Raw genomic sequence first — 288,358 nt, forward strand, 5'->3', positions numbered from 1 at the left:
CGCCTGAAAGCTTGTTTTTGTTTGTTTTTTAATTATTTCCATGTTGTGATGGAAACGGTGTCGATTTTATGCGAGCGAGAAAGACTTTGAGAATAATCTCTGATTGTGTCTGCGTCTCCGCGCAAGTAAGATGATGGCATTTTTATTTTAGCGGTAATGAATTATTGAGGTGTGGAGAGTGCAGTGAGGCAGACAGGAGTGTGTGTGCATACATGTGTGATGAGACCTGTTGGTAGACTCCCTCCTGCTCCATCTCTACTTAAGCCGTATCCGCATCTTATTTTAGCATCATCTACCATTTTAGCCATTACCGTCGAACCCACCATCTATATCGCATCTCTTCATCATTTTCAGACACATGAAGCAAATTGTCTTTCCCAGTTTGTTCATGCTTTGTGCTGGATTTATTTTTATACTGCCTCCCTTTACATTTTTAAGGCAATGTGACGTTTCTTGTTTCTCTCAGGCTGAAATCAGAGTGCAGCCATGGAACAGCCACAAGCTGAAGTCACTAGAGAAGGAGTAACGCGTTAGGGTCAAACAGCTACAAAACTGTGCATTCAAATTAGAAACCACATCTGTTTAGTTATTTCACTTTGTTCTACTACAGTGCTCTTTTTGTATAGTGTATAGATGTGTTTGAATTTTGTCTATTGCTCCTGCTCCAAATGACTTTTTTACTGATTGTTCTCTGCTTCAGAAAGATTGAAACACTTAGAGCAAATAGCGAAGGCGATGAGAATGATTTTAGTCACGATAGCAATAAAATGTTAATTTTCAAAGTAACTGTGAGAGCTTAGAGACTTCTCTAAAAAATACTGTGTCTTTATAATCTTAAAACAGTTGTGGGAAATGGTTTATTGGCAGTGCTTAACTTGAATTGCCCCATCTGACAACAAAATTGTTTTCACTGGAACTTTATTCCTGTGCTGGGATAAGCTTTTAAACATGTTTTATTTGTTGCGTCCTATAAATAGAATCACATGCAAAGCAAATGTGATAATTAACAAATAGAAACAAAAATAAAATAAAATGGATCTGTAAAGAGTATACGACTGAGGACTCACATATATGACATTTGAGGTTGAGTCATTGATCAAAAGTACTGAGCGAATAAAAAAAGAACAATAAATATGAAAATCAAAAGAACATAACAAAGAAAACATGCAGGAGCCAAGCAGGACAGCAAAAACAGACACTGTAACAAGAGTAAGACAGGACTATACACTCACTGGTCACTTTGTTAGGTAAACCTTCCTGTAACTCTTTTTGCATTCAAAACTGCTGTAATTATTCGTGGCATAGATTCAACAAGGTGCTGGAAACATTCCTCACAGATTTTGGCCCATTTTGACACGAGAGCATCACATGGATTCAGCAGATTTTCCAGCTGGACATCTACGATGAGAATCTCCTGCTCCACCACATCCATGGAGGCCATTCGAGTACAGTGAAGTCATGTGCCGTGTGTTATTTGCCTGCTCAAAGCAGTCAGACTATCCTCTTACTGTGGGGCTGATCACCACAAAGGAGGTTAAAATCAGAAAGTAGCGCCAAAAACTAACAGGAAGTAACCAAAAGACAAAATACTAAACACAGACATGAATAACAAACCCCTGTGTGTAGGTGCTAATGGAAAGACATGAGAGAGTGGACAAGAGACGGGAAATACTAAGGGATTTAAAACTACTACAACCAATAAAAACCAAGATCTGAACCAAAACACTCAACATTGGAATAACCAGACACTAAAAACAGCAAAAGACACAGGACTAATATTTTAACATAAAAATAACAATGAAATTAACAGGAACCAAAACTCAGTCACAACAGACTGATTTTCTGGTACTTGATACCTTAAAACTCTGAAATCAGAAGAGCTGAAGGCCACCAAAATCTGATAACCAGTTGATTTGAATTAGAAGTAGAAGTTGGCCTCATACGGCTGTTTATTGCATGTAAACAGTGAATTGTTGTCAGGCTTTAATCCCTTTAAAAATGAAACTCATAAATCCCTGTTATTACTCATCACCATAATATAGCATGATCCTATTTAATTTTATCTGATGATTATACTAATCTGGGAATTGTTTTGTCTCACGCTCTGATGTTTCCATTGTATGTTGTCGTGTCTCTATTGTCCTCTTCTCCTGGCACGAGTCTCCTCTCCCTCTAATCCTGACAGACGCAGCTTTTTGTCTCTGAGGAGGTTTACCTTCGGGGTTTCTTGTCATAGTTGCTCAGACACCGGACACTTCTCCTGTCTCCTGTCTGAAGGTTAATGTAAAGTGACCAAGTGTAGCATATACCTCTTCTTCTGTCACCTGCCTTTAAAGCTCAGATCCTCTTATTTTCAGTCTGATTCTGACATGTTTCAAAACATATTGGTTTCTTGAGTATATCTTGACAAGACAGTTGAGAGCATGGCTGCAAAGCTATACAAGTGAAGTGCCTGAACAGGTGTGTTCTTCTAAGTTGACATACAATGCCATTATGGGGTAGAATATGGTTAGAAAATAGATTTCAGTGCTAAAGTTGTTTAAATATACTGTGTTTCAAACAGCAATTTGTTTTTGCCCCTCAGCAGTAAAAGGCTGATGGGGTATTGTCATAGAGAACAAGGCACATCTAATAAAAATCTTGGTTCAGAGGTCAGTTTTGGTGAAAATTACCTAGGATTTTCAAACTTTAACCACAGGTGCAAATAATAGGAGGCTGCTATGATATTTTGACTTGCTTCTTTGCAACTTCCGTGTTACTTGCTTTGGCCAGGCAAAGGCAGATCACAGTTTACCTGCTTTGTGTCTGGCAAAGCCAAAGATGACTCATCTAAACAGACATCCATCCATCCATCCATCCATCCATCCATCCATCCATCTTCATCCGCTTTGTCCGGGGCCGGGTCGCGGGGGCAGCAGCCTAAGCAAAGAGGCCCAGACCTCCCTCTCCCCAGCCACCCCCTCCAGCTTGTCCGGGGGAATACCAAGGCGTTCCCAGGGCAGCCGAGAGATATAATCTCATCTAAACAGACACCACTGCATAATAGAGGACTGGCAGCGTTACTCTTCATTAAGACACTGACACAAACCCCGTTATTTACTTTTCTGGTTCTCTAGTGTTTTGTTTGTGCTTTTAGGATAAAGGTTAAGATTCAACATGTACTATGTAACTTGTTTTTTTGAAGCTGGTAGTTTATGTTGCTTTGCAAAGCATTAATACAATTCACTTTTTTTCTTTTTCCCCTGCTCGTCATTCTCCTGTATACACTGTATACGCATAGCCAACAGTCATGTCAAGTTTATTTATGAGGCACACACAGAAAAAAAATGCTGCCACAAAAGCCTCCCAGACCTCAAATAACATAAAAACACACAAGGCAAATCATACCAGGAAACAACACGTTCAGGACAAAACAGGACAGCATAGAAAGCTTTTAAATGGAAATTTATGTGACAAGACTTGTTTGTGTGGCAGCACAAAAGACAATGGCTTCTTAAATTGCAGTTAAACATAAAACAGAACAGATATGCGATAAGTCATCCATAATATTTTCTTTATTTAGTATTTATTCCTTAAAAAACACCAATATTTATTCCTCTTAAAATTGAATATACAGTCAGTAGTTTATATGATGAAATGTCTGGGCATGAGGTGCTTTGAGCAGGTGCAAAACTTGTTTATGTTTTTGTGTTTGTGTATTGAATTGTGACTGAATACAATTACATGTGATCTGTTTGTGAGACAGTAACACTCCCACTCATGACACATACACACGAGCGCATGAGAGCATGCAGCGGGCTGCATCACTGCAGCACGTAATTGGCCACGAAACCTGACAACACGAGATTTAAACATCGCTTCACCAGCTAGAGTTTTGGGCATCTGTGTTTTCTCATTCAAGTCCCACTGAAATTAAATGTGAATCGTGAGTGTGTTAGCGGTCATTAAAATGCTTTAATTGCATACACATATATTTTATAGTCACCCAGCCAAAATGCAGGGCTGCAAACAAGGAGGTATTTACTGCAGGAGACTCAAAGTGAAGTTAATGGATGGTCAACCAAACAACAGCTTATTCTGCTGTAAATTTTAGCTCAAGGTTGTGTTAAATTCAAGGTCTACATAAGGCCCCAGTTCACTGTACCCAATAACTTAAGCTGCACGGTAGTAAAGATGTGCTTACTGTAAGCTTGATCTGGCTGCATCATCACAACAAGCACTCGACTGAGATGATGAAATTACGAATAAGTCTGGCTTATTCTTGACATTTTCTGACTGTATGATAGCCAGAGGACATTTATCTCCGTGAAACAGAATAAACTGGAGTAGCTACTATTACGTATGAGGAAGAAATATGGAATATGTTCATTCTTAATAATGCAATTTATCTTTTACTTTATAAAATTGGAGCTAATTTATTTTAAGAAAACAGATGAAGACTGTATACAATAGTTCTGGAAACAGTCCAGAGATTCACAACGCCAGTCTGCATGCCAAAGTATCTTTGGGCAAGTTACTGAACCCCAAGTTGATCCTAAAGCTTTATTAGAGTGTGAATATTAGACAGAAAGAACAGATGTGGAACGATGCTGTATAGAGTTCAGATTAAAGGTAGAAAAATACTCAATAAGAACCAGTCCAGTTACTGTTTGCTTTTCATTTACAGAGTGGAACCAGTGGTGTATTAGACTGTGCTCACACTTGCTTGTCATATCATAGTCAAGTCAGTGCTTAGCACTTTTCTAACATGCCTTTGATATTGGGTTGTAATGAGTTGTGATATCCTCTGTAGTGTACTTCTGACTGTTTTCCCCCTGTGTGCGTATTTGTGTGTGCAGCTATCCTGTGTGCGGAGGTAGAGGAACGGTTGGTGAATCACCTGTTGTCACCAGAGCGCTACAACAAACTCATCAGGCCAGCTATCAACACCAGCCAGCAGGTCACCATTTACATCCAGGTGTCTCTAGCCCAGCTGATCAATGTGGTAAGAAAACACACAAACAAACCCATAACCTCACATACTGTGAGCAAAGAGGCATACCCTACTAATGTCAAATGACTGGGGAACACGTTAACCTGGTTGTTGTCAGTGGAGCCACTGCTTACAGAATTTTCCCATGTCTGTGTTTCAGAATGAGAGAGAGCAGATCATGACCACCAACTGTTGGCTCACCCAGGTTAGTGTCAAAGCACCTTGCTCATAATTTTTTGTTTGTTTGTTTCCGAGGATCAGACCAATTGAAAAATTTGACCATTAGGGTCTATCGGTTCATGAACCACTACAATTATAAATGTACTGTCATGGTCCTGGGTCAGTGACCCAGTGTTTTGAGTTTTTGTATCATTGTTGAACTTTGATTTTGTCATTTTTTTATCTTTTCTAGTCTTTTGGTTTCGGTTTCTGTGTTCTATGGTTGCTGCCCCCCCCCCCCCCCCCCGTCTGTGTTTCTTCCCTCAGGTCATGTCCAGTGTTTTTTCAAGACTCTGTGCAGGTCATGGTCATGGTCATGGTCATGTTGCTTGTTCTAGTATATATTTCATAGTTCCTTTACGTTCCAGCACAGGTCTTGTTCATAGTTGTCACAGTTGTCGTAGTCATAGTTTTCGGCTACATTCATTAAGCATTAAGACCTGCAGTGTGAACGTAGCCTTAGGCTACGCTCACACTGCAGGTCTTAATGCTCAATTCCGATTTTTTGATCAAATCCGATTTTTTTGTCTGCTCGTTCACACTACAAATAAAATGCGACAGCAAACGCGCTCTAGTGTGAACGCTCAAAGCGGCCCGCATGCGCAAAAGAAGACGTCACACACAACGCGCTCTGTTTAGACCCAGAGCAAACAATATTGTTTGACTGATGGCCCTTAATATAAAGACTTCGGACTTCACGTTTCCCAATTTTTGCTTTAAGTTATTTTGTTATTTACATAATAATGTAGATAACCTAATAATTATCCTTATTGCTGTTTTAGAGAGGAGCGGTGCTTCAAAGGATAGTTGCAGATTTCTATCTGAATCTGCAGATTATGCAGTACAAATAAAATGTTAACGTTTCTCCAACGTTGTCTTCCCAGCAGTTTCACCGGATGGCCAAGAAGCTTTCGCGATGTCTTATCGGGCGCTTCTCCGGCGCTGATAATTGGCGTCTGTCTTGTGTCAGTGACGTAAAAGACGGATTTAATGCGACTTGGCCATTCATACAGCAGTCGCTTTCTGAAACATCGGATATGTATCGGATTCAGTACCACATACAAAAGTGACCCAGATCGGATTTGAAAATATCGGATTTGTGCCGTTCACACTGTCATACCATGATCGGATATGGGTCGCATAGGGTCAAAAAAATCTGATTTGATGCGCTTTCGCCTGCAGTGTGAACATAGCCAAAGTTTCTCCAGTTAAGGTTTTAGTTTAGGTTAACCACTGTCCCTGCTGTTTGGTTTGCCTTTCTATAAGCCTCAATAAAGGCTCGCCTTTCGTTTAAAGTTCAGTTTTGTCTCCTTGCCTGTGTTCATGCCTGGGTCCTCACTCATTCACACATGGTCTGCCCTGCGGACCGTGACATGTTCTTTAAATGCATTTGTATGTATTCATGTAGTTAATGATAGATGTCTCTTTTTGTCAGAAATCATGGGCATGAGTACCATGGTAATTTTGGGCTTTTAATGACTTCACTGAACTGTTTTCTAGAGTGTCACATACATCTTTAATGATTAAGAAAAAACAAGAATTAGGTGCACAAGTATGAATTTTTTTTGGATTTCCTCTAATCCACACAGTCACCCTATGAGAGGAAATTAGTTAGCATGTTTAGGAACAAGCAAGGAATCACAAAGGATCGAACCTGCCATGAACTGGAAGTTGCTGGAACACCAGCATCACTGTTCACACTGAAGTTACCATGGACTGAAATTATAATCAACAAAGAAACCTCGGCTCCAAAATGAACAGAAATTTGCAGCTGCCCACAAGGACAGGCCAAATGTCTTCTAGAGAAATATTCTATGGTTAGATGAGACAAAGATTGAGCTTTTTGGCCACATTGACAAGAACTATGTTTGGAGGAATAAAGGTGAGGCTTTAATACCTAAGAACAATATACCAGCTGTCAAGTATGGTGGTGGTAGCATTATGCTCTGGGACAGTTTTGCTGCCAGTGGTACTGTTGCACAAACTGGATGCAATAATAAAGAAGGACTACCTCCAAATTCTTCAGCGTCGCCTCAAATCAGCAGCTAGATGGTTGAAACTTGGAGACAACTCTGTGTTCTAACAAGAAAACAATCCCAAACACACATCACAGCTGGTTTTGGAGTGGATATAGCAGTCTACCTTTAAGGTACTGAAACTCTGGGGACTACTCTTGAAAGTGGAGTCGTGTCAGGAAACCAAACAATTTCCATCCACTCTATCAGTTCTGACAGAAATAGTGGCCAGAATTATGCCAGAAGCTTGTTGATGACTACCCAAAAAAGCCTCAAATTACCACAACATTCAAGCCCATAATAAATATTTGTTAACTTGTGACCATAACTGTATGTGGCTCTTGATTTTAATTGTTTACTTGTATGTTCATGCATGCCCTTACGTGCCTTTCTACACCAGGGTTGGAATGACTACAGATTAATGTGGGATCCTGAAGAGTACGAGGGAATCAAGAAAATCCGACTCCCGTCACAACACATCTGGTTGCCTGACATTGTCCTTTACAACAAGTATGTCCTCTTTGTGTCAGACGCAATAAATGTGTGTGTGTGTAAAACTAAGTGATGAAAGTAGGAACAGACAGAAAGCTTGAGTAACTTCACTTTAATATTTACAAAAGCCCCATTTCCCTAAAAGCTTTCCAATTCTATCCTCTTACTCAGTCTATCCTCCTATCTCATTTTTAGCCCACTTGTCACTTCTTTTAGGTTAATAAATAGTGAATAATGAACCAACAAATTTTTAATGGCATTGTATGGAGCGTCTGCAGACAGTCTGATAATAATGAAGACTGTTTGAATGTTAGAGAGCGTATGAATCATTCACACAAGGAGATTATGAATTACAATGGCAGAATCAGGCCTGTTGTAGACAGAGTAAAACAATTTGTTTTTATCTCTTAAGTGTTAATCCGTAAGGTCACCAGTTTTGGTGCACTTGAATAATATTACTTTTTAATCAATATTCACTGCTCCATTTGAGGCTAACCTTGCAGTACGCAGTAGAGACTGCTTCACACTATACACTAAATGTTTACCTTTCAGGTTTTTTAGACTTCCTGTAAACATTTGCAGTTCGTTTATGATTGGAAAGAAAAGCTTCAGATTTATTCCTGCGCAATTCTGCAACTACTGTGTTGACAGAAACACAGAAATCCAGACTTTCCAACTTAGTTACATTGGAGAGCAGGATATCCTTGTACATTATTGATTGTTTTGTACTGCGAGCACAGGTATACAAAATGATGAGGTGAGAATATCTTGGCACATCTGGGATTTATCTTGTAACTCTGGAAAATGGCTGCAGGGAAAAATCAATACATCAGTACTTCTGCACTGTAAAAAAAGAGGAACTCGGAGAAATAAGCTGCACTGCTCTTATTCACTGGAGAGTCGGCTGACAGACACAAAGGCCTGTGAACGTCACGTCGTCTGTCACCCATATAGGTCAGCAGATGGGTCTCATCGCCATCTGTTAGTTTCTTGAAAAACATTAACTGTTGATTTTCCCCGTTTAAAATGTATTCAGTGGGAAAGTCCTTCCTTTGTTGTACCACAGAACAAAAGCATCATAGCCAAATGCAGTTTGAGTTTTTGCTGAATTTTGTTTTGTGTGGTGATCAGAGGTTTTTTCATCTGGCTTTTCTGTGTTAAGTTTGCTCCCTGTGCCTGTACAGCTTCTCTCTGGGCCACATTCCAGAAACCTGCACTTTAGGTTAATTCCTGATATGTTGTTTGCTTGACACAGTCAAGCAAAGTCAAGCAGTTTTGCACAAGCATGCATAAATAGGTACTGTTTTTTCTACCTGCCCATAGGAGAAATAATTTGAGAATATAATTCTTTGAATAGTAAAAGTAATTTTATTTCTGAATTTAAGAACAGTTGTTGCAGAAAGGTAATATGAGTGTGAAAGCTGTGTCTGCCTCTTTAGGCTGTAGGAATAATTACACTGAGCCCACAGTTGATGTGGGCTTACGATGAGGAAAAACCACAGTAGTGGTAATCTGCTTTGTTTCCTGTTAATGGTTTTATTCATTAGACCATAATGTTTCATTTGAAAGATGAATTTCTTTTTTGTTTGCAGCATCAGAAATCTTTTTGTAGGCGTTCTCCGCTTTCGCGCCACAGGATTTAATAAACTCATTTCTGCAGTGTCTTGATGCATGCTCAGTCATCCAGGTAACTAAATCCCAAAAGGTTGATTCTGTTCATCTGGACATAGCGTTTTCAGTGGGAGAAAAGTTTTGTCAGTCAATCAAGTGACTTCTTCTGTCTCTGGCGACTGCAGGTTTCCCTAACCTTACAAATAGTACATTTGCACAATGGGCTGGTAGGTCAGTTCCTTGATTGTTAATATGCAAATTCTCATGACCAATGATCAACAACCACTGATTAAAGCCCATTGATCAAAGACCATAAGTACCATTCATAGAGAGTTGGGGAATTGCCGCAATCACAGCATTGTAAGATGGCGAAAGTAAGATTTGCATGAAAAGGGAAAGACCATCTCTGAATCGAGGAGGAGGCCTAAGGGAACATCTTTCACCATCTTACAATGCTGTGATTGCAGCTGTTCCCCAGCTCTCTGTGATATTTAAGTCCAGTAAGTTGTGATTGGAGCATTCATGACCTTGTTGTTGAGCACATTTCCCAGTTGCTTGATTGGATTGATATCTGTACAATTTACACCAAGTCTGTGAAGGTTCTCAGTCATCCAGGTCATTGTAGTCTAAGGAGCTTGGAAAGAAAAGCGTCTGGACTTCTTTAAGTTGCTTGAAGCAACTTAAAGAAGTCCAGACGCTTTTCTTTCCAAGCTCCTTAGACAATTTAGACCAAGTCAACACCTCAAGCTCATTTATGAACCATTTTTGCTTTGAGGCAGGGCACATTATGCTGCTGAAAGAGGCCAGAGACATCAGGGAAAAGCATTTCCATGAAAGGGTGTACATGGTCTACAACAATGCTTAGCTAGGTGGTATGTGTCAAATATGCACATGGATGGCAGGACCCAACGTTTCCCAGCAGAACATTGCCCAAAGCATTGCATGCACCCGGCCATCCACGGGATGTAAACGAAAGACCAGGCCACCTTCTTCCATTGCTCCATGGTCTAGTTCTGATACTCACGTGTCCATTGTTGTCACTTTCAGCATGGACACCCTGACTAGTCTGTGGCTGTGAAGATACATGCGCAACAAACAGCAATCAATTGTGTTTCTGACAATTTTCTATCAGAACCAGCATGAACTTTTTTTTTTGACTATTTGAGCTACAGCACCTCGTCTGTTGGATTGGACCACACAGGCCAGCCTTAGCTGTCCATGTGCATCAGTGACCCTCAGCTGCTGTTACCTTGTCTCTGCTTCATCATGGATATCAGACCACTTTTGATAGATATTGACCACAGCAAACAGGGAACAACCCACAAGACCTGGCACTTTGGCGATACTTTGACCCAGTCACCTACATCAAACTCACTCAAATCCGTACACTTGCCCATTTTTCCTCCTTGTACCTCATCTCCTTGTACCAATGTTGCTCGCTAATCTATCCCACCTACTAACAAGTGCTGTGATGAAGAGACAGTCAGTGATACTCAAGTTGTCTGTCAGTGCTCATAATGTAATGCCTAAAACGCACCTCTGAAGCTGCAGGGTACTGAGTTATCTACTGAGCATTTAGGGTTTGGAAACCTTGTTTTAGGGCATCTCAGTGTTGCTAATGAAGGACAAGCAGCTGTTTTTTATTCTCTTCCCAGATTTATCCAAGTTTCCCCTTAACTTATGTAATAATTTACATGAAAACAACCTCTTGTGTCATGACAAAATCTCCAACAACTGTTCTTGAACTCTGAGTCATGATTTTCATCGGATCCTGGTGTTTTATGATTGAACTTCGGCTTTTAGGCCAACATGGAGAAAAGTTCCCAAAGTGCGCAGGATAAAAAGGGAAACTTGAGTTTGAAATGAAACCTCAGAAAACATGCGTGATTGTTCTCTCAGCTACTGTAACCACTAAGCTTGAGTCTGACAGAGTCTTACAGTTGTTTGAACTGTTCTTGTGTTTTGACCTTATGCTTGCAGGCATTCAAATTTTATGAATGGAGATTGCTCATCAGCTGAAGGACAACCTGAAGAGCATAATAGCTTAAGAGACCAGTGAGAGGTCATCTATCTAACTTCAGGTTGAGGTCTAACTTTGGGAGACCTGAGGTCACAGTAAGCAGGTGGGACCTCTGCATTTTTTATTAGTCTGGATATACACAGCAGCCCCAAAGCATTAGAGGCAAGTGGGATGGTTGTATTCCTGACCCACTTTATAATTGATAGGCCACTTATTTATAATGCATCCCCTGCAGCCCTGATGAGATGAAGAAAAAAAGTCAGTCTCAGCAGATTTGAGTTGTGAGGGACAGGTGTTGCCTTGATGCCAGCATGTGTCCCAGGCCAAGCTCTTCCCTTGAGATGCTAAATGCATCCTTTGGACTTCAAACTGTTGCATGCGTCACCTCTGCAGCCTCATGGTAGCAGTCAGGCAATCTTTTACTCAGCATTTGGTGAATGAATTAACATAAAATCCATGTTTGTCTCGCGCTAAAAGTCTGTAACAGGATTTCTTGACTTTATTCAGAGAATAAAAGGCTATTAAAAGACTATTTTAATAAATGTGATGGGATATTGACAAGTGTCCGACAGCACAGTGTTTCTTATCAACTGAAGCTAAAAGTGTGCAGCTGTATAACAAAGCACAATGCTAATTAAAATCTGACAATAGCCATTATCAGACTGAAACAGCCAAATGTTGTAAAAAGGCAGAGTTGGGTATATCAGTGATATTGAAGAATGATCAGATACCAGATTATCAATCATTATAGGAGCAATTATTTTATTTACACAGTAATTAACGCTTATTGTTGACTTTAATTTAAGTTCATTAAGTAATTTTGTTTGAATGTGGCTTCAGCAACTCATACCACCAAAACCACATCACTGTCTGAAAGCATTTTGGAAATAAGAAAATGAACATACTGTACATAGGTGTGTTTGTTAAGAAGTACAAACTCTCACAAGAGGATTATTTTTCTTCACTGAAAGAGCAGAGCACGCTCTATCAACTCAAACCGTGTCAGCTTTCCAACCTAACTCTGTGTCCGAATCATAGATGTCCACAGAAAGCACATTATTCTGGGTGAAAAGGGGCAAACAGCGGAGACTTTATTTTAGGAATTATATTTTCGTTTTTATTCACAGTTTTGTCTGTCTAAGGAAATCAAGTTACCTGTAAAGTTAAGCAAAAATGATTTGCATTAAAACACTCAAGTGTCCTTGAGTGTTCTCTTGTTTCAGTTGGCGTATCTTTGTGAGTATGCTTGAAGCGCCTCAGCTGGCTCCTTCAAATATAAGAAGCACTGGTTTAAATGATGTGATATGGGCAATCTTTTTGTGAGTGCTTGACTTTACTGACTTTATCTCATCTCCTGCCTTTTCCTCAGTGCTGATGGGACATATGAAGTCTCCTTCTACTCCAACGCTTTGGTCTCCAATAATGGTGAAGTGGCCTGGCTCCCACCAGCGATCTACAAGTCGGCCTGTAAAATCGAAGTCCGTGATTTTCCCTTTGACCAGCAGAACTGCACTCTCAAGTTTCGCTCTTGGACCTACGACCACACGGAGATCGATCTCATCCTCCTCAGTGATTACGCCTCACGCGATGACTTCAAGCCTAGTGGCGAGTGGGATATTGTTTCACTGCCTGGACGCAAGAATGAAGACCCTAACGATATTAGATACCTGGATATTACTTATGATTTTATTATCAAGAGAAAACCTCTCTTCTACACCATCAACCTGATCATTCCCTGCATCCTGATCACGTCGCTGGCTATTCTTGTCTTCTACCTCCCATCAGACTGTGGTGAGAAGATGACTCTTTGTATCTCAGTCCTCCTGGCCCTTACTGTGTTTTTACTCCTTATCTCAAAGATTGTGCCACCTACGTCTCTAGCAGTGCCTCTGATTGGGAAGTACCTAATGTTTACAATGGTGCTGGTCACCTTCTCTATTGTCACCAGCGTTTGCGTGCTCAATGTGCACCATCGGTCACCCAGTACGCACACCATGCCTCCTTGGGTCAAGCGTGTCTTTCTGTACCGGCTCCCCTCTTTCCTCTTCATGCGGAGACCAGGAAGTTCCAACATCCGTGAACGGTTCCGGAAAAAACACCAGAAGCAGAAGTACTCTGACCGGAAGCAGTGTGGAACAGAAGTTGGAGGTGGAAGCTCCGTGGGAATGGCTGATTCCTCCTCATCCTTCTTTGTCAATGAGGAGTCAGCCAAGCGCTATGGCTGGAGGGTCAGTGACTGCTCAGAGAACACAGAGTTCAGGAAGAGGATGACGCTCAAGAGCAACATTGACGTGGAGGATGCAGTGGATGGAGTACGTTATATTGCGGAGAAGATGAAGAGTGAGGATGATGATGAAGGGGTAGGTGTTTTGAAGAAGTAATCGGATATATATCATGATTTATATGCTTATATATATATATATAAAAGAAAGTACTTCTTTCTTTTGTAAGGTTTAATCATAATCACTTGTTACCTGAATCTCAGTTCACTTTAGTTCAGACTCATGAACACAAGTGGTTAATATCCAACGTCTTTATCTCTCTGCAGATCATTGAAGACTGGAAATACGTGGCGATGGTTATCGACCGTCTTTTCCTGTGGATCTTTGTGTTTGTGTGTGTAGTTGGGACAATGGGGCTCTTCATGCAACCTCTTTTTCAGAGTTATAACACCCCCATTGTTGAGGACATGGATCATAAATCTGAAACTTGATGTGACTCAGAAGTGACTTTTTATTTCCAGAAGCAGATTTTAACACATAAAGTCATATGTCCGCCTCTCACCTCACTCTGACTGGGAAAGGACGCATTTTAGCCTTTCCATTTCCTCCTCCCCATCCCTGCTCTGCCCTTTGAATCTTACACATACCCCCCGCAGTCCTGTAATCAACTCATCTGCCATTCACACAGGGGCTGTGATTGTTTTATTTCAGATGATCTGCCACCCCAAGCTTTATAACAGAAAAAAATTAAGAAAAAAACATAACCCAAGGTGTTTTTTTGTGTTTTTTTATCTGTCACAATATTTACTTCAATACCTTTATCTAAAAGGTTGGGATGCTATGCAAAATGTGGTTGTATTCTCATTTTGGAGAGCCAGCACAAGTCTGGGTGTAGCCTCTTGTATCAGCCACACTTTCACTAATCCCTATAAACAAATGCGTACAGACAGCCATGGCTGCGTGAACCACCAGGCAGCATACCATTCAGTACAACAAGGCAAAAGCCTTTATACCTTTACCTGCAGCATCACTTTGCTTTAAGAATGTGAGTGCTGGACGGACCACAACAGTTTGGAGCATTATGAAACAAAAAGAAAGAACTGCACTGCAAAACAGTGCTGGGAAAACTGCTTCTCCCCTTCCTGATTTCTTTCTTTTTTCTTTTTTCTTTGCATATTTCTCACACTTAAATATTTCAGAGCTTTAAAAAGATTTTAATATTAGATAAAAATAACCTGAATAAATAGAAAATCCAAACTTACATCATGTCTGCAGTCAAAGCAGGTGGTGGTGTGATGGTCGGGGGCTGCTTTGCTGCCTAAGGACCTGAACAACTTGCTATAATAGATGAAGACTTAGGCCTACCAGAAAATCCTGAAAGAGAATTTCTGGCCATCAGTTTTGCTCCAGCGCACTCAGGTTATACAGCATGATAAAAAATACACCATCAAGTCAACCTGTGAATGGCTTAAAAAACAAAAATGAAGATTTTGGAGTGTAGACTTCAGACTTCAATCCTGTTGAGATGCCTTGGCATGACCTTAAAAGACTGTTCATGACCAACCCCCCCTCAAACATGGGTGAATTAAAACAACTCTGCAAAGAAGAGTGGAGCAAAATTCTACCACAGCGATGTCAAAGACTCGATGCGAATTACTGCAAATACTTGATTGCAGTTCTTGCTGCCAAGGGTGGCACAACCAGTTCTTAGGTTTAGGGGGAAATTACTTTTTTCACACAAGGCCACGTGGGTTTGGATAGACTTTTTCCCCTTAATAAATGAAATCATCACTGAATAACTTGAGTTATCTTTGTCTAATATTAAAATTTGTTTTATGTTCTGAAACATTTTACAGAATGCAGAAAACTAAGAAACCAGGAAGGGGCGGGGTACTTTTTATAGTAATGCATATTAGATAGAATATAAAAGAAAATAGAAAATAAACAACTCTGAAATATGCTATTAGTATCACGTTAAAAATAAATCTTTTTAACTCATATTTTTAGCTTCTACTTTGTAGTATTTTTAGTTAAACAAAGATTTTAAATGATTTTTTGTTCTATTTATGTTAAGATTTTACACAGCGTCCCAATTTAAAAAAAAAAAGGATTATACTTAATACCTTTCTTGTATCATTCTCACAAGAAAACTAGAAAAGAACAAGAACAAGAGCCAAGTTACAATTAACCAAAATGCTGTTTAAATATAAAATATTAAGCCTGATCTGATCACTTAGGGGTCAATATCTTTCTTATAGGACTGAAATGTAGCATATTTGAAAACTCACATCTTTACTGGAAATGAGACTGAAGGTACCCTTATCATTGTTCGTAAAGGTTACACAAACAACAACTCAGGACTTATATTCCACCCCATTTATTTCTTATCTGTGTCGCTGCGTCCAAATCAAGAAATAATTCTAGTGGCTGAGTCATGACATAACTGGGACTAGCATGCGCACAAACCAGTACAGATGCTGATTTTGTTAACTTGAAGAGTGACAGAGCCCAAAGAGAAACAAAATCTTACAAACCGGCTGATTTTCCAGATGTGGACTTTACATCACTCATGCACGCCTCAAGAGCAAAAGATGAATCTGCTTTGTGAAGACACCCAGAAGATGCTCACTCCCCTTGTGTCCTTTTGCCAATACCAATATACAGCCGACACAAAACAGCTTACAGCTGGACTGCTTAAATAACAATGATAGGTGTGTATGAGGGAGGCGACCAGCCTTTTGTTTACGCTCACACAGCTCACTGTGCAGATAGGCTGACTTGGTAAGCTGATCAAATCTATGAGCATCTTTGTTTGAAATAAAGGTGGGTAAATAGTGCTAAAAATTCTCCAAACCAATGACTTTGAAGCTGTTGCTTGTTGCCGTGCTGATTTTAAAAGTACAGCATGCCGGTCAAAAGCAGTGCTCATCAGCATCCATCACCAAAAAACCAGCAGCAATAATATTGTACAGTATTTTATACACACTGACGTGGATGAAATGACCAAACAGCCTGTCGCTTCACTTTCATTATCTGCCATCATATTGTATACTTTACAGTCTGTTCTCAGATGAATTACTTGAAATCATATCCTGTTATTTCTGAGAGGTATTATATAACGTTTCACCTTCCTAATGCACTCGTCGGTCACTGCTGCCAATGTCAGCTTGGGAAAAAAAGGGTTTACTGATCTAATCCAGCTTGATTGATTTGTTTCATTTTTCATTTGTTGGTGGATGGTTGAATGAAAACATGCCTGTCTTTCTTCCCAGTAGACAGTCATGTTACGTGACATGCTGAGTTTTGTCTAACAGTAAGGGGCTGTGTTGGGACCTGATGTCTTGCTAAATGAATCAATAAAGGGTAATGAAAGCAACAAGCAGGCCTCATGAATCCCATCTACACTATTCACTCTGGCCTGTGTTTTTTTTTTTTTCACATGCCTTAGTTTCTGCGTTTATCTCTATCTGGGACATTTTTATTCTCATTTTCTGTCTTCCTTCTTGATTTTTTGCTTATATAGTCGGAGATCATTTCACCTGAAAGTACAAAAGAAAAAAAACGAATTTTGAGCAGGAGTTTCTGGAGTGTGTGCGATCTATGTGTCCTGGGTCAGTGCTAAGAATTAGCCAGCTGACTGCAGATTCATTAGACAGTCTCATATCCTCAGGCTTTGCAACTTCACCTTCTGTTAGCTTAAGATGGCAGCGAGGCTGTATGACTGCTGAAGAGACACAGCTTGTGAATGAATACAGACATACACACAGTCACAAATCTGGAAAGTCTGTATTATGATGCTTTATCACAAAGCAGCTACTTATCTGGGTTTTAAAGTATCTGATAGAGGCAAATATTTGGGTACATGTTACAGATAATCACATTTCACACAATCAGAGTCAAAGTTTGGTCGTTATTTACTGCTATTCTATTATTATATAATTTCCAGTAACAATTGGAGCTTGGAAAACAGAACCTCCAACATATTTATTATTAACATTTTTTTATTTGTTCTTCCAAACCAGAAATACAAACAAACTGGTGTGTACAGCAAACGTACTACTGAGCGGGCCACTGTAATTTTCCTGCAAATGTTATATCAGCCACACACACACATACCACATTTATTACGTAACATCATTGTTTGATATTAAAAGAGTTCAGGTCCTGAACTGGCCTGCCTGCAGTCTAGATCTTTCACCAACTAAAATCATTAGGTATATCATGAAATGAAACCACAACAACGAGGACCCAGGACTGTGCAGCTAGAATCTTTTATCAGACAAGAATGGGACAACATTCCTCTTCCAAAATTCCAACAGCTGGTCTCCTGAGATCCCAGATGTTCACTGAGGATTAAAAAAAGGGACTTTTTTTTCATTTTAAACATTTTCATTTTAAACATTTTCAGTGTTGGGTTTTTAATGTTTTATTGTGTTTTTATTTACATCTTTTTGGGGACTTAGGGTTGTATTTCCTGACAAGTTACCCCCAAGTGCTATTTCCCTAAATCTCTTTTGACCTAGCAAATAAACCCAGCTCAACCACGCACACATCAGTCCATTTTCTGCCGCTGTTCTGTGTTCAGGTCGCGGGGAGATCAGTATAAGCAGAGATGCCCAGACAGCCAGCTCCTCTTCCTCCTTTTCCAGGGAGATGCAGAGTCATTACCAAGCAAGCTGAGAAATGAAATCCCTCCAGCTTGTCCTGTGTCAGGCCTGGGGCCTCGCCAGTGTAGGACATGCCTGAAGCACCTCACCCAGGAGGCATCCTGGTCAGATCCCCCAAACACTTTAACTGGTTCTTTTCAAATAAACCAAGACAGTTGAGTCCTCAAATTCTGACTGTTTAAACATTTGAACTTAAAACTTAATGACTGAATCTTCAGCTCCAAAACCAGGTTGTCACATCACACACCTCTTTGAAGGACCAGACAAAACCCTAAAAAAATACATGGTGATAGCTTAGAACTAAAAGTGTCCACACAAAGCATGTACACGACACACACACATGACTTTGACATAAGCCCAGAGATGTAGTGACAGCCACTGAATTGGGACTGGGTTCAGCAATTACAGCTCCTTTTTGTACCCCATCTTCCCTCCACTGACACATAAATTAGATACTTGACATCTGCATCAGTTTCTAATGAGAGCGGAGCCACGTGATTTTGGAGAGGGATGGAGAGGTGCTGTTCGTGCTTTGGAGAGCTGCAGAGTCAGACAGTCACATTACATTTTGGTTTTAGTTTGATTATTGCTGTTGAACATATGGCCTTACAGTGTTTGTCATCTTTTCATGCTCTTGTGTTTGCCTTTGTTATACCATATTTACATCCAATTACCCACATTCTGGATTTACTGATCCTTTCCTCTGCAGCACAAGGAGCACAATAAGAAAACAAATCTGAGACAAAGCTTAAGCTTAGGAAAGATTAAAGCAAAGAGCCATCCAAGTGAAATCAATTTCAAGCTTATCTTAAATCGAACCAAGGTTAATGCCTCACCTGGCAATTCTTCTGCTGTGGCTAAATTGTATAGGCTGGCAACTTTACTGACTGCAGACAAGCAAAAAAGAAAGTAGGTTTTTCCGCAGATTTCAGCAGCACATGTATTATAGCCACAAGACCCTCAGTCATTTATACCACGCTGTCAGCGACCTGCCCGTCTTTGATACGATAAAGGTGTGCATGTGTGTGTCTGTGTCCCTTCAGAGGTACACCTCTACAGAGATGGCACCACTGCATACAGGTCTTTCCTTCAGAAATCCTGTTGTTAAGGTTTCCAGGTGTGATCGTGAAGTGTGACCAAAGGGATCAAACTGGACGGCTGGAGGCAGAGAAGAGAGGGGGAAGGGTATGAAGGAGGATGACAGACATCAGAGAGGTCGGTCATAAATGAGAAACACTGGACTTTTGCAGTCTGTCAGATGGACAGAGGAGGTGACATTAGAAACTGTGTCATGCTGTAGTGGTCAGAGATCAAGAAACATTAATTCTTCACTACACACACACACACACACACACACACACACACACACACACACACACACACACACACACACACACACACCCATATTGTGTTGAAATCTTGTTGGTAGGACTATGTGTGTGTGAGTGGCAGGGTGAGTGTCAGCAGTTTGATCTGTTTCCTGTAGTTGGTCGTTGCCCTCCATCTCCCCCATTATCCTCCACAAGGCATTCCTTCAGGATTTATACCTGCCATTTCTGCTCTGTGGTCGATATTTATGAACTACATTACTGCATTACAGAACGTGTAGCTGCCGTGCAGTTAAGTCAGGGGAGCCATCGATCCTCTCCTCTGAGCTGCTGAGCCTCAGGGATGAGGGACGGACACAGAGATGTGGTCTAAACACTTTAGAGGGCTTTCATCTTGGCTCAGGGGTTGCTCTGTAATGTCCCGGCCAGAGAAATAAATATCCTTGAGTCTGCTGCTGGCTGACAGATCTGAGTGCCTACTGCTGCTCACTAGTGGCTACAAGAGATACTGCAGTGTTAAGTGTCTTTCCCAGAAACAGTAAAAGCACTCAGGTGGGATTTAAAAAAAAAGATGTTTCAAGGCAACAAAAGCAAAAACAACCAAAACAGCTGAACAAAACCTAATCTACATCATATACTTGCCACACAGATACATGTGAAATATCTTTACTCTGATAAGCAGCAGAATAACAGAAGGCTGAGATGGCTGATTTGTTATAGTTATAGTTGCCTCAAGGCCAATGAGAAGGACTGTAAAATGTATTAGAGTATTAATTTAAAAAGTTCCTCCCACATTTCAAACTGATTAAATATCACTCGCAGCTATGATCATCAGTGACAGCTAAAAGAGACACAGGAAACTATTTGGATTTCATCTCAGGACAAAGATGAGTGAGTCAGATAATGAGTAAGCTTTGCGTGGCTCACTTTAACCCCTCGGGCTGCAGCTGTTTAACTGAAAATGACACTGCTGGTCATTCAGAGGACGAGACAGGAAGAGGCGATAAAACATGAAGTATAACATGACCAATATTTGAGCACAAGGTTTTGTAGATTTGTATGTTTTGTGAGAGAACCGAGAAAGAGAGGGAGGGAGGGAGAGTCTGTGGGAAAAGCATGGCAGAGAGAAATGGCAGTTTAATTAGCAGCAAAGGGCTTTAATCAGATAACTGTGATTTGAGCAGTGAAAGGACTTTAATTAGTTGCTCTTGGCTAGAACAGACCACAGCATGGCCTAGCAGACTACAGTGGACACTGCATGAATGAGAAATAAGAAATGGACTTTGTGGCATTAATGGGTTTGGAGCAGGAGGGTGAAGAAGGGAGGAGCGACAGCAGTGGCAAAGCGGAGGGCTGGGGTTGAGGATGTGCATGCTTGGAGGGCTGAGTGGGGTCAGCAAGGGTAGCGTGACTGGCAGATCGGGACAAGCTGTGGGGGGAAAGGGGATGCTGAGAGCTTTTAAAACGGGAATATCGGAGGGTGGAGTGGTGGAAGATGGGGATTATAGGAAAGAAGGCTTTTTAGATTAGGTTAAAGGGCAAGGATGGGAAGAGGAAATTTGAGATTTAGGGTTAGGGGGTTAATCATGATCATGATAATTTCTATGATTAGAATTGACATCCCACTTGTTTCTTTTGGTAAGTAATAATGGTTTGGCTTAAATGTTGAATATGAGACACATTTTCAGGATTATGATAGACCAAAATCTTTCTATTCCCCAACATGACCTAATGTCAGTTAACATGAGTGCATGACCTCCACAAAATGACTTCATCAGGTTATTATGAAATGCAATATTTGTTCTTCTCATTTCAAAAGCTGATAACTTTGCTTATTTTGTATGTTTAGTGCAGTTTGGTGGAAGGCTTGTGGTGACAAACAGAGCTGTGAGACAAGAAAAGAAAACTAACGAAGAATTAGGGCGAAAAATGAAAACTGAGCAAAAAGTTAAAGGTCAAGTAAACGTAACAGGGATCAAATCTGCATCACATAGTTACTGGTGCCGCTTTAAATATCCTTACGGTATGATTGAACAGAGGCCAGCTGTAATCCAAGTTGATCCTAAATTGGCTACAGACACAACTTGATCAATAATACAAACTAAGGATCAGACTTGCAGTAACGTCAGACTAAGGTTATTCATACGTAGACGTCCCGTCAGTGTCACTGACAGACAATGAGGTGAGACAGCTGCCAGCTGAGGGGACAAGACAAGCACTTAGAATACACTTAATTAGGCATGGAAAGACTAAACCTACTTGTACTTTCTTCTTTTCTCTTTTATGTCCCTCAGATTTGATCTCTCCTAACAGATTTTCCATGTCTCGAGCTGTCTTTTATATTTACATTTGATATATGGTAAATAGATTGGTTCTTTTACCCTACCTGAGCACTCAAAGAACTTTATACAACATACCCCATTCACACCATTTATACAAGCATTTTTTTCTATGCTTAAGTGATTTCTGTCTAACAGTCACTCTGATGGATGCAACTTGGAGCTAGTTTCTTGCTAAGAATATTTATTGTACAGGCTAGACCAGCCAGGGATCGAACCACCAGCCTTTCAAATAGCAGATGAAAAACTTAGTAAATGACCTGGAGGAAATGACTTACCTCCTGAGCCACTGCCACCCCCATTTAAACTGTTCTATTTATATCCAGCATTTTGGCTAGTTATAGCAGGACAAATGGTGGAACTAATTGCATTGATAGCTCTGCCCCGGCAATTAATGCAGTGCGGTAATTCGTAATATTATTAGTTCCACCTCTGTCTGGCAAATCAAAGTGTCAACTGTCTAAAAGGTGTAAAGAAAAAGCTTCCTTTATGACTAATGGGGTGAAATATTCAAAAATGAAGCTGGGGAGAGGAAAGAAGGAAAAAAATGAAGGCTGAGGGATGTAAAGTAAAAACCACAGACGAGTGTGGCAAACAGCAAAAACAGATTCAGCCCAGGAGAAAGAAAACGTGTATAAGGTTGACGTGGATGAGCCAGGACAGTGCTGTCTGACACACACGGTAACTACTCTTGCCTTTTTCCTTTCGGCTGAATGCAAATGCTTGGACTTCACCACACTTGCAGACTTGCATAGGTGCCTTGCTTATTTGCAAAGACGTTTGATTTTTTTTTTCCCATTCTTGTTCTGTTTAGTTTAGTTTAGTGGTGCATTGGATTTTATTTTGCACATGCAGAACCATTTCTATTTAAGAAAATTACAGTGTTTCTGTGTTTAAAGACATATATATTATTTTATTTTGCAGGTAGCTGTAAAAGAATAATTGATTTGCTTGTCGACCACAGTGTTATTCATTGCTGTGAACCTTAACTGACTATGCACAATTTTTCAATATATGCAGGCATTCAATTAAGCACCAGTCGGATAAATAATCATGAACATATAAAGTTCCACCTCACACTGCATTTCATTACCCGAACAGTGAACATGTCACTGACCAAATCCATGAGGGTTCAGCCTCGACTCTGTCTAAATTCTGTGTTTTCTTTCCTTTCACAAACGTAGACGAGGCAGAAAGTGACTAAAAGCTGTAGGGCGACAATGTTTCCCATGTTCGGTGCTCTTTTAGAGAGTAAACAGTGACTGGGATGTCACTTAGATTTGGCGTGGTTTGCAGACATCAGCTGACTGATTTTGACACTACAGAGCAATGCACTCCTGTCGTGCACCTGACTAATTCCTGCCTCCGTGCAGATGCTCCGCGTCTATGAACTAATCCCATTTTACTTTCCTTTTCTCCACCTGACTTTCTCACTCTGCTGGGTTTATGTGGGTGTGTTATAATCTGCTGTGTAGTCTTGCATTAGTATTTATAGAGTATCGGTGCTCTAATACTCGCACTCACCTGCTCTACCAAATGCAGGCAAAAACTTTCCTTCATATAACAATTTGAAATGATTGCTGATTAAAAAAGTTTAAAAACCTTACATTGTGTAATGGCTTCTATGTAGTCTGACTTTATGTTATATCACTTACAATGTGTGCTGAAGTCTAATATACTGTATTATAATGCAGTTATTACATAGCTGTATATATTACACTGTTTCCTTAACCTTGGAACGGTTGTTGTAATAATTGGAGCCTTGTTGAAATGAGGTTACAAAATATTAAAATCTGACAACATTTAATATTTAGTTTCCCATATGAGGCTAGAAAATCATCAGTCAACATTTTTATCACATGCTTCCAATGAAATGGGATTTCATTAGATATCCTTTCTGGAAACCTAAATCATTTAAAACTTACATTAACCAATAATTGACAAAGGTCACAGGTTGGTATTATGCCTTTGGAGATTCGCTCTGGAAAATACCTGCAAGTATTTGTTTTTTGTCCAGCATCTTGCCTGCAGAATGTCACCAGGAAACAACGCGCTGTTTTTAAGCTGTTGGATAAAAAAAAAGAAAAGAAAAGAAAAAAGAAGAATCTGCAACAGGAAAAAAGACAGAAAAAGTTATTAATAATCAAAAATTAAATCTGAAAAAGACAAAATGAAAGGGAATGAAGGGAAAAAAAGAAAGATCTCCTGTTTCTCTCCAGTCTCAGGCGAAGGGTGAAGACTGCTTTTCTTTACATCTTGCGAAATTAGAAAAATCTTCTCTTTTCTTCCTCAGCGACACTCCCTCACAACATCCCATCTATTTTGGAGCTTTATAGCATTTCATGGTCAGCTGATCTGACTGCATATTAGTTGTCCATATCTCTTTAACTTTACCAGTCACACTGCCTCTGTCTCTCTCTCTCTAACAAAGCCTTTCTTTCTTATTCTTTTAGGGTCTTCCATTGACCCATTTTAGGCACTTAGTAATTGAAGCTTTCCCCAGGCAAGCCCCAACAACAGCCTCGCTTGACTTCACTCATCAATGAAAAACCTAATTGAGCTTAAAATTGAGGCCCGAGCCACTGCACTCATCTTTAGCCTCTTGGCCTCTTACCTGCCAACTTCGAACATACAAGGTACTTTGCAGTTTAACAATTAACATCACATACTGTATCAGAGTTACTGGCCCCACTTTAACATTAAACTGATACATTAGTTGCAATTTGGTCTGGACAAGGAAAGCATAGTCACAAATATACAGGCAAGCAAAATAAACTATCTTATGCTGTCACATAATTGCACTGTTCACTGGTTAACTAATCTTGGCAAAAAGCAAATATAGCAGCAGTTCCTATTATTTTAATCACATGTGTCAACAGCAAACTGATACAAGCACATTTTATGCTGTTGAATATTCAATACATGCATGCACATATGAACACAGTTACATAAGATATTAAAGGACAAATAATGCAAAAGTCTGCTGTGCCCATCCTGGTATTTAGGTGTCTCATGAACAGGATTCTGTGCATTAAAGATGATTTTATAAAATTTGTAGAAAAGAAGAAAAACCCCACTTTGGATGTAGATTTTATGCTTTTATGTTATATTCAGAACTGGAGCTTAAAGATTTTATTCCCTAAACTAAGATACAAATTAAAGATGTTGTTTCAAGAAGTAAATGAACCCCAATTTCACTTACAGGCATCCAAAACCAACCATTCCATTATTGTTCCTTTAAGGACCAGGCAGTAGTCAATCATAGGTCTTGGGTGCTCCAGAATAATTTCAGTGCAATTCCATGCAGTGCTGCTGTGCGTTAATGGCTTTGCATTATATGATTTGGGCAGACTCTGCAGCCTTCAAGACTCTATTATTGAGTCGCTAATGCTTTAAGCTGCCTGAACATTGTTATGGTTGCAAAATCAATTAAGTGACTAAATAGGTCATTTACAGCTCAGTGCTGAAAATGTGCGTGTAGGTGAGTGCTGCATCTTTCTCTCAGGGGATAATTGTCTGAGGTAGGGATATTTGAGTTGTTCATTTTTTTTTAAAAGAAATGTTCCTAATTTTCACAAAACCCGCGTCAAACACTGAATAGGAGAGTTTTATGAATGTTTTTTTCTGTACGACCCTTACGCTCCTAGAGCCATATTCGAAACCATTTAATTATTCCAGACCTATCACCTCTGAGTCACTCTGAGTCAGATCGCAAGGTTTGACCCTTAGGTGTGCGTGTTTGTGTGCGCGCGCAAGCGTGTGGGACGCAGTGCCGGGGGAGGCAGGGGGAGGCGGGACGTGCAGAAGTTGTCCATGTCGGCAGAGCGCACCAACCTCTCCGCGTTCGGGAGCGCAAAGGAAAAAGATGCTCTAATCTTGAGGCTTCACAGACATCTGCAGCAGATTATTACGAGAAGTCATTGTTCAGCATCGCTATTTATATCCAAAAAACTCGCGAAGCGCCGATGTCTCCATGAATCTCTTCGGGAAACTAACAAACATCCTCCTGCTGGTGATCCTCGCAGCGCAAGGTAGGACACGGCGCTCCGTGCATCGCTGAAAGTGCCTCTTACTCAGTACTTTTAAACCATCACTTTCTGTGTTTTCCTTACTTGTCATGTCAGTTTTAAGTATTTTTGGCTGCCAAACTGACCTCGAGTTGACTCCTTTGTGCGCTTCTCAGTGACAAGAAACTGCATCTCTTTTCAGTCCAGATAGGAAGATCCATTAAAGCCAGTCAGGATAAAGGCAGAGCAACCCAAACTTTACCTCAGTTTATCAACCCAGTTAATTTGTATTTGGGCACGCATGCACGCTGATGTTGTCAAATCGCTGAAATGGCGAAACAGTGAACAGCCATATTCTTCTCAAATTCCTCTGGGGCACCAGTAGCGCACATCTTACAAAACAAGACCGTTTTGCTTTGTTCTTTTTTGCGTTTAACGTACTTGTTTCACACTACTTCACGACACAGGGCACAACATTTGTCCATGGGAAATTGTTCCCAGCCAATAACAAATCCCACGTGCCTGTGAAATATAATACCCCGTGCTTTTCGAACTTGTGGAGTCACTGTTATGCTGCAGAGAGTGAGAACAGTGGGATGTAAGCACACTGTATAATTGTTAGATTTTAGTCTACACATCGGGTTTGGTTACTTTTTATATAAGGTTGATGACTTAGAGCTTAACATGTCAGCATGTAGCTCACATTGACCATCAATGCCAAAAGTGACGCAACATAGGGGTGACAAACTGCTCGGTAAGTGTCCATACAGATTTCATCCCTGGTTTCACAAGGTGTGAAGGGCTTGGGGACTTCTGCAGAGTTCAGAGGTCAAGATTCAGACTAGCACCACAACACTGCACAGGCAAGCAGATGGTTGCCTGGGGTAATTACTATAAGTAACCTTGGTACTTAAAAAATGGACTAGAATTGACCAACAAAACTAAAATTTTCCTTATGCTTTAATAATAATCAAACTACTAGTTTGTCTGCACTTTGCTTTTCTCTATGTGCAACCCATTTCTTTATTTTCTTGTATTTAAAATCACCTGTGCACACATTTTCTTTTTGCTTCTGCCTTTGGGTTGTGTAAGGCTGTCAGTCTTTTGTGTGCTTTAGAATAGTGGGGTCTTTGAGTAGCTCCTTGGGGAACCAGAGAAAAAACAAAGAGTAGATAAATGCTCTAAAGAGGAAGCTTTGTGTCGTATTCCCATGTAACTTGATGGTTATTTTAATCTTAAGTTTTCTCCCATTCACTTCCACAAATATAGACACGCTTCTTCAGAGAGTGTCTTCACCAATGGGAACACCTTTAATGGGGATGTGTGTGTGGGATAAAATAAATGATAAAAAAAGCTGCAGTGCCTTCATTTCATACTTAAATGGTAATTTTTTTTCACTTCACACAAAAATCACAATCATATATTTAGTGGTTTATATTTAGTTTCCAGACTGGAAAAACAAAGGCAGTGGGAAAGATCTTAAAACCAAAAGCTTCATTCTATCTGAAGGCCACCAGATGGCGATAGCTGTGGTGCTGCAGTTATTTCTGTCTTTATCCGACTGCATCCATTCTGTTAAAGTTTGAAGCCGCTACTTTCCTGCTGAGTCTATGGGCTTGGCCACACACTTTCGGTTATACATTTATACACAACAGTGGCAGCACAGATAAAAAATTTTACAGTTTGAATAATGTTTATGTGCTGTGCCGCCATCTTGGTTAAGTTGGGTTTGGTGGGGATCTTTCGACTTTTCGATTTGGAAATCCATTCCAGTAAAACATTCCAGCTGGGAACTCAGAAATTTCCACTTGGTTTGGAATGACTATTAAAATGAGACTTCAGAAACCAGTGGCTAATGTTAAAGGATCTATAATATTTATGACTATCAGTAGTTTAGTTGGAGTTAAAGTTTTAATGGCTAATTTAATTAGATTTTATATTGACTAACAAACTAAACTGAGAAGCAACTTTTTGAGTGAATGTTTTTAAATACTGAAATATAAAATTGTAAATACATTTTGTTTTAGCCTTAACTAAAGCTAGCTGGGACTATTTCGCCAGATAGCTTTTTCAGTTAGGCAACATTTGGCTGGTTGGTTAGAGGACAGAAATTCAAATTCAGATCTTAGGTAGTTAATGATATGTAGATAATAGGTTTTTATTTTTTCTACTGGTCACCTCCAGCCTTAATAGAAGTCATTTCTCGTGATAAACACCCAAATATTCCTTGAGGTATTCCAGATATCCCAATTGCTTTCCTGGGAATGGGCGGCTGAACATGCATCCTTCCTACAGACACTAGGAGGAGGAGTAATTAAATTGTTGTTTTTTTCATTTCAAAGTCCTGAGTGTGGTGGGGAGTTTGCTCCACATGTGGCACCTGGAGTCCTCCCTGGGGATCTGCACTAAGTGCCTTTGTACTGTCATGCTCTAGTCATCCTGTGTAGCAACCTAACACAGACTCACAGTTAAGGAGAAGGGATGTGTTTCTGTAAGACACATAAAGTCCCTCAATTGTCTCTTTTTATGCCTCCCTCTGTCCTGTCATTCCCTTCAGCTGGAGAGATTTGCTACAGCCAGCAGCCTTGCTGCTTTGCCCTTGAACTGAATGAATTTCAAAACAGTGCCTTAAAAGGATGACAGTGTCAGTGCTCTCATATCAGAGCACATTTTGCTCTAGTGAGAGGAAATCCACTTTATATTGTTACTAGTTGTGAGGCGGTTACCTTGAAAACCAGGAGGGTTTTGGCCTCACCTTTTCTATCCCCCTAATTTGTCCTCCAGCTCCCCTCTCCTCCACAATCCTTCACTGGCTCGGTGGTCTTTTCTACGGGTATGAACAGGAGCTGTGCATGCAGATAAGTGCCTAAAAACACACACAGATTGTACAAACACTCCCAGTGGGGGTCCGATTAGTGAGCTACAGAAGGTATTGTTTCCTGCTATCCAGGATCGGCCCTCATAACAGAGGAAAAGCTGATCCTGCCGTTCATGGGATTGGGGTATTTTAGTCAGAAATAGAATCATGTTGAAGTCGCTTGGAGGTAAGGAATGAGAAATCTGTACGGCATGGGGATTTAGTTGGAGTTATGACATTCAAAATAAAGCCACTGCCTGTGGAATATCGATTGTGGTGCACATCAGCATATTTTAGAGCAGGATGGGCTGCTATACCTTAGAGACTGAGTGATAAGGGTGAGTGAAACCGCGTGATGCATTTCCCTTCAGCATCTCCACAAATTGCTGAGAGAGATGTCCAGCCACGCTCGCATTATACTGACCCACTCCGCATTATGTTTCAGCCTTGACCCTTCATCTCACTGTACTGTGCTTTTTAATGGGTTGACAGCGTAGAGGCCAAGAGAGCCAGAAAACTAGTTATTCAAAAGTGTAGCGTGGCAACAATCAGAGTTTTTTCCCCCAATCTGAGCATTAGAAATGGTTTATATTAAGCCACCCTACTCTGTAGCACTTATCTAAGTCTGCTTATATGAAGTTGTCTGCTTTGCATCGCAGCATCATCAAGCGTATTTGCTCCTCTCGCAGACTTAAATGCTCGTCTGAGATTCCCTTGGAAATACAGAGCTGCTCTCCGGTTTCCCTCCATGAAGCAATATAGTTGCATTAAAATCTGACAGGCAATCAGTGTGCATGTGTGTGTAAGTATGTGGCTTAAGGGCTGTGTGGTGGCTTGAGGATCCTCTTAACACGATTGTCATGTGATTATTGCCACCAAACTCCAGTTACTTAGCTCCTACACATGCTGTGTAGACACCCTTATTACGCCCCCTATGGACACACACACACACACACACACACACACACACACACACACACACACACACACACACACACACACACACACACACACACACACACACCCTCCTCCAAACAGCCCTGCTGTCTGATTCCTCTGGGACATCCTTGTCTTCTGAGCTGGCAATGAATTGAGTCACACTTCATGATGGAAAGATAGAAGGTGAGAATAAAAGTGCTGGGGAGGTTGTCCGAGATGCCCCAGATGGAAGATGAGCACATTTTGTGCCTCAGTCCTTCTTCTAACCACGCACCATTTTCTACTGAGTGGCCTCTGTTTCTCTTATTATGTATTTCTTTTTGTGTTTTTCCACAATCTCAGTGAACATAAGATTACAAGCGCTGAAGAACAGAAGCAGGATTAACAGCTTTAAAGAATGTCATCTGTAATACCTTTTGTAATACCTCTGTTCTCCATAATCTCTAAAGAATAATTATATCCATGAAGCCATTAGAGCCACTTGTATCAGTTACCTTATTGCTTTCTTCCCACTCAGTGCTTAAAGCAATCGTGGAGAGTTTTCCCCAAATGGATCGGAATACTACCCTCTTTTAGACCCAAAATGGAAACCACTATCTGTCAACTGGGGGAATTTCTTGTAACTGTATTTCTAACATACCCCAGTGCAAATGATTAAATCTGCAAAACACATTTTCCCAATACCCATTTAACCTATATTTATGAAGAGACAGAAGGGAGTAATGAACAGCAGTCATACACAGGAAGTGTTCATGGCCCTTGTAACCATTCAGCATACGAGGTGCCTGTTCAATCAGGTGATTTACAGTGGTACAAACTGTGCACAAAGTATGAAAAGCTACTACAGCGTTCAGTGCTTTTGTGGATTTAGCCAAATGACATAAGTATATGTTACCTGAGGCTATAAAGCTAGCATAAAAGATAGAATTCAATGAGTGAATCTCATCAGCACCTAAACACCCCAAATATAAATTGATATCTGTTACACTTGATGTAAAATGGTACTAGTACCCTAGATGTAACCAGTCCAACATAGTGCATCACTACAAATTATTCAAAACTCAACAAAACATCATGTATATATCCAATAACTGACTTTAAAGCTACACATTTAATTTGGACATGACAGGTAAGCTTTAAATTCATGCTGAATCTCACTCTTGCTGAGCAGCGCTTACCATTGAAAACATTCTTCATCTTCCTCTCCTCTCTTTCTTCTCCATCTCTCAGTGTTAATGTTTTTTCCCTCTTCCTGGGAAACACAGCAAGTGCACATGTAGCTCACAGACGCGGTTTGTGTGTTTGGTTATATTTGTTGAATTGTTTGAAATGATGGCGGCTCCTCATCTGTAGCTAGCTAGATGCTTAAATAGCGGGATTTAATTTCCAATGATGACATTATTTTCCTACTATGAGAATTGGAATTACATATTTTAGCAAAGACTTTTAGCAGTTTAGCAAAGTCCCACCCTCCCCCCCCAATTTCTGTACTCCTCACTTTGAAATGAGGACACAACTTTAACTCAAACTTTAGCTAATCCACTGCAAAAACTTCTGCCATGGATTTGGGACGCAGCGTTTGTCAAAGTCTTTTTCTGCGTACTGATTCAGTCAATACTGCTGACATGCATGATAGACAGGCCTGCTTCAGCATCTCTGGAAGAAAGATAAGTAGCACTGACTACCTGCAGCTGCGACTGCAGTGCTGTGAGAACCATCACAGCCACCCACTCCAGGCAGACTAAGTCCCCAGACTGCATTTCTGAATTTAAGAGTGTCACAGCAACAGCACACATTCATTTCTAGCCTCTGCTAAAACAAGGCACAGTTTTAAATATGTGGATACATTTTAATTAAATACTTGGCAGACCTAAGCATTCAGGCTCATAGTGTCAGTCGTATTAAAAGACATGGCTTGAGCTTTTTTTATTTACGTTTTCCATAGAATGGCTAAATACTGTATTTTATCTCCTTTAAAAGGGGGCCCCATCTAGTTTTCCTTCCTTCCCATACGCCAGCTAAATCCTTGGGTGTTTATCTTGTTACATCAATCATTATTTCTTTGGATAAAATCACATTTCACTGAGTCTAAATGCCAAAACAGTGCCAAACCTTTTACTTTTCTGAGTGATTCGCCGTTGGGTTCATTATTTTGTGTCCCAGGTGCTGTTCCCGCCCACTCTGACACAATGCACAAAATAAAATGAGCGATTACGCCTGAAGCTCATTTTCCTGTTAACAGAGTTAATCACTTCTTGGATTATCTTAGCATTTCGTTTTTTTCGTCCGTTTTTTTTAAACAACACCACCAAAAAACCCAAACAAAAAACCTAAACCTAAGCTTACTTAAAATATCTTATACAGAGAGAATGCAGCCTCAAACCTCCCACATCTTTTTTGATGAAAGCAGGGAGACAAGTGGCAATTAAATTTCACGCATCAGTGAAGAAGAAAATCTTTTACTTTTCAGAATGGGTCAAGTCAAAGGTGGATGAACATAAATAGTAACACACATAGTTATGTGTATGTACTGTAGCCCCCATATATGAAGCTACACTTACCGTAGATTAAACACCTTATGCTTCATGGGACAGTCAGGACGGGCTGTAATCATTGTGGCTTCTCTTGTGCGTCATTCAGAATGTCAAAGTCAGGCCGTCAAAAACCCTGGAGAGCAAAGGCACACTATCTAGCTCTTCTCTCCTTGTACTTGCTGTCACTTTTCCTATCTCTTCTTGCCACTGTCTCTCTCTTTGTATCTGTTTTCTATGCACTCTGACAGTGGTGTATTTTTGGAGGGTAATTAGTTCCTTCAGAGTGTCCACAACTGGCTTCCAGGCTCATCCTGTTAAGCACATGCCTGATCAAAGAGCCTCCCACAGGCCATGGGTCTTCCAGTAGCTTTTGGCTCCTGTAGCCACAAGAGACAAAGACAGACTCAGTGTTTGGCTTTCTAATTCTAAATCAATGTGGCTTTTTAAGGGTGAAATGCATGACAGCTTGACTTGGCTTCATGTGCAGCAATACAAAGGCTTGTCACTTTGATACAGCACAAAGTGAGGGGAAGGAATGAGCACATGTCCGGTGAAATGAAACATGAATGTCAAGCTGATTTCTTTTGGCACAGTGATTATGGTAACTTCATTCTAAACCTTGAGGTAAGGTGAACCGATAAAGGAAAAGGACTTGGTTTATTTTCAGTTCTAGCTACAACCATTAGGGTTGGTTTGTTTGAGGGTATTCTTGGTTCCAGTGGTTTCTGTTGCCATTAACTTGGCTTTTTAAAATATACATATCTGAATGATTGTACCAATAGCTTGTTTCTATGACTGAAAAAAACAAAAAGACAGCCAGGCTGACCCAAATCAAAATGAGTTCAGCATCTCAAAATTTTGTCTTACTGACTTTAACTTCAAAGTAAGTCGGAATTTTGAATTACTAACTTGAAATTTAGTAAAGATACTTAACTAAAAATTTCTTTACCCATGGGAACATTTTTTCAGTGGTGGAGTGGTACATGCCAAACCTTTGTTTGAACCGTCTGAAACAATAGAAGCGTATCTGAAATGTGAGTGTATGTATAAATAATACAAAGTCCATAGGTGATTGAATGAATGAGACCTGTAGTAAGAAAACAATCTGAGTGCTCAAATGAGTAGAAAGGTAAATTATAAGTACCATTCCATTTCAGGTTTGAGATTGAAGATTCTTTATTTGTCACATGATTAGTTATACAAGCACAACATCCAGTGAAATGTATCCTGACATGCTCCTCGACTTAGCAAAACGAGAGGCAACATTATATACATTAAGTGAATATATACAGGAGGACATTATATGCAGCAATTAAGTGAATTAGGTACATAAAATTAATTACATTAAATAGACAATCTGGAAATTTTAAATTGAAAATCTGAAAAATGTACATTGTGCAAATGGGTGTTAAAGTGTCTAGAAGAGTCAGTCTGGGATGTGTTAGGAATAAGTCCTGTCTCTGTCACTTATGGATGCTGTGGGAGGGTGGGGTGCATGTTCTGGTTTAGGACCTGGATGGCTTGGGGATAGAAGCTCCTCTTGTTCTTGCTCGGATGGTGCAGAACCTTCTGCCTCTGCACCCACTCCACTGGAGCTCCGTTGATGATAATAGGCTTGTAGTATCTGTGCTGACTCCTTCTGAATTCCACCACCAGCTCCTTAGTCTTGCCGACGTTCAGCTGGAGGTGGTTATCCTGGCACCACGATGCCAGATCATCATTTACCATCCTCACTTACCAGACCAGTGGTTCTCAGTGTTTTTAGATTACCTTTTAATATTAGCTTAGCTCACTTGGCACCTCCTCATACCCCTTCCCCCAAAGAGTACTACAGAACAGGTAGTGTCAGTGTCAATGAGGCCACACAGAGCCGTTAGTCTGACCGTAATGGTGTTTTGCTTAACCAGAAAGATAAGAAGCAGCTATAATCCATGTATAAGATAATAAAACTTTACAAAACTGTTGTGTTGAAAATAAAAAAGTCACAGCCGTTACTTTTGGAAGCAACCTCACATCCCCCAAAATTTAATCCTTATGCTGACTCTCAGGGAAAAGCAGTAAAAGCTGTGCATAATCAACTGACATGTTAGTGCAAAGGTTATAATTAACTTCCTCTAAACTAAGGCTTCTTAACATCTTCAGTGCCAGAACAAATAAAGGGAATTAGAGGAGTGAATGTGCCATTGGAGGAAGGGGAAAAATATATTGGCTTCATTTTTTTTTTGTCACAAGGAACAAAAGGTCCAATTAACTGGCTGATTATAATTGCCCTGGTTTTCCCTCAGCCAATTAGAGGCTTAAACAAGGTTCTGAGAGTGCAACGAATTAGGGAGCAGTGGGCAGTTTTTAAGGCAGGTACAGAGAGCAGAAATTACACAAGTGTCCCCAGAGAAAGTTCTTTTCATTAAGCTTTAAGACTTAGATCGCCTCTGCCACTGACCTCAGAAAACTTCAGTGGTTTTGAAGTCACTACATAATTTTCAGCTTCTTACCCACTTAACAGGGAAGCAAGATCTTAAGAACAAAAATCAACCACACTACTGTGGAATAAAATCAGCTGTAGCCATGTTAACAGGCTCTTTTAAGTCTGCTGTGATTCACCCAGAGTAGAAGAGCACCCAACAATCTTAACTCAGGGATACTTTCTCTCTCCTCTTGATTGCAGCCGAGATAACTGCTCCCCACCATCGGTTTTCTGTTGTCTTTTTCCATTTTACTGCCTTAGATTGTTTTGGTAACACCGGCTTTATGAGTAAAGGTAATCCTGATCCTGAGTTTGATGGAAGCAAAGAAGTCGATATCATTTTAGCGTGTAAGCTGAGCCTGCCAGGGAAATTTGTGTTTAGCATCTAAGGTTGGAAAAAAAAAGGTAAAAGGCTTCAAAAGTGTTTACTGATTTAGATTTTAACCTTTTAGACTCACAAAGAAACTAACTTGGGATAAATTCTCTGAAAATGTATTTATTCCTGTAGATTTTGTAAGCAAATGAGCTCGTCTCCCAAAATGAAAAAATGGACTGACGCTAAACTGAAAAGTCTGAACCATATTCATCTAAGTGTACTCCCTGTTGTAATAAATGCAAGAACAGCTTTATGACTTCACTTTATGGGTTGTTATTATGAAATATTTGTTCTGCCACACAGTTTCTTCAAGAATGTGCTATATTAAAGTGATACCCTCACTGAAAGTCAATTTTTATTTAAGGTGATTGTGTTGGGTATTGTGTGGTGTGAGTACATACGAGCCATATGAAAAAAATAATAATTAACTAAGCACCCTGGGAAATAGAGGAGCGCTTGCTTCAGAGCAAATCACTGGTTTATTCTGCTTCTGCTCCATCTGAACTCAAATCATGCCAGTTCACTTTAGCTTAGTTTAGCCAGTTTAGTAGCCTTGTATCAGTTTATATCTGAAATACACATTTGCTTGGTGGTGCATGTTTCTGGTCGCAGTTTCTGTTACAGCTTGGTAATAAGCTGGTAAAATTGATATCATGCCATTACTTTAAAATCTGTGTTATCGAGTAAAAGGGCAGAAACTACGGGTAATAATGTGGAAACAAGCATAAGCTTACGAGGTTAAACCAATTAGTAATAGTCTAGTAATATTTCGAGAACAATATGACAATGTGCTAAAGATTAAATGATAAAATATGTGTATTCAAATTTTTTATGAGGTGACTACTTTTTGTATTCACCTGATAATAACAGTGTACACTGATTGATGCTTTAATATATTAGGATACTGCTATCATAATTTTGGAACAGTAATTTGTGTCAGATTTTCTGCCAGAGGTTTCTTCCTCTTAAAAGGGAGTTTCTCCTTCCCACCGTTGCACCTCATTTTTGCTCACAGGAGGTCATATGATTGTTGGGGTTTTTTCTGTTTTCTCTGTATTATTGATTTCAGGGTCTTTATCTTACAATATAAAGCGCCTTGAGGCAACTGTTGTTGTAACTTGGTGCTATGGAAATAAAATGGGTTTGAATTGAACTGATTTGAGTTACCTGTTTTTTGAGACACGTCTGCAGTCAAGGGAAACCTGGTCCAGCATACCTAACAGACTGCCTGCTGCACTTCACTTAACTTCCAAAAATACATTTATTTGTCAAGTGTTGGTGCTCATTCTCCATGACTTAATTGCTTATGATAGAAGGAAGCCAAATAATTCAAAGAATAGGGAGCAGCAGTAAGTCTGATAAAGGTCAAGCACTGAAACTCCAGGAATAAACTTGATTTTGCAAAACAGACTGCTTGGAGTTTTGGATAGGTTTAAAATGTGACACGAATAACACACCGATGACCAAAAACATGAAAAAAAAGCATCAAAATAAGAAACCAAAGCAGTTTTCTGTGTTTTTTTTTTTTTTTTAGAGAGGAAACAGATTCAGACAGAACGCGTCCCATTAAAGGTCTATGTTTTATTTAGCTATTTTCAAGGAAACAAACCTTTTCGGTGAATATGGCTGTTTGCGTGTATATGGGTTCTACTTGAATACGTTCAGACCCATCTCTAAAATGCAGTTCACTAAGTGCAGGTTTAATGGTTTCTTAGTAGACTGAAAAATGTGTCCGGCATTTCATGACTGGGAAGCTGTGATGCGTGAGTTTGGCCTCAGAGGTTAAAGCATTTATTATTTAATGGTTTTCAGCCTGAACAAAATTAAACAGTTCAAAATTTAAGGGTATAGAAGGCCAACCACAGGCATCCTGTGTTTAGTTAACCAAGAAAAAAAAAAGGTAGCAGGGGATAAAGAAATATGATAAAAAGCAGGTGAAAAAAAGTCTGGAATGGAAGCATTTCTGTAGTTATGAATAGATGTGAGGAAGCTCATTGAAGCCACTAGAAGAGTGTTTCTGAGGGCTTGCTGATAGCGTGAGTGCCTGCTGTCCCGTGCGAGGCAACATTTTCTGCTTGGACAGTCGTGGGCCTGCATGTGCCATCCCAAGCACCAGCGTTACAAGTGGCAGCTTTCCACAGTATGACCTTCAGTCCAGACTTAGACACACTTGTCTAAGTCACTTGTCTGCAGACACTTTGGCCAAAGACACATCATTCTGTTTTGCTTAAAGCCTCTTGTGCTTTCAGATTTTCTACAAGCTTTTAGGCTTTAATGAGACTATGTAAACATACAACTGAACTAACACACTTTGATCATTTGTAGCCCTCTCTCCTGTCATTGAATAAACAGCTTAAAAATGACTGAAAGTCAAACTGAAAGCCCCAGTGCTGTGAAGACTGGTGCATAGATTTACCTTTTTTGCTCATCACTGTCAGAAGTACAATGAAGGTGAATGGAAGTTGATTTGTGATGCTTAACTTTAGCAAACTGCTGCAAACATATTTCCTTACATGTATCCGCATGGCTAGATACCTCCAGGAGTGAGTCCTTTAATAAAGCTGTAGGTGGATGTGTTGTTTGGTCTGTCTGCAGTAACCGTATAATGAAAGTGAGGAAATGTTGAAGCTATTCTGAGTAATATGGATTTATTGTGAAAGCTCACATGTATTGTTTGCATTTTCTCTCCTTCACACTTTATTTCTTTCTTACTTTATCACTCGCCGGTGAATTAAACCCTTGATATTACCACCTTCAGGACACAGGTGTTTTTTATGTTTCTATAGTGTTTGCTTTAGAAGACATTAATGTTAATCCTTCTGAGTGACTGAGCTTTTAGTTACATTGAAGTCAAGTTCAGTTTGCTAGCAATGTTGGACAATGCCTACATATCAGCTCACTAAATGTGAAGCGACAGTTTCCCCCCTTATTTCCCTGGCAATAACTTATCATCTTTTCATTTCATTATTAACATCTCCATCCTATTTTTCTAGGCTGTTTTTCATCTAAGGCAGAGGACAGATTATTTCGAAGGTTATTCCGAAGGTACAACCAGTTCATCCGACCAGTAGAGAATGTGTCGGATCCGGTTACTGTCGAGTTTGAGGTGTCCATATCTCAGCTTGTCAAAGTGGTAAGAGGGTAAAATCAGTATAACAAATAGGTGTTTGATTAAAATAAATAAATAATAAGGCTCGTCAAATTTCCCCGTTTATCTTTTCAGGATGAGGTGAATCAAATAATGGAAACCAACCTGTGGCTGAGACATGTGAGTGACAGTCACGAGCTTTGTTTTTATCTGTTCTTTTGTTACTTGTGGATTTTGTTAAGATCCTATTGTTTTAATCCCTGCTCGTCTTTCAGGTGTGGAATGATTACAAATTGAGATGGACCCCCTCTGAGTTTGATGGGATTGAGTTCATACGAGTTCCGTCCAATAAAATTTGGAGGCCAGACATAGTTTTGTACAACAAGTAAGTGTTAGAGCATAGATGCTAAGAGGTTGTTACACTGAGGATTTTATTTTGTTTTCCATCTATCATTATCTGAGAAATCTAGATGTCTATATTGGGCTATTTTATGTTATTTTCTCTTTTGCTTCTGAAGATACATTTTCACATCAAAAGCAACCACACACAGTAGATATGCGCACCCTGTGTACTTCTCTAACACAATTTGCGTTCACTTGCTAGCAGTACCCTCTTGTCATTGCCTAGTGGTGTTAAAACTGTAATCAACTACTAATTTCAAACATATCTGTTAATTATATGTATTTTGGCCTTTTTCTCTCACAGTGCTGTAGGTGATTTCCTTGTGGAAGACAAGACCAAGGCTCTGCTAAAATTTGATGGAACGATCACCTGGGTCCCTCCAGCTATTTTTAAATCCTCCTGCCCCATGGACATCACCTACTTCCCTTTTGACTACCAGAATTGCTCCATGAAGTTTGGTTCCTGGACCTACGACAAGGCCAAGATTGATCTAGTGCTCATTGGCTCAAAGGTGAGAAGGAGCAACTGGGGTGAAAGGAAATAGATCCCTGCAGTTACGTCATTAAGAAATCTCTGTCAGTTTTATTTATTTATTTGTTTTTAGCATTTTTATGCATCATTATTGAGAAGAATTATTTAGCACTGCACAGTAGTAAGTGCTTATATCTTCCAACTTGCTTAGATTGCTTCATTTTTTATGTTTGCCTTCCTCCTCTTTATTCAGTCCATTAGGTAAGTATCCTCAATGCACTTTCATTCTAAGAGATGACAGTTGCACAACAAAGCAACACTAACTTGCAATGTTACATTATATTGCCAAAAGTATTCATCCAAATCATTGAATTCAGGTGTTCCGATCACTTCCATGGCCACAGGTATATAAAATCAAGCACCCAGGCATGCAGACTGCTTCTACAAACGTTTGTGAAAGAATGGGTCACTCTCAGGAGCTCAGTGAATTCCAGTGTTGTGCTATGATAGGATGCCACCTTTGCAACAAGTCCAGTTGTGAAATATCCTCGCTACTAAATATTCCACAATCAGCTGTTATATTATAACACAATGGAAGTGACTGGAAACGACAGACATTCAGCTATGAGGTGGTAGGCCACGTGAAATCACAGCGGGGGATCAGCAAATGCTGAGGTGCATAATGCACTGGGGTTGCCAGCTTTCTGTAGCGTCAGTAGCTACAGACCTTCAAACTTCATGTTGCCTTCAGATTAGTTCAAGAACAGTAAGTAGAGAGCATCATAGAATGAATTTGGCCACGCAGGTGCATCAAAGCCTTACTTCATCAAGCGCAATGCAAAGCAATGTATGCAGTGGTGTGAAGCGCGCCACCACTGAACTCTAGAGCAGTGGAGGTGTGTTTTCTGGATCGATCATCTGGCTATCCAATGGACGAGTCTGGGTTTGGCGATTTCCAGGAGAATGTTACTCATCTCACTACACTGTACCAAGAGTCTTGACTTCAACCTGACAAAACACCTCTGGGATGAATTAGAGCAGAAACTGTGAGCCAGGCCTTCTTGTCCAACATTGGTGTCTTTGTAAGAATGGTCAAAAATTTCCATAAACATGATTTCCTTGTGGAAAGCCTTCTCTGAAGAGTTGAAGCTGTTACAGCTGCAAAGGGTCACCTGACATCATGTTAAACCCTATGCATTAAGAAAGGAATATTACTCAATTTCATACGCATGAGCGAATGCTTTTGGCAGTACATTGCAGCTTAGACTTTGGATAGTCTGAATTAGAAAGTTAACTTTTTTTTGTTGAGAAGCAGTTGGAAATTTTAAACATGTGTTTGTTGTCTTTCTTTCAGATAAAGTTTACTATGTGTTTTTACCTGAAATTCAGAATGTGATGGATTGGGGTGGCCATTGTCAAAGGGAAGACTGATGATGAACTTATTACAATGTTAAAATTGACAAATGTATTTAAATAGATTATTTTAATAATGAAGACAGATTCAGTTCTCTTTAAATGAACTTGTTTTAAACTTTGAGATATAATATTTTTTTCTAAAAACAGCTTTCACATTTACACTTCACCAGGTGAACCTAAAAGATTTCTGGGAAAGTGGAGAGTGGGAGATTATTGACGCTCCAGGATACAAGCATGACATCAAGTATAACTGCTGCGAAGAGATCTACCCTGACATCACCTACTCCTTCTACATCCGCCGCCTGCCTCTCTTCTACACCATCAATCTCATCATCCCTTGCCTCCTCATCTCCTTCCTAACGGTGTTGGTCTTCTACCTCCCATCTGATTGCGGGGAGAAAGTTACCCTGTGTATCTCTGTCCTTCTCTCCCTCACTGTGTTCCTGCTGGTCATCACTGAAACCATCCCTTCAACATCTCTTGTCATCCCCCTGATTGGCGAGTATCTCCTCTTCACCATGATTTTTGTCACACTCAGCATTGTCATCACTGTCTTTGTGCTGAATGTTCACTACCGCACACCTATGACTCACACAATGCCCGAGTGGGTGAGGGCTGTGTTCCTTGGCGTGCTGCCCAGAGTAATGCTGATGAGGCGTCCTATTGACCAGGGCTGCTCCTCACCTGCCAGAATTACAGGAGGGACAGGAGGAGGAAGCAGCGGTGGAAGCAAGAAAAGAAAAAACAGTATAGGAGCAACAAGTAGCTCAGGAAGTGTAAGTGTTGGAGGCATAACTGGGGGTGTAGCCTGTCCGCCGCTGGAAAGCGGTGCAGGAGGAGGAGGGGGTACGTCCTCAGCTGGTGGCTCAATGAACTGTGTGGAGTATGGTGAGATGAACCGTGACATGAAACGGGACATGAACAGAAGGTTCCCCTACAGAGGCAAAGAGGTACCGACTCCTGTCCCACCGCCAGTGGTGCCACCACCACCTCCTCCCCAGCCACCTCAGACTCAGGGGCCCCAGGAGTCAGAGCTGCCCAAGCTGCCGAGGCCCATCAATGCTTCATCGCCGGTAAACGCTGTCGTCGCCTTTTCTGTGGTGTCTCCCGAAATCAAGCAGGCCATTGAGAGCGTAAAGTACATTGCAGAGAACATGAGGACTCGTAACAAAGCCAAAGAGGTATGCAATGTGGAAAACACAGTTTTATTTATTTCAATATGCTTTTCAAATTGATAGAAGTTATACTATATAGACAAAGTACTGGCCCACTTCTCTTTGAGTGTAGTGCTGTAATAGGATACCAACATTCAACAAGTCAGTTTGGGAAATTTATTTCCTCCTAGATGTTCTTCAGTCAACTGTGAGGCAGTCTTGCAAAGTACAAGCATTTAAGAACCACACTCAGCCATGACGATAAGACCAACTTAAGATACAGAGCACTATTGCCAAGTGCTGAAGCACCATCCATTTACAATGTATAAATGGATGGACGGTACTTAAATATCGCCTTTCTACTCAATTTGAGCACTCAAAGTGCATCCGCCAAATTGCACACATTAATACAGTGCTTTTATTTATAGTTAAGCATTTTTTGTCCAGCACATATCGATGGATGCAACAGGGGAAGCTCAGTTCAGTTGGTCCATGTGTTAATATATGAACACGTGGACAAAATACTGAGCTGGGGGGGCAATCCACCAACCTCCTAGTTGGTAGGCAATCTCCTCCAGCACCCAAAAAATGTGTTTATAATGCATAAACGTCACCAAGACTCTGCTGATTCAATAACTGATGTTAACATCAGCACAAAAACTGTGCGGAGAGCTTCTCATTGTCAGTTTCCAAGGCTGAGTGGCTGCTGTAGGTGTGCTTTGTTGATGGTCCATTACTTTGTCTGTAAAGTGTATAGCAGGGGTAGGCAACCTTTCTGATGATGAGTGCCATCTGAAATTTCCTCAGAAGTCAATGTGCCATATGATTGCATTAGCAATAAATTTAATAACGCTCTATATTAACAGTTACACACTATATAGAACAACTTTATAGAATTATATTTGTTCGCAGATGTTCGCAGCTATCAGCGAATAGTTATCAGCTATTTTGAAACAAAAAAAATAAAAAGACACTTTTTATCCATAACAAGAACTCGCTATTTATGGTCTCCTCACAACAATGATAAGAAAAATAAACTGGGCCAATATGGCATGCTTGTTAATACAGGGTGGGCCATTTGTATGGATACACCGTAATAAAATGGGAATGGTTGGTGATATTAAAGTCCTGTTTGTGGCACATTAGTATATGTGAGGGGGCAAACTCCTCAAGATGGGTGGTGACCATGGTGGCCATTTAGAAGTCGGCAAGCTTGGATGCAACTTTTGTTTTTTTCAATAGGAAGAGGGCCATCAAACTTATTGGTAATGTCACAAGAAAAACAATGGTGTGCTTGGTTTCAATGTAACTTTATTCGTTCATGAGTTATTTACAAGTTTCTGACCACTTATAAAATGTGTTCAATGTGCTGCCCATTGTGTTGGATTGTCAATGCAACCCTCTTCTCCCACTCTTCACACACTGATAGCAACACCGCAGGAGAAATGCCAGCACAGGCATCCAGTATCCGTAGTTTCAGGTGCTGCACATCTCGTATCTTCACACCATAGACAATTGCCTTCAGATGACCCCAAAGATAAAAGTCTAAGGGGGTCAGATCGGGAGACCTTGGGGGCCATTCAACTGGCCCACGATGACCAAACCACTTTCCAGGAAACTGTTCATCTAGGAATGCTCCGTCCTGGCACCCATAATGTGGTGGTGCACCATCTTGCTGGAAAAACTCAGGGAACGTGCCAGCTTCAGTGCATAAAGAGGGAAACACATCATCATGTAGCAATTTCAAATATCCAGTGGCCTTGAGGTTTCCATTGATGAAAAATGGACCAACTATCGTTGTACCCCATATACCACACCAAACCATCACTTTTGTTGTTCCAAAAGTGGGTTAGTGTCAGACCAATAGTGGTGGTTTTGTTTGTTAACTTCAACATTTACATAAAAGTTTGCCTCATCACTGAACAAAATCTTCTGCGTGAACTGAGGGTCCTGTTCCAATTTTTGTTTTGCCCATTCTGCAAATTCTGTGTGCCGATCTGGGTCATCCTCGTTGAGATGCTGCAGTAGCTGGAGTTTGTAAGGGTGCCATTTGTGAGTAGCTAATATCCACCGAAGGGATGTTCAACTAATGCCACTCTCCAGTGACATGCGGCGAGTGCTACGCTGTGGGCTCTTGCTGAATGAAGCTAGGACAGCCACTGATGTTTCTTCCTTAGTGACAGTTTGCTTGCGTCCACATTTTGGCAAATCCAACACTGAACCAGTTTCACGAAACTTAGCAAGCAGTTTGCTAACTGTAGCATGGGAGATGGGTGGCCTCGTAGGGTGTCTTGCATTGAAATCTGCTGCAATGACCCGGTTACTGCGTTCACCAGATAGCAACACAATTTCGATCCACTCCTCACGTGTTAACCTCTTTGACATGTCAATGGCTGTGAACAAAGAGAAACTTGTAAATAACTCATGAAAGAATAAAGTTACGTTGAAACCAAGCGCACCATTGTTTTTCTTGTGTTGTGACAGTGACGTACACTGTCTTGTTGGTATAGGTAAAATGTATATTTCTATACATTTCACGTCAGATAAAAACTTTGGTTGTAAGATTCAGATAATTATTTATTAAAAGCGAGACATTTTAAATGAGAATAAGACACAAAAGTACTTCTTTGTGCCCCCCTTTCCCTGTTCCCTGGCCCCCTGGCAACACTTTGCTAGACCCGCCCCTGCACAGTTACCAGCTGTCAGCTACTTAGAAAAGGATCCTGGGGTTATTTGTCTCTCAGAAACAGTTCATAACTTCCCTTCAACTCATTCATGTCACCTAAAAGGTTAACCTGTTTCTCCATCACCTGTTCAGCTCTGATGAGTCAGTAAGGACATCTCCTGGTTTCATCTTCATGTTTCCCTCTCACCAGATAACCAAACCGATATCATGACCAGCAGCTTTTACAGCTGTGGCTCCAGCAAACATCAGCTGATACTAGAAATTAATATTAAATAAATTCTAACAACAGCTGATCAAGCTTAAACGTGCTGATGTTGTTTAGCGTGACATCCGCTGGTTTCCTCTTTCTGGTGCAAAGTGGGCGATAAACAAACAAGAGAGAAAAGCTGATCAGCTGATCATTGATCAGTTTCATGATTGAAGTAGCAGCAGGAGAGGGAAGGAGAGAGAATGAGAGAAGAAGAGGCAGCTGTGCAGCAAAGACACAGAATAACTCCAGCTTTGTGTCTTTTTTCATTGTAGGTGAAGTACGAGACAAACTGTTTTCCTTTTCAACTCAATACGAAATGTGTAATATTTTCTATGAATACGGGACGATTCCATTTTTTACATGACGGTTTGCAACTCTACTAACTAACTTCATGAATAAAATAAAGTTCACTATCAGTGACATAGCATACACCCAGCTGTATCGAAACTCCGTCACGCTAGCTAGTACGCAGTACGAGTTATTGTAACTGACTGTAAAAAGTCAGCACAACGAAAATAAACTCCACCTAAACTTGGTTTATATCTGACCCAGATAGACTGCAGGTCATAACTTCTTACCTGAAGTTCAGTTCACCTGACACTCGGACCGGCGGCCGCCTCGGGTCTCTCCTCCTCCTGCCTCTCCTTTCCCTCATCCATCTGCTGGCCTCTGTGAAAGCTCCGCCATAGAAACCACCACCAAACAACTGAGTTATTTTTACACATTGGCCAGCATGTGGCCAATCCACCACCTTTCATTGTTTATACCTTAAAAAAAAAAAATCAAAAAAAAAAAAAATCAGCGGTCCATAAAAACGAAAGATCACCATCGGCCTATCAGGCAAATGCCCAGTAGCCAGTCCAGCTATGGTCGTGCCATCAGTTAACCCTTCGCGTGCCAGCTGTGGCATGCGTGCCCAGGGTTGCCGACCCCTGGTGTATAGAGTCGTCTTAGCAAGTTGGGACAATGTGTAAAATTTAAATAAAAACAGTATACAGTGATTTACAAATCATTCAAACCCTATTTTTGTATTAGAAAAAATTAGAACTGATTTTTTTAAATTTATTTTTAAATGATATATGGTTCCATTTAAGCCAGAAACGTTTTTCAAGAACAGCCGGAACTGGGACAAGAAACAACAGTTTGTTGCAATACAATGCATGCAAGAAAAGATGGGAAAAGCCTTCTGGGCTTTCAGAGAGAGCTGTGTCAAATCTGAGTGACATCAACATAAAACTGGTTTGGGCTACAAGTGTGAAGTTAAAAATAATCCAGTTAAAGAAGAGCTAAAAACAAGCTTTTTTGCTTGTCTGTGCCTGAGGCTAAAGGCTTGTGGCTATATTAGTCACTACAAGCAAAACAAACAGTGAATATTTTAAGTGGCTGTGATATATTGTTGAAAATATAGTCTCCTGGCTTCATGAAAGAAGGACCATTTACTAATATGTGCATGGAAAAGCTGTTATCGAGTGCACCAAAAATTACAGTTGGGCTTATGAAATTGTGTCCAAAGAGGAAGAAAAGGCAGATCTTTCCAAAGTGTTTCCACTGGAGTGATGATGGTTAAATAGTAATAAGAGTGTTTTGTAAAACTGGAAATAATTGCCAAAAGCCAATGGTATTAAAAATTCATACATGAGACATTTGTACGCGCAATGTAGTCACACACTTTTACACATCTGCTGTTAGTAAAATGAGGGCCAATACGTCAGGCTTTGGTGTGTAAACTTTTATGGTTTTTTTGTTCTGTGACAAGAGTGTAAAAAAAGGTCAAGCAGGTATAACAACAATGTTCATTTGAGGGACTATGCATCAACAATGATTTTTATAATAATGTTTTGCCACACTATTTAATCTTATCACATAACTTTTCCACATTACTATGATTACAGGGATTACATTACTATGTTGAAAAACTTTTATGTAGCTGTGTGCGGCACTCAAGCTAAATTGATGCCTGCACAACCCTGAAATGCTTCTTAAAATAAATATCCAGACATTAATAACAGCAAAGAAGGCGCAAAACCTAAAGGTAGTACCCTTGTTAGGATTTATATACGTGGTTAACATTACATGTTATAGCTTGATAATAACATGATGGGGTTAGGTGTTAATATAGAGGAAAAGAGACAATAAAGATATACAATTGAATTAGATATAATTTCAGGTTAATAACCAAGTAGTAGCATATCTCAACCACGTTTTAGTTGTTAATTAATATTATATATTTTTTAAACCTTGGTAATAATAGACTGTTTATAATGCTTGTAATGTGGTAATAAAGTGGAGTAATATGGATTAAATGTAACATTGTCTATTAGGCAAAATCATTTATTAATGTTTTGGTAACAATATCTTAACCTGTGAGCACTGAAATAGTCATTTCTGTGCAGTCTGAAGCTAAACATTATTGCCTTTTTATTTTATTTTTATTTTTGCCATTTCTATTTAATTTAGGTCTCATTGCAGATTTTAAACAAAGTGCACAGATATATATCTGCGTCCACATTATTATATATAGTTATTGGCACATTATATACATTTGAGTTTAATATAAGTCAGCTAAAAACCGTGGTAGCTATTACCTTACATATATTTAGATGACATTGTGTGGTCATTACTACTTTATTTCGACATTATTACTGCCCTATTACCATGCTGTTTCTAAGCTGTAACCTCAAATTCTACCAAAAATGAACTATTTTGTGCATTTGGGGAAAATTTAACACATTTTGACAACCAAACCAAGAATCAGTTATCGTAGTCTGACCACCTACACCCAGTTTTCACTAATATTTTGCGTTCTTGCAAATTGAGGGAGATGCAAACACAAAGTCAGAAATCAGCCAACGACAGCATCTCCTGGCAAGAGAGGCACCAAAGAGTTTACCACAAACTCACAAATGACTTCCCCTTAATCATACCCTGTCTTAAACATAAGTGATAAAAATAAAAATGTCTGCTTTCTAGACCTTTTATAGATTTTAGAACAGATTTCCCCCCCAAATATATGCAGGACATAAATAATCACACACATACACATAACCAAGCATTACTACATGTGGTTCATCTATGCATAATAGATGAATTTCTATCTAGCTTGGTAAATGGCTTGGAAGCCATTTACAGAGGGCTGCAAAGGGAGTGTAAAGCTTCTTGTTTGTCACAGATAGAGGGCTTTGTGCATTCCTTCCTCACACTCTGGATGGTCCTGATATGATTGTTGCTGCTGCTCCAGCTTTACTTAGCAATGCTTGGATCCTTCTTGCATGCAGAATAGCCATACGGCCTTCTATATTCACACAATGGCATTATGGTCACTGAATCCATGATCTTATTGTCCACACCTGACTGATCAGGCCACACTCACACTATATTTAGCACTGTGCAGATGTATTAGACATAAAAAGGATGTGAGGAAGCCACAATGCCATAAATAGCGTTTATTAATACTAAAGTTCAGTAAATTAAAAAAATTCCTTCCTAAACTGTTTAAATGTAAATAGAGAAAATAACTATTTATTCTATAAAGGATTCCACTGGGAACATTACTCATGATCCACAACAAATAAATACATCTTTTAAAGACTTTCATGAGGCTTTACACTCACTACAGGTTAATCTCTCTTGCAGAATTTCTTAAATATATAAATGTACCGAAAATAAATGACGATCAGATTGTGGTTCTGAATTCACCATGAATGCATCTCCCAAACAATAAAGCCCCAGGGCCACATGGTTTTCCAGCAGAGTTTTACAAAGAATTTTGGCCTCTACAAGCAACTTCTTTTTTCAGAATGGTCACTGAAATTCAGAATGATCAGACTCTGTCTCTAAACATGAACTCTGCTGTCATTAGTCTACTTCTTAAACCAGGCAAGGATCCTGCGTTCCCATCCAGCCACTGCTCCATTTCAATTATAAACGTTGACCTTACAAAGTCCTTGCCAGAAGTTTAGAAAAAATAACTGCAATCATAATGTATTCTGACCAAACAGGCTTTATCGAGGGTCGTCACTCAGTGAATAAAACACGTAGACTAATAAATATAATACATTATTGCTCTATCAACAAATTAGAAACCACAGTTGTCTCCTTAGATGCAGAGAAAGCATTTGGCCGGATAAACTGAAAATTTGTATTAGCAGTTCTGCATAAATCTGAATTTGGTTCATTCTTTATAGACTAGATTAAAACACTGTACAGCTTTCCAAATGCTTGTGTTAGGACAAATGATTTTAATTCACAAAGCTTCAACCTACATGTTATAAATCTTCACTTATCCAAACTATCACCCATTTGAAACAATCCAGATATTTACCATCGTGACATCATGAGAAAGGGATTAACAATCTAGAACGTGTTATACAAAATGGAAAGTTTATTTCATTTGAAAATTCAGAATCAGCAAAGCTAAATTTCTTGAATATCAGCAAGTAAAGCCAACATACAGGACAAATTCAATCCCAGTCAACTGAATCTAAAAATACATAATTGGCTAACAAGTTTTTTTTTTAAATATCTGAACCCCAAATGGTTATCAAAAATGTAAAAGCTATTGTTTAAAATTAACAAATCAATTCCCCTCCCAACTGTAAAGTGGGAGCGAGATCTTTCCATGAGTCCAGATCAAAACTTCTGGACACATGTATGCTTAAAATGCCGTCAAAATGACCAAAAAGGAAATCAAAAAATGGCTTTTTTTTATTAATCAGTGTAGAAATTTACTTCTTGATCACATTATTCTGGAGATCACATTATTTGGTCTCTTCAAAAAACCAACTGGGTGAATTTGTCTCTCTGGTCCTTGCTGATCAATTCCATTACCTAGAGGGGCTGGTCGCTGTAGTCTTGTTTCCCCATTTGCCTTGCAGGTGGATGAGGATGGTCTGTGGGACTATGCGTGTCTGCAGCCTCCTGAGAGCTGGAGAGCAGCTTTTGCTGTTTTGGAGTGTCTCTGTGTCTGCCTCGGTTGGTGGAGGTAGAGAACTGGGGAAGGTGCTGCCTAATAGTCTTCAATTCAATTCAATTCAATTCAATTTTATTTATACATCGCCAATACACATCAAGAGTTGTCTCAAGGTGCTTTATATTGTAAGGCAGACCCTACAATAATACAACTGAGAAACACCTAATATGACCTCCTATGAGCAAGCGCTTTGGCGACAGTGGGAAGGAAAAACTCCTTTTTAAAAGGAAGAAGCCTACAGCAGAACAAGGCTCAGGGATGGGCAGCAATCTGCCGCGACTGGTTAGTGTGAGAGGAAGAAGACATTCATCTGTATACTCCAGTATGCTCTTTGTGTGGGGATGACTTCTTCCTACTCTGGGGTCTTGTAGGGGGTTGTGGATTGCGTGGGTCACAGTGTGTAAGCCCATTTATGTGGCTTTTTTTTTTCCTGCCTGTCCTGCCTTAGACATTGTCATACTATACCGCATTTAATATAATAACTGAAATTACACAAATAAAAATAAGAAAATAAATAAAGAGATAAAAGATTCACATGAACAAGAGGAGCCTATAAAGGTTCTATATAGCTGTTCTTGCAAAATCAAAATGTGTTTGGCACCACAGTGTCTTTAGAGCACAAAAAATAGTGAATGTAACAGTTTGTGCCATAAAGTTCACAATTACCATTAAGCAAAGGTCGCTTGAAGACATTTGGAAGAGGAAAGAAAGACAATGTGCTCTGGTTATTTTTATTCTTTTTACTTTAAATTTCCTTTGTTTTCTCTCCTCAGGTGGAAGATGACTGGAAGTACGTTGCCATGGTCATTGACAGGATTTTCCTGTGGGTGTTTGTGACAGTGTGTGTGCTGGGAACTCTGGGACTCTTCCTTCATCCCCTCATCAGTTTCTTTAAATGAACCACGTCTCTATGTCCTCACTTTTTCTCTTATTTTTGTCTACTTCTGTCTCTTTGCTCCACTTTGAGTACTTCGAGAATTATTCCCTTTGCCGGTGTTTCGTGTCTTTCACAGATGCCGTTGACCTCCTTTTCCAGCTTTCTGTTTCTCCTTTATCTGCCTCATGCTCTTCGCTGGGATTGCCATCATCAGCCATCACTTCTAGCACTCCGCTGTCTGTTTTCTCACACGACTTACCCAGATTTCCTCATCCTTCTTATGCTTTTCAATGTGCAGTTGATGCTGTCTGGTCTTACTTTAACAGCCTCTTTCTCTCTTTCTCTGTTTTTAAAACCCTACTCTTCTTTCATTATTTCTTTCTTTCTTTTCCATCGCTGCTTGTCTTTTCATGGTAATCCTGTTTCTTGTTGAGGCTGCATTTCTACCACTCTGTGTGTTTAAGTGAAAATGTCCATTTTGTTATGATTGTTGTACAGTCTTAAACAATGATAAAAAAAATTCTAAAATTGTCAGGAAACTGTTTAAGGGAATGTTGTAAGTACTGTATAAGTTTGAATAATTTCAAAGGGAAATGCATGAATGACTTTTCACTAGTCATTGTAAAGATTTTTGAGAGCTGTGCACAATATGACCTTTAAAGCTAAGAAACAATAATGCAGTCTTGTGTTTACTTGTTGTCAAATAGAAGTTATCTGTATTTTTCCCAGTAAATATCTGTAAAGTGTCTTATGCATGGCTTTGGATAATGACACTGACTATGGCTATACACCTTTAAAGACGTAGGTTTTCAGGTCTAATTATGCACCAAATTTCACAGAATCGGTGAAACATTTACAATGTATAGATACACTTTGACTTGCACAATGTAGATTAAACTTATAAAAGACGTGAAATAAATTGAATAATAAATTTAAAAATTGCTCTAGTCTTTTCTAACAAATAAATACAAATTTACCGAGTTTGTACTTTCAGTCCTTGATCTGTAAGCTGAGTCATTCAGTCAAAATGAAATACAGATCCCAGAGGCTGAAGCCCTACTTGAGAAGTTAATGCCTTTTTGTGTGTTATAGGACTTGTGTGTCTGTGTGTGAATCCTAAAAATGAACTTGCCACTAATAAATAGTAATATAAATATAAATAGATACAAGTGTCACACAAAAGACAATAATAAGATTCAGCAATATCAGATTACAGTGAAGTCTGAAGACTTGGAACCTTAATTTAAGTTATACAAAAACATGACCAGCTCTATAAATTTTCTAGCATAATTATATTCATTATTATTTGTTTAAAAGGCAATAGTACATGTGCAACATTCATTTCATTCATTTAGTCAAAATCTTTTACATGTTTAGAAATAAATACAAAGTCAAAAAATGTCTTGATGCATGCTCGATCATCCAGGTAAGGAAATCTCAGAAAGCTGATCCAAGTGACTTCTTCAGCCTGACTATACACACCACACTTGCAAGACAATACATCATTAAGTTGACTTTGAAGACAATGGATTGTTAACAAACCACTCTACAACACAAAACTTTTTGAGGTGTCATTTTATCAGACTGAACAACATGCACGCAAACACTACCAAAAATATAACCACCTCGGCAGGTGGAGATAATAATTGAGAAAATTAACCTTTTCTGATTGTGCCACCAATTTCAAGCCAAAATTAGGACTGGAAGGTCCTGAAGTTCAATCAATGTGTTATCAGCTGGTCTTGAGTTATCTAACACGGTGATGCACATAGGCAGAAGACAGGAAAAAGGCTGCATCGCTAAAGCAAAAGTAACAAACTTGCCTTTTCTTACTTCCCTGCTCTTTTCTTTCCTCTTTCAAAGGTCACTAGTGAGTCTGAATGTCCCTGTCAGCTCTCACAAGCCTACACACACACACACACACACACACACAAACACAGCAAAGGTTCACGCCATCCAGCCCTTTCCCCTCAAGTCACATTTGTGATTATGGCTTTGAATTGGCCCACACTGCAGCTCTCAACGATCTACTGCTCACACTTAATCCCTACTTGTGTCTACACGCTGAGCCTGTACACATTTGTGTTTGGGTAAGAGTGTGTGTCAAGAGGAGACGGGGAAGATTACACATGTCACCTGAGGAAGTGAGAACGAGAAACACACACTGAGACAGAGAGGGTGGAGATAGTGACAGAGTGAGTGTTATTGCAAGTCCATATGAGCACTCAGTAGCAAGCGTCTCCCTACATACGGATTATGGCGTGCATGGAGTCCGGCTATAAATATGAAGATGAGCAGCAACCGTATCGCGGACACACATACTATCCCATCAGTCTCAGTCTGCATCCAGACAAGGTCATTTTAGTGCCTGGTTGCCACAGAATGAAGAGTTCATTCTGAGAACTACCAAATACTCTAGCTATATTTGGACAGTATGCATCCAATTTACCTAACAGCCTCTCCCCCAACTTATTGCAGCATTTAATAGGGAACAAATAAAGAGCCCTCACAACACCTTCATCTATAATTTTATCCACTAGACGAAGATGTTTCCCTTTGATGTATTTGGATGCCACTTATAGAATATGTCGAGAAAGACTCACAAATTGGCTGCTTCTTAAAGCTGCAGCCACTCAAAGCTGAATTTGTAATGGTGTGAGTTTGATGTTTTGCAGCTGCACTGTGGATCTTTCTTGAATGATTGGACTTCAAGAAGGGACTTGGTGGCAGTCAGAGACTAAAGCAGAGTGCAGCAAAGCCCTGGGTGGTAAATTCAGGGATAATACATTATTAAGCCAGCTACATGGATGAATATTTTACATGATTCTTCACTGTTGACGCGACTGTTAGCATCCAGCTCTTGGATATGAAGAGTCCAGGATGATGAAATGCTTTTGGGGTTTTTTGTTTCAGGTTTGAGGTTTAAGGACTAACGTAATAAAAAAATAAAAATAAAATCATAGTTTTAGCTCACATTTGTTTCCATAAAAAAAGGATCTTGACATTTTTTCCCCAGGTGAGTTTCTCTTCATCTTTTCTCATCTTCTGTCTCTTTCTTTAGCTTTCCATGCTTGCCTTGTCCACTAGTTACAGGGATTCTGCCCACTGAGTTGCAGGGAGCGAAAAAGGGACATCTGCAGAGGACCACTTCAGCATGCTTGGGAGAACTGGGGCGGGGTTGTAGGGTGAGACAGGGGCATACTGCAGAAGGCTGGATGGTGAATTAGGGTAGTCTCTTGTGTAGTTGGGAGCAGAACGGTACATGCCTGTGGCCAGTCAACCATGGATAAGTAAAGGAGACTCTCCGCTAAATAATTCATTCCAATGGGAGCCTTCTGAACCCACGCACAGACGCACACATGCATGCAGGGTTCTCTCGCACACACAAATGGCTGCTTCTTGACGTAGAATGCTGCAACGCCCTTACACCAAACACAGGCTCCTAATTTTACTCTTTGATGAATATTTGCAGATGGATGAAGAAACATTGTCTTGGAATAAAGAAAGAACATTTTGGTGGAACAGCGACAGCAAAAAATGCTTCAAGGTTGTTTTTGGCTTGTGAGCAAACATCACAGAGAAATGCATACAATACTTTGATAAATCAAGAAACTATCAGAATCCTTCACCACTAAGTGCTGAGGGATTTAAATGTAAATTTTTAAAAACGTTCCAAGCATTTGTAAATCTAATAAAGCTACATTTTAGTTTCAACAGAATAAAGAAAACATGTCAAATGTTTGAACTGAGAAAATGTATATGACACGGCCATGTTTACCAATGTGCAGGGTACACCTTGGACAGGTTACCAGACTGTCACAGGGCTAACACAGACAGACATTCATACTTACAGGCAATTTAGAATCACCAGTTACACACCAGAAGAGACTCACACCACATGGAACGATGGTAGATTCAAACCCAGGACCTTCTTCTGGTGAAGCAACACAGAACTGAACCACCTGCTCTGAAGAAAACCCCCCAAAACAAAAAAAAACCCCCCACCAACTCTTCTTATATTTAAATTATATCAGTTTGTTCAGTTAATTTTGATGCCCTGAAATTCGAGAAAAATAGCTGAAATTCTTAAATAGTTAATACAATATTTTTGTGAAACCCATTTAATTAAAGCTGAAAGTCTGCCCTCAGTCACGTTTTGACTGTTTGATTTCAGATCCACTGCGGTGGCACACAGAATCCAGATGAACAGAGAGTGTTTTTGTCTCAGTGATTATGAACATAACTACATAAATACAGCAGCATGTGAAGACAGATTAGGCTAACACAGACAGAAAAAGGGAAATACAGATTTACATACATACATATTGGCACATGGAGCAGCACAGCACAGTTTCATACCCACATTAAGTACATACAAGCACACAAACTTGCACAAACACATAAAGATAGACAACCATATCTGCAAAAATTCAGATTATAGACACGTGCAAATATGCAAAGCACAACTGACTCACAACTTATGACTACAGACATAGCCATTAACTCTTTGCCTACTAACTCTGGGAGGAGATGCTCCTACACACACACACACACACACACACACACACACACACACACACACACACACACACACACACACACACACACACACACACACACACAAGCCCGTTCAGCTGTCTTAGTGAGGACCTTCATTGACATAATGGTTTCCCTAATCCCTTACCCTAATCCTAAACCATTAAAAATGAATGCCTAACCCTAACCCAGTCACAAGGGATCGAATACGGTATATGCGAAGAGGACCATCGAGGAAAAGGAGAAGAGGAGCAGAGAAGTTGAACAGGAGTCTCAAGGGAGAAATCTGGATGATCCAGCAGCCCCTAGGACCATGCAATAAAAACTTTAATGAAAGTCAACTAAATCAAACTTTCTCTTATACCTAACCATAACCTAATTGTAACCCTGACACTAAAACTACATTTTGAGCCTCAAAAAGGCCTTCAAACTTGTGAGGACCGGTGTGTGTGTCCTCACAAGGGACTGTTGGTTCTCAAAAGTATAGTAGAATGCAGATTTCGGTCCTCACAAAGATAGCTAGACAGGAACACACACACACACAGTCGTTTTTTTCATATCTTAGTGGGGACATCTAATTGACACAGTGCTGATGCAAACAAACTGTGAAGCTTATATACTTGTCAGAGGGCACAATTAAATTAGAGGTGTTGAGGTCAAAAAAGGCTATTTTTTAATCTGAAGATTTTCAGATTAAACGTGTCCCAGCTCCAAACATCTGTATAGCATTTGAAAATCGGAATATTGTGCTTAATCTGTGTCTGTCAGTCTGTTCGCTTTCCCCAACAACCCTTAATCAGATCATTTTTAAACTTGCTGTATCTGCAGCCCAGTAAATGTAGTGCTGAGCTTGAAGCTGCTTGGGTGAGTTCTGTAACAGTCAGTGTTGGTTTATTTACGTACAATGTTACAAGATCATTATGCGGTCACAGATGATACTAATAACAGTGATTAATAATATCTGAACTGTGGCATTGTCATAATTTTCCTATAATGAAGATATTTAGCAACAAAGATGAGTGGCTCCATCTACTGAATAAATATGAGAAGAAGACCCCAAAAATATGACCACAAACTGAGCACTGCACTTACTGTGGTAGTCACATATAGATGAATGAGTTATTTGTAGGAACTTGCTTTTATGTTCCAACAAAGTGAGGCAGGCATACACAGATGTTTATTTCTATAATGCTGTGAACATTTCTGCCGCACTTGATCTTTGCTCCTCCGTCTTTACACATTATCAGAAGGAGACAGAATTGTAACCCTGTCTGAGCGGCTAGAGTTTCAAACGCTGCTCCGTCTTTTCTTTTTCTCACGTCAGTCAGACGAAAACAAAAGGAAAATCAGTGTGAGCCTCTTAGACTGAAGTATCATGTTCAAGGTCAATAGTCATGTTGTGACTGTGTGTCAGTGGAGTGAGAAAGCTCACTCTGCTGCTAACTTTTTCCACTCCAGCATTGGCTCTTGAACTGATATTTGAGCCCCAAAGGGTATTATGGCCAATTTGTTTTAATCTCTCACTCCCTCCCTCTCTCACATGCTCCCCTTTCCCTTTTTATTCCTCTGTTGTAAGTTTGAGATAAATTTGAAAGATTTTTGCTCCTCAGATCTGGCCAGAATCTTTGCAGCTAGTTTCCCCTGCAGTTCTTTTGTGCTTCGGAAGATTAAAATATCAAATGACTGAACCGCTATATTATTGATGGGTTTTGGATTTTTTTTCATCAGACCATTTTAAAGTTGGAGTGACTTGGAAAAAAGTTTGTATCATCTCAAAGCTGCTATGAGGCCATCAGGTTATCTGATTTTTCATTTGAAGTGCTGGTGATAGCATATGGGGTGGGGTGATGCTATTAGACTACTCTTTGTGTTTCCCTTTGAAGTCTGTGTGAGATTGGATTTCCTTTGCTGTATCCCCCTCCTTCCTTTATGACCATTTTTTTAAACCCTTAAAACAACAAACACACTAAGATTAAACCCCCAGGCCTTGGTAGTCGAGGCTTTTTCCTCTTATTAATTCAATATTTCTGCACCCAGTGAAATTATGCAGACTCTAATTATGGGCTCAACAACGGCTGAGAAAACAAAAACAACACCAACACAGTCAAGAAGAGAACACACACACACATGAGCCAAGACAAGCAAGCGCCAACATTTTTGTAAACGCACAGATGCTGACAATGTGCTCTCTCCTCACTTTGCATTTTCACTATCTCACTTTCTCACTCTCACACACATCAACTAACACATACATATGCAAGCACGTTGCACAGCTGCCCACAGTCATCTGGGAAGAGACCAGCAGGTTTCAAGCCCATGAGAATTTATGTTTCTGAATGATTAGAGGCGAGGCGGATGGGTCGATCTCGGAGGCAGCAGCTGCCCGCCCCACCGCTCCAAGTGGAGCAGAAAATCAGGATAATTTCATTGTGATAATCAGCCTCCCGTTATCCCTGCTACTTCAACCCAGGAGAAGAAGGAAAGGAAACACAAGGGAGGGGGAGTGTGAGATAAACACACATACTTATATATATATATATATATATATATAAGTATGTGTGTGTTTGTGTGTGTGTGTACTGCATATGTATACTAGAAAGAGAGGAGGGAGGTGAAAAGGAGGAGAAAATAAAAATACTGAGAGTTCCTGTCTGCTTAGAATATACCTGGATGAGTTATGGAGACTTTTTTATATCTATGGAGCTTGTACCATTGATAACACCCTTTCAATGGCCCAACAACATTCAAAGCAGGTATCCAAATCCCTGAACTTTAACATACAAATAATAGCTTTATACATGCTGATATTTTAAGATGATTGTTGCCTGGTTTCAACCTGTGTTAACAGGGAACTTTAAACTTTAAAGTGTGTTTGTACATAACTAAGCAATACTAATGTGTTTGTATCAAAGATGCTGATTTCACACCTCAGCTAAGCATTTCTACAAGTTCCCAGATGTCAGCTGGTATAGGGCAGTACTGATTTCACATCACACATTTCTTTTCATCTAAAGTGTTGTTGTTCTCAGCTATGAGTTGTAAAGCATGTCTGCCGTCTCACCACCAGCCTGTCTTTGACTGCGGGATAATAATAAGTTTATGTTGCTCTTGGCTCTCCTTTTCTCACTCCTATTCTATTGTTTTTGCTTCTTCTAAGTGTCTTTCTTTGTGTGCGAGTTAGGCCTTATGTTCAGCTGTTTTTGTCCTGTATGCCATGAGTTTGGGTTTCCTTTCCTTTCCTTTTCATGACAACCCTCAGTCTTTTTGTTCAGTTGCATGCAAGGGCATGCCTCATAACATGGAAATATTGTTTCTGTTTCTGTGTCTTACATGTGTGCAATCATGTGTTTGAATTATGTAGTTGTGACCCCCAAATATTCTGTCTTTGGCACTTGAGCAGCCGATGACTTTATCTTGATGAAATATTCACACTGATGTTTGCAAACACACTTGACCTCTAAAAAATACACAACACAATAAACTTTCACTACACTATTTATGACCGTGTATAGTTGGTATCAGGTAGAGGAAACTAACAGACAAACTCATGCCAGGGTGAGTCTCAGCAAGCTTGAAACTAGCCAAACTAATCACATTGGGACATACTCAGTAAGCTTTGACTGATTGCACAGTGATAATGTAATGATAACCTGGTGCTCTGAGACAGAAATGTTCCAGTTGCATTGCAGGTTTACCTATAAATGTCTCAAAATCTGATTTGAATCTTTCTGCTTCCTGTTTATGTCAATAAAACTATTTTTTGCCTTACTTTAATTTGATCTATGTATGTTTGAGTTTATTTGTGCAAAATAAAACTTCAAAAAAATTCAAACAAGCGTGTCCTTCACATACACCAACGGAAGCACTTTTTAACAACTTGATTCAGTAATTTAAAGTTAAATATAACAGTGTTTGTAACTCAGATTCTTGATCCTGGGGATAATGGTGCAATAAAGTGTAATAAAGCTTTTCCAAAACATAACAACAGGTAAAACAGATGTTATTGATGAAGGTAGGCTAGTCTCCTGCTTAGGTACAAAGTGATTGCATTTTCAAAGGAAGTTCATCAAGACGCATCATTCATGTGATGTTTTCATGCGCACATACAGGGGCTTTCTGCATTAAAGGACGGGCTTAATTGCTTTGTGCTATGGACTAAAAGGTGACGCTGAAGGAGGGGCAACCATTCTCACTGCATTATATTCATCATTATTTTATTTCTAAAAAGAAAACTATAGAAAATAAAACAAAATGCAACAAAAGCTAAAGTCATTAGAGGCGGGTATTTGTTTGTCCCAAGTCTTTTGTAAAAAATGCAAACTCTACACACAATTTAAAGTGAAAGCTCAAGACTTACATTCCGAGCAGGACTTTTAAACATCGGCTAGTAATAACCTAGTCCATCCTGAGGAGGTCAGTAGCAGCAGTGAGCTAAACACAATGATTTAGAGCATCTTTAAAACTTCACTTATTTGTCCGATCCGGGAATCCCTCCACCACCTCCTTCATCCTCCCCGCTCCCTCCCTCCCTCCTCCTGCAAGCCACCCCGTCCACCGACAGCGGCGCTTCCCGTGACGCCTCGAACGGAATCAGATTCGGACACATGCGCTCTCACATCAGGTCCCTGCCCCCTGATACACGGCAGCAGTAACGGGGTTACTTTCCGTATACCGTCTAGTTCCAGCACTGATGGGAACCTCGGGGTCTAAGACATATCGGTGTGCATAGCCTTCTTCTCCAGCTGACAATACCATGAAGTTAGAAGTCCTTCTTCTCCTCCTCTTGGGTTTTTGCAAGCTGTCCCCCGCGAAGATTGCCGGTGAGAAAACTCTTGATATATGTATATATAAATATAATATTTCTTTAGAAGACATACTCTATGCTCAGTAATGCCTCCACCGATTTGTTCAGTGTTGTGCAACATCCGCTAATAGCGTTGATTAAACTCTGCATAAACTCCGATGACCTTGTCAAACGGGTAAGCACAAACTACTACCAACTACTCACCACTGGTCTTATAAAGCAAAGGATTATGTTTACATTCCTACGTTTCTTTTTTTTAAAAGATTCAGTAACTTGGAGAAGGCATGCAGACTTCTAATTGTGTTGACAACAACAAAACAGCAAAAGCTGCCATTTTTGTGGGATGAATTAAGCTTTTTTTTAGTGCAACAAGATAGTCCTTTTAGCAGTGTAACGCAGTAATGCGATGGCCCTAGTTCTGCTTCTCTTGGAGCTGACTGGTCATCAGGCAAACAAGAACACAGGTGTCATATATCAGCATCTCTGCACCTGTCCTTGAAAGTACAGCCAGAGCTTGTGGGATTCAATCATCTGTAATGTGGCTTTTATGTTTGCTTGGTGGATCCTTTATATGCATTTACCCTGTCAGATGATGTCAGACAGATGTGAAGCCAGAGTGGGAAAAAAAAACAAAGCAAAAACGCTGCAGGTCAAAGGTGGACACTCTTCCTCCCGGTCCCTCAGCTCACACACATTAGTCCTTGCACATGATGTCCCTTGTGTCGGATATTTTAGATGTCTCTCTCCATCGACATTACAGTTTCTGTTTCTCTGGTGGCTTTATTTCACTGCAGACTGACTGATGGGCTGACTGCCCAGCTTCTGTGCACAGCCATATTAACCATTTATCCTATCTTGTTATCTTGTTATGCAGTGTGTGTTTTTTAGAGGAAGAGTAAATGCTCTACTTTCTATCCCTGCCACTTAAAATCAGGCTGGTGATGGTGAAAAGCAGCGGCAGTAGGAGTTATTATTGTTGATCCATCTTCCCTCTTCTTGTTCCAGCTCCAAATGAGTTTGTGTCCTTGGCGGAGATGGAGGATGCTTTATTGAAGAACCTTTTCCAAGGCTATCAGCGCTGGGTTAGGCCAATCCAGCGTGCCAATGACACTATTAAAGTACGCTTTGGACTCAAGATCTCTCAGCTGGTCGATGTGGTGAGACGACACACACACACACGTACAAACAGACTGACATCAGTTTGCAACTCCTGTTAAAAGTGGCTTCCTTAGTTTGAATGAAACTAAGTTTGAATTTTACACAACTTTTAGTCTTTCGGTCTTCCTGTGAGATTTGTTGGCAACATCCAAAGTAAAGAATATTGCAAGCCTTGCCCTTTAACAGCAAACACTAAATGCAAGCATGAACTTGCTTTGAAAATGCAATTATTGAAAAAGTATCAAGACACTGAGTTAGATAAAACACGTGTAACACATATAAAAGAAATATAAAGAGGTTGTTCTGGTTTCATCAGTCCCACTATGTGTGGTGCTGAAATAGAGCTCAAGCTATCTCTTCATACTTGTGACTACACTGTCTCTCTTTGGAGTGTTTGTTTAATATTTCAGAGGCTGGTTGCAATAGGTTGAGATGGTTTAGTTGCTCCGGAGGAGAAAACTGAGCACGCTAATGGAGGAACCATGCTTCTTGGCTTGAAATATTCATCTCAGCCAGTCCATATTTAACTTTTCTTCTCTTCCTTCCAACAAACACAGCCAGAAATGAATTACATAAAGCTGTTTGTGGCAAATAGGAAAGGTTTAGGTTGATCTGTTGGATTCTGGGAAAGAGAAAGGGCGATGGAGCTAAACATAAAAACAGCAGCCCGCCTATGCTGTGTATGTCCCCTGACTCTCTCTAGGCTGCTGCTCAGCTCTGTATTAGATTATGGTTCACCTCTGGTCTATGTGATCACCAAAACATTCAACTGAGTCTGACAGCTGAGGCCTGCGCTGGATATGCTGAACATCTTTGAATATGTCTCGCTCACGTCTGCTAAGGTTGTTGAACTTGTTTTTGTTATCAGCACAGCTTCCTGCACCCACTTTTGGTACTATGTTTTCTTTGTGTTTACTAAGAAAGTGGCAGATAAATCAGATTCTGTCAGATACAGTGGAAAACGAAAAGATGATTTGGTTCACCTGAGCTGGGGGTTTTATATTCACTAAAACAGTAGCAGACAATAAAATATTTGAATGAAATAAGTGATCTTGGATTTCTTTGTAAACTTTGTTTATGAATCATTTAAGCGTGAATCAGTGTTGAGTCTATACTGAACAGGTGCCTTAGCGAAGAACCAATTTTAAAGTGTATCTTTAGGTACTTTGTTACTAGAACTCTGTTACAAAAGCAAGTTTTTTATTTCTTTAGTTAAATCTTTTAAAAAATGCCAAAGATATCAAAGTTTATTGGCATAAAATAGTGTTTTTGGACTAATAGAATCATGACATGAGACGGATAAGGCTGAGGTATGCCAATGACATGAGAATTTGACTCAAAATCTGTGGCGATAGGTTTCATGGAGTGATGAATCCAAATCTGAAATTTTTGGCTGACATTTTTGTCAGTATGTACAGAGGAAGTCAGGAGAGGGGTATAACAATGAGTGCCATGTTTTACAGCCATCTGTAGAACACAGTGGAGGCTCTGTCAGTATTTAAGGCTGAACTTCAGTCTGTGGTTTTGGAATCTTTGTCAAAATGGATGGAAATATGAACCCAGAAAAGTATCATCAGACTTTGATCCACTAACAATTGGGAAGCTTCTGATTGGCAGTGCCTTCATCTTTTAATATGACAATGATCTCAAGCACATTGCCACTGCAGGAAAAGCATACTTGGATAGAAAAACACACAGTGGAACACCATCAGTCATGGACTTTCCTCCCCATAGCTCAAACCTCAACATTACTGAAGCAGTGTGGGGTCATGTAGACAGAGGGCACAACAAAGGGCAGCCAGTATCCAAAGAAGAGCTTTGTACATCCTTCAAGAAGCCTGGAGAACTGCTCCTGAAGAATACTGAATGACAATGAAAATGAGCTTGCAGCTAACACAGCTGAAGAATAAAAGTGTCCATGCCAAATGTTGACTTTCAAGCTTTTAGGAATTCTACAAACTCTGTTTTTGTCTTATTTTATTTCTATGTATGCAATCGCTGCACCTATTTCCCATTTTCCCTGAAAACATGCAAAGACATCAGGGGTGTCTTGAGTCTTTTGCACAGAACTGAACAACCCAACCAAAACCAGCCAAACAAGCAAATATATTTCATTTTCATAGTTGCATTTTAATGTGCAAATCCACCAAATAATAAAACAATGGGTTGCAAAAATGATTTCTTCTTACGTTTTTGGAAAGTATTTTTACATAACATATTTTCCCAATTTTAAATAATAATATTTTTTCTATTTTTTATGTTTTTGTCTTTTAGGATGAGAAAAATCAGCTAATGACAACTAATGTTTGGCTGTGGCAGGTAAGACAAAATGAACACAATGTTGTTGGGCAGGAGCATGAAAGATTGTACAGAATCATCCAAGAGACCATTTATAAACATTTTCTCATAAATGTTAATCAGTTTATTTTTCATGATGCATTAACAAATAACACATGGTTTGCAGGTAAAATGAGACTGACTTTTTGAATGTAATGTATTTTAAAACTAATTTATAGACCCTTGATTTGCTTAAATAAGCTGTATGTGTGAGCAGTTGGTTTAAATGTAATATTTAGTTGTTATTTGTATAACTGATGATGGGTGACAGAATTCATAAAGGAGTCTGTTATAGAGGGTATACAACAAATACAAGCAAATCACAGTATTATTGAGTGTTGTTTATAAGTCTGCTGATGTGGCTTCCTGCATTTTCCCTTGACCAGGAATGGATTGATTACAAGCTGCGATGGAATCCAGATAAATACGGAGGAATCACCTCCATCAGAGTTCCTTCAGAAAATATCTGGCTCCCAGACATCGTCCTGTATGAGAAGTAAGGCCGCTCTGAAATTTCAGCAATCCAGTGACTGATGATTACGTCATGTGAAACATGAGTCTGTCTGCATGAAAAACACTAACACAACGTGATGCTATCTATCTTAATTGCTTTAAAAAAAGCTTTCTTTGAGTGTAACCAGCATGTTGTAATATAAATATTATAAATATTTAATCTTACACCTCATCTAAAAAAATCAGTAACACTGAGCTGTGCTCAGAAAGGCCACTCTGTTCCTTGTACATTAATGGATTGGATTTATATAGCGCTTTTCAAGGCACCCAAAGCGCTTTACAATGCCACTATTCATTCACTCTCGCATTCATACACTGGTGGAGGCAAGCTACAGTTGTAGCCACAGCTGCCCTGGGGCAGACTGACAGAAGCGAGGCTGCCATTTCGTGCCATCGGCCCCTCTGGCCAGCACCAGTAGGCAAGTAGGGTAAAGTGTCTTGCCCAAGGACACAACGACCAGGACAGAGAGCCCAGGGATCGAACCGGCGACCTTCCGGTTACAGATACGCTTCCCAACCCCCTGAGCCACGGTCACCCAATCAGCCATACATTTACTTGACCACTTATTAGGTTTGAGCCTGTCTTAGTTGCCATTGGTCAAGTAGCAGGGAGCGATGTGGACACATTTCATAATGCTCTCAAAGAGTCCATAAATTTTCAATTTTCATGTGATTATCAGTTGAACTACAACAGGTGCATAAAAACAATTCATTATCAAAGAGATGGACGATTGCATATAGTAGTATTAATTTAACAGTTTCATGTAAATGGACTTAAGATGAGAATTGACTTGTGTTTCATATTTCTTCAGTGCTGATGGGCGGTTTGAGGGTTCCCTGATGACCAAAGCTATTGTGAAGTACAACGGGGCCATCACCTGGACACCACCTGCCAGTTACAAATCTGCCTGCACCATGGATGTCACTTTTTTCCCTTTTGATCGCCAGAACTGTTCCATGAAGTTTGGGTCGTGGACCTATGATGGCAGCATGGTGGACTTGGTTCTCATGGACAACCAGGTTGATCGGAAAGACTTCTTTGATAACGGGGAGTGGGAGATACTCAGCGCTACTGGTGCCAAAGGAAACAGAAAAGATGGCTTGTTATCCTACCCCTTCATCACATACTCCTTCATCCTGAAGAGGCTGCCTTTGTTCTACACGCTGTTCCTAATCATCCCTTGTTTGGGTTTGTCATTTCTGACCGTCCTGGTCTTTTACCTCCCCTCAGATGAAGGAGAGAAGCTTTCACTCTCTACCTCTGTCCTAGTGTCACTTACTGTGTTCCTGCTGGTCATTGAAGAGATTATTCCCTCCTCCTCCAAGGTCATACCCCTGATCGGAGAGTACCTCCTCTTCATCATGATTTTTGTCACCCTCTCCATCATCGTCACTGTCTTTGTCATCAATGTCCACCACCGCTCCTCAGCCACTTACCACCCAATGTCGCCATGGGTTCGAAACCTCTTTCTTCAAAAACTGCCCAGATTGCTGTGCATGCGAGGGCACACTGACCGCTACCACTACCCAGAGCTGGCTCCCGAAAGCCCTGAGCTGAAGTCTCGCTCTGGAGGTCGGAGAGGCCAGAAGACAAACAGTGGTTCGCTCGGACCGACTACTTCTGATGGGAAGGACGAAGAAGCCTGGGGTGCTATGTTGGAGAAAGCCATCTATTCGGTGCGCTACATCAGCAGACATATCCGTAAAGAACACTTCATCCGTGAGGTGTGTAAAGTATTTATCAATAAACATTAAATTCTTTTGACAGATTAAGAACTTGATGTTTATATTGCGCATACTCTTTCTGTAATCCCATGTCTTATTTTTACCTTTTCACAGGTGGTACAAGACTGGAAGTTTGTGGCCCAGGTGTTAGACAGAATCTTCCTTTGGGCTTTCCTCACTGTCTCAGTATTAGGCACCATCCTTATCTTCACTCCAGCTCTGCATATGTTCATGAAAATCCCCCCTCCAATTCCAAGTGAGGAACAAGCTTCAGAGCCGTTACACTGACGAGGCAACTGATCATCTGCCTTCAAAGAAAACATTTTTTAAACATGGTACCACTGAGCAAGAAGAGCCCACTGCAGGCACCTTTTACAGGATTTTGTTGACTATCTGACTCTTTCTGTTAAACCACTGTGTAAAATATACATGCGAATAAGTCATCAGGTCACTCTGTCTGTTTTGTCAATATCATAACGTTTCATCTGATTATATTGGCATTTTATTCTGGTTTAAGATATATATGACAACCTGAGTAACCAGTAGTCTCACCTGTGTTGAGTTTCAGTTCGCAAATTGCCAAAATAAAAAACAACAACAAAGAAATGCTTCATAAACTCTACACCAAATGGTATTTAGCTATCAATATACAAGATTAAGGTAAAACCCCATAATTGCCTTATTTTTTATGTTTTTAACCAACATCATATTTAATTTGATATTTTTTTCTTGACATACTTTTTTTTTCAAATTCAAAACAAATTTCTACTCTGGGAATTTTAATTAAATAAACACCCATGAGGGCGTTGTCAAAGCTATTATTTAACAGTAGGCTACTTTTTTGTAGTAAACTGTAAGAAAAATCATTTCTGCAGAAACCTTTAAACTACCTTAAACAGAGATCCCACCACCTCGCAAAACGTTTGACTTTTGATGTCACACATTAGGGGAAATAAAGTATTAAAGGAAAGATACTTAACTTACTCTTCCCTGTGTTTTTTTTTTGCATGTGACAAGGCATGAATAAACCTGAAATAAAAGTAATAAACAGTAAAAGTTAATGTTAGCAATAACTGACTTATTGCTAACATTAACTTAATGATAGCCCTGATTTGGCCCTCAGGCTGTATGTTGAGTATCACCACACCGAAGCTTAAAAATTGTGCTGCTCTGTTTCAGTAGCATTTACTGATTTGTCACTTGTGTCGTCCTCATCAGATAAATTTTTCTCACAGCAGACAAAGAATACATTTAAAGTAACAAAGTGTACTGGATTAATGAAAACAACCCATAAGTTTGTTGTTTTTATTGTTTCGATGTACCTAATCAAACCAATAAAGCTGGTTTAAATACACAAGCCTGTTTAAGATAATGCTGTTTTTAGACTCGCTTACAATTCAGCAAAAAATGTATTTGCTCATCATGTTGTGTGCAAAATTTAAGTCACTGCAGTGTCACAAATGGTATGACTTATCCCCCCCAAACAGGATCATTTTAGCTTTGGCTGAAATCTGTGAAGTAAAATCTGCATCTTGCAGCACCACCTGGTGGTGAATCTCATTTCGTTTGATTCTTCGAATACTGTTGAATACGTTTTAATTAATGGCATAAAATCATTTTATTTCCATTAATAGACAATCCCAAAAGACTAAAGAAGCAAAATGTTCAGTTCAATTTAATTTGATTTTATTGTATGAAATGCTTGCATCATTTTTCTACAATAATCCAATAAATTTTACACAATTGCTAAAAACAACATTTTCCGCCATGCTGATATAGGAAATAATGGTCACGCTTCGTAACCAATGAGAGGCTTAACTTGAGTAAAAAAGCTGACCAATTAATGAGATTCTAAGACTTTCTGTCCAAATGTTGCGTTCATGTCATAGTGCGTTTGATCGCTAAATCTACAGTTCAGACAGGCTCTGAATGGAGAACATATTCAAAAACATCCCATATCAAGTAAGTCTTTATATACTTTCTAATATTTTGTATATATGCTTATGTAAATCACTTTTTATGAAATGTTTTCCATTTAATTTGTTTTTATTTTGGGCCCCCAGTCTTCTTTTTTCTTTACTACCCATTACGACCGGTGAGGCTGTCCAGGTGGGCGCGTGCATTGCGCAGCATCTCCATATACATCCTGTTGTTTTCGCTGCAAAGTAAAATACATATAATGAATGTTGGCTTTAAGTTTGTGTGGTCAAAAGTATCATAACTATATTAAAAGGAAGTTACAGTGCTCATTGAAGTTACTTCGGTTTGGGCACGCTGACCATTAAAACAGTAACCATTGTTGTTTCTTTTGCAAACGTGTTTGATTTAAAGTTACGTAAGTAATGTACTCGATAAAATTGGAAGAGTCTGACTCTGAAACATTCAAATGTAATTTAATAGCGACAAACAGTTACGTCACTCACGTGGCCACAGAGCGGTCAAACATCAGGTTGCTCATGTCCATGTAATACTGCGCATCTGTTCGAATGGCCGTCCAGTACTCATTAGCCTAATGAACAAACAATTACATGAAACGATTCTTAAAGTGACTCACTCTATATGCTTAGAACATTTCACTAACATTTACCTGCTCCTGAACGGTGTAACCCCACTGGTTCTGAGAGTGGTGTGGATCCCAATATCCTGCCTGTCTCTTCAGCCTGATAAATCCCTTTGCCTCCTCTTCCTTCAGGAAAGGGGCAGCAAAACCCCCTAAAAACATTAACATTGACGGATATTATAATACTTGTAGGCGCATGTATTAAATAAGAATTCCTAACAACACTGACATAAATAGAAGTCATGAGCGAATCCTGGATGTTAAGTAGGTCTAGTAGAACACTGCATGTTTAAATTTTAAAACTATAATTTTCAAAACTATGTTTCATGACTTTAAATCTACAACACCAGCACATATACTTGCAGTAACAACAGAGGAGAAAACTTACCACTCAAAACAGCTAACAGGATCACAAACTTCATGTCTGTGAAATTATGAGTAAAGAAAATGTTTTAGAAGAAAGAGAGAAATGTGTAGACATCTAACTGCTTGAGCTGTCAGGTGTGAATACTGTAAAGTTTCATTAAAACGAGACAGAAAGGGAGATTTACCTGCAGCGGTGTCATTCGTCTGAATGTGTGAGTGTTTCGGATTCAGCTTAAAATCCATCATGAAAAGTGAACAACACTTTCCTTCATAGATTTTTTTTCCTTTAATACCAGAAACCAGAAGGGAATGAAAGAACTCAAGCATCAGGGCAGGCCATCACTCTGAGTCAACATTTACATTTATCTGTTGCCAGCAGACCAAACAGCAGGCCTTCCCCCACAGCAGCCAGGCTGTGAGATTCAGCATAGAGATGTTACCGGCTGTATTTTTAGGCCATGACAGTCACTAAAACGTTTATTCTGTAAGACGTGTTTGGTTTAAATAAATTACAATTAGCGAAGAAAAGATGCTTACAAATGCTTTTTTCTAGACACAGCTATTCTTTGCTTTTTGGCTGCATTTTAAAACCCTTAAAAACAAAAGTTATGTTGAACTTTAAAGGTATTATTGCATCAACTTTTTCCACAAAAGATTCTCCACTCATGTTACTTTGAACTCTTATTGCATTATATTGCAATAGATATTTTTTTCTGTTTCAAATGGTATTACCAAATTCCTTATGTTTTATGTTATGTAAATAACCATATATTATTGAACGCACGACCTATTTTTATAGTCTTGTAGAAGTAAAGCTTGTGTGTGTATGTCTACATTTCTACCACTAGGTGTAGTCCTATCCACACTGACTTTTGGTTAGAGCGTTCACTCTTTGTGTGACACAAATGGCAAAACAACTGCCATTTTTCCAAAATAATTTTTGTAATCTGTGTTGGTATATTAAGAAAATAAGTATGAGAAAATACACCGTGAAAAAAAAAACACACTTAAAGAATAAAACAAAACAAACATAAATGTGGCCAGATGTTGATGCATTAAACTATTAACATAAAATCAGGAGTGAAACTGACAAAATGAAGCAGATTAATTAATAAACAAAAACTCCAACTTATGTGATGGATTTAATGAAAGGGAAATATTAACACATAAAGCAGCATTTTCTGAGGGAAGGTAATTTAAAGCTTGCTTTTGAATCAGCTTAGACTTCCGGAAAAAAAAAATCAAAGCAGGTCCCAGAAGGATTAATTTTCATTTTTACTTGTTGAGGTGCTGCGTTAGGTCTCATCCTTTTAAGTATGAGGAGGAGCCTGCCAGTGAATTTCTTTGTGTGATGTAATATTTAGGCCTACGATCTCGCTCAAACGCTGATGCAGCCACATGAAAATAACTATATAAAAGCTGAACTGAGGGTAACGGTTATCCAAAGAGAAACTATTGAGAATAATTTTAACTATTTATGAACCTAAGACTTTCTAATGATTGTTTCATACACATGTGACATTATACAATTATTTTTCAGCGTAATTGTATAATTTTTTATTTGTTTTTCTTTAGCTGTGTAACATTTTCACTCGCCCCCACACACCGCACAAAACCTTTTAGCTCTTTTTGTTTGGGTTCGTCTGACACGCTCTGTCTGTCCTTTACCCTTGACACACTGCTGACCTTTTTCTACAGTAAACTACTAAGTGTGTATGAGAGGTCTGACCTTTCTGTCGCATCCCATAATAAACTGTCACCACCTGAACATTTTAACAGAGACAAATGGCAAGCTGGCAGCTAGTGAGACAAAAAAGGACGAGCTGTGTTGAGCGGACCAAGATGATCTTCATCATGTGGGCTAGATATTCACACGTACCTCAAACCAGCACATATTGGAGTGCAGAAAAGATGCATTTTATTTTTTGGGTTGAAAACATTTCAGATATGCACACACTTCTGAAAAGATTATAAATGACACAATGCAGATTCACGAATGCGTGCACACCTCCCACATCAAAGGTAGTGATTTAGATACAAACTAAAGCTCATCTGACCTCATTCTATCATGTACATGCATACATATGCGCCCTGCTGGGACTATGGGGAATATTTCAAATATTTAAGTTAGAAACAGGGCAAAGGACAAGATGGATGTTGAACAAAATATGTTACGATACTGAAAATTTCATGCATACTTTCTCATCATTGAGAGAATATCGAGATAGTGACAAATCTGTGATTATTTTTTCTGACTATCAGCTTTTAGTTGTACTGCGATGTGTGATTGTCAGTAATGATGTGTGCTAAGTTTGTTTCACGTAGTAGAAAAATACCATAAGGATTTGAAGAGAAGAAAAGACAAAGACGAAACAGGGAAGCAGTACCAGTAACGTCATAACATTAAGTAATTAAACAGAACAGTTTCCATTTATAAAAAAAAAATTGATAATTAACAGCTCCCTGCAGTCCTCACACTCCTTTCTGTGGTTATCATTTTCTCTTGTTCACTTCCTGGACTGGAGACATTTTAAACCTCAGCACTGAAGCTCACAATCAACTCAAAAAGGTGAAACATTAATTAAATAAGAATTGCACAGTGGCATCTTTCATGTTCATTCATATTACATACGTTTGCCAAACAACAGTGTTGGGAATACATCTGTACACGTCGTTAGGGTGGAAAATCTGAACGGTCTGTCTGAAAAAGGACTGTAGTATTTGGGTGAAAGAGTCCAGAGTATCATCAGCTGCCAGTTTGCTGGAGGATTGATTTTAAGAACTTTGAGCATAGAGATGTTTTTTGTTTTTGTTTTTTTAAATTGTGTGTTTGTGCAGTTGTAATGTGCACTGTGCATTGTTAAGTGGGGGCAAACAGCTATACAGAGTGTAGGAGGAGGCAAAACAGTGGAAAGAAAAACATAAAGTGAAAAAAAAATACTCCTGGTGCAACAGAGCCACAGAATCACTTTATAAACACAAACACACACAGAGACAGTACTGCATGCATAATGATGCACTTAATGTTTACACTCAACGAACACTTTGTCAGATGCACCTTAGTAATGTTTTGGACCCCTTTTACCTTCAGAACTGCCCAAATTCTTTGTTGTACACGTTTCTGGAAATACTTCAGAGATTTTGGTCCATATTGAATTGATGGCAATTCGAACAATTGCTGCAGATTTATCAGCTGCACATCAATGATGCAAATCTCCAATTACACCACATCACAAAGGAGCTCTATTGGATTGAGATCTGGTGATTTTGGAAGACATTTGATTACAGTGAACTCGCATTCTTGTTCAAGAAACCAGTTTGAGATGATTCAAGCTTTGTGACATGGTGTGTCACTGTGTGTGATTTGTTTACTTTTACTTCCTTCTCACTCCCTAGATGTTTTTTTTTTCTTTTACAGTGAGATTATTTGAAAGGATGAAGTTGGGATCAGAGGTTTCACACAGCCCACTGTGGCTTTCGGGACCACCTATTGAACAGATATGGGATGCTGTACCAAATCAGATCTAACAGCATAAATCTCCTCAGATGGAGCTCCATGTGGGGTAGGAAAAATAACTAATACCAATGGCGCAGGGCTGCTTCTTAGATAATACGCCCCTATTCCATTGAGAGAAGAAGAAGAGAGAAAGAGACAGGGAGCAAAGGCGGCGAGAACATTTGGAGAAATATGCAATGTTCCCCCTCATTGCCTGTTGGATTCTATTTCCGACTGAAATTATTTATGGACTGGAATAAATAGGTCATTTGATTATAAGCCAGTCTGGCACAAAAAGGAGACAAATATGACAAAAATGCAGTTGATGAACCTCTTTGTAAAGCTGGGAAGGGGGAAATTGCAGTGCGACGCGTGGCACTTCAATAAATGATGATCTACAGCTGTGGGAGATGGAGGGTATGCACTGGTGATTTGTACCTGCTACTTGGGTCAGAGTAAGTTTTCCTGTCAAACAGTGAGATAAAAAAAACAGACAAATGACAAATTTATTTATCTGGTATTTGTATAGCTACTCTTTGACCTTGTGTTTGATTTAAATGTGCACTTAGCAAAAGAAAAAAGATATATGTCAGTCACATGGGCAACTACCAATTTTACGAGTTGCTCAGAAAAGGCTATGCATAGAATCAAGCATGTAATGATTTGACTGATTGGACTGAGCAGATTGGTTTAAATCTTGCAGGATGTTACTTTCAGGCTACAATACTACTCCTGGGCTTAAGTAGCTTGTTTATCTGAGGTAGATAAGAGTATTGATACAACTTTTATTACACTTAATAGTGATATACGGCTACCAACTGATAACCTTATCCTAAGTTCACTAATGAATACATTTATTTACACTGTCAGAGCACTTATGCCATTTGGAGTTTTACTTAGGGTTACATATTCCTTATTTACTTTTAGATCTGTACTTATATAACAGTGCACAAATGGAATCAATCTTCATACCTTACTCTGTGCAAGAAAGATAAGATTTTTTTTCCATGAACATCTAAAAAAAGTCCCTGTTTAATTCTACTGTTTACTGTAATAGACTGCAGTGTATACAGGCGTGACTGGGAGAGCATACACACAGTCCTGTTTCCATCACTTCAGGGGACTTTACATTCAGGGTTTCGTTACATCATTGCCTGAGGTCAAACACTAACATTATCACCCCCAGAATGTGAGCAATATAAGTGGGCGGCACGCACACGCACCTTTATTTGATTAGACTAGTTGAGTTTAAGTAGACACTAATGTAATCTTTAGTCAGTGTCTCGTGAGCATGTTGTAGGATTTAACATTCAAATGTGAGCTAGTTTTCAGGGTTAGCACACAATTACTGGGTTACAGGCATCTCATCAGCCTCATCTGTGCTCATACTCCCGTGACAGAGGCTATTACTTTACTGTATCCTGTTGTGTTACCTGTGATGCGCACTCAGGCTGGGAAGGAGGTGCACTGTGCAGCGTTGTGTGCGTGTGCGTGTGAGGGAGACTGAAGCAGCGTGAACGTGCCAATCTGAACTCCGCACTCCTGTCTGTCAGTCTTTTTTTTCTTTTCTTTTTGCAAATCTCTCACGCCGTCCCGGTCCCCTTCGTTTTCCCCAGCCGCATGTTCATTCCACCGCCGAGCCGGATCAGAGTTCCCGTCTAGCCGACACAACCGCTGGAGTTCACTGGACGGTGCCAGCATGCGGTGCCACAAGTTTTGGAAACCGTGTTCGCTTGGATTTTATATTTGGATCGCAATGCTTTTCAGAGGTAGGTTTGGGGCAAAGTTGTTCTTCCCCTCCAGTTTATACAGATGATCTAATGAAGGGTACCGACTTGAAAACGATTTTTGGTTTTGGTTTTTTTGAGGAGGATGGTAATTTAGACCTGAGTTTACGTCCTCAAACGACTAGTAGGGAATCTTTTCGGCATTTTCGGAAAGTTTTCTAACATTAAAAAACAATCAAAATTGATAGGATAATTTTAAATTGTCTGACATAAACAAACCAGAGTACGTTTAGATAATTTCATATCTGGATATAATGTGGAATTTTTTACTTAAGACCTCACAGTACAGGACTAGGTGACGGTTTTTTGTTTAGCAGTCACCATACACCTGCTGAATAACACTGGCTGCTGAATCTTTCACAGGCTATAGCCAGAATCCAGACTAAAAAACAAGTTAAAGACGCAAAGAGTTATTTTTAAACACTGAGCATATGTGTGCATTACTCTCTACATTAATGTTTGCTGCGTTGAATGATGATGATGTGCATGCATGATTCTATAATGCATTGCTAAGCCCCATCCCATCATCAGCATCATCATCTAACATCTGGGTTGGTTACTTAACTCAGTGGTTTTGCTGAATCTGCTTTCCAAAGCACTGCTTTATGCATAGACATATGTCCACCGCGAACCCGAACCTGCCACCTTCCACTTCACCAGTCAGAAGGGAGGCAAGACCAGGAGACAAGGTCAAATCAAGTGATAAGACATTCTAACACATGTCACATATGGCTGTTGGCATGTATTGGTAATAGCACGCTAGTTATCCTTGAACAGGGTTAGCATGTAATGACTTCTCAGAATTGTGTGGTTTACCTCTTTCTTTTTTGTTGTTTTACATGAAGCAAGAGTAAAAACTTAACTGTCTTGGAAGCTTAGTTTTGCTTTATTGACATATGTGGACATGAACCAAAAAATGAAGGGAAGCGCAACAGAATGGATACGGTTTGTTTCACCCATTGATGTTTTTTTTTTTTTACTGTCTTTTAAGTGGCTACCAAAAATCAAGCACAGACACGACTCCACAGCACGCTGTTCAAACAGGGCATCATAACTGATGAAGCAAAAGCGATGAGCCCCATGCCAAGTAAAGGGTATTACCTCTCTCCATGTTAAAGGGGACAGAGGGAAAACAATTAATCCATTAAAGTACTTCAGGGAGTAAACTGGCACATCCAGAAAACATGCTTAGACTCACAGGGGTCCAATATAAAGACTGTAACCTCCCCCAACCACCCACAGACACACACATACACCCACCCACATACACACACACTACTCTGACTACACCAATGGCATCCTACTGAAACAACAGCCTCACTGCATACGTGTGACTCAGAATCAGATGTTTTTATTTAAAATAGCAGGGAAAAAACAAGACAAAGCAAAAAAAGAACAACCTGAACTAGTCTTCTACCAAGTGTTTCTAGTCTTCTAGTGTTTTCAAAATCAAATACTGGTTGACCATAGAGTTGTATTTGTTGCATCCATCCATCCATCCATCCATCCATCCATCCATCCATCCATCCATCCATCCATCCATCCATCCATCCATCCATCCATCCATCCATCCATCCCTTCTATTCTGTTTTGGCAGCAGGGTACACCTTGGATAGGTCACCAATCTATCGCAGGGCTAACACAACCATTCACACTCACATTCACACCTATGGGCAATTTAGAATGATCAATTAACCTTACCTCACTAATTGCATGCCTTTGGATTGTGGGAAGAAGCCTGAGTACCTGGAGAGAACTCATGTAAATATGGGAACAACATGCAAAGTCCACACTCTTAAATTGTTAATGTCTAGAATGGCTAGCTAGGGTGGTAGTGGTGGGAGAAATTTATGTGTGTACCTGTATGTGTGTGCAGAATATTTATAAATGTTAATATTCTATAAAAACTGTTTATATGTTTAGTAAAATAAAATAGTAGAGTTTTATACTTAATGAAAAAATATTAATTATTACTTTGGATTAAAAAATTAATTAAGGTTGATTTCAATTGAAAACAGGGATGTAGAGGTTCTTATGGTAGTTTCCTCCACTCTACTGAGTCAAACAAAACAGAACAGTGACCCGAAAAAACTGATGTTGTAGAGCTCTTTAACGTTTTCTAGTTTTGGTTATCTTTATTTGTAAAGCTCTCCTCAAATTATTTTCCCATCCTTTACCACCCTTGGAAGTCTGTGATTACTCAAACATTTATAACACAGCATGTTGTGCAGAAATAGTTAACAGGTTGTTCTGCTATTAAGTTAAACTCAAATGTTTAAAAGTAAACCTAAAACATTTTTATTTTGCATTAACCATGTAGGTGTTGAAGGATTTTTGTTTCCAAATCTGTAAAAGCATGTGGGTTGTGTTCAGTGTATACGAGATGTGGTGGTCACAGACTCAGTGCAGCACTTCAGAGGTCTTAGCTCCTGGATTAGGATTACAGTGGTGTCAGGAAGCCATAGATTGTAAATCTCTCCTCTATAAATTCATCTATCTAGAGGTCCATTAACAAACTGCATCATACACGATTATGCTCGCTACTGTAGCCAGTCACACAATGCTGGAAATGATGTGTTAATGGATGAGTTCATGGTTCATCAGTTGATTTAAACATCCCACACACAGAATGGTTATAGTGTGTGTGCTTGCTCTTTGGAAGCCCAGAGCTGCACAGAGAAGTGACAAGCATTATTAGTTAGCAACAGAATATGTGGATGGTTAAATCTATTATATGAATTACAGTTTTCTGTTTTATCTCCATCCTAACGGTCTCCTTTACTTGCATCATTTTTTAGCTCTAGGTCATTTCTCTAGTTTCACCCTTTTATTAGGGTTTTTTTTTACACTACTTTAAGTCATAGTCTTACTGCCTCACTAAAATATTTTGTGCTTTATTGAAGTTTACAGGTTCAGAGACCCTAATTTAAGTCCTTTAAGCATGATCAGGAATATGATGAAATGTAAAGGAATCCAGGATTTTAAAGGCTCTGTGATGGACTGGTTTTCATCCATCTCTTACACCTCCATCTAGCACAAATTATTTTTTCTCCCTGGATTCTTTTTGTACTTCCTGCTTAACTCAAATCAACTAATTTCCCAGAGTCTCATGTTCTTCCAGTCTCCCCAGCTGCATTTTGAATCAAGTTAGGTAATAGGCTAGTGACCTGGGTTCAAATGTAGGTTTAGAGCTGCTGAACATCTGGATGCTTCACTGCTGACCTCCCCTGACTGATATGTTTCCTTGCCAAACGACTGATAGTAAAATAATGAGCTGCTAGACCATGCCAGTGTAGATATGTCCTCAATTTACATGAATGCACACTTGCCTGGTGTTGGAGCCAGAGCGCAACACACAGTTTATAAGAATCATGCAGATTCTTATAAACAGAATCACACAGAAAAGCACTGTGCAAAAGTCTTGAGCCACCCCTCATTCTTTAATGTGTTGTTAGAAAATGGGAAAGATGTCCGGCGTCTTATTGAAACATGTAGAGTCATATGTGAACAAACTTGAAAGCCAATATTTGGTGTGATTATCTTCATTCTTCAACAGAGTCTGAAAGCTTTAGGTAATTTCTTTAAGTAGTCCTCAGGAATAGTTCTCCAGGCCTCTTCAAAGACATAGAAAAGCTCTTTGGATGTTGGTTTCCTTTTGCTCTGTCCTCTGTCAAGATGATCCCACACTGCTTCATGACATAGTTGGTTAAACGGGTCAGATTCTTGATTGGTTCATATCTGGATCATATCTTCATATCTGGTGGGTGGAAGTTTTTATTTTAATTAGCAGTTTTAGATCTGCCTAAAACCTAAATCAGGGGTTCCTCAAAGCACTGCCCTTGGTCCATTACTCTTTACAATTTGCACGATCTCACTTAGTACTGTCATAAGCAATCACAGTATACAGAAATCTGACCACATTAACACAGTATTGAAGTCACTTCACTGACTCCAAGTGCAATATAGAATTACCTTTAAAATCCTTTCAAGGATTAAGCCTATTATATCACAGAGCTCTCAATGGTTAGGTCCCACACTACATCTCTGACTTGCTCACTGTTTATTAACCAGTCAGAACTCTCAGGTCGTCAGACTGAGATGACAGGATTAGTCTCACTATACTGAGGGTGCTTTCAGTTATTGTGTTTCTGTTCTTTGGAAGGAGCTGTCTGCTGACCTGAGATATTATTAAATGTGTGTGTAAATTCAAATACAACCTCTAAACCTTTTTATTCAGACAGCCTTACACTCCATAGGGGTTTTTTTGTTTGTCTTGTTTTATTTGAATTTGTTATTTTTACTGCTTTATTGTAAACCTACACCATACATGTTTTTATGTTTTTATCTTCTGGGTTAAGCACATTGAATTAGCATATAGTGAAATGTGCCATTCAATACTGTTCAACACTGTTTCATCCCTGGAGTATGTTGCTATTTCTTGTTTCTGTCACTATAGTGTCTGGATTCTATTATCTCTCCACACTGTCACTGTACTGTGTTGGCCACAGTCTACAAAAGAGATTCATATCTATGCTGTTCACCTTTCTATTATTGTTTTATTTAGAGTAAAAAAGAAGATTTGAAGTGCTGTATAAGTACTTTAAAATTGACAAACTGTTAGTTGTAGGAGTTTGTGGTGTAAAACAAGGTGTGTTGTCCTGATCTAATTCCATCTCCTAGAAGCAAATTATAAAGTCTTAAACTTTATTTGTTTGAACCTGTGAAAATCTGTTTCCCCTGCAATGATCTGCATATAGTGCAGCTGTTATTGTTTTGAAAAAATAACTGTGCGAGGCGATAACTTCTTTTTTACTAGTATGTTGACCATTTTCCTGAAACCTTCCTTACTCATTGTATTTTTGGTCACTTATCTTGGACATCTGAAGTGACATTGGACAATTGTTCTAGGTTGACATCACTGGCCCTAAATCTGAATTATATCCAAACTACAGGTAATGATCTGCCTCTAGGATCAAAATCTTTGCCTTCTGCTGTGCCAGACATTTGATTTTTGTTTTTGACGTTCTGTTATATGTAGTATATCACTGCAGTCAAGTGAATTCAGGAAATTTCAGGCTCTGCGGTGCAAGGAACAGCTGTGATTGGCACATGCAGGCACGCTGTCAGAGAGAGCTTGATTTGCTTTTACTTCATGTCTAGCTGTAGCACACATTTTCATTATCAGTTAATCACGTTCATTTAAAACTGCAGGAAGTTGAAATTGTGATTCAGATTAAAATTTGATTAATTGTGCAGTCACCTTCCATCTTTTAGTCTTGACTTCTGGATTCAAAAAGCTAACTAACCTTTAAAATCGACAAAACAATGTGTAAGATCACACAAGGTATACCTATCATCCTGCCTATAGTGATGTTACGCATTCATTACCAATGCTGCAGCAGTATTTTTTTGTGTCAGACATATAATTTGTTGATATCTGCAGGACGGACTGCATTTTAAAAATATCAGTATGTTTCATAGCTGAGAAGTCCGTCTATTGATACTGCTTCAAAAAGACCCAGTTACGTTACATCCCAGTCTATTTAAGCAAAATATACAGTATTTGTTAAATGTTTATATGTTACGCCTAACTGCAAACAAGGAATGTATTATAGTTTGCACTCTAGCCTGTGTTTACATTCTGATTTGGTATGTTTATTTTTCCAGCTGCCAGCAGATTTGATTTATATTCAGCAAGTTTATCATCTTTGGACTAAAAACATTCACGGTGTGACTTCAGCATCAGATATATTGCACATTCATTCAATAGTGGAAATTTTTCCATATTTGTTTCTTCCGCAAACACTCATAAATACAGTGCACTAATGCCATATATTTGCATGAGAAAGGGTCTAGATGCGTAGCATTTGTTGTGATGTCGACTCTCCGGGCCCTCAGGGAGTGGCATTCTGTTAGCAGCTCCTTTGTGCAGCATAGTCCTTGCCAGATTCATCACTCTAGTCCCAGGGCACTGTGGGTTCAGAGCCTTTTTGTGTTCCATACTGGATGATAGATCTGGCTTTTTGCATCAGGTTTTATGAGATTTGCCAAGTTTGTTGTGTGAAACAAAATTACGATAAATAATAATAGATCTGTTTCTTGTGTAGAGTTATTTTATTTGTATGTTTTGTGCTTTTCTCTTAGGGACAAACCTCAAAAGAAAGAACCTGCTGGCTGCATGTAAATTAATGTTGAGTCACACTAAAGTGAATGTCTTTAAAGCCTTTTATTTGTATTTTAATCTTCCCGAGCCTTTTGTTACTACAGCTTTGTAGTGTTGCTGTTTATTCACCAGGATTAAAGTTACATCATTTAGAACCTCGGGGGTCCCAGCTATACCAGAGTCCCCGGGTTAACTGTGAACAATGTCTGTCTAGGAGCAAGATCACTGGTGTGAATAACAGTTTATGAAGACTGTTACACTCCAGCTGCAGGAAAAAAACATCTATAACAATTGCTCCATCACTTATGGATTATATATTATGCTGAAGACAGTTTTGACATTAGGAGATAATGCCTTTTGAGTCCTTTTAAATTGATTAATGTTCATGAGATGCAATTTTGCTGCATCATCTCACTACTGTTATACATTTGAAGGCTGATGATGGGTGTCACTGTCTCAGGGTATAGGCAGAGGTAAGTGCAGATGAGGAAGAGATGGAGTGGCACAAGTATTTCAACCTTTTGCCTAAGTAAAAGGTCTAAAAGTCCTGAACGTCTGAGCTATGGATAGTAAACATAAATGGAGACAGCACAGTGGAGCACCACAGGGGCCTGCATCCTCCACAATGCAGCCCCTTGATGGGGTTAAACTCTCTGCAGCATGGATATGATTGCATCATTGCACCCCGATCTGGGAACCAGTCTTTCCAGTGCTACAGTAACTGGTCAATAGTCAATATGCTCTGATGGTGTCATCTGTTTAGTATAAGAACCAGATGTGATGTTTTCCACAGCACCAGTATCGTCTTCAGTTTTAGATTCAGGTTGTAAAATGTGACTCACAGACAGCCGGCTAGCACATGTCCTCATAACCGCGGGGCTGATACAATGACATAGCACAGGCACACCAAGAATACTAAACACACCATTTCTGTCCCATTTGTTACCACTTATCTGTTAAATATCAGCATTCCCATTGATTAGTTTTCACTCAACTAATCACTCCAATAACTTCAAGTTAGTTAGCAATTTTCAGGCATGAATTTCAAACAGGCCTGAAGTCCTTTATTCACATGCAGTAAATAGCAGGTAGGTCTGCTGTAGATGTGTTTTCACTGCAGGAAACACTCAGTTTGATTTTGGTAAGGGTGCTGTCTTAGTTCTATCTGCTATGGAGATGGCAGGTTAAAGACAATTTAATGCGATCCAGTGTCTGATATTTGCTTTCTTACCTGCAGCTGAGCTGGAAAAAGGTCGAGGGCTGCTGTGCATGTGTGAAAACAACTGAAGTTACTCAGCCTTATGTCAATATTGCAAGTTTAGTTACATAATATTTTGGATTTGCCCAAAGCATAATAGTAATTAAATCACTTTTAACTGTATAGGTAATCTACACAATAGATTACCTAATATTCATGATTCATGTGGCAGATTATCTTGACAAAGGGAAAAAATGGACCGAGAAACAAAGCCATTATCATCGCTGCACAATGGAAAGCAGCTCAGCGTGGATAGGTTTACCTGGCCACAACAGGGGCCCTGATTTAAGAGCTGGTCATTTAGTACTCTGCTTAAAATAGCAATCCTGTTGTTTGGGTGTTTGTCTAAGAGGTATGTGTGACAGCAAGAAGGAGAATGAGTCCCTCAGGCTGTTTGTGTGTGAATAGCCTGTCTGATGAGCCTGTTTAGAAGCCTCATCTGAACATACTGACCTAGTAAAAATATCCAAAAGGGACAGAATCAAATAGCTGAATTTCTCAGTATATATTAATTTGTGAGCATGAAAGAGAGAAGATTAATGTGCTTAAATGCCACCCCAAAATCACAATCACTTTGCGATGGTCACCTTCTGCCTGTTTGTTTGGCCTCACATGACCTCGACCTCAAACGACTCTGCTATTTGTTTGCAGCTGATTGGAAATAAATTGCATAGGTGACAGTGCTGATTTGGATGGTTTTGTTCATATTTTTGTGTGCGCCATCTCATTCTCTGTAAATAAGAGCAAAAGGATAGAAAAGGGAGAATGTACTTTTCATTTTCTTGTAAAGATTTGCTCTTGACATTCAAAAGTGCTTCAGATAATTTATATTTGTGGAAATAATCAACATAAATCCATCCATCCATCCATTTTCAGCTAAGTCAGTGACATTTGCGTACAACACATAATTTAGATATCGTAGATATTTTGTACTAAAACGAATAATTTGAGCTTCACTGATCACATAAGAACAAATTTCGGTTACATTTAAGCCCTCAGACAAGTTCTCATAACGTTGATTAAGTCTTTTAGCATTAATGATATTATGAAAGTTGCCTTGCTATTACCTAGTTTTTCAAAATTTAAAATCTGGTATCTTATAGTGATACTTTTTAGTTTATAGAGCAATGTGTAATTTGTTGGAGGTGAAGGAAGTAAAAATCATTGCACTGGAAAATGAACAAGCTACAGCTAGGTGGAGGTGGTGGAAAGACCAAGGAAAGTTTTGAGCAGCGTCTGATTCCAAAGTTCAAAAATAAGAACCAGAAGTTAGAAAGATAAGACCTGCACTGCAGATTTAAGGTGTTTCTTTAGACTATGTCTAAAAGAGTCCATCCCACAAAGCACCAATATCATTATTAATTTCTTTAGTATTTGAAGACCTCTAAATTTTTGCTCGCATACAACATCAACACAGACTGATTGAGAGACAAGCGACACATTTCTGGACAGGTTGTCTTATCAGCACAGAGCTAAAAACATAATGATATTCATACCAAATTCACATCTCCATGGGTCTCACATTTTTAATTTCCTCTCCATTCAGTTCCACAGTCATCTGTGAGCTAGAGCGCACATCCAATATTCTTCTAATAAATTTCATGTCAAGGAAATCCACACAAATAAAATTGGCATGGTCTGTAGTAGTAGACCATTTGAATATGTGAAATGCATTAAACTTTCCCCCTGGTGGTGCCTTGGAGTGACCAGGAGCAGGCTGGCTCTCCTTATTAGAACTAAATGCATGCAGACACCTCGGGGTAAGCTCAGAGTGCCAAATCATTATGAATTGTAACGTGGACACATCATTGTGAGCCTGTGAGTGTACTGAGTTAAAAACAAATCACCTGTTTCTGTGGAATCTGTGTCTAATGTGGAAATGAGGATGAGACTTGTATTGACATCAACAACACATTGCCATTGTGTTTGTTCTTGACTCAGAGGTAGCTGTTTTTAAAAAATGAAATTTAGCCTCTTTTTAAATTTACAGTTGCATATTCTTTTATTGTTGTTGTTTGTATACAGTGAGTCAGCAGCAATCTCCTGCTGGATGCCTCAGTGTTTCACCGGTGATAAAGATACTGACACAGGGTAAACAGGTCATCAGAGCCATGGGATGAAACCGAACGTCATTAACTGGGAGGGAGAAAGGCAAAATATAGAACTACAATGGGCTGCAGCGGGCTCAGTGGGGCTGAGCATGACAACACAGCTTTTCTCCCACTTTCTTTCTTGTTCTCACTCACTTCTGTGGTTGCTCTCTGGGAAAGGTCCAGGTTCTTCTGATGTGGTAGGGTCCCCTTTCTTCATACTAGCTGCAGTTAGCTCACCAAATAAAATGAAGTTTTATGTTTAATTGAGAAGTATTAACAGCAGAAGTCTGTCGAAAAGAGAATTTGGTTAAACTTGAAGAAAATGTTTCTTTGTTCAAAACTTGGCTGCTTAAGTATTTTGTTTGAAGTAAAGTAGACGTCCTTCTGACAATTCCTGAATTTTCTCTCACATAAACAATAAATTTAACTCAAACAGAACCCTGAAAAAAGTGCTTTCATCCACAGTAATCCACAATTAAGTGCATTTTTCTGCAACAGTGTGTGGCCTACCAGTGTTTGTGAGCTTTCTGAAGGAGGCAGAGATAGTCACTACTTGTTCCAGTGGCAGTATAGACTCAAAGTTTGGTTCCTGAGACTGAGACAATTGTCTCTTGACCTTCTCTGCTAATATCTACAAATGGTCTGACCTTCACTTTTTAAATGTACATATAAATAATGAACAGATTCTCTGTTGTAAAGTTGAGCTAATAATCAATAATTTTGTGACCTTTTCATAGGCTGATCATTTCCTGTAGTGATCTATATGGGGTTAGAGGGACTGAGCATTGAAGGCAGTTGTTGTATAACATTAGCCTGAGTTTAGCAGGGATAACATGCATAGTATAAAAGACACAATACGTTAAAATGAAATATGTTAATGATGCAGCTTAGTTTCAACAAATACCCCCATGGTCAAAAGTAAATGCATTAATAAACATGTTATTTTTTAACTGGCAAGTTATTCATGTACTGTAGTTAGGGAAAGTTTGTGGCTCTTCTATTAATAACACCAGCATTCAACCCTTAAGTCCCCCCTAAAAAAACCCAGCAGAGATTTTTGGGGGCCTTAAGTAACATACTCCTGAACTGGAGTAGAACAAGGATTTTCTCTTCCCAACAACCACAAACCGCCTGCTGGTCTTCTGCTGGTGCAATGGTGGTTAGCGCAGACATGTCACAGCAAGATGGCTGTGAGATCGTTTTTACGTGGCGCTTGTATGTTCTCCCTGTTACTGTGTGGGTTATCCCACTAGGTTAATTGGTGATTCTAAATCAGCTGTATGCAAGATAGATATGTGAATGCTATACACACACAGTGATGCTCTTTTATATATACATTTTCAGAAAGAGAGTAAGGAAGTAAATACTATGAACCCAAATGTTGTTTTGTCAGGACTCTGTAAAAATCTGTATGTATTTGCATATATTTGTACAGTGTACAGGCAATAGAACTTCATTATTAAAGTAGGACCCCATTCAGTAATAGTATTTGGTAGTATTTTGCAGTATTACAATTTATTTCTTTAATTAAAGACATTAACTGGTAAATGGTAAATGGCCTGTATTTGTATAGCGCTTTACTAGTCCCTAAGGACCCCAAAGCGCTTTACACAACCAGTCAACCACCCATTCACACACACATTAACCCATGTAGAACACTCTTATCTCCCTGCAACAGGAACACATTTGCCCAAATGGGTGAATAAAGTGCCAAGAAAGTGCTCCAACTGAGGGTCTACATCAGTTGACCTATCATGGATCACCATTAAAACAGTTTTCACATTTTTTCCCAACTGTGCAAATTGCTAAGAAGACTCGTAGAATAACATATATGTGTTAAAAGTATATATATATATATATTTATCTTTTTCCTTGGTTTAGTTTAGTGGTGTAAATGGAGTCATTTGGAATTGAAATGAACTTTGTGTAAAGGTGACTGAGATATAACCTCAAAGGTCAAACCTCTCAAACTATTTATATAATATTCTTAGTTCTGAAAATATTTGATTGACCTCTCTTGTTTGACCAGCAAGGTCTACACATATTCTGAGTATAAAATGAATGCTTTTCCTTTACGATACCTTCTAACACTGATGCACGGTAATCTTTCATATTTCCCCCTCAGAAACATATTACCACATGGAAATCACAAATTAATACAATAAATATATGTCATATATTTTCTATATTTTTTTTCTCTCTTTAATATATTGACCTATAGTGTACTGACCTTGGTAAGACTTGAGTGAGAAACCAAATCCATCATAATCCGAGTCTAGAAAATAATTAGCATCTGTGTTAATGAGCCACACCCATACAAGTTCCTAATTAAAAGTGTGTCACTCTCACTTTCTTATTTCAAAAAGAAAGCAACATTAACAATAATCTAATTCAATCTAAGCCAAATCCAAACAAAAAAAATTAAGAAAACATATTTGACTAAAAAAGGAAAGAATTTTTTTTTATTTCTTTGAGGATTATCTTTATAGACAGTTTTCTATTATACTTATTTAAACAATAGAGCAGATTTGGAAAACATTGAGATAAATAGTGAAGGTGATTAAGAAAAATAGCTCCCACTGCTCCCTTTACTTCCTTCTTTCATTCCCTCTGCTGGATGCGTAATCTTTGTTTTGTTTTGAGGACGCCTCTCGCTGTGTTGGTGGAAATTATTCCTTCATTGCATCTACTCATATAATCTTCATTAGTGAGATGATTAAAAAGAAAAAGAAAAAACAAAACAAAAGGTATGAATCTACCCCTTCCTCCCTAATGTACACTGCACACGGTTGTATGTGAATTAAAGTTTGCAGTGGTTTATTTGACTTGATTATTTAATTCCTTATAAACTTGGTTTTATGATACAAGCTGCAACAGAGACTGAGGTTTCAAATCTTTTTGATTGGTTTAGTTATGTTTGTTTGGCCCTCTGTTCACATTTCACAGTAATAACACATAAAAGTGACACAGGAGGGAGATTGGCCGGATAACAGCTGCAGACGAGGCTGTGTTTGAGTCATTGTGAATGTGTGCATGCAAATTTTATTGAGGGTATATCGACATATTTATAACTTTGTTGTGCTGTGATTTCTTTAAAATGTCTTTTTGACCTTGCAGAAGAAATCAACTTTTAACATACTCGTAGTCCATTCCAACACGTTTTTAAAAAGAAAGAAAAACAAATGGTACAGATGGTGAATAATGGTTCAGCATGCATGTGTGTGGCTATTAATGAGTTTAAATGTTTATGTGGGAAAAATATTTATTTATCAATCCCACTTGAGCAGAAGGTACTGGGCCTCGGGTGGATGGGTGCATAAAGTCTGAGAGTGTGAGGAGTCTTAGGAGCAGTCAGAGGGCATCTGCTGTGCTGAGCAGCTTCTTGCCTTTGACCTAAGGCTCCGTCCTCCTATAATTCTTCTCATTATAGTCCTAATGGGCCAATCAGCAGCATGCTAAGCCAAAGGCATGCTTCTATCATCTTCACAGCTTTGCAGGGCTGTGTCAGTAATCCCTTCTCCTTTTTCCCATTCATACTACATGCCTTCTCTGATGTATTTGTTCTGTTTCACTGGATTACTCCATCCAGCAATTCACTGTTGACTGCCCTCTGATGTTAATATGAGGGAGTCCTTTTACTGTTTGCATTAGAGTATCTATATGCATGGGAAGAGTAGCAATTTGGTATCTAGAAAACAATGTGTGGATTTAATGACCTGTGTGCTGTTGACCATGTTTTGAGAGTGTTGTGATTCCCAAAACATATTGGTCCTATGAAATCCTTTAAACAAACTATCAAAAAATAACAAAGATAAAAAATGTATGGGATTTAGTATTCCATCCACCCATCCATCCATCCATCCATCCATCCATCCATCCATCCATCCATCCATCCATCCATCCATCCATCCATCCATCCATCCATTTGCTTCTGCTTATCCTTTTCAGGGTTGCAAGGGGTGCTGGAGCCTATCCCAGCTGTCTTAGGGTGAGAGGCAGTGTACACCCTGGACAGGTCGCCGGTCACCATGTAGCACATCATCATATACCAGCTAGCCCAACATCAGTAACCCTTCAAACGTCACTGCTGTTTAGTTTCCTGTCTTCATTTATGCCAGAAGTGATAGCAGAGCTATATGTTTTAATTTTTTCAGAAATTCCTCAGTCAGAACATGGTATATCATGTTTAGGTGGGAAACTAGGCGAGCTAACTTTCTGCTAACTTCTAACTCAGTGAAATTGAATAAATTCTGTTTTTATGGATGCCTGGATTTTAAACTTCATTGTTACACCTGGTAGAGCAGCCACACTGATCATTTTATTAAAGATGAAAGAATTTATCTTTAATAAAATGATAAAATGATAAAACTCAGAAAATCTCAATCTGCGTTCATAAAAATTAGTTTGCTGTACTCAAATAGTCTCTGTAGCCACCAAATTTGAATCCAATAGCCAGTAAATCTGCCACAGCTCTGCGATGCTATTGCGTCAATGTGGATGAAAGACTCCAGCAACTTGTTGAATCTATGCCACAAATAATTAATGCAATTCTGAAAGCAACAGGGGGTCCAACTTCACAGCAAGATGTAACTAATGAAGGAACTAGTGGGTGTATATTATCACTTCGACTGTTAATTCACAACTTCAGCTTATGTTTTTCATTGTAGCTGGAATCCAATATCATTAAGAAATTCATCTACACCAACCCTCAGATGCTCACGTTTGTAGAGAATTAATGCTATATTGAATCAAGTTATTGGACATGCATATGATGTCATTTTAAGTCATTTTTGATACTCTAATTCCAGCTGTTTGATAATAAAGGCAGAAAATCTGATTTTTAATTTTTTTTACATTTTAAGGCCAAATACAGTATCATCCTGCAGCTAGTCAGAACAGTGACTTCAAGGTTAACAACGTGTCCTGATGTGAAAAGTTAGGTTGTTCTTGTGCTAAACATGTATGGGGCATTTGAATCAATAATGGTGACAAAAGCTGGGCCAACAAACACATCAACCTAATCACCTTAATCCTAGAGATCCCCAAACTCACAGTCCCTCCACCCTCTCTTTGTGTTACAGTCAGCAGATGTATCTGCAGATGTCAGCACTTGTTTATTTGTTCATTATTCATCAAAACTCATGGCTCAACATACACACCTTCTTCTTATACATTTTCAATAAGCTCACATGATAAACTATAGAAATCAAAAGCCTCTAGAATGAGGCAGTAAGGCAGTGGTGCCAGCAAATGAAGGGTAAAAGGTTCTCAAGACCTTTAAAGATACTTTTTGGATTAGGAATTCAGCCCAAATGCACCACAGAATATGTTCCAAGAAATTGGATAGTCCAAGCCAAAAAAAAAAAAAAACGTCTTTCTCCATAACATTGTTATTCTACCACTAGATTTATGGCTTAAAATGCAAAACACACCCTATCAATCACATGCTGACCTTCAGAAACTATTTATAGTGAGTGGAGGGCATGTAAGGAGTGGAGCATTTATGCAAACTAGTGGAGCTTAGGTGTAAAAAACTCATAGACCTCCATACTTGCTTTCATTCTCACAGAGCCTCCATGCGTATATGTTGTAAATGCAGCAGACGGCACTTTGGGTTTAATATGTATTCAACACAAACCCCTTTTCCTGTTGCATTTGTCCTCCAGGGTCCTTGCAGGGCGAGTACCAGAGAAGACTGTACAAGGAGCTGCTGGCTAACTACAATCGATTAGAGAGACCTGTGGTCAATGACTCAGCTCCCATCCTGGTGGAGCTGGGCCTCACACTTCTGCAGATCATAGATGTGGTGAGAAAACTGGATGTGTGTGTGTGGCATGGTATCTAGTTTGGTCATTTTAAAATAAAGAATGTGTGGAAAAATATGAAGTTTTCCAGGTGTAATTGTATGAAAACCTGAAGTGGATTTTAGTTACTTTAACGTTGACATTTTTGTATTTAGCTGAGTGTTACATTCATGGAGACTTTTCCGTGTAAGAGTTATGGCTTTAAGGTTTGCGCTAATTTTGCAGGTGACATTAAATATTACACAATACAGGCAAGTATATATGCAAATGTGTTCTTGTTGTGTCTGTTTGAAGCTGTAATGTGGGTATCCATGAAGTGATTGATGAATCAAACACTACATTTGGGTTAATGAAACAATTTTAAAAGCTCTGTTTTATTCTATTTATTTTCATTTTAAGGTGGCTCTATTGTGTAGTAAGTAGTTTACTTATTTGCTTGGCAAGTGAAAGGTCACTGATTAGAGTGAGGCCCACTGTGGTGACCACTTGTTGCAAGGGAGGAGCCAAAAGTAGATTACATTTTATTTTTTTAATTTTTGCAGCTCCTTCTTGCAGCTCAATTGTAGTTTTTTACCGTGCCTCAAAAGCCCTGTGATTTTCTCTACCACAGTTTCCCATGTTGTCTGGAGTATATTTAAGAGATTGTTTAGAATCTCCTTTCCTGATTGTGAGTTTGAGTTTGTGTGAGATTGCTCATACAATTCTTGTTTATTAGCACACTGAATGGCTGTTACCAGCTGTAATGCATGCCATTTGGCCAAAAGGTGCCCTCCTAAACTTTGTGGTAAGACTGTTTTCCTTGTTAATGGTTGTGTTTAAACTCAACTTGTGGTTTGTCTTACCTTCGACCAAGTTGTTCTGGTGTGTAAATCTAACCAAACCCAAATCTTACTGTATAGTTTAATTTTAAACTAGAACTCTGCCCAATACACAGTGGAGTGACCACTGTTGATGTGTCTATATAAGAGTAATAAAAATGGTAAAAGTAATTCAGTGGTTGATAATATTCGATACAGGGGAGCTTAATACACTTTAAACAGTTGCAGTTTATGAACATGATATTTTATTCCTCTTTTCTCAGGCCTGTGACCCCAAAATCAGGTTTCTACTAACTTTAATGACCTTTTAAATAGTAAATGATCTTCTCAGAGTAGCAGCAGGTTGTCACATGAAGCCTCATTAACCATCAGAAAGAATCAAAAACGTAACAGACCCGACAGAGGCTGTGTGTACATTTATCAGTCAGTCTCATCCACAGAGAGGAGACAGTTTAGGGAAGTGTTAGCATGTTACATGCACTGGTTCTGAGATTTAACTGCCATGTGTCTGCTGTCATTTGTCAGAAATGACAGATGCAACAGTTTGTGTGTGAGAGCGTGCACTTTCAAAAGGACGTCTTCCTTTTGAAACTGGAAACAACTGGAAATAAAGCGTTTACAGTTGTTCTTGTTTAATCTATTTGATAATTAAGGAACCACATGTTTTTCTGATGATCTACAGTTTCTAACAGACTGAGGAAGACATTCAGACAGATTCAGAATTTTACACTAGTTTACTGTAGTAGGGCTGTAGTCTAAAACAAACAAACTTTCAGTCCTTCTAAAATCATCTTTCAGTCTGTTTTTCCACTAATTTTTGTTTTTCTTTATATGTGGTGATGCTTCTTAAATCACTGAAAAGCTTTTATGTAAAAACTGAGGACTCAGATACTTACAAGTCATTTATTTGTCAGATCAGATTGGCTCTCCTTCATAAAGGGTCTTCAGTTAAGAGTGTACAAAAGATGTGTTTGGAATTAAATTTTTTTAGACTGAATGTCAATTAACTTTTCTGCACCTCAATATGTTTCTTTTTTGACAAAGATTTTTGACTGTTCCAGACAACTTTCAGAAAAAGGCTAATCCTGTTTATTCCTCCTGTCTCTAACAGTCTGATTTCTACTATCCATGTTGTTACTGAGATACTTTGACACGTGTCACCATCTTCTGCTCTTAGTTCAGTGGTATCCTTCGTTAATAGATACTCAGATTTTGTTGAAAGTGTGTCTTTGAGCATGGCCCAGGCCCATTTATTCCATCATACACCTTCCAAACAAAGTCAGCAAACTGAAGTGCAGTTTTTGTCCGCTGAGCTGCTTCATATGGACATAATGTCTGTCCTGCTGCTTCAAAAGTTATCAGTTTCCTAAAAAGTAATTCCTGAGAGAGGCTGTTCCAGGGCATTTTTGTTGTATAAGTAGAAGCTGCTTAAAGCTCTTGGCAGTCTCTGATGCTTTTTCAATAATGAATCTGACCATCCTCTAGTTTTTTTTTTAACTTGAGTGACGTGGACTTCATCTGTAATCAACAACCAAGGGAGCAGTCTTGACAGCAGGGTTTTGACGATGGTCTTAAGGAACTTTGTGATTTCTCATCTTGGCTTCTGGACAAGTTCATGCCACCGAGACCTGCATTGCTCCTGTTCTCCAACATCTTAGCTGGTGCTTCAAACAGCAACTGGTGTATTGTGTTCACTGAAGCTTTGGTCTGATTTTTATATGACGTGAAAATGCAAATGAACACGTATTGATAGAAACACCAAGATATTACTAGGAAATGTATACAACACTATTACTGTAACATACAGTAGAAACCCCCAAAGCTTGATTTTTGCTGCAATAATAATAATGATAGACCATAAATTAAATAAATAAATATTGCCATTCTATACATTATGGCCCTGTTTACTGTGCTGCAAGAATTTTGTCTGACATCAAATAGATATGCAAATTCAGCTTTTCAGGATATTCCGTTTTATTTTGATTGTTTCATTAAATTGTTTATAGACAAAGTTATTTACCTTTTATTTGACAAATTCAAAAAGAGGACAAAAAGCTAAAAAGATGCAGGAATTCTGCTTGGATTTCATTTAATATATATCCCCTTTTCTTTAAAGTAAGGGAGCACAGGGAGCAGGAATAGTGATGCTTGCAGAAATGCTAATTTCCACCCTGCAGCTAGAATATGAGCAACATCATTTCCAGAAATGCTATATGTACACTTTAAAAACATTTCCGAAGTTCATTATTTTATAATGTTCGTCATTCTTTGATTTCAGCATGACATGCAGTATTTTACAAGAGCTAGCATGATATTTTACATTACATCACCCCTGTTTAACAGACAGTGTTATATAAAAAAGCTTGGAAAAGTTTTAAATAGTCCTTTGCCACCATGAAGCTCTTTAACTGAGCTACACTTTATTGCAAAAAATCACTTCTAGAAGGTTTCACATAGCGTGGTTGGTTCTTTGGAAATGCAAAACAGCTGCAATGACTTGCTGATCACAAAGGCATTTTCCAGTTTATTAAATATGAATTGCTTTGGTTCTTTGCTCTTATATAAAAGAAAATCTCACTCTCTTTTTGTCTTTCTTCTACTTCTGTTTTTAGGACGAGAAGAACCAAGTGCTGATAACGAATGCCTGGCTGCAGCTGGTGAGTTAAAGTCTGAGTGGGGCACATGACCATCAACTTAATGTGCTGTAATACTTGCTTAATTGTTGTCTCTGAAAATAACATAGTGCATGCTCTAAAAGTTGGAATAGTCTTACTCATTTCGGCAACTCTATTATCAGCATTATAGGTGTTTTTCAGTTACACCTAACAATTTGGCTTTTTTAACCTGCTCACCTATGAAAGCCTGCCTGGACCCAAGCACCAGATTCTCGGTCTATGGAAAAAACATTGGAGCAACCTGATGTTTAGGTTTCTAATGGTACACAACACATAGGTTGTTAACACAAAAGGCTCAAGCAGCCAGATTCAGTGTCTCTGTGTCATTGTCCTGTTGCCTTTCCCGCATATACTGTTTATATGACACAGTCGACACCCAAGTCCAAAGTCCAGGTGTATTTAAAGAAATAGAGCAGCTTTCAAAAAGCTAAGGGAAGAATTATCACTAGTTTACTGTCCCATGCTATTTCTATTTTAAGATACAGACTTTTAATGTAGCTTGTCTGCTCCATTTACATTTTTGCTATTCAATTTCTTACATTGTGACAGGTTACAGGTTTAGCAGTGCATGAGGGTAAATTATGCCATTTTATAAAAATGCCACATAATCTATAACTGAATGAATGAGTCTATAAATATGTATGTTTCTGTCTCAGTACTGGACAGACATCTACCTGACCTGGAATCCAGAAAACTATCCCGGTGTCCAAAACCTGCGATTTCCTTCAGACCAGGTCTGGACGCCTGACATCCTTCTTTACAACAGGTCAGTTCTGACTTTGTCCACTCATTGCAGCCTTACTTTAGAAGGTTATGACCTTGATCTTTCTTAAAAAAATGTTTTTCTACTTTTCTTGTGGAGCAGTTTAACACTGTCTGTCCTTTGCTACAAATAAACTCACCTCTCAGAGCCATCTTTCCTTGCACTATGTATTTTTGACAGGAGCGAATTAAACGTGTATATAATTCTTTAGATATGCCGCCATTTTTTAAATTAAATTCCACCTTTAATCTCCACAAAACCGTGCAGATTAGTTTGAGCCAAAGTGATAAATATTCAATCAAAATGCAGCACAAACACATTAATACAAAACAGGAGGAGACGGGTTATTTTAAAAACTCTGTGGCAGTCAAGTCACTGACGATGAACGAAAGCTGATAAAAAGCAGCTGATGTCATTAAAACTGATTTTCACTATATTAAAAAAATATTAAAATGTTAAAAAATAATAGTTTTTAATGAATTTAGGAGCCGCACAAGAGCTAAGGTCAAAATCATTGTTTTCATAAACGATGTTCAACAAGCTCATTGCATTTTTGATTCAGGTCAAGCTGATGATGGTGGCTTATCCGCTTCATGCTTCTGTGTAAGGCTTTCTCAGTCCAATTAGAGATGTAGGCCAGTTGTTTTCCTCCAAAACAACTAATTGCAATGCTTGAGTGAGAGATGGATGTTCAGTTTGAGACTAAAAGGAAAGGAGAAGATGAAGGGATGGATAAATTTAGTACCTCCAGCACACACATCACATGGAACATTAGGACAAAACAAAGGTCTAGGAGTATTAACCCAAATTTTAAAAGCTTAGCTTTTAGACCTGCCAGGATTACCCAACCTAATCTCTTGACTCTCACCCCTCTCTTTCCCCATGTCTGCCTTTTACCCTCCCCTACCCCTTCACCGCCGGCCCGTCTCACCATCCCTCTTTTCATTTCATTTCATTTGTGTCTCCCTCCACATCTCTTTCATAACTCACTGTCTTACTATAATTCATTCCATTCAATCAACTCTTTCTCTCCATATTTTATCGTTCCCATCTTTCATCGAGTGCTCTTTATAAATCACTCCATCTGCTCTGTCAAAGTGTCAGCATGTTTCCTCGCCCTCCTCTCTCTGCCCGCTTGTCTTGTTTCTGAACTGGCTACACACTCCCCTAAAACTTAGGTGCTACAAATGTTATTTACCAAACACTTTGTTTTGGTGTTTTGTCTCCATATTTTTTTGTTTGACTTTTTTTGTCAAATCTAATCAAATCATAGTGAAACGTATCAGTCTGTGCAAAACAAAGGTTCTGTCCTCTTTGTTTCATGTTAAGGGTTTTCTATAAATTTGCATACTTTGTCAAAGTAAATTCTCCCTGTTGTATTTTACAAAATATATTCATAGTAACATATGTCCATTACAGCACTACTGCTAATATATTATGGCCTGAATATTTCTTTTACAGTTTTTTCAGAGCAATGGCTGAAAAAAACCCCAAAACAGACTCTAATGAGAAATCAAAATATCTGTTGAACTCGCTAAAAATGAACAGCAACATGAAGCTAAATATGAAGATCCAGTCCACAGTTGAGCATGAGGGTTTATGCACCTCATGAGGAAATATCTAAATTTACAGTTTTCAGAAATATTAATAATATAGCTACTATTACAGTTATTATTGGTAGGGTTGCTATAGTTACACTGCATGACACTGAGCTTTTACACAAATGCACAACAAACATCTGTACAAAAATTCCCACGACCTCTTCTCTTAGGGGTGCCACTTGGGCTGATGTATGCAGTCTTGGTAAATATAATAATTACATACTAAATAGTACTTATTCCATAACACTTTAACTCATAACCTAAAGTAACACTGTGAGGGACCAAGCAGCCAAGGCATAGAGGACACGGGAAAAATGTCTTCAAAATGGGTTCTCTTTATTTTAACCCTCAAAAAAAGTTCAAAAAGACAAAATTCAAAAATATAATTAGTGGGCTCATAAAAGAGGTCAACTAAATATAACTCTACAAAAAGTAATTTCCAGAAACTTATATAAACAAAGTGGACACAACTTAACTCACAAACTGACCTATAATCACAAAGTTTGACCAAACCATTTACACACAACAGGGGGGAAACAAAAACAAACACCAACACTAACTAAGCACAGAATAACTTTAAGTAAAGCTAAAACACCCCTGTTTCTGATAGCACGTGCTTGGTCCTGCTGAGCAGGCATTTTGTTCTCAGCCATACCTTTTGCCCAGACAGCAGACAGCCAACGCTCCAAACCAGGTAACTCAAAGAAAGAGAAACATAATTAATATAACAGAAAATATTTTTAGAAAAACCATACAATGCTATTATGCGTGTGCCTCATAATATCAGTGTTAGGTTTAAGTAAAATGATTAAAGAATCATATTAGTGAATAAGCAACTGCAAACCAAACTAATAAAGTGAATGAATGGACTAGTTTTACCTATGTGTGGCTGATGCCATCACAAACATATTCAACATATATATACATAACATATATACATGTAAGGCAGCACGGTGGCACGGTGGTTAGCACTGTTGCCGCACAGCAAGAAGGTCCTGAGTTCAATTCCACCATCAGGCCGGGGTCTTTCTGTGTGGAGTTTGCATGTTCTCCCCGTGTTTGCGTGGGTTCTCTCCGGGTACTCCGGCTTCCTCCCACCGTCCAAAGACATGCAGCTTGTAGGGTTAGGTTAATTGAATAATCCAAATTGCCACTAGGTGTGAATGTGAGTGCGAATGGTTGTCTGTCCCTGTGTGTTAGCCCTGCGACAGACTGGCGACCTGTCCAGGGTGTGCCCCGCCTCTCGCCCTATGACAGCTGGGATAGGCTCCAGCGCCCCCCGCGACCCTGAAAAGGATAAGTGGAAGCGAATGGATGGATATATACATGTATACAATGAATCTGCAAATATATATATAACAAAAAAACTGCTATGAGGCATATTAAATAACAGTTTGTCATTTTTACCCAGAGATCTCGTCATCCGGTTTGGGCTAATTTATCTGTGATTTATAACTTTATATAACTCTAAGAACAAAATGTATTGCACTTAATCACTCTCATTTTTATGTCAACACTGTGAAAGATGCACTTTGTGTTTTCTTTAAATGAATAATTCCATGTTACCACTGTTGGATGCTTGGTGTAGGTGTCCTCCCTACAAGTTGTAAGCTGAAGAATGAAAATAGGAAGTACTTACTAGACAAAAGCTTACCATAAATTTTTTTATTCATTTCAATTGTATTAATATTACCATAATGATGTTTAGAGGTGCTGAGATCCGATTCTGTCTAAATATGGAATGGACTGAATGGAAAGACAAAAAATGAGATAAGCCAGCTCATTTCTTTCCCAGTGTGAAATCTCATATTTCTCCGATATTGCTTTTGTTATTGTCAGCCTGTTTTGTTCACACTGCTTCACAATTATATTTTACGCATGGGTAATCTATACAGTGAGCCATGGATTTATCATCCAGAAGATATCTGTGCATTCCTGCCTGGGGAAAATAGTTTTTTATCCTCCATCTTTGCAATAGTTTCAGTCTTTAATTAGCACATTTCATCTTCCAGTTCAATAATTACAGTGGGTCTAATGACTTGCTTTTCGTCAACTGGCCTCATGAAAACACAAACCAAACTTTAATTAACGGATGAGACCGTTAAGATATTTCTCTTCTACTGAGACTTCTACTTTACTTCTACTATGGCTTCTCTGAAAAAAACCAAAACTTTTCTGTTAATTCACAAAATACTAAGTTTTAAAAAGACACTTTATTTTCTGTTTCATGCTTTGTCTTTTACTTGTTTCGTTTTAGTACGCCAGGTTTTGGATGAAGCCTTTATAAATGCTGAAACACTGAGAATGATTCAGACCTTTGATGGTGCAGATAAAATAATAGTCGTTATAGTTATACCATTGTGACATTTTTCAAAGCCACCCAGTGGCAGGGCTGTTCTGGTTGCTGAGCATATGTTTGACATCTCTGATATAAAGTAAATAGAACTATAACGGGCCGAATATTTGAGCTGTTAACTTTTCTCTCATTAGAGGAAACAGAAAGCTGCAACGATGAACATAACAGACGTCAAATTCAGGTAGGACAAAGACTGAATTGCAGTTATGGCAGAAAACGTAAACATACAGAACACAACATTGTGACAGGCCATATGAATTAATAGAGAAGTAATCAAATAAATGGATGTGAACTTTTTTTTCCTGGACGGATAGCTGAGTTGAATGAATAGACAGATGGCTGGATTTAATGATGTTTCTCTGATCCATTAAAATTAATGAAGTTTTGAATGAAAGAAAAGAGTCAATGTCTTTACTGCCCAGGAGCATGTTTTCAAAATTCACGATGGTTTATAATAAGGTTTATAAGAAACCTAAAAAAACCCAATTCTGTCATCTATTATTTTTTCACAAATCGCTGAAGTGGTGACAGGATAAGTAACAATAAGGTGCGGCGTTATTAGTATATGTATTCATGCCTATGAGGCTGTGCAAGTTCCTAAAATGCTTATGATGACAACATGTTTAAACTTACATTACAGACAACATATTATATGCAAAACCAAAGAAATTATCAGATACCACTGTGTAACATTACAAGTCTTCTTCCGTCCTGTTTGCTTCTGTATTTTATGATTTGAAGCTGAATTAAGTTTATAAGTAATCCATTTAACGTCACTTTGCACTCTGCTTCTATTCTGTCCATTTGCTAACCACGAAGCCTCGAGGCTGTCAAACAGAAAGCCTCAAGTCATGATGCCCTGAGGCTGCTTAATAGAGGGCTGTATCTCTGGAATATGACATAATGGACATGGACAGATTGGTCTGTACTTCATGCAGTCATTCTGAGTCTGAGGCACTGACCTTGTGTAATTCTCAACTATGCTTGACTAAAAGCTTCAGAAAAGCTTTGGGGAAGGTGTTAGCTGTTTCCTCTGGAGAAATACACATTCTGTATCTCTATTTTATTCTTATCTTTCTCAGATTTCTTTTTTAAAAAAAGCTTCAGACTAATCATTTAAGATACATAAGATTATATTTGACATAATTTTATATAAACATGTTTACCGTTTGTACATTTCTTGTGCTGCATTTAGAATTTGTTCACTCTGTATGGCCTTTTTTCTGCCTCACATCCAAAAGACTTCCTTCTTTTTATTATTGAGAGTCAGGTGTTGAGTTAGTGAGAATAAAGCCGGGTGAGTCATGTCCCATGGTGCAGAGACCTGTCACTGCCACCATTGTCACTGTCGGTCAGTCTCCGTTTCCCCCTTGCTGCACTCTGACATATCCACAGCGCCCTTTTGCCAGCCTGTATGTGTGTATGTGAGCGTGACAGCTTCTCCTTCTCCCAGGGATATCACGTGTCCAACTGTATGCTGTTTTAATAATTCTAATCTTTACATGGCAAAATGTTGGTTACTCCATTATTAAGGGTTTCAGAAACTTCAAATATGCTCACAAATGTTTAACTGTAAGGTCTGGTAGATCTTTGATGTTACTTGTGCATCGTGGAAGAGCCATGTAATGATGCTTTAAATTAATAATTCCATGTGACCACTGATGAAAGCACTGTGGAGGTATAAGATAAAGAAATGCAACAAAAACTATAATCAAGCTGAAGGGGTAGGCAAGTGTCTTAAGTAAAAATTGAAAAATTGCGATTAGACAAGTGTGTACCTTCTGGCATCTACTCACACACACACACTTCAGGACATCGTCTACTGTGATGTGTGTAAGCGCTGATCGCAAGAAAGCTTGCACATCCAGATAAAGTAAGGCCAAAGCTTGAATAATTCATTGCGTGTCTCCACCTTGGCCAACCCCACACATCCCTTCCTGAGTACCTGCAGGATCCACAGCTAATAGCGACGCACACAGCAGAGACATAAAATATAACACTTGACCCTCCAGAGAAAAGGTCAATCACTCAATCTGAGAAGAAGCAGGTACAAAGAAAAAGGAGCCATCTACAAACTTTGGTTAAAATGCAGGCCACGTTTTTTTGTCAAGTCTCAATACTGCTGTGGGGTATTTCAGACACGCTGATGTTATCACTCTCATTGGGGATTGAAGTGTGTGTGTGTGTGTGTGTGTGTGCCTATTGCTTTATTTTTTGTTTGCATTTTACTGCATTGTGTGTGCCTGTATACTGTGCATTTATGTACAGATCTATATGTGGCTTTTTAAGCTGTTTGGAGTGTGAACTAAAACAATATAGCTCACAACAATTAATACACAATGTGTCTAATAGTTTGCACATGTGTATTTTCATGTAATAAATACACTTATTAATCAAAATGTGTTATTATTTAAAAACTACAGTACAATAAAGCATTTGCTCCTTTGCCAGTCATATTGTCCACAGCATCAGTGGTCTGTTCCTTTTTTCTGCAGTGTTTTTTGCAGGGCTATTGCTGTATACTTTTTACCAGCACTGTCTGCTCCTTCAGGTTCAGTCCTCTGATCAAAACTTCTGTTTTGTATTCACACTCTTGCAGACCTTTCTTTCAGGAAGCTGAAATTTGAAGCAATATGAGAAACTCTCACTCTCTCACTCTTTTTGTTGCAGACTTTTGTGTGTTTTTGTATTGTCTTGTTAATTTTGTTGTTTTGGTAGCTCATAAAAGAAGATTTCTTCCCCTTTATTTGATAGAGCAGCAAGAGTGAACAGGGAAAGACATGGAGCAAACTCAAACACTGTCTGCTGCATGGTCACCTGCTCAACCTTAATTGATATATTTTACTGAATTTTTTGTATTCACTGGTCTAAGCTGACTCAATTTTTCACTTCTATCCAAATGCCGTATTGAAGAAGGATCTAAATTGCTTTCTTCCAGCCAGCTGCTACACTCAGAATTTAGTTTGCTTTATGACTTTTGCCATATACTGTTAATTCTCTAAAAGTTCAGGTTTTGCCTCTGGCACTTTATTAAGGACTTCCCATTCTAACCAACACCAGAGGAGCTTTTCTTTAATATTTAATTAGAGTTCAAGTGGAGTACCAGAGCTGTAGTACAATCAAGGTTATGCACATGCATTTTCTTTACTGTAAGCATCTATCTCTAAGTGCTAGCACTCTTCGACTTGCAGATGTAACGTCAAATTATTTATTTGTTTTTGGTACATTACAGCGAATATTGTCAGTGAAACAGATCCAATAATTTTTATGTGTTTCATATTTTGCTCAAACTGGCGTTTAATCATTGCAACAGTTAGTGAGTTACAAAAAACACAAAAAGGATCACCTACTCTGTTTTGGTTTTGCAATTACATATTTAGCGTTTAACAGTTTTCATCAAGGTGTATAGTTGCAGGCAGGTTGAGGGCTCAGTAGATATATCACTCAACAACTCCCTGCTGCCACTGCAGTCACTCCAGACTATACATGAAATACGTCATCTCCCCATTTTGAAGCTTCAGTGTTAGCATCTTGGCTGCTATCATGCTATAATGGGGCATGATAATTGCATTAAAATGCTCCGACCAAACGTAGGTGGTAGCTCTTGGCTACATCACCCCCTATCTGTGCATGCACCTGTCCCTTAAAGCAGCCTTGCCTCAACTTAAAGCGTTGATAAATTGTAACGGGTTAGTTTTACATAAGCTATGTACCCTTGTAAAATTATTAGCTATAAAGATCAGTTGCTAAGCATGATCGTTTCTGTGCTAAAGATTGTTATTTTATTATCTAGTCCATACAGATTGACTCATGACCTAGTCTCAAAAAGTCACTAAAAGAAATGCAGTTTTTGGCACTTGGCTTCAGTTTTCAGACTGAAAATGCTGGCACAAAATGCAAACAATATTAACTGTATCAGGTGTCAGCCCCATGGTAGACTGGTGCCCTCTCTCAGGTGTAAACCCTTCTTTTGAACAGAGACAGGCATTGTGCAATTTGCTATTTCTGAGAGCACAGCAAAGCTTCAGGGCGACTGTGAAGAGTAGGAACTGCTACAAGAATAAAAACACACAAATAAAGGCACATTGGCACCACGTTTGCTGCAAATAAACATATGTGACAGAAATACCTTCTTGTTACTTTTTCCATCAGCGCTTGCATTCCCCAACAAGATAATTTTATCATGTGGCAATGAATGAATGCTTTAAAAGTACTGTCCTCTGCTTTCTTCCCAGTGCGGATGAAAGGTTTGATGCCACGTTTCACACCAACGTGCTGGTGAATGCGTCGGGTAACTGCCAGTATATTCCCCCTGGCATCTTGAAGAGCACCTGTTACATCGACGTGCGTTGGTTTCCCTTCGATGTGCAGAAGTGCGATTTGAAGTTTGGCTCATGGACACACAACGGCTGGCTTCTGGACCTCCAGATGCTCGATGTGGACACATCCACTTATATACCAAATGGAGAGTGGGATCTTGTGGGTAAGAGGGCTTCTTTAATCAGAACATTGCAGAACTTTGCAATAAGAAAGGCTGCTTAATTCAATCTGTCACCAGAGAGTGAGGTGTTACATCAGGTTTTCTTAAATCAATATTTCGAATCTCTTTTATGTAAATAAAAAGCTAAAATACTCAGACATAAGCAGATGTTATACATTATATACATGTACACTGCCTGTTAATAGACTGACATGAGGCCAAAAAAATGAGCTATAATGAATAGACTGGAAATGGAAGAAGTTTTGGAAGACCTCTCGAGGTTTTCAAGCTGGGACAGAGTAGAAGGAAATCCCAGTTCCAGGGCTCTGGGGTTTAGGTTAGTTTGAAATGGGTGTGAGACAGAACCAGATGGCATGCAAGAGAAACAGTTTGACACTTTGACATGAGTGTAGCCAAGCCATATGTGAGTGGAGCTAATCACTTCCCTAGAGCTGAACCTTAAGGTGAGAAAATTCTGAAATTCAGGAAAACCATGGCCTACCTACTTTCTACTTTTTTATTTTGCCAAACATTTAAATACAGAGTGAAAATAATGAGGTTGAAATACAATTTTATTTGAGAAGGGACTGTATAAAATATTAACATAAATGCTGGCATTCAATGCATTGTACCAGAGTTAGCTTAAGCTAATTTGCAATCCCATTGGCAGGTCGCATGGTCACATGGTGTTTGGGTTTACATGGTAACAAACATTTAAATGAAGTTTGCTCTTTAGTCCACAGAAACAGATCTGCATTTGTGTCCTTCAGGTGTGCCGGCCAAGCGTAATGAGTTGTACTATGAGTGCTGTAAGGAGCCCTACCCTGATGTGACGTTTACAGTCACCATGCGCCGCAGGACTTTGTATTATGGACTAAATCTGCTCATCCCCTGTGTGCTGATCTCTGGCTTGGCCCTGCTGGTCTTCCTTTTACCTGCAGACTCAGGAGAAAAGATTTCTCTGGGTGAGAGGGGCATGCTGAACACACGTTAACTTACTGCAGATATGTATTGGTGCATATGTGAATAAGTAACAAAAAAGAAGAATTGATATAGAATATTGGTCGAGTAAAATAAAACAAACAACAAAGGGGGTGTATTGTTTAGACATTCTTTAAGTTTTTAAATAAAGGAGAGTGTTCAAACTAATAAGAATGCAAACACCCTGCACAGTACATCAAAACTTCAAGGTGCCCTCACATGCATTACAAGCATATTTGTCCACAATGAATGTTGTAATGAATTCATGCATTTAAAGACACTTAAAAAAAAAATCACTGAATGCATTCTGTCCGTGCAGAGCATTGATGAATAGCTACCTGTCTGTGAGCAATCAGCAGCTACAAAGTAGGGGAGTTTTGAAGCTGTAACCTACCTTGAACATGTCAGAGAGGGCACCATCTGACAAATGGTTGTAGTCACGAGAACATAACTGATTACATACACAAGTAATTACAAGAATAATTTCATACACCAGTGACCCTGATTGCATCATTATGTATATGCTCATGTTCTCTCTCACTGTGTCTCTCTTGGTTTCTGTCTCAAGGCATCACTGTGCTGCTTTCGCTAACTGTCTTCATGCTTCTGGTAGCTGAAATCATGCCTGCAACGTCAGACTCTGTCCCCCTCATTGGTGGGTTATATTTCTGTGTCTGTGTGAGTACATGTAACATGTTTAAGCGTGCGTGAATGTTGAATCAGGGGGAGCAAATGAGATTGGTATGCCTTAGAAGATAAAGCATACCAATGATTTTGTTTAGCTTTACCTGATACTTATACTAAACGGTACTGAGACCAAAACCTAAACTATGACTGTGGTGGAAAATAACAAGCAAAGACCATGACTAATAATACATAACAGACAAAAAATCATAACTAAGACTGAGGTCAAATAAACAGAACCAGGCTAGAACTAGGGCAGAATAAACAGACGACCCGACAATGGCATGAAGAAAACAAAAGGCTTAAATACAGACATGAGGTGAATCAGGGGAAGTGGAAACATATGGGGAAACAGCTGACAGCCATAAACCTAATGACAGGACCAGGAGAGAAAAGCTAAATACAATTAACAGAGAACACATGACATTGTCAGAATAAAACAGGAAATACTAAAACTAAACATGACAACACAACTCAACAGACCCAACACGTGATGAATAAATACCAAACCCCAAAACATAGAAAACCCAGGAACAATAACCAATAACTGCCTAAACTAAAGGCAAAATAGGAAATAACACAAAAACTAATAACATATCAAAAAATACAAAGAAAACTCAGAGTGCTGGGTCAGAGACCCAGCCTGTGACAACTTACTGATTATACCTCTTTGTCAAAACTTTATTATGGCTTCTGAAAAATGAGTGACAGCAGCAATAACAGGATAACTTATATTCACCTGCCACTTTATTAGTTACAACTTGTTGGTACTACTTCCGATTCATCTCAAAGGCGCTCTATTGGATTGAGATCTGGTGGCTGTGGAGTACATTGTCATGTTAAAGAAACCAGTTTCAGATTATTTCAGCTTTGTGTGCTGGAAGCAGGCAGAAGATGAGAACATTTTGTTCATAAAAGGAATGGACTCTATGTTCACTTGGTACTAAAGAGCCCACAGTGTGCCACCACCATCACCACCACCTAGAACAGGGTGGATCCATACTTTCATGGCAGTTATGCAAAATTCTTGCCCTGCTGTCCAAATATATATATATATATATATATATATATATATATATATATATATATATATATATATATATATATATATATATATATATATATATAAGTAAATAAAAAAAATATATATATATATGTACCTCGTCAATCTGGAATCGTCATGGAAGGACAGGCCCCTGCACGGTATGTACCACCGGCAGATAGAGGAGGTGGCTGATATCCAGAAATCCTACCAGTGGCTGGACAAAGCTGGACTGAAAGACAGCACAGAGGCACTAATCATGGCAGCACAAGAACAAGCTCTGAGCACAAGAGCACAAGATCCATAGAGGCTGGGGTCTATCACACCAGGCAAGACCCCAGGTGCAGGCTGTGTAAAGATGCCCCAGAGACAATCCAGCACATAACAGCAGGGTGCAAGATGCTAGCAGGCAAGGCATACATGGAACGCCATAACCAAGTGGCCGGCATAGTGTACAGGAACATCTGTGCCGAGTATAACCTGGAAGTCCCGAGGTCAAAGTGGGAGATGCCCCCAAGGGTGGTGGAGAATGACCGAGCTAAGATCCTGTGGGACTTCCAGATACAGACGGACAAAATGGTGGTGGCTTAGATAAATAAATAAATAAATAAATAAATAAATAAATTTAAAAAAAAAAAAAAATATATATATATATATATATATATATATATATATATATATATATATATATATATATATATATATATATATATATATACTGTACTGTAGCTGTCAGGGCATGAGTCTTTTATTACTCGCCAGCCGTTAATCACAACATAGGTGTGCTAATTTCTTGTTTGGCTTAGTTCATTTTAATTGTGTTTTGATTAATTCGCAATTTAGTTTGTTCTGTCTCAAAAAACAATGTGGTTTGGGTCCACTTACCGTATTTCTGGAATTATTGTACATCTTGTGTTTTTCTATTGATTCTACCTCCGTATAGATATACACTTTCTAATAGCAGCCTAATTTCGTGCTCCACTTCTACTATAACCTTCTTTTCTGTCCTTTTCTTTTCTTTTCTTTTCTTTTTCTTTTCTTTTCTTTTCTTTTCTTTTCCTTTCTTTTCTTTTCTTTTCTTTTCTTTAAGGCCCTAACCTCTTCTCTTTTATCTTTAAAAAAAAAAAAATCCTAACAAATAATAATGAAACTCCACCTACACACTTATCCTACCCCCTCCTCTACTGCTTCCTGATAAGAGTCTCTCTCTCTCTCGCCTCTGTTTTTGGGTTTATTTACCTTTGTTCTCTGTTTTGTTGCACTGTTTTGCACTGCTTTTATTCACCCAGCTTCAGTTCAAATGTGCATCTCTTCCCTTTAGCAAAATAGTGTGTTGTAGATTGAGGAGAATTGCTTTCCTTTCATGATAGAGTGTGAAATCAGCCTAGTTTATTCAGTCTTGTCTGTTTCTAAATGCTAGTAATTATGAGCATCTAATAATAAAATGAGGAGTAAGTGGGAAAAAAACATGCCACAAGTAATAAAATGATTGATCTCATACATAACTCTGGGGAAAAAACAATTAAGCCTTGTTGATTTTCTTTTGTGTGTGTGTGTGTTTGTGTGTACTAAACAGCTCAGTACTTTGCCAGCACCATGATGATTGTGGGAATGTCTGTGGTGGTTACAGTTATAGTCTTACAATTTCACCACCATGACCCTCACGGCGGGAAGATGCCTAAGTGGGTGAGTGACTGAAGCTTATATTAAAAGATAATCATCATGTTTGTGTTTGAATGAATATGTTAACGGTGCCTATGTGTTGATTTTCCCCTTTCTTCTTTCAGATCCGTGTGGTTCTGTTAAATTGGTGTGCCTGGTTTCTCCGTATGAAACAACCTGGCGATGAGCGCAAGCGGCCGGGTTACAAATATCGTCACACCTCCCACCACCACTCCAGCACCAGCTCCATAGAGATGGGAACAGTACCAAGCCTTACTGTGCCGATGTCACAGACGTCCTGCCCACCCTCAGGCACCTCCAATGGTTCCATGAGTCTCTACTTTGGCAGTTACCATCCTATAGAAAGCCCACACTGTCCACCTTCTAGTGACTCTGGGGTAACGCTTGGGGGACGTGCCCACAGCTCCCCCAGTGATGAGGCAGAGCCACATGTCAGCAGTGGTGTTGTAGGCCTGGGGATGGGAGTGGGCCTCCCCCCACCAGAGATCCAGCGTATTTTGGAGGAGGTGTCGTACATAGCTCAGAGGTTCCGGGACCAGGATGAGGCTGAGGCGATCTGCAGTGAGTGGAAGTTTGCAGCCGCAGTAGTGGACCGGCTGTGTCTAGTGGCGTTTTCTCTCTTCTCAATCATTTGTACCTTCACAATCCTGTTGTCTGCACCCAACTTCATAGAGGCTGTTTCTAAAGACTTCACATAACTGGTTACAACAGGAGAGAAGGAATGAAGAAGGTGTAACAGGGAGAGAGAGAGTGTAAGAGTGAGGACAGTGGAGAGGGCATAAATGTACGTGGTCCCAAACCAACCAAATCTACTGAATAGGAGGCGAGCTTCAAAATGTGGTGCAAATAAATGCAAAAGCACCTGCATCATGCTACATCATAAAGGTCAGGAAAAATTCTTTTTATTCTTTCTGTCTTGATATAAGAAATAGATTGATAGATTTTCTTTAAAAGGAAAAAAATATAACCAAATAAACAAACAAAAATACTCAGAACACAGAAAAGCAGTGAGAAAGCAGAGGACAGCATTGCATACGTTTTTTTTTTTTACATTAAGTAAGTGGAAGACAACTGTCTTTACCCTGAAACTAGTGTAAACATCATTTCTGTCCATTAAAATCACCTCTCCAATGATACAAACTCCACCACAGTCCTCTTTGTTAAATATTATTCTCCTGTCCACTTGCACCACCTCAGTCTGAGTTCATACACCCGTTGTTTACCTTTTAAGCTAATAAGGAAGTCACACATTACTTCTGATAATGTAAATCCTTGTAAAAATGTTTAGTGTAGTTACTGAAATGAGATGTTTCACTGTGAATCTTAATGTTTTCTTGTCCGCGTAGATCAACAGAGCACTGAACAAAACTTTATTGCTTTATTGTTCTTTATTCATCAGTTTAGGAACTTCTCACTTTGTCTTGCCTCTTCATTTCGAACTATAGAATCTGTAACATAATAAGAGCTGTTTGGGACAGTGAAAAATAATGTTTATGAAATATCCAGTGTATTGAATTGACAGCACTGTGTTGACTGGTATTTATGGTTGTTGACCAGTAAAAACAAGATGAACTGGTGTCTTTTCTTTTTCGAGTACTGTAAAATATCACATGTTGACCTGTACAGTAAATCATATAACCAAGTGCTCTGATGTGACATGCGCTTAATATTCATTTAACTGTTGAAAACAGGTCACGTAGTTGCACCAGTTTAAAAAACAAGCAATCACTTGAAAGCTGTTAAAGAGTTTGCACTTGTTGGAAATCATACGTGGTTTCTAAGGATGAAGAACAAAGTGACTTTTGAATCCTTGACACTGCTGACACTTGCTAGAGGCTCAATCGCAAACAGAAAATGTCATAACCTCATTTGCCACCATATCACCAAAGAATATAGTGTTGATTCAGGCTAGGATCCCAGTATGAGTTTTCCTGAAGGAGCTGAGGAACTGAAAGTGACTGAAAGCTGTAAATGTTTACTTCCACCTCCACCTCCCACCCATGGAACAGTTGCCACCATTCTCTGGTAGTTACAGTCTTTATCTCTTTCATTCTGCCTAAATGTGAGTGTTTTGCTCTCTGTGTTAATAAAAGACTATTTATTCTCCGTATAACAGGCTCTGCATAAATCTGTGGGGATATAATGTGGAAGGAGGCAAACGTGTGGCTTTGTTGCTATGTGAGACAGTCACTATAGAGTCTACACATAAAACACAATCACATCTAATCCTTATTGGTCTATTGTTGTGAATATTGCATTTATTGAATACTTTTAATCACAGAATGATCCCAAACAACAAATAATAGTTGAGAATTGCTGTAAAACACATCAAACAGTCCAAGGATCTTACTGGAGTAGACAAATACAGTGTAACATTTTATTCAAGATCTGTATATTCTTCGCTCTTTTCAGTAAAGCTTTGGTTTTCTTAGATAGTGGCATAAAATTGTCTTTGGTCCCAGATAAGGAAGGGGAATGAAAAATTGAATGCGGGAGGAAATTAAATATAAATCTGAGCTAAAACCATGACCAAGAATTTGGGGCATGTTTTCCTTCTGTGATTTAGGAAACATGCTCTGATTTCTTTCTTCCTCTTTTCCTTTTTTTCTTTTGTGAGACCAACAAAGACATTCTCTAAAGTCCCAACTGTTTGATGTTTTTTGTGGATAAACTCCAACTGATAGGACTGAGCCAAGACTTCAAGAAGAATGACTCGTGCATTTAAGTCTTGAAGCGATTTTACTGTTGTATGTACGCAGACAGGAGTAGTGTTAAAACCAGTTTACAAGTGCACATTTCCTTCTACAACCACAATTTTCCTGAACTCAAGCACAAACTCATTTTGTTAACAGTAAAACTACAAGTATTATCATTTGAAATGATTCGATTCACATGGCAACATTAATTAAAAATAAAACCTTTGTTCAGGTAAATCTTTTGAAGCTTAGAAATTAGGGTGGGCTTTATTTTGCAGGGGTGGACGTGACAAAATAAACCTTTTGGTTGAAGGGTTAGACTGAAAAAAAAGTATCATACTGTACAGTTATGTGCCTCTGACTATGAAGAAAATCTATACTGATGTAGTTGGTACGTATAGATGATGCCACAGACTGACATGTATACTTTCTATTTATTTTTTTTATAAAAATTAAGAACTCTATAGATTCCTCCTTCTGTTGTATTATATAACTGTGATCAATCTCACCCTCATGCTTGTCTTTTATTATTAATAAATTCAGGGTTATAGATTTGATCAAAATCACACCAAACAGTCAAAGTAACAAAAGTTAATCTCAACTTACAGTTGGGGGAAATAATAGTAGGAAACCCTGCAGAATTTGTTAGTTTGCTGTTATCTTTCTCTCCTTTAAAATTATACACAGTTCATTTCTTTGTAAGTAGACAAACTTACAAATTCAGCAGGGGATATAATAACTATTTGCCCCACTGTAGGTCAGAAGGTGGCTCAGTAGTAATCTATGGCCCCCATTTACCTGTATGCACTCTCGATAATACCTGGACATGTTCCTGTTGAGATGGTGGATGGTGTCCTGGGGATCTCCTCCTAGATCCAGATCTGAATTAGCTCCTGGACATTCCTTGGCACTATTTTGTGACTGAAATGAACCAATACACAACACTCCAGAGGTTCTCAGATGAAGGCAACGATTGGCATGAGGGCCAGTGCCTTTGTTATCCAATAACTGCCGACACAATCTGGCACATGAGGCCTCACATGGGCTCATAGAACCAACTTAAGTTCTGCCTGTGCAGTCTGAATAGGCTGCAGATATGGTTTCATGCTACCCACAGTGACAAGGACACTGACAAAAAGCAAAACTAGAGGAAAATCAGTCAGGAGAAATAACAGACTAGAGCACTAGTCTGTGGTTACCACTTGCAAAACCATTCCTTTTTGGGGAGATCAGTTGTTTTTGTCTTGACACTGCGCCTGTTGTGACTTTAATTTACATGAAAGCGTGAAATAGATTCACACTGGTTTATGCTTCCTGACTGGACAGCGGGATGTCTCTGAAATGTAACTGTTTTGGGGTTGTGCAGTGATGATTAAACATTTCCTCAATTTTTGCAGTGTATTTCATTGTGTGCTTTTCACTGAGACAATAAGAAATGGTTTCTAATAATATATTTTGGCTTGTAACTAATGTCACCAAGCTAAAGCTCATAGGTATGGTAAAATTATAATATAACCACATTTCTCACCAGGCACATAAAGTTATTTTTCATAAGACTGTTTTGAGCGGGGTTACCCGTCGAGTGAATTCTCTGGAAATTAAATACTGTATGATTAAAACTGTGAAAACCAAGACATAAAAAAATTATTTTGGACTAAATATATTTTAATAACAACAATAACAAAATGCTAAGTAAAAATATGAGGGGGTACTGCAAGAATTACTGCAGATGCCTTCTCTCATGGAAAAACTTCCTTCTTTCTGACCATAAGAAGGTCTATTATTCACGTCCATTATTCAATGTTTATTCTCGTGCATACATTATTTTGTGTGTGTGTGTGTGTGTGTGTGTGTCCGTGTAGAACATGTTGAGGGACTAAAGTACTGTACTGAGATATGCCTGCTGCACTGCGTTAGCATTCAAATTACTTATTAAAAGGGCATGGGAATAGAAATGAGCGAAACAGTCCATGACAGCAGGAGATGAAAGCACTGCACCTCAACAGCATCACTATGAACAAGCTGTTAAAGAAACACGTTAACTTGAAAACTTAAAATCTATTCGTTGATGTAAAACATGAAACTGCATGATCAGACATTGTTTAACAGCTATTACAGTGGAGGTTTTGAATAATTTTGTCAACATACTATAAGCAGGAGATGCAACTGTATCCTAATACAAATGCACCATTAAACACCGGTGCCAGTTTAAATTTGTAAGTAGAACAAAGAGGGTACATTAACCTCCTTGTTCCAATTGTCTGTGAATTTCACGACTCACAAGTGCCACTTCATCGATCTATTCACACGAAAGCCCACATACTTTTATTCTGCAGTTGTGGAAGTTAGATAATTAGAATTTATATTTTGGTAGAGAACATACGCAAAAGTGTAATTTTGGACATAAACTGAGTTTGGTTTAAAAAAAAAAAACACACAGAGACACTTTTAGAGAGAAGACACTTAGACTCAGTCAGTGGGAATATTACATAAATGAGAATAAAGAGGGAATCCTACAAATGGAAGGTTTGTGATAAGAGAGCTTCTATATCCCATGTATTCATATATTTTGTGAGTGTGTGTTATGCATAAAAGCTCTTAAGATATTCTGGCTGGGAGACAAGTAGCCTCTCTATATAAAGCATACTGGGTTAAAGGTTAATCCCCCTCACTCTGTTTCTGCAAGACAGGCCCTCCTTTGTTTAGCTTTGCTTGCCTTAGCTACACACTTGAGGTTTTGTGTATATTTGTATGTTTGTGTGCACTCACGGTCTACACACTGATGATGGTATAGTGGAGCAAAAACAAAAAATATAAAAAATAAAAATAATTAAAAAAAATACTCAGGGGAAAGTTATATTTGAATCCAGGACTTTAGGTTAGTAACAGGTATGTTATTAAACAGTAATAAACCATAACTAGCCAGCCCTTTATCCATATTAGTGATACAAGGCTGAAACACATATCAACTTAAAATGATTAATTTACATTCATTAAAGGACCCCAATATAAGAAGAATTCATATTTATTTGGTAAATTAAGTAAATTTTGTTGTGACATGTTACCACATAAGTGCTGCCAAAAATCTTTTTTTTTTAACTTCCCAACTGGTTTCACTGCAATCTTTTCATTTACTAACTGGCACTGAAACAAGACCAGAAAACACCAACTTCATGTAATTAAATTGGTTAAAATTCTACCTCGAAGTGTCGACATCTGACATATTATCATCTCTAACATTTTGTCATTATTTGTCATCAAACAATGCAGAAAGACACTGGTGCCATATTGGTACAAACAAACAACCATAACTCAGGGCAAGAAGAGTCTAGGACACCTAATGGGCAGGCAAAACCCAAAATAACAAGGACCTAAACATGCAGCAAACAAATTCAATACTATAGACAAAAGCAATGCAAGTGTAAAAAACTATTAGGGCATTCAGGTCATGGAGGAACATTTTAATCTCTAAATCAGTTTTAGGCTTGGACCTATTCATGAATTTACAGGAAACATAGTCAGGTTAAGTCAGTTCATTTATATAACACATTTAAATACAACAGATCCACAGAAAGCATGGGAGATGCTGTATAATCCATTTATAATGAATTAGAAGTCACTCACCTCCCTTTAATTAGAAGTCTGGTTGCTCTGGTACTCATCTGATACATCATCATGGATCAGAGCACAGCAGTGGTGAGAAGGTAATGGTAGGTTTGTGATACACACTTATACATTATATTGTAATCTCTTTATTGTTGCTGTTAATTATTATCAACATTAATAATTCAAGATTTTTACATCATAGATTTACAGTAAAACATACATGACCAGACCTAAGCAGACCCATATGGAAAAGAAACAGTAAAAACTTATATGATTTACTCATGAAAGTGGCCACTTTCTCATTTCTTTCATATATTGTTTTAGTAAGTGTCCAAAACATACAAGTTTCATTATATAATTTTTCAAGGGATCTTATATGTTTTCACTCTTGTATGCTTTTCATACAAGTTTCACACAAGACAGATACAAACTTCATAAGATTTATATATATCTTTTCCATATGGGAGAGCTCAGTGTATACAGCAGAAATACAGCAGCAGCATGCTCTGGAGCAATCCAAGGACTGTGAAAGTAGATGTTCAGCAAAATTCAGAGATTTCCCCCTGTGGGTGGAAAAAGTCTTTCTGTTTTCTGGCATATAATTTGTATTTCAAACCTGTGCAAATATGTTTTACATTTTTAACCCTTCCTCAAAAGCATTCTCATGCTTTACATCTTCAGATCATGTTGTATGTTTTTCACCATTAAAAAAAAATTGGAGGTCTTGGAAAAGCAATCAGACGGTTCCATTAGAACAGATGTGTGCACCCCATTTCATGCGCACCACCTGGTATGTATAGCAAACTCTCAATGATGGAGAGAGAGTCAGCCTGTTAAGGTTTAAGTGCCTGAAATACTTGCCAGACCTTCACCTTCAAGACTCTTCTGGGATCACAACATGTAAAAAAATGTTGTTGTTGCTGCTGATGTGTTCCCCGGTGTTGCTGTTTTATATCGAGCCAGCAACAGAAGCTTTGAAGTCTGGATCTGTTAACATGGGGTTAAAGTGGTAGCAAGACTGAATGTCAGGGCGCCTTCACGTACACACACATGCAAAATTTCTGAAAATACACTCGCACATAAACACATGCTTATGTGTTGCGGCATGGTGCACCGACAACATAAACTCGATCACATATGCTGCGCACGGTGGGGGATTCAGTGAGGCCAGATTGCATGTCAGACTGCTGAGCTCGGCGTGCAAATGATGCATACATCACAGGGAATCAAGAAGAATTGAACCAAAGCAGATTTTTTTTATTTCAGTTTTTCCTGCGAATATAAATTAAAATCTATGAACCTAAAAATGCAACAACAGTATATGACGGACTGAAAATGAATAATTTAGGGATCCAAACCATAAACAGGTTCAGGAAGCTATAGGGAAAAGTCAGGAAAGGGCAGAAAAGTAATAAAATCCATAAAAAAGTTATGGAATGAAGCTCAACCTTATTACCATCCAATATGGGAATGACCTCTGCCTGCTGAACTGCTGGGCCAGCATTATTATTTTAAAGAAAAATGAAGCTCTCACTTTGTGTTTGTGTGTGGTAGGTGGATTATGAGTGGGTGGAACTGTGTGTGTTTATGCTTGGTGAGTGGGATTTGAAAGCCAAATGTTATTGCTTTCCGAACACACACTAGCTTCAATGCACAAATACTGAACATCACCAGAGGCCATTACCACCCCTCTTGCTCCCTCTTCACATTTTCTCATTCCGGTCCCAATTAATCCAACCCTGCTGGATGCTGCTGCCGCCATACCCGAATATTGTTTCTCTTTTCCCTAAATGTTGCCAGGCCACCTGCCTGGTCCTCTGATCCAAGGAATCCCAAACACACAATCTCCCTGTCCAGCCAGCACATTTGTTAGATTGGTTAGAGCAATTTCCCTCCATTTTCTTCTGCTTATCTGAGTCAAAGATTTGGAATGGAGTGGTGATATGGGCAGCCAGATGTCATAGAGTGAGAAGCAGGGTACACTCTGGACATGTCACCAATCTGTCACAGGGCCAACACAACTGTCCATGCTCACAATATACACCTATGACCAATTTATTATCACTAATTAACTTCTATCTATCAATCTAGCTGAGCAAAAAATTCAAATATAGTAGTCTGCCCAGATCATGTCAGGTTTCAAGGACAGCAAGAGTGAAGACTGACTTGTATTGTTATTTACAATATTCAATGCTGGACTCAACCCTAATCTGAAACGTCAACACTGTGATAACGGAGCCTTAGATCATTAAGATGGAATTGACATCCATGCAGTGTTGAAGCCATTATTTTTACAGCACTCGCCTTCATGCCTTGACTTACAGAAATGGCTCTTTCATGCAGACATACACTGTTAAATTACCTGCTGTGAAACAAGCAAGGATACACAAAAGCAGTGAAAGCTTTATTTGAGGTTAGGTAAAGCATCACTGATAATCCTCAGGCATGAAGTAATCTGAGTATGTGGATTACCAGTTTGAAAACACTTCCTCTAGTACTAAAGTAGGAAGCCATGACGACCAAGTGGCAACTATGTGTTTTTTTCCCATTTTAGTCAGTTGCTCACCGTTCACTCTCAGAGGTGTTACATGTCTCATTAAACTCTTGCTCTTTCATTTTAGGTGCATGAAATCAATTCCAGACAGCTTCCTGTGAATCCATTTACATCACAACCCTTGATACCTTACTGGATTTCACTCATTAGATTTGATAAGGGAAGGAAAACCTGTGCAGGGAAGTGTATAGTTCCTAAAGGGCCAATATCCATGAACATCATACCACCAGTGGGTGGCCATGCTGCCTGATTACCTATTTTCCTAGTCAAACCAGAACTGATCATCACGTTTTTTATTATTATACATGTCACAATTGTTTAGATGACCGCTTTGCTTAGCCTGTGGTTAATCTGTTAGTGCAAGTAGGGGGAATGTTAACACTTCATATTTGTTCAGATTTTACCCCATTCAGTCGGCTAAATATTTATGTTTAATCTCCATTTATGTCACAAACCAGCTCAAGATACAGAAAAGGAAAAAAAGACCATACAGACAACTGAGAAATGAATTTAAGACAAAGGTAAGGTGAGGCCATAAAATCATAAAAAAACAAAAACAAAGCACAGAAAGAACATCAAGCAGAGTCATTAAAAACCATCACAAATTAACCGATATCTTACTAATCTGCAGCACACCATGCTTCCATTTAGGCAAGGTTCACATGGGCTTGTTAAAAAAAGCATTTTTAACTGGGTTACTATTAATCTTTGAGCCATTACAAAGGGAAACTTAGTAAGGTCTTTGTTGGAACATATCAAACATGAAACTCTGACTGCTGCCACACCTCATCTGTGAGTCAGCGACTTCTATCATTGTGATGCGTACAGTGACAGCTGCTGCAAAAGGTCTATGAGCTCTATGATCAGGTTTTAGATGTGCAAATTGACTTTTCCATTGCAGCTTTCTTGCATCATGCTTCTGTGCCAAGTTTATTTCTTTCTTAGACTAAATCATTTCTTTCAACAACTCAGCAATCTTTTTTCTACACACTGGGCTCTGCTCATAGTGAGTGAAACCAACCCTTGTCTATTAGGAGATTTACACATGACGAGGAAAAAATATAACTAAAAGTGGACTCCTTACTTAAGTCCATATACAGCTTCCAAGACTTAATGGGTCCGGCACTTAATCTAAACAACCAAAAGCACTTGCCCTTTTCCTGATGGGGGCTCCAAGTGTTCTTTTCTTGAGGTAAATTTTTTTTTTTTTATTTATTTAATGTGTGTGTATGTGGAGCCCTGCCTGTGCCCCTCAACAATAACATTTGACTATTAATCACAATTTTGCTAAATAAAAGGTTCTGGTTTGCATCAGTCACATGACTACCATTAACCAATGCTCACCGTTAATGGCAGAGCGTACTGGTTATGAGCCGGAAATGAGCTCGCAAAGAGCATGCACATTTTTTGCCACCTGGGCGGTGCGCAGTTGTAGTATGATGAGATTCCATATTAGATTCCTGATGAATGTGGGTTGTTGTTATTCAGCCCGGTTCTATCTGCCCCTTTTTAACTGGAGCACCCGCCCCTTCAAACATCTCTGCACAGCCCTGAAAGCAGGGTATACTTTAGGGTGTTGATACAGTGAGCTAGAAAAGCCAATATCACATGAGCATACATTGTCCTTAGGGATGATATCTGCTTCTGATGAAACCAAAATGTCTTTGGTTATTCATAATATCAGTAAACAATAATATCTCCTTACTTGTAGGCGATGAGTGCTGGGAAGCTAGTAACAGACACAGTAGCCAACTGTTCACACTAAATAACAGCCGTCTCAATGGACAGACTAGATGCACTATTAACCAGGTGTCAGGAATTGGACTGGGGCACTGTTACAATGGCAGGTGGAGTGAGGAAGAAAGGATGATGAATCCAGCCCAGGTCAGGATCTTGCTAACACAAGTTTGCACATAAGGACTCAAAAAGGTTAGCCACACAAAAAGAGGAAATGTCAAGCCATCAAAGGCTGTAACAAATAGATGCTCTGTTTTTCCACCACAGCCATTTCTACTTGCTACTTCCCTCCACTCTGTTTAGCAGCTGTGTGATGGGTTTGCACGATGAGTCTGTAGGGATTAGACTCCCAGATAAGGGGGCAAGTAGCCAGTTAATGTGAAATTCCATCAAGCCAAATTCATGCAAATGACCCCAGCTGCAAAGGCTTACAGAACAGCCTTACTCTACACACAAGCAGACACACACTTTGCTTGACAAAGTATGTGCATATGCAATCCTGCACACATGCATGCTCACATGTATTCTTAACAGTAGCCGACACGTTCTTAACGGAACGATAATGGTCTCATCCTTGTGTCTCTCCATTTGCTAATGTCCCATATGTGCTCACTTGCTAGAAATGAGCTCTTCTGCCTGTCTTCATTCTGTTCACTGCACTGCAAATGGCAAATGTGTCCCTTATGTAGAGATATAGCATCTCGCTTAAAGGAAAAGCGTAAACCTCATTCCTATCCTCAGTTTTAGAGCGTTGAAGACAGGACAGAAAGGTTTTGAGCTGCCTTGGAGTTTGAATTTACAAGTGAACTGCACACAGAGTACCAGAGCAGCGTAACAAGACCACAGCAACAAAATAAGCAAATGCTGAATACACAATTTGGATGCAAAAGAAAATCTATTTAAATATTCAATTAATTTGTCCTACTTTATATTTTTTTTGCCCCTTTTCTTCCTTTTCTCCAAGAAATGCAAAACATTGGAGAAGCTGTCTGACAACATTGAAAGTTGTGTTAAATAAAAGCAGACAAGTCTGCCTGAACACCCAGTGGAGGAATAAAAGATGAGAAGCAACTTCTTCCATAACTTCCCCTCTCATCTTTCCACTCGCCATGTTGGATGACGCAGTAATAACGCAGTAAAATCTGGAGATTATTCTCAAAAGGTTGACAGATTAACATGACATGAAAAAATGACAAATGAATAAGAGGAATCTGTCAGCACGGGAAAATAATTTCACATTATTTGGTTTCAATATGGGAATATATTGAAGAATTTATCAAATATGCCTAAAGTAAGTGGAGAGATACAACTTCCCACCAAGAAAACCTTACTGTGCAAATTATGATCAATGCAATGTCTAATATCTGTTTGATTCACAGTTTGTCTGCATTTATGTAATTGCCTAAGTGGTCTCGAGTGCCTCATGCTGTAAATCTGGACCCTTTGGACCCCGTCTGGAAACATCTAAGTTATGTTTCATAAATGTTTTCTACTTTGCTTTTTTCCACCTTTGTTTCCACATAACCCCCAACCTCAATTTTCTTTTTCCTTCTGCTCTTTATCATACCCCATTTGATATGTGTGTCGTGCTTTGTTTTATCTCCCCCTGGAGAATAAAGACACTGTGGCAGGCCTGCAGACTCCCCATACAGCTGCCATATAAAACCTTGATTCCTCCATCAAAGTACAGACTACAACAGGAAATGGTTAAAGCTTTCATTTTGAAGGCTTTTCTTATCTTTATGTGCTCAAGCTCAACAAAGCGCAATCGTATCTTATTCTATTCTATTTACAACATGAATGGTCCAGGGCAGCCTCACATTACTTGTCTTGTCAAGAGACTGTTTTCTCATTTTAACAGTCATAGGACACATGGGGGTCATAAAGGTTGGTGCTTAATGTGAACCTGTAATAGCACATGAGCCATATGACACTTTAACAAATCAATAGGTCTCCCAGGACAGACACAAGGACAAAACTATCTGTGAAATGACCTTTGCTAACATCAGGTGATTCTGTTTCAAATGGTTTAATGACACATCATCTTCTGGCACAGGGATTAAATTTAAATGTGTATATACATAAATAATCCCATTATGCTACAATAAGGATCTGCTCTGGTTGACTTTCAGGGTGTTTATGATACAGAAACTATATTTGTAATTCTTTCCTGTAAGCTTTACACACACACACAATCTCATGTCCCCTGGTGTGAATATCACCTAAATAGTCTAGTGAGCAGGGAAGTTTTTAGTGCATGAGGAGAGGGAAAAAAAAGCAAATCTTCAGGTGATGCATGTTTGACTTTACTTTCTGCTATCAAAAGTGATCAACTTTCAGAGGAAATGCTGGGTACTATACAGAAGTGAGACACTCCAACAGATAAGAGTTACACCAGGAAAAATGATAGCATGATTGCAGCATTTAAAAAAAAAAAAAAAAAAAAAAAATCTTGGAGATAATTTTCAGCAACATTTTTTTAAGCTTTATCTAAAGCTCTTCTTTGTAGGTTTTATTTGCCCATCTTTCACATATGGAATAATTAATGAGTCAGAGGTTACATATAGAAGACAGTGTAAATTCCGATAGGTTCATGAATGCAGCGCCATCTGGTGGTGATAGGAAGCACTTTTCCAAGACTAGGTAATTTCTGTTGACAGCGACAAAGGAGAGACATCTGCAAGTAAAGCCCCATCTTTCACTTGTACACAGAAATTATTGAAAATACAAGCTCACATAAAATCAAGAACTTCATCCCACAGACAGTGTGAAACTGAGGAAATGCAATTTTCCATTTAAACTTTAAAACAAGGTCAGTAAAATACAGAAAAGTCAGTTTCATGACATTTTTTGCCATAGGAAGGGACTCGAAATTGGTTCAAAGTTACCCAATACTTCAGAAATGCATGTCTTCGTGTATCCTGGTATGCTTTTCGTGTACATTGCAATAAACAATTACATGGCAGTGGAGGCTATTAAGGCCTGAGCCAAATAAGCTTTCTCACTTTACACACTGGTCAGATTCAAAGGTAAGAGATGTGTTAACTGCAGAAAAACAAAACAAAGGGCTACTTCTTAACCTCTCTATTAACCACAACTTAGTGAGTCATGAGCGAATCGGAATAAATCTTAACATAACTATTCCTACAAGCCCCATTTAGATGCCTGCACTGCATAACTTGATTTTGGCACAACAAAAACAAAACAAACAGGCTCAGTCAAGCTACTTAAATCTCAAGTCTACACTCCTGACCTTCAGACTAATTTCAGTGTCAATTTATTTGCCTTTAGCGTGTACACCTGTAGAACAGGCTATCACACCTCATTAAACCACACTTCAAATATCAACAGTCATATGTTGATACAATATAAGAGAATTTCCTTCACCATGAACAGTTTAACATCACATACAGCATTTGACCTAAGACAATCTGTAACATCTCCCTTTCTCAGTTGCCATCGCCCCCCTTGTCCTTGCTCTTGTCCCGTGGTATGCGGCCCAGGTTAAAAAATTCCAGGTTTGGCCTCATGTCTGTGAGATGGGCGAGCCTGTTAGACATGGCAAAGAAAGCAGCAATGGCGGCTATGTCCCAGGCATCCTCGCGGTCAAAGCCCGCTTCCTCCAGAGATTTAAAGTGCTGCTCTGTGATGGTGTCGCAGCGACACACAGCCATGGCAAAGTCCAGCATGGCACGCTCCCGAGGGGCCAGGTCAGCATTTTCATAGTTCACAATGACCTGGAGAAAACAGAGCACCAATTAGACCTACAAGTGTGTTTTGCTGATTTATGGCAATTAAGAAAAACCAAACCGAAAGGTCACATGCAAACAGCATCTGTATTAGAAAGTAAAAAAGAGATGTGACAGACAGCCTAGTTTAAATTTTGCACATCACATAATGAGTGTATATACAAAATACCTTAAAACACCTTTGTTATAATTACCGGATTTAAGATTATACCTGATCACAAAGTGTGGGGTTCTTTGAGTAGATGCGATGCAGAGCACCGTGGGATACCACACAGTACAGACACCTGTTGTAGATACTGGTTGCCACTACAATCAGCTCACGGTCTGCCTTGGTTAATCTACCTGCAAAACAATTGACATTTATAACTATCGGAAAAATACTGAGTCAAAATTACATTTGCTGCATTTAAGGAAAAGGTGCAAACACTTCTCACAAACCTGTTCAAATAACAATCCAGTCCTGTACTAAAAGACTGAAGTGAACCTGATCTAGCTAAAGTTTTACCAATAAATCAGTACACCTGCTACATCTTAGGCGCAATCTCAACTCTGTTTAGAATTAAAGCCAATCTGCTAGACTCTCAGGCTGTGGTGCATTGTTCAGGACAGATTTTATTTTAGATGTACAGACAAAAGGCTAATACAAATATGCCTACACCCGGAAAAGTTAATTTACATTGTAGCAACAAAATAGCCAAACAGTGCAAATGGCAGCGATTGTTAATATTAGTGCTGGAACGAGCCATTTCCCACATTGCATGAAGTTTACATCCCATCTTGAAGGCTTCTCATTAAAAAGAGAATTTTTAACTTTCTGTGAAAGATAATTTGCTGGCGCTGTCCCATTTCTAAGCTACTGAACATTTCTTTTGGACAAACAGTGACTCAGGTTACACATTACCAAAATGATCTGAAATGAAAATAAACACAACTGAATTTTGAGTCAAGAAAAACAAAACAACCCCTGTTACAGGAATACTCCACAAATATATTGCAGTTGTGATTTCATCATCAATCCCCCGCAGTGCACGCAAGTATGAAAAGAGCTCATTTTACGTATTGCCTAGTATTCATTCATACTAGGCAATATGATGCATTCTTTTTAAAGGTAGCTGCTAAAAATGCATACCAAATCTGCAGCTCTCCTTACTTTTAAAAAGCAAGGCTGGTGCACACAGACAAATAATGGCTTATGGATTCATTGAACCCAGAGTGCTATAGATATCCTGGAATGTGACAGGATTTACATGTGTAGTTTTGCAAGGGTTACAGGTTTTGAATTTTAGAAATGCTTTTCTGAAAGGAACAATTCAACATCCAAATCTAACATCCATCCATCCACACTTTGGCCAATTTAGACTCACCAATTAACCTAACCTCACTAAAGGGTGTCTTTGAAGCCCAAGTGCCCAGAGAGAACATCCAAACGCCACACAGAAGGGCCCTGGACCTCCCTGCTGTGAGGCGACAGTGCTAACCACCACACCACTGTACTGTCTGTCACACACATACACACAGTCACACACACACACACACGACAATAAACTCCAAAGACTTTCTCATCCCTACTGAAACTACTAAAAAAAGCAAGTTGTGTCACCATGGTTCATGTCAGTCTGGGTGTTGTGTTTCTCAGTGGGAAGAGTGGGGCCATTACTGAAGTGTGTGCGCACCTTCTGGGGCCTAACGTTTCCCAGAGTTTGTCAATTCCATTGAATCTCAGACAAAAACGCACCTGCTGCTAGAAAAAAAGACATACAGCACACCTGTGTCCTTGTTCATCAGTTCGTTGTAGTATGCAAAGAAGGCTCTGAACTCTGCCGGTCTGTGAGACAGAACTTTGAAGACATTGGGCAAAAATCCTCCCTGTAAGGAAACACAGGTTTAACGGGGAGCAGAATCAAGTTCAGCAGACTTAAAGACCTTGAACGCCTCATATGTAAACCTTTGATTCCACTTCTTCCATAAGCTCCACTATATCATACGGCAGATCTTTCTTGTAAGGAATTGGGTATCGGCTGATCTTCTCTGGTGGAGAGCCACTGGAGGAACATCTGGTACACATCGCTGCTGCCACCTCCCCCTTCCCCCGTAACAAGCAACCTGAACGGAGAGACACCTGCAGGGAGGACAGCGCAGTCACGTAAAACCACCCATAAAGTGCGCTTTCTACAAAGTGGAAAAGTGTGGAACAACTTACAAGCTGTGTCAGATGAGGGCGGAACAGCTTCGAGACGAGGTTACTCGCCATGTCAGTCAGCAGAAACTGGAGGCTGGTGTGAGATTAATCTGATCGTCAGTCAGCTACTGCTGTATCCAGGCGGAGTGGTTTTCAAGGAAGTCAGACTAATCCTTAAGAGGCACAAAGTTAGAGCTAATGTCGCTAAGTTAAGCAGGGATATTTACCTATCCAGCTTTAAGTCGACTTCACAGTGCGTCACATTACACAATAACTGAAGCAGTATTTACCATTAATCAGCTATCGTGTTAGCAAATATCTCGTTTTTGCTTCGTTTATATGTCAGACGTTAACAGTCTCGTGGAAAACAAACCAATCAAAACCCAGTATGGAGGCACGCCTGCTGCACGTCCACACCCTCACGCACTAGTCCTCCTCACCGACAGGGGTCAGTCTGTGACTGGATTGAAAAGGTTAGCCTGATTGCTGTGGGTCGTTTAAATAGTTAATTAAGCGATGCGTAGATAAGGCAGGTAAAATATTTAAATTGTTATTATATTTATTGTTTAACTTAACTTGTGATTATTACATTTAACTTTCGTGTCTATCAAAATTAGAGAAGAAAAGCGATACGCTCCTGAGAGACAGAACTGAGGGCAACAACTTCCCAACATCGACCTCTGACTCGGAAGTGACTTTGTTAGGAACAAACGAGCGGCTGGTTTTCATTCAATACACGAAAAAACATATTTTAGAAAATATAATAAAACGATTTTTGAGTTGGGACTAAACGTAAACAGACCGAAATGTTTTACCATGTAAGTATTTGTATTGCTCTCTGTATATAATCGCTAACAGCAGTCTGGTTCTGTCGTTGATACAAGTTTGGCTGGCGTGCTTGTAGCTACTGTAGCTTTGTAAAACTTTATCGTATACCCTTAAAAGCTGTTATCACTGTTGCGCTTTTATAGTCGTGTGGAGATGCTACAAGTGTTTTTTCTCTTGTTTTTGAACGGCAGCAGAATAGCTTGAGCAGTGACGTTGTCCACGGCAAGCTAATTTACAAAAGCCTTGTTTTCACAGATTTCTTTGGAGCACGAAATCTTACTACATCCGAGATATTTTGGTCCGAATCTGCTGAACACCGTGAAGCAGAAGCTCTTCACAGAGGTCGAGGGGACCTGCACTGGCAAGTGAGTGACTCTTGTGTTTGACTTAAAAATAGTTTAAAACAAAGGCTAAAAAGAAGCTGAAATTTGACCAGTGGCTTCTGGAAAACTGGGCCACAGATGGAGGTTGTTTTGCAATTTGAATAATTTGTTTAATTCTGTCTTGCAGGCATGGCTTCGTCATTGCCGTTACCACCATTGACAACATCGGTGCTGGCGTAATCCAACCAGGCAGAGGTTTTGTCCTCTATCCAGTCAAATACAAGGCCATTGTCTTCCGTCCGTTTAAAGGAGAAGTTGTGGATGCAGTGGTCACTCAGGTTAACAAGGTGAGGGGCAGGTTTAGAGTCTTAAAACACAGTTTTCATACCATGCTGTAGGAAAGTATTTGCCCCCTCTCTGATTTCTTAGTTTTTTGTTTGTTTGTGTGTTTGTTTGTTTTTTGCATTTTTGATAATCAAAAAAAATTGTATCAGAGAGAGGGTTAATATTTAACTTGAGTAAATACAAAATGCCGTTTTAAATGAATTCCTTTATTAAAGGGGGGGGGGCTATCCAAAACCTAGTTGGCCCTGTGTGGAAAATAATTCCTGCTACATTTTAAATCCTATATTAAATATGACTAATCATTTTGGAATTTAATTTTTTTTTTGGAAAGTTGAGTTCAGTTTCACTATCCACACCCAGGGCTGATCACTGTCAAATCTGTTGACTCAAGTACTCACTTAACTTGTTGGGATTTCTATGTTTGTTTGTTTGTTTTTACCTTACAAAATAAAGTGCCTTGAGGCAACTGTGGCACTAGATATATAAAACTGAATTGAATTGAAGTAGGACTGGTCTGACAAAGTGATGTAGGCTAAAAGATCTCAAAAAGCAACACACTAAAGAAACTCAAGAACAGATGAGAAACAAAGTCATTGACACACGTGAGTCTGGGAAGGGTTACAAAGCCATTTCTAAGGTTTTGGGACTCCACTGAACAACAGTGAGAGCATTTAACTACAAATGGAAAAATGCATTCAGCTGTCTGTGCATTGAGGCTCTCTGTGACTTGGGTTATGCAGTAGGACAATGAGTCAAAACAAGTACACCTCTGGATGGTTAAAAAACTAAAATGAAAGTTTTGGAGTGGCATAGTGAAAGTCTGGACTTAAATCAGATTGATATGCTTTGGCATCACCTTAAACAGGCCATTCATGATTGAAAACCCTCTAATGTGGCTAAATTCAAAATAATTCCGGAAAGAGAATTGGGCCAAAATTCCTCCAAAGCGATGTAAAACATTGCAAATGCAATAGTGGCACGAAAAGTTACTTTTTTACACCGTGTATTCCATCCATCCTATAAGATGTAGAAATATAAAAAAAATTGTACTTCTGAATTTTCTGAATCATTTTAACAGCCAAACTGTTAAACTAAATGTGTCCAGTTTTAAGAAGGAAGTCATGAATTGCTGAAAAAGAATAGTGTTCTGTCTTCCTTTTGAAATGTTTCTAAATATGTCTGTAATTCTTACAGGTCGGATTGTTCACAGAAATAGGTCCCATGTCCTGCTTCATCTCTCGCCACGTGAGTCAGCAAGATATTTACAATTGTGTTTAATTAGTTGTCATTTAGTGCACTTTGCAGTATTTATGTTGTTTGTAATTCAATCTCATGATACATTTCTTTTGCAGTCGATCCCCATAGAAATGGACTTTGACCCCAATTCTAATCCACCCTGTTATAAGACAGTTGATGAGGTATTGTTTCATTGTTAAGTTGAAACAATAATTGTGTTACAGAAACATGTATTAAAATACATTTCTCTTCTTTGCCTTTATTGGCTTTTAAAATAAAGTTAAAGTTATCATTATTATGTGTTTAAAAAAAAAGTTTTCAGCAAACTCAGACATGTGTTCACATTATAGTGAAGATAAAGGTTAAAACACAAGTGTCAGTTTTGCATTTAAGGATGTTTCTTCCTCTTATTTTTAAGGACATTGTAATCCAGCAAGATGATGAGATCCGGCTGAAGATTGTGGGAACCAGAGTGGATAAGAATGACATTGTAAGTGTTTGTTCTTATTTTTTGAAAAACTTCTTCACCCCAAGTTTTTTACTCTTCTTTAGTTAAGTACTTCATATAAACTTAAGCCGGAGTTAATTTCCTATAAATATAAAAGATGTTCATAGTTACAGGCTCTGAAAAGTTAAGGCAGTGCAGAAGTGCCTTACACCTAGTTTTGGTCACAGGATTGATTGTGCCACAACCAACTCATAGTTTATGACTGGGTTGTGGCTCTTCTCCTGAATTATATGTCTCACCTCAACATCAGTGCTGGTGTAGAAACGGGAAAAATCGAAACACAAAGCAAAGCGATCGCTGAGTTTTCTCCAGAAAGTTTTGCTTTTTTCCAACTCTTCCAGCATCTCCCTCTCTGTAATTGGGGAATCTCTGAGCTCCTGCACTAATATATTATTAAAATGGTGGTAAGGACTGACCTGCTTTTACCCTTGTGTCTTCAACCTGGGCTGCACAGGCTATGCCATGTGTGCCAGGTTACAAAAATCACACCTGGTTTATCAGGGCCAGTGTAGTGTGTAGTTGATGGCACTATTGCGCCTTTTTGTGTATGTATTTCATTACAGACAAGCATACCAACTGCATGTTGCAGGATGTGGATAACGCTGTGTGTTGGTTGAATGCCGATTGGTTGACAAGTGGGCCAAAATGGGGAAGAGAGCGACCACAGAGTTCTCCACGAATAGGAGAAGTGTGGAAAAAAAACCCTCAAAATGTCAAAGATTAAAAAGTACAGCATTAAAAGTACAGACTGTAGCTGCAGTGGACACTTTTTCATTGTCTCTAGAACTCTGTTTCACTTCCTCTCGTATGTTAATTTGGTCCAACTGGCTGATCAACATCGCAGGCAAGAGTTGCCCATAGACGGGTTGCACCACCCACTTTGTACTCTGTCCCCATCAACAGCAGACATTCTTTGCCAGTCGATGTGCTGTCTGCAAACTGCCAGTGCGCTACAACTGTCTTTGTTCAGGGCATACTTATTAAAGTGTATGGTTCAACAGTCAGATCACTTGTCACATCCAGTTTACAGACGCCAAGACGGTAACAGTGAAAAATCTCAGCTCAACAAATCAATGTGGGATGCCATTGTGCCTTCATCAATCTTTTATACTTAAAACTATATTAAAACAAAGTTTTCCTTGTTTTTCAGTTTGCCATTGGATCTCTCATGGATGATTATCTGGGTAAGTTATTAGACCACAGTACATTGTCAGATGGGTCATAGATCTGCTTTTTTGTTGTTGTTGGTTTAGTTTGGTTATGATTATTTGCACATAAAAACAACAAGAACAAACAAAAATAATGGTGTATGTTGTTTTTTTTTTTTTTTTTTAAACTTACCATCTGTATTTTGTTTCAGGTCTTGTGAGCTGATTTTCTTCTGAGGAGCAAGAAACAGTGGGACTTTATTGCGTTGTATCTCAGTTTGTCTGTCTTAATTACTATTAAGACAGACAAATTACTATTTTTCTTCTGTTCTGGTATGGAGATGGGGGCCAAGCCCTATAGGCACATCATGTTATTATGCTGTACAGCCTACATTTTTTTTTAATGGAAATGTTGTAAGAGTGTTAACAAATTTACTTAAAAATTGCTAACGAATAGAAGTATCCATATTAGTAGTGTTTGTTATTTTGAATGCTCATCATTCCTACATATTTTTTGCTTTTGCTGTAATAAAATATTTAATTTGTTCTTACATCCTTGTGTCAGTGTATGTTTATCTCCCTGTGTTAGCTACAAATGCTATTTGTGAAGGTACTAAGTTTTTAAGTCATGTTTGGATGTTTTGAAATGTGACCAGGTAGCTTTATCCATGCCGTTCAGAAGAATTGTGAACGCGGATATTTCAAGAACGCGCACGTCATTTGGCCGTAAATACGTCAGTGAAGCGCGCCGTCGTTCTTTCTTTCTCTCGTCCTGAAGATGGCGGCAGGGGTGAGTAAGATGGAGAGATGGCCAGCTATAGTGCTTACTTTTAGGTTTCCTGCTGCAATCCGCTAAAAATCAGATGCATCTGCCCTCTTACTGAGTAGCTTTTCACACAGACATTGCTTTCGGAGTGTTTTCTAGCTTTTATAGGGGATATTTGTAAACAATACCATTCAGTATTCCTCCTAACACAGGTTAGCTGTTGCTAACGATGCATTGTAAGTGGAAGACTCCGCTCTCTTAGCTCAGGGTTGTGCCACGTTACCTTACCTATTCATCACTTTGAAAACCTCCTCCTCACATCATACGCTTTTTTTCCCTCTTTTTTTTTTTACCTGAGGGTATCGCTACAGTTCAGTTTATTTAGTCTCAATTCTGCCGTATATTTAAATTTATTCTCCGAAGTTAAGCGACTCGGTGTTAAGGAACAGCTTATTTGTCAAGAGAGCGTTTTAAGCCACGTGAAAATTATTTATTTATTTTAGATAACTGATTAACAGAAATGCGGTATTCCGTGCAAGTCAGCATGTATTTCAGCTTCATCATGCTCCATAGCCTAATCAGCCAGATTTTAATTGGTCCACCCTTTTAATTTGGATGGGATCCTTTTATTTGTGACACTAAAACAAATTAAATGCTGCCTCTTAACGGGTTTGATAGATTGCTTACCAATTTTATCCAAGTTTACATGCCTTAAGTAGAATTAGAAAACCGACAGAAGCCTGTTCAGGACTCAGTATATACATTAGTAAAACACCAGGCTATTTCCTGAAAGTCATTCATAGGCCAATCAAATGGTTAGACATCCAGCTTGAAAAGGTGTGGTGCATATATATGCAGTTTGCTTTTAAAAACAGTTGTCTTCTGTCCTTTCAGACTCTGTACACGTACCCAGAGAACTGGCGGGCCTTTAAGGCCCAGATTGCAGCCCAGTACAGTGGTGCTCGCCTCAAAGTTGCCACGAGTGCCCCTGCCTTCACCTTCGGGCAGACGAACCGTACTCCTGCCTTCCTCAACAACTTCCCTCTGGGCAAGGTAAGTACAGCTGGCTTAATCAATTCAATGTATCAATTCCCTTAAATATGCATTTTTGCTTTGCTTTTAGAGCCTCTCTTTTTTTCCTTCCCACACGAATAAGGTTGACTCGTTATTTGTCAAATGCAACTTATGAGCTGGGATTTAACCAGTTTGACAACACACCCTTTTATGTTTCGTAGCTAACAGATCTGCACATGCACCGCTTTGTTCTCTGACTTAAAAACACATTGAATGTGTTCAAATGAGTAGTTGTGTCATTTGTAGGTACCTGCCTACCAGGGAGATGACGGCTTCTGTCTGTTTGAGAGTAATGCCATTGCTCACTACTGTAAGTCTCACATTTAATAATAATTAAGTGGCTTGAATTCTACACTCTTGTTTTAGAAAATTGCTCAGGGATGCAGTTAATTCGGTCTAGAATTTGTGATGGGATACAGCACTCAATCAGCAAAACATTTAAATTCACAGGACATTTCTTGACTCAAGGGTTTATCATCATATAGATGGGTCAGACCACATTACTAGTTATATCTATACAGTTTTACCTCTAGTGTATTAAGAAAATCTTAAAATGCTGAAGTTGTACTATAATTTTTTTTAAAAATCAGAACGACTGTGAAACCATAACAGCAACTTTCCTTTTTAAAATCTTGTGTGCGTAGTGAGCAATGATGCCCTACGCGGTTCCACTCCTCAGGCGGCAGCCCAAGTGCTGCAGTGGGTGAGCTTCGCTGACTTAGAGATCATCCCTCCTGCCAGCGCATGGGTCTTCCCCACTCTGGGAATCATGCAGTTCAACAAGCAGGTATACAGCTCAGTGTTTCTTAGTTGAAACAATGGCTTCCTAGAGGACTGCACCCTGTTGTTGCACCTTGGTACTGGAAAATAAGATTTACAGTCATTTTTCTTTCTTTTTCTTCCACTGTCCAGGCCACCGAGCAGGCCAAGGAGGATGTGAAAAAGTTCCTTGCTGTGCTGAACCAACACCTGAACACCCGTACCTTCCTTGTGGGAGAGAGGGTCACCCTTGCAGACATCACCGTGGCCTGCTCCATGCTCTGGCTCTACAAACAGGTTTGTCACAGACGGCTGCACCTTGCGGTACCTTGGAGCCTAATGGCAATACTTCATCTCTGTAATGAAATTTGGGGAGGAAGTTGCACCAGAAGCCATTAACACCTCACTGTTCCCTGTAGGTCCTGGAGCCTTCTTTCCGTCAGCCCTATCCCAATGTGACCCGCTGGTTTGTCACCTGTGTCAACCAGCCACAGTTCAAGGCTGTCCTGGGAGAGGTCAAGCTGTGTGAAAAGATGGCCCAGTTTGACGGTGAGTCACCAGCAGTTAGATCAGAAGGCATACATGTTAGACAGTATGAACTCGTAGCCTAAGTGTCTGAAATGTTTAAAAGCAAAAGTCCACACCATTGTTGTTTAAATGATAGTTGGAAAAGCTGCATTCACTGCTAATATTTGAGTTATTTGCACAATTGGATTCTTCAAAAATAATAGTAATACTGTATCACTTTGACAACTGAATTTTGTGGGTAATTATCTTCCAATCACCTCGCTGGTGAGGGATCTCAGAGTAGAACCCAATTTAAGAATCTAGTATTACACCCGATCGTGCTGCCAAGTTTAAGGTGCACAATGGAGTCGGGCCATACTTCACACTGCCCCCCCCCCCCCCCCCCCCAGCATTGTCTTTGAGGCTATTTGAAGTTAAGGAAAAAAAAAAAAAAAGTTTGCATATCTGATTTAATTCACGCCAATACTAACACAGCTAAAATCAGCCATTGTTGGGCAAATGATTTGAGGGCAGGCTCCTTCCCAACAGATACAAAACTAATGATGGAACATGACTTTCACTGTTTTGTTCTTCCAGCCAAGAAATTTGCTGAGATGCAGCCCAAGAAAGAGACTCCTTCTAAGAAAGAGAAGGGAGGAAAGGAGGCTGGCAAGCCCCAGGAGAAGAAAGAGAAGAAGAAGGAAGAGAAAAAGGAAGAGAAGAAGCCTGATCCTGAAGAGGAAATGGATGACTGTGATGCTGTTTTGGCTGCAGAGCCTAAAGCCAAGGACCCCTTTGCACACCTGCCAAAGAGGTAGAGAGATCTTTTTTCTTTTGTGTATACATTTCATCATTCAGAATTTGTTTCGCTGTAAGCTCACACCTTGTATGGTAATTAAAAATCTATAATGTGGAGTCAATCTGCAAGTGTTGGGTGTGACCCTTTACCCCAGTAGTTTTCCCTAAAGGCTTCTCTGCCTTTAAGAGTGTTAATTAGTTGGTGAAGGCCTATTTCTCTATTGTGCATCTGTAGCAGTCTTTGGCATATTGATCATTTAAAACTCGTTATGTGGTTTCACATGTTGAGTTTTGACATTCCTATGCTGTGGAAAGATGGTCCCCTATCATTTGGCAAGACTGTGCCCATTTAATGGCACCAAGTCTTAATCTAACAGGGGAAAATAAAATCAAGACCACATTCATCCCAGTCATCTCTGAATTCAGTGAGTAAAAGGCTGGTTCATGCTGTGGCCACAAACAGAATGTAACTTTGAGATGCATAGTTGCCCTTCAAGGTTGACTGTATATCTGTGTGTCAGCTGGCTTGGGTCTGATTAAATTTTTTTTTTTTTTGGGGGGGGGTTGACTGTGCAGACTTGTCTGCAGAGAAATTTACATTACAATTTGCAAACTATGCGTATACCCCAGGCAGTGGACTTGGAGAAGTATAAAAGGAACGACTACTTGGTCACGTCGTCTCCAGCTGTCCATGTCTGCAACAGAATCTAATCAAGGCTTTATGGTATTTAAAGATTCTCTTTGAAGTAAAGATGGTGGAGTCATGTGGGTATTTATAAACTCGGGTTATTGTCAGTGGCAAATCCTGGCTTTAAACGTCCTTTTATAGTCCTGTAGGACCCACAAAATGGTTGTAGGCATTCAGTAACTGTTCCTACATTAATTTTTTTTCCAGTGATCTCAATCTAATTTCTGCACCTTGTTCTCTTCACCTTGCATGTACACGGATCACATAACTCGTGTCATTTCCTTTTTTCATTTTAGCGCATTTGTTATGGATGAGTTCAAGAGAAAGTATTCCAACGAGGACACCTTGACCGTAGCCATTCCCCACTTCTGGGAGCACTTTGACCGTGAGGGCTACTCAATCTGGCACAGCCAGTACAAATATCCCGAGGAGCTCACACTTACCTTCAAGAGCTGCAACCTTATCACAGGTGAGACTCAGCAGCAGCCATTTTATAAAACACCTTTGGTCTCATTAGTATCTAAAGTTACTTTATTATTATGGTTGTTTATTGGTTGGAAAGCAAACGCAGAAAAGGCTTTATTTTCTTCCCTGGTCTTACATCTTTCTTTGCTACTTCATGTGCTGGCATGAATTTCCTCCATCTGTTTAGGTTTGCTCCTATGGCCCAGGAACAAGTTGGGATCAGAGGCAGTCGTGTGCATATGGGAATTTTTCTGAAAGTCTGTAGACTTCTAAGACGGCTCTCATGTAGCCTTAAAGAGGGGATTAGAGGAGACAGTGCTGGGACTTGCTACACAGGACAGATCATTTTAAATGCATCTTAACTTGTGTTCTTGTTGACTGCAGTGGGTACTGCTGGTTTTCTCAGTCCTGGTGTAGATTTAGGTTTTAGTCTCATTTAAATCATTTGGACTGATTCTGGGTTGGAATTAGGGCTGCCACGATTTGTCGACTAGTCACGATTACGTCGACTATCAAAATCGTCGACGACTGATTTAATAGTCGACGTGTCGTTTGAAGCTTTGTAAGATCGCAAAAGACGCAGGAATAATAGCAGGATTTAAGAGTGTAATAACGGACTGAAACAGAAGATGGCAGCACAGCATGTACAAGGATGCCAGCTGCCGTTAAACCCCGAAGAAGAAGAAGCAGCTGTGTCCCAGAATTCATAGCGCGGCCCAGCTTAGTTTCCAACAATGGCGGTAGCTAGTTAGTTTTAATATTACTCTTATTATTCTTTCTGGGTCACAAAATAAACGTTTAACATATTTTCAGGCGAGAATGTAGCTGTGTAAACCTCAAATATCGGCTCAGTTTATCAGGACACCACATATTTTCAAAAGCGCTCCGACGTTTTCGGAGACGTCTGTTACCCACTAGCTCGATAGCTAGCCGGGGGCAAGGTCACTAGCGCCGTGAGAACACCGGACTCCCGGCAAATTGTTTTCAAACCCACCGCCGTCTTTCGCGACTCAGGTTAAATATATATGAGTCACTTAGATAAATTAAAAATGTTATTGTTTGGCTTTTTTTTTTTTTTTTTTAGTATTTTATTTGTTCCTGAGTAAATCGGTTTGGCTGAGATTAAAGTTATAGTTTTTACACAGCTGAATAAACGTCAAGCAGACAGCTGATTATCAGAAGTGTGAGATGCTGGAGAATATACTCCGGTGTCCTGTTATATTTTAGATAGCAAGGAGTTTATTAAACTTCACCGAAACAATCTGCAAATTTCATTAAAATTGAATAAACTATCATCTTGTCTTTATTTTTAGTTAGCACCTTAAAAGCTTAAAGCTGTAAGCTAATGATAGTTATATAAGAGCAGATGCTGCTGGTGCAATAAGCTGTAGTTTTACGTCCAGTGGATGATGATCTGATTAGTCGACTAATCGCATAAATAATCGGTGACTAGTCGACTATCAAAATAATCGTTTGTGGCAGCCCTAGTTGGAATTTAATCCTGCAGTTTTTCAGGAAAGCTGATTACACCAGTTTTCAAAGAATGTGTAAATTGGGACAAACGGGCTTGGCACTGCTAAAACCATGATTTGTTTTTTAAAAATAAGTGTTAAGTACCTTTTTGTCAAATGTTAAATTGGTCATCTTCAGGTCTTCAGTGACGTTCTTGTAAGGAGTTTGGACATGTTTGAATCAACTTCAGAAACGGGTCTGTACTACAATTAGGAGAAAAGCAATTATTCCCCTGTCATTGGGCAAGGCAGTGTCCTGTCATGACACACAGTCTTAATCAGACGGGGGAAGAGAAACTGCAAGCCATATTCATCCCAGTCATCTCTGTTTTAAGTGAGTTTAAGGCTGGTTCATGCTGTGGTCACATTAAACAGGATCAGAATTGCCCCACAGGCAATTTGTTTTTTTGTTTTTGTTCTACATGTAGAGAGACAGAAGTTCCTTTAGATATGGATCAAATGGAAGATGTCCATGACGTGTTGATAAAAATCAAAATGTCTCAAATCTCTGATTGTACCTCACAGGTATGTTCCAGCGCCTGGACAAACTCAGAAAGAATGCCTTTGCCAGTGTCATCTTGTTCGGCACCAACAACGACAGCAGCATCTCTGGCATCTGGGTCTTCAGAGGCCAGGAACTGGCCTTCACTGTAAGTATTAGATTTTAAACGTGCTTTGATCAATGTTCTGATTTGATAATATCCCCAGTGTTTCTCACATTGATTTGGGCATTTCCTCATGTGTCGAGGTGAAGTGCATGGATTGCAGCTCTGTTAGGATTAACGTTCCAGTCAGTGTTTTTAAATTACCCCTGTTTTTGGGCAAGGCAGTGTCCCATTATGACACGCAGTCTTAATCTAACGGGGGAAGAGAAACTCAAGACCATATTCATCCCAGTCATCTCTGGTTAAGTGAGTAAAAGGCTGGTTCATGCTGTGGCCACAAACCGTATTGCAGTTTAAGACAATTGTCCTTGAATAAAGACAGATTTAGTTGTGCAGGTATTTGTTGGTTACTGACCTAAGCTGACTTTTGAACTCTGTGGATTGTCATGTCTATTTTAGGCAGCAAAACATTGCTTTTGTGCAGTGGACATGTGCACACACTAAACCTTACATTTAAATTTCAAACTATAATTATTGATACTGCTGTATTTAGGCTGTTGTCACGGAAAACCACTCTGTTGTATACAGTTGTTGTGAAAATGGAAAAAAAAACCATTTGAGGAATGTTGAGATCTGGCATTCATATAAAGTGTCCCGTAGCCTACATGGTCTGCATTTGAATGCATTCTGTTATGGTTCACCTATCGCCTTGATAGGTAGGATGGAATGTGTCATCTAAAATCGGATAGTGATGTTGATGATATATTTTTGGATTAAAAGCTGAGGGTAATTAACTTGAATTCAATTTGTGACTTTCCTTCCCAGCTCTCTGAAGATTGGCAGATTGACTACGAATCATATGACTGGCGCAAGCTGGATCCAAACAGTGAAGAGTGCAAAACCATGGTAAAAGAGTACTTTGCCTGGGAGGGAGACTTCAAGCATGTGGGTAAAGCCTTCAACCAGGGCAAGATCTTCAAGTGAGAGGACACTGATAGTCAACAAAAGCACTCTGCGCTTCTGCTCTCCAACACTTAAAACCAATGGACATTGAGCCACACATGCTTACTTACCTGCAGGAATGACAGTATTTGAAGACAAGAATGAAGTTTCTCTGTGGCCTTCAAAGTGGTTTTCTGGTTGTTTGACGTGCGAAATAAAGCATTTCCCTCAATGCTATCTCTCTCTTTGATGTCCATTGTGTGTGAATTCAATCTGAATGTATTTCTGTTAAGTTTTGTTTTGAGAATAAGCAAACAAATATTTGGGTTTTCTTAACTTCATGCGTACCAAAAACAGAAAATGACCTTGCAGTCTATGGTACAACAGTGCCCACACATGCTAATAGGCAGTGGTTAGGTTTTGAAACATGCAATGAAAAATTCAACCAGAAGAGGTCAGTAAAATACTGCATTTTGGCTTTATCCAGTTACTTAACCTTGGGCTCAGCAGGCATCTTGTGATGCACTTCTGCAGCTGATTTTGTGACTCATCAGGATTAATGTCTAGCTGTCTTGGAACATGTATAGGGCGTTTTTAAATTTCTAACTCTTGCAAACCATATGTGGGTTTACTATACAAATGGTAAGCCAACTTAAAACTAGATTCTTCAAGTCCCTGTAGAGGGCAGGCAAAGACTTAACATTGAAGGCTATTGAATACAGCACATCTGGTAGAGAAAATGGCTGGGCTGAGCTCTGTGGTTTGAGAATATGGGAATGTTGTCTGCCTTAAACTATGGGTTCTTGTTTTGAAGTAGTCTGTGCTCCCCTAAGGAGATGACTGAAACAAATCTTTATAAGGAACTCCTCTTGGATACACGAGGGCAAGGGCCATTCACATAAAATCTGTGCTTTGTTAATCATGTTTATGCCATGAAAACAAAACACTAAACTTGATAAGCATCAATAAAATGTGTTTCAGTTTTGGAGTTGACAGTGGTTGAAAAGGCACATGGACTCCAAAGTAAAACAATTCTTTAAGACTTAGAAGTTCAGAGCAGATTTTCACATTAAACTTTAACTTGTTTAAAGCTCCAAATGCGCATGTAAATATGTAGTCTGTAAGTGGAAAATGATTTTTTTATTTTTGACAATGATAAGTGTGCGTGCAGGGCTGATATAAAAATGTAGAGAGAGCCACACCCCAGTCCAATGCTGAAATACCATGTTTCAGAACCTACTTCTGCAAGTTGGTATTGCTAGAGTAAAAAAAGAGGAAAAGAAAGCAGGGATAACCATAATCCACAGTTTCCTGTGTGGTACATCAATTTACTTGTTTTTTTAACATCTGCCTGAATGCCCAACTCAAAGCTAAACTCTTTCTTTTGTAATGGCAGATGCTTTGAATAAATTTTGTCTGTTGGCGCTGAACTGTGAGCACAAAGCTTTTGTCTTCATCGGACACACCCAACCATATGAAAGTTTGTTGAACACACTTGATCATTTGTTGTTGAAATTTCCCCACACCTGCTGCCCGGCGTTTCTTTGTTTGTCGCAGCATTGTCTGTTACAAGTGGTTGCAGGTGAAACGGTGCACCTGGACGAGCCCGTGTAATGAATGCAGATTATTCAGGCACATATTGATTTAACTTCCCTTTAATATCAAACATGTGACACATTTAGTATGCTTGACTGTGGTTTGATCACTGAAGTGTTGCGCATTAAACTTTATAACTTCTCGGGTGGATGCAGGGGCTTTCTTTCTGACGCACTCATCCACACACTCATGGGAGATGCACAGGAGAGGACTCTCATCTCAGAGTGAGTCAGATGTGTGATTTTTTTCCTACTTGCTAAGCGTGATTCAAGATCATTTTGGCGCAACCATCTTCCACCATGGTGTGGAATCAGGGAAGCCATTTTAGTTTGTTCTGTAGTCTCATGGAAATCAGAAAATGGAAATGTTCCCACAACAGCCAAGCACCCAAGTCCTTGAACACATGACTCACTCATCCTGTGGATCACGGTGGAAGAGGGCTGTAACTTGAGCAAATAACTTTGACTTCACTCGCACCACAGCGGCAGTTACAAAAGTGCTGAAGGATAACCCTTTGATTGCTGAAGGAGTGGCGTTACCAAAGCTGTTTTGTAAGTCAAATATGAAATGACTCTGAGCAGAACCCATGCAGTTTTAATCGTTTTGAGGCAAGCTTCCTGCCAGATGGAGGCAGCATCAAGTCCACACAATATGCTGTGCCTGCTTTGTATTTAGAAGCCTCAGAGTTAAAAAACCAAACTGAAGCAAGCCACGAGAACAATGAGCTGTCTTATGCCAAAGAGCAACATTTTCTCTTCCAGTCCTGCCAACCTTCCTCCCCCTGGTCTTTATTTCTTACTTGGCCACACACTCACTACTTTTTCCTTCCTCTACTGATCCTCGTTTTCTGGACATTTTTTCTCTCTCTCTTCTGTGTGCTCGCATGAGGAGGGGTGGGGATTCTTGAAAGCAGTTGGATCAGTGAGGAGCCCTCTAAGGGAGGAACACAGAGAGCTGATGTATTGTTTCACCACACAAGGTCCCTGTGTGGCTGTCAGCTCGCAGTAGGAGCTCTGGGCATGGTATGCATGTGCTGAGCATCTGGTGTTGCGAGACACACATCTGGAAAAGGGTTAGGTAGTCAGTGGAGGGCTTGGAACAGCAAGGTGAAGCAATCTGACACAGTTTTCATGAAAGGAAAGCTACCACTGACGTTCCTGTTGTGTGGGTTAAGCATGTCTATGGATTATGAGTGTGTAGATTTTGTGTCTTTAAGTTATCGTTAAAGGCCTTACATGTGTCTATTTTACACAAATCTGGACATATTTACAGCTCTGCTTATTGTCACAGGCCAGCTGGCCAAAACAAGAGCACATCACTCTTGTCACAGTTGGAGGGACATCTCTGGGCGGATAGAAACAACACTCAGCCACCACATAATCCCACCCTTAGACTTTTATGGGGTTTCCCTACACTCTAGTATGTTGCTGGGTTTTAAATTCCTCTAACACACTCACACGCACACACACACTAAATTTGAGCAATAAAAATGAGGTCAGGAAGATGGATTCTTAGTCAGCACCCAGCGCGACTTCAAGTCAAATGTCCTCTATTTTTGAGGCAGGGCCAAGAATGAAAATATGAAGTTTAAAGACTGCAACACATTACAGATAGTTACACATGCATATATACATGCTGTATATCATATTATATCCTCTTAGATTAGAAATGTGACCTTGAGATCTTCTGTTTGGTGATAGGGTCTTTTCATGGCTTTAGTGCAGTCAAAGTGTGCGAGCTGCACATTTCTCTGCAGCTCTATAGCTCTAAAACGCAGCCCTAGAATGGAATGAGGGAGGTCAAAGGTGAGTATGTTGAGGGGAAATAGCTAAAGGAGGCAGGGAAAGAAAAGATTAGATCTTTTGCAGTAGTGACGAAGCACTTCGGACAACATAACACGAAACATCCGCTGCAAGTACCAGCTTTAAGTTGAAGCAGTTATTGTCATCCGTGAAGAGATTATTAATAAGTTGTTTGTTGGTGAGTTTGTGTTGCCCTGCAACAGAGTTTGTCGGTGTGAAAGTAGAGAAGAAAGTGCGTGACACAAGTCAAGAGAGAGGTATGGAGAGAAAACAGTCAGCCCCTGCACTTTTGGACATGAAACCCCAGAGTTGCTTCTGTCTCATGTTACCAGAATCTGGAGGTGGGGCGTGTTGTCAAACTAAGCCAAACTACAATAATGCACTGCCATGACTACTAAGGCAGAAATATTGCATGTTGGAAAAACATTCAAAATAAATAAAAATGTGTTCTCTTTAATAAACCTTTATAGTTGGTTCGCTACCCTACAAGGCTAGAGGACGGTGCATTAGGAAATATTACTTTCAAATGTTAGTCATAATAGCTCCACAGTTGTGGCTTGGGTGTGTACTCAACGTTCAGTGTTTAAAATAGCCCTAGGCTATCGTCACACGAAAAAACAAATGTGCGTTGCTAGAAATGTATTTTTTGCAGAACTAAAAACAGGTACCACTGTTGTCTCACTTCAGTTCAAAACGTTCTGTTAAGAAAGAAGCCGTTTAGACTTGTATTAGCAGAGGGGTACCCCCCACTTCACTCATCTGTTCTTCATGTACTGACTTGCTGGCCGTTTACATTATACTCATGTGAGTGAGCGCATCAACATTTTTAGCTATGACTGGAATGTGCAGCTTGGGATCATATCTGCCTGCACAACGGATGGAAGTGGAGTGAGAGATCAATAGCTGAAAACAGTTGATAGTGAATAGCTGTGAGACTGTGAAGAAAATGATCACAGTAATCTAATCAGATTCACAAAGGTGTGCATCAGTAATGTGTCAGATCACTTGCTTAATTTTCTGGGGGCAATGCATTACAACACTTGAACAACATAAATTTACCGGAGGTTTCCAGGAACTTATTAAGCCTGCTGTAGGGTGGTGACAACAAGACCAAACGTGCGGAAGGCGTTCCAAGCATCGGGCTGTTTAGATGACTCTTCTGTGCAGACAAAAAGGTCTGTTCAGGCTGAAATAGAAAGACAAGACGGGAGGGGGATAATCATCTTCTTTAAAAACTGTTATAATACTTTGTGTAAAAAAGTGGGGCAGAGTTCCTTACTACATAACAAACTGCTTTTTGGGCATGTGATATTTATCCATACACACACACAGGGCATTGCTATGGAAACATCCCTGCAAGTACCTGCCCCCTTGCTTATTATGTTGCTATAGTAGCCATCCCAGAATAGTCTTTTTTTTTTTTTTTTGACTCACTCCCTCGTGTTTGTGACTCATAGCTTGCAGTGGAAACCACAACTCGATCTGTCTCTTATTCCCCTTTTTTCCTGACATTCTCTTCTCTACCAAAGGAACAGCTTGCCATTCTGAGTCATCAGCATGTGCTCGTGTGTGCCCTGTAAGTCAGCGTGTGCATGCGAGAGAGCAGGAACTGAGGGGAATTCCAAAAAGATTACCAATAGACGAGTTACTATGGTGATAGCAAATAACAGGCAGCGTGACCCGTGTGTTGCAAGATAGTTTATCTTGAGTACTGCACATTCATGAGCTGCCAGTGATTTCTTTCTAGTGTATCTCCACATAGGTACACTCTGCTCTCAATGATTATTTGAAGTCCACTTTGTTTTGAGAAGCTGCAGCTTGTAGTTTACTTACCCACAGCGCTCTGGGGCTAGCGTAGCACAGAATTGCATACGTGGTAATACATTGCATCTGACGTAACAAATGATGCATGTGTTAATTCAGTTATGGGGAAACTTCTTAATGATGGGGTGATCAGTTTTCATTCCATAGGTTCGCTAATTTGCCAACAAGATGAAATTCAATTATCTGTGCTAATTAAATTGGTTAAATAGGTTTTTAAACAGGACTTTACCCAGTACTCAACTTGCAAAGCAATTTGAAAGGCGAGGAATTACATTCTACTTTTATTACAAGGATTTAAACTTCCCTGGCTTGAACAGTCTCAACACAGTTGAAGACAGTAGAGTGATTTTAATCTTGTTGAATTGCAGATATGTTTGGAAATAATATAAGCATTAGAATAAGCCATGTACACCGTCCTTACAGAAGTAACAGCAGGCATCATCCCAGTATTCAAATATTCCCTTACAAGTACATGGTTTGTATGTAAAAGTTCTTACCATGACAATGACAGTGTGAAGGCTAACTGCAGAGCATTATTATGAAGGTACAGCCCCCTTAGCTTTATGACAGTTTAGCATGAGCTCCCACTCACTGCTTACATTTTTGTTTCCTCATAGTACTGCTTTCATAGTATCATTTTCAACAGTAGCAGGTATCTGTTTCCTCAGCAATAGCCCTGTAAATGCATTACATATTACCTGCTCATCAAGTAACAGAAAGACACATACATCTGTAGCCAGTCTGCAGCTCCACTACCATGGAACATTTAACAGCTAAGGACAAAACTTAAAAGATGAAAATTTGTGCTGTATATCCAAAGTTCAAATACAACCCCAATTCTTAAAATGTTGGGATGCTGTGTGAAATGTAAATAAAAACAGAATGCAATGACTGTCAAATCTCATAAACAAATATTTTTTTTCCACAATAATTCAAAGAAAGCTGAGACCATTACCGTTACCAAAAGTATTAGCTAATTTATGACCCCTATTTCAGTTGGGTTGGGGTTAACAAAAGACTGAAAAGGTAAGTGGCACTGCTGGAGGAATTTTTTTGCATCTAGGTTCATCGGTAAAAGGTCAGTGAGATGACCTTAGAGAAGCAGAATTTCTCCCAAATAAAGATGGGCAGAGGGTCAGCAATATGCAAAAAACTGTCCACTAAGTCTGGAACAATTTCAGAATAATGTTTATCAAAAATCATAAAGTGTTTGAAAAACTCATTTATGACAGTACGATAAGATCAGCAGAAAATGTTGTGCACAAGGCAAGACAGAAAATCAGTACTGGATGCCTGTGATCCTCGTGCCCTTAAGCAGCAGGCATGATTCTGTCATGGAAATCAGTGAATGGGTTCAAGAATACTTCCAAAAGTTATTTTTTTCTATGCAAAGATTTCACTATCCCACCTACAAATGCAGGCTAAAGCTCTGCCATGCAAAGAAGAAGCCATAATTGAACGCAATCCCGAAACATTGCCACCTTCTCTGACCCAAAGCTCATTCAAAATGGACTGAGGTAAAGTGGAAAACTGTTTTGTGCTCAAATGAACTGAATTTAGAAATGTATTTTCGAAAACATCAACATCACATCCTCTCGACTTAAAGAAGAGAAACAGTCATCTGGCTTGTCAATCACTACTCAAAAGCCTACATCTCTGCTGGTATGGGGATACATCAGTGCCTATGGAATTGGCAGCTTGCATCTGGAAAAGGCACCATCAATGCTGAAAGTTACATACAGGTTTTAGAGCAACATATACTCCCATCCCACCAATGCAATGCTAAACTGCACACTGCAGCTAATACAAACAGCATAGCTTTATGGATGAAGAATCAGGCTGCTGAACTGTCTTGCGTGCATTTCCCAGTGACTCTGAAAAATTGGTTTATGCATGTATTACTTCTAGGCTGGACTACTGTAATTTGTCATTATCAGGATGCCCTAAAAACTCCCTGAAAAGCCCTGAGTGGATCCAAAATGCTGCAGCAAGAGTACTGACGGGACTAGAAAGAGAAGAAATATTTCTCCTGTCTTCATTGGCTCCCTGTTAAATCCAGAATTGAAGTCAAAATCCTGCTCCTCACATGCAAGGTCTTAAATAATCAGGCCCCGTCTAATCTTAATGACCTAATGGTGCCATATCACCCCATTAGAACTCTTCGCTCTGAGATTGCTTTTAAAGTTAGGCTTAAAACTTTCCTTTTTTGCTAAAGCATATAGTTATGGCTGGATCAGGTGGCCCTGAATCCTCCCTTAGTTACGCTGCAATACTTCTAGGCTGCTGGGGGATTCCCATGATGCATTGAATGCTTTCTCTTTAGTCATCTTTTTCACTCACTATGTGTTTATACATCTCTCTGTATTTAATTATTTGTTATTATTAGTCTCTGTCTCTCTTCCACAGCAAGACTTTGTCCTGTCTTCCCCTCACCCCCAACCGGTTGCGGCAGATGGCTGCTCCCCCCTGAGCCTAATTCTGCTGGAGGTTTCTTCCTGTTAAAAGGGAGGTTTTCCTTCCTACTGTCACCAAAGCACTTGCTCATAAGGGGTCATATGATTGTTGGGCTTATCTCTGTTTTCTTTGTATTTGTAATCGTTTTCTTTGTAGGCTCTTTACCTTAGAATATAAAGCACCTTGAGGCAACTGTTGTTGTGATTTGGTGCTATATAAATAAAATAGTATTTAATTGAAAACATTTGATGCATCATGAAATGAAGGGCTGCTTATCTTCCAGATGACTATGGACCGTTGTTAATAGTTACAGTGCCATGAAAAGGTATTTTCCCCCTTACCTAGTTATAATTTTTGTCATAATTAAATGTTTCAGATGATCAAACACATTTTAATATTAGACAGAGATAAACTGAGTAAATACAAAATGCTGTTTTTCATTTATTAAATGGGAAAATGCAATCCAAACCCACCTGGGCATATGTGGAAAAGTAATTGCCCCTTAAAGCTAATAACTGGTTGTGCCACCCTTGGTGCCAAGAACTGCAATGTTTGCAATAACCAGTGATGAGTCTTTCACATCACTGTGAAGGAATTTTTGCCCAATCTTCTTTGAAGGATTTTTCTCATTCAGCCAATTTTGAGGGTGTTCGATCACAAATGCCCCATTTAAGATTGTCTTTTGCCCTTCTCCCCCGTCCCTCTTCTCAGCTGTTTCTCTTTCCCTCTTTCTTTCTCCCCTTCTTTCCCCCAGTCAAGTCTGTCCCGTATTCAGTAAGTGAAAATAAAATAAACAATAAAAGGTGAATCAAATGGACCATTACGGCAAGGCTGGGATGGTCAGTTTGGTAAAGTAAATCCGTTGGGCATCTTTCTTTGCCTTTAGACAACAATTCTGATGGCAAAAGAGCCAAACGGGACAGGCCAAAAAAAAAAAAAAAGAAAAAAAAGAAAAAAAAGAAATAAAGAACATGTTAACTTAAAAAAAAAAAAAAAAAAAAAAAAAAAAGATTAGGCAGACGCATCTATTTTTGCTGAATCTCTAAGCAAATGAGGCCTGCTGTTCTTTGGATGTTGCCCTCGGTTCTTTTGTGACTTTCTGGATGAGTCATTGATGTGCTCTTTGAGTAATTTTGGTAGGACAGCCAATCTTGGGAAGGTTAATCAGTGTTCCCAGTTTTCTGCATTTCTGCATAATGGCTCTCACAGTGATTCCCTCAAGTCCCAAAGCCTAATAAATGGCTTTGTAAGCCTTTCCAGACTGATAGATGTCAGTCCCTTGGTGATCTGTTCTCGAGTTTCCTTAGATTGTGGTGTGATGGGTGTTTTTTCCCCCCCTCAAGCTTTTAGCCAACTTCACGTTGTCAAACAGGTTCTATTGAAATGATTTCTTGATTCAGCAGGTGTGGCAGTAATCAAGCCCGGGTTTGGCAAGTGAAACTGTATTCAGCTTTTTAAAAAATATGGTTAATTCATTCTCAGTTGTGGTTATTTGCATGACATCTCATTTAACTTTTTGCTTTGGCTGATACTGAAAACACATTCTAGTGGAATTTCATAAGTTCAAAGCTTGGTAAGAAGCTAAAATTCCCAGTCTAATCACTCAGCCTGATCATTCACATTCATCTAGAGTTAAATCTGCAGCAACTCTAGCGAATCCTCCGCAGCTAAGTTTGCAGCACTTGCACCAACACATTCAAGTTAGTTTTCTCATTATATTGCATCCCACTCCTGTAAGCAGAAGGTGAGGATTCCTCTCTTTAGCTCATGTGGCAGTAGTCCACATGTTCTGTATGAGTAGCCAACTAAAAAGTGGGCAAATTCGGCTCAAGTCACTTTGCTATTCAAAACCTTACAGATAGGACATATAGTGAAATCTAGCCATAGTTATAAAGGTGCAGACCCTGTCCACCATTGCAGAGGCAAGAGGGGTGTTCAGGTTAGACATTCTCTTGCCTGCAGTGGTTTTTCTTTACTAAAGCATGAACTGTGTCTGCTCAGCATTCGCAACATACCCCCATTTGTTTCAAATTTTTCAGTTGGGTCATGCCTTAAACTAACTGTGCAGATAAATGCCTTTTTTTTTTTTTTTTTTTTTAAATCCCTGAGAGTCATGAGTTGTATTTAGCAAAGCTAGACCCGGATAGGTCAGGTCAGGCTTTGGTCTTTGCAATAATTACTGACGTTTCAGTTTTTCAATACCAAGTAATATGAAACTGATCAAAGTTTATGTGTGGAATTCAGGTGAGGGGGCGGAGCCTGTTTTCTTTTTTCTTAATAGGGTGATATGTTTAGCTTTGATTTTTACATCTGCATAAGCCATTTATACGGAAGTTCATTCAGTCCACTATAGTGAACCTTATATAATAAAAAAACCCCCAAACAAACAAACAAAACCCTTAGCCTCTTTCTGTTATTCCAGGAAGCTTTGGTTAGGTAAATCTCTCTTGTCGTTCACATGTTGGTGATTATCGGCTTACTGTTTCCTGTCTTGCAACTTTCAGCCTTTTGCAGGCCCTCTGCTCTCTGTTGGCCAGCCCGCGCCTCCATGCAGGCTCTTTTCTCTCCTGTCTGTGCAACTCTCAGTCTTATTGTAGGCTCTCTGCTCTCTATTGGCCAACAGCGGCTCTGAGTCTTAATGCAGGCTCTTCTCTTTCCTGCATTTTGCAACCCTTTCTTGTCTCCTATCATCTTTCTGCTGCAGGTTGGCCTCCAGTGCCCCTAAGCTGGCAGCCTCTCCTCTCTGCCCTTCAATCTCTCCTGTCTCCTTTGCCAGCTCTCAGCCTTATCACTAACTCTCTGTATCTCTCCTGTCGTACCTCAGCTCTGAGCCAAATCAAAGGATCTACGTCCCTGTCTTAGCTCTAGTCTGTCCTCATGCCTTATTACAATTTCTCTCCACCCTCCTGGCCCCCGATGGCCCTCGAGTCTTGTCGCAGGCTCAATTTCTACTCTGCTGCTTCATAAATTCATATGTTCCATTCCCTATAGATCAGATCTTCCTGCCACGGCAAGAATGCGTTCTTTTCTTTGGGTATCCTGCCCTAATACCTATCACTTCTGGGATTCTGTTCTGCTGTAATTGGCCATTGAAGTCTGACAGTCAAATACCTCAAATTGTATTTTCTACATCAATAAATCATGTTCAGTTCCTTCTAATGATCTCTCCTTATTGAAATGAAGCTTATGCATTAGTTCAATAAAGAATTCAAAATTCAAATTCAAATTTTATTTGTCACACACACACAACCATACACAGTATGACATGGGGGTGAAATGCTTGTAGCTGTACAAGAAGATCTGTAGTCACACATCTGACTGCTTCCCAGGTATTGGCAGTCAAGGTGACGGTGACATCACTGGTCTACCCCAATCATCTTTCTGCCGGCCTTCTTCAGGCCAATCAGCTTTCACTCTGCGTGCTTTAAATCTTCCTGCGCATCCATCATTCTTCCTTGCAGACGCCTTTGTGCAACACACCTCTTTCCCCATCACCCTCTTTCCCTCATCACTGAGGCTCCATTCATGCCTCCATCTCCACCACCAGCGTCTAGACTCTGGTGGGTCCTGCCCTAATCAAAATCACAGCTGGGATGGCCATTGGAGTCTAACTGGCAAATACCTCAAATTTAATTCTATACATCAATAAATCATGTTTAATTCCTTCTCATGATCTCTTTTTATTAAACTAAACTTAACAAATATTGTCATTATACTTAATTATTTTTTGCGCACAGTATAATTGCAGAGGGTGCCTATATTAATAACTTATTAAAAAAACTTTTATTCTTTAGCAGTGCAATAGAATACAATTCTTTTAGATTTAGTGGGTGTTTTCCTTAAAGAAGTTCTTACTTCAATTTGATTTGCTTTCAGAATCAAACCATAGAAAAAGATAAAACATCCTAAATAAGTAAATAAAAAGAAACTGGCAGCAGCTGTAGGAACATAAGACAGGTCAGTGTTTGTTCTGATTATTTTTGCAGTTATTTTGAACTCATCTTCTACAATAGTGCATTCATTCACCAAAAACACAAGTGGAATTTGTGGTGAATTTCTTTTGACATTCTCCACTACTGACAATGCCTCTTTGACAATGTTTATCTCACTCTGTCTTCAGCATTGGCTGGAAAAACACTCAACACAATATCGACAATGTTGCATTGTGTAAAAAAAATCTAATGAAGCTACAAAGAACTTCTATTTGCTCACTTTCTGCGTACTGACCGCCTGCTTTTGATAAGCTCTCTGAATGCAAACCAGGCTTTTAAAATACTTTTGAGCAAACTTTTCAAGCAAGCAAAACTACAGAAAGTAATCTTGTCGTCAAATAGATGCGTTGAATTTCTTTTTTTCTCATTTTTTCTGGGATTACTGCCAGGGATGGTTAGTCATTACACTGAATACTCCATCCATCCATCCATCCATCCATCCATCCATCCATCCATCTTCGTCCACTTATTTAACAGAAGTTTGAAAAAATCATAACAGAAGCATTTTGACAATGTCTCTAGAAATAAAAAGCAGCAAACATTGATCTCCTCTCGACTTCATTCGAGACCTAGGTTGTGCAAGGAGCATGTGATTGGATGATCTAAGTGCTCTGTTGGGATTGTATAAGTGGAGTAGTTCAGAGAGATAGGCGGGCGCTAAATTATTTAGAATTTTAAAAGTGAACAAAAGAATTTTAAAATCTATGCAATATTTAACAGGGAGCCAATGTAGTTTGGCTAAAATTGGAGTTATGTGTTCATTCAGTTTAAAAACCTGATATGTGGTTGGAAATCATTGATTGAGATCAGTCCATTGTGTATGATTAAGCCTGTGTTGCACAATCAGGTGTTCTACTCACACCTTCTTACCTATAGGCAGGTCCAAACAGCTGCTGAAAGAAATTTGATAGATTAAAAGTTATTTTGTCTGGTTGTTATGTTACTTTTATTCAGTCATATCACAAGTTACAGTTAGGCCAGTGGCATGTGACTTCCCTTATCCTGCGGGAGAAATTATTCATAACACGCACACAAACAATCACACGCAGACACACACACATACGCACACAAGCACACACACATTTATTCAACCGTCCATCCCAATCTAATCCTCTGATTTTACTCCTCTCTGCAGTCTGAGCTGCCCATGTTTTCATTGTAGTCATGGGCTGTGACTCATCGTGCGTCTGAGCCAAGCTATTTGCGCTGGTTCACACTGGCTGACACACCTAGAGCCAGGAAACACACCCATTCCCACATATCCTTGTATTCAAGTGAGTGATCTGCAACAAAACAGTGATACACAGAGGACATTGACTTTGCAAGAGCATGGAAGATATTTAGCACATTTCACAATTATCCAGTTTGAACAGTCCACATTTGAGTTGTCCCAGAGCTAACTGACTGCTCTGCTTATCTTTGTCTCCCTCTGACCTGCTGCAGTGAGTTCATTTAGAATAAAAGCAGATATATTTATAAGAAATTTATATGTGAACACCTGTATTATAGATAAACGTCATGAGTATCTGAAAAAATAACCAATGATATGATTTACTGATGAGTTATTAAATAACTGTAAACATTTAACTCCTACTGAAAAGTTTGTGAGCAGTGCATCGTTTTTGACAGGAGTAATCCTGATTGCTAGCAGACACATAACAGGAGTTGTCTGTCTGGAATCAGCATTTTCTGGTAGCTAAGACTGTTCTTTAAAGGCCACACCCCGTTGGCAAGAAAGGGAATCAAATAGGCGCTGTACTTCGAAAGTGGGTGAAATCTTATTCTGTTCAAGTTAAAACGTTAAATTCTGTGGAAAATACTATAAGCACTAGATGATTGCTTTAGTAGTTGTGCACTCATACACACAGTATACTTTAAACACTAAAGTAACGTTTTTCTTTTTGAAACTTTTGAAAAAAACTCTTTTGAAACTTCCCCTGAACATTTTTAAACACTGTTCCATCCCAAAGAGTAAAGCTTTACCCCACTTTATACACAGTTCTTTAGGATCTCTGCATGTCTTGCACATGTTTGGTGTTATTTCTCCACTTTTATCTCAGTGTGCTCACAATTACAGACATCTACACACGTCTGCGCACAAACAGCGGGCCTTCTTTTTTGTGGGAGAGCTGCACCCTGTTTTCGCAACAAAACAAAATCTGAGATCTCCTGACTCAAAGTTTAGTGTAGTAACATTAAAATATGCGTGTGTGCGCGCACAAGCACAAGCGTGTGAGTACCACTCCCCGGTTCACTCCCAACAAAAACAACACAGTAACTTCCTCTGTATGTAATCTATTCCTTGCATGTTGCCTTCATCTCGCTGAGTATGGGTGTGGCATATTGAGAAGGACACTGCAGGAATTTCAAAGACACTAGACACTGTTGTGAGAAGGGGAGACGCACATGTGTACACTTAAAACACACATGTGCATCCACAACCCACATATGAATTCTATTTTCAAAACTGGATGCACACATATACTCCCCCTAAAAAACCCAAACAAAAAATCCCATCCATCCATTTTCTTCCACTTATCTGGGGCGGGGTCACGGGGGCAGCAGCCCAAGCAAAGAAACCCAGACTTCCCTCTCCCCAGCCACCTCCTCCAGCTTGTCCGTGGAAACAGCAAGGTGTTCCCGGGCTAGCCGAGAGATATAATCTCTCCAGCGTGTCCTGGGTCTGCCCTGGGGCCTCCTCCCTGCCTCCTGTCCTCCGTGAATCGCTACCTTATCGTGGTGGAGGGGTTTGTGTGTCCCAGGGATCACAGGGGCTATGTTGTCTGGGGGCTTTTGCCCCCTGGTAGGGTCTCCCATGACAAATTGGTCCTGGGTGAGGGACAAGACAAAGAGCGATTCAGAGGGAGCAGTTCACCCTCCCTGCCCTGGAGCCAGGCCTGGGGAGGGTACCCGAGGGCGAGCGTCTGGTGGCCGGGCCTTAGTCCATGGGGCCCGGCCGGGCACAGCCCGAAAAAGGGACATGGACTCATCTTCCTGCAGGCCCAACACCCGCAGGAGGCACCGTAGCCGTGTGGCGGCCAGGAGTTGAGGTCCTGACGGAGGTCCCCAGCTACCAAGACTGGCAAAAAATCCACAACCCTCCAAAATTACTGTTACTGATAAAAGCATGTGGCACAAAATATCCATAGCTATATACAGCTATGCTAGATGGTAAAAGCAGCCAAGAGTAATAAGATAAGATAAGATAAAATAACCTTTATTAGTCTCACACGTGGGAAATTTGTTTTGTCTAGCAGAAAGTGAACAGTGCAAAGTTATATATAGTTGTATATAAAATTAGAGAACACTGGAATACAATAAGAATAAGATACTGTACACAACTGTACAGAATAGAATAGAATGGAATAGAATAAAATACTATATACAATAGAATGAAATGAAATAAAATTATATATACAATAGGATAAAAATAAAAATAATGGATAAGTGATGGTAAAGGTTAGCTTGTGGTGAGCTACAAGAAACCAGCACATAAGTTATAAATTCTGCTCTGCTAAACACTGTAGTAACAGCTTTCACACTTGCATTAGTAGCGTTAGGAACGCCCAAATAAACACTTTTCGAAACATGTCCTTGAGGGGAGTACTTAAGTTCATTTAACAAAGCTGCTGGTGTACACTGGGAACAAAAATGGATGGGAATACCTTTTTTTAAAACATAGTGTTAGTCATGGCTTATCAGATGTTCTCATCTATAAGCCTGTTGGTGACACAGCCATACCCATAATCCCAGTATGATTTGTCAGAGGAACCGCCCAGTGACTCTCGTAACAAGCTATCATGCCATCGCTTTGCGTGTCTGCATACCACATTGAAACATTTCATAGCTATGATCATTTAGAATGTTTTGGTTTTAATTCATAACGTTCAGTGTTTGGCTTTGCAGTACTTTTAACACAGTGGGATGTAAAAGAAGTACTCTGACATTAATCTAGGACTTTAAGCTTAACATTAGCAGTTTCACTCTAAAAATAAACTTTCATGTGACACACTCAACATACAGCACACAGACAATTACAGCAATGACTACTGCAACTACAGTTTTCAGCGTATGAAAGTGAGCTAAAAACAACAACAACCTGTGTAAAGCACAGTGAAAATGTGGAATACATTTTAATGTCCAAATTAGATGCAAAAATTATTTAATATAAATTATATTGCTACTGCAGTTCACTAGCACAGGGTGGGCCCCATTAAAGCGACAGACTTCTGTAAATCCTGTCTTGTAAATAGACACCTTGCCTTTTGTGTTTAACTAAAGGCCGTCGTCCCGAACCATTTTGGTAATGATAGCTTTGTGTCAGTTTATGTGCGGCAGTGTAAATGTTTTAATAACATGTTGATGTCATTGTCTGTCATGATAACCATTTTGTGGAGTGCATCTCTTCTTCTCTGTGTACTTCATTGTTATACTGTAGAACAAAAACTGAAGTGGGCAAAAAGCTGTTTTAAACAGAAAAATCATGATAAAAACAGTACAAGTTTCTTGCCTGAATAATTTGTTACATAGTGCTGATTACATTCGGATAACAAGAGTTTGAAAACCTGACATTTAAGTGTTGAAAGTTCTTTTTTTCAAGCAGAGCTCACTTTTCCTGTTGCATGTCTTTGCAACCATCTTTGTGAAGCAGTGGGTGGTCCCATGAACACTAAGGACCACTCCCCGTACACGGGTCCCCTCCCCTGGATTCCCCTCCCTCTGCTAACCAGGAGCCCAGCCCAGCTCCCTGTCCAACCACTCTGCTCAGCCCAGACTAGCAGCCACTCAGAAAAAAAGAGGTTAAAATCAACTCAGAACGGTGGAGGGAGGGAGAGAGAGGGGGCAGAAAACGCCCTGGAAATCTGGTTGATCAAGAAATCGAAAAAGACTGACAGAGTCCTAGCAGACTGCGAAGGCGTGACAGTGTGAAAGTGTTTTTCTTGGAGTGAGGAGAAGTGGAGAAGTTTTCAAGGATGCTCAAGCAGGCGTGAGGCTTCTAGGGCGCTAAGGCTGCGCACAGGTAAAGCTGCACACTTTTTTATTTTCTTTAATTGAAGTTAAAAGTTTTTTTTTAAACTGTTCTTTCGGTTTCTGAACTTTAACAACTCTGCTGCAAGACAACAAATCAGTCGTTCCAACTTGGCCAGAGTTTAAATAACTAACTTGCAAAGGCGTCACAGTTATCTGTCCAGCATTCTTGTTCATAGCACCAGGCACTTGCAGTGAGCGTGTTTATCATTGTAAGATTATTATGAGTTGTTTTATATGACTAGAAAACTTGTCTCCAGAGTTTTTCAAGGACTTTTTATTTTCCCCTAAGGGAATGTTTTTGCATAGGAGCATCTTGCCTAAACAGTGTTATTTGTTTTCATTGTAAATATGTAGAGTGGCAGTAACTTTGTGTGAAAACATTCATACATGATAAATATTTAATTAAAATAGAGCAGGACAGGAGATGAGGGTGTGGGTACACACCCACCACATGAATGCAGACTAGATTGAAGTTGTGCAGTTTACTAAGATGCATATAAGTCATTCATGGCTATATACTTTATTGCCTTTAGATGATTTTGATCCTTCTTAGAGATAACAAATAAGAATAGCTACATTTGTGTAGTTATTTCACCTTTGTGCAGTGTGGATGTGTAGATGTACTTTGCATAGTGAGTGGGACTTTTTCTTTTGTACAGGACCTCAATAACCCACATTTTAAAGTTATATCAAAGAGGTGCCGAAATGATTGTTGACAGTGTTGATGTTATCGCTCAGATGTCTCTCTTATCTAATCCAATGTCGTTTGCCAAGAAATGGAAGTTTAAAAAGTTACTACTACTTCCCTATGAGAGTGTACAGCAACAACTTTGGGTGTGGATCCCCCCTCTCTCCTCCCCCTTCTTTTTTTCTCTCCCTCCCTTTTTGTTTGCTGTCTCCTCACAGTGGCACACCCTTTAGTGCCAGTGAAAAAAAGGAAAACCATCCACGCTACAGACAGTTTTTTGCAGCGGGTCTCAGCAAATTACATTTAAATGTCCTTTGTGGGATACTAAGGGTGTGCTGGCGAAGACAGAAAAGTCATGATTATGGCTTTTTCTATGTCTTTTCACTGGATTCACTGTGTTGTTGGTTGGTGGTCTCTCTCTCTCTCTCTCTCTCTCTCTCTATATATATATATATATATATATATATATAGAGAGAGAGATACAAAAAGTATTATATTTTTAAATGCAAACTGCTTCCGTTTATTGGCTAAATATGTATCAGCTTTTGAAAAAAACCTTTTTGGTTTGTGTTGCGCAACATGAAGTTGAAAACTTTCACTGCTGCTTGGCTCTGAGGCATATATGCATTTCATGACTTACTTTTTAAGGTCTTGAGCAGAGAAAGATTTGTCTTTGTCTATTTTACCATGGGTCTCTCAACCTGGGCTCCTGGCCAGGGTGTGCAGGGGGAGAAGAAGGGAGGAAGACAGGGAAAGAGAGTCATGGAGTGAGTTGGTGAGGGGGGGATGGGCGGGGCAGGGGGTTGAGGAGGGGAGTAATGGAATGTAGTGGTTTGGAAAGACAAGCTAATTGAAACCAGGTTTGAGGCAGAGCAGGGGGAAGAGCTGAGACTTTGCACGTTTGGGGAAAAGAAAAAGAGGCATTTCTGAAACCCTAAAGTCAGGGGATTATTTTCTTTCCCATAATATATTTAAAGCCTAAAATGGCATCATTTCAGCTGTGGTTTAAAGTAGAATCACTGCATGTAGTGCTGCCTATATTTTATGTGAAGTGGGTGTATAAGTTGAGAATCAGGAGTTCAGAAAGATCCTTTGTTTAATCTCACTTGGAAGTCAAATTTCATTGTGCTGTTGCGTGTCCTCTGCAGCTCCCTCCTGCCACACCCAAAAGTCACTTTAGAGGAGGGTTAGCGAGAGCTGATTTTTGCCCTGCTCTGCGTAGTCTTTTCTACAACGTGCACTTAACTCACACTGGGTGACCCACAGCTGTACATGTGTGGCATTTCTCAAATTGCTCTAGTCAAGGTGATTGATTATAACACAGGCTGCTTAAAGGGCCAAATGTAGTGATTGTCATTTAATCGGCATTATGTTTAGCGTTTTTAGCTTTACTTGGTGATAATACGGTGTGAATAACCAAACTAAACATGATATTTCAGGTGTAGAGTTTTGCTTCAAGAGAGGGTGTGGACCTTAAACATAATAAATTTGAAGCGTGATTTATATTTCAGCTGCTCAAACATTCAGAGCTGCTCCTAACCGCCCCAAAGCTGAAATGCTCGTCAGTTAACAGGGCCTCATCTTGGCCTGGGGTGGATACTGTTTGTCTAAATACTTGCTCTGTCTACCAGTACAGCAGTACAGAGGGTACATTATTTTGTCACCTAGCAATGTAGGTCACTTGGAATTCCAAAAAGCACACCTTGAAATTTTAAAGCTTCATTGATCACATTTTTCTTTTTCTTTCACTCCGATGTTGCGGCTCTTCTCACCCATGTGACAACCAGCGTCGTTAGTAGGAAGAACTGGAAGAAGAGCATGCCGCATGACAGTTTGGAGCCTTGACAGTGTTGAGATGCTTATCGCAGTTCTCTGCCAGCGCAACTGCGTATTCTCGCAGTGTTGACTGACAGCACAGGCGCGAGGAATGGTGTTACTCATATGTTCCAGTATAAAATGCAAGGAAACTGGTCTCTGGCATGCTTCCTCTGCTATTTCCTCATGGGTTTGTTGAGCGGGTGGTTGAAGAGGTGGGGCGGGGGGTGTTCAGTAAGCTGAAAGAAAGCGTGGTGGTTTCGAACAAACTATAGCGTATCCTTTTCACACTTGGCTTTCATTACGAAACCAAGCATTCCGGACGACTCCGTAGACGCACACCCTGGATATTGGTTGGATAAAACAATGCAAAATGTATAGAGTGAGAAGATTTTCAATGAGCAACATTTTTCTTCCCTAAAGTTGCAAATAAAAATTTAACCATAGTGTGCAATTTCAGAACGTCTTTCTAGGCAATCCACCCAGCAGCCACGCCCTTCTCACTCACCCACTGCTGGAATGTTTCAGTGTGTACTCAGTATTCTCTGTGGAGCGCCTATCATTAGCTTGTCTTGTTTTTGAGAAACAGTTATTTTAAATTTGCGATGAAATAGTCACAATAAGTCACAAATAATTCTGTGGCAACCACGCACCTGCATGCAATTCAGACTATTTCACTGTAGATTTTAGCAATGTGGGACCTTCCCAAGCATGGAGCTCAAAAAGGGCGTGAATCATTTCTGTCTGATAAAGCAAGAACTCGCACCAGTACTCCTCCAAACATCTCCTATATAAAAATATCAAAAGCCATCTGTTACTAAGCACTACTTGGAGATACATGCCCTAAATGTCAGGGCAACCATGCTTGGAATGTAAACTGAGAAATACATTCAACATGGTTTTTCTTTATCTGGCACAAGATATTCGAGGATGGAACTCTCGTGTGGTCTAAATAGAAGTGTGAATTGAAAGTACAATCCTGATGCTCTGTTTATGCTTCAGGTTCTTACAGCAAAGGAAGTCTCACATCTATATATACATTCTGCTGCTATGGTTGCCACCTAACTCCTACTCATAACCTTGTCCCCTGTTCCGTGAATGGACTTGTATTTGCTCTCATTCAAGCAGCAGCTGAATATATTGCCATGTTAAACTAAGCTTGGCAATTTTTTGGCGTGACCTGTTTAATGTGTCAGTAAGCCTCTTGTGATGTTCTTTTTATATGGCTGATCTGTTCAAACTTGGCGCTTCTCTTTGGTCTAACTTGTTATGCCAGTTCAAAATTTACATCCTAGCTGCTTGATAGTCATGCCACTGAAACTATTGTTGGGCATTAGCCCAGGATCACTTCTCATTTAATAGCAGAACAGATCTTAAAAAATAGTTTGAATAAGGTTTTTTTTTTTCAAATCAAATCAAGTTTTTTGTCTATAGCACAGTGTTACATATACAATCTCAAAGGCAGTTCTTGGTGTAATAATAGGAATGCAAAAAATAGGAATGCAAAGGAACAGGATCTCTAAAAAACCTGTAAGAACCCTCGAGAGAGGAAATTAAAACTGAGGTCTTAAATGTCTTGGTGTGTAATAGAGAACAAGCAGTTATGACAGAACTGTGCAGAGCTTAAAAAGTATGTGAAAATCAAGGCAAAGCTGAAGTATGCTTCAAATGCAACCCCTCATTTCTGATTTTTTAAGAGCAAGAGAGGAGGATTTTAAGAGTTTCTTCAATTTTTCCATTTGGTGCATGACTCCTGCCAAAGTCACAATGGCTTAATCAGAAGCAGGCCAAGTTAGCGTCAGTGGGCAGGCTTTAGTCTTATGTTGGACTTGTGGTTTGCTTCAGGGCTATGTGGACTATGGAGTGCAGAAAACAACCAATTATTTTGACTCTCGTTCCTTTTATACACGTCACACGTGCACGTCCTATCTGCTTTTGTGAAGGAACATTGAAGGCCAGATACTGCTGTCTTCTTTGGTATTTCTTCGCTTTTGCTGTGTCTAAATACAATGCAGCAGGGGGGGAAAGAGAGTCTGTTTTGTTTTGACAACAAGACTGATTAGGTCACTGGTCTTCTCTCCGTATCTGCCTTGCTGTACTGAGGTCTTTTTATCTGCTCATAATCAAATTTTATCAGAGCTCCACTCTGTGATACACTCTGAAATTGAGCCTTAATCATTGTCACATTGCTCCTCTTTTCTCATTACTAAATTGATTGGATTTGGCAATCAAATTGGTAGACGGACTAAAGCTGCTTTGATCAGTTTCCAGAATGTATTGACCTACTTAAGCACAAAGTATGAAAGTTAACAGTCCAGGTTTGGAGGCATGTCTCTTTTTAAGTGATGGGGTGATGAGCTGGCTGCTGTTTACTGCGTCAGTGAAGCGCATGTTAAGCCAAAAGACACAAATGTAACCTCTCAATGCACATTTGACACACGTCTTAGGGTGCCATCACAGATGCACTGCTGACTTAACGTTGCATTTTTGCTTGTTTGAGTGGAACCTGGAGGTTGGGGGTGTGTGGTGGACTCATTGCAGGTGGGTTGGCACTCCAGCTGTGTGCGGGGTGGGCAGCACAAAATAAAGCTAGAGTTAGTGTCAGAAGGAGGACATTTCTTTGGAGTTAGTCACTGTAGAAGAGGTTGGGCTTTCTTCCAGCTGGCCTGAGGGCTCTATCAAGGAATGTGTGTGACTGGAGGCCTGGGTGGGGCTGTGCACTGTGCTACTCCCTCTGCAAGTAAAGCCGAGAGGCAAAGCGACACGATCTGTGTCGTGGACTGTGGTATGGTACTTCTGGGCACTGCGTGTTTTTATTTGCTTCCTTCACTGTTTGTTGACCACATTTTATCTTCCAGAAATACCTGCAGATGTGCTATGTGTGTGTGGTCTTACCAAGACACTGAGTAAAGAGGGTGGGGCAAACTGTCTCATATATTTTGATTTTGTTAAATCCGATATGCCTATTTCGTCATTTTCTATCATGACGTTGTAGCACAACACCTAAAAGCTTACACATATAATAACTTTATCACTAAGGCAAACACAGTGTCACATTTTCTTTAGTCTACCTTGTTGTATTCTGTGACATAACAGTCCGAATCAGTAACAGGGGCATGAGTATACACAGCTGCTGTGGTGCAAGTCTCACTTCACACATGTAATGCGAACCCATTACTGGCTGGTATTTTATCTCAGCTATGTATTCTATTGGTGCAACAGAAAACAGGCCAAACTTTACTACGTTTTTTAAACTTTGCATCACTGTTAGGGGCTTTGTTACATTGCACAGGTATTAAAATCTGACTGTTCCATCTCACAAATATAGTAATGAGCAGTTTAGGTTATTGAACATAAAATGTTGGGAAGGGGGAAGTTAATGATGGGGTTGAAGAAGAATTTTCCTGAAGGGCATGTTCCCACTGGTGCTGCATGTCTCTGCGCACATCAAGTCTGGTTCTGTTTGTACTGAGACTGACAAAAAGAGGGCTTTGTTTCACAATAACACAATAATTGGCATAAGACCTGTAAGATGTTGGGCTAGTTACAGCACGTGTCTCACATTTTCAGCTTTGCCTTGATTTTCACAAACACAAGACTGACTTAGTGTAAAGAATGATGCTCAGAATTTAAATGATAGATTCAATTTAGGCAACAAACTTTGCTGCTATATTTGCTATTATTGCTTCGTATTTCTGCCTTTCTGTTGTGGTTTGATATTTTTACAGTCTTCCATGAAGCAGTGAAACTAAGGCAGATCAATGCATTAGCATTTTTAATAGTATACTTCCTCTCTGAATTCCTCTATAGCCAAATTTTCTTCATTTTTAATCAATTTCTAGCAAACCTACTTGTTGTAGTTTGGCTAGTTTAGAGACAAACAAGTGGTTAAATTGATTTAAAAAGACATATTTCCTTACCAGTGTCAACACTGCTTCCAGCTACTTGTTGGTTAATTATTAAAGCCTCTTAAGGTGATGATTGATCAGCATCAGTAGTCTACTACATTAGACTACTTTATAAACGTATCTAAAAAGAAGTAAAGGAATGAATACCTGTGATTAAGTCTAGTCATGAAAGTAAAAAGTGCAGGGGCTTTTTTGTAAATATTTTCTTATGCATAAGTATGGTAAGCTTGTAAGCTTCTAAAGTGAATCCCCACTTTTTCAGTTCTGCCTTTCCCATCTCTTAATGTGTAGGCTAACATTCTATAGCTAAATTTCATCACTTAGTACTGAATCCTACCACAGCATTTGACTTTATCATTCATATGGAGATGCACCTCGTAACATAGCAGGGACTTCTATGTGGAAAAGACATGCATAGCTTTTTGTCATCTGTCAAGCATGTGACTGAAACTCAACTTTATATAGCAACATGGAATGTTATTGCAAAAGAGAGCAGCAAAGGTTTCTTTGCTGTCTTAGCAATACTTAATCTGTGTACAAATCATACTAATTGTGTTTTTTTTTCTCAACAGAAGTCAAGAATACAAGAACAGAAGCAATAAACTGAAGCTCCTTGGCTTTGCTTGAGCAATCCAAGGTAAGTGAGTGCCCTTAAGTATATTGGAAACGATACAAAGAAAATCTATGATAGACTACATAAAAAAAGGAGAGAAAAAGAAAATCAATTTTCTTACTACCATCACTTTGCTCAAACACTAACTAGTCAGTGTTACCACAGAGCAGCATCTATTTTATGGTCAGACTGCAAACCGCTTTTGGAATGTTTGCTGCAAAGCCTCCAACGTAACTGGAAGGTCATGCCGCCGTCATTCAGCTGTGAAAGGCCTGCCTTGTGGAAACCTGATACCTGGGTGCTTCTGCTCCATGTGTCTCCTTTTGGTATCCCGTCCCTCCTCCCAAAGTGACCACCTGCTTCACTCAAGTCCCTTTTCCCTTCTTGAGAAACGACCATGTCAAGAGCCCGCCAAAGATAATTTACTTCTTTTGTGTGTAGGGAAAAACTAGCAGTACTTTGACTGATTAGTGTTAAATCTGTAGGCCAATGATACTGTATAAATGATCCATATCCAGAAATGCTCTGTGGTTGCATTCGAGGTAACAGAAGCTTTTGTTTGTCTGGCTGGCTGCTCATATCCCCTTCTGGACAGACATACCAAGCCATAATAAAACATGACAGACAAGCCCGTTGATCTACCTTCGTATTTGGCATTGGATCAGCGGTACTCAGGCACGTTATAGAAATGAAAGAGAAAGAATACAGAGCTGAATGACTATCATGTACTGTCAACTCCTGGAGTCCCAGACCATTTGCTATGATTTCAAGAACAAGGGCTCATTCATTTGGCATATGTTTATAATCATAAGGTCTTTTTGGGTTAATTGTTAATTTTCCTAATTTAGTTTATACTTAATTACACTACTTTCTAAGTTTATCTTAAAATAAGCAAAGAAATTAATAATTGTGATTAAGTTGAGTAATGACAGTAAAAAGTGCAGGGACTTTTTGCAAATATTCTCTTATGCATATCTCTGAACTTGTAAGCTTCTGAGGAGAATCCCCACTTTTTCAGTTCTGCTTGGATGCCTTTCTTTAATGTTCTATAACATAGCTTGACAACAACCCCCCCCCCCCCCCCCCTCTTTTTAATTGCCTCACTTTAATTTTTTTTAACATACTCTTTTCCTTATATCTCTTTCTGTGTGTTTCAAATTCCCCCTTGATTTCTGTTGCATGCCTCAGCTTCCCCCCACAGCTTGCTGCCAGAAATATGTCAGAACGTCTAGGACACAATGGCCCAAATAGTTCAAACATGGTAAGCCTGTGTGCTAGGCCAAAATCAAAATATTTATCAAAACTATATGATTATGCTTGAAAATAAACCTTTGAAGGGATAAAGGGATAGTTGTGTCCCACGATTATGCGTATGAATGTGGATGCATTCTTAACTTCCCACCCTGTTTTTATAAACCCAATAATATTTCTTATGCTTTTCCCCTGTGAACATTTTTTCTGAACAATTATCTCATCTAGCAGTAATCTGTACAATGCCAATAAGACTAGCAAAAGAGAAAAACAAGATCATGTGAAAGGTTTGTCAGTTATTTGGGTCTGTTTTTATTGACTGGATTAGGACAGGATATATTCGGGCAAAATGAGCTGTGTTCGAGCCCATGGGGAAGACAAATTCCCTTTGATTTCTCCCAAATGCTGTGAGTGTGGGATCTGAAGGACACTTTAAAGATTTTGTAAATGGCTGCATCAGTTGGCCTGATTTGAATTTGCTCTACCCAAGATAATTAAATAAAGCTGTGTTTTTTGGTACTGTTTTTTTTTTACCCCTTCAGTTTTCACACATTTCAACTATAACTGATGCATATAATGTTGCAGCTTGAGGTCTTGATAGATTCGTGTTTCAAGGTACTATGAGGCCATGTGGAAAAGCACAATGTGATAGAAAGAAGGGAGGAGGACAGATGAAGCAACAAAGTGAAGATCAGGTTTTATATACCTGCAAGCGGCTGGAATCACCTTTGGAATGAGCATTATCCTATTCTCCGGCATAATCATGCTCAGTGGCTAAATGCTATTTTTTCAAAGAATTTTAATTTTACCTCAAAGCATTGCATGCTTTCTTCAGTATTCCCAACCATGCAGATCCAGTCTATTTATTGACTTGTGTTAATTTGCAGAGGGCTTGTTATGTGACCTAGGACTGGCATCAACAGACTACAAATAACTGAGACAATAGTTCATATTACACAGAACTGTATGCACCACCTAGATCTGCAGTCTTAATTTGGACATTGCAGGAAACACCAGAACTGTTTTCTTCTAACGATCTCATTTGTTTGAAACACTGCATTTTAGCTGCATGGCAGGAGTGGCATATGGCTGCTGAATAAGTGATGCATATTACAAAACCTCTTAAAACTGTTGCTTCTTTAGCTTCGTCTCAGGTTCCTCTTGTTTCCAGCAACTTGTTATCTTGCATAACAGAGAGGCAGTATCAGTGAATGAGGAAGGGATTCGTGGCCTGTGTGGTAACTGTGTTCTTGACTGTGGTGTAAAATTATATTAATTTTTCTGCTAATATTATTATTTCTAGCACATTGACATTAACATTAAAATACATATATTTGTAAGGTCAGACAAGATTATCAGTCTTATTTTTTTTCCAAGTTATTATTCCTTAAATCTTTGTTTTTAATCATAATCACAATAAACACAGGAAACTAATCACCAAAGTGACTCATATCCTGTTTCATTCATCACAACTATGAATAGGCTTTTGCCATTTTCTGTTGGCCGATAGAACCTTTGTTAAATCCTCCTCAATGGTTACAGTAGGCATTTGTAGTGATTGTCTCACTGAAATGACTGTGGTACTAGAGCTTTGCTACTGTCTTGTGGTGCAACATCATTAATCAAAAAGTACTTCCAATAGTGTTGTCACCAATCACATTACATTCTCTCGAATTTAAAAAAAACAAACAACAACATAAAAATCCCTTTCTATTGGTAGAGACACATCATCGTGGAACAGCTTTGTATATTTCGAGGAGTGGGTGGTGGAGAGCTTGGTACTAACAAAACAATAGGTTCTGTGTTCCAAAAAGGAGAGTGGGTATTACCAGTCAGCATGTTTGTGGACACATGTCTAGTAATGTTGTCAACAAACTTTATCATTGATGTGATGATCTTTTTACATTGCAAACAGCGATAGTGACAGTTGTTGAAAAGCTAAGCATGAATTTCAGTTGGCCTAATTTAAAGTGATATAAATATGGTAAATTTGGTAATTATTTGAAGGTATAATGTATACCTTATGTACTCTGATGGCCTCACCCAACCTAATGTGTGCTACTACAGCGTAAAGAGGTAGATCATTGTCATCAGCTTTGTAAAAACTTTCAGCTGTAGTGATAAAAAAATTAATAACAAATCTATGGTTAATTGCTGAAAAGGAATTCATAGCTCTTGTTATTGAACAGAACTACAAGCTTAATGTGGGATCCTATACAAGGGTGCAACTGTTTTCCTATTAGATTAGTGTTTGTGGTTGTACATCTGTATTAGAGTAGTAACTCTTTTAGGTGATGTATTTGTTACCATACATTTCTCCACCTTGGTGTGTTTTTGGTTTTTTTCTTTAAATAAAGTACCTGTGACCCTCACTTTTGTTTCTATTGATGTTTGAGTTGATCTGTACGCAGGGGATTTGGCTGTTTCCTCAGGGCAGGGAGTGGTCTGACTTCAACCAAGTTTCCAAAACGTAGTGCATCCTGGAGGGAAGGGAAGGCACTTATAGTTAGATAGGCTATATTGTCTGAAGGAGTTTTAACACCATCTAGTGTTCACTTTTGGGTCTTTTAACCCAGGCTCCTTACAAAGTGGGATGTGGATAGAATTTGTTCAAAGTCTGTCTTTTGTTTTTGCAGGAAAACAAAGAGAATTTGTGCTACAACGAGGCTTGAATTGAAGAAAACAAAAACAAGGTATTTTAGGAATTTAAGGTTTAAGACTAGTATTCCATATTTTATGCTGTAAAGAGTTTTTGCCAACTAACTATGATTTTTTTCTGTTGAACCTGCTATTTTTATGGCTATGTTTACAGATGGCTGACGAAGAGGAGACAAGGGAGGTACTCTTTCCAGATTGGGAAGGTGCTGACAAAACTGGCATGACCATTGAACAGACAAGTGGAGGACAGCTCTTTGTTAAGGAGGTGAAAGGAGAGTCACCAGCAGCACGGTCTGGAAAAGTATATGAAGGTAACAAATTCAGTTTTTGTTCAAATATGTAGCTTTCACCAAATGTTTAGTAAGATGTGCACGCTGACTTTTGCTCTTTTGTTTTTTTGTGCTGCTTCCACTTAAATCATAGGTGACCAAATTGTGGGTGCCACTATCTACTTTGAAAATATGAGTTCTGAAGAAACAGCAGAGCTACTAAAGACACTGAACAAACACAAGGTTGGACTGAAACTACAAAACAAAGGAGACAAATCCCCTTACTACTCACCGCTGAGCACACCATGTCGTTCACCAGTCAGCACCCTTACATGGGAAGGAAAGACCCGCTTTGGAGATTCCAGTCCAGATATCATTCTTGTAAGTTCTTTTTAAAAAACAAAAAAGGGGAAAAAGCCCCCCAAACAAACGAAAGAAAAACCAACTACATTATCACTCATATGTCTGCAGGAAAGCTAGTGGACTAAAACAGGGTGTGCTGTAACACTTGCATGTTTGTGTCATTCAATCAACAGAGTGGGGATGATGAAGATTATAAGCGAATATACACAAGAAAGATAAAACCAAGGCTGAAATCTGAAGACCTTGCAGAGGGAGTGGATGTTCGCACGGAGCGGCACAGCAGCACAAGCAGCGATGGCAGCACAATTACTACCATCACTCGTCGTATCACTACTTACACAGTAGATATGCCAAGTGGCATAAGTGAGCAACTTGAACTTTCAAGCCCAGACGTCAAAGGGCTAAGGCACGAATCTGGAGATGGATCTTCTCATATCAGAATCTCACATGGCAGCCCTTCAGGTAAAATGGGAGCAGAAGAAGGTGTTTTTGAGTCAGGCGACATAACTTACACTGGGCCAAATATCACTTCCACTGTGACACGCTGGGGCAATGGTGGGGTTCAAACTACAACGCATATAGGAGAGGAAAAAGAAAGAAGTGATCTTAGATTTAAGGTTCCTAGCTTTGGAGTAACAGGTAGTAAATGCCATGAAGGCACTGAAACTTCAAGAGGGAGTAGTGAGCAAGGAGATGAAAGTGTTCAGGATTCAGAAATGACTGTGACACTAAGAGACAACAAAAACACTGCTGGCAGCCATGTTACAGCTGGGTCAGGGGGTGCTGGGATAATTTCAACTGACGAAAACGGAGGGTCGGGTAGACTGTCTTTACCAGGAAAAGGAATGAAAATTTTGACTGCAACCACAGAGAAAACACAGATGGGAAGTTCAGACAGTACTTTAGATGAGAGGACAAAAGTTAAGATATCTGGAATTACAATCAGTCCCCTGCAGACGAAAGGATCAGGTAGTACTGACATTCCACATATCAGAATAGGAGGGTCGACAGATACTGGTGCAAATTTGAAAGATGGCAGGATAGAAAAATCAACAATAACATTAGATAATGTTACCTCGGGACTTTCTTCAAAAAAATCTGAACTGGACATCAAAGGAGCCGGTGTTCAGATCAAGGGCCCCAGAGCCAACACTGAAGGGTCAGTTTTGAGTGTAAGACATTCAGAGTCTGAAAGTGACATCGGAAGTGCTGAAATCAACTCTAATATTCAAATCAAACTCCCAACAACTGATAGCAAATACAAAATGGATGTTAATGTTCCATCCATATCTGGGCTGAACAAGGTTGAGGGAAAAGGTGATTTAACTGGTGAGAGAAAAACAGCAGGACTGAAATTTGACATTAAAGGTTCAAATACAGACACTGAGAGGAAAGAGGGAACAAACGCTCATGTACAAATTCCTGAAGCTGACATTAAAGCAATAAAACCTTCTATTGACAGTAAGGATGTAAAAATTAAAGGACCCAGTGTTGATATTAAAAGAACACAAGTAAATGTCACAGTGCCTGCTGCAGAATTTGGAGTTCCAAAAGCAGAGCGTCTAGATGTTGATCTAAAACTTTCCAAATCCAAAACTGACACCAAAATACCTAAAGTTGAAAATAAAGCAGGGATAAAAGGGGAGATAAAAACACACGAGATTGATGTCAAAGGTCTAGAGATAAACCTTCCCAGGACTGGTATTGATGTTAAAGCACCTGATTTTGATATTACAGGACCGCAAGTGGACACAGAAGACCTTGATGTGAATCTCAAAGGATCAAAAATAGAACTACCATCATTGTCGGGAACTAAACTGAAAGATTTGGACATGAGTGTGAAAGGTCCCAAAATGAAGGGAAATGTTGATGTACCAAACCTTGAGAGGGATATAAAAACTCCAAAAATGAAGATTGAAGGAAAAGAAATTGACAGTGAAGGCCAAACCAGTGGACTTATTATGTCCAATATTAAAATGCCATCTCTTTGCATAAAAGGTCCAAAGCCTGAAGGTCAGGATGTGAATATTAACCTTTCCAAGACTGAAATTAATGTTAAAGCACCTGAAGTCGATGTATCATCATCACGGGGACCCAAATTGGAGGAGTTCAACAACACTGTAAAAGGGCCAAAACTCAAGGGAGATGTTACTGTATCAGCTCCAAAGATTGAGGGAGACCTACAAGCTCCAAAAGTGGACATTGAAGGAAGATATGTTAATATTGAGGGCCATAAAGGAGGACTTAAAATGCCCAAAGTTGAAATGTCATCCTTTGGTGTGAAAGGTCCAAAGGTTGAAGGTCCAGATGTTGATGTCAGCCTTCCTAAAGGTGATATTGAAATCAAAGCACCCAACATTGATATTAAAGGAGCGGACATTGATGTTGAGGGTCCGAGTGGAAAGATCAAAGGACCACAATTCAAGATGTCAGGTATATCCGGGCCCAAAGTTTCCATGCCTGATGTGGATTTCAATCTGAAAGGCCCCAAAGTTGAAGGTGAGGTGGATATTCCAAAGATTGAAGGAAAAGTGAAAGCACCGGGAGTTGACATTGAGGGACCGAAAGTTGACATCGAAGGTCCAAAAGGTGGATTTGAAATGCCCAAAATTAAAATGCCAACATTTGGCTTTAAAGGTCCAAAGGTGGAGGGTCCAGATGTTGACATAAACCTTCCCAAAGCTGATGTCAATATCAAAGCACCTGAAGTTGATATTAGAGGACCAGAAATAGAAGGCCCTGATGCCAAACTCAAAGGACCCAAATTCAAACTGCCATCACTGTCAGGACCCAGCCTACCAGATTTTGACATTAATTTGAAAGGCCCAAAACTCAAGGGAGATGTTGATGTGTCCGCTCCAAAGATTGAGAGAGACATAAAGGCACCCAAGGTGGACATTGAGGGACCAGATGTTGACATTGAGGGCCACAAAGGAGGACTTAAAATGCCCAAATTCAAAATGCCAGGCTTTGGTATGAAGGGTCCAAAAGTTGAAGGTCCAGATGTTGATGTCAGCCTTCCTAAAGGGGATATTGACATCAATGCACCCGACGTTGACATTAAAGGAGGAGACATTGATGTCGAGGGTCCGAGTGGAAAGATCAAAGGACCAAAATTCAAGATGTCAGGTATGTCCGGGCCTAAAATTTCCATGCCTGATGTGGATTTCAATCTGAAAGGCCCCAAAGTTGAAGGTGAGGTGGATGTTCCAAAGATTGAAGGAAAAGTGAAAGCACCGGGAGTTGACATTGAGGGACCAAAAGTTGACATCGAGGGTCCAAAAGGTGGATTTGAAATGCCCAAAATTAAAATGCCAACATTTGGCTTTAAAGGTCCAAAAGTAGAGGGTCCAGATGTTGACATAAACCTTCCCAAAGCTGATTTCAATGTGAAAGGACCTGAAGTTGATATTAAAGGACCAGAAATCGAAGGCCCTGATGCCAAACTAAAAGGACCCAAATTCAAACTGCCATCACTGTCAGGACCCAGCCTACCAGATTTTGACATTAATTTGAAAGGGCCCAAACTCAAGGGAGATGTTGATGTGTCCGCTCCAAAGATTGAGGGGGACATAAAGGCACCCAAGGTGGACATTGAGGGACCAGATGTTGACATTGAGGGCCACAAAGGAGGACTTAAAATGCCCAAATTCAAAATGCCAGGCTTTGGTATGAAGGGTCCAAAAGTTGAAGGTCCAGATGTTGATGTCAGCCTTCCTAAAGGGGATATTGACATCAAAGCACCCGGCGTTGACATTAAAGGAGCTGACATTGATGTCGAGGGTCCGAGTGGAAAGATCAAAGGACCAAAATTCAAGATGCCAGGAATATCTGGGCCTAAAATTTCAATGCCTGATGTGGATTTCAATCTGAAAGGCCCCAAAGTTGAAGGTGAGGTGGATGTTCCAAAGATTGAAGGAAAAGTGAAAGCACCAGGAGTCGACATTGAGGGACCAAAAGTTGACATCGAAGGTCCAAAAGGTGGATTTGAAATGCCCAAAATAAAAATGCCAACATTTGGCCTTAAAGGTCCAAAGGTGGAGGGTCCAGATGTTGACATAAACCTTCCCAAAGCTGATTTCAATGTCAAAGGACCTGAAATTGATATTAGTGGACCAGAAATAGAAGGCCCTGATGGAAAACTAAAAGGACCCAAATTCAAACTGCCATCACTGTCAGGACCCAGCCTACCAGATTTTGACATTAATTTGAAAGGGCCCAAACTCAAGGGAGATGTTGATGTGTCAGTTCCAAAGATTGAGGGAGACATAAAGGCACCCAAGGTGGACATTGAGGGACCAGATGTTGACATTGAGGGCCACAAAGGAGGACTTAAAATGCCCAAATTCAAAATGCCAGGCTTTGGTATGAAGGGTCCAAAAGTTGAAGGTCCAGATGTTGATGTCAGCCTTCCTAAAGGGGATATTGACATCAAAGCCCCTGAAGTTGACATTAAAGGAGTGGACATTGATGTCGAGGGTCCGAGTGGAAAGATCAAAGGACCAAAATTCAAGATGTCAGGGATATCTGGGCCTAAAATTTCAATGCCTGATGTGGATTTCAATCTGAAAGGCCCCAAAGTTGAAGGTGAGGTGGATGTTCCAAAGATTGAAGGAAAAGTGAAAGCACCAGGAGTCGACATTGGGGGACCAAAAGTTGATATTGAAGGTCCAAAAGGTGGATTTGAAATGCCCAAAATTAAAATGCCAACATTTGGCCTTAAAGGTCCAAAGGTGGAGGGTCCAGATGTTGACATAAACCTTCCCAAAGCTGATGTCAATGTGAAAGGACCTGAAGTTGATATTAGTGGACCAGAAATCGAAGGCCCTGATGCCAAACTCAAAGGACCCAAATTCAAACTGCCATCACTGTCAGGACCCAGCCTACCAGATTTTGACATTAATTTGAAAGGGCCCAAACTCAAGGGAGATGTTGATGTGTCCGCTCCAAAGATTGAGGGAGACATAAAGGCACCCAAGGTGGACATTGAGGGACCAGATGTTGACATTGAGGGCCACAAAGGAGGACTTAAAATGCCCAAATTCAAAATGCCAGGCTTTGGTATGAAGGGTCCAAAAGTTGAAGGTCCAGATGTTGATGTCAGCCTTCCTAAAGGGGATATTGACATCAAAGCACCCGGCGTTGACATTAAAGGAGCTGACATTGATGTCGAGGGTCCGAGTGGAAAGATCAAAGGACCAAAATTCAAGATGCCAGGAATATCTGGGCCTAAAATTTCAATGCCTGATGTGGATTTCAATCGGAAAGGCCCCAAAGTTGAAGGTGAGGTGGATGTACCAAAGATTGAAGGAAAAGTGAAAGCACCAGGAGTCGACATTGAGGGACCAAAAGTTGACATCGAAGGTCCAAAAGGTGGATTTGAAATGCCCAAAATAAAAATGCCAACATTTGGCCTTAAAGGTCCAAAGGTGGAGGGTCCAGATGTTGACATAAACCTTCCCAAAGCTGATGTCAATGTCAAAGGACCTGAAATTGATATTAGTGGACCAGAAATAGAAGGCCCTGATGGAAAACTAAAAGGACCCAAATTCAAACTGCCATCACTGTCAGGACCCAGCCTACCAGATTTTGACATTAATTTGAAAGGGCCCAAACTCAAGGGAGATGTTGATGTGTCAGTTCCAAAGATTGAGGGAGACATAAAGGCACCCAAGGTGGACATTGAGGGACCAGATGTTGACATTGAGGGCCACAAAGGAGGACTTAAAATGCCCAAATTCAAAATGCCAGGCTTTGGTATGAAGGGTCCAAAAGTTGAAGGTCCAGATGTTGATGTCAGCCTTCCTAAAGGGGATATTGACATCAAAGCACCCGACGTTGACATTAAAGGAGCTGACATTGATGTCGAGGGTCCGAGTGGAAAGATCAAAGGACCAAAATTCAAGATGCCAAGTTTATCCGGGCCCAAAATTTCAATGCCTGATGTCGATTTCAATCTGAAAGGCCCCAAAGTTGAAGGTGAGGTGGATATTCCAAAGATTGAAGGAAAAGTGAAAGCACCGGGAGTTGACATTGAGGGACCGAAAGTTGACATCGAAGGTCCAAAAGGTGGATTTGAAATGCCCAAAATTAAAATGCCAACATTTGGCTTTAAAGGTCCAAAGGTGGAGGGTCCAGATGTTGACATAAACCTTCCCAAAGCTGATGTCAATATCAAAGCACCTGAAATTGATATTAGTGGACCAGAAATCGAAGGCCCTGATGCCAAACTCAAAGGACCCAAGTTCAAACTGCCATCACTGTCAGGACCCAGCCTACCAGACTTTGACATTAATTTGAAAGGGCCCAAACTCAAGGGAGATGTTGATGTGTCCGTTCCAAAGATTGAGGGAGACATAAAGGCACCCAAGGTGGACGTTGAGGGCCCAGATGTTGACATTGAGGGCCACAAAGGAGGACTTAAAATGCCCAAATTCAAAATGCCAGGCTTTGGTATGAAGGGTCCAAAAGTTGAAGGTCCAGATGTTGATGTCAGCCTTCCTAAAGGGGATATTGACATCAAAGCCCCCGACGTTGACATTAAAGGAGCTGACATTGATGTCGAGGGTCCGAGTGGAAAGATCAAAGGACCAAAATTCAAGATGCCAAGTTTATCCGGGCCCAAAATTTCAATGCCTGATGTGGATTTCAATCTGAAAGGCCCCAAAGTTGAAGGTGAGGTGGATATTCCAAAGATTGAAGGAAAAGTGAAAGCACCGGGAGTTGACATTGAGGGACCAAAAGTTGACATCGAAGGCCCAAAAGGTGGATTTGAAATGCCAAAAATTAAAATGCCAACATTTGGCTTTAAAGGTCCAAAGGTGGAGGGTCCAGATGTTGACATACACCTTCCCAAAGCTGATGTCAATATCAAAGCACCTGAAATTGATATTAGTGGACCAGAAATAGAAGGCCCTGATGCAAAACTCAAAGGACCCAAGTTCAAACTGCCATCACTGTCAGGACCCAGCCTACCAGACTTTGACATTAATTTGAAAGGGCCCAAACTCAAGGGAGATGTTGATGTGTCCGTTCCAAAGATTGAGGGAGACATAAAGGCACCCAAGGTGGACATTGAGGGACCAGATGTTGACATTGAGGGCCACAAAGGAGGACTTAAAATGCCCAAATTCAAAATGCCAGGCTTTGGTATGAAGGGTCCAAAAGTTGAAGGTCCAGATGTTGATGTCAGCCTTCCTAAAGGTGATATTGACATCAAAGCCCCCGAAGTTGACATTAAAGGAGCTGACATTGATGTGGAGGGTCCGAGTGGAAAGATTAAAGGACCAAAATTCAAGATGCCAAGTTTATCTGGGCCTAAAATTTCAATGCCTGATGTGGATTTCAATCTGAAAGGCCCCAAAGTTGAAGGTGAGGTGGATATTCCAAAGATTGAAGGAAAAGTGAAAGCACCGGGAGTTGACATTGAGGGACCAAAAGTTGACATCGAAGGTCCAAAAGGTGGATTTGAAATGCCCAAAATTAAAATGCCAACATTTGGTTTTAAAGGTCCAAAGGTGGAGGGTCCAGATGTTGACATAAACCTTCCCAAAGCTGATGTCAATGTCAAAGGACCTGAAGTTGATATTAGTGGACTAGAAATAGAAGGCCCTGATGCCAAACTCAAAGGACCCAAATTCAAACTGCCATCACTGTCAGGACCCAGCCTACCAGATTTTGACATTAATTTGAAAGGGCCCAAACTCAAGGGAGATGTTGATGTGTCCGCTCCAAAGATTGAGGGAGACATAAAGGCACCCAAGGTGGACGTTGAGGGCCCAGATGTTGACATTGAGGGCCACAAAGGAGGACTTAAAATGCCCAAATTCAAAATGCCATCCTTTGGTATGAAGGGTCCAAAAGTTGAAGGTCCAGATGTTGATGTCAGCCTTCCTAAAGGGGATATTGACATCAAAGCACCCGACGTTGACATTAAAGGAGCAGACATTGATGTCGAGGGTCCGAGTGGAAAGATCAAAGGACCAAAATTCAAGATGCCAAGTTTATCCGGGCCCAAAATTTCAATGCCTGATGTGGATTTCAATCTGAAAGGCCCCAAAGTTGAAGGTGAGGTGGATATTTCAAAGATTGAAGGAAAAATGAAAGCACCGGGAGTCGACATTGAGGGACCAAAGGTTGACATTGAAGGTCCAAAAGGTGGATTTGAAATGCCCAAAATTAAAATGCCAACCTTTGGCTTTAAAGGTCCAAAGGTGGAGGGTCCAGATGTTGACATAAACCTTCCCAAAGCTGATTTCAATGTCAAAGGACCTGGAGTTGATATTAGTGGACCAGAAATCGAAGGCGCTGATGCCAAACTAAAAGGACCCAAGTTCAAACTGCCATCACTGTCAGGACCCAGCCTACCAGACTTTGACATTAATTTGAAAGGGCCCAAACTCAAGGGAGATGTTGATGTGTCAGTTCCAAAGATTGAGGGAGATATAAAGGCACCCAAGGTCGACATTGAGGGACCAGATGTTGACATTGAGGGCCATAAAGGAGGACTTAAAATGCCCAAATTCAAAATGCCATCCTTTGGTATGAAGGGTCCAAAAGTTGAAGGTCCAGATGTTGATGTCAGCCTTCCTAAAGGGGATATTGACATCAAAGCACCCGGCGTTGACATTAAAGGAGCTGACATTGATGTCGAGGGTCCGAGTGGAAAGATCAAAGGACCAAAATTCAAGATGCCAAGTTTATCCGGGCCTAAAATTTCAATGCCTGATGTGGATTTCAATCTGAAAGGCCCCAAAGTTGAAGGTGAGGTGGATATTCCAAAGATTGAAGGAAAAGTGAAAGCACCGGGAGTTGACATTGAGGGACCAAAGGTTGACATCGAAGGTCCAAAAGGTGGATTTGAAATGCCCAAAATTAAAATGCCAACATTTGGTTTTAAAGGTCCAAAGGTGGAGGGTCCAGATGTTGACATAAACCTTCCCAAAGCTGATTTCAATGTCAAAGGACCTGAAGTTGATATTAGTGGACCAGAAGTCGAAGGCCCTGATGCCAAACTCAAAGGACCCAAGTTCAAACTGCCATCACTGTCAGGACCCAGCCTACCAGACTTTGACATTAATTTGAAAGGCCCAAAACTCAAGGGAGATGTTGATGTGTCCGTTCCAAAGATTGAGGGAGATATAAAGGCACCCAAGGTGGACATCGAGGGACCAGATTTTGACATTGAGGGCCACAAAGGAGGACTTAAAATGCCCAAATTCAAAATGCCAGGCTTTGGTATGAAGGGTCCAAAAGTTGAAGGTCCAGATGTTGATGTCAGCCTTCCTAAAGGGAATATTGACATCAAAGCCCCCGAAGTTGACATTAAAGGAGCTGACATTGAAGTCGAGGGTCCGAGTGGAAAGATCAAAGGACCAAAATTCAAGATGCCAAGTTTATCCGGGCCCAAAATTTCAATGCCTGATGTCGATTTCAATCTGAAAGGCCCCAAAGTTGAAGGTGATTTAGATGTTCCAAAGATTGAAGGAAAAGTGAAAGCACCAGGAGTTGACATTGAGGGACCAAAAGTTGACATCGAAGGTCCAAAAGGTGGATTTGAAATGCCCAAAATTAAAATGCCAACATTTGGTTTTAAAGGTCCAAAGGTGGAGGGTCCAGATGTTGACATAAACCTTCCCAAAGCTGATTTCAATGTGAAAGGACCTGAAGTTGATATTAGTGGACCAGAAATCGAAGGCCCTGATGCCAAACTCAAAGGACCCAAATTTAAACTGCCATCACTGTCAGGACCCAGCCTACCAGACTTTGACATTAATTTGAAAGGGCCCAAACTCAAGGGAGATGTTGATGTGTCCGTTCCAAAGATTGAGGGAGATATAAAGGCACCCAAGGTGGACATCGAGGGACCAGATTTTGACATTGAGGGCCATAAAGGAGGACTTAAAATGCCCAAATTCAAAATGCCAGGCTTTGGTATGAAGGGTCCAAAAGTGGAAGGTCCAGATGTTGATGTCAGCCTTCCTAAAGGGAATATTGACATCAAAGCCCCCGAAGTTGACATTAAAGGAGCTGACATTGAAGTCGAGGGTCCGAGTGGAAAGATCAAAGGACCAAAATTCAAGATGCCAAGTTTATCCGGGCCCAAAATTTCAATGCCTGATTTCGATTTCAATCTGAAAGGCCCCAAAGTTGAAGGTGATTTAGATGTTCCAAAGATTGAAGGAAAAGTGAAAGCACCAGGAGTTGACATTGAGGGACCAAAAGTTGACATCGAAGGTCCAAAAGGTGGATTTGAAATGCCCAAAATTAAAATGCCAACATTTGGTTTTAAAGGTCCAAAGGTGGAGGGTCCAGATGTTGACATAAACCTTCCCAAAGCTGATTTCAATGTGAAAGGACCTGAAGTTGATATTAGTGGACCAGAAATCGAAGGCCCTGATGCAAAACTCAAAGGACCCAAATTTAAACTGCCATCACTGTCAGGACCCAGCCTACCAGACTTTGACATTAATTTGAAAGGGCCCAAACTCAAGGGAGATGTTGATGTGTCCGTTCCAAAGATTGAGGGTGATTTAAAGGCACCCAAGGTGGACATCGAGGGACCAGATGTTGACATTGAGGGCCACAAAGGAGGACTTAAAATGCCCAAATTCAAAATGCCAGGCTTTGGCATGAAGGGTCCAAAAGTTGAAGGTCCAGATGTTGATGTCAGCCTTCCTAAAGGGAATATTGACATCAAAGCACCCGAAGTTGACATTAAAGGAGCAGACATTGATGTCGAGGGTCCGAGTGGAAAGATCAAAGGACCAAAATTCAAGATGCCAAGTTTATCCGGGCCCAAAATTTCAATGCCTGATGTGGATTTCAATCTGAAAGGCCCCAAAGTTGAAGGTGAGGTGGATATTCCAAAGATTGAAGGAAAAGTGAAATCACCAGGAGTTGACATTGAGGGACCGAAAGTTGACATCGAAGGTCCAAAAGGTGGATTTGAAATGCCCAAAATTAAAATGCCAACATTTGGCTTTAAAGGTCCAAAGGTGGAGGGTCCAGATGTTGACATAAACCTTCCCAAAGCTGATTTCAATGTCAAAGGACCTGAAGTTGATATTAGTGGACCAGAAGTCGAAGGCCCTGATGCCAAACTCAAAGGACCCAAATTCAAACTGCCATCACTGTCAGGACCCAGCCTACCAGACTTTGACATTAATTTGAAAGGCCCAAAACTCAAGGGAGATGTTGATGTGTCCGTTCCAAAGATTGAGGGAGATATAAAGGCACCCAAGGTGGACATCGAGGGACCAGATTTTGACATTGAGGGCCACAAAGGAGGACTTAAAATGCCCAAATTCAAAATGCCAGGCTTTGGTATGAAGGGTCCAAAAGTTGAAGGTCCAGATGTTGATGTCAGCCTTCCTAAAGGGAATATTGACATCAAAGCCCCCGAAGTTGACATTAAAGGAGCTGACATTGAAGTCGAGGGTCCGAGTGGAAAGATCAAAGGACCAAAATTCAAGATGCCAGGGATATCTGGGCCCAAAATTTCAATGCCTGATGTGGATTTCAATCTGAAAGGCCCCAAAGTTGAAGGTGATTTAGATGTTCCAAAGATTGAAGGAAAAGTGAAAGCACCAGGAGTTGACATTGAGGGACCAAAAGTTGACATCGAAGGTCCAAAAGGTGGATTTGAAATGCCAAAAATTAAAATGCCAACATTTGGCTTTAAAGGTCCAAAGGTGGAGGGTCCAGATGTTGACATAAACCTTCCCAAAGCTGATTTCAATGTGAAAGGACCTGAAGTTGATATTAGTGGACCAGAAATCGAAGGCCCTGATGCCAAACTCAAAGGACCCAAATTTAAACTGCCATCACTGTCAGGACCCAGCCTACCAGACTTTGACATTAATTTGAAAGGGCCCAAACTCAAGGGAGATGTTGATGTGTCCGTTCCAAAGATTGAGGGAGATATAAAGGCACCCAAGGTGGACATCGAGGGACCAGATGTTGACATTGAGGGCCACAAGGGAGGACTTAAAATGCCCAAATTCAAAATGCCAGGCTTTGGCATGAAGGGTCCAAAAGTTGAAGGTCCAGATGTTGATGTCAGCCTTCCTAAAGGGAATATTGACATCAAAGCACCCGAAGTTGACATTAAAGGAGCAGACATTGATGTCGAGGGTCCGAGTGGAAAGATCAAAGGACCAAAATTCAAGATGCCAAGTTTATCCGGGCCCAAAATTTCAATGCCTGATGTGGATTTCAATCTGAAAGGCCCCAAAGTTGAAGGTGAGGTGGATATTCCAAAGATTGAAGGAAAAGTGAAAGCACCAGGAGTTGACATTGAGGGACCGAAAGTTGACATCGAAGGTCCAAAAGGTGGATTTGAAATGCCCAAAATTAAAATGCCAACATTTGGCTTTAAAGGTCCAAAGGTGGAGGGTCCAGATGTTGACATAAACCTTCCCAAAGCTGATTTCAATGTGAAAGGACCTGAAGTTGATATTAGTGGACCAGAAATCGAAGGCCCTGATGCCAAACTCAAAGGACCCAAATTTAAACTGCCATCACTGTCAGGACCCAGCCTACCAGACTTTGACATTAATTTGAAAGGGCCCAAACTCAAGGGAGATGTTGATGTGTCAGTTCCAAAGATTGAGGGAGATATAAAGGCACCCAAGGTGGACATTGAGGGACCAGATGTTGACATTGAGGGCCACAAAGGAGGACTTAAAATGCCCAAATTCAAAATGCCAGGCTTTGGTATGAAAGGTCCAAAGGTTGAAGGTCCAGATGTTGATGTCAGCCTTCCTAAAGGGGATATTGACATCAAAGCCCCCGAAGTTGACATTAAAGGAGTGGACATTGATGTCGAGGGTCCGAGTGGAAAGATTAAAGGACCAAAATTCAAGATGCCAGGGATATCTGGGCCTAAAATTTCAATGCCTGATGTGGATTTCAATCTGAAAGGCCCCAAAGTTGAAGGTGAGGTGGATGTTCCAAAGATTGAAGGAAAAGTGAAAGCACCGGGAGTCGACATTGAGGGACCAAAGGTTGACATCGAAGGTCCAAAAGGTGGATTTGAAATGCCCAAAATTAAAATGCCAACATTTGGCTTTAAAGGTCCAAAGGTGGAGGGTCCAGATGTTGACATAAACCTTCCCAAAGCTGATTTCAATGTCAAAGCACCTGAAGTTGATATTAGTGGACCAGACGTTGAAGGCCCTGATGCCAAACTCAAAGGACCCAAGTTCAAACTGCCATCACTGTCAGGACCCAGCCTACCCGACTTTGACATTAATTTGAAAGGGCCCAAACTCAAGGGAGATGTTGATGTGTCAGCTCCAAAGATTGAAGGCGATATTAAAATCCCTGAAGTAGATGTCCACGGTCCCAAGATGGACATTGGCTCTCCACAGGGAAAATTTTCAGGGCCCAAGGTAAAGTTTCCAACAATAAGTGGACCCAAAATGTCCCTGCCAGATGTTGACATCAATTTAAAGGGACCAAAGTTGAAAGGAGATATGAAGGGGGATTTTCAACTATCAAAACCTGAAATTGAGGGACCAGATGCTTCAATTGATATTCCAGAAACTGGTTCAAAGAAAATGAAATTCAAACTGCCAAGGTTTGGTTTCAAGGGTCCAAAGCTAAATGCACCAGACAGTGAGTTGAAATTGCCACAAGGCGACATCAACCTCAAAGGAAAAACTGGCAGCCTTGAGGGTGTTGACCTTGATTTGGAACTGTCTACACCAAAAGCCAAAGGATCTAAATTCAAAATGCCAAAATTTGGATTTAAAAGTCCAAAAGTTGAAGGTCCAGATGCTGATATAAATGTTTCAACACCTAAGACTGAAATAGAGACACCGGAAGTGAAAATAGAAGCACCTGATATTGACGTTGAGGGTCCAAGTGGGAAGATCAAAGGATCAAAATTCAAGATGCCAAATATCTCAGGACCAAAGATTTCCATGCCAGACGTAGATTTCAAACTAAAAGGTCCTAAATTTGAAGGTGATGTTGATATACCAAAGGCTGAAGGAAAAATAAAGGTACCTAAGGTGGATATAAAAGGCTCAGAGATTGACTTGGAAGGCCCAAAAGGTGGACTGGATATGCCCAAAATTAAAATGCCAACATTTGGTTTCAAAGGTCCAAAGGTTGAGGGTCCAGATGTTGACATAAACCTTCCCAAAGCTGATGTCAATGTCAAAGCACCTGAAATTGATATTAGTCTACCAGAAGTTGAAGGCCCTGATGGAAAACTCAAAGGACCCAAGTTCAAACTGCCATCACTGTCAGGACCCAGCCTACCCGACTTTGACATTAATTTGAAAGGGCCCAAACTCAAGGGAGATGTTGATGTGTCCGTTCCAAAGATTGAGGGAGACATAAAGGCACCCAAGGTGGACATCGAAGGACCAGATATTGACATTGAGGGCCACAAGGGAGGACTTAAAATGCCCAAATTCAAAATGCCAGGCTTTGGTATGAAGGGTCCAAAAGTTGAAGGTCCAGATGTTGATGTCAGCCTTCCTAAAGGGGATATTGACATTAAAGCCCCGGAAGTTGACATTAAAGGAGCAGACATTGATGTGGAGGGTCCGAGTGGAAAGATCAAAGGACCAAAATTCAAGATGCCAGGTATATCCGGGCCAAAAATCTCCATGCCGGATGTGGATTTTAACTTGAAAAGTCCTAAACTTGAAGGTGACATCAAAATTCCAAAAATGCAAGGAGAAATAAAGGTACCGGAAGTAGATATCGAAGGTCCAGAGTTTGATGCTAAGGGCCCCAAAGGTGGATTTGAAATGCCCAAAATTAAAATGCCAACATTTGGTTTCAAGGGTCCAAAGGTGGAGGGTCCAGATGTTGACATAAATCTTCCCAAAGCTGATTTCAATGTGAAAGGACCTGAAGTTGATATTAGTGGACCAGAAGTTGAAGGGCCTGATGCAAAACTCAAAGGTCACAAATTCAAACTGCCATCATTATCAGGACCCAGCCTACCAGACTTTGACATTAACTTGAAAGGGCCCAAAATTAAGGGAGATGTTGATGTGTCGGTTCCAAAGATTGAGGGAGACATAAAGGCACCCAAGGTGGACATCGAGGGACCAGATGTTGACATTGAGGGCCATAAAGGAGGACTTAAAATGCCCAAATTCAAAATGCCAGGCTTTGGTATGAAGGGTCCAAAAGTTGAAGGTCCAGATGTTGATGTCAGCCTTCCTAAAGGGGATATTGACATCAAAGCCCCCGACGTTGACATTAAAGGAGCAGACATTGATGTGGAGGGTCCGAGTGGAAAGATCAAAGGACCAAAATTCAAGATGCCAGGTATATCTGGGCCCAAAATCTCAATGCCTGATGTGGATTTCAATCTGAAAGGCCCCAAAGTTGAAGGTGATTTAGATGTTCCAAAGATTGAAGGAAAGTTCAAAACACCTGAACTTGACATCAAAGGTCCCCAGGTTGATATTGAAGGTCCAAAAGGTGGATTTGAAATGCCACATATTAAGATGCCATCTTTTGGCTTTAAAGGTCCAAAGGTGGAGGGTCCAGATGTTGACATAAACCTTCCCAAAGCTGATGTCAATATCAAAGCACCTGAAGTTGATATTAGTGGACTAGAAGTTGAAGGGCCTGATGGAAAACTGAAAGGGCCCAAGTTCAAACTGCCATCACTGTCAGGACCCAGCCTACCAGATTTTGACATTAATTTGAAAGGGCCCAAACTCAAAGGAGACGTTGATGTGTCCGCTCCAAAGATTGAGGGAGACATAAAAGCACCCAAGGTGGACATTGAAGGACCAAATATTGACATTGAGGGCCACAAAGGAGGACTTAAAATGCCCAAATTCAAAATGCCAGGCTTTGGTATGAAGGGTCCAAAAGTTGAAGGTCCAGATGTTGATGTCAGCCTTCCTAAAGGGGATATTGACATCAAAGCACCCGACGTTGACATTAAAGGAGCTGACATTGATGTCGAGGGTCCGAGTGGAAAGATCAAAGGACCAAAATTCAAGATGCCAAGTTTATCCGGGCCCAAAATTTCAATGCCTGATGTCGATTTCAATCTGAAAGGCCCCAAAGTTGAAGGTGATTTAGATGTTCCAAAGATTGAAGGAAAAGTGAAAGCACCGGGAGTTGACATTGAGGGACCAAAAGTTGACATCGAAGGTCCAAAAGGTGGATTTGAAATGCCCAAAATTAAAATGCCAACATTTGGCTTTAAAGGTCCAAAGGTGGAGGGTCCAGATGTTGACATAAACCTTCCCAAAGCTGATTTCAATGTCAAAGCACCTGAAGTTGATATTAGTGGACCAGAAATCGAAGGCCCTGATGCCAAACTCAAAGGACCCAAGTTCAAACTGCCATCACTGTCAGGACCCAGCCTACCAGACTTTGACATTAATTTGAAAGGCCCAAAACTCAAGGGAGATGTTGATGTGTCCGTTCCAAAGATTGAGGGAGATATAAAGGCACCCAAGGTGGACATCGAGGGACCAGATGTTGACATTGAGGGCCACAAAGGAGGACTTAAAATGCCCAAATTCAAAATGCCAGGCTTTGGTATGAAGGGCCCAAAAGTTGAAGGTCCAGATGTTGATGTCAGCCTTCCTAAAGGGGATATTGACATCAAAGCCCCGGAAGTTGACTTTAAAGGAGTCGATATTGATGTGGAGGGTCCGAGTGGAAAAATCAAAGGACCAAAATTCAAGATGCCAAGTTTATCCGGGCCCAAAATCTCCATGCCGGATATGGATTTCAATCTGAAAGGCCCCAAAGTTGAAGGTGAGGTGGATATTCCAAAGATTGAAGGAAAAGTGAAAGCACCAGGAGTCGACTTTGAGGGACCGAAAGTTGAAATTGAAGGTCCAAAAGGTGGATTTGAAATGCCAAAAATTAAAATGCCAACATTTGGCTTTAAAGGTCCAAAGGTGGAGGGTCCAGATGTTGACGTAAACCTTCCCAAAGCTGATTTCAATGTGAAAGGACCTGAAGTTGATATTAGTGGACCAGAAATCGAAGGCCCTGATGCCAAACTAAAAGGACCCAAATTCAAACTGCCATCACTGTCAGGACCCAGCCTACCCGACTTTGACATTAATTTGAAAGGGCCCAAACTCAAGGGAGATGTTGATGTGTCCGTTCCAAAGATTGAGGGAGACATAAAGGCACCCAAGGTGGACATTGAGGGACCAGATGTTGACATTGAGGGCCACAAAGGAGGACTTAAAATGCCCAAATTCAAAATGCCATCCTTTGGTATAAAGGGTCCAAAAGTTGAAGGTCCAGATGTTGATGTCAGCCTTCCTAAAGGGGATATTGACATCAAAGCCCCGGAAGTTGACATTAAAGGAGCAGACATTGATGTCGAGGGTCCGAGTGGAAAGATCAAAGGACCAAAATTCAAGATGCCAAGTATATCTGGGCCTAAAATGTCCATGCCAGATATTGATTTCAATCTGAAAGGCCCCAAAGTTGAAGGTGAGGTGGATATTCCAAAGATTGAAGGAAAAGTGAAAGGACCGGGAGTCGACATTGAGGGACCGAAAGTTGACATTGAAGGTCCAAAAGGTGGATTTGAAATGCCCCACATTAAAATGCCAACATTTGGCTTTAAAGGTCCAAAGGTGGAGGGTCCAGATGTTGACATAAACCTTCCCAAAGCTGATTTCAATGTGAAAGGACCTGAAGTTGATATTAGTGGACCAGAAGTCGAAGGGCCTGATGGAAAACTGAAAGGGCCCAAATTCAAACTTCCATCACTGTCAGGACCCAACCTACCAGACTTTGACATTAATTTGAAAGGCCCAAAACTGAAGGGAGATGTTGATGTGTCCGCTCCAAAGATTGAGGGAGACATAAAGGCACCCAAGGTGAACATTGAGGGACCAGATATTGACATTGAGGGCCACAAGGGAGGACTTAAAATGCCCAAATTCAAAATGCCAGGCTTTGGTATGAAGGGCCCAAAAGTTGAAGGTCCAGATGTTGATGTCAGCCTTCCTAAAGGGGATATTGACATCAAAGCCCCGGAAGTTGACATTAAAGGAGCGGACTTCGATATCGAGGGTCCAAGTGGAAAGATCAAAGGACCAAAATTCAAGATGCCAGGTATTTCCGGGCCCAAAATCTCCATGCCTGATGTGGATTTCAATCTGAAAGGCCCCAAAGTTGAAGGTGAGGTGGATGTTCCAAAGATTGAAGGAAAAGTGAAAGCACCGGGAGTTGATATTAGTGGACCAGACCTTGAAGGTCCTGATGTAAAATTGAAAGGGCCAAAGTTCAACCTTCCATCACTTTCAGGACCCAGTCTACCAGACTTCGACATTAATTTGAAAGGCCCCAAAGTTAAGGGAGATGTCTCAGCTCCAAAGGTTGAGGGAGACATCAAAGGCCCCAAGATGGATATCCAAGGTCCAGAGATTGACATTCAAGGACCCAAAAGTGCACTTAATATGCCCAGTATTAAAATGCCATCTTTTGGTTTGAAAGGTCCAAAGGTTGAGGGTCCAGATGCTGACATACACCTTCCCAAGGCCGATATCAATGTAAAAACACCGAAAGTTGATATTACAGTGCCTGAAGTTGAATGTTCCTATGCAAAACCAAAAGGACCCAAAATGAAACTTCCATCATTGTCTGGACCTAAGTTGCAGGGCCCCGACATTAACATTAACATTCCCAAACCCAACAATGAATTTAAAACATCCGATATTGGAATTGACCTAAAAGGGCCTAAAGTTAAAGGTGAAGTGGATGCATCGGTGCCCATGTTTGAAAGTGACATAAAAGGTCCAAATGCTAACATCTCTAATGATGATGAAAAGACTGCTGTTACCTTTCCTAAGTTTAAAGGTCCTAAGTTTGCAATGAAAACCCCAGTTCTCGAAGAGTCTAAATCCAATATCAAGATGCCCAGTACAGCACCAAAAAGTCTCAAAACAGAAGTTAGTTTCCCAGACACTGACGCAAGTGTTGATGCCCCTGATATTGACATCAATGTAAAAGGGAAAAAAGGAAAATTTAAACTTCCAAAAGTTAAAGGAAAGGCAAAGAAACCTGATGTTGACATAGAAACACCATCAACAGAAATCAATGCAGACATAACAAACAGTTATGCTAAAGGAACAAAAACAAAGAAGTCTCGGTTTGGAAAGCTTCATTTTCCTGATGTAGAATTAGATATAAAATCACCAAAACTAAAAGGAGATGGATCTTTATCTGCCATTGATGGCTCTGGCAGTCATAGTGCAAATGTTAACTTGGAAGGGTCGAACATGAAAGTAAAATCTTCTAATATTAAAATGCAAAGCGGGACTGATTCAGAAATAAACGCAAGTGCTTCAGGAGGAAGTGCAAGTGGTGGCCTTCAGTACCCAGAGGGTAAAGTCACATTTACCAAAATCACAATGCCAAAGTTTGGCATTGTGTTGCCACAGGTGGAAACCAAAGAAAGTGGAGGAAATATTGAATCAGAACCTGCAGCTAGTGTAGACATCAAGACAGAATCTCCATCTATTAGTTGCCAAGTCAGTTCTCAAAATATTGAGGTTCCCAGTCCAGAGCTGAGACAAGAAGGCAAAGTTAAGGTAAAGATGCCAAAAATTTTTGGCAAATCAAAAGCAAAGGGCAGTAGTGTAAGTGACCTTCACGGATCAGAGGCAGAATTAAGTAGCAGTGGAAAAGCAGGTAAGACCTCTAAAGAGCTAAGTGTACATTCTGGGGAAATGATGGGTGGAAAAATAGAATTAGAGGGTGATCCTGGACTGGGTTTGTCAACTAAAGGCAAATCGGCCTCACTTGATCTTTTTAAGAAATCAAGACATCGATCTTCCTCTTTCAGTGATGAGGGGGGAGTTAGTTCTCCTTCAGCTCAATTAGAGGCTGAAGGTGGTGACATTTCTTTAGATCTCGGAAGCAAGGTCAAGGGAAAGAAAGGCAAGCTTAAGTTTGGTACTTTTGGAGGTTTTGGTTCAAAGTCAAAGGGCTCATATGAAGTGACACTGGGAGATGACAGTGAAGCAGGAATGGAGGGGAGTGCAGGTGTTTCGCTACCTGCTAAAAAATCAAGACTGTCTTCATCCTCTAGCAGTGATAGTGGTTCAAGAGGTGGTTTCAGGTTCCCCAAAGTTGAGCTATCAGTTTCACCCACAAAGTGATAAAGAGACAAATTAAAACCTCAATTGCAACCAAATGTTTTCTCCTAATATTGAAAATTGCTCTTTGTTTCTTTAAAACCTAAGGAGACATGCACAATCATCTCAGTGTGGTTAATTATGAATATCTTTTAGTAATCAAACAGAAGTGCATGAGATTGTTTAAAATCCCTTCAAACTGTAAATAAGATTAATTTGTAATAATAAATATTGTTTTTTGTATATAGTCCAGATTTAATAAATATATGCCATCTCACATCAATAGTTTGTTACAGGGTTTTCTCACTGTGTTCTTTTTCATTCTATTAAATAAATGTTAATGAATGGTTGTGGTATATTTGTGTCCAGGGGTCTATTGCACAGAACCAATATGTTTTTTTTAAAGATTAAAATGTTGTTTATTCACTCAAATACAGTTACCTTTTTAAGTAGGGAGTGATTTTATTTTCAAACTTTAATAATATATAATCAGTAAGTAAAGATGCCTTTTTATAACACATTGTAAAGAGTGATAATGTATATACCAATACTGCAACTGTTTTTACATTTTCAAGTGCTGTCAGTAGTATTCTGTTCATTTTAAACAAAATGTATTTGCTTAAATTTGCCGTTTACCACAAATATTCATTTGGTTCAGTTATTTTAAACAGGATCTCTTTCCTAATCATGTGTTATTGTCACTCATTAATGGTCTGTTTAATGATTTTATTTCATTCTGTCACTCTCTCTCTTTGTATACACACCATATGCTTGCATTAAGTGTCACAAATAGTACCCCCTTGATGTTAATTTGTTTGCATACAAATTCTTTGTTGATAGACAAAGAAATAGTATTGACTAGATGCAAGAGAGATCATTATTTGGGTCTATTTTTTTGTGTGCAATCTGCCAAATAAACTAAATAAAAAAACTTTTTGAATTCAAAGTGTTTTAAAAGAAAATCAGTATATGTTGCTATTTAGGGTAACACAACCATTGACACGTATGGGCAATTTAGAATCGTCAATTAACCTAACCCCACTAACGGCATGTCTTCGGACTATGGGAGGAAGTCGGAGTACCTGGAGTGAACCCACACAAACATGGGGAGAACATGCAAATTCCACACAGAAAGACACACACAGAAAATATATTTCTAATAGTGTTTGTTTAATCATTATAATAAAAAAAATCGTAATAAGGGTGAATAAAACATAATGAAACAGAGAGTAGTTTTTACAGATATGTAATATCTTAACTTGCTTATATACTTCATTGGAAAAGCTAACAACTGAAATTCTTATCTTCGTAGGGCTCTGTATCTTTTTTTTATTCACCCAGCGTTCACAGGTCTGACAGATCACCAGTTTTGTTGGGGTATTAAAGCAGTTCAGCTATTTAAAAAAGGAAATGTCAACTTTTACTCAGTTACATAATTATTATTACAAAATCCTGCTCCTCACATACAAGGTCTTGAATAATCAAGCCCCATCTTATCTGAATGACCTTATAGTACTGTATCACCCCATTAGAGCACTTCGCTCTTGCACTGTTGTTCCTAGAGTATTTAAAAGAAGAATGGGAGGCAGAGCCTTCAGTTTTCAGGCATCACTTCTATGGAACAAGTTTCCAGTTTGGATTTGGGAGACAGACACTATCTCTACTTTTAAGATTAGGCTTAAAACTTTCCTTTTTGCTAAAGCATATAGTTAGGGCTGGATCAGGTGACCCTGAATCCTCTCTTAGTTATGCTGCAATTGGTGTATGTTGCTGGGGGATTCCCATGATGCATTGAGTATTTCTTCTTTACTCACCTATGGCTCTGGCTCCCTTTTATCCTGTCTTCCTTCTCTCACCCCAGCCAGTGGCAGATGGCCACCTCGCCCTGAGCCTGGTTCTGCCAGAGGTTTCTTCTTGTTAAAAGGGAGTTTTTCCTTCCCACCATCGCCAAAGTGCTTGCTCATAGGAGGTCATATGATTGTTGGGGTTTTTCTCTGTATGCATTATTGTAGGGTCAACCTTACAATATGAAGCATCTTGAGGCGACTGTTGTTGTGATTTGGCACGGAATAAATATAATCGAATTGAATTAGAGAGTTGACAGTAAAATGATTCTTATGTAATTATTCTTATATATTCTACTGATATACTTAAACTATAAGTTACATTAATTTAAAAAACACAATAATTAAAAAAAACACCTATGTCACTGATAAGTTGCTGAAGTGGAAGCTTAGCTTCATTATTTAGTTAACAGTAGTTTTTTTTTTAAATAATGGAGGGTTTTGCACCAAATGCCTCCTGTCACATTTAGTTTATATTGGCTTTTGCCAACTCTGTTAATTTAAATTGCATTGTGTCGACCAGCTGAGGGAGAGAGAGTCAACAGATTAGCACATATATATACTATATATATAATGTACTTCCTCTACCCCCCCCCCCCCCCCCCCCCCCCCCCTTTTTTTGTTTTTTGCACATGTCGAGGAGCGTGTCAGGTTACATTTCACTGTGTGTTATACTTGTATAACTATGCATGTGACAAATAAAGAACCTTGAACCTTGAACATATACTGTACAACTCAATATCACTAAAACAAAACAAAAACAAAAAATCTGACTTTTATTTGTTTTATATCCATTATATATAAATTCAAATATTTCCAACTTTTTTTAATTTTTATTTTAATTTAAATTTTAAATACGACCCGCAAAAAAAATAATATACTTTAGTAAAAATGATGAGCTTTTCAAAAATTGATGTAAAAACAAAACACAACAAATTTATACCTGACTCCAGAGTTCTTAATTCAAATTTAGAAGGTCTGTAATGTGTCTTCAATTTTTATTACTAGTTTGGAGTTATTCTCAAAATGAAGCTTACCAAAGTACACACATTTACTCTTCAACAAAACCAAAGGCCTTTTGCATTAATGAAAAAAGTAAATAATTGCAGACCTGTGTCACTGCTTGTGATACTATGGATTGTACAGAAAGCAGAAATATATAATAAAATAAAATAAAACTGTTTTACTTAAAAGCTCCTTACCTGCCTCAACTGTGTTTCACAAAACACCAAAAACAAACAAATAAGCAAAAAATACTGAGGTTTTACTTTTAGGGGTCTCTTTCCCCATTTTCCTTTGAAAAAGCCCCCCCCCCCCCCCAAAAAAAAACAAAAAACAAAAAACAAAACAAACAACAACAAACAAAAAAACAAAAAGCAAAAAACAAACAAAAAAACCCAATTACATTAACTTATGCAGCACACCTTAACAAATCAAACACAGCTACAACACTGTAACATGTGTTGACGCTGGTAGTAACCTATTATGCTAACATGTATTATCATCTGGAAGTAGCATTTGTTCAAAGAGTTCAAATCACAATGCCATATTTATCATCTAGCAACAAAAAATGGAATTATATACATTTTTATTAATAATGAATAATGAAAAAATATGAATAATGAAGAATTTTTTCCATCTTTATATTTAACACTTTAAAATAGCTCAACACTGTACTGAAACACTGCAAGTGAACTTGTGTGGTAAAACCAAGTATCTATTTCACTACTGATGTACTATACCCCATGTTTCTGGGTTTGTAGCCTCTATAATTACCCACATCCTCACCCAGTAAGACTTACTTACTTTTAACCTTGTGGTTTATATCTTATGGGGACCAGTCTTAAATTCCGGTTAATATTAAATCATTAACCTTTATGATATTGAGTATGGCCATATAAAACTAAAATGTGACTACACCCCCCAGTGGTTGAGTTAAAATACAACATCACTGATACTGATTATTCTTCAAAACACTTTTAACTTGCGTTTTTGTAATGATATCACGAGGACTTACGTTATTGCAAGATGTTTTAAACCTTTTTTTTTTCATATCTGACTATTTTATTTAATGAGATTAGAAATACAATATTTATAAATATATACTATAAATACTTAAAATTTACTGGTAATTCACAAAAATACCATGTTTAATGGTTTTATATAATAATTGTAATATGTTATAGTTAAAAATCTATGACACATTAAATTTCATCAACACAAACGTAACAGACGCCTCTTATTGAAAAGGGCTTTGTGAAAGCTTTGCTTTAAACACAGGATAGGACCTGGTTGCTTGAATGCAGTTGTTATTGTCGTACAGAGGAAGGAAATTATCAGGAGTTTCCTTCAAAAGAGGAAAGTGCCCCTTTCCTTTCTGGAGAAGCAAACAATTCTGTAGTGAAAGAGTTTGAGCAGTCATGAGGATCATCCCTGTTGGCCATTCATTTTAAAAGATCCTTCCACCATTGGAATGTTGAGGAATATACTTCAAATCAGTTTCTCAGGTAAGAAGAAAGATTACTAAATATTACTGTTTTGTAGATATTTGCTGTAATTTAACTCACACTGTCCCTTTTGCCAGATGATCGTTTTGCCAAACAATATAAACTGAAAGCATAAATTAGTTTAGATGCAAGAAGGGCCAATCATAAACAAGACGTATATTGCAAATATATGTTTTATGAAGTTAAATATATTTGTGATGAACATATGGAAAGTTAAAATATGTGAAGTGAATGTTGAAGAAATGAAATTATTCACAGACTGCCTATTGAAAGACCTTTGTCTTTCCTTTGCCAGACAGAACTAAATACTGTCTTCAAACCTGTCTAATAATTTCCTAAATAGTATGCCATAGTCCATATGTTTGCTATACAGCAGTCTTGTCTGCTTCTTCAGCCATAAAATCACAGACTAAACACAATTTTCTGGCTTTCATAGTAAGTTGACAACCGAATTTCCTTTCTACATAAACTGAGTTAAGAATGTAATAGCAAACTATTAGGTAGTCTTCTGTTTTAAAGGTTGAAATCTCTATTGTGTGGAAAATCGAAGTGGCTTTTGGTGTGTGCACGTATAAGTGTACTTTCATGATTGTCATTTGAGTGCTTGTAATGAAGAGAGAACATAGTGTGTTAGTGTGTGTTTTTTTATGTTTTGATGGCATTTTCTTTGATTGGATCTTGGTAGTCTCTGCCCAACAAATCACATCACACATGTTGAGATACAAGCTCGTTCTTACATTTTCAAAATAAATAATTAGCTAGCATTCGTGATACATAATTAGATAGCAACAAACAAAAACAAGCAAACAAAGGAAAAGATCAAGGGATTTCAAGGAAGGCATTACATTAATTTAGTAGTTTGAATTTTTACACAATTTAATGTAATATATATCATTTAAGACATTTGACTGTCTGATCTTAATGTGACTGCTGCTCTAAACCGACCGCTTACATTCAGTGACTGACTAGGCATGCAGCTATGGTATGTGTAGTAGGGAGACAGATGTTGGACGATAATATAGTTGACCACGCCAATCTGGCATCTCACATTTCATGTGTTGTGCAGTGTACAGCTAGACTGTGCCCTTGACTTCTGTGCAAACAAAAGCAATGACCCATTGCGATGTCACTGTGCATTATAGCATACTTGGACTTTCTAATGTATTTTTTCATTAAGAATCCATTCTGTTGTCATGATGCATTATTGGTAGCATTTTGAAAAACTGTTGGATTGGATGTTTTATGAGACTTTTTTTTTCACACAACTGTTTTAATATTCCTTTCACACATCTAGTCAGGATACAATTCCCCACATCTGCACCTTGATTTAAAAAAAAATATCTTATAAAACATTAAATCCAGCTTCTAGACTAAGATGAATTAATATGTGGAGAATATATTTGCAGTGGAAAAGGGAAAATTTAAAGTTTCACTGAGTCCTGTCTAAGCTTCTGCATTCAAATTAGGAGAAAATCACTGTCTGATGTATTCAAGTAAGAAACTGTCTTGGAGAAAGTTGCATAGTGTTTTGAAAGCTTCATCTGTAAGGATATATGGTAGAGGGTGATGAAGAAGAGTGCCGCAGGTAGTTCTAGCTTGCATGCTAGTTCGCTTTCATGTTAAACTGCAAAGGAGAACATTCATTTCCAGCACTGTTTTGCTACTGAAACACACAATTGCACAATGTAGTTTTTGTTGGTACACATCAAAAGTTGTTTTTTCTTACAAAAATGACTCTTGTCTTGTAAAGTACATTAAAGGGTAGTGAAAACCTGGAAATTTGAATATACTGATGCAAATCTGACAACATATTTAAGGAACTTTTAATCCACAAAACCTTAATTTTAACTAGAGATGGACTGATCCGATATTACGTATCGGTATCGGTCCGATACTGACGTAAATGACTGTATCGGATATCGGAGAAAAATAAAAAATGTAATCCGATCCATTAAATATCAAAAAAGCACCTCACAAAACTTTCGACAAGGCGTAACTCTCCTCATAACCGTAGCACGTGGGAGCAGTGTGGTGATAGAGCGGCTACCAATCCGGCATTTCATCTCCGAGGAAGTGATCCCAGAGAGAAGTAAAGCAAGTGTGTAAGTTCATCTCTGAATGTTTGTAAAGCATTCCCGCGTTAAGCTTAACAACCGATATATGGAGCGACTGCCTCTTCTCTCCCCCTCCGTCTTCTGCTGCTACTTCAATCATGAAACTGATCAGTGATCAGCTGATCGGCTTTTCTGTCGCGAGTCCGTCTCTCTTGTTTGTTTATCTCCCAGAAAGAGGACACCAGCGGCTGAATAACAGAAGCACGTTTAAGCTTGATAATCTGTTGCTAGAATTTATTTAATATTACTTTCTAGACCAGGATTCTTTTCTACGTAGCTGACGGCTGGTAACTGTACAGGGGCGGATCTAGCAAAGTTTAGCCAGGGGGGCCGATAGGGCATTAACAGGGAGAAGGGGGCACAAAGACATACTTTTCTTTCTTATTCTTATTTAAAATGTTGAGCTTTTATTAAATAATTATCTGAATCTTACACCCAAAGTTTTACTCTGATGTAAAATGAATAGAAGTCCATTACTGTATATAGTAACTATTAAGTCTAATATACCCTAGTAAGCTATAGTACTTTTTCCTTTGGGAAGGTACCATCTGTGCAGTCTGCAGTTCTGTTGAAGAACGATGTTGAATCTATTTAATTATTCTTGAAAAATAATTTATTTCTGTGCAATTATTTTCACACTGCATCAAATTAAATTTGATTACTTCGATTAAGCATCATGAGGTGGAGGGTGGGGGGTGGTTCCTTATTTTTTCGTTTTTTTTTTTTTTGCTGGGAGTTTTAGAGCCCTATTAGTTAGGTTGCTTACTCTTTAAAATACCAGAATAGGGAGGATGGAGTAGGTTTAAGTTTATTAGATTGATCAGTATTGCTGAACTATGAAATATTTTGGGTGCAGTGCATTTTTTGCATACAGGTATAACAGAATAGCTTTAGTGTTTTGTTTTGTTTTTTTGTTGTTGTTTTTTTTAACTTGAGTATGAACTTATACAAAAAGCAGCAAGATATTAAAAAAACAGTTTTATTGATTAAAAAACACACTATATCGGATTCATATCGGTATCGGCCGATATCCAAATTTATGATATCGGTATTGGTATCGGACATAAAAAAGTGGTATTGTGCCATCTCTAATTTTAACAGATGAAAAGGTTTGGAGAAATCATTTTGCAAGTTAACTTTAGTGTATGGCTGTATGTTTGATCAGAGAAAATGCCAAAGCAATTAAGAAAAACTAATACAATATTGTACATGGCAGACCTCTGTTTTGTTTCTGCAATACATGTATTTTCCTTGTAAAGGTACATTTAGCTGTGTGCACTGATGGTAACTGACAGTGGAATTTTATGGTAGATTTAAAGACTCAAAGAGCTTGTTTTGAAATAGACAAAGGAAACAGACTAGAATTTTTAATCCTTTGATAATGTCATTGGCAATGCACAACCTCCTAGAGCAATATATTTAAGCATATTTTAGAGGTAAAAATAAATTTAATATATGTGCAACTGCCCCAACAAATAACCCATATTTTAGCTCGAGCTGATCAAGGAGGATAAAGGCATTTTGAGAGGGTTTCCTCTCACTTTTTTGAGTGAAGTAAATATTGGGCATAAATACACAAAGACATTGCTGCATTATCATTTTCATCTATTTCACAGTAGTAAAAGTGAAACTTGTTGTAACTTTGTAATACAGCAATAAAATCTGTGAAAATAGTAGTGGGAAGCTAAGGTGCAAAACATTAAATCTGACTGAGCTATTCCATTGCAGAAATACATAAAACATCCTGATCCTATTCAGATAAAAAAAAAGGTGTTATAAAGTATTCACCACTAATTTTCCTAGTTTACAATGGGTAACAAATGAAATAAAAAATCTATAAATGCTGTCCAAACATATACACTGTTGTTCTGTCACTTTTACTTTGAAATATGTTCAAGTATATGTTAGAAAGGAACAGTAAAATATAATGCCTGACTGCGGAAGAAGGTTTGTAATGACCTTGAAGGCTCATCAGTATGTAGTCTTTTCACTTGTAATTATAGGGGGCTTTCAAGACAGTGAAGGGGAATATATTTTTTCTGCATGGGCACCTACATTGACACATTCTCCCATGAGATTCTGTTTGATGTGAAAATGGCAGACTGCATAAATGTGTGTATTAGTGTGAAATTAATTTCTCTGCCATTTAACAGCGTGAGGTGATATGTGGTGCTTATTTGTTTGAGATTAATGTATCTCATATTTTCTGTTTATAGACAAGCATGAATGTGCATCCACGTAGATTAATGTAATAAGAGCCCCTGCAAATGATCCTAGCATGTAGAACTAGTATATAGTAGTTAGCTAGCTTCCTGTGTTCCTCATTCAACAAGCAGTGATTTACTTTGTTACGGTGTGACCTCATCATCTAGGTTCTACGATACCCCACCTCCACCTCACAGCAAGAGCAGCCAGCTCACATACACATACAGAGAACATACTCATGGTCACACACAGAACAGAATCGAAGGGGTCTATGCAGAGCTGGAGAGAAAGAGAGAGAGAGAAAGAGCGAGAGAGAAAGCGAAACAGACGAGGCGAAGGGGAGGGAGTGTGGATCATGCATGTGCATTAACTCAGCACAGCAGCAGCAGCAGCAGCAGCAGCAACAAACAGAAACAGCAGCACAGGAGGAAAAAAGAGAAAGAAAGACAGAGAGGGGGAACTGGAGGGAGGGTTGTAGTCTAAGGCACAAGAACAATAGCTGCAGAGGACTGCTTTCCATCTCCACTAAAAGAACAACGGAGGAGTAATAGAAGGAGGAGGGGGTGGTCATGATAGTAATGAGACAATAACGGAAGAGAAGAGGCACACTGTAGTCAGTGAGGACTGAAACCAAGGCTCTTCTCTTCTCTGCTCTCCATGTTTTTGGGGACTCAACGTTCCCTTGCCTTATTCTCCAAACCCAGAGGAGGATGTCTGTGTCAGGGAAGAAGGAATTTGACGTGAAACAGATCCTCAGGCTTCGCTGGCGCTGGTTCAGCCATTCATCCCAAGGTTCGGCTGGTGGAGGAGGCGGTGGGGTTGGTGGTGGAGGAGGTTACATTCAGCAGGATGGCCTGGACCACAGAGGAACGCCTGTCCAGGGACGACTGAAAAGTCACTCGCGGGAAAGAGGTGTTGGAGGTCTCCGGAAGACTAACAGCCCAGTACACAGCATCTTGGCACCAACGCCAGGCCCCACACCTGTCTATGTCAGAGCAGGTCATCAATCATGGCATCATCAGCAGAGCACCATCCAAGGTTCCCAGGCCAGCGAAGATTCTTCAAAGAACAGTTCTTCTCCCAGTACAACAAGGAAAGATGACACAAACACTGGCCAAGAAGATGTAAAGAGTTCCACAGAAGACCCTGCAGAGCTGGAGGCCAGAGAAAGGTATGACTGTTATTAGGTGTTAGAAATTAGGAGACTGTGTAAAGTGCTATAACGGTCACTTTTGATCATATACTCAGTTAGCAGACACTGGTTATGGGATGCTCTTTTATAAATACATGGTTTCTTCAGGTTTCACAGTGAAAATATAGCTACTGAATAAAATAAGCAACTGAAAAAAAAAGAAATATTACACATTAGGCAGTATCCCCTTGATTAAATTTTTAAAAAGTGTTTGTTGTTATCAGTAAAAAAAAGAGAACAACCCAACTTTAAATAATAAAGATATAACAGTCATACTTAAAAATGGCTAAACATTGTGAAACTGCATTTTAACTTAAATATTAGCTGTGCCATTATGCATGTAGATCCTCTAATTATGCAAAGATTAAATGAACTGCACAGCCATCATTTTCCAGTTTACTCAGGCTATTCAGCTTCTACCATGGCTCACCTGGGGACAGCTCACTCTCATTGTCCACAGCATGTTAGGCAGGATGAACCAATAAAACATCCTTTTAATTATTCATTGAACTGAAAGCTGAGGCTTTTCCTGCTCCTCTGACTGTGTTGTGGTCCAGGTTACATGCACAGTATTCCTTTGAAAGAGTGTTTTTGTTTTAACAAGGCACACTATGGCATTCTACTATAGAAATATAAAAGGATAGCCGGAAGGAGTGATTACATCACATAACAAGTACTGGACCTATAAAAAGAAGAAGCAGTGCAATCGCATGAATTATCTAGACTGCCGAGCACAACTACATCCACTTTATGAGCTAAAAGCTATTCAAGCTAGTGGTTGGTATATGATGTTTGATTTATTTTCTAGCAGAATGTTATTACAAATCCTATACTGAAGTGAGTTTTACAGCTATAAATCCTTCCCCCTGCCTTTTCATGTTGTGTTTTTCCTCTGACTTCCATGTGATCCTACAGCTTCTTCCAGGAAGTAAATAGGTTAGAGTTCTATATGTGTGTTGCTGTGTGTGTGTGTGTGTGTTTGCACGCGTGCACACACTGTCTGGCAGAAGACTAAAAGCACGTCATATTAAAGATGAAAAGACCAAGTTTCCTTTTATCTCGGCTGTGACATTCTAAGGTGAATTGGTCCTTAAGCATTGCTGATTTCTGTACGCTTTTGTTCTGTACACCTGGTGAGGAAGTGAACAATGAAAGTAAACCTTCCCCTATGTTTTTGTACAGAGCTCAGTGAGAAAAAAGCACCTAATTCCCAATACATAGTCTCTACCTACAGCCAAAAACGTGTCAATATGAATTGAATAGATATCACAGTCAGTGGATGGTTTGGTTCTCGGGGAAGAACATGAATAATTCTCAGCTAAGGTACAGTTTTGGAATCAATTCAACATCCTGCACTGTGTGTTGGCATAATTGGCAGATGTTCATATTTTTTGAGTCCCTATGTGTGAAAAGTGCATGCATAAAAGATGTGACTCACAGTAAAAATGTGTAACGGTCTGGCTCTCGGGGACCTTGAGTTCATGCTGGTCATGTAAAATACAGCACAGTCGTCACATTCACACGATTTTGAAATATTAAAATGGTTCTGTTTGTGTTGGAGCATATACTCTGCTCTTATGTGTTTGATTGTAGCCTTATTCATTTAAGACATTATCATGACTTATTTTACATTTTGTTTTGCCAGCCTAACCTGTGAAAAATCGAAACAGAACACGACTCTTCAGTACTGACAGACATTTCATCATTTCCCATGTTAAAATTCGCCCTGTGAGCAAATGCTTTATATGATGACGAGTCCAATATTTTTTGATCATTCAGTACAATAAATAGTTGGAAAGTAAAATTTAGTCGTGAGCAGTTATTGCAGAAATAAATAGGTGCATTGCATAATGCCACTTTTCAGTCACGGCTGTGCTTAATGGAAATACACCAACTCAATAACTGTGAAGGAGTACTTGCTGGAAATGACTTTGGGATGGATGTACGATGTAGCCTGGTGAATTACACCAGTGGCTGTGTCACACATCATGGCTCACATGTTCATCTGCAGCTAAGCAGATGTATGGATGTCACTGAGATATGCACATTCATTTACTCTACCAGCTGGGTGGCCTTATTATGTCTCACATCATAAATCCTTGACACATAATTTGTGACAATCCCTCAGGCTGAATCTCACAAATGAGTTCTGCTGGCAGTGAAAAACACAAAAGTTTGGCCTTTTGCTACAGCTAGGAAATACCTGTCAATCATTTTGAGATATATGCCACTCAGTGACTAGTTTTCATTCATATAATGTCTTCGTCCCACCATTTTCTTTCATTCATAGTAGAATTCAACTCAGATTACTGTCAAACTGAATTATCTGGGAAATTCAATGAAAACTGTGCACCTCTTGTGGCTGTATATTTACAAGATTATATGTAATGTTGTTATACCAAAACATATAGAAAGACAAAAAAACTGACACATGCAATGAGTATTTAGATAATAACACAAAAAGTCAGTGACACATTTATGCTGTGGTTACAAAACATTTGCTGTCCAAGTTACTTCTACATACTGTGTGTGGAAGCTATTGAATCAAATGTAGTGTAGTAAATGGGTTGCTGTTTCCCACACTTGCTCTTAATGCCCCAAATGCTGCATCTACATACTATATATTTGCTCTGTCCTCGTGACTCTCATCCAAATAGCTTCTTTCTACAGTTGACAGAAAATATATGGCAGAAGTTAACCTGAATGGAATGGAAACCCTGACCTTTCCCACATAAACACTAACAGTGGCTTGAGTCAGCGTGCTGTTACTATGAATGATATCTCAATTCCCTCTCCACCACCTTGGAAAAGAAATACCACCACCTTACCCCCTGTCAGCAGCAGTAATTCAGATATTTGTCCAGTTCTTCATAATGGCACAAGGCTTATTAGGTCTATGTGTGACACATCCAGTTGATGCATCCTTAAGATATTTGTAAACTGCAAAACACAAACTTTCTGTTGTAATCTTTAAATTACACCCGGAGGGTTTAGGTGATTGTGTTATTGCCTGTAATAAATTGTGAATGTTGTTTGCCCAATCAGCGTTCTGTATGCCAAAGGCAATCTTAGATGGAAGCTAAAGATGAAGCCAGAATTAACATAAAAAATTTCTTTGTGCTTTGAGCAATACTGAGAAGACACGCATTATGTGCCGCCCACATTTGGTAATTTCTGTTCAAATGAGACATGAATTTTTATGAATTTTCCGTGGATACCATAGAAGGGGGCATGACTTGGTTCAGCAGTTTCACTCATAGCACTTTGCACTGAAATAGATTAAGGAGGTGCAGACTGCGATCAGTTTTATAATTATGACAGACTAAAATATAAATCAATCACAATATGCACAATTACATAGCATTGGTAAGATTTAGGAAAATGCCACGTTTACCACATTTAGTGGCCCCCTTGTAAAGTATAGAAACTTTAAAGTTACAACTATAAACATTATATAACAAGTACCTTTAAATATCCAGTATATACAAGGTTCCATTGAAATGGTAAAATGGTAAATGGTCTGTATTTGTATAGCGCTTTACTAGTCCCTAAGGACCCCAAAGCGCTTTACACATCCAGTCATCCACCCATTCACACACACATTCACACACTGGTGATGGCAAGCTACATTGTAGCCACAGCCACCCTGGGGCGCACTGACACTGCTGTAAGATCACTGACTAATTTATTTAGCCACGAACATCAGATTTATATAAATTATGCACAATCCACAATATGACATCCTCATACCTTATGCAAGTTAACCTGCCACCAGCAAAGCAGTAAGGAGATTTCTGCTAAGATCTGCACATTTTTTCACTTACAGGACGCCCCCAGCTCCTAATACACACATGTGCATGTGTTTCTACATTTGTGAGGACACTCATCTCTTACCCTTTTTGTTTTCTCTTGTTTTGCTTTCATGACCTCTGGGATCACTGAAAATATTTAGGGAGACAAAATACTATTGCTGTGCCCCCCCCCCCCCACCCACACACACACACACACACACACACACACACCCACACCCACACACCCTTCTGCTAACTGCATTCACCCTGGCCCATTCGACTACAGTCAGAGCAGATTTCACAAGCTATGGTGGTAATGGGTATGCCCACAATAACAATGGCACAGGAAGAAAAAAAAGACATCACCAAAAAGCTGCAATCTTCAGTGACACGGGGAAAAAAAGCAGAGAGAAAACTATGTTTGTGCAAAAATATCATCTCAGTCTCGATGCCTGGATCAAGTTATTACAGCCAGTGTATAAAATCTTTCCAACATAAAGCCCAGTGGCAGTATACTGACTGTCAGAGTACAGAAAGAAAAGGATCTCATTGAATATATAGAGCTGGCACAAGCTGTATTTGTAGGAATTGTTGGATTTTCCACACAACTCAAGCTACTCAGTAGAATTCTGGGGAAAATGGCTGCTCTAATCCATTTTCAAAGATTCATTTCACATTTGGCACTCACATAGAGAGATGGAGTTGACATCAGTTGGAATAAGAACGAAAATTTCAACAACATATCTGACACATAAATTTATAGCTAAAAAGGTTTAAAAGCTGATGACAAAACTACATAAACAGTCTAACAATCCTTCAGGTATTTTAAATGACCTGCTGTCTATTATTATTTATTCATGTATTGTTTGCATGTATTTATCTGTATCTTGTGGTCAAAAGTTACACAATTGGGCTACAAGTCCTGACAAATGCAATAAATATTGCATTGCCTCTGCCTCACCTGCATAGTGGAATTTTTAAATATGCAGTGTCTCAGAAGCAATTAGTCACACTGTGGTGTGATAGCTCTGAGAGGGTGTGAGGAGCATATGACAAGACTTGGGGTGATATGTGCTCAGTGAAGGAAAACTGATGTAGTATAAGGTGTGATGATAAATAAGGCAGAATCTCCAATTCTGTTCTAGTTTTTCTTATTGTGTTTTGTCTTATTATTTAACTTCTTATAGTTTTGACTTTAAGTAGATGCAAAAAAAAAATGCTTCAGTTTGTACAGTACAAAAGAAATCTGGATGCTCGCTGACAATGCGGCTTTATGTGGATTGCTTTGTAGTGTGCCTTGTGCAATGTAGAGCATTGTCTGTAGGGCAGCTTCTTTGGAGATGGGTGTTCTAGGGTTTTAGTGCCTCTATAAAAATGGGCTATACCTGTGATGATCCAGCCCACTATTGGAAGCAAAATATACACCTCAGAGCAAATTTACTGCTCCCTAGAATGTGATACCAAAGCAATTAGTGTCGGAGAGATTGGTAGGCATGAAAAATCCTTACAGCATGCCTTGGAGCCAATACAAAGGCAATGCATCTCAGTTTTATGGCCCAACTGTTTATTCAGTCTTGTTTGGTGTTCCTCTCCAAGACTCTGGAGTCAGTGGGGAATATCATGACAGGGCAATAAATTACATTTGAATTTAGCATAAAGTCTCCCAATAAAGCTTAGACCATAGGATATGGTATAACTAGTGTGCTGTATAAACAATGCCTGGATGGAAAATGTTTTAGCTTTTAATAGTGAAAGAGGAGAAAGTCACACGCTCGGCTGAAAATTTTTATGATATTAATCAGGATATCAATAAAACGCCCTCCATCTTTCCTGCAGTATCAATCCCACTGCATGCCAATATATTGCTCTGCCAAGCTTTACAGGGTTTTCGGTTCATTTGTATTGACAAATCTGTAACTTCACTGGTTTATGCAGCTCTCATATCAGCATATGAGTAGTAATGAGCGGGGGACATAAAGTGTTGCTTAAAATAGCAGTGACATTTTTTTTTCTTGAGCACTATCAGTCTTTACACAGTAGAAGCGCCATGAGATGACTGTAAATTCCCCCAGAGAGACGGCTTGGGTGTTTATGTAGCATAACAAACAACTCTAAATGTCATTGAGTAGACTTTTCCTGTGAAGGACACCAAAGCGACTGGGCTGCAATATTTGCCATGAGTGTGAGGGATTACTCGGATGCCTATAAAACAGCATGTAATCTAGCAGCCTATGGGGACGGGGACTCAGCCTTACCACAATGCTGTGAGGAACAGGCTGGTTCACTTGTTAAGTCGCTGTTTTTTTGGAAAACACACATGCACACCCAGATATGCAGAGGCACACAGGAACAGGCAAAAAGGCATGCGCGCATTCTCGCTGCAAAGCTGTTGCATTGATTGTGCTGCTGGCTTGTCCCATTGGACTGCAGTGCTTAGTTATCCACTTATGTGTGGAGTTTAGTCCATAAGAGTTTTAATTTCAGCTTAGAGTGGCAAGAAAGATGCAGATTCACTGCAGGGAAAAAAGGATTCAGGAGTGCAATGTGTCCAAATAAGCTCTTTTGTGTCGTTGGTAATTTGCTGTTTATCTTGCTGTGTACAGCTATTTAATTTTGTTTTTAGTTCATATTTGGACAGATAAAGTTAACAGCAAGTGAGAGTAATACACTTTCTTGAATAATTTGTCACAGCGCTGCTAACTTGTGTTTCCTGTCTTCTAGAAATGGAGTCGCTGCTCCTACATTGGTATTAGATTTCATAAATGACAAAATCATGCAAAAAAAATAAATAAATAAACAAAAGCAAATAATAAAAAAATCCAGATGAATGGCTGAATTAAACAGATCACAAGCAGATCCACTGAGTGAACACAATGGATCTGCTGATACGTCTATTCAGCAGCATATTTTTTCCCCATTTAAAACTAGTAGATTAATGTTTTTGCTTTGTTCCCTAGGCAGCTTTTGAAATTAAAAAAAAAGTCTCTTTTAATTTTCTGATGATGGGAAAGGTATACAAATTCTGTGTTCACTGGTTTGCATCCTAATTTCTATTCCACTGTGATCTAATTACACCATTGCCCAGCCGTATTCCTGCATTACAGCTTATTCATGGACAAACCCTGTGATCCATTGCATGATGTTGTCAATATTGGAGCCCTTAGTTGAATGGCTGAATTAAAGAGATCACATGAAATCTCTTGAATGCTAAGAACCATTGTGTTCCCTCAGTGGATCTCCCTGCATATTGTGTCAGTTCATCATAAACAAACAAACAAACAAACAAACAGACAAACATTTAAACATGCCTAGATTCCATACCTATAGGGAGGGGCAAACTATTTTTAATGCTGTGTTAAAAATGCAACATGTTGATTATACCGCACAGACTGTAAAGATACTGCAGTCATACAGTCAGGGTTAATTGTTTTTATATTTTTAAATTACACCACATCTTTTTTCTTCCTCTCTCTTTGCTCTTCTTCCACAGGTTGGTTCTGAGCACCTTCTCCAGAATGAATACCAATTCCTCAGATGAGTTTTTCCAAGCCACAAACCATGCGGAACAGACATTCCGGAAAATGGAGACCTACCTCCAGCACAAGCAACTGTGTGATGTCCTCTTGATAGCAGGGGACCACAAGATACCGGCTCACAGGTTGGTGTTTGTGCCTCTGTCTGCTTTGATTTCATTAATTACTTACTGCTTTAGATCAGAGTTAAAAAGAAGCTCATCTGGATGCACTTCGTTAAGATAGCAATGCAGGCAGTCAGACTTTGGTCTGGACCACAGTTTGCAATAAATTTGGTCAGTTTGATCTATATGGGGGATAATTGGATGAGCTTTGAAATTCAAAGAAAGTCTCTTCTGATTTTCCGGTGACAAGAAAGGTATGCAAACTCAATGTTCACTGGTTTGCATTCTAATATCTCCTCCGGTGTGATCTAATTACACCATTGCCCAGCCTTATTCCTACATGGACAAATATTGTGATCCACTTCATGGCATCTCTTGACTGCTGAGAACCATTGTGTGGATCTGCTTGTATGTCTATCCACACGGTATATTATGTTAAGGATCTGGTACGTTCCACAGTGCCAGAAAAGAAGTATCTTAGTGACTTAGTTGCCTGAATTTTTATAGCTGGATTTTTAAATTCTACTTTCAGATACAATCATGTAAAGCAAAGTTTAAACCATAAAAATCCATATTAGAAACCGTAAGCGCGTGTGAATGTATGCTGACTGATTTATTCATTCACATTTCCTTCATGAATCCACAAGCTTGTTGCTTGAGCTTGCTAGACGAAATTAGTTAACATAATTACAAGTCTGACCATTGTAGCTATTAACATAACATACTGTATGTGGGATAAAATAATTTATCACAGGCTGACAAAGTGGAATCATACAGTGGTGGAAGGGGGCTATAAATCACTGTAAAATGGAATAAGTACACTGACAGTACATTATGAATATGGTGTATTGAGTCATGTGAGGCATGCTGTTTGTTAGGAAGCAGAGCTTCATTTGGGGGCATTCTTAAAACCACAAGACCATAGATCTCCCACCATGTAACCCAATTCATTGATCTTTTTTCTTTATGGCAGATTGGTCTTAAGTGCTGTGTCGGACTACTTTGCTGCTATGTTCACGAGTGACGTGAGAGAGGCAAAGCAAGAAGAGATAAAGATGGAGGGAGTGGATCCAGAAGCCCTCAGATCCCTGGTTCATTTTGCCTACACTGGTGAGTGCTTATAAAGACATTCACTAGCCCTTGTAAGTAGTTATGAGACTTCTGAAATGCAGCATGATTAAAATGGATCAATAAGACAATTCATCATAGAGCTGGCAGACTGGGCAGGACTTCAACACAAAATTGCTTCTTTTTTTTAAACTGGGCAAATGGCTGTTTGGGAAATATGCTTTAATCAAAATATCCACTTTTTACAGTTTAAAAGTTGTGTGGTAAAAATCATAATAATGGCTATCCTTGTAAAAGATTTTAAGTGATTTCATTATTAATGCTATAATTTAGCTGTTGATGCCTTTTATTTGATTCAAATGTTAATCGCAAAACTGCTTCCATGCAGTTTCGGTCATGTGTTGTTTTTCATGTAGTTTCCATGTTGTGACATTGCAGGTGTCCTTGAGCTGAAAGAGGAGACCATTGAGAGTTTACTGGCAGCAGCTTGTCTCCTCCAGCTTTCACAAGTCATCCAGGTTTGCTGTAACTTTCTGATGAAACAGCTTCATCCCTCCAATTGCCTGGGAATTCGTTCCTTTGCAGATGCCCAGGGCTGTGTGGACCTGCTTAATGTGGCTCATAACTACACCATGGTAGGACTATGAACAGAGCCAGACCACGTTTTCGTGGTGGGCTGCATTATTCAGATCATAATAAATAATGGGATTGCACTCATCATTGCGCGCACGCGCACACACACACACACACACACACACACACACACACACACACACACACACACACACACACACACACACACACACACACACACACACACAGGGGATTCTTTAATCATAAAAGACATAACTTTAATACGAATTTTTAAAAAATTTAGTTTCATTACTGTGCACTCACAGGAAGTAATAACCAACCGAGTTCCTGACACCGCTTGTTAGGATTTATTTGTTTAAGATATGCAATTACTCTACATTTCTGTGAGAAATATTCCTGTTGGATTAGGATTCACCCACATGTTCGTCAGATAATTTCTTGCTGGTCATGCAGAACTGACAGCACAAGACAGGCGTTATCTCCTAAAGGACATCTGCTCACTCTGTTTACACAGTCCCCATCCGAGACCAGGAGGTTAATCTAATCATAAAACTGCACAAGAGGCCCAGCTTCCTGTTCAGTAACGTCAGTAATGAGCAGGGATGTTCGGGCTTCCTGGAAGACTATCCTCTATCCCCTCAGCTGAAGATTTTTGTTTTGATAAGCTTGTTTTTTCCCATTGCAGCACGGCAGCTTCTGACACCGTTTTCCTTCATGAAAGAATACTTTAATGTTCAGTATATACACGTTTAATATTATATAGTGTCATATTGCAATATTTTTCCAGCTATAAAATACTTTGATTTCCACACAGGATTTCAATTAATACTTGACAATTTCGGTTTTGTAAATGAATTCTGATCTCAGGAAAGAATAAAGAGCAGTCTTTGTTGCAAACCAGTGCAAATTAAATAGTAATCAAAAGTTTTTGGAAGGTAATTTTCCCAGCCTCGCATTAGTTTAAGTATTAGTTTTTCAATTACTCTTTCAGTTAAATCAGTTAATATCTTGTGCCGCTGGTCTCGTTTTCTGAGGAGTTTACTTGACTGCTGTGAGTCTGCCAGTATCTACAAACACATCCTTTTAAATGGTTATGAAACAAACTTGGCTAAGCTTTCAATTTTGTTGTAAGCTCTTCAGCATTTGCAGTTACAAATTTATTGGTTTAACGCAATGTCAAAGATTGAGCTGGATTGAGTTCCTCCCTTCTCTTTAGCACCAGAGATCAATAGATGTCCCTCATTTCATTAAGGCTCTCCTTGCTAAGCTCTTAAAACCTGCCCTCAAAAGATAGATCAGACTAACACTGCAATGTGTTGCATGTTGATGATCAATAGCATGCTTGTTTCTGGTTTCATGCTTTCTACAGTGAACACTCGATTTGTTAAAGATTATAATGATGAATCCTTTACTGCTTTGTTTAAAGCATAAACAGTGCAGAAAAATGGCCAAATGTTGGACATACCATAGATGCACATATGAGCAGGAATGTTTTATATATCATCTCTAATGGAACTGCCCAGAGACAAAGCCCTTGAAGAGGTAGCCATGCAGTGCTTTAATATTGCCTGGGCTTCTGGCCAATAAATGGAAGATTAATCTTTAGAAAGGCAATAGAAAACAGCTTCCATCAAACTTGGAACTGGACACACCATTGGTGGGATTGTAATGGAGGTTTCCAGAGCCTGTTTTTCATTAAAGACTTATAAAGGCTTATTGGTATCATGTATGATCAGCAGAAAAAATGCCATATTAGCTTAAGAGGAGGCTTTTCGGAGCGAATGCTCTATACCAGATTGATTTGTAGTCTGTTGTTATGTGGATCATTTTATTTACTGAACTAAGTTAAACAGATGATGGCTTCATCTGTTCTTTGGAAAGAAATAATTTGAGAAATGGAGAGCGATTCACTGCGGTTATCGGTTATTGGAGATAAAGACCTTCAAACTGGCACTCTCTATCTCTCTTCACGTTCATTTTTCTTCACCTCTCTGTCCTTGTGCCACTTGGACCTCAGAGATGTAGAAACATACACAGACACACACAAAATGCTGCACCAAGCGTACTCCTCGGCTAATAACTGATGATTATCTGTCTCCTCTGCGTCTCCGCTATGTTCCAGGAACACTTCCTCGAGGTCATTCAGAACCAGGAGTTCCTGCTGCTCCCCACAGCTGAAATTGTTAAGCTGCTCTCCAGCGATGACATCAATGTTCCTGATGAAGAGACGATCTTCCAAGCTTTGATGATGTGGGTGAGGTATGATGTCCAGAATCGACAACAGGACCTCGGGGTGCTTCTTGCTTACATCCGCCTACCCCTACTTCCTCCACAGGTGAGACAGCCGATCAGGACTGTAAGTCGCTTATGCTTGTGTTAGAGCTTGTGACTGATGATTCGGATGGTACAAGTCAGCTTGGCTTCATTACAGAAGGTGTGATTTGTGATCTTTGATACTCTGTCCAGGTTGTAACTCCTCATTTTATAACTTTGTTAACTTAAAATGAATAATGAAATGAATAGAAATAATAACTAACACGAACACAGTTCATGTGATGTAAAATTATGCTGTATTTCTGCAAGTAAGCACTGACTTACAACTTGGTCATCTTGATTTAAATAACCTAACAGGAAACAGATAAGCATTTTTGACAGATATGAAGCATGAACATATCTGTTTTTTTTTAAATGGTATTTTATTTTCACTGACAAATTTGCTTTCCAAAAGTAATTATGCTCAAGTTATTTTTTTTTATTATCAGTATGCAGGAAAGTAACCTGCAGCATTATTGTTTGCAAAATGAAAAATATGTGGAAGATATGATACATAAGGTTTTTCATCCATGGCTTGGGAGAAGCCATTTGCTGCGAGGCAAATAAACAACAGAAATGAATCATTGTTTTTTTTCTTCTTCTCAAAACTGGTAAAGTTCTTTTTAAGTCTCGCAGGCATAGCGGTATCAATGAATAAATGCAAAAATATATGAAAGTGAAATGTCTGAGAAAACCCACATAAAAAGCAACTTCACTGCAGTTTCTGTAATGTGCAGAAATGTAAGAGTGCTACTATTTCTCAGAATAGAAAGAAAAGTTTAGCTCTTCTGCAGTGCATTTACAAAAAAGAAGTAAAATCATTAAAATACAGTGTGTTTCATATGTCTTTGCTGTTTTATCTAATTGCAATAATTTATATAGTGACTTCCTTTAAAGTAATAGTTTGATGATAGACAAAGATTAGATAATTTTGTTTTTGCTTTCACCCCATTTTAATTAAAACATATCATAATCTTAATTTTCAATGCTGTTTTGCAGTTATATATATATATGACATCTTTTCCAAAGGGATTTAAAATCTACACATTATATTACAAATACCATTCCACAAGAGAGATTTCTATAAATACCATAAACATTAGAAATTTTCGGCACACATTATAATGCAGCTAATTTTTATTTTCTTGAAATATAGCTCCTTGCAGATCTGGAAAACAACAAGATGTTCTCTGATGATCTGGAATGTCAAAAGCTGCTAATGGAAGCCATGAAGTATCACCTTCTACCTGAAAGACGCCCAATGTTTCAGAGCCCAAGAACAAAACCTAGGAAATCCACTGTTGGTGCACTTTATGCTGTCGGAGGAATGGATGCTACCAAAGGTATCCGACATAGCAACTTACTGAAAAGACTCTGAAGATGGCTTTGCCAGATGTATAAAAAAGAGAGAGCTAGCTTATACACAATTGTTCTAAGTGTATGGCAACACAGGTTATCTAAATTGCGGTATTTTGTTTTATTTCAGGCTCTACCACCATAGAGAAGTATGACTTGCGAACAAACACTTGGGTCCAGGTTGGAGTCATGAATGGGCGCCGGCTGCAGTTTGGTGTGGCAGTGATAGATAATAAGTTGTACGTGGTTGGAGGGAGAGATGGACTGAAGACGTCCAACATGGTGGAGTGCTATAACCCCATCAGCAAAGTGTGGTCCACCATGCCCCCAATGTCAACACACAGACATGGGCTTGGTGAGTGATTGGCATATAACTGGCCAACAGCATATTGTTATTTACCTTGGCATTCATGCATTTTTAGTAGCATTATTACTATGTCTGTGTTCTGAAACTTACTTGCCTTTCCATGCACATACATGGAAAGAAAAATGTAGGAAAAACATGCCATACTTCTTTTTCAAATGGAAAGCTATAGGTAGGAAGAGCAGCAGCAAGCCTTCCATACAGAACAGAACAGGAAGCAGTGATAACAGCTCTGATGCTGGTTAAATCAGGCACAGTATAAAAGGAGGACCTAGGGTAGAGGTGGGTTGCAAAGTAGCTTGCAAATGCCCAACAACTGTAGGAAGTTAAAAAAAAAATATAAATAGCACATTGCATATGAGATTTCCCAAATGAAAGCATTTCATCAGCTGAACTCTTTGCTACTGTAGGCTGGCACTGAGATCATCTTATCTGCAAGGACTGTGGTTGAATTCAACTTTGTGACTTTGTCTTGAATATTATGCTGCCTAATGCCAACTAACTGGAATGATCATTTCATTACAAACTGCAACCCATCAATTTTCAAAAAAAAAATTCATTAACTGCTTTTATTTCATGATGAAATTTTTTTTTACAAAGACATAACACATATGGTTCTATATGTTTCAGGTTTCAGCTCAGTTAACCAAGCAGATTTTTTGAAACACCAAAGAGGATACATATTTAGTAAGGTCACAATTGGTAGGCTGTTAAGAAATTTTTTTTTTTTTGACATATACCTTTGATATTTTTTCCATTCCACTATCAAAGCTTGGCAAGCTGTGCTGGCCCTGCTCTTCCTTACCCTTCCCTGCCCAATAAATCTCATATCAGAAGCATTTTGATTCACAGTTGAAACACGTCTGGGTAACAGAGGAGGGAGATCTTGTCAAAGCTTGCAGCTCACTCACACAGTGTGGTCGGAGGTATCAGCAAGCCCAGGAGATCACACTGTACAGATTACCTGCGCTGTCTTTGATCTTTCACGTACCAAATATCTCTTGGTGCTTTGCTTATCTTGTGCATATTTTCATTCTGAATATGTTTTAACTTAGTGTCTACCAACATCCCCGCATAGCCATTTCCTGCTGTGTGCTTTATGGGTAAAGAAAAGGAAAAAAACGTGTTGTTTTTTATCCCCAACCCACAAGCCAGTAATAAAAAGAAGCCTCACTACAAGACCAGTTTTCATTTGACAGTGTTTATGTCACTCGAGGTTCTCTGAATGCGGTCTTGTCCTCATGTTTCCTCTAAATAATTGAACTCTCACCAAAGGAAATAAGTGTTTTCATATAAAAATCCATTGTGCTAAAGCACCTTCTGCATTGACGCTGGTGGAAATAACCATTCCTATGTGACTGGGGGACGAGGAATAACAAAGCAGTTTTATAGTCTTCCTGTTTTCTGAATAGCTTTGGCCAGCTGGTTGACTCACTCTGCTCTGTTCTAAAATGAGAAACGTATCTCTGCTCAGACTCTCTAAGAATAACATTCACTTGGAAATCTTTGGACTTCTTTCACTGATTATTCTCTTAGATGTTTTAAGGTTTCTGTGTTCGAATACCTTTTTCATGTAATTTTGGCAAAAATGTTTGTTTCATTTAACCTCAGTGAGGTAAACACATGAACATTTGAAACAACTTAATATAATTATGCAGACAAAATCACACATGATCAAAACACGCATATAAAATATTAAATATTCTCTTTATTTCGTTATATTTATAGTAGCAAATATTTATAGCGTTTGATTTTTTCATATGCAGTATCTAATGGGACAATTCATCTTATTTATCTTTACAGCATTAATTGTTTGGATAGCATTCATTTCTTATTTCTATTTCTGCAGGTATTGCTGTGCTGGAGGGTCCCATGTATGCCGTAGGAGGCCATGACGGCTGGAGCTATCTCAACACGGTGGAGCGCTGGGACCCACAGGCCAGACAGTGGAACTACGTGGCTAGCATGTCGACACCACGGAGCACTATGGGAGTCACAGCACTTAATGGAAAGTAAGTTGCTATGACCCCCATCTTTGTCTAACCTGTTTGACTATCCCATCATAGCCTTTTAATTAAAATGTGCAACCTTAAACTTTAATGCAAAGTGTGCTATTGTATTTCCGCTTGCCTGCCTCTGAAGCCATTGCCCTCTGCAAATTAGTACTAAGAAGGCAGACATTTGCAGGCAATTCACACTTAAAAAGGAAGTCTAATTGGAGTATGCTCTTTTTTTAGGGTGCTGCCGTCCATAAATTCTACTTTTCTACTTGACTGAAGTAAACTTGCATATAAGGATAGCACAGTTAGTCTTTATTCCTGCACCTCTTAGTCAGTTTTAGCTATTGATTTGCTGGAACAAATGTTTTTGCAGGCAGTAAACTTGCAGCTGGATTTGAGCATGAAATAAAACAAGTATGGTTGTGTAACTCACAGTGCAGTGGTCCAGGAAAAGCTGGAGCACAGTATTAATGCACTATTAGTTCGACAACATTATACTTCCTTTGTGGTCTGCGTCAGATAAACTCCAAGGTGGCTGTGCAACAGTGCAGCTCGGAGCAAAGGCTGCTCTGATTAGTGTGGTAATTTATACAGTATAATCTAGACTCCATAAATGCAAAACACTTGATGTATTTGTATGTATTAAATACCTTACAACACAATTTAAAAGTAAATTAGGCAAATAACAGACCAGCTTTCGGCCTAATTTGAATATGTTTGTGTGCTGAAGTAGAAAAGAAGCTGCTGCTCCTTTGAGCTACAAGCTACATTTAACCCACTGATGTTATCTTTTCTTATCTAAGAAAACTATCTTTGAAAAACGTTCTGCTCAGCACCGTATCATCTACAATCTGTCTTACTATCACTGTTCTGATAATGTTTAGATAACAATTCTGTTTCGAAGCACGCAGCGGCTACTCATTTGTCGAATATTCGTTCATAATTTTGCTTAATTTACTCGAATCTTTCAGACTATTTGCAGTTGGTGGTCGAGATGGAAGCTCCTGTCTTAGGTCGATGGAGTGCTTTGATCCACACACCAACAAGTGGAGCATGTGTGCACCAATGACCAAGAGACGAGGAGGAGTGGGTGTAGCAACATACAACAACTTCCTGTACGCCGTGGGAGGACACGATGCCCCTGCTTCCAACCACTGTTCTAGACTCTCCGATTGTGTTGAGAGGTCAGTAAATGCACGTCCTCATCTCCAGAGTACACAGAAGACAATGGTGTGTTTGGACTGATGTTCATTGAACTCAGTAATGGGTGGGGTCAAGTTAGGAAAATTTCTCAAAGGAACAAAAAGGAATTCCTCTTGATCCCCACCCTGTTCCTGCATTTGGAGACATGTCTGCATTACGCAATACCCTATTGTAGAGACCACTGTTGCTTCACATGGTTTTATGTTATAGTATCTGGCACCATCTGGTGGCCACAATATCCTCTTTAGTCCAAACCTGAGGTAAACCCATTGGCGTGATTTAAATACACGTAACTGTTTTTTTTTTTTGTTTTTTGTTTTTTGTGATAAAATACAGACATCATTTTTTCTAGGACATCACATTTTACTCAGATATTTATATATATATTCCCTCTTGTCATGGTGATGCACTGGTCAGTACTGTATAACTTTAGAGGTTTATACCTACTGGTTGAGTAGGTCCTTTCAAGAGGCTGAAACTCCAGATACACCCCTAGTACAAAGAACAACTTTACTGTTCTACCCACATGTTTCAGCCTGTAGCTGAAACAGCCTGTAGCATTCTGGTATTATGCAGTTCTTCCACGGTGAGTGTGTCTCACAAAGATAAAAGGTTGTGCAAACAGAGTAGAGATGTCTGGCACAACTTTCAAGGTACACAGAGCAGAGCAAAAGTTGAAAGCGGTACAGTGTTGTTCTTCCATGAAGAGCAAGTCTAAAAAAGATAAAATGTTGCAAGGCTACAGGCTGCAATCTGCTGGTCAGGCAATAAAGTTGTTCTTCATACCGCATGTGTTGCTGGAGCTTCAACCTCTTTAAACTTTTGTTCTTTTCTTTGCACCTTATTAGCAGATGAAGTTGTGAGTAGAAGTTTTCAGTCTTCAGTCTTCCTCCTACAGTCCAAACACACATTTGGTAGATTAAGTGGTGATTATGTACTTGTGTATATGGTAGTGTGTAGTTCTCTGTCTCTCTGTGTTAGCCCTGTGACCTGTTCAGGATGTACCTTGCCTCTTTAACTTTGCCAACTGGGATAAGTTGGATGAGCCGTTCGATATACATTGTTACTGATGTACTTTTAACAAGCAGCACACAATACTTAATAATAACAACCACAATTCACACTTTTTTCCCATAGTGGACGGATTTTTAAACATTTGAGTGACTGTTTTGTTCATAAGCATAAAAAGTAAATCAAATGATGCCTCTTAACTTCCAATATGGACAAACAGATGAAAAAAAATCTTTCTGTGGAAAATTCTGTCTGATGAGTCAAGTTCTCCCTGGACCGAGCATCTGCCAGCTGCTTTTGGAAAGACAGCTTTGTCTTTTGCTTTAATGTTTCACTTTAGTTCTCTGTGACCATTCAGACATCTGTGATTAAACAGGAGGAACATAAGGCCGTTCCAATTAGTGGGGATGAGATGCTGTTAGACTGACTGAGTAAATGAACTTTTAGAGAAAATGTTGTTTCGCCATACTGAGTAATGTAATGCAAGGCCAGTTGTTCAACCAAATATTTTAATTACAGGTATGACCCAAAGACGGACACCTGGACCACCGTGGCTCCCCTCAGTGTTCCCCGGGATGCGGTTGGTGTTTGCCTGCTGGGTGACAGACTTTATGCAGTGGGCGGATATGACGGCCAGTCGTATTTGAACACTGTGGAGTCCTACGATGCACAGAACAATGAGTGGACTGAGGTAATTGCATTAACTCAATTTAATGAAACTGCAAAAACAAAGTTATGAAATATATTCCTACTATTTTAGATTAGAAAAAGTATGAAAAAAATCCAGCGGAGAAAAATAAATAGTTTAAAAAGTTATAAAAAGAATAAAACTTTAATAGAACTGCAGATATTTTGCTAGAACAGTTACAACCAACATCACCGCTTCAGTTAAATCTGAAGTGACTGAATCCTATCAATATTTTATAGTTGCTTTTCTTTTTGCATGTTTTTTTGGTTTAAATCTTGACCCTTTGACCTCCTTACCAGCATGAAGTAAAACAGGATTTTTTTAAAAAGCCATCCTTACATGAAAGGCTGATGTGTACCTCTCTGTCTTCCTGTAGGAGGTCCCTCTTAACATTGGCAGGGCAGGCGCCTGTGTGGTGGTGGTGAAATTGCCTTGAGCGTTTTGTCTCAAAACAGCATGGGTAACAAATGAGGGAGCAGCAAAGAAGAGTGGACAAACAAAACAACAGATCAAGGACGGTTCCTTTGAGAGTCATGCTTTTATTTTTTCTTACTTTAACTCGCCTCTCCAGAATTTTCAGAGGGAAACACAGACAGAGCCTTGCCCATAAACCAGTGTTGCTATCATTAGTGGACATGCCTGCCCACTGGGAAGGACTTGTTCAGAAACTGGAATGCACTGCACATTCTTCACATTCTCGACCAATCAAGAATTTTCATAGACTCGGCCAAGCTGCGGAGAATCAGCGCCAGGCCTTTGTTGTACGGCTTTGTTATACTAGTTTTATGAAAAGTGATGTGAATGTCTGCAAGATTACATTTAAAACTTACAGTCTGAACAAATAAGCCAAACTCCAGGTTAGTTTACATTTCTACGCAAACATTTCGTACCAGTATCATCTCACACAATATATTTTTGGGATTAAATCTCCATTTATAGCCACTATAATGAAAATTGTTGTAACAAATAGAAATAACCGTACCAGTGTCTTTCCTCATGGGTGGTCAGAATCACTTCTGAAGCATAGGAGACCACTGTGAACACTGAGGGTTGAAGTAAAGCAATGAAATGATCTTTTTTTTCTGAATAAAATATTTAGACGTTTTATTGCTTTTATTTTGCTTTTTTTAAGCCTGTAGCTAAAAAACACCAAAGTCATTTGCTTGTTTTAGATGTCTTGTTACTAGTTACATGTTCTAAAGGTTTACAAATTTGTGAATTACAGAAAAATATATCACATTGATATTTCACATTGCTGTACAGATTTTTGTGAACTTTCTGAAATGACATTTGTGTTTATAGGATCATGCCTAAACCAGCGCCCTCAGATCACTACAGTCATTGCTGTTCATTTGGCTTCCTTCCTGGGCATGCTAGCCGAGTGAATGTTTCGTTTGATTTACATAATATTATATATGACGATCATTACCGTCCTGTCTGTATTTTTAAGGATATAAGACCTTCTGAGTTACATAGATCTTTTTTTTTTTCATCACAAACCCTTGCAGTGGAATCAGGTGCATCTAAACCAGCTATGTGAATCTATGACAGCTTTTATTTTACACGTTACCTGCAGCACTAGGAAACCTGATTGCCACAGCACTTCACTATTGCAAATGTTTCGAATTTTTACATTTGTAGTTGGTATATCTGTTTAGAAAAACGAAACATTACGACCTTCTTCTTAATAATTTGTAACTGTAATTCGAACACGTTCTGGGGCCAAATGCTAATGTTTTTATCATAATTTTGTACAGCATGAGAACCAATAAATAAACTGACTTCAGTCTTCTCTGCATGATCAAATCCATGTTTAGAGTTGTGGCCCCACACCGGGCACATTTTCATTACTCTTGTTGTTCTGCTTCAAGTAAACATAACCGATTCTTTGACTAAACAGGCTTGGAAGCTGCTTTGATGTCTGTCAGCGTTAACCTTAGTTTTGTTTTCGCTGCAGTGCCCTCTTCTTAAATCAAGCAAGCATGTTTGTTGATATTGCTGTGTTTTTTCAATCTCCCATCAACAGAATGAGGACCAAATGCTTTTGCTTGCCTTTGTTTTTTCCCCATTGTTTACCCTTCAAATAGTCCCTTCAACCCACCATCCTCTAGCTTGTTTGGTAAGATTTCAATCACTTTCGCATACATAATATTGGCTTATGTGTCCACGTGTGCACTTTTTTTTTTTTTTTTTAAATTTTCAGGAACCTGTTGGTGATTTTAAAATACACAGCATATTAGACACATAACAGGAAAAAAATCCCTTTTGCACTTTCCTTTTTTTCACGTAATGTAAAGATTAATCGTCTTCTCTAGCTTTCTATTTTTGTTTATCTGCATCTTTTCCTGCCAGAGCTCATGAGGGAAATCAATAAAAGGATAATAGCTTTGATCTAAACTCACCTCTCAAAGTAAAATGTGGAATTCCTCAGTATATATCTGTACATTAATTTGAGATGCAGTGCTGTGGAAATATGGGGCCATGATGATTAGAATTACTTTATTCAATTTGGTCCTGCGAAGATTGCAACAAGATGCAAATATACAGAATTCTGTATACTCATCTCATAGTTTACCTCAGTATTGCCTAATCTTTAACAGCACCGTCAGACTAAGCTGCTTTACCAAGTCAATCTAGTAATAGGTTAACAGCTGCAGTACACACATGGATACACACTGAATTGGCTACGTGACTGAACTAAGATCCACTGCCTCAAATCAAAATTTAATTCTAGTTTCAAGGGCCCAAGAAAATGTGTTTGTGCCACAACATGTTGCTGAACACCTCTGGAAAAATATATAAAATATTAAGATCCCAATGGGTGGAGTAGCTTGACTGTTTCTGAGCTCAGCCGAGATTCGTGCAGATTTCAATGCAGATTTAAACAATGAAATGTTTAAATCTGCATTCATTTAGCTGAAATGCAATGTTTAGCATTTTCACGCTGCACATTTCCATGCTGACTCTACTCGAATACATGCTTTGTTGCCTGGTTCCTCTGCTTCTGAAGCATTGCGAAAGAGCCGATAAAACATGTATGACTTATAAAATGTGCTTAAAGCTCTGAGAAAAAGACAAGTGGATTGTATGCACCATGAGAAAGCACAGCACAAGGTAGTAATGGGCGATCAGTTTGCAGTGCACATGTTCCAAAAAGCATTTGCAATGCAATATTTAATTCACTGTTTTCTCAATGAGGTTTAGAGACAAAATATGGAATATGCATCCCTTGCTTGAGTTTTGTTCCACCAGTATCCTGCACGCATACTGTAGGCTCTTGTACGGTGAGGTAATTCTATCATAAATTATCAAGAGAGGGTGCTGTTGCACTGCAGAGGATCTACTTACTAAGGCTAATGGCAAATCAAAATCTCCAATACCATTACTGTTCATAATAAATTTCAACCGGCATTAAGGATGCCAAGGACAAATACTTGAGCTAATAACCCTGCATAATTGTTGAGACATGATGATGAAATGTTTGGAAATTGGATGTTAAGGCAACTTGTTCTCTTACCTTCGAATGAGCGTTTTGCTGAGTTTTAAGGGGAGCTTGAAGCTTCTGAACGAGATGAGTTCTGACTTGTCAGGTTTTAAAAGGATTTTGGCTTCACAAAAGTTTGAACAATGTCTCATAATTGTGTGACAAAGCTTGACAGACTGTTCTATTTTTTTCCTTTAGGTCTGTGCCTAGCTTTTGGGGGATATATATATATATATATATATATATATATATATATATATATAGTTCTAGGACTGAAGAAGCAGCTTTCCCTCATATTTTATTCTTTTTGTGACAGCAAACAGAGATGGAAAGGGATGGGAGAAAGATGCAACAACACAGCATGAGTTGCAAACATTTTACTATATTGATTGTTGGTTGCGGAGACAGAGTATGTTTACAAAGTTTCTTTCTTATATAATAAGTATTTTTTGGATTTAGGGGACATTCGAGTTCTTGTAAGTCATAAACCACTGCATCACAAACATAAAATCTTACACAGAGAGAACTGTGGATTTCGCCAAACACATTTTTCTCCAGAGAAATAATTTTACTGCATAATTGTTTTCTGTCAAAATATAGTCTGATAACTTCAGAACGAATCAGTTAGCCTAATACTAAATGAAGAATTTCTGGGAAAAAAAGAAAGGATTTTGACGGCTTATATGTCAAAACACAGTGTTCTTAAAAGACTGAGAATGAAAAAAAAAAAACAGCATGCGAGAGATCTTCACCATGGGGACTAAAGACTAGATGGATCCCTCTACAAGTGCCACAACAAACTGTCAACTTAGAATAAGATTGTCCCGTCAAGCGTGCTTAAATAAGCCTGTTAACATGGCACTTTTGACATGTTGCAATGGAGTGCCATGTCAGGCAAAATGGTATGCCTTCTCTTCCCAGGTGATGGCAAATTGATTTTACACTGCAACAATTTTTTGTCAAACGACTGAATTCAGCAAGAGACGATGTATTTAACACATCACACGGGCAGCAGGACAATATCTAACCGCTGAGATGTGTGTTCATTTTCAGATAACAATCCAGGTGAGCTTGAAAAATCACCCGCTCGAGAATGCACGTACGCTACAAACTACAGCCTTTTAGTGACGCTGACAGTGATAAAGTAGTTAGCTGAGCTTTTATGAGTCCAGCACTGATACAGAGAGTGACAGTTGCTTTTCAGGCTGATCAAAGGCAGCAGACAAGTGCTGTAGAACGTTTCTCCCTCTATCCTCCCCCCAAACCCTGTCTCTATCTAATGATAGTTGAATACATTGTCATCTCATTATCTTTGAAGAGGGGAAAGATCCCTCCCGTATGAGTGGGCACTGTGTCTCTTGCCATCAGTCGGGCCCTAAAATTGGTGAAGCGCATTCCCGTCTCATTATGTTGAGTGAGAAATATCAGACACATCCCATCTGCCTAACGCCTTCCACACACATGCTGCCATGCTTTAGCCATACAAGCTGGTACTGTTATGCTATAGTTCTATAATGCAGATATGAGACGGGTTCTCTAAGTGGATTTGGACAGCGCTGTTAAGGAAACCACTGCATGGTTAACTGTCTCAGTCCACCAACTTTCATGGGTGTCTTTTTTTTCTTTTTACAGCAATAACCATCAAAGAGCCCTTGACTCTTCAAAATGCTTCTAGGGTGCATCTCACACCATCACTGATATTGTAGCATTTTGTGTCGTTTACTTCTTAATGGATTTTTTAGTACATGAAAGACAAAACACATTTACCTCCAATAAATAACACTTTTGCCAGTCCCTCCTGCAGGCCCTCCTAATTCAGACACACACACACACACACACACACACACATATATATATATATATATATTAGGGGTGCAACGATATTCGTATCGATATTGAACCGTTCGATACAGTGCTTTCAGTTCGGTACGCATATGTATCAAACAATACAAAATTTTTAATTTATGTTATCAACTGTCCTTCTGACCGATGCTGTCTGTGTTGAGCGCTCAGTGGATCTGCGCTCGACAGTGCAGCCTAGGCGGAGTAGTCGAACGCAGATTCACTGAGCGCAGGGCAAGCTAGTGAGACAGAAGTTAAGCTCTCCTTTCAACATGGCAAATTGAACCTCCCCCACCCTCATTCAGATCTGGCGTTTGGAACTATTTTGGTTTTCATGTGACGTATGACCCTGAAGGTAAGCGCGTCATGGACTAAAGTAAAACAGTATGTTGGATGTGCCACGCAATGCTCAATTACATGGGTGGGAGCTAGTGTGTTAGCGCAGTTAGCTCGTTAACGTGTTGGCCGTCCAGCAAATGTCCTAGTTCTTGGTTCCACTTGCCTCTTACCCGTGACTTCAGTGGAAATTTCAAATTCAGGATCTGACACAGACTGATTCATGTCCTACACAGTTCTTACAAGTTCATAGAAATTTCTGTTCAATTAGAACCAAGTATTTGAGTTGATGATTGTAATTTTTATACAATGTTGTAATTTGTGTTTCAACAATTTTTTGATTAATGTTTTGTTTCCGTTACAATATTATACATTAAAGTATAATATTGTAACGGAAACAAAACAGGAAACAAAACATCAATCAAAAAATTGCTCTCTTTTTTATTCGGGCTACTTAAATTTATTTTGGACACCCAAAAACTGAAGAGTCCCTGCCCGAAGGGCTATCAGGGATTTTGAAATTTTGCAAGCCCTGAGATATTTTTATTTTTTTTATTCCTTTTTTGTTTCACAAACATTAAATTTAAAAACTGTACTTTTGAGTTAAAATATATATTTATAATTTTAATAAATGACAAATTAAAAAGGCATGAACATTTTTTTTTGTATCGAAAAAATATCGAACCGTGACACCAAAGTATCGAACCGAACCGATCCGTGAATTTTGTGTATCGTTGCACCCCTAATATATATATATATATATATATATATATATATATATATATATATATATATATATATATATATATATATATATATATGTATGTATAATTGTTGGAGAATTAGGACACAGCGACAAGCTTCATGGACAGATAATGACATCTTCAAATTAAGCAAGTTTTTCAATCAGACCTAGATCGCATACCTTGGTGACTATTGTATAATGAATGAAAGGCACTCAAATCAAAAAGTCAACAATAACTTGACACAAATGCCAAATTGGTCCCAGATTCTCTTGACTGACTCTAACAGATGTCATGGGCCGATTGCCAAAACATCTTATCGTGGACACAGTACAGTGAAACCACAACACTGATCTACATGATGGATGTCAGATCAAAATGAATCCAGCCATGGTTTTACCAGCTTTGAATTCATGCATGGGGAAGCCTGTCAGGGGCGAGAGATGATGTGGACGCTGGCTCTCACTGTTTGTCAAGATTTTACAACCCTCCCCCTCGCTACTCGTTTGAAGCTAGTCATCTGCTGTCTAGCAGCTTGCTGCCAATACGCCTGAGAATCTAGATTCAACATTTACGGACTTCTCACAGGAATGAATGCAATTAGACTGTTTTGTGGGTGTAAAGCATCCCTTTGCATACACCATGCAATCTATCATTTTAATGGGCCTCAACTTTCCCAGGGAACACACTTTAATTTGGTAACTGCACTTGTATATTCCTTATTTTATGTGTCTAATGCAGACAGCAAACTAGTCACCCATCAATGGCACATTTTTTTCACAGCAGTTTTGCTTCTTCGGAAGCTCGTATGGCATAAAGAAATACAAAACCTAACGCAGACCTTTGAAAGTTGAGCATCAAATGGTGTTTTGACATCAAATGGAATAATGAGAAAACATCAAGACCTGAAAAAGATCACATACGCAAGCAGCTCAATTCTTTAAATGAGATGTGTTGTTTGTTTTCTGACAGATACAGACATGAGAACAAAGTTGCTCTGTCCAACTCACTTTCTAAGTCTTTGCAGTAGCCATAATTCAGAGAACATCATGTCCACTTCAATAACACAAGCATAGCTCCTTGAAGGACACACACAATATATATTTTAACAGCTTTTTTCCTTATAAATCCTTGCAATAGGAGAAAAAAACCATCTAGCATTGCTTGTGTGCCACTCTTGTGTCTGCTATGCCTCTTACCCTATATGATCTTTCTCTGCACATTACTGCTGCCCGTGCAACGACCGCTTACGAATTGCCTCCAGAACTAAATCACTTCCTTTGTCAGACACGACTGCCTTTCTTTCCCAGACCCATTGCTTACTGCTATTGTTAGTGAAGATGAACAGCCCACGACAATTAAAGGTGTGGACCATTACTTCTGCTGTACGGAAGGTTAGACCTTATGCTTTACAGCCTGAGGGAGAACATCGGCATATCTTCATCTGTCATCCAGAGCCATAATGGAGAGTCTTGGAATGGATAAAGAGCCAACAAATGTCCAACACCCTGCAGACTTTGGGTCAGGCCTATGTGGGTTTGTCAGAGCTGAAGAATAGAGGGTGAGATTATAACAAAAACTTGACAAAACTCAGTTAAAAACATGTGGCCAACTGCAAACAAAAAACGGAGGTGGCAATTGTGCAGCAATTCTACATGTGCAACACAACAGAAATGTCCATGAATTAAACAGATAAATACTGTATGCTCAGAGTTTAGCTAACAGTCTGTATTTTTGATGCAATCAAAGTCAAAAAAAGAAAAATGTCACTCCCAGAATCTGAACCCCGATCTTAATTCTTAAAACCCCATTATCTTAACTCACATACATTTTACCTACAGCCTTTAGAGTTGTTTGAAGGCATCTTTGTCACTGTTTCCTTGGAGACAAAAGGCAACTAATTTGTTTTCTGTAGAGTAATTAGTCAACTACTCTTCAAGTCAGTGATAAGTAATGAGTTATTGATAGGATTTAACCTAAACAACACTGTTGGAAATATGTTTTCTTACTCTAAATTAACTTGCAGCCTTTCTAAACTGGTTTCCCTTAAAATCACATGTTCCTTAATACTCAACACTTATATAGTATGTATTTACCAATTATATTTACAATGTATTATAAGTGAATCTTAAAAATTGCTTCTTTACTGCATGGAGAATAATTTGGAAATGTGCAGCATGCCTTGAACAGACCTCACTGCAAGTATAAAAGAAGAAACTATTAATGATATTAATGCTTGGTTTTAACTCCCATAACATCCACAAAAGATTTCTGAACATGAACAATTCAAAATGAATATTAATAAAATGCTAAACATTAGTTTTAAAAATAGTAAGTTCTTCACAGATTGTTGTGCTGCTAATACCACCTTCCTATATTTAGAGATATATCAAAGATGAAAAGGTGCTGGGTACAAAAAAACATGCTGTAAACTGAATGCTTCCTGCTTTGCTGCTCGGTCTAAATGGAACCGATATAATTCCTGACATAAATATCACGACAGTAGGGGAAGCGCAAGTTGTAGAAATTCATGTGTGTGGCAACACAGCGAGTCATCTTTGAGAAACAAAAGTTTACAGTGGAAACCTACATGACATATCCAACTTGTTAGTGATGTTTTCTTCTGGTATCATCTTTCTTACCAGCCTGTTGTGTTTTTCTGCAACTCTTCCCAGATATTTTTCTTTGAAGGAGGGTAAGAAATTGGTATAAAAGCTGATGTTGTTTCCCTTCAACAATAGTGGCTAAAGCTGCTGTCTTTGTTTTGCCTTTCCATGGCTCACACACATAGAATCAGACCCATGCAGGCACACAATCAATCAATCAATCAATCAATCAATCAATCAATCAATCAATCAATCAATCAATCAATCAATCAATCAATCAATCAATCAATCAATCTATAAATTAATTCATTTTATTTAAATTATAAATTACATTTTATTTTCAAATAAATTGTAACTTTTTTATTTTATTTTATTTTATGTATTTTAACAAAGCAACAACAGCACAAGACAAGCACACACAACATGAAAAACAGGACAAGCTGTAAAAGGATAAATGATGGATAGACTGTTTGGCATCAGGATGTAATCAAATAAAATTAAATAAAAATAACATAATAACAGTGATGCACCTTATCCTTATATACATATTATTCTGCACATATATAAATAATAATAATGGATACTTTATTGATCCCCATGGGGAAATTACTTGTTTTTCTCTGCATTTGACCCATTCACTCAGTGAAGCAGTGGGCAGCCCACTAAGCAGGCGCCCGGGGAGCAGTGTGTAGGGACGGTACCTTGCTCAGGGGTACCTCAGGGTAGCCGTTAAGTGGATTCGAACCACCGACCTTCCGATCATGGGGCGACCACTTTACCTACTGAGCTATCCCTGCCCCAATAAAAAACATACAATACAAACATATTACAGTACAAACATAACACATTATATGGGCACTGAAAAAGACAAATACGTGAAAGTGATACAAGTGTGACAGTTCTAAAGTAACAACACTGTGCAAGTGCTGTAAAGCTATGTTGCAAAGCCCAGTAATTCAGCTGTAGGGAATACTCCTAAGAACCTAGATGGGGTCTGAGCAGAGGCATACCAGGGTTGATTTGATCAATTTTAAAACATTTTGTTTCTTGCTTAACCCAAGGCAATAAGCATCATACTGGTAAAACCCACAGAGCAGTCATATTGCCAGGAGGATTGCCCACGGTGGACAAAAGTTGAACCTTTCTTATCCTCCTATAGCCTGGTGTCTGAATCTGATAGCGTATGTATGCAGATAACAACTTCAAAAGATTAATTCTCTTCTTACTAGACATTTTTCTAACAGGAAAATTTCTTGTTCTCAAAGTAGCTTAAGCCTTTTGTTACATAGCCTTTAGCTTCATAAGAAACTTTCCCTTCAAATTCATCCTGAGGCTCATTCCTGATACCCCTGTTTGAAATGCAGAGGTGTTAAATTATTTAGGGTTGAATCTGTATTTTATTTTAGAATGGGGCTGGAAGGAATACTAACTAATACTTAGTTACCAGCTTTGAAGGCCACTTGGAATGAATGTAATACAAAATATTGTCCTTGTAAACAGTGGGTTTACACACCTGATCATTACATAACTTAATGTTTCCCCTGACTGCCCCTAAGCACAACCTATTTTAGAAAGAGAAAGTGTGAAGACAGTGAGCGTGTGAGTTGGTTTTTAATAGCTCTAATAGTCAGTGCACATGCCAGATATTTGACAAAAATTGCCAAAAGGGTCAGGATAATATGTCAGTGCATGCATTAGTGTTACAAAAACTAAAAGCAAAAATGTAGTTAACAGGTAAAATAAAAATTCACTGTTGTGTTTAATTTCCCTTGTCCTCTCTTGCGGTGTACTGCATGCTCTGTATGCTTTTTGTCCTGCACTGCATAGGAAACTAGGTATCCCAGCATGCCTCAGCCATTCCAGGATACAGTTGCCAGCGGGATGCAACACTGCAAAAAGTGCTGCCTCTTTAAGTCTCCTGTGTGGCATGTTAAGCAACGGTAATCTGCCGCAGTGCAGACAATAAATTCCACTGCATAACTTAGCGTCACCATGACATCGTACCTGGATGGAATATCATATGGGCAGATGGAGGGCTAGATGGAGAGAGGCCATGCCTCTCGCAGAATAAATATGTGTCCCCAGTGTTGACACAAAAGGGACAAAATCTGAGCAGTAGTCACCACTTGCTCATGCACTGCATTTGAGGGAAACAAAGAGGACTGTGCATTAATTATTTCCTCCAGCTCAGTCCTGGTTTGGTCAACATGCGATTCATCTGTTCAGGGCAACAATGGAGCTCAATGCTATGACAAATCTGAAGGCCTGGGCTGTCTTCCCAGTTCCCAAAAGCTTAATAGTGTGCCATGTGGAATGATGTAATGCTAAAACACTGCAAAACTTCCACGCTCACCAGCTTTAGTCAGGGCAGGGGAAAAAGGGAGAGACAGACTAGAGAGAGAGACAGGGAGAGAGACAGAAGGAGACTCAAAGGGCCTGATTACTGCATATCATCTAGAATACAACTTGTACCATACAAATCTCCAGCGAGATCCCCATACTGTTGGAGTATGATAACAGAAATGAAAAGCTAGTATGTGCTGGGGCTCTCTTAACGCAGCTGCCTCACAGTGTTAAGGAAACTGATGTTCACTGCATGACTTAGACAGCAACTCTGCAGTTATTTGACAAACTGAAAGCCATTTCAGGCTGTCACAAGCAAAATTTGTTTGGAATACCCTGTTGCAAGGACCTATAATCCCCAACAAAGAAATGTCATTATTCACAACAGTGTGAAAAGAGACACACCAAAGCTGCCCCGTACTAAGTATAGGTTTCGCTTTGGGGTTTGATCTTTTTTTTTCCTCATTTTTTCATGAAAGATATTAGACCGGCTTTTTAATTTTTTCATGTCTTTCAACTACAGAAGATTAAAGGTCGGGACTCTATAGCAAGCACAGGAAAACTTGATAACGCCTGAAAAGCATGGATATTGCTTGTTACATATAAAACAGTGCAATTTTTAAATATGTAATGGCGTACGCTCAAATATAAAGAGAAATGCTAACTCAGGTGAAATACAATACACATACCAATGTGTGATCACAGCGTGGATTTATATTGTATATTTAGATGCCACACTATATGCAGCTCTTTCTAAAAGTCTGCTACAGTAACATGATCAGTAATAAACTGATGAACACGTTGCTGCCTTAAAGCAAATGGTTAAAGCATTTCTATAAACAGAACATCTAAGAACAAAATTTTGCTCATACAACTCACATGAGTATGTCATTTATATCTCTTGAAATGAAAATCTGATTATTTTTATCTACCACTGTAGTCTGTGGACATATTTCAGTCTTATCTCATCCGAGCAAAATCCGCACACAGACAACACAGAATACATATCAGCACTCCAACAGAGATTTACAGAGAATAATTGTTGTAAGCCATAATTTTTAGTACATCACCAATCAAATTATATTATATAATTAAGCAGCATAATTGCAGTTTGCATTTTAAATTATGGTTTTGCAAAAAAATAAAATGAACAAATAAACAAACAAAGAAAAACATTAGATCCAAGGTGTAATGAGGTCTGGTTGTTAAAAGGTCTCATAAGAGTATTTTTCTTCATGGTAAGTCTTTATTATTACACGGCACAAAAATCAATTACAGTTTTATAGAGAATCACGATCCCTTTTGGGGAATTCACCAAGGAGTGCCTTGCATTTTTATAGGGCTCGATGATTTTGACAGCAAAAAAAAAAAAAGGTTCACTGATGAGATGTGTTTCAAAGTGAAAATAATAATAATAATAAAAAAAAAAAAAAGACATCCAACAGTATACGACAAAACACTTTTTCTGTGAAAGTGCTTTGACAAACTTGGTGCCAAACATTCAAGGTTGATTTTCTATTTCTATTCAGATCCCAGACCAATTTGTTGCAGTCCATAGAAACACACTCTTTACTATGCATGGCGTTCTAATACCCTTGGCCCTTTTTGGACAAAAAGCAGAGCAGATAGCCAGGGGCATTTCATTTCATGCTCTACCTCCTCAACCCCAGATGTTCACCTCAAAAACATCTCCACTGATACAGGTAGAAGCTTAATGGCCTGCAAATTGCCCCGAGCTCAGGTAATGAAATGCAACCTCTGTATAATTTTAATTGAGAACCCTGGATGGAAATCAAATGATAATGTGCTCCATGCATGGGAAGTTTTCAAGTAACAGTGAAATTTGTGTCTGGTGTGTAAGTGCAGCGTGGGCTGAGGTAAATGACTTTTTACTTGTGAGCCTCTCTTCATTTTAATTGTGGATTGCACGGTGTAATAAACGAGCTGGTCATGACTTAGCATCTGGTAAATGAAGCAGACGATGTACACACCTTTGAATGCACAATGGTGCTCCATATTTACAATTCAATCCGACAGGGTGCCTATTAGAAGCCATAAACCTGCTCAACTGTTAGATAAGATACCCTCAATAACCCCCTCCTCACCTCCACCCCCTTGCAGTCATACACACTCTTAATTTCTACAGTACACGCTGTTAAGTCGAGGTATGTCCTCATTTGTTTTACATGTTTTCTCCATGTTGTGAATTCCAAGTCTCCTTGATTAAGAGCAATGCCTTTATGTAGAAAAGCAGTCCTTTTACAGCAGGGTTGGTGCTGCATGAGAATAAAAAAGGGCTGACGGTCCCAAAAATACATCCTCAGGAGCGAATCAAAGTGTCTCCAAAAGTACTTGTCAGAAATACATATTAGCATGCTACTATTTTCAGCTCAGTCAGTCAAGCAGAGAACTCATCATATTCCGGCTTGTTGCCTTTTCAATCTACTCCTCTGCATTTTTTGATGCATGTGATTTAGACATCATGGATAATATTGTAATAGAAAATGTGGAGGGAGTGTCCCAGCATGAACTTGCGCCTGACAGTTCCAAGTTGGGAAATGCAGATATCATTTAGCGTTAAGGAAAACACAAGGTCATTTGTGTTTTCAAGAAGATGAACGCAGGCTTTGTGTTCAAGGACAGAAAAACTACGAGGGTCTGTGTGTAGTCTAATAACAATCACAGCATCACAAGCTATGATACCCACCCACACGCATGAGAAAGAAAACAAAGACAAAATGGGAAAGCCAAAGCCACTATCCCATGTTTATCATTAGATCATGAGTGAGAGATAGACCTCTGATGTATTTCCACATTACTATTTACTAAACAATATAAACCAGACTAGCATGCTTTAACCGCATTAGCCACCATAGCTCTACATGACTAATTAGCGTAGGCAACATTGGCCCATGACTAATTAGCATATATTCTCCGGCAGCTTTGACAATGCTCACCCCGTACATCTGCTGTGCGTCTAGCGTCACTCCGCAGCTTGCGGTTTCACTCTACAAGGTCAACTTTACATTTGGTCCCAACATCTCATTTGATTGGTGTGACAGCTCACCAACAGCATATACAAACAAACAAATGCAAAGACAGACTGTCTAATATCAAGCGTAGTAAACTGAGCTTGCTGTTTTTATGTGCTCAGTTAACAAGCCATTTGAATTAGCCTCAACTCTAATTACAAGAGAAAATGACGTATCTTTTCTAATTTACTGTGAACTTTATGTAAACACTATGTTTTTAAACATCTTAAAAGTAACTACCAAAAACTAAAATTCTCAAATATCCCTGTGACATTTTTCAGTCATCATCCTAATTCTAAATTCTAGACATCACTGTAACATAATTCTGCACAAAGGATGTCAAGACTCAATTGATGATGTTTTGATCATAAATCCTAGCATATTCATCATCATCATCATCATCATCAACTTTATTTATAAAGCACTTTAAAACAACCACAGCTGACACAAAGTGCTGTACATTGGAACTGTAAAATAAAATTACATGAGATATAAATAAAAAACAAATAAAAGAAGAGTGAAATCATTAATTAAATAACTACTGCATTAAAAAAGAAACTAAGTCTCACTGAGGTTAAAAGCCAAGGAATAAAAGTGGGTTTTAAGACGTGATTTAAAAGTGGACAGTGAAGGGGCCTCTCTAACATGCATGGGCAAATTATTTCATAATTTTGGAGCCACAATAGAGAAGGCCCTGTCCCCTCTGAGCTTCCTCCTGGATCTCGGTACCTCCAGGAGCAGCTGGTCAGCTGACCTGAGAGACCGACAGGGTATGTGGGGATGAAGAAGCTCAGAGAGGTAAGGCGGGGCAAGACTGTGTAGACATTTAAAAACAAACATAAGAATTTTAAAATTAACTCTAAAAGACACAGGCAGCCAGTGCAGAGAGGCCAGCACGGGGGTTATATGCTCTCTTTTTCGAGTTCCTGTTAGGAGTCGTGCAGCCGCATTTTGAACCAGCTGCAGACGTGAGAGCAATGACTGACTGACCCCCACATAAAGTGAGTTACAGTAGTCCAGGCGGGAAGAAATAAAAGCATGGATCACTGTTTCAAGGTGCTGCCTCGAAAGAAAAGATTTTAGTCTTGCCAGTCGCCTTAAATGATAAAAACTGGACTTCACCACTGCTCTGATTTGGTTGTCCAATTTAAAATCACTGTCCAACTTAAAACCAAGGTCAGTAACAACAGATTTAAAATAGACTTCCAGGGATCCTAAAACAACAGAGGAGGACTCACAGGGACCACTGGGTCCAAACACCAACACTTCTGTTTTCTTTTTATTAAAATTTAAAAAGTTTCGAGCCAACCAAGCTTTAATGTCATCTAGACATGTCAAGAGAGGTTTTATGGAGATGGCATCCTTGCGTTTTAGTGTCAAATAAATTTGGCAGTCATCGGCATAACAGTGAAATGAGATCCCATGCCTTCTAAGGATAGAACCCAGAGGCAGTAGATACAGAGAAAAGAGCAGTGGCCCTAAAATTGAGCCCTGTGGGACACCACATGACAGAGGAGCAGAAGACGATTCGTAACCGAGAAGGCTGACAGAGAAAGTTCTATCTGACAAATAAGACCTAAACCAATTGAGTGCAGTGCCACCAATACCCACTACATCATGTAATCGAGAAATTAAAATATTGTGGTCTACTGTGTCAAAGGCAGCAGTTAGGTCAAGCAAGACAAGAACAACATGGTTACCAGAATCACATGCCAGAAGGATGTCATTAAAAACCCTTAGTAATGCAGATTCTGTGCTGTGAAGGGTTTTAAAACCTGACTGAAAAACCTCAAAGATTCTATTTTCATCTAGAAAATCTTTCAGTTGACTAAAAACAATTTTCTCTAAAACCTTGGAGACTAAAGGCAGCTTGGAAATAGGCCTATAGTTCGCTAAAACTGTGTGATCAAGGCCAGGTTTCTTAAGCAGTGGCTGTACTACTGCATGTTTGAAATTTGCAGGAACCACACCAGAAGACAGACTGCTGTTAATAATGTCAAGGACATACTGTTGTATACTAGGAAAAATTTCTTTAAAGAATTGTGGAGGGACAGGATCCCGTGGGGAACCTGTGGGCTTAATATGGCGAACCACATCCTCTAAAGAGGAGAGCGTCACAAGCTCAAACTGAGTGAAAACAGCAGCGCAAGGGACAGAGACAGAGTACATCTGTATATAAAACATGGATGTAGCTTCCAAGTCTGAAAAGTAAAGCCCACGAAGAAGTGCCTTAAACCTGCGTTCTTTCCATGAAAGAATGGAAAGATGATTATTGAGGTCTGCTGAGTTTATGGGCTCAGTCTTATTAATACAAAAGTATTAATAAGTAAATTCTGGTATGCTTGAGACACTAGATTTGAAAAACCTAGGATGGTGATGGCTTTAGCCTGAAGCGTCAAAAACTGGACTTGGCATACCAGTTGATGATGTCAAGGTTGGCTATGTCCATCTTTATATTGACTCTCTGACCCAGCAAAATGAGTGACATGCTTTGTGTATTGATTGATAGTGACTGCCTAGCAACAGGGAAAAGATGCCTAAAATAAGATTACAGCTTATGACCTCAAAGTCGACATTGTGCTTTCTTATGCCCCCAGCAATACATCGGCCAAGACTTTATGTGGGCTGCACAAATAGACAAAAACACACACATATATGCACATCACATAGACAGACATACAGAGATTCCTGGATTTCTTGGAGGGCTTTATTTCTGTTACCCTTGATTCTAGTCAATAATTATAATTTCAGTTTTTGCTGCTGGAGGGTTATTTTGAGAGACACTAACCAAATGTAAACAGCGACATTTGTGAAAAAGTAAACTACACTGTTTATATGATAGACTTGAGTGAGAGATCTATTTAACAAATTGTGAAATGTACAAGGAATCTGAGCGTATGAGTATTACCGATATGTTCCACCCAGGGTCACTGGCAGCTCCAGGTGAAAGGATTATCAGAGGTAATGCAGTCAACACTGTGCACAGTGCATCCTCCTTCTACTCGTTATCCTGTTTTGCTTGGCCATTATATTGAGGATGGGAGGCTTACTGTGCCTCCCTGGGCTGAACTTAACACCTACCAGACATGAGAAGAGAACTGAGGACCTCTGTCAGAAACTATGTCAGATAAAATCTCACAAAGCTGGAAGAAATGATTCATCCAGAGGCCCACACTTTCACTAGCTAACGGGGTATGGCAATAAATGGGTAGCTTTGAAAACATGATCAATAATTGCAAGTATGAAAGTGTTAACATTGTAAGTGTAATTAAAAGCCCAGGTATAGGCTGGGTTGTTATTTGTAGCAAACACACACTGGAGTAAGAAAAACCAGATATTTCCCTAGTACGCCATCAGATCTGTTGCTGTATCACTGGCAGGTTTAGGGAACCACACGGTCACGATCAACCCAGTAAGATGAATACCCGGCCCTTTACAATGATGTAACATAAGAACTGTAATGAGGAAACATGATCGTGTGCTTCTAAGTTCTGGGAAAAGATCAAAATGTGATTTGGACACAAAGACAAATTCATACACCATATCATATACAAACAGGGAACCCAAAATGCTTCAAGGGGTATTTTCCACTCATGCAATTTTGCTGCCATATAGAAAATATGGTGTAGATAACATAGTAATTGCTGTTGCTGTCAGTAGTGCAGTCACAGATGGCAAGGCCTGTTTGTTTATTGAAGACTGGGGCAATGTAACGATACACCTGAGGAACAAAGAAAAGTTGGTCAGGAGAATCTGGCTGGGCCTACTGGTCAGACAAAGCAAGGGCTAGGACAGAGAGTAAATATTGTAATAAAATGGAACAAACACTATAGACATATGGAGTTATATGTCTTGAATTGCACTGGTGACTTTGGTCAATCAAACACCTCTTGGTGGTTAGACATCAGGACTCCAGAAAGCTTACTCAAGAATACTACTGTTGCCCTAAAGGAGGTAGAAAAAGCTTATGGCCCTGCCTTTTCACATACAGAGTGATCAAAAACCTGCATAGTTGGAGACACAGCTCTCCACCCGTTGTCTTATCACCTATGTTGTTTGTGATCTCTAAATGCTGCTCTTTTCTGTCTTCCGGCTGCCCCTGCCTGAGCTGGACTCCATCAACGGTCGAGGTCTTCTAAAAATGAGATGTTCCATCCCACTGTTGTAGGGCTATACTTTACAATACAAAGCCAAACACAAAAACTGTGGCATATAAATAAAACGTAATGCAGCAGAATAAAAATGAAACTGACTTGAAGTGAGTGCATCATGGTGTTAGAACAGGTTAGAACGGTAGCATCACAGAAAGAAGGTTTTTGGTTCGAATCAGATGTTTGCCTCGGGCCATTTTTTTTTACCAAGTTTACACAGCCTTCTTGTACATGTGTTCCGGCTTCCTCACACAGTCCAAACTAGGGATGTTTCCTGTGAATAATTTAGTCTAACAGAAAGAAAAGCTTCAGAAACATGTAGAACTGAAAACACATCAAATGGTCAAATTTAACCATCAGCCAACCAAATTCTTCTGTTGTATTTAAGTAACTATATGAAACTGTTAATCATGTTTCTGTCAAGCTAACCGTAGCTGTGCTAGCAGCAGGTTTCCTTTTTCTTGTTTACACATCTCTTCAGTTATCTCTCATCCAAGACCTTTTCAGTTTTAAAAGAACTCAAACCATTGGTTCTCAGAGGCCATCTATGTCCACTGTGAATGACCACTGAACAGAGGTGGTGACTTACAACATCAGCTATTGGCCAGCAACAATGCAGTCTTGAGATCCCTTCCACTTTCAACTCCGACTCACACCTTGCCTCATGTGACCTCAGTGTCTCACAGAGGTTCGAACCATTCACTCCGGTAACAATGACCCATACCCATGCTTTTTTGACACCTTGGATCATGTGACGACTTACATGAGCATTAGTGGGCCAAAGACCCTCACGACAACCTCTAAAGGGGACTGCTCCTACTAAGAGTTAATTACCCAGGACTCTTGGATGAGAGACGAAACATCTTCACAAACCGAAAAAAGTCCAGTTGCCTTCTTTCAAACAACATCAGCAAGAAAGAGGTGCAGGGTTATGGCTTTCAGGGCTGCAGCTAATGGTAGTGACAGGTAGCCTTGTAACAGCTTTAAACTGGCAAAAGCTGTGATATATTAATGAAATAAAAATAATGCATTTAACCAACTGGCATTTCTGGCATCGACTAGCAAGGGCAGTAATGTTTTAATATACAGTTTACTAGATGTGTACATCCCTAAATGATTCTACACTGACTGTCATATTTATGTTTGAGTGAGTGTGTGATTCTGTCACAAAGTGTTAGCACTGTATTAGACTGGCAAACTGTCAATAGTGTACCCCATTCAAGAGACTCAATCAATCAAGAGACTAAATCAGAGAGGCAAGAAGGTTTATTTACACATTTGGTGAATGTGCAAGGAATGACTCAGCTAAAAGGCAGCCAGGGAGGGAGCTGAAGGTGGGCCAAATGGCTGGATGCATAACTGGCTCTAAGAACTGAGTCTGTGACCTTTTGGAGAGTTGAGGTGCCAGTAAGTTTTTGACTAGCTGTCAAATGTAAGTCACGAAATTTGTCTGGCAGCTGTTTGGTGCTGACCTGGTAAGTTACACAGAGTGTGTCAAAGCTTTTTCACAAAAAAAAAAAAAAAATCAGTGTAGTTAAACAGAACTGTAAAAATATAACTCAATATCTAGCTACTATTATATGGTGCAGACTCAAAATAGATTTTTCTGTTTGTTAAAAAGTTAATATTTTCATATTCTTTGTTTAACAGTATAGATAGGTGCCATTATAACCACAGCATGTTCTCTAAACAGAAAATTACTGCCAAAAATAGGTCACAGTCAACAGGTGTCAGCTATGCAGGGACTCGGTGCACTGTAGTGTAAGGTCTTGGAGGACGTGTGTCAAGCCATATGTTGTCAAACTGTCCAAATGAGTCCCTGCTATTCTGACAGTTAGTGTTTGGATTCAAGCTTGAGTGACAGTGATATGATTTTAAAATTAAGGCGCATATGTTAAAATATAATTAAAATGATTGAAAAACTGCAGAGATTTAGGCTTGTGTACAGTTTATCCAAAAGCAATTTATATACAGAAAACGATGTGTCTCCTTAATGGTGTCGTATGTCGTGCAGAACCAGAAACCAACTGAAGTGTTGGTATAATCGCCACTCACTATTCCTTATTCGTCATGTGGCTCACCTCTTCCAGATGTTCACGTGAGCTCTAGTGATTGCACTCTCACTGTTTCTCTCTACAGCTTTTTAAGGAAGACGATGAAATTGATACTCTGTCTCAAGTTGACTCTCAGTTATGTTGCACACGTACACAAGCAGACGCATACGCACACATAGATACATACACTTAGGGCATGGATGGACCATATTCAAAGCCTTCTGACAGGCAGCAGGTGATGGCGCCAAGGCCAGCTGCTTCTGCCCCACCTCTGCTCAGCTGTCTGAGCCCAGAGCAGCCTTTGAACAGCCTATTACCCCGACACAGCACCAGGGGAAAGCAATCAGCTCCAGAGGTTCACCACTCTCAGACCAGATGGTGTGGGAGATGAATCGAGCCATTATATTAGTGCTGGATAATTCCTCAGATGAAGCTAATTAAAAAGAAAAATAAGTGCTATCCTCCCTCTTCTTACCTCCTTTGCAATCTGAATAGAAACTCCTCTGACACGCTTTCACTTCATGAAAAATGGAGAGAAAAAAGTTGTTTGTGAGGTTGCTTCAGTGATCTCTCCACTAGGCAAGACGAAAAGTTTCTTTATAGCGTGAGATAGCCGGCGTTTGAAAAACACCTGTTCTATTGAAATGACTGACAGCACAATCTGATGCTTGTCTTTCATACAAGAAAGAAGGATGTTGACAAAGCAGATACGCTTCCAGTGGAACTTTTGTATTTTAATTAAACAAAAAGGGTTTAGTCAGCTCATAACTGCTTTTCTCACCTCAATATGTTTAGAATGCTTTGGGATTTTAACACTTCTCCTGCATGAACAATTGGATTATATAAAGACCTTTTCACGAAGCCACTTAGCATATTAGGAAATAGGAAATTTTTTTTGAAGTGCTTTCTACATCCTCTTCACAGTTAAGATTTTAAAGTAACTACTTTTTGGGTCATTTAAACTAAATGTCAAAGCACTCACTAAACCCAAAACAGAGGCACAGTGTCTTCTTACATGCATCTGACTTATTTTAGTAACTCTTGATGTAGTTGAAGTTTATGTGGCTGGCGGTGAAATTAACTTTGTCCCTGTGATCGTTGAAATCACGCTCCTTGAAAAATACAGCTGAAAAAGTATGTCAAAGAGCTCAGTAAATATGATACCTGCATTGGCTTAAGCCCAGGCAGACAGAGCAGATGGAGACAGGTGACACCAGAATATGAATCTCAGTTAGCTTTAAAGGATTTAGGTAAACTCTGAAACAGTGCTTATTGCTCTCTTATCCACTTTTGTGTTAATGAAAAGCATGTCCTGAATCTGTCAACGGAGATTAGGTGAATATCATTACTATTGTCCTTTTGCCAATGTAGATTCACTGTATCCGCAGGGATTACAGTCCAACCCATTCCAGCTTGTGTTACCTCTCTCCAGCAAGGAAAGTTAAGGAAGGCTGAGCTGATGATAAGGACTAGAACTTGTGTGTCAGATGAAATTCAGACTGCATCAAATTCTGAGAGGTAGATCTTATTTTTGACCACATCAGTTTCTCCCAACTAAAACCCTCAAACACGAGATGGAGGGGAAGACTCTTTGATTATTCTCTGGTTTCACATGAAGCAGTAACCAAACAATTTTAGCTGGATTTTAATTGAATTATTACAGGTGAGTTATAATAAAATGAAAATAATAAAACTAAAGAAAACTAAAGAGTGTTGGAAACTACTGCAATGGACAGTCAACTTGTCCAGAGTGTACCTTGTATCTCTTAGACTGTGAGCTGGGATAGGCTCCGGTTCCCCCCCCCCCCCCCCCCCCCCCCCCCCGTGACCCCAGATGGACATGTGGTTGAGAAAATGGGAGATTTGAGAAAAAGATTACTGCCATTAATGAAATACGACCAAGAACTGTAACATGAAATGCAAAAAAAAATGGTTATGCGAGTTATTGCTGGTTCGTGAGTCATTATCATTATCTTTGCACCTCTCAGATTTTCTTTGTGCTTTTTACCTTCTTCACTTTGAGGCCGTGCTTCTTGTGCATGTACATGTTCTATGAAACTTAATATTCAGTCATACCCTGCAAAAACGTTGATGCTCTTAGTACTGGGGCAGCACTGCCTCAAAAATATTTGTGATGTTGACATGCCCAGGATGAAAGTTAAGCTTCAGCTCAGCTGAGTATAAATAATATTGCCTTGATACAATTTGGTGGCTTTTAAGAAAACATCAGCACTATAAGACTGCTTTTTGGCATTGGGCCTCTGAGCCGTAGAGAAGGACTTCTGGAACAGCAAAAAAAATTGAATTTACCAAAAAAAAAGCTTGTGCAGCTTATTATTGAGGGGTGCCAATAAGATGTTTCAGCACAACACTAAGAAAGCAAGCTTAGCCACAGTGATATTTGCAAAAATCAATGTCTGACGAGACAAGATGTAACTTGTAATGAATGTGCTAAAGCATTTAAATCACAGGTTGTATTCCTTTTTTCTGCATTAAGCTTAATGTGCCTCTCTTTTAAGTCGACTTAATTAACAAAGTAAATTAAAAAGTAATTTACAAGAGCTTTTTTTGTTGCAATCTACAGGCATCTGAAAGAAACCATGGTGTTATTAGACACTGAGACACTGAGAGATAACATTTACTTTAGGTTAGATAAGTCTCAGGTTTGACCATAGATGGTTCGTGTGCTTTGTTGTTTTCTCAACTTTTATATGGACTTTGAAAAATTTCAATTATTCAGTGCATTTAAATGCAATGTAAAAAGCTTCTTTACGTGGAAGAAGTAATAAATTGTGAGAAGTTGGGAGCGAAACACTCATCACTAGAGCTTAGTCCCAGTAAATCATGCCACAAAAGCCAAAGAACTCTTTGTGCATAACTTTGAAACACTAGTTCCTTTGATGAAATGGTGGTATTTGCCACCCTAGGAATAAGAACTGTCTGGCTCTTCTGGTCTTCTGTTGCATCAACAATGTGTCACATTCTAGGAATTCAAAGTTATCACAAAACTCTGATGCTGTTAGTGTTCAGGCAGACTTTCAATATCTACACACTTTCAGCTGTTCTGAAAGTTTTAAAAAACAGACTTAGGGCGTTAATGCTTAGTTTAACTTTCATTAATTTTAAACCGATCCAAAATTATTCTTATTAAGAGCTGTGCTGCCTATTTAAATCTTTTATGTCTAGCTCTTGCTGCATGACATTTAAAATCAGGGGCAGGTTCTTTTGCCAGTGCCTCGAGGTAACTTGAGGGCTTTTCACGACAAATTGCAAAAACAGAATTATATTTGAAAATTAACAAATTAAATTGACCATGTGATACTTTGCAGTTAGCAATTATAAAATGTATTATTGGGATGAAACCATATCTAGACTACTTTTTTCTACTGTAGTTTAATATTTATAATCTTATTTATTTCATTTTTTACATTTTCCACAGCTTAAAATGTTGTGATTTATTAAACAAAGATTAGATGAAACTTCAACAAATTTTATAGAAAATACATTATTAATCTTCATCTTCAATAATGAAAGAACTCTTTTCACATGTCAGTTTAGAAGAGTAATTCCCAGCATTCAAAGTTCGTGTTGCATAGCTAAACAGTGTCATTGCAGTGAGTTCGATGTGTAGAGTTGAGGATGTCAAACTGAAATTACAAAAAATGCAAAGCAGCTAATTATGTAGTTTGTGTACGTTGGTCCAAAAATACATCACAATTGTGCTGGTTGCTGTCTGTAAGTTGTTACACTTGCCAAACTTTAATTTAAGGTGCATCTGCAGTGGTCAGCATTTAAAACAATTCAAGAAAAGATTTCACCTCCAGTATGTTATTGAAAAACTACTGTATTCCAATGCCCTTTAAAGCTTGCACCTGCAATTTATAATGCTTCACTTTTCATTTTACTAAACTGGAACAACGTAAAACTAAATCAAACCCTCTGCACTGCCATTTTTCAATTATTGGCAGAAGTGCTACAGCTTTTTTTACAAATCCATCTCTAGCATTTAATACTTATTAGTCTGAACACAGGGGAGAGCTGACGTAATGAATACAGTGGTCTTATGTGTATGTACAATGCCTACAGAGTGCAGTTTTTTTAAAGCAACAACGAAGGCAGGACAATCTGTGTCCATTATTAAACACATTGCAGATCACCTTTCTGTGGCTCATCAATAGAGAAGTTTTGTAGTACAAATTCAGAGCTTTGGAGAAGACTTAAGGCATAGATGAGAGTGTCAGTGCCACAGGTTACAGGCTATCCCCGAAGCCAAGATGAGCTTAGAAATTCATAGAGTATTGATCCTTACACTTGAGCAAAGTAAAATAGTGCAGGCAGTATTAATCTATACACTACCTGAAGTACAAGGTGCAAGTTCAGAAGACTATATAGCTTATTGCAGGTCCACAAAGATATCAGAAGCTGAAATCATTTAATGATGCAAAGAAAATAATTTCTGCATATCTATCTATCTATCTATCTATCTATCTATCTATCTATCTATCTATCTATCTATCTATCTATCTATCTATCTATCTATCTATCTATCTATCTATCTATCCATCCATCCATCCATCCATCCATCCATCCATCCATCCATCTATCTATCTATCTATCTATCTATCTATCTATCTATCTATCTATATAGTATTTTTTAGTTATATTCTTACATTATAGCAGATCTTTCCAGCAATGCTCAATCCTAGAAAAGTATTAATTTGCTCTTCATACTCAAAATAATGGTGTTTTTAAAATCACCTGTCAATGGAATATATCCCAATTGCTCATACCAACCACCAGGTTAATGCATATTGTATTGTTACAACAATATTCAGTCTAATAGTTTCGGTAATAATGCTGGATTCCTCCTGGACTGAAGGAGTATCTGTTTAGGTAGTCATCTAATTATAGGGTAACAGTTAACATTAAAAACACCTTGACTGTAAAAGTTCTTTATAGTTGAGTCACATCTGAAAGATTTTGATTGGAAATAGTGTTAAAGAGAACTGCAATCATCCAACCTTACTTACCAACATACAAACTATATCTTTTTCTTTTTTAAATAAGAAGCTTTTAACAGTCAAAAAAGTGCATTCACGTGGTTTTTTAGTTCAAACAGGAACAATGACATTAGGTCTGTATTTACATGTGTGTTATTTCTATGCACAGAAGCATACAGACTCTGACTTTTGTAGAGAAAAATAACAGCAAAACCAGCTAAGTTTTTGTAAACAAACAGAGATCATTAGTTTACAGAAATATAAATCGTGTTATTATGATTTTTCTTCTAAGGTGCAAAACCCCCCAATCAAACTGGCCGTTTGGTTCACTCTCTACAACTGTAATTTCAGGCTAACGCTTTGCCCTGTTAAGCAATAACAACTAATCATGCAAATGGCATCAAGAGTGCCACTTTGGTCTCTTTTTGAGTGTGTCCGCGCAAAATAAGCATTTACACAAGCAAACACTCTTCTTCACAACTCCAAAAACAAGCTTATAGAGGAACATACATACCACCGAGAAGCATCAGGAAATTTTCATAGAGTTAACATTAACAGCAGTTCCACTGCGTACAAACTGTTGTACACGCGGGACATGATTGGTGTACAATCAGCGGTAAAAATGCCTTGTAAAATAGCTGTGGACTTGTCCAACATATAATTTCCATTTAGAGATGTGATTACATACAGTTGCTGAATAAATTGGAACTGAAGTTATTTGTAATTCTTTTCTCGAGTGACTTTTTTTCATCACTATCATGATACCGCATGATTGCATGATTATTTTTGTTCTTGCATCTTACTTCACAAGTGTCACGTATTGAGGTTTTTTGTGTATTTTGTCCTTTTTTGTCAAAAAAAGGATGTTATTGCTATCTAATGTCCAAGCGCTTTAATGTATAAAATATCAACCCTCTGGCTTTGGTCAGAGATATAGGAAACCATATAAGTGTAAATTAAGAACACATAAAAATAGTACATGCAAAATAGATATGAACATGGTGTAAATACAACCTTGAAATGCTAATATTTTGCTAGTCTCAAGACTTTCCCTGACAGATACTCGGTAGAATAGTTTGATGTTTATGTAAATCATATCTTGCTGACAGATGTAATGCTGTCTTTGGAGGTGCAAACAAAGAAAACAGGGAAGGGGAAAGTAAGCACTGAAGAGCATGTCTATTGTTTCGACAGCTTGTGTCCCCAGCATCTGGCATCAAGCAGGAACAGCATGTCAAGATTAATGAAATGTTACTTTTATTGATCTACTGCATGCAGTATATAAATATATACTTCTTTAGAAAACACACTCACATAGTGCCCAACTGTGAACGCAAGCCCAGTTTGGAAAGTTTCTGAAGTTTTAGGGCCACAAACTCAAAAGACAAGATTTCAGCCATACTGTGCCACAATTTAAAAACAAATGTTCAGTGAACGGTTTAGGGAACAGATAATCTTAATGTCTTCCTTGCTATATTCTGGGGCTTTAAATTCTAATCAATGAAGTGAAATTAAAGACCATGTGAATGACTTTCAGCGCGAGCCGACTGAGCGGACTTGTTAGTGGGAGCAGGGGCACGGTGACAAGAGCATGGCAAAGACTGCTGCCTCACTCTCCTCTCCCCATTTAATTTTCCAATCCACTTCCTCCACATAGTTAGGAGAAGTGAGTTTTGTTCTGGTTTGATACACCATCTAATGAGAGCTACTAAGAGCCTGTTGAAATCATTCCCTAATAACACATTCTGAGGACTGCGGATGAGGAATATTTTTCCTCTATCTCTCCATTCAGGTCTTAATATATTCTTTCAAACACCTCTGTTCTATTTCCTTTCCTCCACTGTGTTTCTCCACTTTCATTAACTGCATTTCTGAAAAAAGAGAAAGAAAAAGAAAAAACTCTTTTTTGCAATCATTACACTTTGACTTCTTGAGGTTTGATGCATTTTGGTTTCGCGCTAGTCCTCGCTGGCTGCAGATATATGAGCACAAAAACACGAAATGCAACACAGGATTTGAAATTTTCTATGCAGACAAATCTCTTATCTCAATAAGCCCACAGAGTTTTCCAAGTAACCTTGAACCTTTGATCCAAAATTGGTCACACATCTACCATGACAGTTTGTTAAGATTATGTTTACCAGACATACTGTATGGACATAAGATGCTTTTGAGAGAAATAATTAATTATTCACACTATGTGTAACAGATGCCCCATTGAACCGAATGGTACATGACAGGATAGCTTGTCCACCCTTAATCCATTTTACTTGCTTGACACACTCCAGCTGTAACAAGAACAAGTGACCCGACCTGTGCTGCTATATGCCGTCTCCTTAAAACTCCTCTGTAGTTTTAATGTTATCTGTTCCAAAGCTAATGCACCCTTCCCTCCTCTTCCTTGGGCAGTGGGTATTAGTTACAGCCGCAACACTGGTTGGTATTCCGCTTTGAATCCTGGAATTGTGTCAGCACCTTGATGTTTGATTGGATCTGTGCAAATACATGTATATGCAAATTTACCAGATATCAGTTCTTGCTTAGGGTGAAATGGGGAAACAGTGGCTGCATTCTGACGAGCCTTCTGCATGGACTTTCCCTCCCTCTTCCCTTAGAGAGCAGCATTTGGTGATCTATAAATTCCCACTAAATCGCAGAGCCTGGGTACCTTCCCTGACATTTCCACGCTTCCACATAGCATATTTTTAAGCAGGTAAAATCCATAATCTGTGTCAATGGTATCACACGGTGTATTCACAGGGGGCCCTGCACGCACTAAACTGGCCAAGGATGCAGTGCATAAGCTCAGAGGAGGTAAAAATGTTTGTTCTTACCTCTGTTGTCATACCCATGCCTTAGGGCCTACACCACAGTTACTCATACCCCAGCAGAGACAATGCAATATTCTGCTTACTATTCTGCAAAGCTTTAAATGCAATCGAAAGAAATGTAACAGTGTTTATAGAAATGATGCAAATATTGGGATGATGAAATTCTCAATATGTCAAATAAGGTAAACTATCATAGATACTATAAACGACACCATAGTTGGGAAAAAAGCACGTTATTGTATCATAGATGGTTGCTTGGCAACATGATATATCATGTATAATTCGAGTTCTCTGTTAATAAATTAGAAGTTACTGTCAGGGAATAAACATTATAAACACAATGCTATAGTGGTGTCATAGTTGCATAGATGCTAGAGTGGGTTATCTTAGCCTGTTGGTATGTTGCTAGGTTAGGTGACGTCATAATATGTGATATTGATGACAATCTTCAGAGGTCTAAGATGTACCTGTGTGTCAGGTTTGTTTGCTCAACACCTGATTATGTAGGAGGAGTTTATGGAAAGCCAGACAGACCAACAGAGATTAAAGTAAACTGAATTGGATAGATGACATCTAATGTTTGACCGTTTCACATTCTTCAAGATCACTTTTTTACTCTGTATTGTTATTTCCATCTCTTCCTTTCCAGAGTATCCTGATATAACTATCTTGATATAACTAATATATATATTGTATAACAACATTTTGCCCCAACACAACTCAATACATCAATTACTTTTATGAATATTAGTTATATTTGTTATGCCATACCGGATGTACCCAATGATGATTATATTAAATCAGCTACTACACATGTACTGTATGCTAAGAAAGAAGGTAGTGTAAATCACTTTATGAGTAACTGAACTGAATAAAAAGAGCTTAGAAACACTTTGTCACCAGTGTCCCATTATTCTGCGACAGCGACTGAACACATTCTAATCATTTGCAGTACTTGGATTAGATGCGTTGCTACTTTGATATTCATTCTTGCAGAGAGGAACAGATAATTTTATATGATACACGCTAAAAAGCAATTATGCTGCTGTGTCTGCGCGTCTATGCATTCTGACAGTGGTAATCATTGGTCTTTCAGCAATCTTTGCAATTAATCTATCTTGACATGATAATTTGTGTCTGTTCTATTTGAGGTGTTTTTGTGAACCTTTGCTCGGCAGGGTGGCGCAGCACCGTGCATCTCCAGAAGAAACAAGAAGCAGATGCATTCAGTGTTCCAGCCTGTTTGCACTACACAGAGATTAGAACAGAACAGGCCTTCCAGGTTTTATTGTTTTTGTCATCAGCTAATATGACAAGTGAAGGGAAAAATCGTGTGATTGATTAACAAAGTAATTCTTTACATGTAATTAATACACAGCTAATGGCTGTCCATTTGTCTTGCATGCTGCTAAGTAAAACCTAGGGGAAAGTAGGGCAACATATTCTGATAAAGGCTCCAAACTGAACTCCCTGTGATGTGAGAGATTAGGTTTCCTCCATGAGATTTTGTTACTTAATGGCTTTTTAGGAAGCCATAGGGACAATGTAATGGACCATGTAATGGATAAAGAATGGTATTGATGGGCATTCTTGCCTTAACAAAACTGATCTGGAGAATTTATATTGATAAATGTAAAAGCATTTTACAGCATGAAGCTAATGCAGTTTCTGTGATGCTTACAATGAGTAGCACAGAGCTAAAGTGATAATAAGTGATATTTCCTCAGACATAAATGTCTGTTTTAGTACTCATTAACAGTACATAATATTAGGGTAACCTGAGAGCTCTTAGAGTGTTCCAGCCAAAACACCACAAATGTAAGAGGTGAAAGCACAGAAGGCAATGTTTGGGATGTTTTTTTACACTGGTCCCAACATTTGTTTAGAAGAAACTGAGAAAAAACTGAGAACTAACATGCTATAATGAGCGGTGAGAGCATCTAAGCTTTAGTAGACAAAAGGAAAAAAAAGAAAAGAAAATTACATACTAACATTTAAACTTTATAAATGAGAAGAGATAACAGAACTAAGCCCACTCTTTTACTAAAAGGTATCTCCGGGGAGCTTAGTTCAGTAGCACCTCAGCAATAAGCACTGGCACTGAATACAGAGTCAAAGTAAAACAATACAATAAAAGCTACAGTCTTTAAACTTTAAAAGGAGTAACATTACTTTATCAGCTGAAAACACATAGATAGTTGTACAGGTCAATATATCGTAGACATCTGATCAAACTCTTTCAGCATTGCATGATGTTATAGAGGGAAAGAGGGAAAAAGTGAAGAGAATAAGAAGAGAAGAGAGATTCTGATAGATGACACAACATCCAGCATAGTATCATATCTCTGTGGATTAAATGCTCTGGGAAGCTGGCCCCGGAGTGTGCTTGTGCATATCATTAAACCCCATGAAGAGGAGGAGGAGGGCACATTGGAGCTGCTGCCAGGCCAAGTGCATAGACAGGCCACATCTCACAGCTGCCTATTAGACTCGAAAAGCAACCGTATCCAAAGGGGGTTGGATTTTATAACTTGTATATGTTTTTCACAGAGTATTTGAGATGATAAACATTTCATCTGGACAGAGAGAGAGTGAAAAAAAAAATCAAAAGTAGCCCTGCAGGACTCAGTGCTTGTTTGTGTCTGAGAGTGTGCACGATTTTGTACACGTATTCACATCGGCTTTAGCTTGTGTGCAGTTACCTGTGTAAGTTGGTGTGTCATTCTTCCGGAAGGCAGTTTTAAAAACACACTGTGTCAGATATTGGATGACTACTGTATAATTTGACGGGTCCGTGCAGAGGGCGGCTGTGGTATGAGTCATTGATTACACATCAGCTTAGTATGCTGCATTGCAGGCCCCTACATTGGTGGAGAGGCAACCTGAAGCCCCCAATCAATAGCTGCAGCCTTGTGAAGCTTTCCGTCAGGTCCAGAGTGAAGGACTCCGTTCCCCTCCTCTGGGCCCAGGGCTAACCTTTTGCAAAGAGAGGTGATGAAGAAGCTCATCATTTCTAATGAGGAATTAGTGATCGGGCCAGATGAAATGACTGTCAGCAGCACACTGAGGAGTCTAAAAGGTCTTGCAGACTGGGAAGTGCCAAACAGTATTCATTAGGGAGCCGGACATTTCTTTATCAGCTGAAAAGCACAATGATAAAATATATATATGTGTGAGTTCTTTTCAAATTTTTCATGTTGTGAATTGGGAGAAAAATGAATATTGCTTTAAGATAATCCCCTTGTCTCCTCTGCAGAGGGGAGAACAAAGCAATATCAAGAATTATTAAAGAGACCTATTTTTTAACGACAGAACTTTTAACCCAGAAGACATACTCTAGTGCTCCAAAATCAGAACAAATGCAGTCTTTTTGAAATCACGTGATTCATTTCATGTTTCAGAGATGAATCACTCCAATTGACAGAAACATATTCACAGCTAATTAAAAACGTAATTGTGTGCACTTTAGCCATTTAGTGGAAGATGAATGTGAAATCATTAGGCATCCACTGAAAACCAGATGTTCATTAAATTATGTCTATACAAATGTCATTGTTCAATAGATTGCCCGAATATATGCTTACAGTAAAAAGCTGGGTAATTCATCCCTTAAAGCGCTTTAATTGATTTAAGTCTGCAAAAATAACCCATTGCCTGCACAAATAACCCATCACTGCAGCACAACACTGAAAAACCAGAGCTGCTATGACAGTTCACTGTTATTTTCTCCTTTTCTTTTTGTCGTTCTATAGCTCATCTATTATTAATATCCATTTTAGAATCTAAGATGAATAGTAAATGAATAAGAAGTCTGATTAGTCTTAAGAGAATAATCCAGTTGCCAGGCAGTGTTGCTTTTGAATAAATAATATCTGTAACCTACTAATATTTATGAGTGTAATCTGCTTTTGATGCATGGTAATCACAGAAAAGACAAGGCGACATTCTCCTTCGCCTGGCCTCAGACAAAACCATCTCTGGAGAATGCAGCAATCATGCCCCAGTCTGTCTCTCTCTCAATTAGCCCCCACTGTGCAATTCATTGGGTTTGCTGTAACAGTCCCTTAACAATACTTACCCAGCCTAGTCATTACTCAGTTCTACAAGACAGGGACTGCCATCTGCATATTTGGGGGACATAATGTACGGTCTGATAAAAACGATCCAAATCTGATGGCTTCTGATGAAGAATAAGAGACATAAAATTTTTTCCAAATTCCTCAAGCATGACTGAAAATGGTCTCGTCTCTTGGTGAAACCACCTACATATTATTTTTTTCTTTCTCTTCTTGTCAACTTAAGCTCAAATGTTGGCCAAAAAACACAAAATCTCTGTTTGCACTGCCAAGTGGCAGGGACAGGCTGGAAAATACAAATCATCACAATGTCTTGCTTCTGTCTTCTCCTTTCTTTTTGATTTTCTTCCCTTTTTTTCTGATATAAAAAAGCTCAACTAACCATAAACTAGTTCATACAAATTCTTACATGCATTTTCTTTTCTGAGGAAGGATAAAAAGGCACTGCTTTAGACGAGGGGTAAGAGTTCCACTGGGAGATACAGGGTCTGTGACCTTTCTTATATTGGTGCTCCATTTCACTCCTCCATATTTCCTTCTTTCATTCAACTGCCGAAACCTTCATCTTTGTATTTTGAAAACGATTCAGACACATGAGAAATCCAAATCACTGAGGTTTATGTACCTTTTAAAAGCCATGCTAAGTAATTGAGGGGTTTCACTTTCTCTGAAGACTTAACAACAGCCATTGGCTCTGCTTTCTACATTAGACAACTCATCCACTGGCTGCAGATTGCCCTAATGGCAGTAAATTTCTTGGCATTCTTTGGAAGGAGGAAGAAAAACTGGAAAGTGGAGGAAGGGAGAGCTGAGTGCAGAGGATCATAGATTTGCAGACGTCCATTATTTATTAAATAGAGATGTCTACATCCATAACTTATATTCTGATTAATCTGCAATGACAGAAAAATTACCAGCATTCTGCAGTTTTAATTACTCAAAAACTCTCTGTTCAGTTTTTATAATAACTGGAATGTATCACAAAGAAACCAAGTGTCTGGATTTGTTAGTGATTTATGCAAATCATCATTCACTGTGTCACTGCTACTAAGATCCTAAATGTGTTGCCATCAAAAGAGTCTGTAAAAGACAAGCTTTGACACCTTGCTCAAAGCAGCTGAATCGATCCATCATTCACTTCTCTTGTGGAAAGTGTGGGGACCTTTCGTGAGCCTTCACTAGGTGGCAGTCTAGTAACATTAAACCTACGGACTGACATAAGCCTGCATGCATACATCTAGATAAGAGAGATGAGGCGATAATATGGATTAAGAAGATTTGTCTGTCTTACAGCTGTATCAGAATATATAATTTAAAGTTGTGTTTTTTAAAAAAATTATATTTTTATCCCGGGTGCTTTAAGTGTGGTGATCAAGTTTCTCTTTTTATAGATCAGCATTTACCGATGTGCCTCTAACGGATGGAGTCTAGGCTGCAGTGGGTGGGGATGGTGGGTCGGGCTTTTTTTTTTTTTTTTAAGTTTAAGGATCTGTAAATTGTCCAAGCTGTGTTCTTTCCTCTGATACCTATCCACCTGAAACTGCTGTTCCTACACTTCACTGAAGCAATTATAGAGAAGGACTTTGGCAGATCAATGAAATCCCCTTTAGATGAGAGGAGCCATTTTGATCAATTCCAGATCAATTCCACTGTTTTGCCCAAACCTTGGCCAAATAAAAGTACGACTTCTGGTTGAGAACTAACACTTGCCAATAATAATAACAACATCTTTGTCGATGGCTGCCCGTATCGGTTTCCAAGCTTTTGTCTGGCTACAGTATATTGTCTACGCTGCTAGGCTTAGCACACACCTGCTGGTCTCTCAGTCTGTCTGTCTCCCCATCTTCCCTCTTCCGAATGTGAAATAGTGACAGGTGCTTGAATGCAGTCTGAGTTGCCAACTCACATCAAAGCTCACAGTAAATTCAAAAAGTCGTCATTAAAGAGACTCTGCATGGCTAAATCTGACAAGACTAAGTAGTGAGTGTAGTTGAGAAGGCAGAAGATTGAATGATAGAGTGGCTGTAATTTCTCACAAAACTCACTGTCACTGTACAGTATGTTCATTGTCAAAGAATGCCATCAGTGTTACTGTCATGCACTGCCACGATGTGACTGTAATCAGTCACATCACTCCTAAGTTACACAGCCAGTAAGCTGTTTACCATGTTAGACATAACTTATGCTAGACATAAGAGGATTTTTGAAAACTGAAATAAAATCCAAATCTAACCTTTGTACTTTGGACAAAGGTCGACAGCTGTAAAATTTAGTCTGAGCAGTGCAGTCTAGATCAATTTTGCAACTTTTCACACGAAAACCTGCTTTATCCAAGCTATTGCAGAATATACTCGTTGTGCTTTTTGCTGCTGCGACAGCCGCCTTGTTTGCTGACTAAATCCTCATTTTACTGCTGCCATTAAATGTATGTTTTACCCCTATATGTTAACCCTCTGGTCATTTGAATCTCTGCACTCGTCACAGACTTAACATAACAAGTGCGAATGATGATTTCACACACTTGAAATATAAACTCTGCTCTGATCACCACACAGACATGCGAGCATTGCCTCCTCTCCAGTATACAAGGGGAGCACAGGCAATATTTGTAGAGTCAAGCATACTCATCCTGTACTTTGCACCAGAGCAAGTCGGGAGCTGTTAATACAATGTGCCGTTCCAGCTCTCCACAGCTTCATGATAATATATTTCCATCAGCTGAAAACAGGAAAAACACATCTGAGGCCTTTAATAATGTAGACAAGAGATCCACTTTGCCACACCCGCACAATGCATCCAAAAATTAGAGTCAAATGCATGCAACTTCTGAAATAGCTTGACTGCCAAGGCAGACTGAAAAATAAATATGTCAAATGTATTGGCGTTCTGTATGAATAATGGATATTCTAATACATCAGTATGTTGTATTGTATTGCAAAAGAGCCATATGAAATATACATCATCTAATTAGACGATGTTCTCGGACGTGGCGCAGCCTCTTTTTGATCAATATGTAATAAGATCTAGTATCAATTAGTAATGGTCGGGGGTAGAGATCTAGCAGCAAAAAAATTGTAACTTAAAAGGTAAATAAAATTGCAGTAAAATCACTGCAGCACCAAGAATAAACAAATCACACAATAAAGATTTAAAAGTACCATTTAGAAAGCACAATATTGAAATCTTTAGATTTATGGCGTCAGCTCGCTGTGGCTCAGCTAAAACCTCTTTATTGATCAAAGGAAGTATAGCTGCCTCGTTTTCTGTTCACATCTTCTGTGCTTAAAGAATTTTCCATATGTAAGAAGATAGCCGCTGAAAAGGTGACGCAAAATGCCAAATGACTGGAGTATAGTGATAAATCCGGTGATTAAATACACTGGATTTATTTACAGTTGGCATTTTATCTTAACTCTGTGAGATTTTTTCAAAATAAAAAACAAAAGAAACAACACAAATAACATTTTTTAAAAAAGCAAGTAAAAGTAAAATGTGATACATTTAATTAGTTGACAAATTTATTCACTTATACGAGGCACATGTGGACTTACACATACACAGTCAAACTCTCTCTCATTTTTTTCTTTTCTTTTTTACTGGAAGATTAATCCTGAGTTATATGCGCATCTGTCAATCCACTCGTAACAACAAGTCAGCCCGGCACAAGGATCTCAGACCGAGGGTATAGTAAAGCGCGATTGTGATCTAATCTGTTCTGCCGCTGGTGGTGGCGGCGGCAGGCAGCCTATCTCTAACACGGGGGCAGTGCGCGTGCCTTGGTATGTGTGTGTGTTGAGGGAAGTCACTGAAGCAAAGACAGAGCGTGCACTTGAATGATTGAGGTTACCTGGGTGACCTCATAAACCAAAACCCATGGCAGTCTCCCAAGGTGAACGCTGAATTATGCCGTCATTAAAGGACAGGCCCAGTTGCCAAGGTTAGTATGTAAAGTATAATCATCTTCCTCCCCGTTCTTCCAGTCACTCATTAGTCCCCCTCATGGGCCAACGGAGATTATACCTTGAACTTGCTTGACTATCACTATCTGCCCGCTGGGAACGGTCCGCTATGGGCCATTTATATCCCCTCCCACTATCGCCAGTGAGCTAGTCCTACAATTCTGCAGGTGCAGTGTCTGCATGTGCCTGCAAGAGTCTGAGTGTACTTGTGTGTGTCTTCAAGCCCACACTCGGCACACAGATCATCGAGTTTGTCCCATAAAAAATGAGGGATGCTTTGACTTACTGCTGCATTATGTCCCAATTTATAAAAAGAACCACTGGGAAGAAGCCCACTGGCATTACAACAATTTGTTAGAATTAGGATCATTTGTTTTGTTTCCCTGGGCACTCTGTGCTGATTCAAATCCTTTGCCTCCAAAAACGTCTCAGGACCATTTTAAGTGCAACAATACCAACAATATCACATAAATATGTGTCAGCTGTAACTTCCCCTTTCAACTGTAAAAGATGAAAATCTATTAAAAAATAATCACAGTGCATTGCAATCAAGCATAGACACTTTTGGTGCACTTCATCACATTAGTATGCTCAGAGACAGCCAAGTTTAATCAAACCACGTGAAGAACCAATGCTTTTGTTTTTAGAGGTTCTCTGCGAAAAATTAACCTGACCATTCATTAAAATTGATTTCCATTTGTCTGGATGACATTAACTACTAAAAAACAAGTGTCATTCAAAGTCCAAGCAATAACTAAAATTACTAATTTGATTTTAATAATTCCGTTTTCTTTTTCTTCCCGGTGTTGCCTCTTTTTAACATTCAGAGGTATTAGTTTGAGAGAAGTAGTCTTGTTAAATGCTGTAGCACTAATGTGAACAGACTGTTTATGTTTGTATAAAAGCAATAGATAATGTTTATCCACTTTCCCATTTACTCTAGCCAATTGCCTACTAATGTTGGTATCGGACGCTAAGAGAGGGTATTCATTTCGAAATTGGCAGTGACACTAAGCACACTTCAAGCTAAGAGTGCTTTTGGTCGGATGTACAGCTGCTAAAAAGTAACACATTCTGACTCAATTGATGTGTCTCCTTTGAGTTAGTCTTACACTGCCATTCCATTTAGTCAGCATCATTTGCTTTGTGTAAATGGTTTTATAACAACAGAGAGCTTTGTGCATCAGGTAACCATTCTGTTGTCGCTGACAGCGTATTTCAGTCCCTAAGAGAATAAAAATCTTCTTTGTTCATGTAAAGTTGGAAAAAAGCAAGGATGATCAAGATAACCAAGTTTTGTTTTGTTTTTTTCCTTTGCTGGACAGTGACAGGAAGCACCAAAGGAAAAGAAAAGGAAAGGTGTGCCACATCAAATAATACACCGTAACTGTAAAAAACAGAGACGTATTCACTGAAATTTTTCCTTTTGTCTATTTCAAAATGTTTTCTTGTGATGTAATATTAGTTGAAATAGATTAAAGGCAACTGACGGGTGTTGTGAGGCAAAGACTACCCTTTCCATGGTTCCAACAAGCTTTGATATTCTGGTCTTTGAACAAACTGCACATATATGCCTCTGCAATGTGTACTGCTGAACAATGACCATCAAAATGCAAAAGATTACTTGTTCTCTGCATCACAGCTCTTATGTAATCATTAATGTACCGATGGTAGTTCAGTGTTTATTGGTGGGGCAATAGCACCAAGACCCCAACTCATTGATTCTACAGGATTAGGACTCTGGGTCTAGGACTAGGACTTTACTCTTAGAGTAAGGTTTAGTAAGATGCCAAACAACAATATTTCTTTGATTTATTGCTTTTTTTTTTTGGGGGGGGGGGGGGGGGGGGGGGGGCACCAAATTTGCAAAATGATCATCAGAAGAACAAGGGTGAGCCAAAAAAGGTTATTGGTGAAAAACCTGTTTGTTCACAGAGCGTTGCATCAAAACATTAATGCTGACAAGGAGGGAAAAGGTACACGAGCTACAGGGATGAGGGTGGCCTTGTGTAGACTGTCAAAAAAGGCAATTCAAGGACTTGGGAGAGCATCACGAGGAGTTGATTGAGGCTCTTCCTAAAGCACAGTCTCAGACAGAGCATCAGTACATCTGCAGCTATCTTGGGGAAAGGGATGTAACTGTTGTATTCCAGGTGATGCCAGTGTCTTAACCCTTGTGGTCTTCCACTCTGCTGGACCTGTTTTAATTTATATATAAATGACATTTGTGATGTGCCAAATATGTTAAATTTTGTTTTGTTTGCAGATGATACAAATTTTTATTGTTCCGGAGAAAGCTTGAAAGAATTGGCTAAAATGATGGTTATTGAAATGAAAATAATAAAAAAAATTGTTTGATGTAAATAAGTTATCGCTGAATTTGGAAAAAACAAAGTTTATGATATTTGGAAACCATGTAAAGGAGGAAGAGATAGTATTATCTATAGAGGGAGTATTAATTGAAAGAGTGACAGAATTCCGTTTTCTGGGTGTAATAGTGGATGACAAGTTAACATGGAAATCACATACTGAACATGTTATATCCTGGGTAATGTAAGATATATAATAGATTACAAGACAATGAGAATATTATATTTTTCATTGTTTCTACCCTATCTGAGCTATTGTGTTGAAGTATGGGGGAATACATACGTGACTAATATGAAACCATTATATTTATTACAGAAGAGAGCGATTCGAATTATGCATAATGTTAAATATAGAGAACACACTAATAGTTTGTTTATAAAATTGAAATTATTAAAACTAGAAGACATAGTGAAATTACAGACATTAACTATTATGTTTAGGGCAAAAAATAAAACACTACCTCTTAAGTTACAAAGTTTATTTGTATTGTGTTCAGAAAATGGGGACGGCAGAAGGAAGTTTTATTTTAAGCACCGGTTTGCTCGAACCACACAAAGGCAAATGTGTCCAACAGACATAGGCATAAGAAACAGTGATGTAAGTGTTGTACAAATGTTTCTCAATTTAAAATCTGCTATAAGAATAAAATGATAAACCAATATGAAGAAGTTGAAAATAATAGAATTTAATTGTAGAAATATGATCCTTTTAGTTTGAGATTTAGTGGTATTGCTCATTGTTGAGTATATTTTTCTGTTTGGTTTGTTTTGTTTTGTTATAAAAAAAAAATGGTAAATGGCCTGTATTTATATAGCGCTTTACTAGTCCCTAAGGACCCCAAAGCGCTTTACATATCCAGTCATCCACCCATTCACACACACATTCACACACTGGTGATGGCAGCTACATATATTATGTGCAGAATATTGTCAGAGTGTAATTTTGGTTGCCTACTTGTATTATCACAGATAGGGGGCAGGTGTCAATAAGAATTTATTCTTCTTCCTGCTCTTTTCATGCATGGAAACAGTGTTACTTTAATTGAAAGGAAGGTTGTGTATGGGAAATGAATTACTGCTGTACCATGTGTGAAACAAAAAATAAATAAATAAATAATTGGATAATCCAAATTGCCACTAGGTGTGAATGTGCGAGTGAATGTGAGTGTGAATGGTTGTCTGTCCTTGTTTGTTAGCCCTGCGACAGACTGGCGACCTGTCCAGGGTGTACCCCGCCTCTCGCCCTATGACAGCTGGGATTGGCTCCAGCATCCCCCGCGACCCTGAAAAGGATAAGCGGTAGCGAATGGATGGATGGATGGATAAATAAATGTTTACCAAAAGACAAAATATGAAATTTAATATTGCTTGTTAAGTGATCACATCTCAACCCTGCTTTCAAGTCAAAGCTCCTTCTCCTTTTGCTAAGTTTGTTGTCTTTTAAATGTGTTGTAACGGTTTTGTATTTTGTTTTATTTAATATAAACAAGCCTCTAAAAATAATCCATGTTCTTTGTAGGAGTCTATGGCTTTTTATTAGCACTGTTCAAGTGCATTGCATCTTTAAGCTCACTTTTTAAAACCTTACAATGTAACTACAGCCAATAAGCTCACAGTTTGCCAGACACCAAACATTTGAATGCTTCAAAAAAGAACTAACCACTCTGAGGATAAATAAGATTTGAAAGGGTACACGAAGCTGAGGATCAGCGATTTTTCATAGCAAGCAATCCAAACCATGCAGCAGCATGTTAATGACTAACCTCACGTTGTTGATGAATCATCACAGGTGTTCTCTTGACTGAAATTTGGTCCATTTCCATCATGTTTTCCCTGCCATATGATTGCATTCGTCTCTGCCCATTGAGCACCCTCATATTAACTATTATTGAGGCAGAAAAAGTTCATGTTCATTCGCCATCTTCGCTGTGCTAATCTGTTTATATTATCTTAACCATAGCTCTGAAGCTAACCATCAAGTAGCGCTATATATACAGTTATATGTTTTTAGGATTATAACTTCAATAATCCTAAAAACACTGCTGCTGTTTTGTTTTCTGTCTTCATTTATGTCTGAAGTGATAAAGTAAACTGTACTTTTTTTTAAATTATTTTAGAAATCCCTTGGTAAGAACTTGGTATATAATTTTTAGCTAAAAACTAGCGAGCTAACTTCCTGCTAACTTCAAACTCCGTTAAACTCGTAAATCCTCTTTTTCACGGATGCCTGGTCATTAAACTTTATTGTAACAGCTGGGAGAGCAGCCACACAGAACATTTTATTGGAGATGAAAGAATTTGGGCCATTCGAACCTCACAGTTGTACCACAGTGTTTATTTGAATTTAGGAATTGAAATGGCTAATGACGTTAGACTTAAGAGCCGGATTATTTAAACCCTCAGACTCCTTGCCTTTGGTTCATTTTCTGTGAAGAAAACCTAAAACAACATATTTTCAATGTCTTCATATTGTAACCCCTCCCATACACACTGATATTAAACATGTGGTGTTTAGGTCCACTGGACATCTATCTCATTAAATAATGGACATGCTGTGTCCCTTTACTCTGCCCTTCTGCTACAGGCCTTGCTGTTGCCGTGTGAGTAGTGTGTATTTGTTTGCACGTGTGTGTAGGTGTGTTTTGACTTTCTTCTTCTATTTTTTTTCCTGCGCAAGTCTCCAACATTGTTAAATTTCAAGCACCTACACCCGCTTGCTTCCACCGCACATTTTAGTCTTTGTCTTGTGGGAAACACTTTATTTTCTCACTCTCTATCCCAGCTGCAAATCAGTGGTGGACACAGCGAATAAATAGCTTTGCATGTGTGGCTCCTTGTCCATCAGCATGACAAAATGATTCTCTGATTAGAGGACCTCAGTGATTTTAGAAGAGAGAGGACTTTTGGAAGATTTTTCAGAGCATGATTTTTCAGAGCTTTTATTTGATAGAACAGTGCAGACAACAGACAAAGGGTGAAAGTGAGAAGAACAGGCACAGAGGAAATATTATAGGGCAGATTCAAATTAGGCTCAGTAGTGAAGACTTACCTGCTCAACCAGGTGATCTACAGCGGCACCATCAATTTAAAGTCTGGTGGTGCTGAACGGCATTCTCACTACAGCCGCCTCGTGTGACTGCTAATGTGGTGCAACCAGGCCCCCAAAAATGGTGGCGAAGATGAAGTATTAAGTATTTTTATATAAATTGTTATAGGTTCATTGATTTGTCCACCACAGGCAGTAAGATTTCCTGAGTAATGAAAATATGAACAGCACACAAGAGTTAAAGAGAAAAAGAACAGCATTGTTGCTCAGTGGTCCAAAGTAAGGAAAGACAACATATTGAAATCTTGCATTTCATTTGGAAGTCAAGATCCTAGAGTTCTGATTTAGTGGAGTAAGAGTCAGGAGGTGCATAATCCAAGGCGTTTGAAGTCCAGTGTGAAGTTTATACAGTCTGTGATGATTTGGAGTAGCATGTTATCTCCTGTGTTGATGGTGGCTAGTCCACTGTGCTTTATTAAGTCCAAAGTCAATGTTCCCATCTACCAGGAGTACTTCATGCTTCCATCTATTGGCAAGATTTATGAAAAAAATTCCGATTTTCTTTTCCAGCAGCACTTAGCACCTGCCCACAGTGCCAAAACTACTACAAAATGGTTTGCTGACCATGTTATTACTAGAGATGGCACGATACCACTTTTTTATGTCCGATACCGATACCGATATCATAAATTTGGATATCTGCCGATACCGATATGAATCCGATATAGTGTTTTTTAATCAACAAAACTGTTTTTTAAATATCTTGCTGCATTTTGCAAGTCTGCAAGTTCATACTCAAGTTTAAAACAACAACTACACTAAAGCTATTCTGTTATACCTGTATACAAAAAAAATATTTCATAGTTCAGCAATACTGATCAATCTAATAAACTTAGACCTACACCATCCTCCCTATTCTGGTATTTTAAAGAGTACTTAGCTTAAATATTAAGCAACCTAACTAATAGGGTTCCAACTCCCAGCAACAACAAAAATAAATAAATAAAAAATAGGGAACCACCCCTCACGCGCCACCTCATGATGCTTAATCGACGTAATCAACCTTAATTTGATGCAGTGTGAAAAAAAATGCACAGAAATCAATTATTTTTCAAGAAATATTAAATAGATTCAACATCTTTCTTCAACAAAATTGCAGACTGCACAGATGGTACCTTCCCAAAGGAAAAAGTACTATAGCTTACTAGGGTATATATATTAGACTTAATAGTCACTATATACAGTAATTGACTTCTATTCATTTTACATCAAATTAAAACTTTGTGTGTCAGATAATTATTTATTAAAAGCTAGACATTTTAAATGAGAATAAGAAAGAAAAGTATGTCTTTGTGCCCCCTTTTCCCAGTTAATGCCCTATCGGCCCCCCTGGCTAAACTTTGCTAGATCCGCCCCTGCACAGTTACCAGCGTCAGCTACGTAGAAAAAGATCCTCGAGTAGAAAGTAATATTAAATACATTCTAACAACAGCTGATCAAGCTTAAACGTGCTGCTGTTGTTCAGCCGCTGGTTTCCTCTTTCTGGTGCAAAGTGGGCCAAAAACAAAGACGGACTCGCGACAGAAAAGCCGATCAGCTGATCATTTAAGCAGTTTCACGATTGAAGTAGCAGCCGGAGAGCGAGAGGCAGTCGCTCGTTAAGCTTAACGCAGGAATGCTTTACAAACATTCAGAGATGGACTTACACACTTGCTTTACTTCTCTCGGGGATAACTTTGTCGGAGATGAAATGCCAGGTTGCTAGCGAAGCTCCAAATGCTATCCAGACCACAGATCCCGCATGCCACAGCCGCTCTATCACGTGATGCATACTGCTCCGACATGCTAACGTTCTGAGGTGAGTTACGGCGTGTTGCAAGTTTTGTGAGGTGCTTTCGTGATATTTAATGGATCGGATTACATTTTTTTATTTTTCTCCGATATCCGATCCAGTCATTTAGGTCAGTATCGGACCGATACCGATACGTAATATCGGATCGGTCCATCTCTAGTTATTACTGTGCTTGATTGACCAACCAGCCCCTCCGACCTGAATCCCTCAGAGAATCTCCAAGTTATTGTGAAGAAAAAGATGAGAAACACCCAACCAAAAACTACTGAAGGCCACTATTAGAGCAACCTGGGCTTCAGTAACACCTCAGCAGGGCCACAGGCTGATTGCCTCCTTGCCGTGCTGCATAGAAGTAATTTGTGTCAAAGGAGCTCCAACCAAGTTATGAGAATAAAAATGAAAATCGAAATGATCTGAAATATTCTAATTTGAGCATTTCTGATTTTCATAAGCTATATCTAAGCCAAAATCCTCAAAATCAAAAAGGGTTGAAATAGTTCAATTTGCTTGTAAGGAATAAGAAATATGTGAAAGTTTGAATTAAATTTTGAAAGAAATACCTTTTTTTTTTTTTTTTTACAATGTATGATTTTCTTTTAAACACAAACATTTCTGTCAATGTTTGTTTTAGCATGTAGCTAAAATATAACCAAACACTGACACTAACACTTACATTGCCTTTGAGAACTAATGCCTTTTAACAAAGTGAAGCATTGTCCTACTAAACTTAATCGTAAGAAAATCAGCTGAAGCTACCTACTAACCTACACACTGTCCCTGACCGTGTTATTAAGACAGCTCAGACTGATGTCAAACTGTTCTACTTTTCTCTAAAGGACTTTGCTCTTCTTTTTATTTCCATGTATTTATACAATGTCATGCAACCTTGGGTTAAACGTGAGTTTCACTTTCAAGGTGAAACAAAAAATGACCTTAAATATGTCTTCATCCCAGTTCACCCAAAGCAAATATGACTTGGTTACATTCACATGTGTCTTAGCTTCAACATTACACTCAGATTGCACTCTTTCTGAACACACCCTAGGACTATTGCCATCAGCCTTTAATAGGATCATACTTCTTTAAATGGCTGAGGCCACTGGCTTCATTCAGTGCTGCAGTGATACTCTAATCTGCAGTATCTATCCTGCTATACCTAAGGGGGCTTCCTGACCCCACACATTGCATCAAATCCCAGTTGACACAGAGCATTAGGTTAGCCAGTAATGATTTGTCACTCCAATCCTCTCCTTAGCAGAAGCTGGCCAAGAACTAGATGGCCCAGTCTTGGCCAGTATTCTGAACCTTCAAAAGTACATTAACACAGAAAGCTTCTCATCCAAGTTTCTCACTAACATCCTTTAATGCTAAGCACAGCCCTTTAGAAGCTGTGGTACACTGTGCAGGTAAAGGCTGATGATTCAGCATGGGAATCAACCACAAATCTCCTCCACCCAGAATGCAGTGAATAATACTTGAGGCCTGAACACCTCTTGAGGAAAGCGCACAAACAACTGTAGGAGTATCCCATTTTGATATGCCATCTTCCCGGCACAAATTATACAACCTCTCTGTCACTGTCCCTGTCACAATTCTAGGTGGGAGGATTGACTGCATTGTGTAGCTGTGTTAGAGCTAAAGGTAAAGGAGGGCTGTATTTTGTTTGAGGCACTGCTTAGACCTCCCCTTTTCAATATGATGCTCTTTCACAAAAGGTATACGAAATACTCTTTCTTTGTGGAGGGCAAAGCAAGTACTCACACCATCTTTTTTGCTAGTGACTTGAGAAATGTGTCAAATGGGCTGGAAAGGGCCTGCAGGAATTGTGATGCTTAAATGGTATTAAGGAGCGTAAACACAGAAAGAGTGGCAGTGATGTGGTGGCTCAGTTGTAGCATTGACAGGCAAAATAACAATTACCAATGCTCAGTCGGCGGACCAGCGATTGAAGTGGCTACCAATAGGAACGGCGGATGTTGTTGACGGACATATTACAGGGTGAGAAATATATATTAAGGTTATCTTTGCATCCAGAGCCTGAGATGTCCACTTCCCCATTAATGATGGTTGACAGGGAAATCACTGGGTATGTGCAGAGGCCTTTAGCAGTACGAGAACAAATTGTAAAAAATGACGACGTAACTTACATATGGCTGTTAAGTGAATTGCCTCTTGCATGCAATCCCATTCAAGGTTAAAGTTGATGGCAACCAAACATAGTGGCTGACTGACTTCTAAAGGTCAGTGATGAGAGGGTTAAAGTTAATCCGCATTGTTGATGGAGCCCACAGTGGGATGTGAACCAGACATTCTGGGCTGCAGGCTCTTGAGCGCCAAGAGGCTTGAAAGGTCAAAGGTGGAAGGATCAGTGTCTTTTTTAATTGGTCACGCTGGAGATAAGGGCTCCCTTATCTTGATCCTCGGCATTTGCAGGATGCTCTTAGTGAAAGTTTGGGAGGCTCACTGATTTGTTGTTAACCTGCATCTTGCCTTGTGGTGAAGATCAAAGCTGGTTGTTCTTTAATAGATGTGGTCCAAATGTTTTAGTACCGTTCCACTTATTTCCAAATTTTCTCCTGAAGTAGGTTTCCGTCAGTGTGCATTCCTTTTTCAATATAACAGATGCTGATTAAAAACAAAGAAAATAAAAATGCAATTTTTAACAACACAAGAAAATGAAAAACAAAAATATCAAGTCTTTTGAGCACTGTAATCAAATGCTTGTCAACTGGTAATCTAGTCCAGTCTTCTTTAGCTAACTGCCTTTTCCCAACAGCAAATTTCAGCTTGTTGCCAGATATTCATTTGGATTAACATCAGGACCGCATACCACTTCAAAAGAGTTAAAGAGTTGGATGTTTTCGGATGTATCTTCATTAGGTTCATTATCCTCTTGTAGTAGCCAAGACCTCTAAACGAGACAGGGCTCTCTGACATTGGGCAGTATGTATCACCCCAGAATGCCTCGATAATCCTCTGATTTCATCCTGCCCAGCACAGTTTCAAGATACTCCGTGCCAGTCACAGAATCTCATATTAAGCAAGTCCTCTATTTAAAATCCTGTTTTTTCCTTCGAAAGATGATTTCTCTTCTGCTGTAAACATAAAGCTAAGCGACTCACCATGATTCAATCTGTGTTTAATCTTTACAAAGGACATTTTCCCTGAAATCTTTTGACTTTTTTAAAGTAGATTTGAGCTTGTTTAATGTTTCCTTTTCTGCGTTTTTTTTAAAGAGATCTTTCTGAATTGCCTTCCATGTAGAAAAGTCCCCTTCAGAAAGTAACATACAATGCAACTGGCCACAGTTGATCTTTGAGGTCATCTTTTATCAGATTTGAAGTTTTCCTTCATTCTTTTTCTACCATTTGAAGTATCTTGCTGTTCAATCTGAGGTCAATTTTACTCTTGCAACCACATACCTGAAGGTTAATTCGGTACCACAGACTCGAAACTTGTTAACAATATTACCACCCGTGGTCAAAGAAAAGCCAGGCTGCTTGGAGAAGGTCTTGTAGCCTTTCCCTTGACCACGCTCAGTAAGGTTTTTTTTCTTTTTTTGTGGGTTGCACTTTACAGTAAGTGTTTTGAAGCTGGATGTTATATCACCATATATAGTCAGCAGTAGATTTGGTAACACACACACACACACACACACGCACACACACGCACACACACACACACACACACATACTCATACACAGAAAGGAAAGAATTCTGGTGCAGACAGATAATATGGGAGGTAGGGTTCCGCACGCCCAGTTTGGACATGGTTGTATTAGTTTTTTACAGACGCTAGGACACATTTCTCAATACTTAGGTCACGTTTGCAAAACTCCTCACACAGTGAGCACAACAGAAGTCTATGTGGGCTAAACTGAGGACCAGTTATCATTGTTTTGGCACAAAATGCATCCAATGACTACATCTCTCAAATTTCATGAATTATCTTCTCACTCAGACACAACAACTGCCAAAAATCTTTGTACGGACAGGACATTTTGCATGTGCTTACATACTGTTTTCAAAACTGTTAAACTTATGGCCAAAACAATAACACAATGCAAAACTTAAAAAGACAGCAAAATGCAACAGCAATATTTTATTGAAACATATTTTAAATCTAAAAATGCAGTTTAACCAGCCACAGCTTATTCTCATTGTAGATGAACATCTACACAGGTGTTACTCCTTCAATTTTTCAACTCCTTCAATTCTGGCAGCCAGGAGATTCTTTCCTAGGTGTATTGCCCTAGATGACATAAGATGTGATGTGGATGAGAACCTGTGGCCAAATGGAGGAGACCGAGTAGAATAGCATTACTATTGTATGTGTATCAGTGGATGGTGTGTATACAAATTCTTGTATTTTGGGATTACTTAGTGCAAAAAAATAAAAATACATAAACAAATATTAACGAATTCTGCATGATGTCTGATTCATTCCAGTAACATATATTGAAATTATAAACAGAGATGTGTCCTTGTTTTACACAAGAAAACACTGTGTAATGCTACATGTTGTTAGTGTTTTTTAGGTCATTGTTTTGTGGGTGACAAAGTGTGTTTGTCGGCTGTCAACCTTTGCTAGTGTTCTGGAAGAATGAGTTTATTTGAGACCTGAATGAAGTGTTTTGGGTAGTTATATTGCATTTTGAATGTGGAATGAACTGCTTTGCCAAGCTGACGGTCAGTTAGGTGGATTGTGTGAAGTGTTTTGCAAAAGTGACCTAAGTATTGGGAAATGTGTCCTAGCGTCTGTAAAAAACTGTAAGCCAGCAACACTTTGAAACATGTTCTGAGAAGTTAGGGGAAAACCATTAGGTCACCATGACAACTTTGATATTGTTATGGTTGTTGTATAAAAACAGAAAATTGAAGAGATGTTACAGGCTCTGACATCTGCAGATGTGTTTGTCTAGGAAGCTCCTGTTCTGTCTTTGCTGCAGTAAACAGTGTCTTCACCAAAGGACTTTGGCTACTGCCTCTTAATTCTCCTAATTTAAATCATTAAATTCTTTACATATATATCCAGTGAACTGTCGTATTGTTTTACTACTGATGTCTCTAGAACTAAACAGTTATTTAATTTATTTTAAGTTTCTTTCAGGAGAAATGGTCCATGACAGTAGAAACCCTTTTGATCCCATCTTTAATGTGAAAGGACTTTCTCCTGAAATTCTTTAAAAAGCCTATAATAATTAAATAGCAATTCTAACAAACTTTCTTGGCAGCCAAAGCCCCATCAAGGCAATATTAATTAAATTTACTATTTTATTCTCCCAGCAGAAGATGCATATGTTGCATTGCACATCTGAGCTACAACTACGTGATCTCAGTTTGTTTGCAGGGAGAAGGAAAATGGTATAGTGGTGTTAAACTTTCAAGGAGAGCAGATGTGAACATTAATTCATTTTATTCACAAAAGGACAAGAGCGCATCGGTAAAGTGCAAAGTGCATCCAGGATACAAACAACTCCATGGCTGCTGATACAGCAGTGGCTTTTTACAAGCATCTGCAAGGACAACATGATGCAAACACAAAGTAACAAAACCCAGAGTGATGCTTAAACGGAGTGTATGCTGACTTCAACCAAGCAGCCAGAGACTGCTCATTAACAGTTAACAAAAGCAGTGATGAGATGTCTGACTCGGAGTATTGTAGCTTCCATTTAACCCTGTTTCTACAATAGAATCACAGCTGTTTGTTGCATTGCCCTTTGAGCTGTTTTTAGTATTATTATTATTATTTATTTATAAATAAATAATATTGTGACACCAATAAATGTGCACACAGTTATAATTTGTCTTAAGAATTTTTTGGGGGTGTTTTGTTGCAGTATTGCACAGATTTTTAGCTCAGGCTATGGAGACGTAATTGGAGACATGGCCACAAGTAACAGTGAATGCAGTAGGCTCCTGCAAAGCTCCCATGCCTCTGATGAGGAGGAGGCTACAGATGGAACATAACTCAAATATCCTAATTTTTCTGTATGAAACAGGTTAGTAGTGTGAGTTAACTAATTGCAATGCATATATGAGGAAATGAAATCTTTTTTGTGTGTCTGTTAGTTTAGTGACTCAAATATCAGTAAGTATATTTTAATGCTCAGAGAAAAAAAGTCCACTTTCAACCCACCAGTTGAAATGAGAGTTGATTTTGGAAAATTAAGATATAATATATATATATATATATATATATATATATATATATATAGGATAAACTACACGCCTTTGGAACAGAGGATCGCAAGTTCGATTCCTGCCTGGGGCGTCTGTATCCAGTAAGGGTCCTAAGGCTAGACCCCCTATGCTAAGCAAGCCTACCGCAGACATGAGCGAGACAGATAAATATGAAGGCATGCCGGCTCGGACGTCGCCCGGATCAACAAGGTCCGCGTCAGGTGTTGAGGAACCAGGGCACCCTGACGAAAAGTGGGCTACTGGAACAAGAAGGCATCGGTGGGTAAGGGATGAAAACAGGGCGTTGTTGGAATGCTACTACGCAAGTAACCCCGGCGGAAGGGGCTACATGAATAGGATGAGGGACCTATGGATTCTTCGATACCCAACATCCACAATGACGGCGAAACAACTAGTAGCTCAGTGTTCCAACATTCGAAAGAAGGGACTGCTCTCACAGCTAGAGATTGACGAGGTACAACACAAATGCTACGGCAAGGAGGAGTCAGGACGCCAGGTCAGGGGGGAGATATCATCACCTGAGATTGGGTACATAGCCCCAAGTGCGATAGGAGAAGGATCGTTGAGTGCGAGAGGAACTGACCTGAAAAATAGGATCATGGCCAAGCTTGAAACCTGGATCCCCCGTAGCCGGTTACCAAGATTACGTGAAGTACCCTCAGAAGGTCTGCTAGATGATGTTAATGCAGCACTACGGGCAATACCTACAACCACGATTACCGACACTAACAAGCTGATCTACAATACGGCAACAGTGATCAGTGAGATGCTTGGCTACAAGTTGAACAGCCACAAGGGGTAGTACCCTCCATGGAGAAGGAGGCTAGAGGGCAAGATCAAAGTAGCACGGAGGGAGGTTAGCCAACTAACGGAGTTGCAGAAAGGTGCGACAAATAAGGTGCCTAAGAAATACAGCAAGCTGTCCATACCTGAGGCCTTGGAAACTGCCAAGCAAAGACTCACAGCCTTGGCCAGCCGCTTGAGGAGGTACACCAGAGAGATAGAAGGCAGGAGAATAAACCAGCTGTTCTCCACAGAACCAGCAAAGGTGTACTCTCAGTGGCAAGGGAACAATAAGAGAACAGCACCACCAAGGCTGGAGACGGAGCAATACTGGAAGAGCATATGGGAGAAGGATGCAACCCATAACGGCAATGCTCAGTGGCTAGAGGATCTGAGGGCAGACCACAGCGACCTCCCTGAACAGGGTCCAGTAACCATCACAGTGGCAGATATCCAAGAAAGGGTCTCCAGTATGAAGAGTTGGACAGCACCAGGGCCCGACATGGTTCACGCCTACTGGCTGAAGAAGCTGACTGCACTCCACGAGCGTCTGGCAGCACAAATGAACCAGCTGCTAGTTAACGAAAGACACCCGGAATGGCTAACTGAAGGCCGGACGGTCCTGATCCCCAAGGACCCCAAGAAGGGACCGGTCCCCTCCAACTACCGACCAATAACCTGCCTCAGTACTACATGGAAGCTCCTGTCAGGCGTCATATCGGCTAAGATGAACAGGCACATGGGTCAATACATGAGCGGGACACAGAAAGGAATTGGCAAGAATACCAGAGGTGCAAAACACCAGCTACTGGTAGACAGAACAATCAGCCGAGACTGCAAGACCAGACTGACCAACCTGTGCACTGCCTGGATTGATTACAAGAAGGCCTATGACTCAATGCCCCACAGCTGGATACTGGAATGCCTAGAATTGTACAAGATCAATGGGACCCTAAGAGCCTTCATCAGGAACTCAATGGGGATGTGGCGTACAACACTAGAGGCCAACTCCAAGCCCATAGCACAAGTTACCATCAAGTGCGGGATCTACCAAGGAGATGCTCTGTCCCCACTGCTGTTCTGCATAGGCCTGAACCCCCTCAGTGAGATCATTAACAAGACTGGCTACGGATACCGACTACGGAACGGAGCAGTTGTCAGCCACCTCCTGTACATGGATGACATCAAGCTGTATGCCAAGAGTGAACGAGACATCGATTCACTGATCCACACTACCAGGCTATACAGCAATGACATTGGAATGTCGTTCGGACTGGAGAAGTGTAGTCGGATGGTAACAAAGAGAGGGAAGGTAGTCAGAACTGAGGGGATTGAACTACCAGAAGGCAACATTGCAGACATAGAGGACAGTTACAAGTACCTGGGGATCCCGCAGGCAAATGGGAACCATGAAGAGGCCGCTAGAAAGGCTGCAACCACCAAGTACCTGCAGAGGGTCAGGCAAGTCCTGAGGAGTCAGCTGAATGGTAAGAACAAGATCCGGGCCATCAACACATACGCCCTACCCGTGATCAGGTACCCTGCTGGGGTAATAAGCTGGCCAAAGGAGGAGATAGAAGCCACTGACATAAAGACAAGAAAGCTCCTGACCATGCATGGAGGGTTTCACCCCAAGTCCAGCACCCTGAGGCTGTACGCTAAGCGGAAGGAAGGGGGCCGGGGACTGGTGAGTGTCAGCACCACAGTCCAGGATGAGACAAGATGGCCCCAACTGACCGAGTGCTCAGTGAATACCTCAGGCAGCAGAAACCCAAGAAAGAGGAGGGAGACGAGGAACCATCATGGAAGGACAGGTCCCTGCACGGTATGTACCACCGGCAGATAGAGGAGGTGGCTGATATCCAGAAATCCTACCAGTGGCTGGACAAAGCTGGACTGAAAGACAGCACAGAGGCACTAATCATGGCAGCACAAGAACAAGCTCTGAGTACAAGATCCATAGAGGCTGGGGTCTATCACACCAGGCAAGACCCCAGGTGCAGGCTGTGTAAAGATGCCCCAGAAACAATCCAGCACATAACAGCAGGGTGCAAGATGCTAGCAGGCAAGGCATACATGGAACGCCATAACCAAGTGGCCGGCATAGTGTACAGGAACATCTGTGCCGAGTATAACCTAGAAGTCCCGAGGTCAAAATGGGAGATGCCCCCAAGGGTGGTGGAGAATGACCGAGCTAAGATCCTGTGGGACTTCCAGATACAGACGGACAAAATGGTGGTGGCTAACCAACCGGACATAGTGGTGGTAGACAAACAGAAGAAGACGGCCGTAGTGATCGATGTAGCGGTTCCGAATGACAGCAATATCAGGAAGAAGGAACACGAGAAGCTGGAGAAATACCAAGGGCTCAGAGAAGAGCTCGAGAGGATGTGGAGGGTGAAGGTAACGGTGGTCCCCGTGGTAATCGGAGCACTAGGTGCGGTGACTCCCAAGCTAGGCGAGTGGCTCCAGCAGATCCCGGGAAAAACATCGGAGATCTCTGTCCAGAAGAGCGCAGTCCTGGGAACAGCTAAGATACTGCGCAGGACCCTCAAGCTCCCAGGCCTCTGGTAGAGGACCCGAGCTTGAAGGATAAACCGCCCGCAGGGGCGTGCTGGGTGTTTTTTGTATATATATGTATATATATATATATATATATATATATATATATATGTATATATATATATAAGATATTAAGATCATTTACAAAGGTAAGGTAAGGCAGGTTAGTTGCAGTGCCAATACTACTGCATAGAGATACTTTTGAAGCTTTTCCAAGAGATTAAAACCTGAACCTGATTTAATGTGATGGTTTTTGTTACAACATATTGGAAAGAGATGAGTGTATATGTAAATAAACAGAAGGATGGTGAAAAATTCTGCTTTGTATTGTTAATCTCTATTATGATTAAAACAGGATAAATAAAAACAAATTAAAAATGCATTAATAATTGTTAAGTTAGATATTTTCTCTACATTTATGGGGTTTTTTTTAGTGGGTGTGGACTTGTGTTGAGAAGAGTCTTTGGTAGCTGGGTCAAGCCAGGTAGCCGACTCTTTTCTGCTCAGTTGCCAAACCAAAAGAGCAACAAGAACCGGTATACTGTGAAAGGTCACTGCCCCTTAGGCCAAACAGCGAGAAAGCTCAGAAGGCCATGCCAGTCAACCTGCTGCTGATATGTGGAGACAAGAAAACAGTTATTGTTAATAATTCCAAGAGTTATTTTTGCAGCAACCCTGAAAACCTCCAAGTGTTTTCAGCATCACTATGGTCCCATTATCAAGAAAAGCAGTCATTAAAGCTTAGCTATTGACATGATTGTGATGCAAAAGGATGCACACACACAAATAAAAAGAAGAAAAAGAAAATCCTGATTGCTGTGGTCTGGAGATGAATATAAAGCTGCGCCATGGGCAGGGAACCGTCTGCCAGCATACATGAAAATACAAGCACACACAGAGCTGTGGGTAGGTTTACCTAGACTTGTAGTCTAGGTAAAGACCGTCTAAACCGAGACCAAGAAAATACCAAGACCAGAGGGTATCGAGACCAAGAGAAGACCAAGACCAAGTCAATACGAGACCAACACCAAGACCGAGACAAAAAAGTCTTTAAACTGCAGCCAGATGCTGCTTCGTTTACGGATGTCAGGCATATTTATGTGTTTTTGCGATGCACTCGCACAGCCCTCCTCACCGCTGTCTACTGTCTCACTCACTTACTGAGAGGACAGACGCACGCTCCACTTGACTGTCCTGTCTCTCACCCTCTCTGTTTTTCACACAACGATATTATCCTATATCCTCGCATGTGATTGGCCACAATATGGAGGGATTGAAGCATAGCTGAGCCACTGTGTGAGAGCTGAGCAGCGAAAGGAAATTAAGTGAGGAGCCGGCTCTTGCTCAATGGGAGTCGACTCTTCTGATTCACTACAAAGCACTCTCTAAGCACGGCTCTTAGAGCTAATGCTTTTGCGCATGACACATTATTGAACGTTACGTTGTGTGTCATGGATACTCTGGGCTGGACCAATTACAGCCGAGGAGGTCGGGTGCACCCTCCCCCTTGTTTAGCAATCTTATAGACGAACTAAAGAAAATGGAGAGCAAAAAAAGGAAAGGAGGTGCAGAAAAAATTAGGGCCAAAAAGAAACAAGCCCTTCAGGCAGACGCTGCCAAATGTGTAAAACTAACTATGGCATAGCTTCCACAGATTTAGCAACATCAGCAAGTGGTGGAGGCCAGCAGGTGGATAAGGGAAAGGGGAGGCAAGAGGAGGAGAGACCCGAGGCGGCCGCCGGTCATAGTGGCAGAGGAACTGAACTTCAGGTAAGAAGTTATGACCTGCTGTCTATCTGTGTCAGATATAAACCAAGTTTAGTTGTAGTTTGTTTTCGTTGTGCTGGCTTTTTACAGTCGCTTAGAATAACTGGTACTGCATACTAGCTAGCATGATGGAGTTTATATACTGCTGGGCGGGTGCTATGAAGTTACTGATAGTAAATTTTATTTTATGCTTAAGGTTAGTTTCTGAAACTCCTCAAAATCTTAACAAATTGTGCCAATCCTTACATGTTGCACCAGGCTGATTTATCACCAAAAGTGGAGAAGTCTGTGACAGAGGAGACAGAAGAGCAGCAGAGAGAGATGGAGCAAGAGAGAGAAATAAAAGAGCAGGAGAGAGAGATGGAGATGGAGAGATGACTTTATGTCATCCATGAGGGATGCATTTGACATATGTTTCACATATTATAGCCCAACAAGTTACTTATAGCAATTTAAATACGAGCAATCAGTTATTGGCAAATACTGGAAATCGGTTTTTGGCAGACAATCACTTTTTGGCACAACACCGGCTATTGCAGTTAATAATACAACAGCTTCTTGGCATTTTTTGTGTTTCTTTTTATCGCTGTGTAACTGAGTTCAATTGAAAGCCTGCATGCCTCTTGCCACAAGTTCCCAGAATCCTTTGCGGTTTTACCCCTGAATGACATCACATTTTTGGTGGGCCGGTCTCTAGTCAAAATGCCCGGGCCGATTTTTTGTCCCAGTCCAGCCCTGTCCACACCCACCGCCGTGCTATGGATTGTGGGATATATGGGACCACGAAGCGTGCACCGGACCACGCTTGATATTTGGGGAAATCGACGGCGCATTTGGAGTATGCGTTTGAAGTACACTTCGAATTAGGACAGCCGTCGTCGTGTGGCGGTGACGTAATCGCACTCAAAATGCGTACTTCAAGCGTGCGGTCCCTACAAAACTATCAGAAGCTTCTTAAGCTCAGAATGGAATCGTCTGGAGTTTTCTTATTAATTAACATTAAACTTAAAATTTGATGAAAGTGATACAAAATAGACAGCTCCCTCTCTCTCTTTATTCTGACATTTAACTAATTCAAAAGATATTTCAATATTTATTTATCTAAAACAAAACATGTTTACTCTAAATTGATGTTTAACAGTAAAAAAAAAAAGTTTTTGTTTTTTCCCTAAAGTGTATGTAAATATCTGGTTTTAACTGTGAATATATACTGCTGTGTATTCCTCTTGTTTTGCATAGAAATATATTGAACAACATACAAAGCATAATATATAAAATAACATCTACCTGGGTTTTTTCTTTGAAAGAAGCCCCTGATGTCCATTCTTGTATATCAGTACATTACTGAAACAGGTTTAGAGTGCTTTGTTTAGTGGAGGATAACAACTGAAAATATAAAATAAACACACATGTAAGCTAAGACTCTCTAAAAAAAACAGCATTGTTGTTGTTCGGCTTTTCGTTGATTCACTCGAAGAGCAAGTAACTTAATATGGGTCAAGTGATCAGTTTGATATCAATCTTTTGTGATACACCGTCATATTTACATTATTTGTACAGTACGAATGATTTGCTTTGGTACCTGGTCAAACTTAAGCTCTCCTCTGTCTGCAGCAAACTCGCAGGCAGCAGCTTCTCCCCCCTCGCTCAGGTGCTGCTCAGTCACCTCGTGCCTGAGCTCGGATCATACCAAAATTAGGAGAATTTACGACTGTGTGCTATGTGCTTCAAATATTGTGTGTAGTTTTTGTTTTATACAGTTGTCAGTCAGGCATCTAACTATGAAACAAATTACACTCCAAAAGACCCCGGCTTCTGAAAAAATGACCCGGGCTTAAGCCCAGTAAGCCGCCCCCGCTCCGCTGATGGTTGACTCCAAATCTCCCAAACTCAATCTGAGAAAGCAAACTTTTTACACCAGTAGTGTGTTTGTGTGGTTTTCTCTCTTGCCTCTTTCTTTGCAGGATTTCTTTTCTTCCCTCTGTCCGCAGAGGGAGGAATTATATTAATTATAGTTAAGAGAAACTTAAAAGAGGAGAGAGCAAACACGGTTGAACCATTTGAGGCAGTGTGCGTGCTGCGTGTGGATGCAAGAAGAGTGACGCTCGTTTGCTGGTGTGCAAAAAGTGTGTTTTTCCAACACACATGCACACTGGACTCGGCAGTAGTTTGACTGTTACTTTTTTTTTTTTTTTTAGCTTTCTTTCAGAGTTTACTTGCCTTCACTGTCTTCTTTCAGTTTTCCTGAGAAGGGACCCATCTTCAGTTTCCAGTTAGTTTGAACGACTGAGATAAACCAAGTTTTTTTTTTTGTTGTTGTTGTTCCGACTCATTCTTTCAACCCCCGGTTATTTTCTAAGTTGCTAATTATATGATGCCTCCTCTGCCCCTAGACCCTCTAGGTCATAACTGTGTGCTATTTCATAAAATCATGCTTTTAGTTAGTAATTGCCCATATAAAGCCACATATATATCAATAGACTGATTCTTATATAGCACTTTTTTACTCTGAGCACTCAAAGAACTTTATACAACTTGCCTCATTCACACAAGCATTTTTTTTCTATGCTTTTTCTATGTAGGTACTTTCTATCTAACATTTACACACATTCATACTCCAGTGGAGCATCAGAAAGCTACTTGGGGTTAACATCTTGCCCAAGGATATTTGGCATACATACTCGAGCAGCCATGGATCGAATCACCAACCTTCTGATTAGTAGATGACCTGCACTACCTCCTGAGTTACAGCCACCCCAAGCCCCACAAGACACAACACATCGGTCAACCAATAAAGTGTCGCTAGAGCTCTGTGGCCAAAACAGCAGTCTTCAATAAAATCAATAAAATAAATTCAATAAAAAAAATCTAATGTGGGGAATCAGGTCAGGACTGTGAATATGAGCATTGTCAGTTTTTTTTTTCAACATTGATTACAGTGTGGTGTATGGTAAATTTGTCTCCCAGGACGTTACACAAGCAGAGTTCTACTATAATGTCCTGAGACATCTGTGGAAGGTCCAACCTAATCTTTCCAATCTCTACCAATCTAATCATCCCTCATTACCTGCCCTCCTCAGCAGATTTGGCTCCCCATGAATTTGTCTTCTTCTCAAAGATGAAATTCAAGTTTGATAGTAACCAATTTTGAATGCGGTCTCCCATGAATTTCAAGTGCAAGTAGGAAGGGAGAATAGAAAGGCCGAAAGACAACAGGAAACTCTTGAGAGGTAGGCATGGTTTATTAGTAGGGAGGGAGATCAGCCAAATTTTAATCGATAATGGTTGCTGCATTTTATTTTAATAGTTAACATAGGCAATTTAATCTAATGTAGGTATTATGTGAATGTTGTGGTTTATTTCTAAAATAAATAAATAACTTCTTTATATTGATACAGACATTTGTCACTAACACTGACACTTCTGTCTTCTCTGCTGGGTCTTGAAGTTCAAATATTGACCGGAAAAGGTATTAGAATTCCGCTTTTCTAAGTTGACTGTTGACTGACTGATGGCATTATTTTATTAATGATTTTTCACTGAACTTTGCATTGTGCTGACACGAGAGATGGGGAAGCTAAGCTTTGAATTAAGCCCCAAATCCCTGCCTGGCAGTCTGCTCATCACCATTACTTATTCACCAGAAATAAAAACGGGGCTTCCAGTGTGGTAGCGTCTCTCTACATACACTATATCCTCCAAGTCCTACCTACCTGTTATAATCCTGCATAATGGAAAAGTGGAATGTCACCTTGTGTGAGAGGCAGCTGATATCTCTCAGCGAGTGGAAAAAAAAGTCATTTAGCACAAGTGCAGATCACATTTAATTAGATGAGAGGATTTAAATTGCCATGCATCAAACACTGCCGCTGACCAAAACGGAAAGAACTTGGGCCACGGGCCAGATTCCATGAGCTCTTCCATAACCCATCAAAATCCCCTGAGCTACAGGGGGTCAATAAGTCAGAACACAGCCGCCTTAATTAACAATGACCATAGCTAGGAGGTGTCCAGAATTTCAATGCTGCTACCAGCATTCCAGTGAAATATGGAGGAAATTTACAAATGAGCATTATTGTTTATTTCAGTGCAAGATTCAGCTACAAAGGTCTGTGCAGGAATTTGCCATTAAGAATCCTCCCGGACAACAAAAAAAAATCTTCTTTCTCATTGCACATATGAGATTGATATCTCCATAAGGCGCCTCAGATAAAATGAGTTTGATGCTCCGAGTTCACTAATGATTCCAGCCCAGGTATGGTGGGGTGATTTTTTTTATACACGTTAACCTGTCAGTGTGGGTGAATGTTTTCACCATTTAGCTGCCACCTATTGTTGAGGAGTGATTTCACTTTCATTATGCTTCACAAAGACATCAATAATGGCCACACAGCTGTCAGGGTCCATTAAGACCCATCTACATAAGGATGGGAGCAAATATTCATCGGCATATCAGTTTTCCTGGAGCAGCTTGGTGAGATAGATTGGAATGACACTAGGATGAACTCCCTTTCGAATGCATTGTGGGACTGGGAACTGCAACACTGGCTCAAGGTAAAATATCGCCCACACGTATATGCGCTTGAATATCATACATGTCCAGAAAAACACACACACACACACACACACACACACACACACACACACACACACACACACACACACAAACTTATCTTTACAATGAGACACAGTAGAAAAAAATATGGCTAGCTGATACCTTGGCTATTCAGGGTCTGAGCACTGACAGTTGGAAAGGACCCACTGTATCTGCACTGCTAATTATTATTTACAAAAATTTGTTGCTTATCTGAAGGATTAAACCTTTTTTGCACTCAATCCAGGTCTGTTGTAAATTTCAGTATTTTATGGGTCTCGCACATGGATGGAGCAAAACGGCTCTGTAGCACCCCTATAAAAGTTGCAAAAGACGAACCCCACTGCTGTGTTTTTGTGTCATGAAATTTGGTTCACATGTGTAACGTAACAAGATGCTATAAAAAAAAAACCTTGGAGCCATGCCCTAAACTAAACAGGAAGTCCACATTTTGTAATTTATTGGTGGTTTTAGTGCCATTTTTGCCGTTTCTACGGGTTGTAATTTTTCAATCTACTACTTTTAATGGCATCAGTACTTTGTGTTTATACTTTAAAGCGCTGAAACTTGACACGCACCTTTCATGCCATGGGTCTGGCAAACTGTCTTCATAGGTACCACCTCCAAAATGTCATCTAAGTGTCTGAATTTCATACCCTCATCTCCCAAGACATGAGAAAAAGTTTCTTGGACCCATGCCCTAAACTGATTTTATCATGACCATGGTGATTTATTTATTTGTAGAAGGGTGTATGTATCCCTGGCAGCACACTGAATTTTGATCATTTGTCACAGCACACACAATTTTTACATGCCAGAAGTATACTACTGAATATGTCCTATGATCAAGTTAATGGTAATGTAGCCATGCAACAACAGTATTGATTAGGACCCCTTTCATGTATTTTGCATATACATGAAAATATGTCATGTCAGTCATCAAATACTCAGATTTTGTCAAACCTATTGTCGTCTTAAACTTGATTTGTTGTCAGTGTGGGTAATTTTCCATCTATACAGAAAAATATTTCATGGGAATTCAAACATTGCACAGTTACTGATAAGTTCTCCAACAAGCCAGCAGCCCAGTGGTCGTCTGCACTCTGTTAGCAACTGGTTAAAAATGAGAAAATGAAATGAACAATGCAGAGTCCCCCACTGAAATGGAAGAAGCACCAAAAACAACCAAGATAAAAGACAGATGGGAAGCACCAAGCATGGCTGCAGCAGGCAGTTTTAATAGTTTATTATATATATCACTGAGTTTCACTCCGCTACAAAGACATTTTTGTACTTTATAGCTTCTGTCACACAGGCAAAGTTAAAATATAAATGTGACCAAGTAAAGTCTTCATCTTTGATTATTTATATTTCTCCAGTATCCCCAAATGACATTCACTGGCAGACATACATCCAGAATTCTGCATGACACCATGTCCTACCATCACACATTTGCCACTACACAGTAACACAACAGAGTACACACAAGGTGTCCTTTGGCATTGGTGTTCTGATGCACTGGCAATAGTCAGACTAGTCTGACAGCCAACTTATCGCATATGGACACTTGACATTTAAAGCACTGGTACCCTTAAGCAATATGTTACAACATGCAGGGTTAACATTATAAACTGGTGTTATTTGCCAGTCCATAATGACTTCATAAACCTAACCAAGTGATTTGCAGTGGCGAAAGCCAGTAGAGCTGCAAGGGAAAGCAAAAGTAAGTAGAAATAGTAAAACACAAAGATGCTATGTGTGGATTAAAGTATGCTGTCTTACATCAAAGCACCCCAATTGTTTTTAGAGAACCTTAACTAGTGTTTTAAACTGTACTGTCGGTTCTCACCATCCATTGGCATCAAGCTGGCTAATTCAGAATTTATGTTAGCTAATCAAACTAAAAAAACCGACAATAGCATAGATATTTTTAAAAATGCATTGTGGGAAATCTGAATAAAAAAAGTTTAACAAAGTTGGACAAACATGAGCAAGCAACAAAAACAAACTCATGCAAAGATGTTTCAAGAATCAATCCTTCTTCATTAGGGCTGCATTGCTTTGTACAGTAACAAGCAACAAGAACTTACCTCATTGTTCTCCCTTCACATCTGTAATATACCGGGCAAAATGAGCAAATTGAGTTAGCAGACACTGACATTATTGCATTGATGATGTGATAGCCCCCAGCAGTATCTGCACAATGAGGACAATCTTCTTGATTATCTAATAATTACTGCATATTACTTTGCACAGGCTTCATTTAAGCCAAACACAAATCTACACGCATTGTTGGTGGTGTTATATCAAAAGGCTGATTCCTTTACTTGTCTGAACTCAGCAAATAAATATACACGAAAGAAACAAAGAAAAACCAAAATAATGTGCTGCACCAGTACTGATTCAAATCCCAGATGGAGCAGGATCATAACAGTGACCGAGCATCCCAGCCCACATCCAGGTGTCCCTGGAAGCACTGGTATTGACCATCACAACAGTGCTGTGGCGAGAACAAGCTTCCCTGTGGGGCCCAGATGAGTAAGGAGCTGTCAAGCTTGGCTCCCCTAAGTGTTAATAGACCCCCTGCCTGCAACTATCTCCAGGTCTGCATCTACCCTTGAGCTGAGTTCTCCAAAGCTTTTCCTGTACCCAATTTCTATAGTCACCTTCTTTTTCTATCTCACAGACGAAGCAATGAACAAAATCTAGCAAAAATTGGTTAAGATTAAAACTGTGACTTGTAAATCTGTAACATGATCAACTTTGATTAACACTCATTTGCACAAAATGGAAAATTAGCACCAGGATCCAGTCTAACATCATAAAGTTGTCATGAAATCAAACACATTTTGTTGATTAGACCTTTATGTTATTTTACAAGAGTCTTCCATTCACGCACTTGGATAAAGCGTTCAGCCCATGTGCACAAAGGCTTTACAAGAAAAGTTTTTTGGATTTATTTCAGTGGTACTGCTGTGAGTTTTATACAGAGCGTTCTCACTCCCGAGGCGTAACATGTCGACGTTTTGTCACGTCCCGCGGCGTTCCTGAGGAACGCGAAAGGAGACCTTCGGCGTTCTTATGGTACGCGGCGGGTTATGGCTGGAATCCAGTGCAATGACGCTCCCGCGGTAGTAGACGTTCCAGCCCTGTATTCCAGCCCTAAACCTAACCTTATCCCTAGCCCTGACCATAACCTTATTCCTGATCTTAACCAGGACTTTAATGATGTTAAATAGCGTGTTTCTAAGCGATTTGAAGAAAAAGAGCGAACATGTGTAGGTTCAGTCCAGACGGTTCTCATATTTCCTCTTTTTCCGAGGTCGTCATTTAGGAACGTGGTGGGTAGCCGAAAACATAATATGGTGACGATTTGTCACCTAGCGTAAAATGTTACGCTTTGGGAGTGAGAACGGGTTGGTTTTATATTACTTTTTACTGTCCACTCTCCTATTGTAGTGGGGCTAAGTTACAAATGCAGTATCTGCTATACTTTTCACATCCAAAGCTTTTAACTGACAAAGCAATATGTAGCTTTTGTTGTAGCATTTCTAGTATGTGTTAAAGTAAATGTCACTGTCTGGTAAGCTCTGAGTACAATCATTCAGTTCATAAAGTCAACATAAAAACAGCCTTTTTTGACAATATCTTCTTTTTTTTCTTTTCTTTTCTTTTCTTTTCTTTTCTTTTCTTTTGGTAGAGCAGTTTTAAAATGTAGTGGGTGGAATAGAACAAAAGGTGCAGCCACAGAAAGCTTTGAGATGAAGACCAAAGTAACCAATTCCTATTACTGTGGAATTTTTTAATGTTGACTTTTTCCCCCTTCTTAGGAGAAAAGTAGGTCACCAGTGCATTGTATCCACCTGTTACCAGCATGTGTCTCCTTTGCAGAGAACGGATATAAATCAGCATTGTTGAGACCAAAGCATCCCTCATGTGCATTTTTGTCTTGCTGTGCATTTGGCATGTACTAGTTCACATGTACTAGTTCTTTATTTCTTATATATTTCACTGTATATAATATAGAAGAGATTTTAATGAACTAATTATTTTAGAGTTTACTTTTCTCCGTTACTCTATTTAAAAATAATCCATATGTTACGCCCCAGTCTAGGGGTACAGGAACGCAACATAAGTTTGAAAAGACTGCCCCGCCCTGGTCCCCAAAACCATACACAAAGGGAAACCAATTCCTTAGTGAATCGTGTTTTATTATCTACACTGCAAAAATGAAGCTCCGGGGTGAACAAAGGCCAAAATAACAAACAAAACCAGCTAAGTCAGGAGAAGGTGCTATCTAAAACCCTATGTGAAATCAAACAACAAACAAAAGACAAGCGCTACACCTAACTCCCTAACTGAAATAAACAGGAGAAAACAGTGCAAGGAAAAACAATAAGGCAGCTCACCCCTTCTGTTGCAGTGCTAATTACAAGGTGCTATTTACAATGAAAACTAATGTACACACTATATACAAAACTCCAAAAAAGTCGCACAAAGTCATAGGCACAAAAGTCTCAGGTTTTGGAGGCCAGGGTCAGGTCTGCTGCTGCTGTCAGTGGCTGCCCCGGGACAACTGCTGGTGAGGGATTTGAATGAAGATCACATGGCCAGGGGACCAATCAGCAGCCGTCAGCTCATCCACTCCGGGACCTGCAAAGACTTAAAGGCACAGACAACAACAGCCACCAAAACAGATTATGGACAGGGCCATAACACCCCCCTTCCCAAGACCAAACATCTCCCCTAAAGATGTTTGGCGCTTAGGGGTTCCGAAAACCACGTGACAGCGCATCTGCCAGTACATTCTCTGTCCCTTTTTTGTGATGGATCTCCAGATTGAAATCTTGTACTAAGAGGGACCATCTCATGAGCCTTTGGTTAGAATTTTGCATTCGGGTCAAAAACACGAGGGGGTTGTGGTCTGTGTAAACAATGACAGGTGCTGAACTGGAACCGACATAGACCTCGAAATGCTGTAGAGCAAGCAATAGAGAGAGGGCTTCTTTTTCAATGGTGCTGTATTTCTGTTGGTGGGAGTTGAAATTTTTCGAAAAGTAACCAATTGGGTGATCAACACCCTGCCTATCCTCCTGCAACAGTACCGCACCTACACCGTTGGCGCTGGCATCCACCTCAAGTTTAAACGGATGTGAAAAAACAGGAGCGGCAAGTACTGGTGTGCTGCAGAGGAGAGCTTTGGCAGACTCAAAAGCATTCTGGCATGTGGGGGACCATACAAATGGTTTTGACACACTTGTGAGACTGGTGAGAGGTGCAACTACATCTGCAAAATTCTTACAGAAGCCACGATAATAGCCGGCCATACCAAGGAACCGGCGAAGCTCACGTCTAGTGCGAGGCACAGGGAAATCTAGGATAGCCTGGACTTTAGCCAGCAGGGGGCGCACCTGTCCCTGACCCACCTGCTTCCCTAGATAAGTCACAGTGGCCTTACCAAAGTCACATTTGGCAAGATTTAGGGTAAGGGATGCCTCTTGTAATCTTTCAAAAATCTCCGTGAGTGTTCCAAGGTGATCTGACCAAGTCTCTGAATAGGCTACAATGTCGTCTAAGTACACTTCACAGTTTGTGACACCACCTAAGACAATGTGCATAAGGCGTTGGAATGTGGCAGGGGCATTTCGAAGGCCAAAAGGCATGACGGTGTATTGGAGGAAGTGGTCCGGAGTGACAAAAGCAGAAATTTCAGATGCACGCGGAGTGAGGGGAACTTGCCAATAACCCTTTAATAAGTCCAGTTTGGTGACAAACTTTGCGGAGCCAACCCTGTCAACACAATCTTCCATGCGGGGAAGAGGGTAGGAGTCGGGTTTGGTCACACTGTTCACTTTTCGAAAATCACTACAAAAACGTGGAGTTTTGTCTTCCTTCGGCACAAGAAGGCATGGGGAACTCCAGGCACTCGAACTAGGGACAGCAAGACCATTTTCCAGCAAGTAGGAAACTTCTTGCTGAAAAAGTGCACGTTTGGTAGGGTTCACACGATAAGCGTGTTGTTTGATCGGCGGGTGGTCACCTACATCTATGTCATGTTCGAGGACAGTAGTGCGAGACGGAGTGTCAGCAAACAGAGATGGGTAAGTATTGATCAGAGAACACACATCGGTCTGGGCAGCCTCATCTAAATGTTTTAGGTGAGATTTCAAATTATCCAATATTTCAGAGTTTCTGAGTCGGGAGCAACCCTCAGCACAAACGAAAGCTAAGCCATCACTTTCTGGGCTATACTGAGACGGGGATGCTGGCACAACTACCGACACGGCAGACAGCGCAGCAGGGGATGAGGAGGAGTTTACACCTGCATCACGAACAAAATAAGGCTTCATCAGATTAACATGACACACACGACGCTTTCTCCTACGGTCTGGGGTACCTATAACATAATCTGTGTCACTCAGTTTCTCTTGGACAGTATAGGGCCCACAGAACTTTGCCTGGAGAGAGGATCCAGGAACGGGTAGGAGAGTCAACACTTTGTCACCCACTTCAAATTTTCTCTGCACGGACTTTTTGTCGAATTTCCTTTTCATTTTTTCCTGAGACGCGGAAAGAGCCTCGCGTGCAATTTCGCATGCTTTATGCAGACGCTCCCTAAAACAACTTACGTAATCTAATACGTTCTGCTCGGGGGTAGCTGTGTCGGACAGATATCTCTCTTTAAGCAGCCGCAGGGGACCACGCACTGTGTGTCCAAACACCAGCTCTGCGGGACTGAAACCCGTGGACTCCTGCACACTCTCCCTCACCGCTAGAAGGAGAAGTGGCAGACCTTCGTCCCACTCTCTTCCTGACTCGAGGCAGAACTTCCTCATCATGGCTTTTAAAGTCTGGTGGAAACGCTCAAGCGCACCCTGTGATTCGGGGTGATATGCACTGGATTTTTGATGCTTGATGGATAGCGATTTTAAGACCTGAGCGAATATCTTGGACATGAAGTCAGACCCTTGGTCTGTTTGAACTGATTTGGGCAAACCGAAAAGGGAGATAAAGTCTACTAATGCTCTGACAATGGCTTTGACTTTGATAGTGCGTAACGGAATAGCCTCGGGGAAGCGTGTGACGGCGCACATTAAAGTCAAGAGGTACTGATGTCCTGACTTGGTTTTTGGAAGCGGACCTACACAGTCGATGAATATGTGCTCAAATGGTTCGCCTAAGGCTGGGATTGGGTGCAATGGAGCAGGAGGAATAACCTGGTTGGGTTTTCCGCTGACCTGGCAAACGTGGCAAGAGCGGCAATATTTGGTCACATCAGTCTTCAAACCTGGCCAGAAAAAGTGACGCAGAATACGAAGGTAGGTCTTCCTAATTCCTAAATGTCCAGAGAAACTGTCATGTGCTAGGCTGAGTACTTGGTGTCGGAAATTTTGCGGTACAACTGCTTGTTGAAATACGTTCCAGCCAAGATCACCAGAGGAGGGAGGATGCCATTTGCGCATTAACACATCATTTTCAATGCTGTAGACACGGGGATTCTGATCGCTTGAATTTGCGGCAAGTAAACATTTGGCCAAAGTCGGGTCATTCTGTTGCGCATGAACGAAATCTGTTTTGTTTACCTCAAAAGACAGGTCAGGTGTAGCGGGTAGCAGTTTATCAGACACACATTTTTCAGCTTTCTCCACAGGCAGTTCGGCTTTCTCAGGAACAGCTTCAGAACATAGAAAAGAGTCAGACAAGTCAACATCACCATATTTACGCCTGTGGGCGCGTGTGACAACACAGGCAGGAAAAACAGAGGGCAGACTGTCAGCAGCAGACTCGGAAACAAAATCAAAATCATCGACGGGGTTTTCAATTACTTCAGGGATCGGGAAAACTTTCCCATTGGCTAGATCATTCCCCAGAATCATAGTAACCCCCTGCACGGGCAAGCGAGCGCGCACCCCAACTGTTACCGGTCCCGAAACGAGAGGCGACTGTAGGAAGACTCTGTGCAGCGGAGCTCGTAACACACTCATTTTCACTCCCCACACGAGAGCATCAGCACCACAAAACGAGTTACTTGAGAAAGGCAACGCACTGAAAAAGTGCACGTTTGGTAGGGTTCACACGATAAGCGTGTTGTTTGATCGGAGGGTGGTCACCTACATCTATGTCATGTTCGAGGACAGTAGTGCGAGACGGAGTGTCAGCAAACAGAGATGGGTAAGTATTGATCAGAGAACACACATCGGTCTGGGCAGCCTCATCTAAATGTTTTAGGTGAGATTTCAAATTATCCAATATTTCAGAGTTTCTGAGTCGGGAGCAACCCTCAGCACAAACGAAAGCTAAGCCATCACTTTCTGGGCTATACTGAGACGGGGATGCTGGCACAACTACCGACACGGCAGACAGCGCAGCAGGGGATGAGGAGGAGTTTACACCTGCATCACGAACAAAATAAGGCTTCATCAGATTAACATGACACACACGACGCTTTCTCCTACGGTCTGGGGTACCTATAACATAATCTGTGTCACTCAGTTTCTCTTGGACAGTATAGGGCCCACAGAACTTTGCCTGGAGAGAGGATCCAGGAACGGGTAGGAGAGTCAACACTTTGTCACCCACTTCAAATTTTCTCTGCACGGACTTTTTGTCGAATTTCCTTTTCATTTTTTCCTGAGACGCGGAAAGAGCCTCGCGTGCAGTTTCGCATGCTTTATGCAGACGCTCCCTAAAACAACTTACGTAATCTAATACGTTCTGCTCGGGGGTAGCTGTGTCGGACAGATATCTCTCTTTAAGCAGCCGCAGGGGACCACGCACTGTGTGTCCAAACACCAGCTCTGCGGGACTGAAACCCGTGGACTCCTGCACACTCTCCCTCACCGCTAGAAGGAGAAGTGGCAGACCTTCGTCCCACTCTCTTCCTGACTCGAGGCAGAACTTCCTCATCATGGCTTTTAAAGTCTGGTGGAAACGCTCAAGCGCACCCTGTGATTCGGGGTGATATGCACTGGATTTTTGATGCTTGATGGATAGCGATTTTAAGACCTGAGCGAATATCTTGGACATGAAGTTAGACCCTTGGTCTGTTTGAACTGATTTAGGCAAACCGAAAAGGGAGAAAAAGTTTACTAATGCTCTGACAATGGCTTTGACTTTGATAGTGCGTAACGGAATAGCCTCGGGGAAGCGTGTGACGGCGCACATTAAAGTCAAGAGGTACTGATGTCCTGACTTGGTTTTTGGAAGCGGACCTACACAGTCGATGAATATGTGCTCAAATGGTTCGCCTAAGGCTGGGATTGGGTGCAATGGAGCAGGAGGAATAACCTGGTTGGGTTTTCCGCTGACCTGGCAAACGTGGCAAGAGCGGCAATATTTGGTCACATCAGTCTTCAAACCTGGCCAGAAAAAGTGACGCAGAATACGAAGGTAGGTCTTCCTAATTCCTAAATGTCCAGAGAAACTGTCATGTGCTAGGCTGAGTACTTGGTGTCGGAAATTTTGCGGTACAACTGCTTGTTGAAATACGTTCCAGCCAAGATCACCAGAGGAGGGAGGATGCCATTTGCGCATTAACACATCATTTTCAATGCTGTAGACACGGGGATTCTGATCGCTTGAATTTGCGGCAAGTAAACATTTGGCCAAAGTCGGGTCATTCTGTTGCGCATGAACGAAATCTGTTTTGTTTACCTCAAAAGACAGGTCAGGTGTAGCGGGTAGCAGTTTATCAGACACACATTTTTCAGCTTTTTCCACAGGCAGTTCAGCTTTCTCAGGAACAGCTTCAGAACATAGAAAAGAGTCAGACAAGTCAACATCACCATATTTACGCTTGTGGGCGCGTGTGACAACACAGGCAGGAAAAACAGAGGGCAGACTGTCAGCAGCAGACTCGGAAACAAAATCAAAATCATCGACGGGGTTTTCAATTACTTCAGGGATCGGGAAAACTTTCCCATTGGCTAGATCATTCCCCAGAATCATAGTAACCCCCTGCACGGGCAAGCGAGCGCGCACCCCAACTGTTACCGGTCCCGAAACGAGAGGCGACTGTAGGAAGACTCTGTGCAGCGGAGCTCGTAACACACTCATTTTCACTCCCCACACGAGAGCATCAGCACCACAAAACGAGTTACTTGAGAAAGGCAACGCGCTTTCCAAAATGAGAGACTGGGCAGCCCCAGTGTCGCGCAAAATTACAATCGGCACGCGATCCTCCTCTATTCCAGTCAGTGAGGCGAACCCTTGTGAAATGAATGGTCGGTAACTGCTGTCAAGACTGTCATTTCCTGGTTCATCACTGACGGGATTAGGAGTAGCAACCGATTGAACAAAACCAATGCTTTTTGGCTTTTTCCATGTGTGAGTTTGCTCTTTGCGACGGAGCGACGGACAACTGGCAATGAGATGGCCAGTATCATGGCAATAAAAGCATTCTCGGACAGTCATGGGGACCTGATCAGGGCGCGTTTGACGCTTAGGAGAAACCCTCAAACTCCTCGCAGGTTTAGACAATGGCGCACAATCATGGCGCACAGCTGAAAACGCAACGCGATGGGTCAACACAAACTCATCTGCGAGAACAGCAGCTTTAGACAACGAATCCACCTTTTGCTCATTGATATATACAACAACATTCTCTGGAAGACACGTCTTGAATTCCTCCAGCAGGACCAATTCTCTTAGCTGAGCAAAGTCCTTCACTTTACTTGCAGCTAACCACTTATCAAACAAGAGAGTCTTCTCCCTGGCAAACTCTACATGTGTTTGGTTGGCAGATTTTTCACACGACCGAAACCTCTGGCGATATGCCTCTGGAACTAGCTCATAAGCCCTTAAAATAGTGGATTTCACAATTTCATAATCCAGGCTGTCATCAATAGACAAGCTCGCACACACTTCCTGTGCTTTCCCCACCAATTTACACTGCAGCAACAAACTCTGTATGGATGATGTCTATGTAAAGGTAAGTCTTTTTAGAAATTTAGAAAAAAAAATGTGCTTCTTATCCTCAAACATCCCTTATCCCCATGTTTTACTTCTGCCATACCTTCATTAAAATGATCTAATTTACCCTTCCTCTAACTTAAATCCACATTTAAAACAAGGGATTGTTGCTTTAATTGGAAGAGCACTGATTGCAGTGGCAAATCAACACTGTGCAGATCTTACAGTTCCACTGCTTGTCATCAGCATTCATAACAATCTGCTCAAGTAGACCAAGAGGTATCAAGTTTGACAAAACTGTGTGGAAAATTACTGGCCAGAAGGGCAAGTAGGCCTGAAAAACAAATGGACATCAATGAGGCTTTAGTTTTTACTGTCATTGGAGCTTAAGTGGATGTCTCATTAGCCTTCTTTCTGGAAACCTGTAAATTCAGCATTAAACACACTGGTCTGCAAACTAATGTCAAAAATCTTATTTTTTTTTCACTTTAGCACACAGTGTGAGTTTATACATGACATCTCAGTGAATAGCTAAAAGCTGTCTGGTCCAATTTGGGTGTTGATGTCCATATAATACATAGCAGCCATTCTGTGTTCAGTCATAACCTCCTCTCAACTGAGGCAGCTAACACCATTCAGACAGTGTGAGATGCAAATGTATCTCCATGGGACGTGCCATGAATCATAGCATTAGCTCATTACTCCCAAAAAATGTAATCATTGTTACATTTGTCTTTCAGCTTAACTATTGTTCATGTCATTGTGATCATAGATTTTTGAACCCCAGAGGTTTTTTCTTTCCAAGGCAGAGAAATGCCAATACAAATGTTCAACAAAACATATTTTTGCTTTTTGAGTTGTGATAGCTAGATAGATAAATAGCTGGACAGATAAATAGATACCTAAGCCAAGGTCCCACTTGTATGTCTAAGACTTCATCAACTCTTACAAACATGTTGTCAGAGTTTCATGTTGAATGCCATCAGTACTCTGCCTCAGTTAATCGACAAGGGCTAAAACACAAGCGACAATAGGAAATGTAAAGAGTTAAAGGTTTCTATGACAACGGAAAAAAGCTTTGATAACTCTTCACATCAGATGATGAAGATTTAGAAAGACTTTGTGGATTTCTATCCCAACTCTGCACCTTGAGAAAATAGCGGCCATTTAAATTCCTGTCAATTACAAAGAAACCTTCAAACCCGTTGAATGTAATGTAATGTTAAACATTTTTTCTCATCTGAGTAATTATATTTTACTGAAAGTTCTGTATGTACTGCAAACATAATGCCCTACTAAGGCCTTGGCCATTGGCTTTCTCTGTAGTTTCTGAATTGTGTTATTGGAAAAACAGAACCTTTGTCATGTTACAAGTAACTGGATAATTCTTTTAAAACAGTGCCTGGTAACATATACTTGGATTTCTATACGTTAAATTCCTGACCCATACACGTGCTCTGTCAAAAATGAATAAAAGAGAAAAAAAAAACCCTTTCTTATCAGGCTGCTGTTATTTTACAAACATATCACTTTGCTAACTCTTGTTATCTAATGTCACTTCAGTTGTATAGTTTATTCCTTGAGAAGAAAAAAACACATGGTAAGCCTTGCTGAAATGTTAAAGTACCTGGCACCTTCTTGCTTTTTGAGAGTTGTGAAAGATAGATAGATAGATAGATAGATAGATAGATAGATAGATAGATAGATAGATAGATAGATAGATAGATTATCCAAGGTCCCACTTGTATGTCTAAGACTTCATTAACTCTTACAAACATGTTGTAAGAGTTTCATGGTGAATACCAGCAGAACTCTGCCTTATTCAGATGGACAAGGGCAAAAACACAAGCGACAATAGGAAATGTAAAGGGTAAAAGGTTTCCATGACAACGGAAAAAAGGGCTTTGATAACTCTTGGCATCAGATGATGAAGATTTAGAAAGACTTTGTGGATTTCTATCTCAGCTCTGCACCTTGAGAAAAGAGCGGCTATTTAAATTCCTGTCATCCACAAAGAAACCTTCAAACCTGTTGGATATAAAGTTAAACATTTTTTCTCATCTGAGTAATTATATTTTACTGAAAGTTCTGTATGTACTGCACACATAATGCCCTACTAAGGCCTTGGCCATTGGCTTTCTCTGTAGTCTCTGTATTGCGTTACTGGAAAAATAGAACCTTTGTCCTGTTGCAAGTAACTTGATATTGGTAACATTTATTTAGATTTGTGTCATGTCAAAAATTAATAAAAGAAAAAAACCTGAAAACACTTCCGTATCAGACTGCTGTTATTTTACAAACATATCTCTTTGCTAACTGTTGTTATCTAAAGTCACGTCAGTTGTATGGTTTATTTCTTGAGAACACATGGTATGCCTTGCTGAAATGTAAAAGTGCCTGCCACATTTTAGAGCCAGCCTGTCAGAGTACATTATTACAAGCCTTATTGATTCCATGATTTTCATTTAATCTGCCTCCGAGATGCATTAATGCTCACTCTTTATGATCTCATATTGTTTTATTGAACATGCATTGTGCTTCTGTGGTAGTGCTTGCTTTTATGGCACTGCAGTAAATTCCACTCTTTTAAGATGGAATCTGAAATTACTTTGAAAAGTTGGTGCTGAATTGCACAAAAGGAATATACTAAAAGAAATATGTGGTGTAGTGAGAAGTGGTTAAATGACAGATTCACAGAATGTAATTGTTAACTATGGCAGAGTGGAATTTATTTAACTGAAATCTGCAACAGCAGAAAAGCAGCTGAATTGAATTTAAGAACATGCTTTTACCCTGACTACTTGAAAATGACATGGACAAAACACACTGGTTGTCTTTCTCTGCCTGGAAACATCCTCTAGCAAGCACACGCGGAATATGAAGGTTGCCATGGTGTGGCTCAGGATTGAAAATGCCTGCTGAGGACTGACGACTGACGACATTGTAAAGATAAGTTTGTGTGTGTGTGTGTGTGTGTGTGTGTGTGTGTGTGTGTGTGTGTGTGTGCGTGCGTGTTTATTAGGTGCACTTAATTATGAGTAACATGTACAGACTGTAAATAAAAGATAGAGAGCAGATAGCGACTGGCCAAAATAGCCTGTGTCAGCATCCACCTGCTAGTTAGCAGCCACATCTCTAATAATGCATAACTTTGAGACTTAATAGAGTTTAAATGAGTCTCCCCAAAATAAATAAATAAATACTTCACCTCTGCTTTAAGCATTTTAACATGGACATTTGAGGAGATTGACTCTGAACTGCAGTTTTGGCATTTCTGTTGGTTTTCTTTTTAAAGGTTTATAGGTGGTTTAGACAACTTACTATTAGGATGGAAAGAAAACATCAAAAACAGAAAGATGCAGGACAGTGACTCCGTTTTAATTCAACTGTCAGAAAATATGTATTTGACCAGAATATTGACTTTAACATAAATCTCTTTGTCTTCTTTTATTATAATTATTATATTTTATTTTATTTATTTAGCATCTCTGGTTTGTTTTCTCTCGATTATTCTTCTAGAGACACATTATGAAAGAATCATAAATCCCAGTGAATGAATTACTTATTAAATCAAAGTTAAACAATAATATTGAACACTAATTTACTACTGCTGTCTATTGTTTTTCAGTCCACCCATGTACTGTGCATTAAAAATACATGTTGATGTATGCAGACAAACACGCTTACATTTAGAATTAGCAAATTTTATATTGAAAGTGTAATCATTATTACATGAGGGTATTACGTGTTGTTACACATGCTGATTTAACTGGGAACTTTACATTTAACTGACTCTGAGTGTTGGCTTTGAAATCTAAAAGCAGGTTCCTCTTGAAAATTGAATTTCTAAATTGGAATCAAAATCAGGCTTACATACAGACTGAGAAAAATCCTACTATTCTATAACAAATAGTCATGTGACTAATGCAGAGGGTCAAAACACATCCATGTCAAAGGCTTTTTTTGAAGGATAGCACATACTAATAATATAAAAACAGGACCACAGGAACATCCTCTCTGGTTTCCACAAGAATTGCCATGGAAACCAATAAAGCATGGCTTAACTGTGTTTTATGGGAATTATTGGCTCAACCGGAGCACATCTTTGACCAAATTGCTTGGCCCAAACTACACATTATTTAACAGTGTATTAACCACCAATTATGAGTCAGCAAAATTCAAGTTGTATTAACGTCTTTTTCACTCTGCCCGTGGTGAAAGATGTTGCTTTATTTGACTGAACATGTAGATGGGTAACATGCTTCAGTTCATTCAGGCAAAAAGGTGAACAGCTGGATTTGGGACAATAAAACTAGGACTCATGTAATCTAAAGCATCTTGGGGTATAGGTACAATAAACCTACTCTAACACCACTCTGCAGCTCTGGTTATTATCGCTGTGTTATACCAGATTTTTCAGCTAACCTTGAAACCTTTGTGTTAATGCAAATCTAAGTAATACAGATATGTTTCCATATCAGAGCATCTAAGAAAAACTATTTTTTCCCTAGCATAAAGTCTTCCATATCTTAAACACAGAAGTCTGGAACAACTGCTCAGGTGATGCCATCTACATCTGTTTTGTGGAGACCTCCTGTTGATATTTAGCAAGACATATTCATTGCAACTATTTGTCATGATCAGGAGCTCTAGCCCAAGGGCTGCATATAGGCGAATTCTTCACATTGAAAAGAATCATATGGACGTATAAATCAAAAAGTGCATTCTCAAGTGATAAAGAGGAAGATAAATAGGCTCAATCCAATAATGCCTCTGGAAGGAGCAGTGAGCTTGAGGCATTCAAAAGCAGCCCACCCTCTTCAATAAGCCATGAGCAGATGAATGGACTGTTCTCCCATTCCGGGCTGATTGGTGCTGACAAACTATAGATCACCTGTGAGGGAGCAGCACCCTATTTCACCAGGAGTTGTCTCACTCTATTCCTCAGCCACAAGAATCACTCTACCAAAGACAAAACTGCAACTCGGGCCTTTTGTGTGACTTCGTGATTTTCACCCTCACACACAGTTTAGTTCTAATGGAAGCTACTTTTTTGTGGATACAGTATGGGTGATGCCAGGGTCGGGCTTACAGGGCTTAAACCCTGAGTGTTTTCAGCAAAGCTCTAAATCTTTTACTGTCAGTCTCTTGCTGCATTTTCTATTCTAAACCCAGTCATAGCTGCATGGGAATCAATGAGTTTTAAGTGGGATGGTCTGAGTGAAGCACTGATAAAATGGAAGAAGAAGCCTCTTCCCCGTGTAGTGTGTGTTTGCATGTGTAGGGGATAGTATCAGTGGGCAACTTTTGTGTCTTGATAATCAGATCGTGTTTATATAGGAATATTAAGTGACCTCTAACTCATTTGCTACTTTTTGCTGCTTCCTTATTCACAAGTTTCATTTGAAGTGAAGCCACATGACCCCATCTCATTTTATGTTCTTTAATCAGAGGATGGATAATCTTTCACCCAAACAAGTAATTTGTTTACAGTTACAGTTGTCTTTCATAATTGTATTTGGGGGGATTTTGTCCTTATATTTGCACTTATCCGGACACATTTAGATTTTCTTGACGCTTCTATTTTGTTATGGATCCTAACTGGGGAGAAGATTCCAACTTTGCTGGGAACTTTATCATTGGTTACGGTTCATGTCTGATGTTGCGCTTTGTCTAGGTGACAAAAAACACCACATTCAGAAAGTGCTGCCAAATTATGCTGACATGTAGTTCTTATGGATTCCAGAAATATCATGCAGTTGAGAACATTTGACAAATGATGTAATGGACCTACGCCTACAGTGGCTTTTACTTTGAAAAACATCTCATTAGAGGCAGAGAAAAGTGTATATTCCTGGGTATAACAAAGAGCAGTTGGGTTAGTTGTTATTGGAGAATTATGGTGTACGTGTGTGTGTGAGGAAAATAACTCGAGAACTACAGGCAATGCCAAACTTATCAATTGAATAAATTGCATGATTTATATCCTGTTAATATATCCTTCAAACCCATCTTTAATACATATTTTATTGCCTGGGGCAAAACTCTGTTTCTTTGATCTTCTGCAAGTCAGTGCATAAAGGATCATAAGGAATTGTGCCATTAGGATTAGGAGAACAGCTTCTTTTATCAATTACATCAAAGTTTCAGCTGGTGCCCATTAAATACATGCTCTCGCAGACACGCAGTCATACAAACACACATCCACGCCATTTCATTCTCTGGACATCTAAAAGATTGTTGGTAAAAATAAGGAGCACATTTTTGTACTCGACTTGTCTCAGTGTCTGCATAGTAATCAGCTTGTAAATTTGGGTTGAATCACAAGTCAATCCTCAAAGCATCATGCTTGTTAGACCCATGGGCTTGAGGCTAGAAGCTTGGAAGACAGCCAGGGGCATTTAAAAAACAGTCTTCTTTCCAAAGAAGGGATGAAAGCTTACTTTTAACTCCTGCTATGCTACCACTGTTGAA

The 288,358-nt window shown here is 39.5% G+C and overlaps 10 protein-coding genes across 16 annotated transcripts in view; 8 read left to right on the top strand and 2 right to left on the bottom strand.

The window, feature by feature from the left end:
- Positions 1-15,191, top strand: part of LOC101470192 (neuronal acetylcholine receptor subunit beta-2) — an 18,419-nt gene extending 3,228 nt beyond the window's left edge. For both annotated transcript variants that reach the window (XM_004545506.4, XM_076874468.1), the window contains 5 exons: positions 4,839-4,984; positions 5,133-5,177; positions 7,607-7,716; positions 12,699-13,689; positions 13,878-15,191. In XM_004545506.4, coding sequence (XP_004545563.1) covers positions 4,839-4,984; positions 5,133-5,177; positions 7,607-7,716; positions 12,699-13,689; positions 13,878-14,042 — 1,457 coding nt within the window. In that variant the 3' untranslated portion in view covers positions 14,043-15,191. The remainder of the gene's footprint in view (positions 1-4,838; positions 4,985-5,132; positions 5,178-7,606; positions 7,717-12,698; positions 13,690-13,877) is intronic.
- Positions 15,192-25,682: 10,491 nt separating this feature from the next.
- On the top strand, positions 25,683-51,357 carry LOC101470481 (neuronal acetylcholine receptor subunit alpha-3). The gene is made up of 7 exons (XM_004545507.4): positions 25,683-25,916; positions 38,056-38,195; positions 38,286-38,330; positions 38,426-38,535; positions 38,857-39,064; positions 40,611-41,621; positions 50,273-51,357. The coding sequence occupies exons 1-7, from the start codon at positions 25,859-25,861 to the stop codon at positions 50,396-50,398; spliced, it is 1,698 nt and encodes a 565-aa protein (XP_004545564.1). The 5' UTR covers positions 25,683-25,858; the 3' UTR covers positions 50,399-51,357.
- An 8,069-nt stretch (positions 51,358-59,426) lies between these two features.
- Positions 59,427-66,794, top strand: LOC101470779 (neuronal acetylcholine receptor subunit non-alpha-2). Its single transcript, XM_004545508.3, has 6 exons — positions 59,427-59,732; positions 60,722-60,873; positions 63,149-63,193; positions 63,598-63,707; positions 64,537-65,449; positions 65,564-66,794. Exons 1-6 carry the CDS (start codon positions 59,666-59,668, stop codon positions 65,735-65,737), a joined length of 1,461 nt encoding a protein of 486 aa, XP_004545565.2. The 5' UTR covers positions 59,427-59,665; the 3' UTR covers positions 65,738-66,794.
- A 347-nt stretch (positions 66,795-67,141) lies between these two features.
- LOC112435920 (uncharacterized protein C3orf85) lies at positions 67,142-68,710 on the bottom strand. Its single transcript, XM_024804985.2, has 5 exons — positions 68,561-68,710; positions 68,398-68,433; positions 68,037-68,161; positions 67,873-67,958; positions 67,142-67,607 (listed from the first exon to the last, which is right to left on the bottom strand). The coding sequence occupies exons 1-5, from the start codon at positions 68,700-68,702 to the stop codon at positions 67,529-67,531; spliced, it is 468 nt and encodes a 155-aa protein (XP_024660753.2). The 5' UTR covers positions 68,703-68,710; the 3' UTR covers positions 67,142-67,528.
- A 4,508-nt stretch (positions 68,711-73,218) lies between these two features.
- LOC101471534 (neuronal acetylcholine receptor subunit alpha-7) lies at positions 73,219-110,100 on the top strand. The gene is made up of 9 exons (XM_004545510.3): positions 73,219-73,640; positions 88,839-88,978; positions 92,407-92,451; positions 93,126-93,235; positions 101,425-101,672; positions 102,440-102,634; positions 103,219-103,305; positions 105,953-106,062; positions 106,164-110,100. Exons 1-9 carry the CDS (start codon positions 73,571-73,573, stop codon positions 106,755-106,757), a joined length of 1,599 nt encoding a protein of 532 aa, XP_004545567.1. The 5' UTR covers positions 73,219-73,570; the 3' UTR covers positions 106,758-110,100.
- Positions 110,101-118,942: 8,842 nt separating this feature from the next.
- On the bottom strand, positions 118,943-123,013 carry si:ch211-175m2.5 (uncharacterized). Its single transcript, XM_004545512.5, has 5 exons — positions 122,602-123,013; positions 122,347-122,520; positions 122,168-122,267; positions 120,613-120,743; positions 118,943-120,389 (listed from the first exon to the last, which is right to left on the bottom strand). Exons 1-5 carry the CDS (start codon positions 122,650-122,652, stop codon positions 120,102-120,104), a joined length of 744 nt encoding a protein of 247 aa, XP_004545569.1. The 5' UTR covers positions 122,653-123,013; the 3' UTR covers positions 118,943-120,101.
- Positions 123,014-123,176: 163 nt separating this feature from the next.
- Positions 123,177-127,519, top strand: polr2g (RNA polymerase II subunit G). Its single transcript, XM_004545513.6, has 8 exons — positions 123,177-123,398; positions 123,664-123,773; positions 123,919-124,078; positions 125,271-125,321; positions 125,429-125,494; positions 125,731-125,802; positions 126,971-127,004; positions 127,181-127,519. The coding sequence occupies exons 1-8, from the start codon at positions 123,387-123,389 to the stop codon at positions 127,192-127,194; spliced, it is 519 nt and encodes a 172-aa protein (XP_004545570.1). The 5' UTR covers positions 123,177-123,386; the 3' UTR covers positions 127,195-127,519.
- Positions 127,520-127,641: 122 nt separating this feature from the next.
- eef1g (eukaryotic translation elongation factor 1 gamma) lies at positions 127,642-135,320 on the top strand. The gene is made up of 10 exons (XM_004545514.4): positions 127,642-127,758; positions 128,629-128,787; positions 129,055-129,118; positions 129,453-129,595; positions 129,721-129,864; positions 129,987-130,116; positions 130,672-130,888; positions 131,857-132,029; positions 134,062-134,186; positions 134,967-135,320. Exons 1-10 carry the CDS (start codon positions 127,747-127,749, stop codon positions 135,123-135,125), a joined length of 1,326 nt encoding a protein of 441 aa, XP_004545571.3. The 5' UTR covers positions 127,642-127,746; the 3' UTR covers positions 135,126-135,320.
- A 16,209-nt stretch (positions 135,321-151,529) lies between these two features.
- Positions 151,530-184,398, top strand: ahnak (AHNAK nucleoprotein). Of its 5 annotated transcripts, none has more exons than XM_076874538.1 (7): positions 151,531-151,771; positions 158,766-158,830; positions 162,694-162,750; positions 162,870-163,026; positions 163,139-163,365; positions 163,521-170,520; positions 171,217-184,398. In XM_076874538.1, the coding sequence occupies exons 4-7, from the start codon at positions 162,870-162,872 to the stop codon at positions 183,474-183,476; spliced, it is 19,644 nt and encodes a 6,547-aa protein (XP_076730653.1). In that variant the 5' UTR covers positions 151,531-151,771; positions 158,766-158,830; positions 162,694-162,750; the 3' UTR covers positions 183,477-184,398. The 5 variants fall into 5 exon arrangements, with proteins under 5 accessions (XP_024660762.2, XP_076730653.1, XP_076730648.1 ...); XM_076874533.1 differs by having other exon boundaries at positions 163,521-166,680; positions 167,377-184,398; XM_076874535.1 differs by having other exon boundaries at positions 163,521-166,019; positions 166,716-184,398.
- A 3,101-nt stretch (positions 184,399-187,499) lies between these two features.
- klhl4 (kelch-like family member 4) lies at positions 187,500-213,131 on the top strand. Of its 2 annotated transcripts, none has more exons than XM_012917716.4 (11): positions 187,500-187,803; positions 200,596-200,763; positions 201,716-201,852; positions 202,249-202,445; positions 204,527-204,739; positions 205,874-206,060; positions 206,204-206,428; positions 208,287-208,449; positions 209,409-209,621; positions 211,171-211,342; positions 211,716-213,131. In XM_012917716.4, exons 2-11 carry the CDS (start codon positions 200,621-200,623, stop codon positions 211,773-211,775), a joined length of 1,710 nt encoding a protein of 569 aa, XP_012773170.1. In that variant the 5' UTR covers positions 187,500-187,803; positions 200,596-200,620; the 3' UTR covers positions 211,776-213,131. The 2 variants fall into 2 exon arrangements, with proteins under 2 accessions (XP_012773170.1, XP_076730661.1); XM_076874546.1 differs by lacking the exon at positions 187,500-187,803 and adding an exon at positions 187,833-193,293.
- The last annotated feature ends 75,227 nt before the right edge of the window (positions 213,132-288,358 follow it).

This window comes from Maylandia zebra, linkage group LG2, assembly GCF_041146795.1.
Source record: "Maylandia zebra isolate NMK-2024a linkage group LG2, Mzebra_GT3a, whole genome shotgun sequence".
Taxonomy (NCBI): domain Eukaryota; kingdom Metazoa; phylum Chordata; class Actinopteri; order Cichliformes; family Cichlidae; genus Maylandia; species Maylandia zebra.

Coding starts and splice junctions, on each gene's coding strand:
- LOC101470481 (XM_004545507.4), top strand. CDS start 25,859: ATGAATCTCTTCGGGAAACTAACAAACATCCTCCTGCTGGTGATCCTC. Junction 25,917..38,055: donor GGTGATCCTCGCAGCGCAAG/GTAGGACACGGC, acceptor CTATTTTTCTAG/GCTGTTTTTCATCTAAGGCA. Junction 38,196..38,285: donor TATCTCAGCTTGTCAAAGTG/GTAAGAGGGTAA, acceptor TTATCTTTTCAG/GATGAGGTGAATCAAATAAT.
- LOC101470779 (XM_004545508.3), top strand. CDS start 59,666: ATGAAGTTAGAAGTCCTTCTTCTCCTCCTCTTGGGTTTTTGCAAGCTG. Junction 63,708..64,536: donor GACATCGTCCTGTATGAGAA/GTAAGGCCGCTC, acceptor ATATTTCTTCAG/TGCTGATGGGCGGTTTGAGG. Junction 65,450..65,563: donor AAGAACACTTCATCCGTGAG/GTGTGTAAAGTA, acceptor ACCTTTTCACAG/GTGGTACAAGACTGGAAGTT.
- LOC112435920 (XM_024804985.2), bottom strand. CDS start 68,702: ATGCTTGAGTTCTTTCATTCCCTTCTGGTTTCTGGTATTAAAGGAAAA. Junction 68,434..68,560: donor GACGAATGACACCGCTGCAG/GTAAATCTCCCT, acceptor ATAATTTCACAG/ACATGAAGTTTGTGATCCTG. Junction 67,608..67,872: donor TTTGACCGCTCTGTGGCCAC/GTGAGTGACGTA, acceptor TTTACTTTGCAG/CGAAAACAACAGGATGTATA.
- LOC101471534 (XM_004545510.3), top strand. CDS start 73,571: ATGCGGTGCCACAAGTTTTGGAAACCGTGTTCGCTTGGATTTTATATT. Junction 88,979..92,406: donor TTCTGCAGATCATAGATGTG/GTGAGAAAACTG, acceptor TTCTGTTTTTAG/GACGAGAAGAACCAAGTGCT. Junction 101,673..102,439: donor TGGAGAGTGGGATCTTGTGG/GTAAGAGGGCTT, acceptor TGTGTCCTTCAG/GTGTGCCGGCCAAGCGTAAT.
- si:ch211-175m2.5 (XM_004545512.5), bottom strand. CDS start 122,652: ATGGCGAGTAACCTCGTCTCGAAGCTGTTCCGCCCTCATCTGACACAG. Junction 122,521..122,601: donor GCCCTCATCTGACACAGCTT/GTAAGTTGTTCC, acceptor TCCTCCCTGCAG/GTGTCTCTCCGTTCAGGTTG. Junction 120,390..120,612: donor ACCCCACACTTTGTGATCAG/GTATAATCTTAA, acceptor TGTTTTCTCCAG/GTCATTGTGAACTATGAAAA.
- polr2g (XM_004545513.6), top strand. Junction 124,079..125,270: donor TGGTCACTCAGGTTAACAAG/GTGAGGGGCAGG, acceptor TAATTCTTACAG/GTCGGATTGTTCACAGAAAT. Junction 125,803..126,970: donor GAGTGGATAAGAATGACATT/GTAAGTGTTTGT, acceptor CTTGTTTTTCAG/TTTGCCATTGGATCTCTCAT.
- eef1g (XM_004545514.4), top strand. Junction 128,788..129,054: donor ACAACTTCCCTCTGGGCAAG/GTAAGTACAGCT, acceptor TGTCATTTGTAG/GTACCTGCCTACCAGGGAGA. Junction 130,117..130,671: donor AAAGATGGCCCAGTTTGACG/GTGAGTCACCAG, acceptor TTGTTCTTCCAG/CCAAGAAATTTGCTGAGATG.
- ahnak (XM_024804994.2), top strand. CDS start 162,870: ATGGCTGACGAAGAGGAGACAAGGGAGGTACTCTTTCCAGATTGGGAA. Junction 163,027..163,138: donor GTCTGGAAAAGTATATGAAG/GTAACAAATTCA, acceptor CTTAAATCATAG/GTGACCAAATTGTGGGTGCC. Junction 163,366..163,520: donor CCAGTCCAGATATCATTCTT/GTAAGTTCTTTT, acceptor TTCAATCAACAG/AGTGGGGATGATGAAGATTA.
- klhl4 (XM_076874546.1), top strand. CDS start 192,833: ATGTCTGTGTCAGGGAAGAAGGAATTTGACGTGAAACAGATCCTCAGG. Junction 201,853..202,248: donor GGTTCATTTTGCCTACACTG/GTGAGTGCTTAT, acceptor GTGACATTGCAG/GTGTCCTTGAGCTGAAAGAG. Junction 204,740..205,873: donor TACCCCTACTTCCTCCACAG/GTGAGACAGCCG, acceptor CTTGAAATATAG/CTCCTTGCAGATCTGGAAAA.